The sequence below is a fragment of the Vipera ursinii genome (assembly GCF_947247035.1).
Source record: "Vipera ursinii genome assembly, chromosome: 1".
In the NCBI taxonomy this organism is placed as follows: domain Eukaryota; kingdom Metazoa; phylum Chordata; class Lepidosauria; order Squamata; family Viperidae; genus Vipera; species Vipera ursinii.
The window spans coordinates 42331364-42619721 of record NC_139512.1 but is presented as its reverse complement, the minus strand read 5'-3'; the positions used below and the strand labels follow the sequence as shown (position 1 = coordinate 42619721).

Below are 288358 nucleotides of genomic sequence, written 5' to 3'. Positions count from 1 at the left end.
CCTCAAGAAGCCTGCCCTGGACCCTGCTATTTTAAATAACTATCGTCTGGTCTCCAACCTTCGCTTTTTAGCGAAGGTTGTTGAGAGTGTGGTGGCTCATCAGCTTCCTCTGTTCCTGAAGGAAGCGGATTATCTGGACCCCTACCAATCGGGCTTTAGGCCCGGGTACAGCATGGAGACGGCATTGGTCGCACTGGTGAATGATCTCTGGTGGGCTCCAGACAGGGGTTGCTCCTCTGTCCTAGTCCTATTAGACCTCTCAGCGGCTTTTGATACCATCGACCATGGTATCTTACTGCGGCGCCTCAGGGGGTTGGGAGTGGGTGGCACTGTCTTATAGTGGTTCTCCTCCTACCTTCTAGGTCGTTCGCAGTCAGTGTTGACAGGGGGACAGAGGTCGGCCTCGAGGCCTCTCGTTTGTGGAGTTCCTCAGGGGTCGGTCCTCTCGCCTCTCCTGTTCAACATCTATATCAGAGATGTCAAACACAAGGCCCGGGGCCGGATGCGGCCCGCGAAGTGGTTTCATGTGGCCCGCGAAGCCATCCTGGAAACAGTGAGGGAACGGCCCCCACTGCCTTGGCCCTGGCCCAGAGACCCTCCTTCTGCCAGAGACCCTCAGATCTGTCCCACTCCTGCCCAGGCCCCATAGGCACCCTTGATGCGAACGATGTAGAGCTGGCCACGCCCACCCAGTAGGCCATTCACACTCTAGCCACGCCCATGCAGTAGGCCTCACCCACCCTGGCCACACCCACTCGGCCCCCTGAGGGCAACCGCAATGTTGATGCGGCCCTCAATGAAATTGAGTTTGACACCCCTGATCTATATGAAGCTGCTGGGCGAGATCATTCGTAGTTTTGGGGTGGGGTATCATCAGTACAGCTTTTTATTTCCACCCTAGATCAACTCAGTGATGCCCTCTCCATGACGTCCCGTTGCCTGGAGGGGGTGAGGGTCTGGATGGGGAGGAACAGGCTTTGTCTAAATCCCGACAAGACTGAGTGGCTGTGCGTACCGGCATCTCGGGTTGTCCATTCTATTCCATCTTTATCTATGGGGGTGAGGTGTTACCCCCCCGTAGATAGGGCTCGCAACTTGGGTGTCCTCCTTGATTCACAGCTCAATTTTGAAGATCATATAGGAGCTGTGACCAGGGGGGCTTTTGCCCAGGTTCGCCTGGTGCGCCAGTTGCGGCCCTATTTGGACCGGGATGCCCTGCGCACAGTCACTCATGCACTCGTGACCTCTCGGATAGACTACTGCAATGCTCTCTACATGGGGCTGCCCTTGAATACCACTCGGAGGCTCCAGCTGGTGCAGAATGCAGCCACACGAGTTGTGATGGGGGTCTCCCGATACTCCCATGTAACACCTCTGCTCCACGAGCTGCATTGGCTTCCAGTTGTCTTCCGAGTGAGATTCAAGGTGCTGGTGATGACCTATAAAGCCCTAAATGGCATGGGTCTGGGTTATTTACGGGAGCACCTCTTGCCGGCGTTAACTTCCCATCGCCCTGTGCGCTCCCACAGAGAGGGCCTCCTCAGGGTGCCGTCGGTCAGGGAATGTCGACTGGCGGCTCCCAGGGGTAGAGCATTCTCTGTGGGCGCGCCTGCCCTCTGGAATCAGCTTCCAGTTGAGCTCCGGATGGTTCCTGACCTTCGCTCGTTTCGCTGCAACCTGAAGACTTGGTTGTTTGAACAGGCCAGCCTGGACTGAGAGATTGGGGTTTTAGAGTTTAAATTTTAAAAATTTTAAATTTTAGAATGTATTTATTGTTTAGGGCTAGTTTGATTTAATCTTATTTTAATTTTTATACACTGTGTGTTGTTTATAGCATTTTAATTGCCCTGTACACCGCCCCGAGTCCTTGGAGAGGGGCAGTATATAAATCTAAATAAAATAAAAAAAATGTTAGGTTGCTTGAAAACCACTGACAGAGTTCAATCTGTCATCTAAACACAGAATATTCTAGGGTCATACTAAACCTGGCATTAATTGCAAATATGCTCTTGCATGAAATGCAGTTATGGTTAAAATGCTATTACATTAATAGAGTTATTGTGCACATTTTTAGGTAAATGACAGCTTACAGGAAAGCACAAGCAATCTTTCAATGTTAGAGGTAGAGTTGCTGCGGATCTACTCTCCAGAGCTGTTATTTGCATTTCTACAAATGCTCTCATTGATACAAGTGGAGACTTCTTTGAATAACACCACTAAGTCACACTAATAATCATATCTGCTACCTTCTTGAACCCTTCTTGCATGGTTCTTTAATCATAATTGGCACTTTTCCTGTTTGAACCTGGAATGACCATCATTTCCAATGTGCTCAATAGAATTGGAAACTATGGTTAATTGTTGGTTTCATATTCCAGTTAGATGCTGTTCAGCTATCATGAATCCAAAGTCTCACACTTTGGATATCTCCCTGCTGATGCTGGTGAAATAACACCAGCTTCTCCAGAGGCATTTAAACACACAATGCAAATATTCACAGGACAGAAAAATTGTATTTCCCTCTTCTAAATGTATAAATATTACAGGGAAGCCAGTAGTATCCATAGAGTGGGACTTAACCACAGTGCTCAGACAATAAGTTTTGAATTTAGATAAGGCCATACTTGAGCTTTAATATTTAATAACAGCCATCCCAACCCCCCAAACATAAAAATATGCAGTTTGGTGAAAAAGTTTGAAGGGCTGTGGGTGTGAGTTATGCTCATGATCAGTGTTTCTCAACCTTAGCCAATGTAAGATGAGTGGACTTCAACTCCCCAAAATTCCCTAGCCCGTATAGCTGGCTGGGGAATTTTGGGAAGTTGAAGTCCACTCATCCTAAAGTGATTAAGGTTGAGAAACACTGCTCAGGCTCTTTCAGAGACGCATATAATCCTGCAAAAATCATCCTAAACATAACATGCATAATCTGTCTGTAACACTCTGTGAGTAAGATGCATAGGATATCTGGCACAAAGTGGGTTTGTAAAGGTATTTAAAATAAGTAACCGTGGCGTTTTAAGTTCAACTTTCACAATTCACAAAAGCTATGACAAATAAATTAATTACTGCTAGGAGCACATCAAGTTGCTTTTATGCCATTACGCTTTTGTATCTTATTTACTGTTTTTCTTCCTTGTTAGGCCACACATGCCAAGACTTTAAGAAACGGCAGCCGAGGCATCAGTAAGGAAATCCTATTTATAGTTTTTAATGTAGTCCTGCAATCACTAAAATAGTCTGATTGAGTGTTGCAATGTAAAGAGATACCCACTTTATTATAAATCACTGGTGCCCTTTCATGTGTGACATGATGTTTTAACAGTATTCTTATTAATAGTTATAGCAATATATATCACAATTAACTATTCTGATGGTACTTAGATAGAATGCAATAGTATGTTGTATTACATGTCTAACATAACGTATCTTGTAATCAAAAAATCAAGCAGATGGGATTTCCAGTTTTTCACCGACTTTTCTCCTATGCTTTCTGCATTTATTTTATTTTTTGTATTTTGGTTGTTGTTTTTATAAAATCTCTGTGCCATCTCAATCATAGATTTTAGGTAGCTAAATGTAGTTGGTCTAGGTCAGGGGTAAGCAACCTTGGCTCCTTCATGACTCGTGGACTTCAACTCCCAGAATTCCTGAGCCAGCTGTGCTGCCTCAGGAATTCTGGGAGTTGAAGTCCGCGAGTCATAAAAGAGCCAAGGTTGCCTACCCCTGGTCTAGGTTGCCCTGTTTTTGGCATGAAATTATTTGCCCATTAAATTTATACATGCTATCCAATGCCTGTGAGCAAACAATACAGGTATTCCTTGACTTATAATCACAACTGAGCCAGAATTTCTGTTGCTAAGTGAGACATTGTTAGGTGAGTTTTGCCCCCTTTTACAACCTTTCTTGCCATTGTTGTTCAGTGAATCACTGCAGTTGGTTATGTAATGTATTATTTATTTATTTATTTATTTTAATTCCATTTATATCCCGCCCTTCTCCAAAGACTCAGGGCGGCTTACAAACTTAGCAGTAGCCTTCATTCTATGTATATGCCTGCTTATTAGGGCTTTTACACACACCCCAAGCGGCATTATTACAAAGTCAGCTTAATTGCCCCCAACAATCTGGGTCCTCATTTTACCTACCTCGGAAGGATGGAAGGCTGAGTCAACCTTGAGCCTGGTGGGATGGGAACCTGCACTAATTGCAGACAGCTGGTGTTACTTAAGGAGGCATCAGCCCACTGCTCCACCAAGGCTCTTGGGTTTTGGTTTTTTTTATATGTTGTAAGTGTTTGCTTATGTTGCACTGCTTGCTAATTGCTTGAGTTCAATTGCTAAGTGCTAGTTCACGTGTATGCTTATAACTGGTTGTCTCCAGCCGGCTAAGTAGGTCTGGGGCGGGAAACCTTTGCTTCAAACCTATTGGTGGCAGCCTACTGGCCAACCGTATAAATAGCTGTGCAGCAGCTCCTTTGTTGCTTCAATTCTGTTCTGACGTTCAATAGAGCATGTTGCTGTTTCAAACCTTCTGTCTCGCTCAATGCCTGCAAGAACCGGCTACACTACAGATTAGTTAGTAATACTGTTGTTGACTTTGCTTGTCAGAAGGTTGCAAAAGGGGATCAGATGACTCTGGGACACTGCAATCATCATAAATATCATGATTGGCCAGTTGCCAAGCATCTGAATTTTGATCACATGAACTTGGGGATGCTGCAATGGATGTAAGTGTGAAAAACGGTCATAAGTCACTTTTTTCAGTGCCGTTGTAACCTTGAATGGTTGCCAAATGGACAGTTGTAAGTCAAGGACTACTATAATGTAGAATCAAATGAAACAGTATGATTTCTAAAAAGTAATACATTTTGAAGCAATCTGATTCACCCCAATGGTTTTGCAGTGTACTCAACTACGATTCCCAACACCTACATTCCACGCAGCCACTTCAGGGATACTGCTTCTCTCTCAGGAGTGAAATCTGTCAAAGATAGTAATATTTTACATTCCCTTCATCAAGGTGTCCTGAGTTTGGAGCATCCACATTAAGGGACTGAGGAGAAAATGCAAGATGACCTCTTATACCCCTTTGCCAAAAGGAAGGCAGCACTCAGACGCCAATTTTTATTAATCTCAGAGTCAACTAGTAATCTTTGGCAATTCAGGGCTGTATGTGACATTTGGGGCTGGAATAGTGCAACTGTGGAAGGGACAATGATGTTAAGTATGGACAAGGCCAGGGATGTCTAGGACTCACATGGAGTTTCAGACTTCTATAATCTTCACCTGGAAATGGAAAGCAAATGTGCTGCTGAGTTTGGATTATTACTTGGTCAAGAGTGAATTCTGGGAGCCACAAAAGGGTAGAAGGGTCATATGTAGCCTTGGAGCCTTGGTGGAGCAGTGGGCTAATGCCTCCTTAAGTAACACCAGCTGCCCGCAATTAGTGCAGGTTCGCATCCCACCAGGCTCAAGGTTGACTCAGCCTTCCATCCTTCCGAGGTAGGTAAAATGAGGACCCAGATTGTTGGGGGCAATTAAGCTGACTTTGTAATAATGCCGCTTGGGGTGTGTGTGAAAGCCCTAATAAGCAGGCATATACATAGAATGAAGGCTATTGCTAAGCTTGTAAGCCGCCCTGAGTCTTCGGAGAAGGGCGGGATATAAATGGAATAAAAATAAAAAATAAAATAAATAAATATGTAGCCCTGGGAACCCAAAGTGTCCCTCTAAGAATAGTGTTCCTTAATTCATGGTACCTTTCAGATCTTTTGATCAATCAAGAAATCAATTCCTGGATTTCTCAGTAATAGCTCTACTGTTTGGAGAAATTCTTTGAAATCTATAAAACTTGGGTTTTTTCATGTTTTTATTCTGATTTATGTTGGGTGTTTTAAGATTGGTTATGTTGTTTTAATTATTGGTGTATTTGTATGACTTTCAGAGTAATGCTGTGCCAGGTGAAGGGCCATATACATTTACTTAAATAACGTATTTATTTTATTAATAATTAAATAAAGAGAGTGCTCAGACTGAGAAACATGGTATAGAATATAAACAAAGGACCATGTTCTAAGTGTAAACACAGTATAACTGCAGAGGTGTGAATAAATCTCTCTAAAATTTAAAAAGGCTAATTATAGTGATGGTCTTTTCCCTGCCCTGCCCTGCTCTGCCCATCATATGGATTAGAACTGCAACACAACTGCAGAAAGAGTGGCTTTTTATTATTTTTTTAAATTTTATTTTTCAAGCATCATCTATAGGTTAAAATGTATAAATATTTGATATCAATTTTTTCTGTTCTATAATGTGGGGTTAAAAAAGCCCTAAATCTGTGCTTATATGAGTATTATATATTTCATTGTATTATATATTTCATTTCTCCTTTAGTCTAGTGAAGCTATGTTATAGTTCCCATGAAAGCAGCCTAAATATAGTTTAGACACAGATTCAAGTACCAATAGCTAGAACTTTAAATATTGTGATTGAATTCAGTGCTCCCAGTCAAATTCTCCAGCTAGCTGAAAAGTGAATTCCCTGTTACATGTGTTCCAACAATTAAGGAATCTTAATTTGATTTGATTTTCTTCTGGGTTCTCATTTGCAAGGAAAATGGAAGTCTGCATCCTAAAAATGAGATACTAGGAAATTATGAAAGGTTTTTCAAATGTCCTTTCTGTTGAAGTTATGCATCTATGCATCTCTTACAACTATGTTACTTTCTGTTCCTTTGCTCTCTAACTCTTTCTGTGTGTTCGGATAATGGCTTCCAAAGAGACCATTCTGCCTCCTTACTCTTGTACTATGAGTCAATGCATTAAATCGAATGAATCTCTGAATACAGGGTGCAGTTATTCAGAATAACTAAATAATTATATGAGAATAGTAGTGTATTTGTTATGACTCCTCCTTTTAAAAACATGGATAAGTTGGATGTGTTTGCCCTCAAGTATTCAAAATAACTGGACCTATAAATGATTGCATGACTGACTTGCATCATTGAATGAGTTTCCTGCTATTAAGGAAGCTGAGACTTATATAACTCAAGCTAAAATAGAATGACATATCACTAAGATAAGACCATAAGAAGAACCCTACAGTATGAGATGAAAGTTCTCGTCTCAGAAAGTATTCTGTTCCCACAATGACCAAGCAGGTGCCTCTGGAGAGCCTACATTGAGGCTATCCATTTCTACCAACCTAACCTTAAACATGTATGGCTTCAGCATACTCCCCTAATTTACCTTTTTCCTAGGTCAAAGAGCTCTCCAACTCCAATCTATATACTACTAAAATCTCATGTCTGTAAACTTTAACTGGGTGAAACAATGCATCGTAGGGCAAAATATTTTGAAGCAAGATACTTCGCATGAGTTAACTTTCAGAATGCATCCAAAACTTGGGACCCATGACTCTGGTGAAATTGAAATTTAGCAAATTTTATACAATAGTTTATGAGATAAAAATTATCAAAAAGGATTTTGTGATATAATACAAAATGTCATTAAGCATATCAGGGGGTCAACTCCTGATGTTTGATTCTGCTATAAAGTTCAACATGGAGTACTTTCAAGGAAGATACATTTTTAAATATCTCCCTAAGAATGTTATCAATACATTAGGAGCTCTGCCATTGTTGAAAGTGTTGAGGAATCTGGTAAGGAAAAATCTCTGAAACAAGGTAACAGCTAACCTAGTATTATATAGCCTTCTTAGAAAAGTTTTGCTCCAACTTCTTGATTATTTTGATTGCCTTTTACTAATACATTGTTCTACTCTGGATCATAGATTCTAAATTATTCGTGGTATATTACAAGAGCTACTGGATGCGGCAGCAGAACCCACATCCTGGAATCTTCCTCACTCTCACATTTAGGAATCGCTAGACATTTTGGAATTTTAGATAAAGACATATTCTATGGTTTGGCTCATCTTACAATATTGTTAGGAATTTTAAAAATATGCTCTTTTGTTTCTTTTCTTTGAGTTTTTTTAATTGTACACGTACAATTTTCAGTTCCACACATTTCTTTTCTTTTTCTGGATATTTTCTATTTACAGTGCAAAATTATATATAATTATATATTTAATACTTGAGCGGGTATGCTGACTCATAGAGCACCCTTTTATGGCTTTTTGCTTTTTGATCGTGTTTTTTCGGAAGAATTTTCAATATTGGTGTCCCTTAAAACTTGGCACTCCTAAGCCAGTGGTGGGATTCAGCTGGTTCGCACCAGTTCGGCAGAACCAGTAGCTAATTTTTTGTTGCCCAGGAACAGAATGGGCTTCCGGAAGCAGCATCCACACAGAGAACCAGTTGTTCACATATTTGAATCACACCACTGTCCTAAGCTAATGCCTATTCTACCTCAGTCTAGAGTCAGCCCTGTTAGGATGCACCTATTCTGATATTTTTTAAGGCATTGGTTGAAACCCTATATACTCATCCAGACTTTCCCAGTATGAAAATTGAAAAAATATTTTCCTCTTTCCTGTCATCTTGACAAATTTTATTGGGCATTATTTTGAAATGTTGTTTTCTACTATTTTAGTATTATTTTAGAGGGCATTTTATTGTGTACTTTTTGCTGTTTTTAACTGTGTTGGGATACTTCTGCATATGAAGTAGCATATAAAGAAATGCATAAATGTTTTCATTTGGAATCAAAATTCTGTTTATGGCAACACATAATGATTTAGCCTTCCATTGTTATGCTTGCCAAAAATGTTAAAGATGCTTTATCTTCCCTTTGGGAATGTCTGACTTTGACAGAGTAACTCCACACTAGGGCTTCACACCAGTTCTAAACCAGTTTTAAACCTGTATACTCATACTTCCATGAAGTTTGAATTGAGTCAGCCCATTTTTGGCCTTGCTGTGGTATACAGGTATGTGAAGCTGCAACAAAGCTGGCATTTTCATTTCAGCACTTGGCTTTGCTGAGCATTTGGGCAGAGACTCTTTCTTGCCCTGCCTCTTGGCCTCAAGATAGCCTTTACTCCCTTCCTGCCTTCCCAGAGTGTGGTGTCCTATTCCTGACAGTGTCTGTAGCCATCATTAAATATATCTCTCTCCCATTCTTCCACTTCAGCCATTACTAAAGCATGAAATCATGGTTACAACTACTAGGAATAATTCTATCTCAAAACTGCCAGCATGCCGAAATTTTCACTATAACTTGCAAGGTGTGCTTAAAAGCAGACGAAAACATTGCTTTGAATCTCCTCAGAGCAACCATATAGATTTTCTTATGCTTTTATTTCTGGTGAACAATATCAAATAAAAAAGTAGATGGAAGGATGCTAATAACTTATTTTATTCCTACCCTTTTTGTGCAGATGAGAATGAGGTGACTTCTGTTGCTCTAGACTGGCAGCAGTTTGGGGTAGGACACCAATTTTGATGCTCTTTAAAATTTCTGTTGGTCAGACGGAAGTCCTAACTGGCTACTAATGTTCTCTGTCTCTTCTTAGGGTTTCAAGATTGGGGGGGGGGGGAAGAAGACTATTTCATGTCAGCTTCAGAATGCTTTGGAGGAATTGGGAAACTACTGTGCTAAAAATAATCACAAGTGATTTGAGACTTGTGCTAATCAGGTAAACAAAAGAAGGCAGTACTGCACAGTTAACACTCATGTGCATAATTTATTCCATAACTCATTGTATTTTATGGTATGGTATTGTATATAGTCATTAGAGATATGCAAGTACTTTAGTTGGCCACTGAAACCTCATTTCTTTGCTCTGGTAATTTATTCAGTATCCTTTCTCACTTTTGAATGTCATAAATTTACTTTATGTGCTATGTAAAATGATATTACAGATTAAATACTGCAGAAACCACCACAACTATCAAGCAGCGGAGGCAACTCATTTATTAGAAAAGCTACTATACTTACTTTGGGGCATTTTAGACTGTGTTCCCATTTGTACCAAGTTTTTTGGATTGGGCTAAAGATTCATAGTACTCAGCATAATTTTAAACTATTATGATTTTCTGCATTGTCCTATGCTTAACAGCAACTACAGTGCATACCATTTACATTGATTTATACTAAGGACGCGGTGGCTCAGTGGGTTAGGACGCTGAGCTTGTCGATCAGAAGGTCGGCAGTTTGGCGGGTGAAATCCCGAGTGCCGTGTAACAGAGTAAGCGTCTGTTACTCATCCCAGCTTCTGCCAACCTAGCAGTTCGAAAGCATGTAAAAATGCAAGCAGAAAAATAGGGACCACTACAGTGGGAAGGTAACAGCGTTCCATGCGCCTTTGGCGTCTAGTCATGCCGGCCACATGACCACGGAGACATCCTTGGACAAGCACTGGCTCTTCAGCTTTGAAACGGAGATGAGCACCGGCCCCTAGAGTCGGAAACGACTAGCACGCATGTGCGGGGGAACCTTTACCTTTACCTATACTAAGGAGTCCTAAGTCCATTTCACAATACATAAGAGTGTTGGCTTTCCTTTTCTATATGGCTTGGAATATTTGAAGACCTGAATATAGTTTGCAGTAACACAGCATTTGTTGCAGAGACTAGACCTACAGATTCAAATTAAATTTCCAGAAAGGACAGTTTACTGACAAATATAAGCTTGATGGGAGGATCAGGGCATTGGGGAAGAAGAAATCACTTCTAAATGACTCTGAGGTAGAAAGAGAAACCTCTGTATATCCTAGATACTATCACTCCCTAAGGAAACATTAACCACTCATAGTAAGCCATTATTGTTTAACTTCCCTATATCCAGCATTCATAATGAAATTAAGTAGCAAAATTGTAATCATTGATAGTCATAGTAACAATAACAGGCACAACTCCATTTTCTAAATGGTGAATAAGAAGTTTCAGTGCTTATCCTGGACTGGATTTATTTATAATAAAGTTGCTGGAGATTTACCCAATTTTGTGATGTTTGCATTTATCAAGTCATATAAAAGTTGAAAAGGTTGGCAAAACACCACATGAAAACTGAAATAAAGTGCTGTATAATTTTCTATTTAACTTCCTCATTTATTACCTGAATTGATGTCCTCTCTGCCCACAAAATGATTAGTTCAGTTCCTTTCACCTGGTTAGATGGAAGATAGATTTGTTTCTGCTTTCCTGCTACACTTATACATTAGCAGTTCATAGGCACTGAATTCACACTCAGTGAAATGTCCAAAGTTTAGTCAATTTGTTTTTCCCTCCTGCGACTTCCTTGAGCTTTTACAATTAGTTGTAAGGTTGTGAAATGGATCGTAAAAATCTTTCAAGGTATGCTGAAAAATTCTTTAAAAACTTAAGTTTTTCTACACTGCCATGGACAAATGAAGTATATGGATATTTTTTTTTCTCATTGAAGGGGATAAAGACTGAGTGATTAAGCAAATTAGATGGTTAAACAATATATTTGAAAGACAGAATAGTGATGCAAATGTTCTTCAGGAGAGAAGCTACGTAAAGTTTGGCATAATGAGAAATAATATCAAAAGATGATATAATATGTTTTTGGAAAAAGAAAAGACATGGAAGTAGTCCTTCAAAAATTGATTCTTTTCAAGAAACAGATCATGCTGGGAGAATGTGTACTTGGATCTGAGCCACTGAACAATCAAAAAGCAGTAGAGTTATGAAATGTGCAATACAGTAAATGGCAGAAAATTGGGCATGGGTTTAGTATCACAGTCATTAGAGCCAACATGTTAATACTTTTCAGAGGAAAAAAAGGATTAAAGATGAGTCTTGTTAGCTTCCAGGAACAACCATTTGCTGACGGTTTCAGAGGGGGAGAAAAAGAGGAGGAAGGAGCAGTAGGCATAATGATTGGCTTTGCTTCTTAACAACATGAGTTCTAGGAAGCAAATATTATGACTTGATTACTAATAAACTTTTGTTGTTTATAAGGAGAATGTTTCAGTATACCTCCCCTCCTCCCAAGACTACTGCATATGAAACATATGAGTTTTACATTTCAAAGATCTGGCCTATTTTTTTAAAAAAAGTTCTCAATCTGTGAACAGAGCATTGTTTTTTGTCCCAGCATTGAAATAATTAATGCTAAAATATTCTAGACAATCCATAACAATAGCTCATTAAAAGCTGGTTTTAAATCTATCTAGGTATTCAGAAAATATAAAGCTCAAAAGCTTTTGGCAATATTTTTAATAGTAAAGACAGAGTTTAAACACTAAGTCTTGGTATAAGACAAGGGGTATAAAAGAGCCTTGGTGGCGCAGTGGGCTAATGCCTCCTTAAGTAACACCAGCTGCCTGCAATTAGTGCAGGTTCGAGTCCCACCAGGCTCAAGGTTGACTCAGCCTTCCATCCTTCCGAGGTAGGTAAAATGAGGACCCAGATTGTTGGGGGCAATTAAGCTGACTTTGTAATAATGCCGCTTGGGTGTGTGTGTGTGAAAGCCCTAATAAGCAGGCATATACATAGAATGAAGGCTACTGCTAAGCTTGTAAGCCGCCCTGAGTCTTCGGAGAAGGGCGGGATATAAATGGAATTAAATTAAAAAATATATAAATTATAGGCAATATTTCATAGAATATAGTAATCAAAGCAGCACAAAATGCTGCTGAAAATTATCCTTGACAATTCTGTATATAAATATCAGTTAAAACCATAGTGTAAAGTCACATATCTATAAATGAAACAAGCTCTTCTTGACTCTCTTGAGATGATGGAAGTGCAAGTGTATGTTGGAATTTATTTCAAGGAGGGGAGAACTGCACTTCCAAAGGGAAGTGGCAGTTAGTTTGATCTCAGAAAACATGATAATCAGCAGTTTCTATTTTATAAAGAGAGAACAAAGTCTGCTCTACTCAAACAATTTATCACTACCGGTTAATGGTATGTTTCAAAGGGAGAGATTTAAGAATTGCAACTGAAGTGTTTCAAAGGACATGGAAGCACAATCATTAAAAGCCTAACCCTGATTCACTGCAAAGTAAAATGGGATTTCATTATTCATTTATGTAGAAAGAGGAAGTCCCTTTTGTTTCCAAAGAACCAACACACAAGACAGCGTATGTGAAAATCTTTATAGAAATTTCAGCTCATCTCAACAGTTTGATTGAAGATTTTACCAAAATGAGGAAATAGACAATACAAAAAAATATACATTTATGATGAATATGATCCGGTCTCTTAGTTTTCATGTTTTGTATGTAATAGTAGCCACACGACTCTTCAGATTTCCCTTGCACCATTTTTATAGTTAAAATTATCTGGCCTCACCTTCCAAAACTATAGAGAACAGGGATATAGTTGGATTCACATTCATAAAACTGAATTGATATCAACATTTTATTTCTTAATGTACACAAATACATGAAGTCCAAAGCATCTGCTCTTCACTCCTTCCAGCATCCCATTGCTGAAAAGACTTACACAAGTATATATAGATAAATAATTATACTGAAGTATATAACTATCTGTCTTCTCAATTTTGGCAGGCTCTGTTAGGTTGGACCATAGTTCCTGTTTGGTTCAGGTAGACAATGACTCAGAGTGGTTCACAATGAAAAGAGTTTATTCAATACACATAAGTCAACTGACAACTGTCAAATGTTTCAAGCTTTTATACTAGAACTGTTTAAACTGTAACCAATCATCAAACGCTATTTTCCCGCTTCTTTGCAACTTCAACCAATAGTTGCACCAGAATCTCCCGCTTCAAGAACCTTCTTTTGCAACCTGCTATTTACATGTTTGCAACTATTTACAGACACAACACCCCTTACCCCCCAGTTGTTGTTATTTATGGACATAGTCTCTTAAGTATTTGGGTGGCCTATGGACCCTTGATGGATATCTATTGCTTTGGATACCTAAGTCACCTCTATCAGAATGTCTGCTTGGTTGGCTTACACTGGTGGATCTGGACTCTTGACTAATTGGCTCAGGTGCTTCTCTGCTAACGAGTTGTGGTTGTTGTTGTTGTGTTTGATGTTGATGTTCATCTAATGCTGGTCTGCTCGAAGGGGGCAGCTCCCAGTCAATTTGACTGTGTTGTTGGTTATCTGTCGACGGACTGGTTTGAGTTCCTGCTTCCCCGCTAACTGGCAGGTTGTTATCACTAAGCCATGATGCACTGTTCCCCCCGTGTATACTTTGATCCCCTTCGATTGGCATGCAACCAATAGTTCTCTTCCTTAGCTGATCTATGTGTCTTTTGCTGACCCTATTCCCTTCCCCCTCAATAGTGTAAGACAAGGGTCCCCTTATCTCAGTGACCACCCCTGGGACCCATTTGTCCCCTTGTGTATAATTCCTGGCCCAGACTAGGTCCCCAATTTTGAATGATCTATTTGGAATGTCCGGTTCCGCACTTGATGGTAGTCTGTCAGGATGTAACCTGTCCAGTTTGGTGGTTAATCTTTTTCCCCACCTCATTTCTGCTGGGCTTTTTCCGGTAGCCGTGCAAGGGGTCGTATGTTGGGTCAGCAAGAATTCTGCCAGTCTTTGGTGCCAATCGCCACGGATGATTCTCTTTAATGCATCTTTAGTAGTCCTCACGTTTCGTTCAGCCAAGCCGTTGGTGGACGGGTGGAAGGGTGCTGATGTCGTGTGTTTAATCAAGTTGGCCCTAAGGAAATCCTGGAATTCAACAGAGGTGAATTGGGGCCCATTATCTGACACAATTACATCAGGTAACCCATGAGTGGCAAAGAGGCCCCTTAAGACTTGTATTGTTTTACCAGAAGTCATTGAACTGACGGGTACAACCTCTAGCCATCTAGAGAAACTGTCCACTACTACAAGAAAGGTTAACCCTTGGAAAGGTTCAGCAAAATCAATATGAATCCTGGACCAAGGATTCCTGGCTAACTCCCACTTATGAGTACGTGTGTGTTGCAGCTCAGGTCTAGAACGCTGACACAAATAACAATTAGAAACACATTCTTCAATGTCCTTGTCAAGTCCTGGCCACCATAAGTGACTCCTAGCCAATGCCTTCATACGTACTATTCCAGGGTGGCCCTCATGTAGTTCTAGTAAAATTGTAGGTCTGTGGATTTCAGGAATGACAACACGGTTTCCCCACAGAACACATCCCAAATGGGATGATAGTTCATCTTTTCTTCTGAAATAGGGAATGTACTTGGCATCCGGGTTAGTACTTGGCCACCCACTAAGGACCCAGGCCAAAATTCTTTTTAGGATATGGTCATTATTTGTTGCCACAGCTATATCTTTAGCGGTTAAGGGGCAATCAGGAATGTCCTGTAAAGACATTATTTGTCCCACAGGAGCAGGGTCTTCCTCAGTGTTATTTAATGGCAGTCTGCTAAGGGCGTCTGCATGTCCCATTTCCTTGCCCGGTCTGTGTTGAAGGGAGAATGAATATGCTGAGAGGAAAATTGACCACCTCAGCATTCTGGGCGACATTATTTGGGGTGTCTGTTTATCAGTTGTAAACAGTCCCAATAAAGGTTTATGATCAGTGAGTATGGTAAAGTTCCTACCATAAAGGTAATCATGGAACTTTTTTACTCCTGCCACGATTGCTAATGCTTCCCTATCAATCTGTGCATAATTCCGCTCTGCTTTGGTAAGCGTCCTGGAATAATATGCGATTGGCTTTTGAACGCCATGACTGTCCAAGTGGCTGATAACAGCCCCCACACCATAAGGTGAAGCATCGCAAGCTAAATAAATTGGTTTATTTTCAATAAAATGGGTTACTGTTGATTGGCTAGAAAGAATATTTTTTAATGTTTGGAAACTAACTCTATGTTTGTTAAGCCACTGCCACGGGGTTTTTTTTATCTAAAAGTCTATGAAGAGGTTCTGCTATGGCAGCTTTGTGTGGCACGAATGTGTGGTAAAAATTAACTAATCCAAGGAAGGCTTGTAATTCAGCCTTGTTTCTAGGTTCTGGTGCCAATTTAATTGCCTTGATTTTATCAGGGGTAGGATGAATTCCATTTTTGTCTATCCTAAATCCTAGAAATTCAGTGGACTTAACCCCAATGCAACATTTTTCCTTTTTTAATTTCAGTCCAGCCCTCCTAAACCTTTCCAATACCTGTTCCAGACGCTCTGCTAATATTTCTTCATTTCTTCCAGCTATCAGGACATCATCAAAATAAGGGCATACACCAGGTATGCCCTTTAAGGTCCTCTCCATCACTTCTTGAAAGATGCCTGGAGCTGCTGCAATACCAAATTGCAGTCTGTGGACTCGGAACGCCCCCTTGTGGGTAACTATCGTCTGAGCTTCTGCAGCCTCTTCAGAAACAGTTAATTGCAAGTACGCCTGCGCCAAGTCTAACTTGGCAAATATGGCGCCGTGCTGTATCGTGGCGAGGACCTGCTTCACCGTCGGGACCGGGTAAGCGTGTTTTTTCATTCCCAGGTTCAGGGTGGCTTTGTAGTCAGCGCAGATCCTCACATCCCCGTTAGGTTTAAGGGGTGTGACGATCGGCGTTTCCCACAAACCACCCTCGACTGGTTCTAGGACACCTTGGCCTACAAGCTTATCGAGCTCGGCCTCGATTTTTTGCTTCAGGGCGAAAGGCACCCTTCGGGCCTTAAGCCTGATGGGTTTAACCGACGGGTCTAAATTAAATTTAATTGGGGGCCCTTTGTATTTACCTAAAGACCCATCGAATACGTCTGCAAATTCATTGCAGACTGATTCGAGGGTCTTATTTTTACTAACTGTATTTATTCCCCCTATCCAGATGCCCAGGGCAGGGAACCAGTTAAGGCCTATTAGACTAGTCCTATGGCCTTCAGTAACTATTAAATCTAAGGCTCCCTTAAACCCCTTAAATTTAACACTAAGGGTAATTTTTCCTTTTATTTTTATTGGGGTTTTTTGGAAGTCGGTTAATTGGATTTTGGTTGAACTAAGTGGAATTTTTCTGCCACTTATCTGTTCAATCCTTTCCAAGGTTTCACTAGATATTATGGACACTGAGGCCCCTGAATCTATTTCCATTTTGCAAGGAACCCCTTGCAATTGGACTATGATTTTTAATTTTCCTTCCGGAAAATTATTAATCTTTCCCTTCCTACTATGATTAACTCGCGCCACCTCCCCACGGTTCAGAAATTTAGCCCACGGTCTAGGGGTCTCTTTGCCACTATAGTAAGGGGTTACCTTACCTTCAGGCCAAACGTTGACTTCATGTAGGCGATTGTCGCGTGCACGACCCCTGCAGATGGCTTGGATGTGGCCGGTCTTCCCACACGATCTACATCTGGCGGTACGAAATCTGCAAGTTGCGCGGGGATGGTTGCCCCCACAGCTGCCACATCGGTTGTCGTCGCGCGGTCTCGTTGCGGTGTCTTTCCATTGTCGTTGGGTCGCTGTTACTTGTCGTTGTGGTGTTACGGTTTGGAATCGGCGGTTCGGTTCAGGCCCGTCGCTTCGGGATGGTTTTGCCGCCATTTTTCCAAACCGTCTGGTGACTTTGGCGATGTCATCTTCCCATTGCTGGTCCACCTCCCCGCAGTCCACAAGGCCTTCTTGATTGATTTCTATAGACGCAGCCATGCTACTACGGGGGGGGTCGCGATACCCGGTGGATTCATACGTTAATAGTTCATCCAGTACTTCTTGCAAATCGCCGGTGGGCTTGGCGATTATTCTATTTTGTAGATGCTCATCTCGCAAGCCCAGTACCACTCGGTCCCAAATTCTGATTTCCAAGTTGTCATACTTGCATCGTACTGTGGCTTCTCTGACTGCAGCAACGAATTTTTGAATCGATTCGTCCGGCCTCTGGTTTCTTTTTTCGAAAATTCGACGCCAAAAGAGTTCGGATCTCCTTGGCGTGAAATGTACTTTTAATTTAGCTAACAGATCGGCATATGGAACACTTGAGACCGGCTGTGGTTGACAAAGTCCTACAGCGATCCGATATACTGGTGTGCTGCAAATTGTCAGTAACGCTGCCGCCTTTTTTCGGTCATCCATTATCCCGTTAACAAGCAGGAATCCTTCGACCTGTCCTACATATTCTTCCCAATCCTCTGGGAAGCTTGGGTCGAATTCTTTTAAGGACCCAATTTGCGCCATTCGGAGAATTGTTGATTCCGCCGCGGCCGCTTGTGATTGACTGTGACTTCTTTTCAAAATTGCCGCCTTTGCGCAGCTGTTCCGCTGAACCTTCTCTGGTCTGCCGTCTATCCCACCTTCGTCGCATTGTTTGGTTCAGGTAGACAATGACTCAGAGTGGTTCACAATGAAAAGAGTTTATTCAATACACATAAGTCAACTGACAACTGTCAAATGTTTCAAGCTTTTATACTAGAACTGTTTAAACTGTAACCAATCATCAAACGCTATTTTCCCGCTTCTTTGCAACTTCAACCAATAGTTGCACCAGAATCTCCCGCTTCAAGAACCTTCTTTTGCAACCTGCTATTTACATGTTTGCAACTATTTACAGACACAACAGTTCCTAGCTTCTGTAGCATGACCATACTAACTGATTTGGAAGGATGATAATTGGAATCCCACTGCTTTAAAGAGGGTCTCCTTGGAAAATGCTGCTGTAGATGTGTATCCCACACCCATCAGTCCTGTACCGTCTATTCCATTTTGAGACCCACTTGCCTACCCAAAAGGCTTCCCATTGTGCAAGCTTGACTTATGACCGAGAGAAGTACTTTATAAGTAAATGTGCAATTTTAGGGTGTTTTATAGGGAAAAATATTAATACCCTATCAGCCACGGCATCCTCTTCTCTTAACCTGAAAACTGCCAGCTGTGGCCTGAGGCGCAGCAAACAGTTCCCCATCTGGCCATTTTCCTCCCACAAGAGCATGCAAGTTTTATTCTAGGTTTCCCTTGCAACCTCCCGGTAAGGCCCGCCCCACGTGGCAGGAAGGTTTTAACTTTGAAAGGTTTAACACTGAGGCCAATTGTTTTTGGACGGCTGCTCTGAAAGCTGCCTTTTTTCTTCTGCCCCCAAAGCAGAGTCGCGTGTGGAGCCAGTAACAGGACTCTGCAAGATGCTTAAGTTCCCTCAAGCATCCGTAGCAATAATCCCGGAGGGCAGGGTACGCAAGACTCTAGCGTGGCCGCTGCTACTACGTCCGTCCAGCGAAAGCCCGCGGAGAGCCCGAGCTGTCGCAACTGGGCACTGAGTTGGCAGAGAGGAGTGAGCAGAGGAGGGCTTGAGGCGGCGTGGAGGGTCAGAACTGCCTGCTGCAGTCCTGCTCCTCGTGCGCCCCGGTCCGGGGAGGAGAGTGAGAGGAAAGGCGCTGCTCCGGCGGAGGGATACGCCGTTCCCTATAAAAAAGGCTCCGCGCAGTCTCACACCTACAGCATTTCTGGCAAAGGGAGGAGGAAGCGACGCTGCTCGCTGCCGATCGCCTTCTGCTCCTTCGCCAAGGCACAGAGAGCCAACGCCGCCAGCCGCAATGGTAGGTAGCTCGGATCTAACTCCGGGAGGGATTTTGTTGTTGTTGTTGCTCCTGCTCGGGTTTTGTTTTAAAGCACGGACGAAAGACCTCTGGATTTGTCGCTCGGACTTGCCGCAAGCTGCTCTTCGATCTGTCGACTCTTGGCGGGAACCGACTAAGCAACGCGGTCGCCCTTTTCGCTGCTGCGCCCTGCCAACTTCGGGGGGGGAAGTACAAGCGGGCCCCGTGCCTTTGGAGATCCGCTGGAAAAACGGATCCGCTTTTTTTTTTTTTTTGTGCCTGGAAAGTGAGAATGGCGTTCCGGAACGGGGCGAAGCGTTTAGTCAGTCCTGGCCAGCGGGTTGTCCTTTTGCTTAAAACAGTTTTCACTTGGGCTGTGGAGGAGAGCGTAAGATTGCAGGCGAAGTTCAAGCGGCCCTTGCGACTCGCCGACTCTTGATTTGCTTTCCCCGATCTCGCTTCCTCCCCGGAGCCGCCGGCTCGGCTCTTCTTGTGTGCGGGGGGAAAAACTCGCCACCGCTTGCCCGGAACTGGCTCTCTTGTCGGCGCTCGCTTGCCAGGAGCGCAAGCCGGTTTTCCTCCTAGTTAGCGGACGAGGCTGGGTGGGGATGCTTCGGAGTTCAACAGCGCTCGCTCGGCTGGAAAAGTGGCGGCTCCGCCTGTTCTCGGGCAGGGGGCGATATTGCTTGGCGTACCGGGCGATCGGTTTGTTTGGCACGGGCGGCGGTCCGCAGCTCCTCTTTGGTTTTTTACTTGCGAGGACTTTGGGGCAAATGTTGTAGTAGACGGGGTGGCAGTTGCGCCGGAGGAGCGCGCTGGTTCTCCTCTCCGCATCCCACGTCACAGGGGCGAGGTAGTAATTGTGGCCGCGCCTTGCCCGTAGTCGGAGGTGCTGCGTGCGCTTCTCCAGAGCTGAGATTTCCTGTGTTGTAGCTGGGGAACGGCCCTTCTCCCCTTCCGCAAAACGACAAGGGGCTAAGATTAAGCCTAGATGCTCACTCAAAGAATAAAGGCGGCAGGAATGAGCAGTGGTCGGAAAACGGGTCAGATTCAGGCCTGCCTTGCCACAAGACTGCATTCAAGTGAATGTACCCTATATTTTGGCGGGTGCCGTTTTGATTATTTAGTTGGATAGAAATTCAGGAAGTGGTGGGTTTTCTGGAAGCAGCTTCCCCCTTCCCTGTGCCTTCCAGATGTGCTGCCTGGGGTTGACAGGGACCCGTCCTGAGACATACCTCTGGAAAGTTCCTGGGTGGAACCATAGGGCAGCTCAACATATGGTACCGCTATGGCTGCGGATGGAGCAGAGAGCCCTGCCCTGCGAAGATGCAATGTAAAGAGCCACAGTTTTGATGTTATTAAAAATAGCGTTGATAATTGCATGTGCCTTTTTCTTTTCTTGTGGAGATAATGATAAGGAAAATAGATGACCAGGCTGGCTGTGAAGGAGGTGGTGTTCAGGGGAAGGATGATGGAAACAATCCGTTTCTACACCAGCTGCACTGCGTAGGGGGAGGGGGAGGGAGAACCTCTGTGACTATTGCGCTGCTTCCCACCCCCCAAAAATAATTCTCAAAACCCCCAAATGCAGCAATTGCAAAAAAAAAAACACAACCCAAAACCTTTGGAGGTTGGATTACATCATGTCTCCTCCTCCTCCTCCTCCTCCTCCTCTTGAGCCTCCACCCTACTAATCCCTAGAGGTGGGAAACTAGGAGAAGGTAAAAATCCGTTCTGTTTATGGTAGCAATTGGAAATTATTTCCTAGAAGCCCAGAAAGAAAATCTGAAAAGATCACTAACACAAACACTGTGTGTGTGCGCGCGCGCGTGTGCATGTGCGTGCAAGGGGGCTTATTTCAGTGATTTTTGGAATGGAGAGTGAAAGGAGAACCATGTAGGATTTGTTTATAAGGCAGTATCACAATCTACTAAAATTGACCTTATAGCTGTCTGGGGTATCAAAAAGTATGGATCACAGTTGGGCTGTTGGGACAAGGTCACATTTTGTGCAGAAGGCAGCCAGGGGAAGCCATTTCAACAAGTTTCCCTCCCCCCCTCCATAATGGAGCCCTCCAAATGCGTTGGACTCATGTTGTGATCTGACCCATTTGGAAGTCATTCAATTAGGGAAGGCTGCTTAGTGCACGTGCATTGTAGAAATTGACCCTTACGTTTCATTTTCTCCTCATGTGCAGTTGCATTTTACCTTGGTCAGGCATTCCTTTTATCTCCCAAGAGACCTTCATTCGGGATTTGATTATTATTTTAACAAGAATTGCTGCGTAATTGTGAAATGTGAACTTTCCAAAAATGATACATTGAGAAAAGGAGGGATGAAATCCCAGCTTTTCATTTCCCATAGTAGAAAGGAAAAAGGCCAGGTGTGTCTCATTTCCCCTTTTTGCTGCTGGGAGGGGTTACATCATTGGATCTGACTCCCCCTTTGCACAACCCTGTATGGGCGGGGTGGCTGGCTTAGCATGATGTTAGCTACTTTTTCATCAGGTAGCCAAAGTAAGGCATATTTGTTCTTTTTGCCTAAAAACGTCAAGCTAGATGTTTTATACAATGTGAAAAATGTATAAGTTCAAAATCCAGATTCTTATCCTACAAATCACAGAGGGCTTCAAACACTCCAGTTCTGTTGATTTGCATTCTTCATTTTATTGAGGTGTGGTCCAGTTTCCTGCTCTGCATTGCTCTGATATGTTATGTAAATCACTATGCCAACTGGCCTTACTGAAAGAACATCCAGCAGCGGGATTCTGGGAAGATTTCAAATAGGGTTGCTCAAATTGGTGTGTACAAGTCCTGCAACTTTTTTTTTTTTTTATGAGAAGCTTACTTTGGGATGTCCTTTAATCGCTGGCAAGCCACTGCATTGTGAAGTCAGTTACGCTTGCCAACAGAGGATTTTCAAACTGCAGAGAATTTTGACGCATTTGTTGATCTTCAAATTTCATAGTAAACTTCCAGACGCATCTTCACATCCATCCATCTTGCATATTTAACAGGAAATCAGTATTTGGGTATGACTCTTGCAGCATCAAATAGCTATTTAGAACAAAGCTTTAAGGGAGACATATTCAGTACTTGGATAAGAATATATTTTTTTTCCAAATTCATCCTTTTAAAGAAAATCTAACTTCATTGGGTTAAAAAATGTATTTGCATCTTTCTCACTAAGCTATTAAATATTGATTAGGTTAATTATTTTTAAGGCATTTATGTAGCCGCACATCTTATAACCCAACTCTATATAAATGACTATATGAATGCTTTAAATAAATAAAACATAGTCTCTTTGCACTGACAGTGTCATACAGAGCAGAATATCATTTTTCCTTGCCAAATATTACAGAGTGGGATTATTGATTAGGACAGTACTAAAGCTTCAAAGCAGTGCTTTACTTGGCAAAATTAATAGATTGGCAAGTTCCAGTGATTGCCTTGACAAAAAATATGATTATCAGAAGGGTTTTTTTTAAAAAAAAATTAAAAGCATTTAGTGCTGAATATAATTCTAAGGTGTGTAGTTCTTGTAAAGAAATCACCTGAACAGTTAGGTGGCCCTTGTTTTGCATGCTTGTTTTTGTCGCCTGTTGCTTAGTGGTAGGATCAGTAATCTCATGGCTGTAATGAAAACCTTGATGCAAAATGATTTGTAGGGGGAGGATCTGTTTCTTGACCATCAGAGTAATAAAGAAGGCTCTCCAGCTTTCTGGGTATTTCATATTCCCTCCCATGCTGTCTCAGTTCTGTGTGCACCATCCACTGAAGAGAAGAATAGTTTATTGCCAATTGCTCTTGGATGTGCCAAGCACTAATACAATGTTATGTCATCTTGCCTCTGAGTTGCTGCTGCGTTGTGTGCTTTGACATAGCTACAGGTAAACAATGTTCTGAAATACTTTTCTATTCTTTACATAGGCCGATCAGCTGACCGAAGAACAGATTGCTGGTGAGTATTTTAATTGGAGGGAGATGGTTTCTGTTGGCCTAGCAACTTATTGTGAATACAAAAATATTGCAGAACATTCTTGGTGGCTGCCATTGCTTGGCTATTTCTCAAGATTTTACATTCCTGTTGGCGTGGATTGATCTTAAAAAGACAAGAAAACATCACATTAAATTGTTTTTCATTCAGCAATTTAAATATGTTTATGAAAACATATATATGTTCGTATTTTTTTCTATCTAGATAACTGGTTACCATAGGAATTGAAACCTACTGTCTGGTTATGCAATCCACATCCTTTTGTGTACACCGTTATAGCTGTATAAATGATAAAGAATGCAACTATGATTTGATTTCCTCTGTACATTTACTTATGTACCAATCAAGACCATTTATTTCAACGTTAAACATCTGACGTTTTCTGATGCAATGGATGGTAGTTACTGGGCAAAGCATCGTTTCTCATGAAATTGACAGTGTTTATAGCTTTGTATCAAGGCATATTTATCTGAGAAAAAAGAGTTCTGGGAGTTCTGAAAAAGTATACAGTACAAAATTATTAAAGTAGTTTGGATTTTTCAGAGAAAATGATGGCTCTTGCCAAATTTAATTGTCCATAAGATTGCTTATGCCTAAGTAAGCTCACAGTAATAAATACAACACACGACTTTGGGTGCATGTAGATAAAGTTCCTGATCACAGACTCATGAACAAGTTCTGCCTTTTTTTAAATATTCCTTCCCTTCTTCTGTTACATTTTGGTTTATCAAATCACAATTTCTGTTTGGTTTGCACAAGGTTGTGGCTAAATATACCAAAGGAAAAATAGTATAGAATAATTATGGGTCTTTAGACAATTGCATTGTCTAGGTCAAGAGTGGGCTGATATTGGCTGATAAATCCTGAACAGTCATTGCTTCTTTTTATGATTTTTCTGTCCTGCTCATCCTCTAAAGCAGATGTGTGCAAAATTCAGCTGTGAAGTGGAAAAGATATTTCACATACAGCATGGGTGTGTCCACATTTCCCTGGCTTGTGATGGTTGAATTAAGGAGCAGGCAACGGAGCACTGAGCTATGATCCTTAGTGCTTATTTTCTTGGCACAACTTCTTTAAGGAGCTGCCCACCAGTATAATGAGCATGCTTATGACAGATCTGAACCATTGGAGATCTGAATACCGCACACCTTGTATTCAGAGCTTCGTACCTGGTTGCATTTCTCCCTATGCATGTAATGCTTATAGTAATGCTGCAGGTGCAGCATGATGGCTAAGAGTCTGAGATACGAATCAGGAAGCCCCTAGTTCAAACCTTACTTCTTCCATAAGTAATTTCTTTTTTTTTTACATTCTTGCCAATCTTGAAAGTATTTTTTCCAAGTAAATAATGACATCTCTCTCTCTCTCTCTCACACACACACACACACACACATATAAATTGTGTGATTTGCATCATCCCCGCCATCATGTCGACTAGATTAGGCCAGGGAATTACTGTTTAAATATATCTGTAGGGCATCAGACTGAAAAAGCTTGATGTATTATCATTGTGTTTTCAGGATGGGTTAATAGTTAACCTGCAGTTTCAGTGTTAAGAGATCCTAAGTGTGAATGAACCCTTAAGAACATTACCACTTTGTTGAATCAAAGCATAGTCTATGGCATGCAGAATTCTTTACTCATATTCTGTTTCTGGGATACGTGCAATCTAGATTAGGATCCTGTTTTTCACACTGAAACCATGTCTCAGAAAAGCAACAAGCAGGATATGAATTCTGTGAGTCCTTGCACTTACCTTCCATAGTAATTAATATTGAGAGACTTACTACATCCAGACCTGGAACTAATAAATAGCTGCCATGATGGTCTCCATTCTCTTTAAAAAGATTTACAATTACATCGTACGGAAGAGCTAATTAGGTGCTCTGTGAAGTATTTTATTTAGCTTCACTGGATGACATGTTTAAGTGTAGTGAGAAGCAGATGCTATGCAACTGTAAATGTTGTATACAATGTAAAGGCTTTAAAAAACCCATGTGTTCAGTGTCTAAGAGGAAACCATTGATCTTTGATCCTAATATTTATACTCATTTGTTCTTTTTCCTTTAAAAGAGAAAAACAGGTTTCTTTTGCAGCAAATCAGTTTATAATCTTTATGAATGCAATATATTATAAATATAACTATCTGTTTAGATATCAGTAATGTCACAGCTATCTTCACCATATCTCACTCCCATCACTCTCAGACTTTCTAGTTTTTTTAGGACATGGAACTTTGGATTCTTGTGATGTACGTTAGGATGAGAAAAGGAGAATGGTTCCGCACATACTATTTATTTATTTATTTAGATTTATATACCGCCCTTTCCTGAAGGACTCAGGGCGGTTTACAGGGCATTTAAAAGAAAGTCAATACAAACGTTAAAACAAATTTAAAAAGATTAAATAGAACCCTGAGAAAATTAAAACCCAGTTAAAATTAAGATTAAAAAATTCTCAGCCTGGGCCAGAGAGCTCGAAGAGCCAGGTCTTCAGGTCCCGGCGGAATGAACGGAGGTTGGGGGCAGTCCTAAGCTCCGCAGGCAGCTGGTTCCACAGGGCAGGCGCACCCACAGAGAAGGCCCTTCCCCTGGGTGTTACCCGCCAGCAGGCTTTAACCGGCGGCACCCTGAGGAGACCCTCCCTGTGGGAGCGCACTGGACGAAGGGAACTTGATGCTGGCAGCAGGTGTTCCCTCAAATATCCCGGACCCAAGCCATTTAGGGCTTTATAGGTCATCACCAGCACCTTGAATCTCACCCGAAGGGCAACTGGAAGCCAATTCAGCTCGCGGAGTAGAGGTGTTATATCGGAGTATTGGGAGACCCCCCCATCACTATGTGGGATTTTGAACCCTACTTTCCATGTTTCACATCCAGAAATGTCTCCTGATGTTATGGAAGTGGATGCTGCTCTTGTCTAGCTTTGTAAAGTGGATGCTTTATACATGACTTGGATTACTAGTCATTCTTTGTTGACTCAGTATAGTGATTATTGTAGGCCAAAATAACTTTTGGGTCTCAGGATGCTGCTCTTGTCTAGCTATTCTATACTAACTTCCTTCTTGGATCTTCCCCAGTTTGCACCCACAGAATACTGCACTTTTTACTCATGAGCATTTTACTAAGACATAGTTTTATACAGTTAGTATTTGACTTATGACCACAGTTGAGCCCAAAAATTATGTTGCTAAGTGAGACTGTTGTTGTGAATTTTGGTCCACTTTATGACCTTTCTTGCCACAGTTCATAAGTGAATCACTGTAGCTGTTCAGTTACTAACACATTAAGTGAATCTGGCTTCCCCATTGAATTTGCTTGTCAGAAGGTTGCAAAATGTGATCATATGACTCCAGGAGACTGCAACCGTCATAAATATGAGTCAGGTGCCAAGTGCTTGAATTTTGATCACATAATCATGGGGATGCTGCAACAGTTGTAAGTGTGAAAAATGGCCATAAGTCACTTTTCTCAATGATGTCGTAACTTTGAACGGTCACTAAATGAACTGTTGTAAGTCAAGAACTACCTGTATAGTCCAAATGGGGAAAATTGTAGGCCTGTATATTGTTGGTTAGGCATACGTGCCGTTTGCAAAAAGATGAAACATGTCCTTAATTTGTTCACAGTGGTGTATTGTTCACTGGACAGGAGACTCATTCATACATAGTGCTATCACGTTGCTGTGTGCTGATGATTTTTTTCTTCCCTGTCCTCAGAGTTCAAGGAAGCCTTCTCTTTATTTGACAAAGATGGTGATGGCACCATCACAACCAAAGAGCTGGGGACTGTCATGAGGTCGCTCGGTCAAAACCCTACCGAAGCAGAATTGCAAGACATGATTAATGAAGTGGATGCTGATGGTAAGCATATGAAGGGATGAACCAGCTCTCATTCATGCATGAGCATAATTCAGTTTGTTCTATTCATTACTCAATTTTGGTAAAAGTTTTAAATTACAGAATATGAATGTTTCTTGCAGCTAATTACAACTGTGCTTTATACTCCTAATAAAATCTGCCATGGATTAATGACAGTTATGAATGTGTCTGCATCAGGGCAATCTAAATAAAAACAATACATGAAGATACAGCATATCTACTAAGAATTTTATTTATTTCTGTCCTTGACATAGCTGCTGTCACTTATTAATTAAGTTTATATATTATGTGTAGGCTGGGACTAATGCCAGGTATAGCTTTTTGTTGCAGATCTTAACATTACAAACAGGTTTGTAATGGGAAAGAAAGTATTTTAGATAAGTAGGACCTAAGCCATTTAGGACTGTAAAGGTTAATATCAAAACTCTAAGCTCTGTACAATAAACAGTTTATAATCAGAGCAGATCTTGTGGTACAGACATCACATGTGACAATCTGTCAGTTGCATTTGCATTGCAGTTTCCACTCTTTTCAACAGTAGCTCCTTATGATGAGTGTTATAATAAACAAAATGGAATGCAACCAAGGCAAATCATTACCAAATACAACTACCTCAAGAAGGGCCACAGCACAAACACTAGGTATAAATTGAACCCAACTTTCAAGTTTTATTACTTCTGTGGATTGAATGGTAAAGAGCAGCATCATGAGCAAATTTACTCCGTATACTGCTGGCATCTGATTACTGTCCCCAGCAGTTTTCTATAGATGTTGAGACAAGTTATAACTATGGGACATGATGGATAAGAAGCCAGATGGTGAACACTTAGGTCCCAGACAGAGTCCAACTAAAAGAACCAAAACTGCCGTAAATCTTGGTATTTCCAAGATTCAGTCCTATCAGATGATCCCAAGGCTATCATGGTTAATGGTATCAAAACTTTCCCAGAAGCCCAGGAGAAGGAGTAGAGCTGTATTCCATCCCATCTGCTTCTGGCAGAGACCCTTGCCAATGTAATCCCATGATTAAAATGGCTCCCAATAATTATATAATTAGTATAATTCAGTTGTGTCTGGAATCGTAAAGTCTTCTCGGTTCCTTTCCCAGAAATGGAATGATTGAGTTCATTTATATTGCACAGATTGCCATTGTCAAGGGAAAAGAGGGTTTTCTTTGCATGGACTCTGCTTGCCTTCTTTATGCAATAAGATACATCCTTCCTATAGTGACACATAGATTACGTCTCTTTAGAATGAGGTCAGTCCTATCTTAATTAGTCAAGAAAGGCAAGAATTAAATTATTGGCTGGTAATCCTCATCTCTCCATAAAGCTAGCCCCAGAATTCCATATAATGGGACAAGCTGTTGCCAAATTTGTTTCCTTACAATTTGTCCAAGTGTATTTATTTATTAAATTTATTTGCCATTTGTAGCAATAAAATTATAAATTATGCTCAAAAGATTGGGTGGGAGGAAAGAAAGCATGCAGGGGGTTAGGTGGAATCACCTCCAGGTGACACTCTCCATTGGGGCTCCAAGCCAACTGATAGAGCTAGATTTTCAGGCCCTTATGGAAGTCAGGAGCAGATCTCACCTTGGAGAGTAAGATGTTCCAAAGGGCAGGAGCCATGGCAGAGAAGCCTCTTCTGTATCCTGCCAACCGAAATTCCTTGACCGGTGGGATCCACAGCATACCTCCTCTCCTGGTGCAGGTGGGATGAGCCCATCCCAGCCCATCCCATTGGGGTGAAATGGTTCCTCAGGGAACCTGGACCTGTGCAATGCAGGTCTTTACAGGTAATAATCAACATCTTGAATTGCACCTGGAAGCAGACCAGCATCCAGTGTAGCTTTCAGAACAGCAGTGTTGGAGCACAGCTGATCAACTTTGCTACCAAGAATAATTCTGGCTGTGTTATCTCCAACATATTGGTGAAAAATATGCCACTTGTACAAATAAAGCAATGCTGGCCTCTTTGTGGATGGAGAGATGACAGAGAAGTAAGCATTCTTTAATACTTCTCCAGCTGTTCCATAATCTTCAAATAGAGCTCAATTCCTTTTTTTTTATTTAAAAAGTTTTACAGTACATTTTAACTTTAATAATCCCCCCTCCCCCACCCCTATCTAACCCTCCCTATCCCTCTCCCCCATTCCCCCCTTCCCCCCCCCCGACTTCCCAGAGCTAAATACAGGGTATAAAAACGAAAAAAAAAACATAAGCATCCATATGCTATCAACAATAAACTATTAATTCTATCACCCTCTAGCTCATGTAAAATGAATACAAACAATATTAATATTACAGATAAAAAAGGAAGAAAACAGAAAAGGAGCTTTACTCAAATGCTAAATGAAATTTCTTAGTCCCAATCCTTATTCATATTAATTTCAAAAAAGATTCAAAAAATTTCAACTATTTACATTCTCCCACATTTCTCTAATTTCTAAACAAATTCTCAATTACGCGCCAAGAGCGCCTATCTCTATTAACCTTATTAATCTCCAACCAAACTAAACTATAATCAAAAATAGTTCTTGCATATGTCACGCCAAATGTCTCGCAGTTCCAGATCATCCTTGAGTACAAATAAAAAAAAGATTTAGGCAATCTAGCATGACTCAGGACACGCTAAAAAAAAACACAAAAAAACCCCAACCAGCTTTATCCATCTGTACGTCTAGGACACCATTCCAATCTCCAATGAAAATAAAATAAAAAAATTAAAAAATTTATAATCCAATTAGGTAACCTTTATGTGTAGTAAGTTAAGAAAAGTCAACTTATTGTTGATTAGGAGCTTGCGTACCCCATCTTAAATTCAATAAATCCTTTTGGTCCATAACCCTAATATGCGTTTCTTGCAAACAAATAACATCAGTCTTAAATATTGAAAAACTTTCTTTCTCCTCTATGAAGAATTTAATCCATTGACATTCTAAATTAGAAATTTAGTCACCAATCTTGACGCCCCCAAGCTTTTGGATCACGTCTGAAATGGCCCCTGTAACTTCTTTGGACCACGCCCCTCCCACAGCTTCACTGTAAGTACGCTTTGGAGATTCCATAACTTTCTGCTGGTCTTGCTCTTGCTCTCGTCTCGCTCGTCTTAGGGCGGCACGCGTCATCCTCTGCTCTCCAGCAGCAGCCGATGAGACTGTAACTTGATCCCCTCCAGCACCATTCTCCTCTGTCTGTCTACCTGCAACATCTTGAGGCTTTCCCTCACCATATCCCTTTGCAGCTTCCAGAAGTGATAGGGGGTTGCTTTTAGCACATTGCTGTAAAAATCATGTGCCTGGGCCACAGTAACCAGACGATGTCTTTTACCTTCGTGCATCACCACCAATCCGACTGGAATCTCCCATCTAAACTTGATATCACATTTTTTAAGTTCCTGTACAAGAAATGCAAAATCTTTCCTTCTCCTTAAAATCTTTGGAGGAATCTCTTTTAAAACCAGGACTTCTTGCTCAGCAACTACCAATTTAGTATCATAAGCAGCTTGAATGACTTCATCTCTAATTACTCTCTTTGTAAAATAGACCATCATATCTCTGGGTAACTTCCTCTGTCTTGCAATCCATGAATTTACACGAAAAATTTTATCCATGCTTCCCTCAATTTCAGATGCTGGCTGGCCCAATACCGCTTCCAAAGCCTCAGAGATCAGCTGCTTTAAATCTTCTTTAGGATTCTCTTTTAAACCCCTGATTCTAATAGCATACTGCATCTGATGGTACTGAACAAGGCTCAATTCTCCGTCCATTTTGTCCCTTATAGTTTCATTCTCTAATACCTTTACTTCTAATATAGAGTTCTTTTGACTGAGATCCTCCACTTTTTCATCCAGCTGTTGCACACATTCAGCTACACTTTCAATTGTAGACAACATGTCTACCCTCATTGCTCTAAACTTCTCTTCCATCTTCTTCTCGAATTTCTCCTCCAGCTTTTTCAACTTTTCATCCATCATATCAGACATTAATTGTGAGTGCTTTTCAAAGGCATCTTGTAAATCCTTAAGCATCAATGCCAGAGGAGGTGCAGGAGGAAGCAAAGCTTGCAACGAGGTCTGTTGCACCGGGGAAGACCCTGCATTCCGAAGAGCTTTAGAAGTTTTGGCCGCCATCTTTCCCCACTTTCACTTGTTGCGCACTTTCACTTTAAAGCTAAAAAATCCATTGAGCTAGAGAGTAAAGATAAAAGTCCACATCACCTTGACCTCCTGTACCGCTCTGCCTGCATCTTGATACTCAAGGGTATTTCCTTTTGGCAGGGGTGGTTGCTAACGCCTGGCTCTGCTCCAAAAATCACGGAGCAGAGACGCTGCGCAGCTCGGAGCAACCCAGGCTTCGGGGGGGCTCAATCCTTCAGCCGCCCAAACTCTCAGCTCAGGCGGCCCCGGAGAGCTCAACCCCTACCTGGGGCCTCACCCCCTCCTCTTCTCCCGAGGAGGGGGCTTCAAATCCATCTAAACAGCTGATCGACGCTGTTTACGATGAAAAAAACACAGCTGCGGAGCGGACAGCCCGGAGGCGGCTGTCTTCGGCGTCGCGTCGCCACCGGAAGTCCCAATAGAGCTCAATTCCTGTTCAATGTTTCCAGAGTTCCTCCAGTTGTGTTCCATTTGTCATCTTATTTACTTCATTACTGTATTGTCATATTCTTTGCTGAAACTGGTCTGGTCTTGCTATGTGAGAGAAAAGAGTGGCCATTATTTAACCCATCTCTAAATTGGATAGGTTAGGCCGAGCACCGACATAGTAGCTGATATGTACAATGGGAAATTTCCTAAATGCATTAGGATAAATATCTATTGCTAAGCACATTGGTTTGTGCTTAAATTGTAAGCCGCCCTGAGTCTTCGGAGAAGGGTGGGATATAAATGGGATTAAAATAAAAATAAATAAATAAAAATAAATGCGTTTGATGCCTGAATTGGATTGTTTTAACTAAGATTTCTATCAGCTGCCAGTCTCACTAGAAGGTGATCTGTCCATGTCAGCTGGGTTATCATAACTCCCCCAACTTCAAATCACTAGCTCCACCCAAGCAGAAAACCACACCTAATATGTGTCGTGAACAAAATGCTTATAGTAAACCAATGCCTTGCCAGAGGTCAGAACAGCTAGCTCAGGAAGAGAGACTATTGGGTTGCAGGATAGACAATATGCTAACAGTATCCCTATCTCCAAATGCAGTAGAATGCACTCAGGTCTGGCAGACTGTCAAATGGAGTCAGTGAAATAAAAACCTTATAGGCAACAGCTTATCTTATCTTCTTACCCTCTAGTTTTAGCCTTTGTGCTATGGAGTAGCTTGGCGAGAGATGGACTCCTGCTTTCTCCACCATGTCCTTGTGATATACTCCAAATCTAAATTAAATCCAGGATTAAATTCTGGGTAAAAGATGTTTGAACGGCAAGAAAATTTGCAGTGTATTTTTTTGTTGTCACACAACTTTCTAGATAAAGAGATCTAATCTCCCTGGAGTTTATTATAATCTCCCTAGTGATTATAATATAGCTTGCCATTGCTTTCTTGGGTGTTTTTCAACTTCTAGACTAGGCTGTAGCCATGGGATTTCCTGATTTCATGTTGTTACTAATAGCTCTGACCTTTTTTAGCATTTTCAAGGTCAGCCAAAATTGGCTAAATCCCACTACCTGCTGTGAAATAATTGTGTATTGGAGCTATGTATTTCAGGTCAAATTACACATTACCTTAGCTGCAAATTTTTATCACGCATCTTCATGGTATTGGCCCTAGTTAGGATGGGACTCTGGCATAGTTAGGCATGGTTGAAGAAACTTAACATACAAAATGTTTCTGACTGCCAAAGAAAGGTTATTTTCATTGCTTAAAATCTTTGAGTGGCTTGTTGAGAGAGACACTAAAAAAATATAGGTGGGTTAGAACAAAAACTATATAATTAAAACTGGGTGTGATTAATATGATAGCTGTTCACTGTTTTGTTTAATCATTTTTAGCTCAGTCACATTTTATGTGTTAATATTTGAGTTCTCTGGGTACTGTTTCTTAGAGTGTGGGGGAATCATAAATAGTAAGAAAGAATATTTGTAGCTCAGGGTTGAAATGAGGGGTCCTTGGTGCTCTTTGAACTTGGTTGTTTTCTTGCAGATGTTTCATTACCCAAACTAGGTGCACATCAGGGATCAAAAATTTCTTCAAAGTTGAAATGATCTCTAGAGCAGAGCATGGCATAAGTGGAATTGAAGCCCAGTCATACTCCTGCATATCTTCTTGTGATACAAATGAGTTTAAAATAAGAGTTTGAGTACTTGAATGTTATAAAAAGACAGCTTGATCAGAGTGATGCAGATTTTTGAAATACATTTCTAATCTGTAAAGAGCAGCTAATATTTTCTTACAACTATCTCATCCTGTCTTGTCAATAAAAAGATTTCTAGTCCAATAAAAAAATTCTAGTCCAATAGTGGCAGAGATTCAGAGCACTACTACACTGTTGTCTTCTAGATGGGATATAATTCACTGCCATAATTCTCTGCCAATATGCTGTGTATGAATGGAAGGCATCAAGTTTGTGAAAGCTCACAGTTGTATATCATGTCGAAGACATGAGAACCAATTTTTAATAAAATAATTGTCTGCTTATAATTGGTTAATTTGTCTTATACATACAAATATGAAACAGTGCTTAAGAAAAGCCTTTATTGGGGTCAATTGTACAGCATCCCTTCCAAAAAAACCACAGCTTTGAGAATTTTGTAGATCTGTTCCTCAGATTGTTTGCAGAAACTGCGTGGAATGTAAGGAATATATGTGCTGAACAAGACGTCATAATGTTGACCTTCCAGTCACCTACAATTCTGTCTGTACTTATTTCCCAAGATCAACAGTCAGATTTCAATTCCTTTGAAAATTAGTCTGGTATTTAAAGAGAATAGAAAGGCTGAAGTTATAAATTAGCATTAAAGCTAGATTAGATAATCTGGATTATGTAAAACTAAGAATTTCCATTTCATAGTTGAGCAGATAGTAGAGGAGAATAAATTTCATTTCTGTCTTTCCCAACTCCTAAAATTTCTACCTGCTATGGCCTTTGATCTGGACAGCACAAATTTGGGTCAGTTATGTGATGTTTTCTAAGCAATTCAGGAGTGCAGGAAGTCAAACTGATTGACATTTGCTAAGGAATTGCATCTTCTTTATCTAAAACCTTTGGTGGTATAAAGTGGCTCTGCTACAGCAAAAAAAGCAGAAGTCCAGAACATTTTTATTCTTTAAAAACTGATAGCATGTGTATGATGTCATAACTTGGCTGAGAACCCAAATGATTTCCAGTGAATGTCAAATGCAGCAAGAAGTATGGATCTAAAAGTGAATATATCCAAGAGTAATAATGTTTGATAGGGAAAATGGAGTGAATTAATACACACAGGGTGAAGAACTGGAACAAACAGATTAATCCGTATCCCTTGGCAGAATGAATTATACAATATTAAGATATGTAAATCTGGTAGAAAGGCAGTGAATAGCATGAATGTTAAACAGCAATGAGGCTTAGGCATGTCAAGAAAAAAACAAAAGTATATTGAAGGCAATATGAATAGCATACTTAACTATCTATAATAAAACAAGAGGTAGGACAAGAAAAAATGGTGAATGAAGATACTGAAAACTGAACAATATGAAAGAACTACATTGGGGTATTTGATTAAAATAAATGTATGAGAATCCAGTTATAGAACAAATTTTAACTAAAGAGGAATGGATTGAGAGGAAGAAGACAGAATAAATTCTGTTTTGATAGAGTTGAAAATACATTTGGACATATTTTTTCCTTCCTATGCCTTTTTTGACAGGCAATGGCACCATTGATTTCCCAGAATTCTTGACCATGATGGCTAGAAAAATGAAGGACACAGACAGTGAGGAAGAAATTCGTGAGGCATTCAGAGTTTTTGATAAGGTATGATTTTGAGGTTAACTGTGGTGTGCGTATGTTATGTTAGTGTTATAATATACATGTTCCTTGGAATTGTTCTTTGTTGCTAAAAGCAGATGTCCTCCTAGTAAAGTCCAGTGTGTCTTGTTTTTTAACATTTGCAGTTCACAATCAAATTTCTAACTGGTTGCTTTGTTTGATTAATCTTCCTAGCAAAACTATTTGGAAGGGCAACATAACATGAGAACTGTAATGTATTTTGTACGGAAACAATTGATACTCTGCAAATGCATCCCTGAAATCTTGAAAGAGGACTCTTGTCACAGTCTACTGTTTACTGGATGCATTTCTTTAAAAATATGTCTGGTGAAAACAAGTACAGTGTATAAGATTCCTTTAACAGAAAACCAGAATTGCCCAAATTGCATTGAGTATGCTTGTGACAAACATTCTAGTATATGGCACTGTGATGTATAATTGAAATGGCTCTGATTAAGGAAGAATTATGTTTGGGGAAGCAATTAACAATGCTTTCCATCTTTTCACTGTAGCAGCAAGTTGTTTGGATTCTCGGGGAACATTATGACTAAGTGAAAAATTTAGTCCAGGTCTCTCTGTTTCTGAATCCCGTACAGAGTTGATGTATCTGTCAGAATCAGAGTTGCTTGGGTTTGGCTAACAAGTCTTTTCTCTCTGCTTGTGTTCAGTAAGGTCAAAACTTGAAAGGTCTATTTTTTATCTCAACATCACCTACTAAATGGAAGAATTGTATCTTTAATAAAGAGTCTGAAGCATTTTTTTTATTTCAGCTTGTAAGGTCTAAATTGTACTCTTCCAAGAGGATAGGTGGCTTGGGTCAGATCACCTCAGTCCAAATAATAGCTGGTCATTCCAATCAGGAGCCTGCCAGATAGGCCGGGGGTGCAAATTCAAAAATTCCTAAGCAGTAAAGCTTTCTGGGAGCTGCAATTCTGACAGGATGCTAGGTTGAGAATAGTTGCAATAACTTCTGGCTCATTAGACCTTTAGGAAAAAAACCCCAAATTTCCTATAAAATCTAAACTAAGAAGTGGTTAACAATTTTTGAAAGAAGCATTCTGAACCAGCCCAATAACTTAAAATTCACTCTTACCTTGATTTCTAAGCACATAGATCTTTGGATCAGTTGGTACTGTTAGGATATTTGTATGACATAGGTTTATGTTTTTTTAATTTCTGTTGTTTGTGTTTTTCCCATGGGAGGGAATTTCTTGCTGTTCTGTAGAACAGAGGTCCCCAACCTTTTGGGCACCAGGGACTGGTTCCGTGGAGAGAGGTTTTTCCGCAGACCGGAGGGTGCGTGGCTTTGTGTGCTGCCTGCACCTTGCAGATGTGTCTTTGCTTGTTTGTGCAGCCCGGTTGCTGGCATGCCGTGGCCCGGTACTGGTCCATGGACCGGGGGTTGAGGACCCCTGCTCTAGAAGACCTCATAGTCATTGGAGCTTATATAAGCATTCAAATAAGCTGTTGGTAGAGTTAGAGAAATTTCTCACTGTCTTAAGAAGAAAGACACTGTTAACATATATTTAGATTCTGATGATTTGTTTTTTTATGATGGCACACTCAACAACTTTACTGGCATTTTTAAGTGATTTCATGTTAGAAACATTCTTTGCAGTATAAAAAAAGCAGTAGACTGTAACAAGATTGGAACATTGATTCTAAAGCTAATTACAAAGCTTTTAAGATGGCAAAATAAATAGTTTGAGGACTTGGATTTGAGTTAAAGTTTAGTTCTTCTGCAACTTATTTTTTTTTTTTGCCTAACAGTGACATTTTGCATAATACTATAAGAGATTATTCTTCTGGTAATCCTACATTCCTGAAAGATTTGGGTTATGTTCTTTGCACACGTTCCTAAGATTACCCCAGTAGAATTAAATTCTGGATAATATAGGTAGGATAAAGATAATAAAAACATAGAACATAGAAAGCAGCCTTATTCCAGGTTTAGCCCAGAGTTTGCTATTGCTATAGCACCTTTTTAAGATCTCAAATGTGAATTGTTCCTATTAGTTATTCCCTGATCTTTGGGCTGGAGGTACCAGCCTGTTATCCCTTCAGGTTCTTTCATTTCCAAAGAATTTGCCATATTTATTTTTTAATTTTTTATTTTAATTCCATTTATATCCCGCCCTTCTCAGAAGACTCAGGGCGGCTTACAAGCTTAGCAGTAGCCTTCATTCTATGTATATGCCTACTTATTAGGGATTTCACACAAACCCCCCCAAGCGGCATTATTACAAAGTCAGCTTATTGCCCCCAACAATCTGGGTCCTCATTTTACCTACCTCGGAAGGATGGAAGGCTGAGTCAACCTTGAGCCTGGTCGGATGCGAACCTGCACTAATTGCAGGCAGCTGGTGTTACTTAAGGAGGCATTAGCCCACTGCTCCACCAAGGCTCTTGTATTTTAAAAATTATTTCTGGAACCTTATATTTCTCTCAATTTTGCACAATTTGTTTTCCCTCCCTCTCCCTGCAGGATGGCAATGGTTACATCAGTGCAGCAGAACTACGTCATGTTATGACAAACTTAGGAGAAAAGTTAACAGATGAAGAAGTAGATGAAATGATCAGAGAAGCAGATATTGACGGAGATGGACAAGTTAACTATGAAGGTATAATGTTGATTCCTATAACTATAGAATTTTTCAAGAGCAAAAGTTAAAGTGGGGCCCTAGAAGTTGTGGATAGTTAATTTTGTAAATCTTAGAATAGCAGGGTAAGGGATTTTTGCATTACAGGTTATGTTGTTTCATTTCTGAAATGGCTCAAAATACGTTCCTTTGTTTCTTTCAGAATTCGTACAGATGATGACTGCAAAATGAAGAGATCTCTTTTCACCTTTTATTTTCCTCTAGAAGAATCAAATTGAATCTTTTACTTACCTCTTGCAAAAAAATGTTCATTTATTCATTCTGTTTCTGTATAGCAAAACTGAATGCTGAAATACCTTCTGTCCACAAACTGCATGTAATGGTTGGTGGTCCTGTTCCCCAAAAAATCAAGTTAGCCATCAGTTTTTCCCCCCAAATATAAATAATTGTACTGCCTTTTAAAAATAAGAAAGCACTTAGTGAACTCCTCAAAAAGTTCCATTTGCTAATAACTATTACTCTGTTTGGGCTGGCCAGTTTTTCATGCATGCAGCTTGACAATTGAGCACAGTCAGACATTTGTATTAAAACAGTTTTTAAAAGGAGAAAAATCTTAAAGGGAAAAATGCCTAATCACTCTTTTGTCAAAAGGTGGGTTCTGGCTGAATCTGTAGTTATAAAATTGTCAAAGCTGGTTACTTCCAAATTGTTTTATACCTCAGGTGGTATGCAGCAAGGACTGGAAAAAGTTTAGAGGCAATTCCACCCCCCCTCTCCCTCCCCACCCAAGGTGGAGAAGGCTCACCAATATGTAGCTGTAGTTTGTTTCCAAAAGCAAATAGGTGGCATTTCTGTGTTACTACATTGATTTTAAAATTGTCTGCATTGCACTATTGTAGAACGGATGTTGGGCCATTACCGTTCTAAAACGTTTTAACAAAATCTTTACCAAAGGGCAGGAGCGCCTTTGGATATATGCTCCTTCTCTCTCTCTCTCTCTCTCTCTCTCTCTCTCTCTCTCTCTCTCTCTCTCTCTCTCTCTCTCTCTCTCTCTCTCACTCTCACTCTCACTCTCACTCTCACTCTCTCACTCTCTCCTTGTCTCTTTCTCTCTCTTTCTCTCTCTCTTGCAGTTTTAAAATTTACTGTACCGAGACTTGGAGCTGGCAGAGGAGCCTGTGGACTTCAGCACAACTATCAACATCAATGTTCAAGATAGTACAGTTATGTCCATTCCAAGTTGTAAATGCTAGTCTTTTTTCCAATAAAAGACCATTAACTTAAAGGTGGTGTTACATGCTTTGTAAAAGCCGAAAAGATTTATCTCTATACAATTTGAGAGATTAAACCAAAAAGAAAAAAAAAAGGTAAGGTGGCAGTACGAAAGAAAAATGTGTTCTGTGAATGACTTGCTGCTAAATTATAATGCACATGTATGCAATAACTTAACCTGTTTAATGTTTCTTCAAGATGGCAAGAACTGACCTCTTGTAACCCAAGACCTTTGCTATAAATAAATGAACTTGTGCTTGCCTTTCATCTTTATGACAATCTTAATTCAGTGGCTTGTTTGATTCTGACTCATCTGGAGTCTGTAGGGAAGTAGCACCATTTTTTATTCCTGGTTAATGGTAGCTGTAATGCTAGAACTGACATTTATTAGTCACTAGTCTAGTCTAGTAAGGGGTTGCATATTGCTGAGATATCTAACTCTATTGAAAAGGAGAGAAAAATTTAGCAAGGCAATAAAGTGGGAATCCAATGTAAGAGTCTTAGGATCAAGCACATATTCAAATGGAAGAGTTTTAAGCATTCAAGTTCAGCTTTGGGTCATGGAGTGCTTTATAAAGCAGAATCCTAAATATATCTTTTTAACAGCTTATAGTGGTTTCATTCATGCAGAAGCATAGACTACAATGAGTATTTCAAATTCTGTAATTAAGCTTTGTTCAAAAAAGCCTTAGCTCTTCGTGTTATGCACCAAAGCAGAGGATAGAAACCTAAGGGTTTTGGAGCTTGTTTGCTAACATTTCTTTAGTGTGTAGATTGGCAATTGGATGCTCTCCAGAGATTTTGGACTTAATTCTCAATAGCACCAACTAGAATGATCAATGGCAAAGAATGACAAGGGTTGTCCAAAATATGGAAGGTAGACTTGTATATCTGCAGCAAAAGATTGTGATGTGAATAAGGGATATGTATGAAACCACTTGGATTAAGAGTGAGAAGACTCTTTAGAGTAAGAAATCTTACCATTTTGTTTTGAAATTGAAAACTAACTGGCATTTCAAAAAGTATTTAAAAGAAGTATATACATCTCAGCTGGGAATTCCATGCCATTATTTGATCAGACAATCCAAAGAAATGAGATCAAATGATGAAAAGTAATAGCTTACTGTAGTGGACAAATATCTGGATGCTTGTGTGTTTGCAAATGAGTATTCTATATTGCATTTTTCTGTATTGATGGATTTTTATAGAAGGTCTAGATAGCATCAAGGTTTAATCAAGCGGTGTTTACAATGCCTGCTGCATTCGCATTTTTTTAAAAATTGCAAAAGCATCTGAGGAACAAAATCCAACAGGAATACAATTTTTTGGCTTCTATCTTTAGTTAGAGGAAGAGGCACTACAGAGACAAAGGGTTTAGGAAGATAGGTTATTGGATTTGTTCTTTATTGTCAGGTTGGAGATGAAACTAAACAGAAAAAAATAAGGGAGCAAATTTCTTTCTTTATAAAACTAGAAATACAACTCCAGTGTAGCCATAATTATTTAGCCCCAATTCCTTTTCCCTATAAGTGTGGAGGTAAAAATTGAGACTGACTCTTGATGACTCCTTGGAGATAACTGCAGTTTCTTTAGCAACATTAAGAAAGTTATTTGCTACTGGCACCATTTGAGATATTTTTTAACTTCTCTGTCTAGCCAAGAGGCATGATATTCTCTAATGGGACTTCCCTAGCCCCAATCCTCCAGCTTCTAGTTTAAAGTAAGTCAAGTACTGCCACATTACAATGGAAAGTAATGCAAGGTCAATATGATGCAGAAATACATGTTTCAAAAGGTCAGGAAAATGGGAACTAATAATTATGAGGATGTAACTCAGTTATATCAAGATTTATTTGTATGAACAGCAGATTCATACAAGTGGGTTTCCACTTACCAAATCACTTAACACTGGTTCAAACAATATTTTGTTGGATTTACATGCCACATTACATTGGGGTAGTAAATTTTTTTGGAAGGGATTAATGATTACAGTATAATTTCTTTGAAGGCTGCGAGAGGGTTGCAATTTTTTGCAAGGTTAAGATGACAGTTTCCTCTCCCTCAATCTCAAAAAAAAGTAATAATAATAGCTCTGAAGCATCATACCCACTCACTTGGGGAATGTCTGGGAAGATTTTTGAGGTTGCAACAATAATCTTAACTAGTTATTCCTTTCCTTTTTAAAAATGTAAAGGATCTACAACTTGGGCTGAATGCAGCTATGTTTATGTCTTTCATCCCTGTTTTACATTAGGCATGCATTTTTAAAAGCAAGATATTTTACTACAGCAATTCACTTCTAGTTTATGCACAGTCATGATGTCAAACTGACTGTATCCAGACAAGTAACAATGGCAAAGCAACTAGCTGAGCAGGATCTCAGAATCAAAGAAGAAAAACAAACTGGCCATGCGCTATAGCTAGTTTCTGCTTGCTGCATTTTTTGGTTTTGCTTTTATTCTTCAAAGAGATGCTTTTTCCATATTTCCAGTTGAGATAATTGCAGATCTCTCCTACTCTTGCTACCCAGTCACACTTGGCAGGAAAGCATTCAGAACATTTCATTCCAGGAGGAACTGCAAAATAACAAGGCTGGTGTTACAGGAGATAGTGACAGACTCTTTTTAATAACATTCCTATTGACATTTTTGTTTGAAAGCATGTAAAAATGCAAGTAGAAAAATAGGGACCACTACGGTGGGAAGGTAACAGCGTTCCGTGCGCCTCTGGCGTCTAGTCAAGCTGGCCACATGACCACGGAGACGTCCTCGGACAAGCGCTGGCTCTTCGGCTTTGAAACAGAGATGAGCACCAGCCCCTAGAGTCGGAAATGACTAGCACGCATGTGCGGGGGAACCTTTACCTTTACCTTTATTGACATTTTAAAACAAGAATGCAGGTGTCCCTGGGGGGAAGAGCTGAGTGGAATACTCAAAAAGCTTCAGAACAATGGCCCTTGTGAATGATTCAACTGACTTGATAGAAAACAACAGACCATGTGAAACTACCCACTTAGAGCTGTCCATTGTGCTACACAATTTAAAGGGTTTTTTCCCCTTTTCCTTATTCATTGACTTACCTTTCCATACTATATCTTTTTAGATTGTATTCCTGTCTAGTTGGACTAGAAGTGAGGAATTCAAATTCTACACATTTCTGGTGGCCATTTCCCAGAACCTGACATTAATATCTGTCTTTTTGGACCTGATAGCAGAGTTTAAGGGACGCGGTGGCTCAGTGGGTTAGGACACTGAGCTTGTCGACCAGATGGTCGGCAGTTTGGCAGGTCGAATCCCGAGTGCCGCGTAGCAGAGTGAGCGCCTGTTACTCATCCCAGCTTCTGCCAACCTAGCAGTTCAAAAGCACGTAAAAATGCAAGTAGAAAAATAGGGACCACTACGGTGGGAAGGTAACAGCGTTCTGTGCGCCTTTGGCGTCTAGTCATGCCGGCCACATGACCACGGAGACGTCCTCGGACAAGCGCTGGCTCTTCGGCTTTGAAACGGAGATGAGCACCAGCCCCTAGAGTCGGAAACGACTAGCACGCATGTGCGGGGGAACCTTTACCTTTACCTAGCAGAGTTTAACAAACTGCCCAGAGGAGTTATCTGTCTACCTTTATTTCTCCCTACAGTCTTGTTCCTTCTTATGGTACTCTAGGCAGGGCCTTCTTTTGCTTCCTCCAGCAAGGGTGGCAGAGTCCAAGTTATGAAATCAATTCCCACCCTCCGTAAAAATTGGATGGCATTCAAAGGGCTTTATTCCAAAATAAAAAGCCTTTTTATTTAGAGAGTGGGTATGGTTGTTGCATCATTTTCCTATTTAGCTGACAGTTCTAATTTATTTAAAATTAAATACTCTAAATATTAATATAAGAAATATAGACACTTGGTGCTTGGCATTGATTATTAAATGGTAAATGAAAATGGTAAGTGAGCACTTGTCCACCCTAGACTAGTTCAAATCACCAGAACCATATGGATTACACCCCAAGGTTCTCAAGGAACTGGCAGATGTGGTCTCATCTGTAGTTCCCATCTTCAAAAAAGGAAAAAAATGGATCCAGGAAATTACAGACCTATCAACCTGACCTCAATACCTGGGAAGATTCTAGAAAAGATAAACAATGAATCAGTGAACACTTAAGGGCAAACAAAGTCATTACCAAAAGCCAACATGGCTTTGTCAAAAACAGATCATGCCAGACAAATCTTATTGCATTCTTTGACCAAGTGACAAAATTAGTGGACCGCAGGAATGCTGTGGATATAATTTATTTGGACTTCAGTAAGGCATTTGATAAAGTAGATCACAACCTGCTACTTGATAAGATAGAAAAAGTTGGGTTAGACAGCATCACCACCAGATGGATTTGTAGCTAGCTGACCGGCCGTACTCAGCGTGTGGTTCTCAGTGGAACTGCATCTACATGGAGGGAAGTTACAATGGCACTGAAAAAACTGACTTAGGACCCATCTTCCCAGAATACCCACATAATCAAAATTCATTTGCGTTGCTACCAGCATATATTTGCCATGGTTGGAGTGTTCTGGGATTCTGTGATTGCCACTTAATAATAATAATAAAATTGGAAGGGACCTTGGAGGTCATCTAGTCCAACCCCTGCTCAGGCAGAAAACCCTATCCCATTTCAGACAAATGGCTGTCCAGTCTCTTCTTGAAAATTTCCAGTGTTGGATAATTCACAGCTTCTGGAGGCAGGTTGTTCCACTTGTTTAATTGTTCTAACTGTCAGGAAGTTTCTCCTTAGTTCTTGGTTGCTTCTCTCCTTGATTAGTTTCCATCCGTTGCTTCTTGTCCTGTCTTTGGGCGTTTTGGAGAATAGCTTGACTCCCTCTTCCTTGTGGCAGCCCCTGAGATATTGGAACACTGCTATCATGTCACCCCTCGCCCTTCTCTTCGTTAAACTACACATACCCAATTCCAGCAAACGTTCCCTATATGTTTTAGCCTCCAGTCCCCCAATCATCTTTGTTGCTCTTCTCTGTACCCTTTCTAGAGTCTCGACATCTTTTTTACATCGTGGTGACCAAAACTGGATGCAGTATTCCAGGTGTGGCCTTACCAAGGCATTGTAAAGTGGTATTAATGCTTCACGTGATCTTGATTCTGTCCCTCTGTTAATCCAGCCTAGCACTGTGTTGGCTTTTTTGGCACCTGCAGCACACTGCTGGCTCGTATTTAAGTGATTTTCCACTAGGACTCTGAGATCCCTGTCACGGTATATATACGGCTGACTCAGTCTTGCAGGATTGATGTACTGCAGGTTTCTTCATTTAAAATGGACCAAGGAAATACACTTTCTCTGGAGCAGTCTCTGCTCTCGGGAACAAGGTTCCTCCTGAGGTCCAGATAGCACTCCTCTCTGTTGTTTAGAAGAGTTGTGAAGACTCAGCTTTTCACCCATGCCTTTGGAAAGGGAGAGACCCATTGCCTCATGAGGCTTACCCTCTTTTATCTTTTCATGTTTATTAATTTTATTGCAATTTCTCTTTTTGACTGTAGTGAGCCACCCAGTCATTGTGAATCAGTGCCATACAAATTTAATAAGTTATTATTATTACAAATAAACCCAATAAAATCAACTCAAACCCCAGTAAATACTAAAATAACCAACACAATGATGATGATGATGATGATAAATAATAATAATAATAATAATAATAATAATAATAATAATAATAATAATAATAATAATAATAATAATAATAGTTGGAAGGGACCTTCGAGGTCATCTAGTCCAATCCCTTGCTCAGGCAGATTTTAGGTGGAGTCACCTCAACCATTGGACAACTTTGGACAAGTCCTTATGTCTCAATACAATCCATCTCACAGGATTATTGTTGTGAGGATAAAACTGGGGAAGGAAGTGCATACTAAACTACTTCAAACCTTTGAAGGCCCAACAATATAACAAGGAACAAGTTGGTTATATTATTACATAAGTAACCATGAGAGACTTTCAGGTTGTGAAATACAGTGAGGTATAAATTCTTAATCAACAAACTGCAAGTATGTAAGTAAACATTACTGATATTTATTGACAATAATAATCCTAGTTGGAATTCTGGTAGATGAACAAAACAAAGATGAGAAACATGGAGACTTCTAGATATTGCCGAACATCAGCCCCAGCTAGCGTAACCAATGAGGAAGGATGCTGGGAATGATATTTTATCACTATCTAGAGCAGGGGTGTCAAACTCAATTTCATTGAGGGCCACATCAGCATTGCGGTTGCCCTCAGGGGGCCGGGTGGGTATGGCCTGGGTGGGCATGGCCTACTGGGTAGACGTGGCTAGAGTGCATATGACCTACTGAGTGGGCGTGGCCAGCTCTACATCGCTCGCATCAAGGGTGCCTATGGGGGCCTGGGCAGGAGTGGGACAGATCTGAGGGTCTCTGGCAGAAGGAGGGTCTCTGGGCCAGGGCCAAGGCAGTGGAGGCCGTTCCCTCACTGTTTCCAGGATGGCTTTGCGGGCCACATGAAACCACTTTGCGGGCCGGATCCGGCCCCTGGGCCTTGTGTTTGACATGTCTGATCTAGAGGGCTGCATGGTAAGGAATAAGCAACATTTCCATGCTTTTGGAAATAATGCTGACAAAGATCAAATTGAAATTACATGCTACTTAAGAACTGCCTTCCATTAGCCAAGTGATAGTCCAGGGTAAGCTCAATGAAATATTCACATGGCAACAAACTGAGGAGATCAGTTTTCCTTAGGCAAATAGCCATATGATTGTTAAGCTTCCAACCATGAAAAAAAAAATCTACAAGGGACACTTCACAGAATGATGCAGATAACACGTCTGACTGCCATATGTGCTAGAATGTTGAGCTGAACGAGGGGGGAAAAGCCATGGACATATGCTGCATGTAATTTTCTGTTCATGAAATCTGCCAGGTAAGAACTATCCTTCCCTTCACGTAATTGCTGTGTTCAGTGAACTAGATGGGAACTTTGCAGCATCAGCTTCTCTCTAGAGTTTATATAATATCACATGCTCTATTACTTCTTTACCTTGGTGAATTATGGTGACATTAACTTGATTAACATTGACTAAAAGGACAGCAGAGCATTTTTAATTAGTGGATTAATGTAACAATATAGCTAGGGACAACAGGTTTATCAGCTGGTGATTGACTGATAGTTCAATAGGACCTCCATATTTAGAAATAGTATGCCATTGAATAATAGTTGCTCCGAAAAATGAGATGTTTTGTACTCTCCTTGTGGTCTACTCAGGGGCACAGCTGCCAGTTTGGAAAGTGCAAAGCAGAACAAAATGAGTCCTTGATCCTGCCTAACTCTGGGCATTGCAGAAGATATGAGGGGGAATATGAAGTCATGTGAATAAGTTGACTTATATACTTGTATCAGATGTCATCACAAAAGTACATTATTGTATCATTTCTGTCATGGTACAATAGTGTTCTATCACCTACAATTTGTTACTTGGTCAATTGACAAGGGACTATACATGCCATTCCAAGCAGTGGTTCACATTAGAGAGTGTGATTGTGAGGGTTTCGCTGCTGGCAGCTAATGCCTAGTAGTAGGAAAAATGAAAGATGGAAAATCCTCTGAATGCTTTTCTTAACTTGTCCCTGATTAAAAATATAATGGCAATACCCCTCACTGGGCTTGTCATTATGGCAGAATAAGTGTTGGCAGTCAGGGCAGAATATTTATGCCAGGATGTTTTTTTCTGCCAGCTCAAAGACCAGGGGAAAGCACTTGAGGCAGCCATCTGGTAGAGCATTTGGCCTTAAGACACTTCATCCCACTCTTTGTTTTCTCCTAATAGCAATTATCAAGTTATTTTACAGTTTTTTAAGAGTGCTAAAATGTACAATATTATTATGTACTCAGATTACAGTATCAACATTCACCAACTTTTCTCACTTAATGGATACTTGGGAGAGCTTTTTAAAATTTCATATCAGATAAATTAGGTCAAGAGTGGCTGAATAAACAGCAGCTTTAATATGAAACAAACGGAGCCAGAACTTGAAGAAAAACTTTTTTTGATAACTACTTCTGCATCAGAACCAAAATACAGCCTTGATCATTATTTGAAGTTTTTAAATCATGGAAAACTGCAGGTGCATCTGGGTGGATGTACAAAGCCTGGATGGCCCCAAGTCATTTTCATTTTAATTCTGTTCCACAAATAATATGCAGAAAATAAATGAACACAACTGCTATCATAGGTGTTCCTTTTCAAAAACCTCTGAAATTTTTATTATATCATTAAGATTTCAAGAAATCAACCAGAATAGCTGGCAATATGTGATTGTAATATAACAGCTGATTATATTATCTTTGCCCCTGTTGTTTTTAGTACTGATAGTAGTCCCTAAATTATAGCTGTGATAAAAGTCACACAACCTTGTTTATACCTTCTTGATTATGGATGCTATGAGAAAATCTTACTATACTCTGTGGTGGTTACTCTGAGTAAGTGCTTTTAAGGTTCTCTTGAACATTTTAGATCCCTGTTCTCTGATCAGCTTTCTCATCGAGCCATCTACAGGCACTATCTTCCAGAACTGTACTTGGGGCTTTATTCTCTGAAGAAACTGAACATATTTCAAGATGAAGGAAAGAGAAGAAGAAAAAAATTAGCACAATTTTTCAGAGCAGAAACAAATTTGAAATAAACTTGGTAGTACTATCCTAAGATATAAAATTTGAAGAATTCTTCTAAAAGCCAAAACTTTGGATCTAACCTTATTCTAGAGTTAGGTTATTTTAAGATAGGTTATTTAAATCCATTTTATAGTGTGACAGATCTTGGCTGTATAACTCTATTTATCTTTTGTTCCAAGTGCTACAGATTTTAGCCTCAAAAGTATTTATATTATAATAAATATAATAGTTTGTAGACTTCAAATTTATAGTCTTGTTCACGTGTAGTTTTTAGTTCATAGTCTTTAATACCACAGGTATTTTCTAATAAATAGATTTTATTTGTATACTTCTATAATTTTATCTATTTTATTCTTATAGACTTTTATAGTAAATACATCTTATTGTACAGTGTTTTTATTTAGAGGAATATTTCACAGATTTATGATTGTTATTGTTCTGTATTTCTTGCTGGTCAAAGTTTAGTTTAGTTTAGTTTAGTTTTATTTGATTTCTATACCGCCCTTCTCCTGAGGGACTCAGGGCGGTTCACAGGGCATATATAAATAACGATACAAAAGTTAAAAAGAAATTAAACCAGTGCCCAATTAAAATACAACAATAATAAAATACTAAAAAACCAATTTAAAAACCCATATTCCCCCATCAGGCCAGACCAGCTAATTCAAATAAGTGGGTCTTCAGCCCGCGGCGGAAGGATCGGAGGTTTGAAGTAAAATTGATTAATCACTTGAAAAGTGTAATGTATTGGGATTTTTACTTGTACTGATTCAAATGTCTGTTTAAATGCTGCTTAAAGGTTGCTCAATGGTGTGTCTCTGTAACGGTTACTGACTAAGCCAGACTTGTTGTCTCCAAGAAGATCATTGGCAGATTTGGGGCGGGAATGGATTCCTTTAAACCTATTGGCTGCCGCCTAGTGGCCAACCATATAAGTAGCTGCACAGCAGCCACTATTTCAGTTCTATTCTACTTGACTCCACTAAAGCATGTTCCTGTTTGCAACCTTCCGTCTCGCTTATTGCCTGCAAAGAACCGGCTACACAACATTGGCAATGAAGGTGGGATGCTGCTTCTTCATAAGAGCCTGAAGTCACTAGGGGGTGAGACCAGCACAGCACCTGGTAGGGACAGTGTTCCCCCCTCGGTCTGCTGAACAAGCCACGCCAGAGACCACCCCGCCCTGAGGACCAGTCCCAGGGCCTACAAAGAAGCCAGCAGCACAAGGCAACGCGAGACATGAGCCGCGAAGACTTCTCACCATGTTGAAGATCAGAAAGCTCAAAGAATTCAATGTCACAAACCAAGAGAGATGGTTGTCCTACATTTTGAAAGTGGAGAACTACCTCCGTGTCACTGCGTCAAATGAACCACAGTTCATGCAGGAGTGTCTGCCGCATGGGAGCTCACCTGCACCTTAAACAAAAACCTTGGCTACAAGTCGAGCTGCAAGGCGTTCCTTGCAGAATGGAACTGAACACTGATTCAGCTGTATCCATTATTTTCCTTGAGACTTTCCAGTTCATGTGTAGCCACAGCAATAGATGGGCCAAACCTTGGCCCTCTGACATTATTTTAACAGATTTCCAGAATTCCCGAGTAGCCGTCAAGAGCAAGGCCACCGTGGCTGTAAATTTCAAGGGGTTTTCAGGGGCCCTAGATGTCGTTGTGGTGGAGGGCCAGAGAACAAGCCTCATTGGGCTTGATTGGTTTGAAACACTGGGCATTCAAGTAACCTGAATCCACCGGACACAAGCAGCAAACTTGGCGTCAGTATGCGAGGAATTTGTAGATGTTTTTGACACAAGCCTGGGAGAGTACAAGGGCCCTCCAATAGCCTTTAAGCTTGATCCTTCTGTAACGCCAATTAGGGTTAAGCCCTGTCATGTGCCTTTTGCACTAAAACACAAAATCGATGCAGAGCTGGAAAAGCTAGTCAGTCAGGGGGTACTATAGCCCGTAGATGGGGGAGAGTGGGAAACTCCTATTGTTACGCCATTTAAGGCCAACATGGAGATCAGGATTTGCGCTGATTACAAGTGCACCATGAATCGGCCACTGCAGCAGCGCGTGTACCCGGTGCCAGTCGTTAGCCACATTTTGGCATCGCTGCAAGGAGGTACCTTATTTTTAAAGTTAGATTTGGCACAGGCCTATCAACAATTACCAGTGGATGAGGCCACAGCAGCTGCACAAACAATTGTAACTCACAGGGGGGCTTTTAAGATAAAGTGCCTCCAATTCAGGGTTAGCGTAGCCCCAGGGATCTTCCAAGGAGTCATGGAGCGTACACTCAAGGGTATTCCAGGGGTCTGCCCCTATTTTGATGATGTACTCATCACCGGAGAGTCCACTGAGGTCCTGGCAAGGTGGCTCAAAGCTATCCTTCAGCAGTTCCGCAAAGTGGAACAAGCTGAAGAAGGATAAATGCAAAATTGTGGTCCCTTCCACAGAATTCCTGGGGTTCCATATCGATGCTGAAGGCATCCATCCTGCAGAATCCAAGCTCAAGGCAATTCAGCTGGCACCAAGCCACAGATCTAAAGGAGAGCTACAGGCATTCCTGGGTCTCCTGAATTTTTACCATGTGTTCCTTCCTAAACAGGCTGCAGTGGCAGAGCTCTTAGACAAGAACACCCCATAGAAGTGGACCAAGGTTCAGGAAAACAGTTTTAAGGCAATAAAAGCACTACTGTCCTCAAATTCTGTGCTCACACACTTTAATGAAAACTTACCAGTTTGTATTGCATGTGGCGCATCCCTTTACGGGTTTGGAGCTGTAGTAAGCCATTTGTCAGATGATGGGACTCAGTCCTCTATTGCTTACTATTCAAGGACATTGTCCTTGGCTGAGCGTAATTATGCTCAGATGGACAAAGAGGCTCTGGCCATTGTAGCCAGGGTTCAAAAAATTCCACAACTATTTGTACAGCCGAAAATTCACGGTCTTCACTGACCACAAGCCATTGCTAGGGTTATTTACTACAGACAGGCAGACGCCTCAAATACTTTACCCCAGAATGTTAAGGTGGTCCATTTTATGTCAGCCTACAGCTACAGGCTGGTTCACAAACACGACAAAGACATGGGCCATGCAGATGGCCTTAGCAGGTTGCCATTGCCACACGTGGAGCCAGATCCGGCTCCAGCCGCTCACATCTTGTCAATTCAAGATTTGCCTGAACTTCCCTTCCATGCTGGGGATGTAGCTGCGGAAACAGCCGCAGACAAAATTTTAAGTAGGGTGCTGTCCTGGGTTCAGAACGGATGGCTGGAAAATAGCCCGGCACCAGAGTTCCAGAGCTATTACACATGTAGACATGAGCTTTCAGCTCATAAAGGTTGTATTCTATGGGGGAGCAGGGTTATTGTCCCCAGTTCATTAAGGCACAGAGTGCTCCAGTCTCTTCATGAAGGCCAGCCAGGTATCATCTGGATGAAGGCACTGGCATGGAGCTACCTTTGGTGGCCAAGGTTAGATAAGGCTATTGAGGCCCAAGTATATGGGTGTTACACATGTTAACAGTCCAGACCAGAGATGCCACAGGCCCCTGTCCACTGATGGGAGGAGACTCATACACCACTGATGGGAGGAGACTCATGCACATTGACTCATACACATTGACTTCACTTGGCCCTTTCAGGGACAGTTGGTTTGATAGTGGTTGATAGCCACTCTAAATGGTTGGAAGTAATTCCTATACCCACTATGACTACTGCTAGGACCATCCAGGTGCTTAGGAAACTTTTTGCTACACATGGGCTGCCAGACGTTCTAGTCTCAGACAACGGGCCCCAGTTCACAGCGTCCGAATTTCAGGCCTTCTTGAGGGCCAACCTCATAAGGCACACGTCAGCTCCTTTTCACCCCTCAACTAACAGGCAGGCTGAATGCATGGTGCGTACGATGAAAGAGTCACTCAAACGCATTGTTTCAGGGGATTGACACCATAGGCTGGCTGATTTCTTGTTATGCCAGCACACTATACCATGCACAGCAACGGGCAAAAGCCCAGCAGAGCTCTGCTGGGGAAGAAGACTGATCACGAAACTGGACAGGTTGCACCCTGACCGAGTAGCAGCAGACACCGCACACCCAAAGGCACCAAGGGGGTTGCAAGTGGGTGAAGGGGTGTGGGCCCAGAACTATGGCATGGGAATTTGTGGGTGCCCACTAAAATTCTTAAGGTCTCAGGACCCCTCTCCTACAAGGTGGTCCTGGAAGGGAGGCGAGTTGTTCGCCAACATATTGATCAGCTGCGATGGCGGTTTGCTGAACAGTCAATAAGCGAGGACTACCCAGAGGGTCTGCAATGAGAGCCAGCAGCCAGCAGTCTAACAGAGCAGTTCACACGCTCTGAGGACTTTTTCAGACATTACAATGGGGAGGTGGCCATAGATGGACACTGTCTGGAAGTGAAAATTGGGTCTCCAAATGGGGAAGGACAACGTGAACAGGACAGCTACTCTGCTGACCCAGCTACCACACTGGACTTTGGTTTGGGCCAACCAGGAATGGCCAGCCAAAGGAACTCGAGTCAATTTGACTCACTTGAATCCAAGAGTCCCGGTCTACTCAGCCCAGCAGGCAAGCAGGTAGACCGGGAGTTGCCTGGAACCCCCAGGTGTTCTGAGCGGTCTCGTAGACCACTGGAATATCTCCAAGACTGTGTTATTAAATAATGTGTGTACATTCTAGGGGGGAGGGGTGTAATGTACTGGGATTTTTACTTGTACTGATTCACGTGTCTGTTTAAATGCTGTTTAAAGGTTGCTCAATGGTGTGTCTGTGTAATGGTTACTGACTAAGCCAGACTTGTTGTCTCCAAGAAGATCATTGGTAGATTTGGGGCGGGAATGGATTCCTTTAAACCTATTGGCCGCCGCCTAGTGGCCAACCATATAAGTAGCTGCTCAGCAGCCACTGTTTCAGTTCTGTTCTACTTGACTCCACTAAAGCATGTTCCTGTTTACGACCTTTCATCTCGCTTATTGCCTGCAAAGAATCGGCTACACAACAAAAGGCTTAAGTTAAGTTTATGTTTATTTATGCAATTGTTTAAGAATAGATTTATGCTTCTTGGTTTCCTTGCACATGATTCAGGTTGGCCATTGGATAGATCATGAATTAAATTTTAACACACATGCTTCATTTTAGGAAATCTCGGAGTTAGTCATTTTTAACATCTCTGATTTAGCAATAAATTTATGTTTAAAATAAAATTTAAAATAAATTTTTCAGCAACAAGCTCAAGGTGACTAATTATATAAGTTTAAATAATAAACAATAAGCAATACGTAGAACACACTCTTTGAGAGAGATGGACAGTTTCTAAATTACACACACACACACAAATACTGTATATGTATGTATATATGCATATATGAATACATCCTTTTAAATTCAGTCAACTTCATAGACATTCTATATGGTTTTCCGGGCAAAAATAAGTACATGCTTTGCCATTGCTTTCTTCCATTTTTTAAAATTTCCAGGTATAGCTCTGATAGTTCCTGGTGGTGTGACACTGCTTAACTTCTTGAGATCTGCCAAGGGTGGGCAGATGCTGCCAATCATCTGAGTTAAATAACATAGAACAACCTTAATTGCATAAACATAAAGAATAACTACAGTAACCATAAAATTAATTAAATAATTGAAACTACTTATGTTTCAAAAGCTTTTCTTAAGAAGGAAATATCTGGCGAGTTTACAGTAGGTCATTATGGAGAAAAGCTTCCATTAGCTGATAATTGTCTGTTGATTTTAACTTGCCATATCTCTGAGAATGCTGTTATACATAAAAATCTCTGATAATGATTTTAAGAGACATGTAGATTTATATTGGAGATCTTGATCCTTCCTAAAGAAGCAGACAATTATGGTAAGATGTCTTAATGAATGGATTTTGTGCCTAAGAACTTTTCTTGGTAGATCAACTCTGGCAGGATTCTTGCTCATAATAAATATCTGTAGAACTTCAGGCTTCTGTGGACTCTGAAAACCCTTTCCAGTATAGTAAAATGAACACTGACATGTAGATATTCTCCTATGCATAATAAATATCAAGTCACATCTTATAAAGTATGATGGTTGTAGTACTTAGAATTAGCAGTTTGACTTTTTATCCTTTCATACAATAAAACAGGAATTTTCTTGAGGATATCAAACACAATTTTTAATACAGGCTTAAAGCTACACACTTTCAACTGAGTATAGTGTGTGCAGAAGGAAAATATGTCAGCCAAGTGTATAGCAATGTGAAATTTTTATGTTATTAAACATGTAGTCATCTTCTGTACTGGAAAAGCTCAGTGCAGCATCAATATAACAAAATGTAAATAAATTATTTAATATTACATTACATACACAGTTTGTGTAATATACTTAATAATTAAACAAGGAACAATCATTAAAAACAGTGAATAATTAAATATTTCAAGATTATGTAGGTAGGTTGAATGTCTTAAAGTATATTCTGTATTGATACTCTTCAATTTCTGTTGAGATTTTTAATAGATGTAAGAAAAAGGTTGGGTCTTGGAATCATCAGGGAATTATTGAACCAAGGCACAATGACTGTGAAATGTGTAAATGTGTAAAATCGTGAGAACATGGATTGCCCCAATTATTTCTTGCTCAGTATTTAGGCTAAATGCTAAGATGTTCCTTACCCTCGATTGATGCAGTGGCAGATTAAATATTCAAATCACAAGTAATATAAAATGACAACTCTTTTTTTTTTTTTTTTTTTTTTTTTTATTGAAAAGTTTTACAATACAATTTTCCATTAAAAACCCCCATCCCCCTCCACCCTCCCCTCCCTACCTCCCCCCTACCTCTTCCCTCCCCCCTTCCCTCCCCCCTTCCCCCCTCCCTCTTCCCTCCCCTCCCTCCCCCCCACCCCCCTCCCCCCCCCGGACTTCCCAGAGCTAAATACAAGGTATATATATATAAAAGCAATCATAAGCAACCATATACTAACAACCATAAATTCTAAAATCCATCACTCTCTAACTTATATAAGAACAAACAAAACTTAACATTATTAAATATATATAAAAAAAATAGGAAAAAAAAGAAAAAACTCGAAAGAAGACTTATTCGAATGCTAAATAAAACTTCTTAACCCTATACTTATTCTGGATAAACTCAATCCACTTTCTCCATTCCAAAATATAACGTTCTTGCGAGTAATCTTTCAAATAAGCCGATATCTTCGCCATCTCTGCCAGGTCGGAAACCTTTAAAGTCCATTCTTCTATAGTCGGCAGCTCCTCTTTCTTCCAATATTGTCCTATCAAAAGTCTTGCTGCCGTGACTAAATTCAGCATCAACTTGGAGTCCACCACTGTAGCATCAACAATTATTCCCAACAAAAAAAATTGCGGACAAAACTTTATCCTCCTTTTAAAGATCTTCTGTATATTCCACCAAATTTTAATCCAAAAGGCCTTAACCTTTTTACATGTCCACCATATGTGAAAATATGTTGCATCTTCAGCCCCGCACCTCCAACACTTAGGCTGATAATTCGGGTACATACTTGCAAGCTTTTTAGGATCTAGATGCCATCTATAAAACATCTTATAAAAATTCTCTCTTAAATTTTGAGCTTGAGTAAATTTCACATTCCTCACCCAAATCTTCTCCCACATGTCCATTGTAATAACTTCCTGGATATTTTGGGCCCATTTTATCATACAGTCCTTAACAAGCTCTGTTTCTGAATCAATCTCTATCAATGCAAGATATATCCGTTTAATGTGTGCAGGTCCCTGATTTCTAATTTGCTTTATCAGATTTTCATCAATCGTTGCAAATCCAATTTTCTGGTCTTCTTTCCACCTGGCCCGTAACTGAGTATATTGAAACCATGTTTGAACAACCTTCTCTTCTCGCAAGAAGCTATATGATTTCAAGCACCAAACATTCCTTTCCAAACTTAAAATTTCCTTATAGGTAGTCTCATCGTGTTTGAAACCAGCATGTATATTTTCTATTGCGTGTTTTGGAATTGCCCACAATGGTATCTTACAACTTAGCTTATGTCTATACTTCTTCCAAACTCTCAGCAATGCCTGTCTTAAAATATGCGTCCTAAACACAGTACCTACCTTCTTATCATACAACAAATATGCATGCCAGCCAAACAACAAATCATGGCCCTCAAGATTTAATAACCTCGATTGCGTCAAATTGATCCAATCACTTATTCCTACTAATGCAGCAGCTTCATAATATAATTTAAAATTAGGCAATTTAAGGCCACCTCTCTCACGAATATCCTGCATAATCTTAAGTTTAACTCGTGGCTTTTTCCCTGCCCACACAAATTTATTGATACCACGCTGCCATTCCTCCAAATTAGAGTCTTTCTTAAGAATCGGTATCATTTGGAATAAAAATAAAAATTTGGGCAGGACATTCATTTTCACTGCTGCAATCCGTCCCAACAAAGTCAATTGCAATTTTTGCCAACTCTCCAATTCTTTTTGAATTTTCCCCCACAATTTTTCATAATTATTTTTGTATAGCTTTGTATTCGAGGGCGACAAAATTACCCCCAAATATTTAACCCTTTTAACAATCTCAAATCCAGTTAATCCTTCCAAGAAGGCCTTCTGTGAAACTGTCATGTTTCTAGCCAAAATTTTAGTTTTCTGTATGTTTACTTTAAATCCAGAAACCTTCCCATATTGTGCTATTATCTCTATCAGGTCCACAACAGAGTTCTCTGGCTGGGTCACTGTAACAACCAGATCATCTGCAAATGCTCTCAATCTATAGTCCTGGTCTCCAACTTGTATCCCCTTAATTTTTTCCGAATTCCGAATCTTGTTCAATAATATCTCTAAAGTTAATACAAATAACAAGGGCGATAACGGACATCCTTGCCTTGTGCCCTTCTCAATATTACATACTGCCGTCAGACTATTGTTAACTATGATTCGGGCAGTTTGCTTTTGATATAATGCCCTAATCGGCTGTAAGAAATTTTCCCCAAAATCCATTTTATCTAACATTCTCAACAGAAATTGCCAATTCAATTGATCAAAAGCCTTTTCAGCATCTAAAAAGATTAGCGCTGCAGAGATCTGGTTGTGCCTTTCCAAATACTCTAACACATCAACTATATGTCTAACATTATTTTTCATTTGCCTACCACTAATAAACCCCGTTTGATCCCCATGAATCACCTGTTGCAGAACCCTCATCAGTCTATTAGCCAAAACCTTAGCAAATATCTTATAATCTGTATTTAAAAGCGAAATCGGTCTATAATTTTTAACTTGAGTAGCATCCTGATCTTCCTTCGGAATCAATGAGATAAAAGCTGTTCTCCAAGACGGTGGCACCTTTCCCCCCCTCTGGATTGTCTGGAACAGTTCCTTTAACGGTTTTATCATCTCAAATTGTAAATTTTTATAAAAAGCCGCAGACAAGCCATCTGTACCGGGCGCCTTATCAACCTTCAAATCCTTAATTGCTGTAAGGATTTCTTCTTCTGTGATCAGTTGATTAATCCCCTCTCTTTGTGCTTGCGTAAGGACCGGAATATTAGCATTCTCCAAATATTTATCAATGTCTTTTACCTCAATTTCCTCTTTGGTATATAATTTCGAGTAAAAATCCACAAAAGCATCCTTAATAAGATTCTGTTGAAACACGACCCTTCCTTTATATTCAATCTTGTCTATATTAGAGGCCCTTTGTTTCTTCCTCAGTCTATAGGCTAACCATCTGCCTGGTTTATTAGCGTTGCAAAAAGTATTATGCCTAGCAAACCGCAGATTGGTTGCCACTTGGTCTGCCATTAATTTATCAAATTGTCCTCTTAACAACCTAATAGCCTCTTTAATCTTCACGTCCCCTGGATTCAAAATCAAAGCCCTTTCTTTTTCCTTTATTTCATTCTCCAGTTCTTTCCTTCTAGTTTCCACTACACGTCTACGTCTATTATTCATATATATCAACACACCTCTCATATAGGCCTTACTAGCATCCCAAACCATATCCATAGAGGTACCCTTATTCATATTAATCTCAAAAAAATCCTTCATCCGCTGTTTACATTCTTCCACATTTCTCTGATCTCTAAACAAGTTCTCATTTACGCGCCACGAGCGCCTGTCACTTTTCTCCTTATCAATCTCCAACCAAACTGGACTGTGGTCTGAAATAGTTCTTGCACATATCTTCACTTTTTTAGTTCTCAAAAAGAAATCATTAGTCAACAAAATAAAATCAATCCTTGAGAAAGATTGGTGTCTGTCAGAATAAAAAGTATAATCCTTCTCCTGCAGGTGCCTCTCCCGCCATATATCTCGCAATTCGAGATCATCCTTCAATTCAAAAAAAGTTTTAGGCAGTCTGGCATGGCTTGGAATACGCTTAAAAGCTCCAGCTTTATCCAAGTGTACATCCAGAACACCATTCCAATCTCCCATAATAATAAAAGATTTATAATCCAACTGGGTAAGCTTTGTATGAAGTAAGCTAAAAAAATCAACTTGTTGTTGGTTAGGTGCATATAGTCCAACTAGAAGCATCTTTTTACCTTCTAACAGCAGCTCAATCATAACATATCTTCCATGCTTATCTGCTTCAATTAAGTCTGCTGTTAAGGCACTTTTAACATAAACAACTACTCCATTTTTCTTATTCTCTGCAGAGGCAACAAAATGCGTACCCAGTCTCGAGTTCAGTAAATACTTTTGATCCAAAACTCTAATATGCGTTTCTTGCAAGCATATAACATCTATCTTAAATTGCTTTAAATATTGAAAAACTTTCTTCCTCTTCTGCGGTGAATTTAGTCCATTAACATTCCAAGTTAAAAATTTAGTTGCCATGCATATCATCCAGAAGCCCTTGGACCACAGCCTTGATAGGACTAACTTCTTTAGGCCGTGCCCCTCCCACAGCTTGACTGTATGTACGTTGCGAAGAAACTGAAGTCTTTTGCTGATCTTGTTCTATTATTTTCTTTGCTCGTTTTAAAGCAGCACGCGTCACTCTTTGCTCTCTAGGATCATCCAAAGAAGTTGTAACTTGATCTCCTCCCACACCACTTTCCTCTGTTTCCTCCTCTTGTTGTTCTTCTTCTCCAGATCCTTTTCCAGCTTCCAGGAGCGTTAATGGGGTTGCTTTTAGGACATTATTGTAGAAATCACGCGCTTGCTTCACAGTAATCAACCGGTACCTTTTACCTTCATGCATCACCATCAGCCCCTGAGGAATCTCCCATCTGAACCTTATATCTCTTTGCTTGAGCTCATGCACGAGGAATGTATAATCCTTCCTTCCCCTTAAAATCCTTGGAGGAATTTCTTTTAAAACCAAAACTTCTTGTTCAGCAATCACCACTTTAACATCATAGGCAGCTTGTATAATTTGATCTCTGATCTCTCTTTTTGCAAAATAAACCACCACATCTCTAGGCAACTTCCTCTGTCTGGCAATCCATGAATTCACCCGAAACACTTTATCCATAGCTGCTCTTATTTCAGATGCTGGCAGGTTTAATACTTCTTCAAAAGCCTCAGAGATCAGCTGCTTCAAATCTTCTTTAGTATCCTCTTTTAAACCTCTGATTCTGACAGCAAACTGCATCTGGTAAAATTGGGCTAAACTTAAGTCCTTCTCCAGTTTGTCTCTTACATTTTCATTCTCTCTTACTTTAACTTCTAATATAGCATTCCTTTGAGCCAAATCATCCATCTTTTCATCTAATTCTTCCACACATTCCGCCACTTTATGCACTGAAGACAAAATGTCTACCTTCATCACGCTAAGCTTCTGTTCCATCCTCTCTTCCATTCTCTCCTCCAGTTTCTCCAATTTCTCCTCCATCTGCGCAAATTTGTCAGCCATTGATTGATTAATTGAGTCCAAAAGTTTATCCACAGCATCTCGAAACTCCTTCGCTGTCAGCGCTTCAGAAGGGTGCAACGCCTGTAAAGATGATTGTTGCACTGGCGAGGATCCACCACTCCGAAGAGTTTTAGGGGGAGGTTTCGCCGCCATCTTTTAATCCTCAAATATGACGCACTTTCACTTAGAGTTTAAAAAGTTCAAGTAGTTAGAGAGTATAATAAAATAAGCCTCTTCACCTTTATCTCTTGTGTCGCTCTGCCTGCTCCTTTAAATCATAGTCCTTTCTTCAGGCAGGGATGGTTCACAGACGCCTGGCTCTGCTCCAAGAAGTTCAGAGCAGACACGCCGACCAGCTGGGAGCAACCCAGGCTTCGGGGGAGTTCAATCCTTCAGCCGCCCAAGCTCCGAGCTCAGGCGGCCTCGGAGAACTCAACCCCTACCTGGGGCCTCACCCCCTCCTCTTCTCCCGAGGAGGGGGCTTCAATTTCGCCCGAACAGCTGTTCGGCGCTGTTACGGGCGAAAAAACAAACAGCTGAGCCGCTTTCTTACCTTCTCATCCAAGGAATTGGAAGTGTTCGTATCACTATTGAGCACTACTTTGCTCAATAGTAGTAACTGTGAGAGGGATCTCAGAGTCCTAGTGGACAATCACTTAAATATGAGCCAGTAGTGTGGTGCAGCTGCCAAAAAAGCCAACACAGTGCTAGGCTGCATTAACAGGGGAATAGAATCAAGATCATGTGAAGTATTAATACCACTTTACAACGCCTTGGTAAGGCCACACTTGGAATACTGCATCCAGTTTTGGTCACCACGATGTAAAAAAGATGTTGAGACTCTTGAAAGAGAAGAGCAACAAAGATGATTAGGGGACTCAAGACTAAAACATATAAGGAACAGCTGCTGGAATTGGGTATGTCTAATTTAATGAAGAGAAGGATGAGGGGGGACATGATAGCAGTGTTCCAATATCTTAGGGGCTGCCACAAAGAGGAGGGAGTCAAGCTATTCTCCAAAGCGCCCAAAGGCAAGACAAGAAGCAACGGATGGAAAATAATCAAGGAGAGAAGCAACCTAGAACTAAGGAGAAACTTCCTGACAGTTAGAACAATTAACCAGTGGAACAACCTGCCTCTAGAAGCTATGAATGCTCCAACACTGGAAGTTTTTAAGAAGAGACTGGACAGCCATTTGTCCAAAATGGTATAGGGTTTCCTGCCTGAGCAGGGGGTTGGACTAGATGACCTCCAAGATCCCTTCCAACTTTATTATAATTATTTATTTATTTATACTATCTTGAATATTAGCTGAAAACACATATTTAGTTCTCCCTGAAGTAGAAAACCTAAGCTTAAATTGCACCAAATTGGAGTGGGAAAGTATATGATACTACTGAAAGATCATTTTAAGTGGGCTTTTTCAGTTTAATGTGATGCAGTCCAGACAGTTATTTTTCATTTTAGTGAAATTTAAGCCATGGCAATTATTTATTTATTTATTTTTATTTAATTTAATTTGTATACCGCCCTTCTCCCGAAGGACTCAGGGCGGTGAACAGGGCAATAAATACCAAAAATACCAAAATACAAAAATTAAAAACAGATTAAACCATAGTGCCCAAATACAATAAATAAATTACTTAAAAACAATAATTAAAACCCCAAACCCATCAGACCAGGCCGGCTTGTTCAAACAAATAGGTTTTTAGATCACGTTGGAAGGAGCGAAGGTCGGGAGCCATCCGGAGCTCAACCGGTAAACGGTTCCAAAGGTCAGGCGCACCCACAGAGAACGCCCTCCCCCTGGGGGCCATCAGTCGGCATTCTCTGACCGGTGGCACCCTGAGGAGGCCCTCTCTGTGGGAGCGCACTGGGCAGAGGGAAGTTGATGCCGGCCGCAGGTGCTCCCTAAGGTACTCCGGACTCATGCCATGTAGGGCTTTATAGGTCATTACCAGCACCTTGAATCTCACCCGGAAGGCAACTGGAAGCCAATGCAGCTCACGGAGCAGAGGTGTAACATGGGAGTATCAGGAGACCCCCAACACAACTTGCGCGGCTGCATTCTGCACCAGTTGGAGCCTCCGAGTGGTCCTCAAGGGCAGCCCCATGTAGAGAGCGTTGCAGTAGTCTAACCGAGAGGTCACGAGCGCATGAGTGACTGTGCGCAAGGCATCCCGGTCTAGATAGGGCCGCAATTGGCACACCAGGCGAACCTGGGCGAAGGCCCCCCTAGTCACAGTTACTATATGATCTTCTAAAGAAAGCTGTGAATCTAGGAGGACTCCCAAGTTGCGAGCCCTATCCACGGGGGGTAATATCTCACCCCCCATAGTAAGAGATGGAATGATCTGAGTTTCCTGAGATGCCGGCATGCACAGCCACTCAGTCTTGTCAGGGTTGAGCCGAAGCCTGTTCCTCCCCATCCAGACCTGGACCGCCTCCAGGCAATGGGACATCACGTCGAGGGCATCACTTTGGTGGTTTGGGGTCGAAATGAAAAGCTGGGTATCATCAGCATACTGATGATACCCAACTCCAAAACCATGAATGATCTCACCCAGAGGCTTCATATAGATGTTGAACAGGAGAGGCAAGAGGACCGACCCCTGAGGAACTCTGCAAACGAGAGGCCTCGAGGTCGACCTCTGTCCCCCTGCCAACACCGACTGCAAGCGTCCCAGGAGGTAGGAGGAGAACCACTGAAGGACCGTGCCTCCCACTCCCAATCCCCTGAGACACCGCAGCAGGATACCATGGTCGATGGTATCAAAAGCCGCTGAGAGGTCTAATAGGACTAGGACAGAGGAACAACCCCTGTCCTGAGCCCTCCAGAGATCATTCACCAGAGCGACCAATGCCGTCTCTGTGCTGTGCCCGGGCCTGAAACCCGATTGGTACGGGTCCAGATAGTCAGCTTCCTCCAGGACCAAAGGGAGCTGATGCGCCACCACACTCTCAACAACCTTCGCAAGAAAGCGAAGGTTGGAGACCAGACGAAAGTTGTTTAATACAGCTGGGTCCAAGGCAGGCTTCTTGAGGAGAGGTCTCACCACCGCCTCCTTCAAGGTGGCAGAGAAACTACCCTCACTCAAGGAAGCAGATATCACCGCCTGGAGCCAGCCTCATGTCCCCTCCCGAGCCGCATAAACCAGCCAGGAAGGGCATGGGTCCAATAAACATGTGGTGGAGCTCAGCTTCCCCATGATCCTATCTACTTCCTCCGGAGTCACAGGATCGAACCCCTCCCAGATAACATCGACAAGACTGCCCATGTCCTGATCGTCAGACTCTGCCCAGTTGGAGTCTGTAAATGTAATTGTTGAATATTTGAACCTAGATTGATTGTTACATTAGTCTAGCTAATTGACATCTACTACAAATATTGAATTGTCATGACACATTTAGAGACCTAATGTTAATTAATAGAGAATACAAAATAAATGGAATGCCATGATGCACATTTTATTATTTATAATATAGAAAGAGTATTTGTTGTTTTTTTTGCACCAAACTAATAAGTTTGTCCCCTGGAACCTAATAAAATATATGGTAACAGTAATTTATGATGTGTTATAATTCATAAATGCTGGCTTATCCATTATGCAAACCACAATATTGTTTATTTGGCATTGATTTTAAAAATAAAAAGGTTAATATAAAATAATCCAAGATTTTGATTGAGTAAAACAGTTTTTATTATGATTCAATCTAACATTTATGATTTGTAAACCATAATGTAAACCAGACCTAGCAAGAGATTTTTCAGCAGTTATCTGTGAAACAGTGGTCTTTATGCTTTGCATTGCAACTCCTATATAAGAGCTCTGGGGGCGCAGTGGTTAGAATGCAGTATTGCAGGCAAACTCTGCCCACAGCCTGGAGTTCAAACCTGACAGGGCTCAAGATTGACTTAGCCTTTCATCCTTCCAAGGTTGGTAAAATGAGGACCCAGATTGTTGGGAGCAATATGCTGGCATTGTAAACTGCCCAGAGAGTGCTGTAAAGCACAATGGGGTTGTATATAAGTCTAAGTGCTATTGCTATATATCCTTGTCATCAATTATAGGGCAATCAATAAATGTAGACATCAGGGAAACTATACATTGGCTTATTAACATCAATGGTTAACAATAGATAAGGCTGTAAAATAGTCGTACTTGCTTATGTATAGTTTAAATATACTTTCTAATAAGAGTATATTGTATTGAAAATTAATTTTAAAGAAGCTGGTTGTGATTTGGCTGCTGCTTTTAGTTTGGAAAGATATTGTAACTTGAAGAATTTGTGTGTCCCTATTGACTAGACTTTTCAGAAGGCTGCATTGACCCTTGCAAAAGAAAATGGAGTTTTACTTAACCATGTCAAATGATCAGTGAATGCAGATAGTTGACTTATGACCATAGTTGAGCCTGGAATTGCAGTTATCAGTCAGTGTGGTCTTTAAGTCAAGGCATCACGTGATTGCACATGATTTTTCTACACTTTTGTGATGATCATTAAGTAAACATTGCAGTTGTTAAGCAAATCAATTTTCCCCAATAGGAGGGTTTTTTTTGCTAGAAACCAGTAGCATATGCCAGAAACTGGCCAGGTCCACAGAATCAGGGCTTTTTTTCTCATAGAACGTTCAGAACGGAGTTCCGGCACCTTTTTTGGATGGAACCTTGTAGGGTAGGCAAGGCGGGTTGTATGACATGTGTGAATTCTGGCACCTTTTTCTTTTACAAAAAAAGCACTGCACAGAGCACTGGAAACAATCATAAAGGTGTGATCATGTGACTGCATTCTGTTTGAGCGGCCATTCTAACTTTGAAAATGAATCATAACTAGCTTTTTTGGTGGCTCCGTTAAGTGACTGGTGGCAAGTCGAGGCCTATTTGCAATTGTTTTCTTTGGTTTATTTTGGTTTTTGTTGGATATTTGGGCACTCAGTCAACAGTTCCTTGCTCAGATTGGAAAATGGTTACAGCAGAGTGCTTGCCTCAGCTTCTGCTTGGACTAATTCTCGGCTCCATCAGCGTCCTGGCGGCGGCAGCAATGGCGGCGGCGTCTGCAACAACGCTCCGGTGGTGGCGGTGGCCCTGGTGGCTCAGCGGCGACGCTGTAATCAACTTATTGTTTCCTCTGCTTGCTTTGTTTTTTCTGGATGGCCTGGTACTCTTACTTCTGTTGGTGGCCTCGAGGGTCCCTGGGCTAGCCGGTTAATCCCGGTGGACCCCAGTGGAGCCCAATGGTCCTTTGAAAGATCTATATTTCCCGTGATACCAGTTGTGACTCTGGCTGGTCCCATTGGATTTGTGGACCCAAAAGAACTAGATAATTTGGAAGACCCCAATGACTGCAGAATTGGCCATGATCAACTTTTTCGAAGGACAGAGCAGCGAAGGATTTGGCCACCTAGCAGTGCAGACTTTGATGATGTAATATATGATTCCATCCCTGCCTTCGGACTGTTCTCTATTGCCATTCACATATCGGCCCCAAAGGATTCAGAGTTCCCTGGGTACTGGCCACAGTGAGAGGGTGGCCTGAACTTCATCTGCTGCCCCTAGAGGTGAGAGCTCTAGGGGACATGCTGTACCCAGGATGGATGTTTCGGACCATTCCCCCCCTGGTATAGGCTTTCCAACCGTCGTGAGAGGGCGGTGGTTGGCCTGTCCTGGGGTGACACCCAGCTGAGTGGCAGCGGCTGGGTGGAGGCTCGGGACTTCTATTTGCTCTCTGTTTGGTTCCTCCTTAAATCAACTGATTATGGACTGCCTATATCTGGACTGCTTTATGCCTTGTTTTAGGTACTCCTCTACGGACTTGCTCGCCCTCAGGGGTGCTCCCCCTTCCTGGAGGCGGCCCGCCTTTCCAGCCGAGTATAATCTCGAGGAAGGTCCCATCTATTGGGATCCTGAGAGATGGCCGGGCACGGCTATGGGCCTCCGACGTAAACCTAATAGGAGGTCCTTGATCTGTTTTTTGTCAAAATTTTTTTGGGGGTTAGGGAGGAGGGAGGGTTCTTTTTTTGGTGGTTTGGACGAGGGGGGCAGTCCAACTACCTTTGTTCAGGCTAGTGCTGAGGCTGATCGCGGAGGGGAGGAGCGGGGGTCGGCTGCTTCTGGGGCTCCAGGGCCAGTCGTGGGATTGTCCATTCCCACGACGATAGGGAATGGCAGCAGGTGTAGGAACAGAGGGCCGTATCGGTCTCAGGGAAGGCCTCTCCGCTGTTTACAAGCGGTGAGGCACTCCGACCCTCTGGTTCCGCCCCGAGGTCCCGGGAGTGAGGATGAGCAGCCTCCTGAGCTCCGGCTGGTGTATTTGAATGCCAGGTCGGTCATTAATAAGGCTCCTCTCGTTCGAGACTTGGTCGAGGGTGAGCAGGCTGACCTGGCTTGCATCACGGAGACCTGGTTGGGCCCAGAGGGCGGTGTACCTCTGGTTGATCTTTGCCCACCAGGTTTCCGGGTGCTGCACCGGCCTCGGGCTCAGGGTAGGGGTGGGGGAGTGGCTGTTGTTGTGAGGGAGACCTTGTGTCCGCGGGAGGCCACCGTTCCCCAGACAGTCGGGTGTGAGTCTCTCTTTTTGAGATGCGGCCCTGGTGCGCAGTTGGGCTTGCTGCTGGTGTACCTTTCGCCTAGTCACGCAGCAGCAGCCCTGCCTGAGCTGCTTGATGTCCTCTCTGGGCTGGTGGTTGAGTTCCCGAAACTTATAGTTTTGGGGGACTTCAACCTACCATCGCTGGGAGGATCATCTGAGTTGGCTCGGGAGTTCATGGCTTCCATGACGGCCATGGACCTGACGCAAGTAATTACGGGACCGACTCATGAAGGAGGCCACACCCTTGACCTTGTTTTCTTGTCTGGACGGTGGTTAGATGATCTTGGTGGGGGCTCTCCAATTATTATGCCCCTGTCATGGACCGATCATCATCTCCTGCGGCTGGTCTTCCGTTTTGCCACCCCCCGCCGTGGGGGTTTGGAACCACTCAAATGGTACCGCCCCAGACGCTTAATGGATCCTCAGAGGTTCCAGGCGGCGCTGGGGTCCCCACCTGCCTCCCTCGCTCACAGCTCGGCCGAGGCCTTAGTGGAAGCCTGGGAAAGGACGGCCACTGAGGCCCTTGACCGAGTTGTACCCTTGCGGCCCCTGACCCGGTGCAGATCCCGTCGGGCTCCATGGTTTTCTGCGGAGCTCCGGGAGATGAAGCGTCGGAGACGGGGCCTAGAGAGCGGTTGGAGGGCCAGCCGATCCGAACCCGACCGATTGCGACTAAGAGCCTATATTAGGTCTTATCTCGCTGCAATTAGGGAGGCGAGGTCCAACCACTTCGCCACCCTTATTGCGTCCGCAGATAATCGCCCGGCTGCCCTGTTTAGGGTGACTCGCTCCCTCCTAAATCAGGAGGTGAGGGAGGATCCCTTGCAGGGACGTGCCGAGGAGTTTAACCAACATCTGTCGGACAAAATCGCTCGGATTCGGACCGGTTTGGATTCTGACTGGGCAGAGTCTGACGATCAGGACACGGGTGGTCTTGTCGATATCATCTGGGAGGAGTTTGATTCTGTGACTCCGGAGGAAGTGGACAGGATCATGGGGAGGCTGAGCACCACCACATGTTTACTGGACCCGTGCCCTTCCTGGCTGGTTTATGCAGCCCGGGAGAGGACACGCAGCTGGTTCCAGGCAGTTATATCGGCTTCTTTGAGTGAGGGTATCTTCCCCGCCGTCTTGAAGGAGGCGGTGGTGAGGCCTCTCCTCAAGAAGCCTGCCTTGGACCCAGCTGTATTGAACAACTTTCGTCCTGTCTCCAACCTTCGCTTTCTTGCGAAGGTTGTTGAGAGTGTGGTGGCGCATCAGCTCCCTCTGGTCCTGGATGAAGCGGATTATCTAGACCCGTACCAATCGGGTTTCAGGCCCGGGCACAGCACGGAGACGGCATTGGTCGCGCTGGTGAATGATCTCTGGAGGGCTCGAGACAGGGGGCATTCCTCTGTCTTAGTCCTATTAGACCTCTCGGCGGCTTTCGATACCATCGACCATGGTATCTTGCTGCGGCGTCTCAGGGGACTGGGAGTGGGAGGCACAGTTTTACAGTGGTTCTCCTCCTATCTCTTGGGACGTTCGCAGTCGGTGTTGGCAGGGGGGCAGAGGTCGACCGCGAGGTCTCTCATTTGTGGAGTTCCTCAGGGGTCGGTCCTCTCGCCTCTCCTGTTCAACATCTACATGAAGCCGCTGCGTGAGATCATTCGTGGCTTTGGAGTTGGGTATCATCAGTATGCTGATGATACCCAACTTTTCTTTTCGACCCCAAACCACCCCAGTGATGCCCTCAACGTGATGTCCCGTTGCCTGGAGGCGGTTCGGGTCTGGATGGGGAGGAACAGACTCCAGCTCAACCCCGACAAGACTGAGTGGCTTTGCATACCTTCATCCCGGGTTTACTCGGACATTCCATCTCTAGCTATGGGGGGTGAATCATTACCCCCCGTAGATAGGGCTCGCAACTTGGGGGTCCTCCTAGATTCACGGCTCACCTTGGAAGATCATATAGGAGCCGTGACTAGGGGGGCCTTCGCACAGGTTCGCCTGGTGCGTCAGTTGCGGCCCTATCTTAGCCGGGATGATCTATGCACAGTCACTCATGCGCTCGTGTCCTCTCGTCTGGACTACTGCAACGCTCTCTACATGGGGTTGCCCTTGAGGACCACTCGGAAGCTCCAACTGGTACAGAATGCAGCCGCGAGAGTGGTGTTGGGAGTCTCCCGATACTCCCACGTTACACCTCTGCTCCGTGAGCTGCATTGGTTGCCAGTTGCCTTCCGGGTGAGATTCAAGGTACTGGTAACGGTATTCAAAGCACTCCATGGCATGGGGCCGGAGTACCTCAGGGAACATCTGCTGCCGGCATCAAGCTCCCTGCGCCCTGTGCGTTCCCACAGAGAGGGCCTCCTCAGGGTGCCACCGATCAGAGAATGTCGATTGGTGGCCCCCAGGGGGAGATCCTTCTCTGTGGGCGCTCCGGAGCTGTGGAATCAGCTACCGGTAGAGCTCCGGACGGCGCCCGATCTTCGCTCCTTTCGTCGCGATCTTAAGACATTTCTGTTTGTACAAGCCGGCCTAGCCTGAGGGGGAGTATTGGGGTTGTTTTATCTCTCGCTTTTTAATTTTTTTGGGGGTTTTTAGCGTTGTATTTATATTGTTCTTAACTAGGGCTATTGTTTAATCCTGTTTTAATGTTTGTATTCGCTATTTTATTCTGCCCTGTGAACCGCCCTGAGTCCTCAGGGAGAAGGGCGGTATATAAGTGTTATTAAATTAAAAAATTAAATTAAATTAATTCGCCTCTTTCCAAGTGGAAGTCTAAAGTGCCAATTCTGCAGGCAGATTGAAGAGAAAACTTTTGCAGTTGCTATGGCTACTATCAATTATTCAAAAGACCCAAACCCAACACCTTAATACACCTTACCAGGCTTAACAAAAAAAAAATCCCTCCAAGAACTGTTATTTATTTATTTTAAAGATATTCTTTGTGCCATAATGAGGGAGGGAACCAATTTGCAAAAGATGCCCTGTGTGAAGTGACAGAAACAAATAACCACAGTTGGCAGTGCAGAAAGTCAGAGTTTCTCAGTTAGTCTCAGGGGCTTAAACTAAAAACCAAGCAAATGTTTAAAATGCAAAAGAGCAGATCCTCAGACAAAAGAGCCAGCTGCAGGAAAATAGAAATACTTTACTGGACAAGGACATAGAAAGAAAGGAGAATTAAACGAGGCTGCCTGGCAACAGGGAATGCAAGTCAGAACAATTCTTGACTTTCATTAATAGGGCTGCAAAGCCTACAGATGCACTGTGGGCCATTCTATGATTTTTTTAAATCAAATAGATGACAAAATCTTGGCTTTATCTGGTTTGCAGGTTCAGTGATTCCGTTCCTCCACATTGCATACTCTGTGTACAATAAATGCAGTCCTCAGACCTTCTCTCAAGATTGGACTTTTACTGAAAGGTTTTCCACCCCCAACTGGCCAAAGCTCTCTTTTTCCCTAAGTCTGCTCGACATCCCTCAGGATTCATAGATTATGTTTGGCTGCTACTTTTATAATTTGTGTGCCTCTGCCATAATTGTGCTGATGCACACTTCAGTAATACTAATATGAAACAATTATTAATTAAGAATAATCCAGAAAGAAACAAACAGATGGGTAGGTAGAGAAAAAGGAGATAGGTATGATACATAATATTTGGCATCTGAAAAGTAAGTGTGTTGTGTATTGACATAAAGAGTTAATATGGTTTGATTTAAACGTGTCTCCAACTGGTTTGGAGGGAAAGCTAAGTTTAAGTTTGAGCGGGAAAACAGCTTTTGATTTGATTGGTCGCTGCCTAGAGGCGGCAAGTATAAATAGCTGTCATTCTGCTGGTTAACCTCAGTTCTGTTTTTGCTGTAATAAAATCATGTTGCGTTAGATTGGTCTGGTTAATGCCTCCAAAAACCCACTACCAATAGTAAGATTTGGGTAATGAAGAGAAGGACGAGGGGGGACATGATAGCAGTGTTCCAATATCTCAGGGGTTGCCACACAGAAGAGGGAGCCAAGCTATTCTCCAAAGCACCGGAAGGCAGGAAAAGAAGCAACAGATAGAAACTAACCAAAGAGAGAAGTAACCTAGAACTAAGGAGAAATTTTCTGACAGTTAAAACAATTAACCAGTGGAATAACCTGCCTCCAGAAGCTATGAATGCTCCAACACTGGAAGTTTTTAAGAAGAGACATTTGTCTGAAATGGTATAGGGTTTCCTGCCTGAGCAGGGAGTTGGACTAATTGACCTCCAAGGTCCCTTCCAACTTTATTATGATTATGATTATGATTGCCACTTCTTTAAAGCACAATTACAGAAATGCTGCGCTGTCTTCTACTACTGGTAGCTGTTATCTATGAATAGGTAGACCCATTCACATGTGCATAACTTGAGATAGCTGGCTGGAGCTATGAAGCTGCTAAAATGTCATGCCCTTCTTCAGCACGCTACTGAATTCCTTGACCTTGAAGACATGGCACAATGCAGCATTGCATCCCCAGTTTCTGGAATGGTTTCTTACAAAGCAAAGAAATATTTGCACAGAAATTGATTTTGTGCAGTTTTCTCAATTTCATTTGCTGGATTGAGAAGACCTTGGATAATGTTTTTAAAATATATATGGGAATGTGGTATTTTCTTCATCAGCTTCTTGACTAATTAGCTTTAGAAGATAGCAATGGGGAGAAGAAGTCATATATCCGTTTGTTGTAATGAGAACACAAGGTTGAATCAGGGATGCTTGGGACTAAACTAATTTTCTCTGGACGATAGTAGGGTTAACTAAGTTATAGTCTACAAATAATACAATATTTCCGGTTGACCCAGTTAGGTGGTAGAATGATAGTGTGAAGGATAAGGGAAGTACCAGAATTTTTAGACTATAGTACATTTTCTTTTCACTTTGATTATTAAGAAGCATCAATCAGCCCTGGCCCTAATAAAGGCTACAAATATTAGAATTTCTTTGCATAAATTATGTGAAAGAAAACTGAAGAACTATGGGAAGAGACCAGAGATATCTTGAAAACTGAACTGGAAAAAATATTCCCAACATTTCAAAGAGGAAAAATTCCAAGTAAGATGAGTAGTAAAATCCTTGGATAAAAGGATGAACAATGATTGAACACAGATATCCAGTGTAAAGCCAAAAAGAACATGAAAAAGTTTCCCAACCAAACATGTCAACAATTAAATAAATTTAATGAAAAAGAGATATTTTGATGGATCAGAGAAATAACAAGAAAATTTACAGCTAAGAAAAATAATAGACCAGATCTCCCAGAAGCAAATGAGGCAAAAAGAAGACATAAAGTCTGTAGCGTAAGTGGGATTTTAGAGTGACAGAAACATTTGTCAAGACAGAATATATTCGAGAACTAATTCCTCTAAAAAGTGAGGTATGACAGGTGATAGACCACCTGTCAAATAGGCAAGTACCAGGTACAGATGAATTACCCACTGAACACTTAAAAACTGCAGAAGCAGCAGTAAAACTTCATCTAACCACAGTTCAAATATGTCTGGACAACAACTTTCATTTTTGTTTTAAGGTGCTACCTTCATTTTAACAACAGGCTTTAAAGATATGATTCTACTCCTCTTGTCCCTGATTAGCCTATCCTACCACCATTCTGCTCTTGTTTCTGTTGTGTAGTAAGTTCGTTGCACAGGAATGAGGATGAGGCGAGTGAGTTCAGCAATGAACATGTTTATTTGCTTGCAGGATCTGAACTGGGGAACTAGGCTGCAGCTTGCAGCAATTTATAGCCTGACCCCTAGGCGGCAGCCAATAGGTTTAAAGCAACCCATTGCTGCCTAGGGGCAGCCAATAGCAGCACTGGAGATGGGGTGTCTGAGGTGCTGGGAGCCGTTAGCTAGCTCCAGCTTACCACGTGGTGTTTCAATTAAGCCCAATACATTACACCCCTCCCCTCTTAGAATGGAGAACATCATAGCAATAAAAGTGATTACAACAATACAGTTCACAAGATTTAACAATAGTATGGATAGGGTCCACTTCATAGTACAATAACACAATTAACAACAGTAAAGCTCCATTATTTTTAGTATAGTCACAAAGTACATACAACATTATAGCTCTTATTTTGTCACAAAATCTGCTAAATATACAGGAGGATTACGTGCCCTTGTGAGGGATCCATTCACTTTCTGGTCTACCAGCTTACCCACCAGGCCAGGCAGACCAGTGTCCTTTAATGCAATTAAGTCAGAAAGATTTGGTGCTCTCTGGCTGGCCTCTCCAGGTTGGCCCACCCCAGAGTTGGCACAGCGGCTGAGAAAGTCAGGTTGGCTTGCTCCATCAGGGGACCCATGTTGCACTTCCGGACTTCCCCCCTCTACGGCCAACTCCTTATTGCTTGTTCTGTGAGAGTCTTTAGACTCTATGCATGGGCTGGTCTGGCTGCCAGTTTGGATCCCTTGGGAGGGACTTATGATGCAGTCCTCGCTTAGTGGCTGTTCTGGAAACTGCTTTCTGAGTTGATCAATGTGGCGTCTGACAACTCGCCCTCCCTCCAGCCCCACTTTGTAAGAGAGGGGGCCAGATGATTTAGTAATTTTTCCAGGAACCCACAGATTCCCATGCCCATAGCCCACACCCCATCTCCCACTTGCAGCCCCCTCGGGGGTTTTGGTCGAGAGGCTTCTGCTGCCACTCTGTCTAGATGCAACCTGTCCAGTTTCATGATCAGCCGTCTCCCCCAATGTAGTTCTGCTGGGCTTTTCCCAGTAGTGGTGCAGGGCGTGGAATGCTGGCAAAGTAAAAAAATCTGCCAGTCTGTGATGCCAGTCCCCAGTCACTATTTGCTTCAGTGACTCCTTTGTTGTCCTTACCATGCACTCAGCTTGACCATTACTGGACGGATAAAATGGGGCTGGCGTTGCGTGTCTGATGAGAGTTGCTTTCAGGAAAGCCTGAAATTCAGCTGCAGTGAATTGGGCCCCATTGTCTGATACTATGGCATCAGGCAACCCATGTGTGGCAAAGAGTTTTCTAAGCACCTGGATGATCCTAGCAGTAGTCATGTTTGCAACTGGAATTACTTCAAGCCATTTGGAGTGGCTGTCTACCACTATAAGGAAGAGCTGTCCTTGAAAGGGCCCAGCGAAGTCTATGTGAATTCTAGACCAGGGAGTGTGCATTTGTTCCCATCTGTGAACTGGGGCGTGTGGCATTTCAGGCCTTGATTGCTGGCATGTATAACATCCATGCACTTGTGCCTCGATGGCCTTGTCTAATCCAGGCCACCATAAGTATCTTCTATCTAAGGCCTTCATGCAGACAATACCTGGATGGCCTTCGTATAGTGACTGTAAAACTCTATCTCTCAGTGAAGTGGGAATTATGACCCTGTTTCCCCATAGGATACAACTTTTGTGAGCTGATAGCTCATGTCTTCTTGCAAAGTAATTCTGGAATTCAGAGCCTGGGCTTTTATCTAACCACCCCGTGTGCACCCATGAAAGCACTCTACTTAGTGTTTTATCGGCTGCTGTTTCTGCAGCAATGTCCCCTGCATGGAGAGGAAACTCTGGCAAGTCCTGAATGGACAGGACTCTGGCCACAGGGGCCGGATCTGGTTTGATTAGTGGCTGTGGGAATCTGCTCAGGCCATCTGCATGGCCCATTTCTTTGCCAGGTTTGTGAACCAGCTTAAATGTGTAGGCTGATAGGAAAATAGACCACCTCAACATTCTTGGGGAGAGTATATGGGGTGTTTGTTTGTCTGTGGTGAAGAGTCCCAGTAGTGGTTTGTGGTCTGTGAAGACCATGAAGTCCCTGCCATATAAGTAGTCATGGAATTTTTTAACTCCTGCTACAATGGCTAAGGCCTCTTTGTCTATTTGAGTGTAATTACACTCAGCAGAGGACAGTGTCCTTGAATAAAATGCAATAGGGACTTGTGTTCCATTCTTCTCTAAATGACTCAATACTGCCCCCACCCCGTATGGAGATGCATCACACGCTAAACAGACTGGTTTAGACTCCCTGAAATGTGTAACAGTAGAGCTGGCTGAGAAAAGAGCCTTTAGGTCTTGAAAACTTTTCTCATGAACGCTGGTCCACTTCCATGAAGCTTTTTTATCTAAAAGTCTGTGAAGGGGCTCCGCCACTGCGGGCTTGTTAGGCAGGAACGCGTGGTAGAAGTTGAGGAGGCCCAAGAATGCTTGTAGCTCTCCTTTTGATTTAGGGCTAGGTGCCAATTGAATGGCCTTCACTTTGGACTCAGCTGGGTGAATGCCATTAGCATCAATGCGAAATCCCAAAAATTCGGCTGAAGGAACCCCAATACTACATTTACTCTTTTTCAATTTGAGGCTTGCTTCATGCAGCCTCTGTAGGACGGCTCTGAGCCTCCTAGCTAACACCTCTGTGAATTCTCCAGCAATAAGCACAACATTGAAATAAGGGCAAACACCCTGAATGCCTTTAAGCGTGCGTTCCATGATTCCCTGAAAAATGCCTGGGGCTACACTAACCCCAAATTGTAATCGCTTCACTTTGAAAGCCCCCCTGTGAGTCACGATTGTTTGAGCTGCGGCCGTGGCCTCGTCAACCAGCAGTTGTTGATAGGCCTGTGCCAAATTTAACTTTGCGAAAATGGTGCCCCCTTGCAATGATGCCAAGATGTGGCTCACCACTGGAACAGGGTATGTGTGTTGCTTAAGGGCCTTGTTAATTGTGCATTTGTAGTCTGCACATATTCTAATTTTCCTGTTGGCCTTAAGTGGTGTTAATATAGGACAGGGGTGTCAAACTCAATTTCACTGAGGGCCACATCAGCATTGTGGTTGCCCTCAGGGGGCCGGGTGGGTATGGCCAGGGTGGGCATGGCCTACTGGGTGGGCGTGGCTAGAGTGCGTATGGCCTACTGGGTGGGTGTGGCCAGCTCTACATCGTTCGCATCAAGGGTGCCTATGGGGGCCCGGGCAGGAGTGGGACAGATCTGAGGGTCTCTGGCAGGAGGAGGGTCTCTGGGCCAGGGCCAAGGCAGTGGGGGCCGTTCCCTCACTGTTTCCAGGATGGCTTCACGGGCCGCATGAAACCACTTCGCGGGCCGGATCCGGCCCCCGGGCCTTGTGTTCGACATGTCTGATATAGGAGTTTCCCACTCCCCACCATCAACTGGTTGCAAAACGCCCCGTTCTACAGGTTTGTCTATTCCTGTGTCAATTTTGTGTGGATCTTCCTCTATAAAGCTTCCACCTACTGATTAGTCAACATAGCTCCTGAGTGTAAGACAAAAACCAATGAGAAGAAGCTTTGCAAAAGGAAATCCAAACTTGAAATAAGGTGTAACTTCCTGACCTTGGTAACTGTTAAGTAGCAACAGTTCTCTGTCCTGGTGTCATAGGTGCTTCATCACTGCAGGTTTTCTACGAAGGTTGAAAAGCCATTTGTCTAGGATGGTATGAGGATTCCTATGTGGGGTTAGATCAGAAAATCTCCAAGGTTCGTTTTAATCCTATGAACCAATCAATCACTTTGCTTATTGTGTGCACTGCACTCATTAGACAGAATCAGAACAGACACAAGAGACCAAATGGGGATTAGCAAGGAGAAGTACACAAAATTCATGTCAATATAATTTAATGCTAACTCAATTTTGGTAGCTAGCACTTTAACTCAACAGTGGGGGAAAACCCTAGCTCAAAAAACAAAGAGAAAGACTGTATCAAGATTGGAAAAGATTGGTGCATATACTGAAGTACAAGCAATTGCATTAATTCTTCACCTCAGTAAAGCCCCGTTTAACATCTTATATAGAAGAATAGACCCAAACGCTGAGAGAGAAATTCAAATAAACAGGCAGGCTTAAGAAAAAGACAGATGAACACAAGCGAGGCAGCTAATATACTGTAAGGTGAATAATAAAAAGAGCAAGAGAATATAAAAAGGCAGTTGACCTTTGCTTCCTGATTGATTTTTGAAAGGGCTTTGACTGAACAGATCGTGCCAGAGTGATCCTAGAGGAAGACACATAAGATACTCAGCTAAGGAAATGAAAGACTGTACATTTTAGTGAAAGTGAAAATCAGAATAGTTAAGGAGAAGTTTCTGCCCTCCCCCCCTCCCCCCCGTGATAATGTGAAATCTGGAGATTAAGAATGAGATAGATGCCTTAAAATTATGGATTTGGAGATATTATTAGGGGTTGAATGAACTGCAAGAAGAGTTTAAAGGTAAAAAAGGTAAAGGTTCCCCCGCACATGCGTGCTAGTCGTTTCCGACTCTAGGGGCCGGTGCTCATCTCCGTTTCAAAGCCGAAGAGCCAGCGCTTGTCCGAGGACGTCTCCGTGGTCATGTGGCCGGCATGACTAGACGCCAAAGGCGCACGGAACGCTGTTACCTTCCCACCGGAGTGGTCCCTATTTTTCTACTTGCATTTTTACGTGCTTTCGAACTGCTAGGTTGGCAGAAGCTGGGACGAGTAACAGGCGCTCACTCTGTTACGCGGCACTCGGGATTCGACCCGCCAAACTGCCGACCTTCCAATCGACAAGTTCAGCGTCCCTGGCCAAATATTGCTCCCTTGAGATATGTGAGCAAGCTGATGATAGACTAGAAAAAACATTAGGCCTGGCAAGTTCAAAGAAAATAGAAGAAGGGAGAGACAATGGAGAAAGTAAATAAGCAGTATGAAAAAGAGTACTGAAATCTCCCTGGAAGAACTACGAGTGACTTTAAGCAATATCAGGATAGAAAGTATTTGTCCCAGGGGCCAAAGCCAACTCAGTGACAAGTAATGACTTTTCAACAACCTAATTTTTAAAATGGGTGTCACTCGCTGACTGCTGTCATCCTTGTTAAATCAATATTTTGTTATTTGTGCCATTATTTCAAAATTATGCTATTTTATATTTGAGAGTTTCTAGTATGAGTCACAACTGCAGAAGAAAATGAATTGAGAAATACAAAGCATACAGACACAGAAGGCCCGGGCAAGGAACAGCATATATTCATAGGAAGCACTGGTTTGCAGGATCTTCTAAATTCTCCTTTCTAATCTTTGATAACATTATCTGACTAGGTTATTTTATCCACACATATCGTCAATACATAATGTCTTTTGAAAAGCCATGGTGCGTAACAGAAGACTGGAGGGACAATCCAAAATGAGAAAGAAAAGAAGGAAGATGATACAGAAGAAGTACAGATAAGAATAAGGAGAACAAAATCAGGGAAAGAAAAATTGGTGGGTGGGGAGACAATAGAAATTGCTAAGAGCAAGAACAAGATATTAGGAAATAAAATGAAATACAGCTTTGACATGGCAAATGACTTTGGGAGAAGGGCGAAGTACTCTCCAACTAGACCAGTGTTTCTCAGCTTTGGTAGCTTTCAGATGTGTGTATTTCAACTCCCAGAATTCCCCAGCTAGCATCACCAGCAAGTCCACCACCACCCCCCATTCTGTCTCTAGAGATTAGCTAGGAATGATGGCAATGAAGCTTTCTGGTAACTCTACTCTGAAGGGAGACCAACTAGAGATGACTGATCTAAGTCATAATAGACGAAAATAAGAAAAATATACTATTGTATATGTTTAAATGATGGACATATCATTAGTTGAAGGGACGCGGTGGCTCAGTGGGTTAGGACGCTGAACTTGTCGATCGGAAGGTCGGCAGTTTGGCGGGTCGAATCCCGAGTGCCGCATAGCAGAGTGAGCGCCTGTTACTCGTCCCAGCTTCTGCCCACCTAGCAGTTTGAAAGCACGTAAAAATGCAAATAGAAAAATAGGGACCACTACGGTGGGAAGGTAACAGCGTTCCGTGCACCTTTGGCGTCTAGTCATGCCGGCCACATGACCATGGAGACGTCCTCGGACAAGCGCTGGCTCTTCGGCTATGAAACGGAGATGAGCACCGGCCCCTAGAGTCAGAAACGACTAGCACGCATGTGCGGGGGAACCTTTACCTTTACCTTTTTATCATTAGTTAAATCTGGAAAATGACATTCTAGTTCACTGAAATGAATGAGAATCAGGAATTAGATAGAGAGAGCTTTCTGTCTGAGAAGTACAATATGGTTCAAATACACAAATACACAAGAACTCCTGTTTTTAAAGCCACAAAAGCAGACCAGGCCTGCTTGACTTTGGTTTCCCACACCTAATAATTTAATAAACCTCAGCAAGCCAAACTCTGATTATTTGATTCAGTGTTTAAATCAGGGGTGTCAAACTGCCAGCCTGCGGGCTGGATGCGTCATGCCGAAACTGCGTCCACCCCATTGCCAGCAATGGAAAAAAAGTTAAAATACATCGTGACATGTCATGTGACATTGCGAGTTTGACACCCCTGGTTTAAATGATCTCTTCTCTATTAGAGCACACAAACAGGAAAAAGATGTGTTCAAATCTTGTATCTTCAACTTCAGTTAAGAAATTGTTATTGAGCTCAGTATTTTAAAAGCTTTCCCAAAATGTCAGAAAGAAATAAGCAAATCAATTAATAAACTGTCAGTTCCTATTGGCCTTTTTTTTCTTCCCCACTGATATTATTTGGTTATATATTACAAGTATGCTTTTTTGATGATATATGATGCTAATCTGTCAAGGAAGCACCATCAGTCAGATGATGTACTAGGATAAATGCATCATTAAAATACAATATGATACAGGTATATATTATTCAACAATCCAAGATGGGATTCAGGCCAGATTAACTTCATAAATCAAAGCTGCTGAAATCCAAACATAAAATAGAATTAAGTATTAAGATAAATTTGTACTAAGAACAAGAAGCACACATAGCAATAAAACTATTTTTAGACAATTTGAATTAAGTAATGAAATTAGCCTCTATTACAAATGTTTCTTCTAGAAAATAAGAATTAAAAGTTTATTACTAAATGCAAGTGGAACAATATCCTCCAGTGGCAGAGAAATAATGGTCCAAATAACGAAAGCTCAAAGATTTGCAGAAAACCTTGCAATTTTTTCCCCTAAAGTATACCTGATCTCTCTTTCTGTTTTTTTAAAATTAAAACAAACATCTCCATCTTTAAGAAGATTAAGTACCATAAATCTTTGGTTGGTGTGTTCTTACAATAAGATACTTCAGGCTTGGTGACAAGCCAGTCAGTGAATTCCTGTCACAACCAATGGTCATTTGATCTGAAAAAAAGTGGACCCTGCACTTGCAGGAAAAATGCTAAGCAAAAAAAATATCTATAAATCTTTGGTTGGTATGGTCTCACAATAGGTAAAGGTAAAGGTTCCCCCGCACATGTGTGCTAGTTGTTTCTGACTCTAGGGGCCGGTGCTCATCTCCATTTCAAAGCCGAAGGGCCAGCACTTGTCCAAGGACGTCTCCGTAGTCATGTGGCCGGCATGACTAGATGCCAAAGGTGCACGGAACGCTGTTATCTTCCCACCGTAGTGGTCCCTATTTTTCTACTTGCATTTTTACGTGCTTTCGAACTGCTAGGTTGGCAGAAGCTGGGATGAGTAACAGGCACTCACTCTGTTACGCGGCACTGGGGATTCGACCCGCCAAACTGCCGGCCTTCAGATCAACAAGCTCAGTGTCCTAACCCACTGAGCCACCGCGTCCCTTGGTCTCACAATAGGATATAATAATAATAAAATATAATAATACCCTTGCAATGTCAAGGAACATTAAAAAAATTTATAGTGGCCAACCAAATTTGGCAACAGAATGTGTAGACATACTTCTCTCCCACCATTATGTCCTTACGATCAACATTTGGAGACATACTTCCACCAGCACAGAAGTAACACTGAGATTTCAAGGTCAATATCTCTTGATAAAACTGTCCTTCATGAACTTATCTAATCTAACTTCAAGCCATGGCCATCACTAGATATTATGGTACACTAAAATGTCAACATTAAAGAACAGAACAGAACAGAATAGAATACTTTGTTGACCAAAGTATCAGTGTACATACAAACAACAAAGTAATATAATCATAACATGCAATAAGAGAAGGTAGTTGAAAAGATCAGAAGGACGACAGTAGAACTATATTGTGCAGATGAGAAAAATTGAGAATGGATAATGGCAGTAGAACTATATTGTGCAGATACAGTATGAACCAATTTGAAATTCCTTAGTTTATTGCACGTTTTGAATGCTGCAGGTTATTAATAGGAATAATATGAGATCGCATAAGTAACAGGCCAAGCTAGTGTATGTAAATAGGGAGTAAACGCCTTACTCACTAGCATTGATGGTTTTCTAATACAGCAATTTGTTTGCAAGAAAACATAAGCTTAGCACTAAGGACTCCACAATTCACCTTTGAGCTACATATATTCTCTTCCATTGTGATCCATATACCTGCTTGACATACAACTGGAAAGATTCACAAAATTAACGTGCTCCAAACTTCTGTGAAATTTAATGGGTTCTGCTAGAAGAGGGACTTAATTGTGGGGGATCGAAAGCCTTATTTAGTCCTCGGAGCCTGTCTAAATGTTGTATTATGGTATAGTCAGTAGATATCAACATAGATTATTTACCTGCTGTTACAAAATTTCTTTCTTTTATAGGCTTTCTCTTGGTACTCAAAATAGAGAATCCTTTGAACTCAAGGCTGTTATGATCACAAAAAACTTTCCAACAATATCAGTGTAACAATGGACCTGCACCTTAACTCTTGGTGCTGGCTTCAGCTCTGAGCCCACAGATTGTAGAATTGCAGGAGAAATATTTCAACAGGTTCTTCTTATCTGTGTGCTCCAAACTGTTTTTTTTATTGAAGAGTTTTATAGTACATTTTATCTTTAACAAAACAAAACAAAACCCCTCCCAACCCCCTCCCCTCTTCCCAACCCTTCCCAACACCTCCCTCCCTCCCCCTCCCCCCTCCCCGACTTCCCAGAGCTAAATACAAGGTATAAAAGTAGAAACAATCATAATCTACCATATGCAAACAACAATGAACTATTAAATCTATCGCACTTTAACTCTTATAAAATGACTACAAGCAATATAAATATCACATCAATACTTATTCAAATGCTAAATAAAACTTTTTAGTCCCATATTTATTCTGGATGTAATCAATCCATTTTTTCCACTCCACAATATATCTCTGTTGCGAATGGTCTTTCAAATACGCTGAGATCTTTGCCATTTCCTGTGTGCTCCAAACTGTTAATCAATATAGTCTGCAGGTAGCTGCAAAGTATGCATTATTACAGCTTCCATTTACCAGTTCCCTGGCATAGGCATGGGAGAAAGTTGGGGAATCTTTTTTCAGGTGCCTGAAGAGTCACATTAATGTCAACTTAATTCAACTCCTTAAAGCAGCTTCATCTAACCTCACCTTAACTCCTCGCTAAACCTTCTCTTTAACCCAGTTCTAGAAAAAAGAAGGTAATAACAAGCTACTGAGAATATAGACAGCATGACTGCTTGAACTTTTTCCATTTTTTAATCAACAGCCACCATAGGAGGGATCTCTATTCTGTGTGATGAAATAACTTGTTGTGTCTATATTTTTGCTTTTCTCTCATGTTGCATCAGTATGAATTCATGTGTATCATGTGTGTGTAACTGGGATGCAAAGGATAAACTGCATTGCTCTAGGTCAGAGGTGGGGAACTATGACACTTTTATGACTTGCAGACTTCAACTCCCAGAATTCCTGAGCCGGCCCGAACATATCTCCCACAGAGATGCATTGTGGGATTTTGGTTTTTTTGGATATTTTTTCTCCATGGCCGCTGGTCAGATCTGACCCACTTTCAAACTCCGTCTTTCTTTTACCCGTTTCTTTTTCTGGCACTAAGTTTGGTGTCATTCCATTCTAGTTTTGGAAAATTATCCAGACAGGCAAAGATTTCAGCAAATTTGCATAATTTCTTTCCAACTTCTTGTTAGATTGGAAAGAATAAAAAGAAGGTACCTGGAGCTTTTTTTATTTCAAGACTGAAGACTTGGCAAATCCTTGTGAAATACCCCAAGAAAGATTTACCCATCATTTTTGTCATAAGTAATTCTGTTTTAAGCATTACAATAATATATAATAATGTAGTAATATATAATAACTATTGCTATTACTCAGTATAGTGATATTAAGTAGCATAGTAATATAATAATAAAAGCTAGGGTGACAGAGAAAACAAGGAAAGACAGAATTTGACATGGATCCCGAATGAAACCAGTAATATCAATTAAGTTACTTCCTTCAAGGGAATATTACATTTGAGAACTTATAATTTCTTGTAGAGAGAGAGTGGTCAAGAAAATATTTTTGATCTCCTGCCTAGATGTTGCTAGAAAGGCCTCGCAACTAAGGACAAAGTATTCTCAACCATTTATGGGAATCTGAACCTAAAATTAATGCATGATTAAACACACATTTTGAACAGACTAGAAAAAAACCCATACGTTTTTTAAAAGGCCTGGATGAATAAAAAGTCATTTATCACTGAATCAAGTCACTGAACCAATAACAAAAATGCCATCGGGCAAGCTGTTCTGAGAAGGGGAAGGCTGTTCTATAATCAAGATGACACTCCTGAAAAGTTCTTTCCCAACTAGTCACACAAATCACCTGATCTGGGGAGTCTAAATGAAACAGGCCTTTAAAATATCCTAAAAGCTGCTGATCTATTGAGGCAAAAGGCAACTTGGCAATGCCGACAGGAGGTAACTCACTCTGGTTGGATTATCGGTATAAATCCTACAATTTGTAACCTATATGATTTTTGTAATTTGAGACCAATATAGCTGGACACTATCAGAGTGGAGAAGGAAACAAATATATACAATAATTTACTGTAACTTTAGCAGGTCATGCCACTGATGTCTTGCCTAGGCTACATAAACAAATAAAATTTCGTTACCCAGATCGAATCAGAGATTAATTCCACAGTCAAGGTGAATTAAGGATCAAGCACATTATTTTAAACTTCTCAAATGAAAATATGAATGTTACCTATAATTTTTCTAAAAGCATACTTGTGTACATATTTTTCTTATTTTCATGCTGTGGCATCATCATTACAGAACTAATTCTGTAGTTCAGGAGCAAAGGATTGAGACCAGAACTTGTGGAGCACTAAAATTTAACAGGAAATAACAAAATAATAGAGTTGGAAGGGATCTAGGAGGTCCTCTAGTCTGACCTCCTGCTCAAGGAGGAGACCCTATACCCTTCCAGACAAGTGGCTATCCAGCCTCTTCTTAAAAGCCTCCAATGCTGGAGCACCCAGTACTGAAAGTAAGCTATCGCATTGGTTGATTGTTCTCCCTATTAGGAAATTTCTCCTTAGTTCTGGGTTGCTTCTTATGAAGCTTTGCCATGCTCGTTTCAATTTTGATCAGAAGATGTTAGAACCATCTGTACAGTTTACAGGCACCTTATTTCACATTATTATTTTTCTAAGCAAAAAATAAAATATGCAGTGTTCAGGAGATGGGATTAATTTCCTAGCTAGCTGAGAGAGAACCTGGAGGAAGTAGCTTAGTGTTGACAGCAATTCAGCATCTGCTTCACAGACCCTATATAATTGCAGAGTCTGTAGCTTGTAATTACTATCAAAGGATATTTCTGTTGATTTATCATTTTCTGGAGACATTTGGTTCAGCAGAAATTTTGCATCACTAACTGATTTCAACTGAATATTATCTGTGAATTATAGATCCTGGACAATAACAGTGAAGTGTTCACACTTGTATCAACTGCTTATTTGCTAATCACTAAATTTTATCCAGTTGTTATTTCAAACCATCTGTTATTGTACTGTCTAGCAGACATTAACATTCAGAACTGAATAGGTCATTTTAACACTGCATTCTCTTTAATAGTAATTTTATTAAAATAATAATTGCAAGGATAATAATACCAACTAAAATAATAATTGACTAAGAAGAAAAAATAGAAAAATATATTACTTCTCCCCTTTATTACAAGTATTAACAAATTAAATAACTTATCACTGTCTCCTAAAATACAACAAATGATTTCTTCTTTTCATATCCCATTTCTTATTTATAAAGAAATAATATAAAGAAATCCTTAAAAACTCATCATTTAAGTGTTATCAGAGAGAACAATGTATCTATTTTAATTTTGATCAAATAAACTAACTTTATATTCCTTTTTTTTACTTTTAAAAAATCTTGTTCTTTACTCACTTCAAATAATGTGTGAAAACTTTTATTTTTTATTTTATTTTAATTCCATTTATATCCCGCCCTTCTCCGAGGACTCAGGGCGGCTTGCAAGCTTAGCAGTAGCCTTCATTCTATGTATATGCCTGCTTATTAGGGCTTTCACACACCCCCCAAGCGGCATTATTACAAAGTCAGCTTAATTGCCCCCAACAATCTGGGTCCTCATTTTATCACTGTCTCCTAAAATACAACAAATGATTTCTTCTTTTCATATCCCATTTCTTATTTATAAAGAAATAATATAAAGAAATCCTTAAAAACTCATCATTTAAGTGTTATCAGAGAGAACAATGTATCTATTTTAATTTTGATCAAATAAACTAACTTTATATTCCTTTTTTTTACTTTTAAAAAATCTTGTTCTTTACTCACTTCAAATAATGTGTGAAAACTTTTATTTTTTATTTTATTTTAATTCCATTTATATCCCGCCCTTCTCCGAAGACTCAGGGCGGCTTGCAAGCTTAGCAGTAGCCTTCATTCTATGTATATGCCTGCTTATTAGGGCTTTCACACACCCCCCAAGCGGCATTATTACAAAGTCAGCTTAATTGCCCCCAACAATCTGGGTCCTCATTTTACCTACCTCGGAAGGATGGAAGGCTGAGTCAACCTTGAGCCTGGTGGGATGCGAACCTGCACTAATTGCAGGCAGCTGGTGTTACTTAAGGAGGCATTAGCCCACTGCTCCACCAAGGCACCAAACTTGATTTCTTTTCATTTTTTCTTTGTCTCTTCTCACAAAATTCTTCAAAGCTTTAACAAGTCTCTTTTGTAAATCCAAATAGGAAAAATACCCTTTTAATTATTAAGACATCAGCCAGTTGCTTTGTACGGTGTAGCATTTTTTTGTATATGATTCTTATACCCTGTCAGATGAGTTTCAGTCTTGCCCAGTAAAGCTTGTTCCTCTTCCATAACATCTTTTAAACATAGTTTATAAGAGCAGACACTCTTAAAATGAACTTCTGGATGCATTGTTCAAACATATCTTTTAATATCAATGGAAGAGAATATTTGTAGCTCAGGGTTGAAGAGTGAGGCCTTGCTGCTCTCTGAGCTTGATTGTTTTCTTGTAGGTGTTTCATTACCAAACTAGATAACTTCAACAGTGCTGCCATATCATTTTCTGCACACTTCTTGGACTATTTTTCATCCAGCTTTGCAGTGACGATGCTACCTAATTTGGGCACTGAGCATTGATGATGTTGCCTATTATTTTGTGTCTGGTTTCATGTGGGATATTAGCAGAAGAAAAAAAAACTTTGAATTCACCTTCCACCCCCAGGTTCAGACTTTACAGTATTCACAATGGCAAAATGGTAATATAAACATATCTGCTTCATAGTCACTTCCCAATAGTGAATCCGTCTTTTGGCATTCTTTCCTTCCTCAATCTTAATTCTGCGTTGCTTCTGAAGAGAAAGAAAGCAATGTAAATGCAATCATAATTTCTGTATAGTAGTGGGCTGGTAATCTGAGAAAAATGGCCTAAATTTCCCACAAAAGAGACTTAATGGCTTGGCCCCTCAGCGGTAGAATTGTTTAACAGAGATGATGCCTTCAAAGAGCACAGTAAAAGCAGCCACAGTATTTGGGTCAGTGGATCCTGTCTATCAAGAGTGACCCTCCATTAATCTTAAAGCAAAGCAGAGATTGACCAAAAATAACTGCAGCTTTATGAACAAGCCCCTCATATTCATTTACTTTCTTTGACATAGTCATCTTAAAGAAAAATATGTTAAAACATCATTTTTAAAATAATTTGTTGTAGTTTGTGATGAGCAAGAAAGGTGATGGTAATGTACAATGCTTGGAATTTACCATTCTTTCAGGCATACATTTTGCTGTGCAAAATTTATAAAAACATTTAGAATTCATCTGTTCTATTTCCCTGTGATATGAAAACATCTACTCTCTCTCTCTCTCTCTCTGTATACATATACATACATACACATATACATACACACGCACAAATATACACATAGACACACGGTAAATACAGACAATATGATCTGATATAAATCAGAATGTTACATTGACCGAACATAAAACTAAAACAGCTAATGATGAAAATGCACATAGAATATGAACTCCGAAATTTTAAAATGTATTTATTTATTTATTTATTTTATTTTATTAGATTTCTATACTGCCCTATTCCTGAAGGACTCAGGGCGGTTTACAGGGCAGCATAAAATACAATATAAAAGATAATATAAAATTAAAATAAATTAAATTAATTAAGCCCAACAATTAAAACAATATTTAAAAAGCTAAAACCCATTCAGTCCAGGCCTGATAAATCGAAAAGCCAGGTTTTCAGGTCCCGGCGAAATGAACGCAGATAGGGGGCAGTCCGGAGTTCCACAGGTAAATCATTCCAAAGGGCAGGCGCGCCCACAGAGAATGCCCTCCCTCTGGGGATCACCCGCTGGCACTCCCTAACCGGTGGCACCCTAAGGAGGGCCTCTCTATGGGAGCGCACAGGACGATGGGAAGTTGATGCTGGCAGCAGGTGCTCCCTAAGATAATCCGGACCAATGCCATGTAGGGCTTTATAGGTCATCACCAGCACCTTGAATCTCATGATGTTAGGAATACTTTTTGAAGTATATGATTACAGGTTCATGTTTGATGCCAAATGCAAACAGGCAGGCATGCTTTTTCCACAGTGGAAGAATGGTCATTAAGGTGGCAAATGTAAGGGAAAGCAAGTGTAGAACAGTGGGGCAAAAATGTCCTAATTTCACATACATGCTGACGCAACTGCTGAGAGTGGTGACAGCAATGACTAGTCAGGAAAAGGATCTTGGTGGGTTGGTGTAAAGCAAACGAGAACATTGATTCAATGTGCAGTGTATTTAGAGAAAGTGCTTTCAGGGCTGGCAACCGTTTGTAGAAGAATTCAAAGTGCTGTTGGTGTTGCAAATCCTGATTGCCACAAAAACAATAATATAGCTAAAATTTACTGAAGAACTTCAGAATAAAAAATACTAAATGTACCCATTTTTGTTTACAATGTACATGAAGCGCTTGTAAAAGCAAAAGTAGCATATAAGGAAGAAGTCCACCATAGAATATTTCATCTTCAATTTCTGACTTTTTTCTGTATTTAACAAGTACCTAGAGAAGCATTTAAAAATTGTGTCCTTCAATTCTAAAAGATGGAGCCATTTATTTCTTCTGCCTCTATATGTATCAGGATTGTATTTGAGTTTATTTGAAGCCCATAGTTTATATTGCCAAGAGTTTTTTAAAATATTTTTCTGTATTTGATACAAAAATGCTAAATCTTAATAGGGGTTGGGGAAGCTTTGGTGAATAGAGAGTGGCATTTAACATTATTGGCGAGGACAAAGCAATACTGCAAAGAATGGAGCTATTCCTAATTTGGAGGCAAATTGTATTTTGCTTTTGAAATGAAGCCAAAGTGTGGTGTGCTATCTACATGGTGAGAGGGCTGGCCTGGAGGAACTCTGTGGGCTGCACAAACACAGGAGAGATTTCATGTTATCCTCTTTCATTCCTCTCAGTTGAAGCCCCCTTAGCAGTCTATTAAAGTGCCCGTATTCAGCAAAATCTGAATTCTCTACTCCAGGGCTTTTCAACCAGTGGTACGGGTACCACCTGTGGTACATTGACACCTGGCAAGTGGTACGCCACCATACTAGAAAAGTAGTGGGGGAGGGGAATGAGCTGAACTGGTGGCAGCACTGCACAAGCCTGAGCGAGAGATGGCTGGAGCTGCAGGGCTGTCAGGGCTCAATGGAAGTGCCAGGATCAGCACCACTTTCCAGCTGATCTTTGGGGCTGTCAGGGCTCAGTGGAAGCACCAGGATCAGCGCCAGGCTCCAGGTGGAGCTCGGCGCTGATCCTGGTGCTTCTGCTGAGCCCTGAAGAAGCACCAATCAGCTGGAAAGCAGCACTGAATCCTGGCACATCTGCTGAGCCCAGAAGCATCGATCAGCTGGAATGTTGCAGCATCCCCAGAGTCTTGTGATTTACATTCAGATGCTTGGCAACTGATTCATATTTATGGCAGTCACAGTGTCCCAGGGTCATGTGAAGTGACCAAAACCTGCTGCAACCACCCAGCAGATGGGGGAAATAAAAACCAAACACCCCCCACCCCACCCCACCCCCTCTTCCAATCCTAAACAGAAATGCTCACAACAATGAAAACCTCAGACAGGAGGAAGAGCGCCACTGGGTGGGCAGGCAGATGTCTTGCTCGGCTGTGGCTTGGGGGGCACTTTTTTCAGGGCCATTGTAATTAGAATTTGGGAACAAACTTTCAAAAATTTCTGATTTTTGTAGGCCACGTGTGGCACTTGGGCCTCTCTTTGGGCAACTTTAATATAAGCAGTAGTTTCTTCTGCTGTTCAGTGTACCATCATTTCATCCCCCTTATCCACAACTGCTAATTATTTTAAGTAGTTCCTATAGCAAGATGAAGGCCTTGCAGTTATATAGAAAGGAAGGGTCGAGGCAAGGATCAGACAGGCGGACAGTTCTTCTTTTATACAATCTTTAATTGTAGGAAACACACTGCAAGGACCATGGGTTTTCATGTTTTTTTTAATATGAAGAGTCAAATTGAGAAAGGATTACTACAATTTAAATAGGAATTGTCTGTTCTTGAGTTGTGGATTGAAAACCTAAAATAAATTGGAAAAATTGTAATACCAGTAGGCTTAGATTCAGCAGCCTTTCACTGCGAGAACTATCTTCCTCTCTAAGAGTAAGACACAAGGCTGCTTAATTTTGAAATCCCAGTCAAAATGAAATCACCCTAAGTTTAAATTTGCCTCAACTTTCAAAAACGCCCTATTCTTTCATTAGTTTCTTCACAGATGCCAACGGAGCTGACCGAAATGTAGAAAGGGATGGGGGAGGAGGCACAAAGAGTTTCAATTGGACTTGAACAAAAACATTCTCTTCCATTCCAAGATCTTCAACTAAACAGTTGTATCTCTTTAACAATGCAGGAAGCAATAGAGAGGGACTTGTTTTCTTGGGGCAGATTCAACTTGTCTCTCCCTTCAATCTTGTGTTGACCTTTCTTTCAGTCTTGTGCTGGTTTACCACAGAACACTGTCCTTTTCTCTCAGTTCATAAGAATTGTCTCAGCTCAAAGCAATTCCTCACACCCCCTCAAGTGCTAAAAATGAGCCCGTACCAGCATGCATTTATGTAACAATTCTCAGCACTAATTTTTGCTCTTCTTAGCTACAGCAGGCACTGAAAAGGGAAAATTTCCCTGGCAGAATGTAATCTGTTATTGGGCTTCCAGTGAGCATCTCATATATGTTTTTCTTGCCGTCCAGTGTGCTTAGGAATGCAGATGTTTGCAGTTCACGCTTCCCATAGCTTCTGAGCCATCTTTGCATTCTTGATAAGGTACAGTGCTTTCATTTGGAAATCTGTAGAATGAAGTAGATGATAATAAATAAAAGCTTATGTCATAATATATTTATTAGTCTTTAAGAAGCTGTTATGTATTGGGCTTGTGGTGTTACACCATGTGTGTTGCTGGAGGAGCTAACGGCTCTCCAGCAACCCAGACAGGCCGTCTCCAGTCCTGCAATTGGTCAGCCCCAGGCGGCAAGCGTGGGTTCAAACCTATTGGCTGCCACCTAGGGGCTAGGCTATATATTGTGGCTGGTTGCGGCCCAAGCTCCAGTACAGTTCCAGCAAGAATAAAAGAATGAGTTTTCCTGTACTCAGCCTCATGTCATCATTCCTGCTCACCAGAGCCCACGACTTAACAGAAGCCACAAGTTGTTTTTCAATACAACAGGTTAAAATAGATCCTCTCTAGAAATCGTTCCTCCATATTTGAGCCTTCTCTCCTCAAATTCTGACAGTTTGAACTTTGTATATGGTTCTTACCTCTGTGAGAGAGATGGACACTAAATATGATAAACAAACAAGTCCCAGTTCAAGGGAGAACAAGCAATTATATCGATAACAATTTTCAACCCCAGATAAGAGATGAAAATGTTAGGAAATAATCTATCACCTGAATCCATCATAACATGTAGCTTTCTATATTCAGCTAGTCTTAAAAAGTGTCATATCCTGCTAGTACTGTAATGAATTTAGATAATTACCCTTTATGTAATTGTCTTATTAATAGTTCTCTTTAGATGGCATGTATGTTCCTCAAAATGTGAATAATCGGACTTGTGCTCTTCATCTTGCCCTGAAGGCCACCTAAGAGTACCACTGACTAATGCAACTTATTGGTAAATCTACAAAGAATATCAAAATGGATTGAAGCCGCTTTCATTGCTGGATTTAACACCATTAATCTGATCTCTTCTTGGCCATTCCCAAGAAGCAAACACCGAAGCCAATGAACAGGGAACTTAGGGGCATTTTTTTTCTTTTGCAGAAGCTCTGTGAAATAAAATTCCAACTGACCATAGTTGTACAAAGTTATAATGAGCCAAAAGCATTTAAACAAGAGTGGAGGGGATGTCACAAGTATGTGTGGGCTGATTTCAGTTGTAAAAATTGGCAACTCTGATAATCATGTGTTTTGAGGCTGTGAAAAATAGGCTCTTCTGTGGGACTAGTTGATTACTGAATCTGAACTAATAATCTACACTTCTGTGGTTCCCAGTCACCCACATTTTCTATGCCATCACCTGGCCTGTAACTAAGGTTTCTCTCCTTCCCCAAGCTCTCTATTCCTCAGCCTTCTCTAACTGCAAGCCCAACATTAATTTCACAGCTTATTTGCAGTCTTAAGAGAGAGTAAACCTAACTCTTTCCCCTGGGATAGCTCTTCTAGTACTGGAAGACTGCTATCATATCTCTCCTTAGCCTTCTTCTCTTCATTAATTGAATATACTTGTCTATGGACATTCTCAGTCATCCACGTCACAGTTATTCCAAAGGTGTTTTTTCAGGAGGCAACTGGTCTTCCTTGTTTTTCTTTGAAGAAATTTCACTTCTCAACCAAGAAGTTTCTTCAGCTCTGACTGCATGGTGGGGAACAGAAGGACTTATACTCTTTGGAGACAGCTGGTCATTTGTATTCTTTTAGACAGTCGTTGAGGTTTATCTGTATCATCAGTAGTGCAAATGGGTGTGGAGACTTCTTGGAACTGCTGAAAGGACTGTGTTGTAGACTGGAGATAGATGATGTCCTATCCCACCCCCCTCTGCTGAGAGAGGGTTGTGTAATTTTCTGTTATCATGTCTCCCCTTAGCCTTCTTCTCTTCATTAATTGAATATAACCTTTCACCAATATTAAGATTTGTTCTTCTGGAAAAAGTAAAAAGCCATAAGAACAAATCTTAATATTGGTCAAAGGTTATATTCCGTTAATGAAGAGAAAGCTAAGGGGAGACATGATAGCAGTTTTCCAGTACTAAAAGAGCTATCACAGGGAAAAGAGTTTGGTTTCCTTCTCTGTAGAGTTTGAGGATAAGGCAGCTTTACAGAAGAGACCTAAGCTTGAATAATAATAATAATAATAATAATAATAATAATAATAATAATAATAATAATAATAATAACAACAACAACAACAACAACAATAATAATAACAATAACAATAACAACAACAACTTTATTGTCACTTTGAATGTACACCAATCAGCATACATCAAAATGAAATTTCGTTGCATACAGCTCTCAAAGGGTCACCAACTCCGATATACCCTCCTTGTTCATGGCCAGCTCTAGTTACAGATCTTCCATTTTAGTCTTTAGGGAGTGAACGATGGCAAACAGGACAGATGGAAACCAAGCTCTATGTGGATTAGCCCTCAAATTAGCTTGTATTCCTGCATGACAACCTCGCCTCCTTTTCTTTTTCTGATCCTGTCTCTTTCACCTATTCCTTAAATAAGGAATAATTCCCTGACCACGAAGACTATTAAGGAATGGATCAGTCTGCCTTCCATAGGTGCTTCAGTACTAGAGGTTTTTTTCTTTCTTTTTTAAAAAAATATTTTATTAAATTTCTACAAAATATAAAAAAAAACAATAAAAAGGAGTTAAGAAGGAAAAAATGAGAAGGGGAATTGGCAAAGGAATAAGAAAAAGAGAAACTTCTACCTCTCTGTGTTACAAATATAAAATACATGAACTTTTTGATCTAAATTTCAATATTACACAGTATTTTATAATCATAAACAATTCTGATAGTCAACGCCCAAAATTATTGGAGCATTCCTTTTGGTTTCCAGCAAAAAGTCCAAAAGTGGTTTCCATGTGGAAACAAAGCTAGAAAAGTCTTTTCTTCAATCAAGGTAGTCAGTGTTACTATCTTAGTCAATTCCATTAATTTCATCATTCATTCTCCCATTCTGGGAATCTGTAAGTCTTTCCATTTCTGTGTACACAAAAGTCTTGCTGTTGTTGTCATATATAAAAATGAAGTCCTTTGTTTTTTGTCCAACTGCTTATTCCTCAAACCTAAAAAAACAAAACCCCTCCAGTTTCAATTTTAAGAATTAGATCCTAATAACTCTTAGCAGTGCTTTTTTTGTAAAAGAAAAAGGTGCTGAAACTCACACATGTCATACAACCCGCCTTGCCTACCCTACAAGGTTCCATCCAAAAAAAGGTGCCGGAACTCTGTTCTGAGCGTTCTATGACAAAAAAAGCCCTGACTCTTAGCCTTCTTATATTTTTATTTTTATTTATTTTTATTTTTATTCCATTTATATCCCGCCCTTCTCCGAAGACTCAGGGCGGCTTACAAGCTTAGCAGTAGCCTTCATTCTATGTATATGCCTGCTTATTAGGGCTTTCACACACACACCAAGCAGCATTATTACAAAGTCAGCTTGATTGCCCCCAACAATCTGGGTCCTCATTTTACCTACCTCGGAAGGATGGAAGGCTGAGTCAACCTTGAGCCTGGTGGGATGCGAACCTGCACTAATTGCAGGCAGCTGGTGTTACTTAAGGAGGCATTAGCCAACTGCTCCACCAAGGCTCCACCAAAGGTGATAAAAAGTGCCTTCAGAGTCATTACATTCAGCACTGGAGGTTTTCAAACAAAAGACTGCTCCTCCTTTCCTCCACATCCCAACTTCCTATCTGTCATGCTTCTCCTATTATGTCAAAGGAAAAGAAGATATCCATTGGCAATCATGTTTTATAGGTAATCCAGAAAAGGAAATTGGAAAACAAGATCCTGCTGGGAACACGCTTAGCAAAAAATCAAGGGTAGCACTTTTGCACAGATTTGCAAACTCTTAAAATAGTGGGTTAATCTATGGCTCAATGTTACATGAAACTCCTCATACAAAACTTTAGATGAAGCTTCCAGAAAGATCATCCAAAAGTTACAACAGAATCGGGTTTTTTTTTTAATGTGGCAGAGTAAAAAAATGGTTAAGTACAATTCAGAAACTATACTAAATGCATTTAATTAATTTAATGTGATGTTAATTAAATCAACATTATTGCTTACTTCACCCGATCTATTTCTGGAATGTAGTCCTAACATACCAGTCAAATGTCAAGAATAGCCTTAGGCCCTGCAAAGTCTGGACATCCATATTGCATGACAAGCTGAGGAGCAGGTCTCACTAGCAAGAGCATTTAGACTTGTATACCACTTCATAGTGCTTTATAGCTAATAGTATGAGGATGGAGATTAATAAATTGTTCAGAAGAAAAAAGTCCACTTGTCTCTATGGCAGATTCATGCCCATGAAAAATATACAGAAGGATCACAACTTCTTCGAATCTTGGTCTAACTTCTTTTCTCCACAGCATAATAGAATATTTATTTATTTATTTGATTTATATACCCATCATCTTACAAATATAACTCTGTGGAACAGGATGAAGAAGTAGGGTAGTCATATGCATTACCTTGTGGTAATATCAGGCTATGAATTATTATGTTGCTATATTAATTATTAAGTCAAGCTATTGATATGTATTTATTTATGAGATTGTATACTACTATAAGTGGGACCCTCTGGGCAATTAACAAAAGTTCTAAATCAATAAGATAGCCAAATGACATGAGGATATTAAAATGATATCAATATAATAGATGTAATAAAACCTTCAGAAAGGCTAACCATAAACCATAATAAACCTGGTCTAAAATCAGCATGAATGAAAGTAAACAAAAACAAAAATTTGATAGGATAAAAGTTTAAATAATTCATGAACCAGTCTGTGAGATGAAAACAGCAACTTTGGGGTTAGGAAATATATATTTCCACATCCTGTCATTCCATTAGGAGTGGAGAAGTGAAAAAGGGAAAAGATATTTCTCTCACCTGTACTGCTACGCTCACATTTCTCCTTTGCAGGAAAAGATGTGCCTGGATAGTGTCCTTGGGTCAGGGAACTAGCAGGAATATATTTTGGAGTGAGCAAATTTGAACTTTCTAATTACAAGTGGTCCTTGACTTACAACAATTCATTTAGTGACCATTCAAAGTTACGTGACTGAAAAAAGTGACTTATGACAATTTTTCACGTTTACGACCATTGCACCATCCCCATGGTCATGTGATCAAAATTCAGACAGTTGGCTTATCTGGTGTTAAATACCAGCTGTACCATCATCTTATAAAAATTTTCTTTTAAATTATAATTTGAGTTTTAAGCTTTTTGTCCACATATTCTCCCGTTGTTCAAGCATCACTTTATAGCCAAAGTTCCTTGCCCCCTGAATCATACAATGTTTTACATGATCATTCAAATAAATGTTGGAAATGTAAATGTAAAGAAGGGACCTTTTATCATTTATGGTGGACGTGTGATAAAGCAAAGAAATATTGGAGTAGGATTCATATCCTAATGCAGAAAATTCTTAAAGGAAAGCTAAAGATGAAACCAGAAACTTTTCTTTCAGGTTTAATGGGAAAAGACTTGGGGGGGGGAATGGCACTTTGCTCTTATATATGTGGAAGACAGCAAGACTATTGTATGCACAAAAATGGAAGGACATTTCGATTCCCGCTATGGACGAATGGCTACAGAAGCTGATGGAGTTGGCAGAGCTGGCTAAACTGACCGTTTTGATTAAAGAAAAGAATATAAGTACTTTTTTTCTACTTGGAGACCGCTTCTGGATTTTGTGCTTGAGGTGGGAAAAAATGAAACTTTGATTTTGGGTTTTACTGATTAGAGTGATTTGTTGTTATAAAAATGGCTAGTTTATATTATTATGGAAAAATAAAAAGCCAAGGTTCAATGTTAATGCTTTATTCTACCGCAACAGAGGAAGTCAGAAGTCAATGCCTTTCCTTGCCTTTCCTTGCCTTCCTTCCTTCCTTTTAAAATAAATAAATAAATAAATAAATAAACCTTTATTGTCAAAGTACAACATGTGTACATTGAGATTAACTGAGCCTCCCCCCGTGCTCTCTCCCCCAACACACAGTGACAACAAACCCTCCATCTTTCTTTTCTTTTTCTTTCTCCCCCTCACTTTTCTTTCCCTTTTTCCTCCCCACTGTGTCCTAGTATTTGCTTTTCTATTTTTGTATTTTATTCTATAATCTAATAAAATGTTACAAATAAAATTCAGACAGTTGCAATCGACTCATATTTATGATGGTTGCAATGTACCAGGATCATGTGACCTCCTTTTGCAACTTTCTGACAAACAGAGTCAATGGGGAAGCCTGATACACTTAACAACCAAGTTACTCATTTAATAACTGCAGCGTGTCAATGCTGCAACAAATTTGACTGAAGCCATTTCCACTTCGTTTTCGGTTGCCACAGTATTGGGAGGGGGGAATGTGTACTTTTAAGGTTAGACAAAACAATAAATTGTCCTGTGGGAACCAAGGTCATTGCTGCCTAGGTTTTGGCGGGCTGACCCTTCTGTTAGAAAGCCCGCCAAAGTAGTTTATTGGGGAATACATTACTGGGGTCGGAAGTTCAACTTTGCAACATTATAGCCTTTGGGAGGGAACTTCAGTCTTGGTTTCACTTTTGATCATGCCGATACTTTGTGGCCAATAAATATATTCTTTAATGAAACATCTTGCCTTGGAGTTCTGTTTTTACTGGTCTCATCTATCGGAACCATGACACAAGAGAGCTACTGTTAAAATCAGGTCCACATCCCACCATGCTCCTGGGACATTTCATAATAGCTCTGGACTTCTCTGAAGGCCTAACAAACAACCTTGCAAAAGAAGTTAAAATGTGCTCAACAACAATTTGTGTTGTTGATTCTCTAGATCGCTGTCTTAATCTGGGGATGAGAAGACAGATCTATCAAGACGATGTGGTAAACAGCATAGAATATGGAACAGATCTGTGATCTATCACTTTTTAAAAATCCCATAGTCACCTATGAGTCAAAGTGGACACGTTGAAGAAGTAACTTGCATTGATTGACTGTTCCTTTTAGCCAAATCCAAACTAGACTGCAATCCCATTCTGTTGCTATGTCATCTGCAGATTTGATAAAATATTCTATCAATCTCATCATCCATTTCCTTAACAAAGAGGTTCAGCAATACTGCCCCCAAGATAGATTACTATGGAACCCAGTTAGTTACTGCTCTCCAACTTACAGTTATTCTCCATTAGCACTAATTCTTTGAATATTGAATCTACTTGACTGGCTAACTCATGTATCATGATTTATATCTTTCATGCTTGGTCATATTGCTAGATAGCTTTATTTTAAGGTATAAAAATAAATGCGGTTGCCTTTCAAATTGCTACATTTTACTTGACTTGCATTTTTCCCATTCTCAAAATTTAATGAAGGATTATATTATAATTCTAAAAAACCAAGTTATTATTGTATTAGATTTACAATCTGCCTCCTACTCGAGTGAGTAGGTAGCTAACAAAAATTTTAAAAACAAGGAACATAAAAAGTTAAAAACATTAATTAAAATTAAAATTGATATCTATTAAAATGAGTTAATAAAAAGGCTGGTGAAAGAGATACAGTACATATTTATACATTTTCTAAATGCAACATGGGAAAATAATGCATTTTGAGGCAACTATAAGTTTATTTTATAAATTACTGATTGCATTTATTATTTTATAGATAGTGGTAATTTTTGATAATGTATTACTGTTTCATACAACACACACATATACACACACTTCTCAGACTCAGGCAATTCTTAATAGCCAGATTGGTTTGGAATGAGAAAGTGGTCCTTTAGGTATTCAAACACTTCTCCATTTAGGGCTTCAAAGGTTAATATTAGGACTTGTGTATATAAGCCATTGTAGTTGAGATACAATGCTATTGAAATGATTGATAGATGATAAATAACAGAATAAAAGAGTAAGGACCTTGGAGGTCTTCTAGTCCAACTCCCTCCTCAGGCAGGAAACCCTATACCATTTTAGGCAAATGGTTGTCCAATCTCTTCTTTAAAACTTCCAGTGTTGGAGCATTCACAACTTCTGGAGGCAACTGATTAATTATTCTGTCAGGAAATTTCTCCTTAGTTCTAGGTTGCTTCTCTCCTTGATTAGTTTCCATCAATTGCTTCTTGTCCTGCTTTCAGTTGCTTTGGAGAATAATTTGACTCCCTCTTCTTTATGGCAACCCTTGAGGTATTGGAATACAACTATCATGTCACCCCTCATCTTTTTTTTTTCATTAAACTAGACATACCCAACTCCAGCAACCGTTCCTTATATGTTTTGGCTTCCATTCCCTTAATCATATTGGTTGCTCTTCTCTATACTTTTTCTAGACTCTCAACATCCTTTTTACATTGTGGTGACCAAAACTGGATGCAGTAGTCCAAGTGTGGCCTTACCAAGGCATTGTAAAGTGGTATTAATACTTCACATGATCTTGATTCTATCCCTCTGTTAATGCAGCCTAGAATTGTGTTGGCCTTTTTTGGCAGCTGCAGACAGTGCAGGCACCAAAAGAATAACTCTACTATGTACTGATTCATAGCACCAATGTTGTTATTGCAGTGTATGCCTCCCAGCATACACAAAGGACAGCACAGCAGGAGGCTGATGGTGCAGATCAGCAGGAGGGTTGGACACCTCCAGGCGATAACTGCTCACGCGGGATAAGCCTAACGACTTAAGCTGTTGACAGCCCCAGGCATGGTCAGCCTGGCGGGAAGCCAGGATTTGAACTCATTGGTCACCTGCACTGGCGGGAAGCCCAGGTTTGAACTGATTGGATGCCATCCACCTGGGCAGGTACAAATAGACGCCAGGTTCCCCTGTTTCTCCAGTTCGTTCTGTTCAGAATAAACTCATCGTTACCCAAGCTCTGTGTCCGTCTCTATGTGAAACACGCGACTTTACAGTTATGGTGTTAGCTGCGAAGTTGTGTCCAACCCATCACAACGCTATGGACAACATTCCTCCAGGCCTTCCTGTCCTCTACCATCTTCTGGAGTCCATTTAAGCTCACGCCTACTGCTTCAATGACTCCATCCAGCCACCTCATTCTCTGTCGTCCCCTTCTTCTCTTCCCCTCAATCTTTCCCAGCATTAGGCTCTTCTCCAGTGAGTCCTTCCTTCTCATTAGCACCAATAGATGCCTCTATTATGTACTGATTAGCAACTTAGTGGCTGCATTTGCACTAACTGCAATTTTTGGACACATTTCAAGAGAAACCTAACACATGGAACACATTTCAGTAGTCAAAGGGAATGTTATACCAAGAAATGAATCAACTTCACCAAAAAACATTGGTTTAGGAAGGGTGCGTGTCACACAATTGTGCAAAAACAGCAGAGCCACAATCTGTGAACCTAGTGATTAGTAAGGATCAAGGAGTAATCACACACTACAAAATTATTTTTTCAGGGAATAAAACCTAATCTATAGGCTGGCTGACCTTCAATGCCTAAGCCAGATTTCTTGTTTCCCAACATTGGCTTCATCTTGTCTGGATTTAATACCAGTTTGTTCTGCTTCATCTGGCTTATTATCAGATTTAGACAATATTTCAGAGTACTGATTGAGCTTTGGAGTTGGATGTAAGGAGCCATGGAGCTGGCTATCATTAGTATGTTAAGTGAACAGCACTTTATAGACCATAGCATGTTCTCATCAAGATTCAGCATAAAGCACATTAAAAATAAAACACAAAATCTTTTCACTTCAATTATATATTCCTCATCCCATTTCCCTTCTCCCTAGTTTTTGTCATCCATTCTAACTTGCCTGAGTGGCTAAAAGTAGAAACCAGCTCATATGGATTGTATTTTGCTGCATTTAAGACAGTAGGGTTAAAAAGTCTCAAAACTGCAGCTCTTAAATTATTCATTTCCCTGATCTGGAGGAGATTCTCCTTAGCCTCTCCCTCTGTTCATATCAAACTCAACACACAACCTTCCAGCTGTGCCCAAATCTCTTCGTAAGTTTCATAAGCAACACTGGCACAGCTACTCTCTCAGAGAAAGAGTTGATACAACATACAGCAAGGGTCAAGCCACCGTGATGGAGACAGTACAGCCAAGGGGCCTTTGGTACTCTTTAGTTTTCTTATGGCACTTAGAATTTACAATAATCTTATATACATCAGGGTGAGAGAATAGAAATTCATTTGAAGCCAGTGGAGTAAAACCACTGTACACACAACAGTGTGTGCTTAAATGTAAGCATGTGAGCAGAGTCTGCAGAGTGAGAGCAAAATACAGAAGGGAGGGAATAAAATTATTCTGATAAAGCCTCCCTGTATGTTAACCAAGCTGACCTACTTCTGCATATTTGATTTGTTCATTTGAAGCTGGGTTTTCTGCATGCTCTGAAAAAGGTAAAAAATAATAATTCTACCATATTCAACTGAGCTGTTAACACAGCCAGATGGTATGTTAGAATTCCCTATGTGATATCTTTTAACACAGTTACTGTATCACCTGAATAAATGAATGAATATATTTCTACTCAAAAATATGGGATGGGATGAGCTTGATTAAGATACACTTAGTGGGCCTCTCTTGTTTCTGTCCTACTACTGACTGATCACTCTTTTCTCTTGAGAACATGTAGTACTATATAATATGAATGAAGATGTCTCTCTTTTGTGACCTTGTAAATTCAGAAAAGGGAAGATAATTGTCATATGACTGAGTCTAGAAAGGCTTCATGAGCAGTGGCGTAGCGTGGGGGGTGCAGGGGGGGCCGGCCGCACCGGGCGCAACATCTGGGGGGGGCGCGCTCGCACTGAGCTGCTCAGGGAGCCCCAAGGGCTGCACAGAGTTGGCTTGGCTCCGCTCTCGAGCTGCTCTTTCTTGCAAAGCGAAATGAGTCCGGCAGGTGAGATGGGCGGCCACATAAACTGAATAAAATAAATAGAAGCGGCCAACTCTCCGCCCAGGCTCAGGCCAAACGCAAGCGCCCCGCAGGCGCCCTGGCAGGTTTGGCCGAGCGAAGACAGACCCGCTGGCCGGCCGGCCTAGCTTCGTGTGCATGCGTGGCTTTATTTAGCGGGGCTCATGTGCGAGCTTGAATGCAGCAGCTCTTGCAGGTCGGAGCCCCGCCCAGCCGCCCTCGAGAGGGACCCGGAAGCATCCCGCATGCGCGCGACTCTTCTTGGAAAGTCTACGCTGCTGCGGGGCAGTGCCGTGACGTCACCGCCCGCCCGCCCCTCTATTTCCGCTTCCGGTTGCCTTGCCCCGGGTGCTGACAACCCACGCTATGCCACTGTTCATGAGGAAGTTAGGAAGTGACTGGTACACCAGTAAATCCCTAACTTCTCCCTATGAAGAGGGAAATATTCACATCCCACTATATTGAGAGCCCCTTGGTCACAAGCAAAGTGCCTTTATAATTAACATTACCCCACCACTCAACACTTTGAGATAAGCCGGGTCAGGAAACAGATACCATAAGAACTACTGAAACTCTATGGTTATAGGAGTATAATAACTTGAATATAACCATATAGGATATAGTAACAGAATCTTGAAAGCCTGGTAGAAATTCATTCTCTCCCTTCCTTTTGCACCAAAGAGAGTCAAGGTGGGAGCATCTTCAGCTTCTTCTGCACCCCACCTGTATTTTCAGACTAAGATGATATTTTCATATGGCTGCTGTATATTTTCTTCAGTGCTCATGTAAACTGCCTCCGCAGCCTTGATATTTAGGCTGATAAAGGATTCGAAACCCAGGAATAGAGATCTCTGACAGGACAACAATCCCATTTTCATACAACTAGGTTTCAGTTATATGCATCAGCACCATCTGCTCTTTCAACATTAAGTCATGGATAAGCAAATCTTTTTCCATATTGATCTTCAGAAGCTTAAGGCCAAAGTCACAAGCAATTTAATCACAAAAATCCAGGATGAAAGTGTCAATCCTCTTTCCCCTGGAAAAAATCAACCTAGTGCCCACAAGGTATGGATTGATCTGAGCTGTTTCTTTATATCATTAGTCCTTGTTCTGCTTGTATGATGTCCAAGTCTATGTACACTCTTATCTGGAAGATTAACTATGAGTTATTGTGGGGATAGAGATTGTAGGGAAAGGGCTCAGGACCTCCACTTGAGGGAGCCAGCTCACCCAATCCCTGTGCATGAATGTGCAAACACAAATTCCATTTCAATTAAATTAATTTTGGGATAAACAATAGCATGCAAAGTGCAGAAAAGGAGTAAGAAATAGTAAGCTAAAGAAATTAAAGCAATGAGATGAGATAAAGAAAAGTAAACAAAGCTACAACAAGCTGATATCAACTCATTCTTTATTGTCTTAAAATTTTTCTAGTCTGTCCAGCAAATCTTGCTTCCCTGATATTAATCTGTCAGCCTATCAAGGTAGACCAGACCAGGAAAACAACTCTACAAGCTTGACTGGAGATAAACTTCACTGAAATAGGCTAGAGCAGGATTTACTGTACTTCAGGATGGGTAGACCTCAGTCTGCAGAATTCCCTAGCCTGCATTGCATATTGTTAAAATAGTTTATCCAAGGATATCTCTGTGGCTCTCTGAGCCATGTGTATGTCTGCACCATGCACCATGCACCATGTACAAACCATCTTGAGTAATCTAAATTTCTCACTTCTCTTTTTGAGATCTTTTCAATTTCATCCAACTTTGACTTTCTTAGCCTTCCTGTGCCTCTTGACCTGTCCTTTCTTTTTTCACATATCTTTTTGGTGGTTTGATCTTCCCTTATTCTCTGTGACCAAATCATCTTAACATACTTTTTTTTTAATAAATTACCCTTCATTTTTGAACTCAACAGTATACATTGATTTAGGAACTATTTATTCTTTACATTATCATTTCTTGTTTTATCCTAAATACTTCTAATGTACCCACTCCTATTGCATTCAACTTATTTTTGGGTTTCTCTTGATATGCCCAATTTTCACTTGAACATAACAACAAGGACAGAAGCATATTCTTACATAAAGATATATTGCTTTCATTTGACAAATATTCATTCCTCAAAAGAGGCCACATGAAACTCATTTTTAGTGTCAAAAGATGCTCCCAGACTCTTTGAATTTTGACTAGCATAGACTAATACAAGCCTACTCATACAATAGAACACGCACCATCCACTACATTTCTACCAACATTTGCATATCTTTACATTTCTCCATCTATTTTGCAATCTTTAGCTTTTCACCAATTGCACAGAAATTGCAATATTTCATTCATTTTCCCTGTCAAACATAGTTATCTTGGTCTTTGGTACACTAGTTTTCAGATTCATCCTCATACAATCTGTCTAACCTTCACAGCAAACCATGCTGGTCCTTAGCCAACAACGCAGCATGATCTGCATACAAAAGTACACATATACTGACATCACAAACCAACACATTTTAACATTATCACAAAAACTCATTTATACATTTTCCAAAATTACACTATTTGAAACATTTGCTAAGTGTTCCATTTATTCCTACACCTGCTTCTATCATATATTACTCTTGTTATTGTACTCAAGCTCCACTTCTATATTCATGTTCTATTTAATCTATCATATACTTTCTTTAAAAATGCAATACATATTCTTCCTCATATTCATACATTCCTCAATAACTTGCTGAAGATTATTTCCTAGATTTACTCACTGTCACTTCCTGTAACCTTCAATCATAATTCTGCCGAACACCTTCTAGGAATATTTTAACTAATCCCTTGTAGTATTTATATTCACACTTGCTATATTTCTTTTGCAGAAGGGAAAATTAACAGTATTTTCCAATGATTAGGCACAATACTTAAACTCTCACATGTTAAGTTGGCATAGTTAATCCATAAGCAATTCATTCATTCATTCACTCACTCATTCATTCATATATGGCTGCCCATGTCAAACACATGATGCTGGATGGCTAACAATGCTTAAAAACAAAATAAAAATAATATATCGAAAGTATAAATAATGTATTCTTCAACAAGAAAAAACTAATTAACAACAATTAACTTAGCCATGATATAGGCTCATTGTTGCATCTTCAATGGATTATTCCTAAATGGAACCTAACACTCATTTTTTTTAAGTTTGAAAGATTGGAAAATGTTAATATACCACTTACAGAGTTGTACTATCCTACAGTTTTTTTCTTTTTATGTCTCTCAAATCACTGTTTATTGCCATTTATTTTTTTAAAAAACATCTGAAGTATGTTTTCCAGGGCCCCAGACTCAACAATAAAACCAGGTCTGTAAGGCATTATGAAAAGACTAGGGCCAGTTTAATCTCTGGGAAAAGGAATCAACAGAGGGCAAGTACCATGACAGCAAAGACTTTCTTCCTTGGGTGTCCCAGATAATACTCCCTTTCTATGTGTCCCTAGCACAGACAGGTCAAACACAAGGCCCGGGGGCTGGATCAAGCCCACAAACTGGTTTCATGTGGCCCACGAAGCCATCCTGGAAACAGTGAGGGAACGGCCCCCGCTGCCTTGGCCCAGGCCCAGAGACTCTCCTTCTGCCAGAGACCCTCAGATCTGTCCCACTCCTGCCCAGGCCCCCATAGGCATCCTTGATGCGAATGATGTAGAGCTGGCCGTGCCCACCCAGCAGGCCATATGCACTCTAGCCACGCCCACCCAGTAGGCCACGCCCACCCAGGCCATACCCACCCGGCCCCCTGAGGGCAACTGCAATGCTGATGCGGCCCTCAATGAAATTGAGTTTGACACCCCTGCCCTAGCAGATAGAACCCAGAGCATGCCTCTTTTGTTGGATCTAAGAGGATGGGTAGAGGGAGAGACGGTTCCATAAGAAGGGCTTTATAGGTCACTTTGGATTAACCAGAAAGCTTACTGGCAACAATGCAGAAGAACAGAGGTATCACATACAATAGGTGTCACATACAATATGTTGAACAACAGTCATCCATAACTGCGTGTTGTTGCATTTTGAACCAGCTGAAATTTCCAATTACTCTTCAAAAGCAGCACCATGGAGAGTGCTTTGCGGTAATTTGATTGGGATGCTACCAAAGCATGAGTGACTGTGAAAAGAATTTGCCAGTCCAGGAACAGGCACAATAGATGCATACACATAGCTCTCCAAAGGTCCTTCTAGACATCATTATGGTTTTTCTGAACACTCTCTTCTCATTCCCACCTATCCATTTATATCTGCTAGCTTAATAATTCCAACCCCATATATACCCCCTACACCCCAGATTTCAGTCTTTCAAAATGCTGTCCATTTCCCCTTCACAATTATCCCTAATTCATCCATTATAGTCATCAGTGGAGTCAAACATACAACTATGACCAACCTATGAATTCTAACTTTCATAAGTACTCATAACAACCCCCAAGGCACCAATTCTTTCTGACATACAGTTTATCCACTTCATTTACAATTAACCCTAAATCTTCCCTTTCTACATATATTAATAAACTTCACTCCACTAAGATCAGGCTATCTTTATTTGAATTAATTATTCCTGCTCCTTTCTTTTACTTTCACAGACATAAAACTATAACATTAAAAAAACAAACATGTCCTTTACTTTTTACTCCACTTACATTCCAACTTGTGATCTTCCATATTTTTTAGTTCAGGGATCCCCAACCCCCAGGCTGCGGCCCAATACTGGGCTGTGGCCCGTTCAAAACCAGGTCACAGAAGTGGAGGGTGAGTGTGGATGCACAGCTGCACTTGCATGAGCAGCGGGCGAGCGCACGCACGCGAAGCCCCATTTGTGCAAGCATCAGGTGTGCATGCCCACCGCTCACATGGAGCCATCCTTTCTCCTCCTCTCCTCACCCATCTGCAAAGCCAGAAAAGTTGGGGAACAATGTTTTAGTTAACGTAGGTTTTAATAGTGATGTTGTTTTTTGTACACTTCACAATATCTCAAGAACTACAGGTATTCCTCGTTTAGTGAGCATTCACAGTTATGAAAATGATGAAAAAGTAACTTTTTGACCAATCCTCGCAATTACGACCTTCTCAGGTTTGCAAAGGAAAGCTGAAGAAACATAATAACCATAAATGCAGTTTTACTTAGCAACTGCTCTGCTTAATGACTGAGTTGCCACTCCACTTGTGATCACTAAACAAGGACTATCTGTACTATTACACTGAGTGGTTATCTTCTATGTTCTTTATTATATGTGGGTATGTGAGTGTGGGGGGGGGAAGAAGAGGGAGGGAGGGAGAGAGAGAGAGTGTGTGTGTGTATACACACAGACCCATTTATTATATGTGACATGACTCACTGAATAAATAGAACTAGAAATCTGGACAGCGATATTGTTATCCACATATGATGACTGATCATACCTGCCTTGAAAAGTAAAGAAGGGCTGGTTATTCAACCCTTCCTGGCTTAAACAAAAGAGGTCTAGCAGAAGCTGCAAAACAAATATTGTACCCCACTGATTAGAGCTTTCCTGTTTCCATTTGATTTCTAAACTTTAACCTCGTCTTCTTTATTCTTTTCTTTATAATTGGCTCAAATATTCGGAAGTTAAGGACAATATAAGCAAAGAAGGAAAGTAACCTGATATTAGGCTGTGTTCTGAAATTCATTCTGCCAGCAGGATTCCTTATTAGGAGATAAAAAGTAGTTCCAACTTGCTGGTCTGAACAAATAGTTTACATAATGAGCTGTCCCAAACCCAGAGTCATGGAGCAGAGCTCACCTTCTCTCTATTATTGCTGAAAAGCCCAGGTCTTTATCTCTGGTCTGGAATCTAGAAACAGATAGCAGATTCCTAATGAAGATTCAAGGAGTAAAATAAGAAATGTAGACTGATATCTTCCAACATACTGATGAGGCACCTGCTAAACTAACCCTAATGACTGTCCTAACTTGAGTTTCTGTCTGACCATCAGATTGAAAGCATTTCCTCTGAATTTAATTATGTTTGCTAGAAGAAAACAATGGATTTTTAAAGAATAGTCGCTTGGCTTTCAAGAGTAAAACGTTGCTATTTTCCTGAGAGTGCACTCTTTTCCTTTTATCCTCTTTCTCACTATTATTCTACCATACCTTTCTTTCATTATATTTATTACTGAGTGTTAGAAACAGGCATGGTTATGATCGTTCCAGATTTTTTGTGCCCTACAATTCACTGGAGCTACCAGACAGGATAATTCTAAAAAGACCGTCACTTTATCCAACTGCTTTCAGGTTATAGCATAGACTTCCTTAGATTTGTTGGCTTGGTCATTCCAGACAGTTAGAGATAAGCGGATAGAAGACAAAAGCTGTAAGTGGTATGAAGATGAGTCATCCCACCCAACAGCTTCTCTATACTAGCTGAAGATGCCAACCATGCTTAATCTACACAGTTTCTCCATTGTACTACAAAGTCTGCATGATTTCTACTGCTAGAGATTTTTCCCAGATGTACAAAGAAGGCATGTTCATACAACCCTCATTTGGAGAAGATTTGAGAATTATGGAAGACTTTGAGGATCATCATGACCCCTCTGTTAATTTTCTGCTTTTTATCTGGCTTCCTTCCCTTGCTTCATAGGCCTGTGAAAACTAGTCAGGAACATCTTACTTGCAAAGAAGCAGCTTGATCATGGTTTCATAAGAGTAACTTAGTTAAGTTGGGCATCTATAGAAATTGAATTGCAGTAGTTAGTAATTCTGTTTCCATAGGCTTCAGTTCTAATCTCATTTGAAATATTCAATTTAGTGTGATTCTTTACAATGGAAGATCTTTAGAAGAACATGCAAATTTTATTTTTGCATGAGAACTAGCTGCATGAATGTGTGCATTCACAGCTTTTAGTCAGTGTTCCCTGCAATCTTACATTTAGAAACAATATTCAGAATTCCAAAAACTCTTTATATGCCACTGGACTTCTTAAGTAAGTTCTCAAATGATTGTATCTGAAAAGGTACAAGGAGCAACCCTCCCCCCACCAGCCCAGCAACAAGGTAGCTTGCTATGTTTCTCTAACCCAAGTTCCAGAGTGCTGGAGTTCTTCAAAAAGTAAATGACGAAGAAGGGGTGGGGCCTGGTGGAGTGGTAAGCAGACCCAAGGCCTGCAGAGATCAGGTGGGGGGTGGAAGGAAGATAGGTGGAGGGGCTGCAGTGTCCTTAATAGTCAATCTTAAGGGAAAACAACTATGGGGGTTCTGTATTGGCCATAACTTCTTGACCAGGTCATAAGTGGCTTTAGAGGTGTCCACCATAGCTTCAAGTGATTAAGCAATGACTACCTGTACCAGCATATAAAGTCATCCCCTCTGTTTCTAGGGTGAATGGGTATATGTGTGTTTTAAATAGGTACCTAGCTGACTTTGTCTGGGGTCAGAAGTCAAGCAGAGTTGGGCTTGATTACTATTTGGGTGGGAGACTACCAAGGAAGCCTAAGGTTGTAAGGTAAACTTCAACAAAGTGCTCCTAGGAGGCAATGAAAAGCTTCTTTTATACTGTTGCCAAGAAAGCTTCATGATGGTGTTTATTGGGAGTTGTGTTTGATTCAGAGGAGACTTTATCTTGAGTAACATCTTAAAGGTAGAAGCTCGCATGTCAGGATTAATTTGGATTGAGTTCCAGTACACTTAATCAAAGCCTACTTATTTCTATTTCAGGAAAGATTTAAAAATATGGCTTAATGATAGGTGTTATTTCTATTTAATATTTTTGTCGGCACCACCTTAGTTTCCCTTGGTTCAAAGAAAGATAGCAAGAGCAAAAGGAAGGCTTTTAGGAATGAAAATGTCAATCATGACTGTTAGGAAATGAGTTAATAACTAATTAATCCATATGCATCCTGTCCTGAAACTTAATCAAAAGTTTCTGCCTGCTGTTCTTGGCAAAAATTGAAACCTGTATCTATTTATATGTTATAAACATTTGTGAATTGTCAAATGCCTAAAGCATTATTCCAAAATAGAAGAAAAGAGGTTTGGTATCTTTTAATACCATTCTGCATACCAGATAAAGTGGACTGTATTCTAAAATCCCAGTGTCATCATACATCGACTTCTTTAGATGCTGTAAGAGTTTCAGTTGATAAAATAGATTAAGGCCACATTCACACCGCTGGTTTCCTGTGCTTCTCTTCCATTCTGGAGCAATAGCACGGCCTTACTGTGTATCCAAAATGGGTCTTTTCTGTGTTTCTGTACATATAGCAACATTCTGAAAGCTATGATTCATAGTTCCCTTAGATGAAATTCCAGACCTGCCCAACATTATCTGATATGGGAAAAACTCCTTCAACTGACATGCATGATTGATTACTCCCCATGTACTGCTTCCCTCCCACCCATTGTTCTATTGACCAAATGGATTTTCTTTTTAAAAAAGAAAATCTTTGAAACAATGACTTAACTCAGTTATCTATTGACCATTAGATGGCAGCAAAGAGTAAGGGTTTGTGCCTCCTGACTGCCATCTAATGGTCTTCTAGGTTTGTGCAGCCTTTAAATAAAAACTGTTGAAAAGGTGGAGTTTGAGAAAGAAATCATCAACAGGGATTGATGTGGGAGTTGTAAACTACTCTATGTTAGGAAAGGAAGCACCAGGGCTTCTAGGAACACTAGTCACTTGGAAGAGAATTTCCTTCCATTTGGGTTACAAACATACAAGAGACAAGACATTTCATTTACACTTCCAGTGACATGTATTAAACCAGGGACAGCCAATGTCACAATTTCCCATTCTGTAAAGATTACTAGTTTATGATTTAAGTTAAGTCATTGTTTCAAGGATATTTTTTTAAAAAGAACACCTACTATAAAACTCTCCTGCCTCAGATCTAGTAAATGAGATGAAGTTGATGGCATGTAGATATGTCCTCTAGAAATGGTTAGTGGGCTGTCCTTACTTTGGGCCAAGAAGGTTATGTGGGCTTGCTGTAGGATGGCTATGCACACATAGAAGCTAGCAGTTATATGTAAATACCTCTCTGACTACCAGTTACCATCATTGCAAAATGCCCATGAGTATAACTGAAACTGCATGGAATTATGGGATCAATCATTCCAATATATTTGGAGGGCAACGGGTTGAGAAGAGTCAATTTAAAGCTGTGGAAAATGGGCACATCTTGGAACATCCTCAGGCTAAAATTTTCTTTCATTGAAACAGGCTTTGTACAATGCTTAGCTCGGAAGTTTAATTTTCATTCCTTTTTACTCCCCAGATTCAGACTATTGATCTGCTTGTTCTGCTCCTCCATCTGGAGTCCAACTCAGAATCACTTATTATTGTTGCATTTGTTATTCTAAGTTCTTGGCATTCTTTCATCATGGGACTCAGTGCTCCCCAGATCGCTTGGGCTGAACTGGCTCTTAGTTCACTCTTGCTGGATATATGGACTTTATCTTGCTATGATTTGGTTTAAGCTTGTTCTCTCTTTCCAAATCCTCACATTCTCTAGACACAGAAACAGGATCTCAAAACCTTATCAATATTATCCAGAATGGCGATATAAAGCTGGATGTTTAATTTAATTTAATTTAATAATTTAATTTGTATACCGCCCTTCTCCCGAAGGACTCAGGGCGGTGAATAGGGCAATACATAATAAAAAACAGAATACAAAAAATAAAAAGCCATTAAACCATTATGACCATAAAATTAATACATATTAAAATTAAAACTATTTATAAAAACCCAACCCCATCCCATCAGACCAGGCCAGCTTGTTCGAAAAAGGTTTTGAGATCGCGCCGGAAGGAGCGAAGGTCGGGGGCCATCCGGAGCTCAACCGGTAAGCGGTTCCAAAGGTCTGGCGCGCCCACAGAGAACGCTCTCCCCCTGGGGGCCACCAATCGGCATTCTTTGATCGGCGGCACCCTGAGGAGGCCCTCTCTGTGGGAGCGCACTGGACGGAGGAAAGTTGACGCCGGCCGCAGGTGTTGCCGTAGGTAATCCGGACCCATACCATGAAGGGCTTTGTAAGTCATCACTAACACCTTGAACTTCACCCGCAGAGCAACCGGTAACCAATGCAGCTCGCGGAGCAAAGGTGTAACGTGGGAGTATCGGGAAACCCCCAAGACAACTCGCACGGCTGCGAGTTACCAGCATATTACCAGCATATTGACAATTCCACACTCCACACCAATTCTTGAGTTCACTGAGCAATTTCAAGTAGATATGAAACAGGAAGGAAGGAGAGGACTGACCTTTGAGTCACCTTCACAAGGAAACAGTCACCCAGTTGATGTCTCCTCTCTAACCACCACTAACTGAAACCAGGTGCTGAAGTTGGAATAGAATCACTATAAACAGCACTCCAAATCTACAGCCTTTGTTTCCAGTCCAGAAGCTTAAACTAAGATTAAACCTGGTAGAATTCATGGATTCAGTAGACAATTGAGACTTGGCAATTGAAACTTCTTTATCCTAGATGAGTACTCTAACCATTTACAGTATACTGTCTCTCAAATGAGATTCTTTCCATTTTCCAGGTACTGTCAGGCTCATCTGGCCTGAGAGTTTCTGCAGGAAACCCCAAAAGATGGTTACAATTAAAGTAGCCACTTCAACGCTGAGCTTGTCGATCGGAAGGTCGGCAGTTTGGCGGGTCGAATCCCGAGTGCCGCGTAGCAGAGTGAGCGCCTGTTACTCGTCCCAGCTTCTGCCCACCTAGCAGTTCGAAAGCACGTAAAAATGCAAGTAGAAAAATAGGGACCACTACGGTGGGAAGGTAACAGCGTTCCGTGCGCCTTTGGCGTCTAGTCATGCCGGCCACATGACCACGGAGATGTCCTCGGACAAGCGCTGGCTCTTCGGCTATGAAACGGAGATGAGCACCGGCCCCTAGAGTCGGAAACGACTAGCACACATGTGCGGGGGAACCTTTACCTTTACCTTTACCTCTTAGTATTTAAAATCCTGCAAACCCCATATGGCTTTCTTGCCATCAGAAATATCAAGTCAGACTTTTGTCTTTGCTACCAGTAGTAGGTGCCACACATTTTGTTTTCTTTGTAGCAACTGTTATTCATAAGTACTTAAATTACATCAATGGAACTTTCAAAGCTAAGCAATTTCAATTCCTCTCTTAGTGCTAATCCAGCCTCACACATACATAATTATTGTGTATCTACTTATATGTAGCTATATAGAACTATTTCTATATAGACATCACTATAAACAAAAAGGATCAATAGCATTTTTATTTTATTTTATTTTAATTCCATTTATATCCCGCCCTTCTCCGAAGACTCAGGGCGGCTTACAAGCTTAGCAGTAGCCTTCATTCTATGTATATGCCTGCTTATTAGGGCTTTCACACACACACCCAAGCAGCATTATTACAAAGTCAGCTTATTGCCCCCAACAATCTGAGCCCTCATTTTACCTACCTCGGAAGGATGGAAGGCTGAGTCAACCTTGAGCCTGGTGGGATGCGAACCTGCACTAATTGCAGGCAGCTGGTGTTACTTAAGGAGGCATTAGCCCACTGCTCCACCAAGGCATTCACTTGTTTCCTTTAGAATGCATAAAACCAACCTTCTTTCTTCTATGCCTATTTGTTTCTCAGCTTACTTTCTAAATACTGTACTTGTTCCAGCCAAAGGCATGCATCATTAAACCCACTGACTTATCTTGGTGTATTTGAGAAAGAGTTAGATAAATCGATCCTTTATTTCTTTTCCCATTTTTTGGAGTATCATGGTTTGCTTTCAGTCTCTGTGTCCCTAGGCTCATTTTTAAGTCAAGATGTCTTGGATTAAGCTGAAAATAATTTTTCCTTAATATTATACTAATGAAGCAGCCATAATGCAGTGTACAAATCTGAAAAAGTATGATTATCTTGCCTTCAGCTTTATATCTTAGGTAAAGGTAAAGGTTCCCCCGCACATGCGTGCTAGTCGTTTCCGACTCTAGGGGCTGGTGCTCATCTCCATTTCAAAGCCGAAGAGCCAGTGCTTGTCCGAGGACGTCTCCGTGGTCATGTGGCCGGCATGACTAGACGCTAAAGGCGCACGGAACGCTGTTACATTCCCATCGTAGTGGTCCCTATTTTTCTACTTGCATTTTTACGTGCTTTCGAACTGCTAGGTTGGCAGAAGCTGGGACAAGTAACAGGCACTCACTCTGTTACGCAGCACTCGGGATTTGATCCGCCAAACTGCCGACCTTCTGATCGACAAGCTCAGCATCCTAACCCACTGAGCCACTGCGTCCCTTCTTTACATCTTAGCAACATCCAAAGTGGAGGTAACCATGGTTGGCATATTTCTGTTCAGAAAAAGGTTGCAAACCTGCTCTAAGCTGCTGAAGCCATTTTAATCTTCAGTGACAACCAAGGGTCAATGATACACCTTCAAGCTTTCATGGGCTCCTTCATGGGAAAAGCAACCCCCTCCTTTTCACAAACTTGGAAACTACTATCCTACAGTGCTTTTACCTTGTTAGGTTTCAGATGGAATTGATTGGCCATCAAATCAATTTAGCTTCTTGATATAATTATTAGGGGGGAAATAGAGCTGATTGCTTATATCACACTCAAAATTCCCAGATGTCATTACTCAGTAATTTAGTATACATATGCCAAATGGATAGGAATATTATTTGCGTATTTATGGTAGCACTAACAAAATATCCTGGAACACTCTTACTGAATGCATATTTGTCCTTTCAGCATAAATATTTTTTAAGAAAATTGTGCCAGAATATCTTGTGTATTTTGAGTCTGTAATCCAATCCAATGATATGATCCAGTCAGCATGGGATGGCACACGTCTGATAGTACATATTGTAATAAATGTATTGGGGCAATTCACATCTGCAAATTAATCACTTGATACTTCTCAAGTGACCATGGTGACTATTTCCTCCAACACTTTGTTTAATTTGGCACAGGCTGATGTGGAAAATTATTTGCATGAAACTCAGACATGATTCACTTTGACAGTTGATTTACACATGTAAGTCATGTCATCATGTTAAAAGCTAATATGCATTAAGGACACCAGATAAGTAGTATTTATTTATTCATATCTTGTGCTTCTTCCATGATGGAACCAGAGACAGAGTGCTGCCAGTTTGCAAACTGTCTCTCAGGAAGATCATGACCAGATTAAGAAAAAAATGTCCTGCCAATTGTTTTACAAGAGGCTTGAATTGATGAGGAACAGGAAATTTTTTCACCCTCTCCCTAGATCTATTCCCTCCTAAATCCTCAGCCTTACCAACAGAGACGCAGCTGAGGCTACTAAGTTGTTCTGGAGACCATGTGGTATTTATGGATAGGGAAATCCTCTTTCATTTGCAGCTCAGAAATGCAGTATTCAGAGTACAAGCTTTTATTCATTTACTAAAAAAACTTTAGGTAAACTTCATTCAAATTAGAACTGTAACTTCAAAAGAGCTTCAGTGCGGCTGATGATTTAAGATTGCACATAATAACAGAAATCTATTAGAGGGCCCTCTGAGAGTCTTTACTGCTACAGCCACAGCAAGTACTTAGGAAGAAGAACATATGAAATGGGAGTTTTAACAAATGGGGCTGTCCCATAACCTACAGCCAAGCACATGGAAGAAAACTGTGTAGCCTTTGAATATGGAAGGCATGGGATGTGTCACACCAAAAGGAGACAAGAAACTGCAACTTTTGCTTATCTGCTAAATGACTGAGTAGATCACATTGAGCCAGCTGTTCTATTTTTGTTCCTCTGGTGCATTAGTTACAAATCTTGCTGGCAAATTTTATACAACCAACATCTAAATCCAATTAAAGGCTGAAAAGTTAGAACAACAGAGACAAATCCTGCCTCACTGCTGGACCAGAGACCTGCAATTTTCACATTCTTCAGAGTTGTTCCTGAAAAGGTCTTTAATTATGGAGATCATAAAAGTGCTGTAATTAATGCCATCCTATTAATATTGGTTTCCATGGAGGGAAAAGGAGAGAAGACCAAGTGTCAAAAGATGTAATTCATGACCCTGCCACCAGCTGGATTTTGGGTGTAGAGGCAGCTTGTTCATGGATTCCCCTGTGGCCTCCTGGGCCCCCTCCTCCTCCTCAAACCTCAAATGAAGATGAAGAGGAAGGACCATTACTTTAGTCTTTAAGAGACAGGTTTCCTCTATTTGATTGGAAGACGTTAGGAGTAGTATCCCCCAAATTCCCAACACCATGTTGAGTGGGAATGTTAGCCATTGTAGTTCCAAGTCATCAGGAGGCCATCTGCCTGGTAAATACTCTTATATAAAAAAGAAAAAAGAAAAAATACAGCATAAACATTATCATCAGGATAAAAATAATGACAGTTTCTATAAATAATACCTTCCTACTGAAAGCAAGAGTCTGTCGGTGAGACAGGCAGGCACAGGAGCAACATGAAAAGGTTTGGTTTCATGCAATCTTTTGAAAATTATTTGGCTTTTTTCCCTTTCTCTGGAAAGTCATGACATCCCCCTTGCTTAGCCCATGCTCTTTCTGCTTCTATGAGACTGTCATTTTCATTTCCTGTCTATTGTCTCTGGTTGTCTTTTTTTTCCTATTCTGCCCTTTGTTATTCAGCTACTGTCACTTCCAATATGGATTCTTATTAATGCTGGCAGAATTTGTGTGTAGTTTGGCAATCCCTTGCTAGTATCATAACATTTTAGGATGAAATGCCCAATTAAATGGTGAACTTCTTTTTCATGACTACTTGTTTCACTATTGTGAGAGGGGCGGACTGCAGAAACAATGGAATGGGTCAGAATAAATTCATAGCAAAGTGTTTATTATCATTCACTTATATACATGTGATGTACAAGGAACGCCCCCTTCAACCATCGTGAAGCCCCAGACTAGAAATAATAAAATGGCACATTCATTAGATCAGTTCTGAGTATGTAAAATTAAAATACCCCTATTATTTGCATCATAATCCTTAGCACCAAACATCTGCTTTTGGGCTAGATGGCTCTCCACACATCTAAAATCTATGGTTATCACTTGGCAGCCCTCCCAGATAAACCGGGTAGGAAACGTGACTAGATGAGTAAACCTACATTAATGTAAGGCTAAATTAACAGAATCTTGCAAGTCTGAAGGTACAAATCTCCCATTGCCACTTTTAATCATCAGATCAAATCCTAAATTTCTTCCTCTGAAAGGAAGTGTGTAGTGTGTAGTGGGATGAAAGGGAAGTGTGTAGTGGGGTGCCCCAGGGCTCTGTTCTGGGCCCAGTGCTCTTCAACATCTTCATCAACAATTTGGACAAAGGGATAAATGGGGAACTCATCAAATTTGCAGATGACACCAAACTGGCAGGAATAGCCAATACTCCAGAAGACAGGCTTAAGATACAGGAGGATCTGGACAGACTTGAACACTGGGCGCTATCTAACAAAATGAAATTCAATGGTGAAAAAAGTAAAGTTCTACATTTAGGCAAGAAAAACCAAGGTATAGTATAGGTCAGGGGTAGGCAACCTCGGCTCTTTTATGACTCATGGACTTCCACTCCCAGAATTCCTGAGTCAGGTATGCTGACTCAGGAATTCTGGGAGTTGAAGTCCATGAGTCATAAAAGAGCCAAGGTTGCCTACCCCTGGTATAGGTAGTACCTTGCTCAATAGTAGTAACTGTGAGAGGGATCTCGGAGTCCTAATGGACAATCACTTAGAAATGAGCCAGCAGTATGCTGCAGCTGCCAAAAAAGCCAACACAGTGTTACACTGCATTAACTGAGGGATAGAATCAAGATCACGTGAAGTATTAATACCACTTTACAATGCCTTGGTAAGGCCACACTTGGATACTGCATCCAGTTTTGGTCACCATGGTGTAAAAAAGATGTTGAGACTCTAGAAAGAGTGCAGAGAAGAGCAACAAAGATGATTAGAGGTCTGGAGGCTAAATCATATGAAGAACGGTTGCTGGAATTGGGTATGTCTAGTTTAATGAAGAGAAGGACGAGGGGGGACATGATAGCAGTGTTCCAATATCTCAGGGGCTGCCACAAGGTAGAGGGAGTAAAGCTATTCTACAAAGGGCCTGAAGGCAGGACAAGAAGCAACGAATGGAAACTAACGAAAGAGAGAAGCAACCTAGAACTAAGGAGAAACTTTCTGACAGAACAATTAGTCAGTGGAACAACCTGCCTCCAGAAGTGGTGAATGCTCCAACACTGGAAGTTTTTAAGAAGAGACTGGGCAGCCATTTGTCTGAAATGGTATAGGGTTTCCTGCCCGAGCAGGGGGTTGGACTAGATGACCTCCAAAGTCCCTTCCAACATCATCATCATCATCATCATCATCATCATCATCATCATCATCATCATCATCATCATTATTCCACCACTGGAGGCTCCCTCCACTCTTATACGATCACTTCTTCGCCAGCATCTCTTCCCCTTGTCCCTTAGTATTATTCTTACATATCATTACATCACTGAACATACTGTATGAGAGGTTGAGTATTTCAACTCTAAAGTTATATGCGCTTATTATCAAATCCAAATTTTATGGATTTTGAATGGTCAAAAGAAATGGGCAAAAAGGCCAAAATTGTAGCTTCACTAAAAGGTGAAGTTTGGGATGGGGGTGGAATGACCATGTGCTGATAGGGGAGACTGATAGCGGGGTGGGTTCTACAGTGGAGGTTCTCCACACATTTGATAGTGACCTATCTGGTGCTTGTGAGTCCTTGCATCTTTCTTTAGTGATTAATGTCTGGCTATTCAAGACAGTGAGGCCTGATGCTGTGTAGGTGAGTCAAAACAGACTGCATTTCCTATGTGAAGGACTCCTGGCAAGGGAACGGCTGCACCTCATGAAAACAGAAGAAAATGTACTCGGAAAAAGACTGGCCCAACTCATCAGGAGGGCTTTAAGTTAAAATTGAGGGGAGGAAGGGTGAACAATCTTTAGAATTTCTAGAACCCAAAACCAATCATAAACCCCAAGAAAACAAATCAAACAATGAAGTAGGCAGAGACGAGACAAATGAAGAAACCCTTGAATGGAATGGACTGATGGATGGATACAAATTGTCCAAAAGAAGCATGTCTACAAAAAGAGGAAGGGGAGTTGCACTATATATAAAATAACACTACATATCTACAGAAATGCACATAATCCAAGATAAAAACTCTCCAGAATGTATATGGGTCAATATAAAAGAGAAAAAAACTGTTCTGTCCCAGCCTACGTGAGTCCTTCTTGTGCTCACAAGGAGAAACCTCTCTTCCAAGACACAGGCAGGAACCACAAGAAAAAAACAACCCCTTTTATTCTCACAGACCTGAGTCAATGTCCTAGGCCAGACACGTCAAACACAAGGCCCGGGGGCCAGATCCGGCCTGCGAAGTGGTTTCATGCGGCCCGTGAAGCCATCCTGGAAACAGTGAGGGAACGGCCCCCACTGACTTGGCCCTGGCCCAGAGACCCTCCTCCTGCCAGAGACCCTCGGATCTGTCCCACTCCTGCCCGGGCCCCCATAGGCAGCCTTGATGAGAACGATGTAGAGCTGGCAATGCCCACCCAGTAGGCCAAACGCAGTCTAGCCACGCCTACCCAGTAGGCCACGCCCACCCAGGCCATATCCACCAGACCCCCTGAGGGCAACCGCAATGCTGATGCGGCCCTCAATGAAATTGAGTTTGACACCCCTGTCCTAGGCAAACAAACACAGTCCACAGAAACTCGATCCTCAACATGAATGGTGACCACATCATACTGGAATTTAATATATATCAAACACTTGCAGTAGAAAACAATCCAGCCAGTGTCTTAAACTTCAAAAGAGCTGACTTTAACAAATTCAGAGTGAACCTAGGAAAGATCCCATGGATGAAAATCCTAAAGGGGAAAACAACTCAAGAAACATGGGAAACTCTGAAAAATGTGATCATAAAAGCCCAGACCAGCACAATACCTCTGAAAAAGGAAAACAAGACATTGAAGAAGAAACCAGCATGGCTGCACAAAGATCTCTTTGACAAACTGAAAGACAAAAAGGACAAATGCAAACAATGGAAAGAGGGGCACATAACTAAGGCCAATTATCAGCACACAGACAGAACATGCAAAGATGAAGTCAGGAAAGCAAAACTCAGAACAAACAAAGACTTGCAACAGAAATCATGGATAATAAAAAAAAGTTTCTTCCAACATATTAACAACAAGAAAAAAGTCAAGGAAACTGTAGGTCCACTAAAGAGAGATGAGAATGAAATAACAGGCAACAGGGAGAAAGCAGAGCTGCTTAACTCATACTTTGCATCAGTCTTCACACAAAAAGAAACTATAGTCCAACATACGAAAAAAAAAACACTGCAAAAGACAAATAAGAAACAAAAATTAAAATAAGCAAGAAAATGGTAAGAGAACACCTATCTGACCTTGACAAATATAAATCACCAGGCCCTGACAGATTACATCCCAGAGTTCTAAAGGAGCTGGCAGATGTTATCTCAGAACCATTGCACCACATCTATCAAAAGTCCTGGAGCACTGAGGAAGTACCTGAGGATTGGAAAAGGGATGATATTTTAAGCCACTCCTATGTGACATTTACTTTGTAAAAGAGGAAAGATAATATGGAGATCTGTGCTTCTGGATAACTATAATTTCATCCCTCTAGTATGCTCTTTTTATTTATTTTTTGTATTTATTTTTCACATGTCCGAACTACCCATCTTCCTCAAAGATCTATCTGTCTGTCTGTCTGTCTATTTATCTATTCAAGAAAGGGGGGAAAAACAGACCCAGGAAACTACAGACCAATCAGTTTAACATCAATACCTGGGAAGATCCTAGAAAAGATAATAAAAAACCAGTTCTGCGAATAACTAGAAGCAAACAAAGTTATAACTAATAGCCAGCACGGGTTTGTTAAAAACAGATCAGGTCAAACCAATCTTATTTCATTCTTTGACAAAGTGACTAAACTAATAGACCAGTGAAATATTGTGGATGCAGTATACTTAGACTTCAGTATGGCATTTGATAAAGTAGACCACAATCTACTCCTTAGTAAGCTAGAAAAAGGTGGAATATAGACAACATCACCACCAGATAGATCTGTAGCTGGCTGGCAAACCGTACTCAACAAGTAGTCACCAAAGGCACTACATCCATGTGGAGATAAGTAAGCAGTGGGGTACCACAAGGTTCTGTCTTAGGCCCAGTACTCTGCAATATCTTCATCAATGACTTAGATGAGGGAATTGAAGGGGAATTCATCAAATTTGCAGATGACACCAAACTGCCAGAAGTAGCCAACACCCCAGAAGACAAACTGAGGATCCAAAAAGACCTTGACCAACTTGAACAATGGGCCCTATTCAACAAAATGAGTTTCAGTGTGGAGAAAAGCAAAGTTTTACATTTAGGCAGGAAAAATCAAAGGTACAAGTACAGATTGGGTGAGATCTGGCTTAAAAACAGTAACTGTGAGAGGGACCTTGGAGTACTAGTGGACAATCACTTAACCATGAACCAGCAGTGTGCAGCCGCCGCCAAAAAAAGCTAATACAATCCTGGTTTGTATAAACAGAGGCATAGAATCAAGATCATGCGAGGTATTAGTACTGCTTTATAAAACCCTAGTAAGACCACACCTGGAATACTGCAGCCAATTTTGGTCACCATATCACAAAAAAGAAGTTGAGAGTTTGGAAAAAAATTCAGAGAAGAGCAACTAAGATGATCAAAGGCCTGGAGACTAAAACATAAGAACAGCTGCAGGACTTGGGTTTGGCTAGTTTAAAGAAAAGAAGAAATAGGGGAGACATGATAGCAGTATTCCAGTACTTGAGGGGCTGCCCCAAAGAAGAGAGGGTCACGTTATTCACCAAGGCACCAGAGGAAAGGATGAGAAACAATGGTTGGAAACTGATCAAAGAGAGAAGCAACTTGGAATTAAGGAGAAACTTCCTGACAGTAAGGACAGTCAACCAGTGGAACAGGTTGCCCTCCGAAATCATGGGTTCCATCACTGGAGATTTTTTAAAAAGAGGCTTGAGCAGGGGGCTGGACTAGAAGACCTCCAAGGTTCCTTCCAGCTCTATTCCATTCTACATCTTCTTTTTTTTTGGTTCAAGTAGCACACTTCTCTTTTTGCTTACTCTGAGGGCTGTAGGGGATATGGCCAAAGAAATTGTGATGTCATCATTCTTTGAGCCTACTCCTTTTTTTGGAAGAACTTAAGAGCCAAAATGAAAAAAAATGGATTGCTTTCATGTTTACAACTAGCTATTCTTGTGCAATACTTTTAGTAGCCATCAGCACTTAACATTTGGGTAACAACAGTGTAAAAGTACTTGGAGCTAAATTTTTTCATAGTGGGTGAAAAATATTATAATCCTAAATTATAATAATTATTTTAATGTGTATCTATACAAATAGGATATTCGCACTTCATGCAAATGCATCTTTACTCTTTTATTGTATGGATAATTTAATATGAAATAAATAGGTATGTCTGATCAAGCTCATCAGTTCAATTATTTTAGCATTCCTCAATCTAGAATCCTCTGGATATGATGGGAGATATTCCAGAAGAGACTTCTTTGGACAGATAATTCATTGATGAAGGTGCTGCTACCAAACACCAAGACAAAACTAAGCAAAAATCATGCCAGTTGATTCTATATTTCTAATCTCATCAGACATTGCTTTCAAACTTGGGGCCTAACATGGTTCCCCTTGAGATAAAGTTGGCCTAATTACAGAAGAAACTACTGCCTTACCTACTGTTGATGTGGACCATTAGAATATTTTACTAGAATGCTGACATGGACATTTCCTGTATCTAAGGACATTTCTGGGATTGTCAGCCCTTTCATTTGAAAGCAACTTGAATGTGAAAAGAAAAGAAGTAGAAACATTAATGGACACAACTAGAAATTAGCAGAATTAGTCATATTTAAGCTAAGGGTAAAATGTAAAATGATAAATAGGCACTGGAGGAGAAGGAATATCAATTGTAGACAGTTAACAGTGTAATTTTAATGGAGCTATTACATACAGAACATGATAGCTCCAGGCATCTCTTGGTTACTAACACTGAGCAAGGACTCTTAATACATTGAACAGTGAGGAGAACAAAGCAAGAATGTATTCATACAATCTTTTGGCCTGTTCCCTAGAATATTCCACTCACTATGATAGAAATAGAAAGCTAGCTATCGTGATCCAATTTACAAACAGGAAATTTATTTGGGATTTCACTCTACAGTGTGCACCATAACAAAAACAGTTTTGGAACTACAGTAAGATTGAAATAAAAATAAAAATAAACAGATGGGAGTTAAAGGGTGAGCAAATTCCATTCGTATTCAGAAGCGAGAGTAATTTAGCAAGACTGGCTGAGTGATATGGCAGCTTCAACCCTTGCTTGATGTAAAGGGCAATGATAATAGATCCTTCAGTAGATGAAAGCAATTAACAAAGTGGTAAATCCAACAGAGATTAACAAGGATATGGTGAGGTCACCTGTTCTTGCTTCATGAAACAGGACACTAGCCTGCAATGTAGTCTTTTATTAAAGCAATAAAGGAGCGTGACAGGTCATTAAACCCATTGTGTCTTTGGAAAGAAAATGGTGCAGAATAGTTACGAAAAAGGGTGCATTATTTTTGCATGCCAGATTCTCAAATAAGATGGAACCTATACTTTCAATTAATTCTCAAGAAAAATATACTTGTCATAAGGCTGGCCAGCAATATCATAAATAAACATCTATGATCTTTTGGGTTATAAATGAATGAAACACCGTGATCTGTTTCAACAATCTTTCATACATCTGAAAGAACACATGCAACTTCTGAGAAAAGTTACTATTCTGATGTGCCAGGGATTGCACTCCAAATGTAGGTGAGATCAGAGTAGCAATTGAGCCTATTTGCACACTAAATTAAAATTACGTTGAATAAATGAATGACATTCTACTGATTTGATTATTCTTCAAGTTTTTCATATTCCTCCTTATCATGAAAAATATGATAATAGTGCTTTTTTTTAAAAAAAAGCTAGGTCATATCTCCTTTTAATCCAAATGGAGGCTTTGCTCCCAAAAATGGTTTGGACTGTAAAAGGGAATTAATTGAACTATTTGTCTGTTGTTGTTGTTTTTCTTTACCTCTCAAAATTCAGTTTTGCAAATTAGACAAAGCCAAAGTCAAATGATTGTTGAGCAGAACTCTGGGGAATAAATTGAATTGCTTGCTCAAAGAGCTAACCAGTCAGAGGTGAGCAAGCATCACCACTGTTGGTACAACATGACCTGAGCAGCATCATTTGTTGGCCAAAAACCCATTTATAAATCCAGCAAACCGTTTCAGTAAGTAAATATGTTTCACAGAGTTGCAGCTGCTGTGGTCAAGGAGAAAATGACACAAAAACAAAAGGACAAGGTTTTGAGCGAGAGACTCCTTTGCTAACTAAGATATTCTTTCTTCTCATGCATTCCAATTCTAGTACGTGTCAGCACCACCAGCAACTACTGTGCTTTCTGTATGACTGAGATTCTTGTGATGGACAGCCTGGTCCACTCTGCTTGACAGTCTCTGACATGAGTATAATTTTCCCCCTATTTGCTTTGATATCTGGGGCTTATTTATAAATATTGCTTAGGTACCAGGGCTTAGCTATGAGCAATCATGCTTTTTAAAGAAATTTTCATTCTAGAATGAATTATAATCCATCTGTGATGTGTCTCTGAGATGTTGTGGACTGTTCAAATAATTTCACTTAGAAAGTAGCCATAAAGCAGCCATAAAACATCAGCATTGGCTCAAAATCTGCATGCCAGCTGATACATACATTTCTTCAACTGGATCCATTTCCAGTTGATTTGGGGGAATTTGTACATCACTTCATTCAGTGTGTGCTGAACTATTTATTTATTTGTATTTATCTATTGTTTTTATTTATTTATATCCCACCTTTATTATTTTTCAAATAGCTCAAAAATGCAAACATATCCATGACACCTTTCTCATATTTTCCCCACAACAACTCTGTGAGATGGGTTTGCCTGAGAGAGAGAGAGAGAGTGACTGGCCCAAAGTCACAATGCTTTCCTCTTTCACTCTGTATAATCCATTTATTTATTTATTGAATTTGTATACTTGCATGTGACTGTGGCTAGTACACACAATTGAAAATTGAAGCTATCATAATTCAGCCAACAAAGCCAATTAAAAACAGTTAAAAATTATAATAACAAAAGGAGAGAAAAACTATAGTCTACACTTATACCAGTCATTTATCAGGTTGCATTGCTTCTATGGATTTGCCAGGCTCAATAGCACATCCAGGTTTTGAGGGCCTTCCAGAAGGCCAACAGGATTGGGGCCAACCTTAACTTCAGAAGAAGAATGGTATTGAATACCTTCAAGTAGGGCACCCAATGTCTTCCCATTAATTATCATTGTGATTGCACGGATATTGAACATGGATTACTTGAGATATTGTATGAATACATACACACACCAATGCTTTTTTCTCTCTTTCTCAATCCTGTTTGACCTTCCCTGAAATATGTTGTTACCTCATTCTTGTTCCTAAGAAGCCTTATTTTGATTTCTCAGATGGATCTATCATCTCTGGTTACTGTTAGGGTGAGTGATAATTGTAGACTGATGGTAAAATCATCCAGGACTTAATTTAATTTAATTTAATTTATTGAGATTTTTATACCGCCCTTCTCCCAAAGGGACTCAGGGCGGTTCACAGGGCATAAATATAAACACCAATACAAACATTAAAAAATAAGTAAATTAATGCCCAAGTTAAAACCAGAATACTAAAACAAACCAATAAAAAACCCAAATACCCCCATCAGGCCAGACCCGCTAGTTCAAATAAATGGGTCTTCAACCCGCGACGGAAGGATCGGAGGTCTGATGCCATCCGGAGCTCGACCGGCAGTTGATTCCATAACGCCGGAGCACCCACAGAGAAGGCCCTCCCCCTGGGGGCCACCAGTCGACATTCCTTGACAGGAGGCACCCTGAGGAGGCCCTCTCTGTGGGCGCGCACAGGGCGGAGGGGAGTCGACGCCGGCAGCAGGTGGTCCTCGAGGTATCGCGGACCCATGCCATGTAGGGACTTAAAGATCATAACCAAAACCTTGAACCTTACCCGGAAGACAACTGGCAACCAATGCAGCTCACGGAGCAAAGGTGTAACATGGGAGTACCGGGAAACTCCCAAGACAACTCTCGCGGCCGCATTCTGTACCAGTTGGAGCCTCCGAGTAGTCTTCAAGGGAAGTCCCATGTAGAGAGCGTTACAGTAGTCGAGGCGAGAGGTCACGAGCGCATGAGTGACCGTACACAAGGCCTCCCGATCCAGATAGGGCCGCAACTGGCGCACCAGGCGAACCTGGGCAAAAGCCCCCCTAGTCACGGCCACTATGTGATCCTCCAAAGTGAGTCGTGAATCTAGGAGGACTCCCAAGTTGCGAGCCCTATCCACAGGGGGTAAAAGCTCACCCCCCATAGAAAGAGGTGGAACATCCCAGGTGTCTCGGGAAGCCGGAATGTACAGCCACTCAGTCTTGTCAGGGTTGAGTTGAAGTCTGTTCCTCCCCATCCAGACCCGAACCGCCTCCAGGCAACGGGACATCACAGCGAGGGCATCACTGGGGTGGTTTGGGGTCGAAATAAAAAGTTGGGTATCATCAGCATATTGATGATACCCAACTCCAAAACCACGAATGATCTCACCCAGCGGCTTCATATAGATGTTGAACAGGAGAGGCGAGAGGACCGACCCCTGAGGAACTCCACAAGCGAGAGTCCTAGGGGTCGACCTCTGCCCCCCTGCCAACACCGACTGCGAGCGTCCCAGGAGATAGGAGGAGAACCACTGAAAAACCGTGCCTCCCACTCCCAATCCCCTGAGACGCTGCAGCAGGATACCATGGTCGATGGTATCAAAAGCCGCCGAGAGGTCTAATAGGACTAGGACAGAGGAATACCCCCTATCCCGAGCCCTCCAGAGATCATTCACCAGAGCGACCAATGCCGTCTCCGTGCAGTGCCCGGGCCTGAAACCCGATTGGTAAGGGTCCAGATAATCCGCTTCATCCAGGACCAGAGGGAGCTGATGCGCCACCACACTCTCAACAACCTTCGCAAGAAAGCGAAGGTTGGAGACTGGACGGAAGTTGTTCAATACAGCTGGGTCCAAGGCAGGCTTCTTGAGGAGAGGTCTCACCACCGCCTCCTTCAAGACGGTGGGGAAATAACCCTCACTCAAAGAAGCAGATATAACCGCCTGGAGCCAGCCTCGTGTCCTCTCCCTAGCTGCGTAAACCAGCCAAGAAGGGCACGGGTCCAATAAGCATGTGGTGGAACTCAGCTTCCCCATAATCCTGTCCACTTCATCAGGGGTCACAGAATCGAACTCCTCCCAGATAACATTGACAAGACCGCCCGTGTCCTGATCGTCAGACTCTGCCCAGCTGGAGTCCAAACCGGTCCGAATCCGAGCGATTTTATCCAACAGATGTTGACCAAACTCCTCGGCACGACCCTGCAAGGGATCCTCCCTCACCTCCTGATTAAGAAGGGAGCGAGTCACCCTAAACAAGGCGGCCGGGCGATTGTCTGCGGACGCGATGAGGGTAGAGAAGTAATTACACCTCGCCTCCCTCATCGCAGCGAGATAAGACCTAATATAGGTTCTTAACCGCAATCAGTCGGGTTCAGATCGGCTGGACCTCCAGCAGCTCTCTAGGCCCCGTTTCCGCCGCTTCATCTCCCGGAGCTCCGCGGAGAACCATGGAGCTCGCTGGGATCTGCGCCGGGTCAGGGGCCGCAAGGGTACAACCCGGTCGAGTGCCTCAGTGGCTGCCCTTTCCCAGGCTTCCACTAAGGCATCCGCCGAGCTGTGAGCAATGGAGGCAGGTGGAGACCACAACAAAAGATAGTCTGAAATGTTGTGGACCTGTTCAGGAATTAATTACTCAGATAATCTGAAAATATGATTATGCTGAAGGCTACTTAATTATTTTCATGCTGTAATTTCATGCTGTGAATGTCTTTTGTATTTTGCTGTGTTCTAATGTGCTTTAAAAATATTTTTAGATCTTCCAATGGAGAGAAGGCGGTAGAGAATAATAAAGAAAAAAATAAATACAAAGAAATCAGGAACAGATGTTCAGCAGGAAGAAGACAATTATTTATTATATTTGATGTATTAATGTATGTAAATTATAAGACATTCAGCTCAGTTTCATTACACAAAATATGTAAACTTAGGTTCAGCCACATATGATGTTCACTAGAAACATTAATATTCCCTGAATAACTTTTCCACCCTAACCCCCACCTATAATAGCAAACCCCTTTAATTTAGGGTTCCCCAGCCTGAAAGCCCCCAGTCTTGATCAACCTGACTAGTAATTATGAAAGTTTGTGCATGTTTTTTTTTGGGGGGGGGGCATCTCAGGTTTTTCTCTGAAAGCTTAGAATGGCATATATAAGGTCTCCCCATATTTTATCACAACCACCAACCAATGGGGTAGATTAGCCAGAAAAGGAATGCCTCATTCAAAGCCATGCCATGAGTAACATAGACAACTGGAGACATGAACTGGGTCATGTTATTCCATAGCCAACTGCTTAACTGCTATACCTTTTAGGAAATTTATGCCTAGTTTGGTTCATTGCTGCATGCCCTTGTTGGCTACTATAGATGATTAAGAAACTCTTTAGGTTCAAGGAGGGCAATCTTTATTTATGGCCTGGAACCAATTTCCAGTTAGCAAATTTTAGCAGCCCAGTTCAGCAGGCTGTCAGGTTTAAAAAGCTGAAGTTGGTTGCATACAATCCATGTGCCTCTTGATGTAGAAATTCTGAAATCATGGAGACATGACTAAAGGCACTGTGCCTGTCTGATAGGATGTTCCATGTAGCATACATGCAAAGACTCCTTTTCTTGAATTCAGCTGTTGGAGACCACACAGACTCTGCCATGTTGTTTTCTGGGCATGAATATAGAAGTGGTTTATCAGTTTTTTTACTGGAAAAAAAATTCAATTTTCCAGTCTTGACTTTCTTGTTGTTCTTCCATTCCAAGTGCTAATTAGGTGTGACCCTGCATAGATTTTACAAGGTCAACCTAGTTTCAGCAAGGTGCTGTCACTTGCTGTGACACATACTGTATACCCTATATCCAATTTCTAATTAGGTGTTTATGGTTTATGGTTAGTAACAGTTCCTGTTACTAACAGCACTGATCTAATGCATTTCGACAGAGGTACTCTAAAAGGTTCTGAAGGAGAGTTAGTGATATGAGAGCAACAAATGTAAATTAATTTTCCTTAGCCCCGATTGTGGCTGCCTTTGAAAAATACTGTATTCTTTATAGTCCTCTATCCTGCCCTAAGGTGGAATTTTCCAAAGTGGATAATATCTACCCCAAGGATCATTGGAACTGTCCATTATTGTTTGCTGGCAACAGACATCTCTTATGATATATTTGACCGGCTTCTTCCTTCCTTTCCCCACTATCAGTGTGAATCTTGAGGAGTTGGACGACAGAGAGGGGGAAGTATGAACCCATCCATGAAAAGGATGTGAAGGTTTTTGTGAGCTGTACTGTGAGAATAAACAAGTGTACTGTTACGTTTACTGTTAATACCTTATACGATGATGGTTTTATTTCTTGCAAACAGAAATAAAATATCATCAAGGCATTTATCGAAGATGAGCTTTGACGCTGCATATTCCACCAGTGTTGAAATGCACTGATGCCCTTTTTAAAAATAGATCTTTTGCAATTTATGACAAGTGATAGATATCTCTGGCTATCATTTGGAAGAAACTTGACAAGCAGATGGCTTTACTCACATGTGTGTGGTCTTATCTGAAAGAATCTATAAGAGATGAGGAGTCCAGAGAATGGAAACAAACACTTCTGGAATATTATTATGGATAATTCAAATAAGGAACACTACTGAATAAAAAGGGGCTGACAGTAGAATATAGACCTGTGGTGGCAAACCTATGGCACACGTGCCACAGGTGACACATAGAGCCCTCTCTGTGGGTGCACGCACTGTCGCCCCAGTCCTGGGCCTTCAGCTGGGTTTTATAAAACCTTTTTGCTTTAGGCCTCCGCTGCAGTGTGCAAAAAAAAAAGTTTCAATCAATCAATCAACTTCAACTTCTTGCGGGGAAAAAAAAAGATCTCGCAAAGTTGGAATTGATTGATTGAACTTTTTAGTCCCACCCAGTCTGCCGTTACTACCGCAACCACGCCCACCCAATTGGCCACCCAATGGATCACACCCACCCAATGGTCATGCCCATCTGGCACTCGACGATATATAACTGGGTTTTGGTTTGCAGTTTGGGCACTTGGTCTCTAAAAGGTTCGCCATCACTGATATAGACCCACACTACAATTGCTTATCCCTGCACTATCAGCAGAATGGAAAGGCAAAAGCTTTCATTTTCCAGAACTTTATCCAGCCTTAAAAACTTCATAAAATTATACATTATTATTTATTTTATTTATTTATTTATTTATTTATTTATTAGTTTTTATAAACCTGTTCTGAACCAGCCCTCTTCTGGCCTTGTAGTAAGGCAAACCCCTATTCAGAAAGAAGAGACTGGAGAGCGTCCAAGGCTAAAAGGCATCTGCCAAGATTTAATTACGCAGTTAACAAAAACACTAGAGCTTGTCTTCTCAAGCGGAAAAGTTGCTTTCAGCAACCAGCCCCTCCCCAAACACTCCTTTTATAGAGAGCTCAGGGCGTGGTCTCCCTGTGCCTCCTCCCGAGGAGTCCCACAGCCTTTCTTTGTTTGTTCCTGCTCGACTGCCTCCTGCGTCGGGCGTCCTTGAACAGGGCCAGCTGTGGGTCATCTTCCTCCGCACTCTCGGGCTCACGCAGCTGAGAAGAGGTCCCCGGCTGAGGGCTCTGCAAAGCCTCCAAACCATCATCAGCCGGTTCGTTTCCCTCCCCCTCATCTGAGTCATCCGATACATCGGAGCCGGCTGTCGGACCCACAGGCTGGCCCTGAGTCACAACACTATCCCGCACCGCAGGGCCCTTCCCCCGGGTCTGCCGATCCGGATGCGGTCGGGATGGGAACTGTTCGTGAAAAGCAGTCACCAACGCAGGGGCATGAACGGCGGTCGCGTCTTCCCATGTGAAGTCCTCCGGCCCGTACCCTTTCCACTCGATCAGGTACTGGAAGCGACCTTTCAGCCAGCGGGAATCCCTGATGCTGGCGACCTCGTACTCGGGGGTGCTGTCGCCATCACGAGGTCCTGATGGGGGAGGTTCCGCTTGGCGAAGTGGACAAGCCGGTTGTTCGGGGACCAACAAGGACCGATGGAAGACGGGGTGCACGCGCAGGGAACGTGGCAGAGTTAAACGATAGGCGACCGGGTTGATGACGGCCTCGACTGGGAACGGTCCAAGGTAACGGTGGTCCAACAGATCTCGAAAGATGTCGTTCATAAAATGCTGAAACACAGCGGGGGCGTTGGTCAGGCCAAACGGCATCACCGTGTACTCGAAATGTCCATAGCGAGTACCAAACGCCGTCTTCCACTCATCACCCGGCCGAACCCTGACGAGGTTGTAAGCTCCACGCAGGTCCAGTTTCGTGAAGATCTTAGCCTCCCGGAGTCGGTCCAAGAGCTCGGGGATGAGGGGCAGCGGGTAGCGGTTACGCACCGTGATGGCGTTGAGTTTCCGGTAGTCACAGCAGAGCCGTAACTCGCCCGACTTCTTTTTGACGAAGAGCACGGGCGCAGACACTGGCGAGGACGAGGGCCGGATGAAACCACGAGCCAAATTCTTTGTCAGGAAGTCCCGCAATGCAGCCAACTCGGGCTCCGACATGGAATACAAATGCCCCACTGGGAGAGGCGCATCAGGAACTAGATCAATGGAACAGTCATAGGGCCTGTGCGGGGGTAATTGGTCCGCCTCTGACTTGCTGAACACATCAGCAAAGTCGGACAGTTCGGGAGGCAAAGAAACTCCTGAGGAGCCCTCCACCTGGCCGGCACAGATATGACGGGTGTGGTCCACGCACTGCAAACTTGGGAAGGTGACCAAGTTCTGAGACCAATAGATCTGTGGATCATGCGCCCGGAGCCACGCCAGTCCCAGGACCACGGGGAAATGCAGATCCGAAGTGATGTAGAACTGAATGGCCTCCACATGGGAACTGATAGCCATACTCACTGGTTGCGTGGCGGCCGTAATAGGCCCGGACAGGAGCACTCGACCATCAATAGTCTCCACTAGCATGGGCAGATCCACCGGACACTGAGGAACAGCCCATTTGGCCACGAAGGCCGAGTCCATAAAGTTAGTGGTAGCCCCAGAGTCAATTAAGGCATGGACCGGAATCCCCTCTGGCTTGCCAGGAAGGATCAGTCGTGCCTCCAAAATCAAATGCCGTGGAGGTTCACAGGCACCATCGGAATGGCGTCGCTCGGCGTGGTCGTGGTGGGTCGACCGATCTATCACACCGACTAGATCGGGCTCGGGCCGTTTCCCGACAGCAAAGCAGGGGACTTTCTCGGGGCCGGCTTGGTCACTGATGCCCGCTGACGCTTCTTTGGACAAGAAGCAGCCAAATGTCCAGGGTCCCCACAGTAAAAACACAACCCCTCCGATCGTCGTCTGTCCATTTCCGTCACCGATAGACGGGACCTGGCGGCACCCAGCTCCATTGGCTCCTCCCTCTGGACTGGGGGCTCACGCACAACAGGGGCGGCAGGGGTCTGTGGGGTGGCACGGCGACTCTTTCGCTGCTGCAGCCGGGCATCGATCCGCAGACAAAGATGGATCAGCCCATTCAGATCTGAGGGAATGTCCACGTGGGCCAGCTCATCCAACATCTCCTCTGACAAGCCATCCTGAAAGGCATCCACGAGCGCAGCCTCATTCCAGGCGGAATCCTGGCTAAGCAGCCGGAAATCGCTGATATAGGCCTGTAGAGGGCGCTGACCCTGCCTCAAAGCTTTCAGGCGTCGGGTGGCAGTCTGCGCCTTAATCGGGTCCTCGTACATGAGGCGCATATGGTCACAAAACCCCCCAAAGTTATCCAACAAAGGGCTAGGCTGTGCCAACAGAGGCGTGCCCCAACGAGCTGCATCTCCCGACAGAAGGCTCAACACGAATCCCACCTTATCTCGGTCAGTGGGGAAATCAGCTGCTTTCACGCTGATAAAAAGCTGGCATTGTCCCAGGAAGGCAGGAAACAGTTCTGGATTACCAGCAAATTTATCCGGCATAGCTATCTGACATTTCCTCCTGGGTGGGGGTGCAGCATGTACCTGAGCTTGCAGTTGAGCCACCTGAGCTGCCAGCAAAGTGAGTTGCTGGGTGAGCTGGGCATTCTCGGCAAGAAGCTGCTCCATCGTAGTAATAAGGGGTGGGTGGCTGAAAGCAAACTGTTCTGAACCAGCCCTCTTCTGGCCTTGTAGTAAGGCAAACCCCTATTCAGAAAGAAGAGACTGGAGAGCGTCCAAGGCTAAAAGGCATCTGCCAAGATTTAATTACGCAGTTAACAAAAACACTAGAGCTTGTCTTCTCAAGCGGAAAAGTTGCTTTCAGCAACCAGCCCCTCCCCAAACACTCCTTTTATAGAGAGCTCAGGGCGTGGTCTCCCTGTGCCTCCTCCCGAGGAGTCCCACAGCCTTTCTTTGTTTGTTCCTGCTCGACTGCCTCCTGCGTCGGGCGTCCTTGAACAGGGCCAGCTGTGGGTCATCTTCCTCCGCACTCTCGGGCTCACGCAGCTGAGAAGAGGTCCCCGGCTGAGGGCTCTGCAAAGCCTCCAAACCATCATCAGCCGGTTCGTTTCCCTCCCCCTCATCTGAGTCATCCGATACATCGGAGCCGGCTGTCGGACCCACAGGCTGGCCCTGAGTCACAACAAAACCGCCCTTCTCCCGAGGGACTCGGGGCGGTGTACAGAGGAAGGAAGGTCTACAGATGAACAATAAAAAGTAATAAAAACAATATTGAAAACAAACTGGGACCCCAATTAACGCTATCATGCCAGGCCGGACTGCTGGAACAGGAAAGTTTTTAAGTCGCGTCGGAAGGTACGGAGGTCGGGGGCCATCCGGATTTCGGTTGGTAAGCTGTTCCAGAGGGCTGGCGCACCCACCGAGAATGCCCTCCCCCTGGGGGCCACCAGCCGACATTCCTTGAGCGGTGGCACCCTGAGGAGGCCCTCTCTGTGGGAGCGCACAGGACGGTGGGGTGCTGACATCGGCAGAAGGTGCTCCCGTAGGTAGTCCGGACCCATGCCATGTAGGGCTTTGTATGTCATTGTTAGCACCTTGAACTTCACACGGAAGGCAACCGGAAGCCAGTGCAGCGCACGGAGGAGAGGTGTGATATGGGAGTATCGGGAGGCTCCCAAGAGTGTCCGTGCCGCTGCACTTTATTATTGCACTATTATTTTTGTAGGTGTTCATTTAGACCATAGTTCAACTGCAGCTCAGTGTAGCAATCCAAATTAAAGCATTACTTTACAACGGAGCTCAAAAACACCCCAAGCAGGCAGGATTGTTGCCAAAGAAATACACTCATGTGCTCCACCCTAACATATAAGCACTAGAAAAAGACATGCTCATTGATAGAGAATGGCACTGAAAGATCCAACAGGGGTCTACAAGGGATGACTTCTACAACTTGGGGGCTTTCAAGTCCTTACTACACACACAGAGCCTTTGAGGAAGATGTTATCAATGGTGCAGAACTGTCAGGAATGCCCGTATGTTCAATCTAAGTAGAAAGATAAAGGGAAAAAAGAGAGGCAATTTTCAGTGCTACTATCAATCTATTTGTAATCACTTGAAAGATAAGATCAGAGCTTGCCACTGGCACTATCCCTTCTGGTCCTACCCATCTCCTTGTCCATGATGGAAACGTTGTGCTCCATAATTGTGGGACTGGCTCCTTAAGAAAACCCTCAATCTCTAGATCAGGTATGTCAAACTCGCGACATCCCCATTGCCGGGTGGGTGCGGTTTTGGCATGACACATCCGGCCCGTGGGCTAGCAGTTTGACATGCCTGCTCTAGATACAGAATTACAGGGGAAAAATTGCATTCTAGTAAGTTAATATCTTATACTTGATTATGGCAGCCATTTAATTAGTGCTCAATCCCAGGCAACCATTTTGTGAGTGCACTCACAACATAATCTCAACTTTTCAATTCACCCATCCTAAAGGCTGGAAACTCTTCTAATAGAAACAGCTTAATCTGGTACCAATAAAATGATGCATTCATATATGGAGGCATGCAGAGATATTTTTTTATTGTTACATTGCTCATGCATATTAACAGGATCATTAGAAAATTTTAAAATCATTATCCTTTGTGCACCTTTAAGCCATGTTGAGTTCAACTCCCAGAATTTCCCAGTCAGCATTGAAATTGCCAAGATTGAGAAATACTGCATAAAGGATAACATATAGCTTAAGGCTGAGAAACACTGCTCTATATTATTGAGTGTACCTGAATTTAAAGCAATAAAGATAAATCTAATAGCACACCCAAGCTATGAATCTGTTTCTATCTGGTAAAGTACAGTCCCCAAACAACTGTTAAAATGAGCATACATGGGAATACCACCACTTGCCAATAATAGCATGTAAGGTTGAAGTTTCAATTTATTGAATTTATTGTCTAGTCCATTATCCCATGTTGAATGCTTTTCAGAGGAGAAAGCCAAGATATAAATCAACTAAGTAAAAAGGTCTTTGTCACCATTTCTCTTTCTCCTCACATAAACACAAACCTAAATGTATGTGTGTCTGTCCACGTGAATGTGAATACAACAGACAAGCATTTGGAATTATCTGTGTCCTACCTTGACCTAGTTCTGATGCCAGGTCTTATTGCAGTTCCCCACTGCAATTCTTTTGGCTGGCAAACTACATGGCTTTGTTGAATACTAGAACGGAATGGGTAGGGCAGCTAGTGAAGTGAAGTAACAGTGGAGATTTTGCAAACAATTCATGCATTCATGAATTTTGGACAGTCAGCCACCCCACAGTGGGGTTCTCATTTGTATGCACCCTGACTGATCAAAGAAAACTCTGTACTGATTGTGAGTTTCTTAGGAAATGCAAAGTGCAGTTCCTCCAGCAAAACATGGTTTTTCATAGATTTTATCTATGGGAAGCAAAAGGCAAGGGAGAAAGAGAAAGTTACACCCAATTGAATGCAGAATTCCAGAGAATAGCTAGAAGAGTTAAGAATGCCTTCTTAAATGAACAGTGCAAATAAATAGAAGAAAACAATAGAATAGGGAGGACCAGAGATCTTTTCAAGAAAATTGTAGATATGAAGAGAATGTTTCATGCAAAGATGAGCATGATAAAGGACCAAAATGGCAGAGACCTAACAGAGGCAGTAGAGATTAAGAAGAGGTGGCAAAACTACACAGAAGAACTATACAAGAACAAGCTTAATGTCCCAGATAACCACAATTGGGTGGTCACTGACCCCGAGCCAGACATCCTAGAATGTGAAGTGAAAAGGGCCTTAGGAAATCTGAGCAACAACAAAGCTAGTGAAGGTGACAGTATTCCAGCTGAGCTATTCAAAATCTTAAAAGACGATGCAGTAAAAGTGCTACACTCAATTTGCCAGCAAATTTGGAAAACTCAACAGTGGCCACAGGATTGGAAAAGATCAGTTTACATTCTAATTCCAAAGAAAGGCAGTGCCAAAGAATGTTCAAACTATCACACCATTGCACTCATTTCACATGCTAGTAAAGTTATGCTTAAAATCCTACAAGCTAGACTTCAGCAGTATGTGGATCGAGAACTACCAGAAGTACAGGCAGGATTTTGAAGAGGCAGAGGAACTAGAGATCAAATTGCCAACATACGCTGGATCGTGGAGAAAGCTAGGAAGTTCCAGAAAAACATCTACTTCTGCTTAATTGACTATGCTAAACCCTTTGATTGTGTGGATCACAACAAATTGTGGCAAGTTCTTAAAGAGATGGGAGTACCAGACCATCTTATTTGTCTTTTGAAAAACCTATATGCGGGTCAAGAAGCAACAGTGAGAACTGGACATGGAACCACTGATTGGTTCAAAACTGGGAAAGGAGTCTGGCAAGGCTGTATTCTGTCGCCCTGCCTATTTAATTTATATGCAGAGCACATCATGAGAAAGGCAGGTCTAGATAAATCAAAAGTTGGAATTAAGATTGCCAGGAGAAATATCAATAACCTAAGATATGCAGATGATACTACTCTAATGTCAGAAAGTGAAGAGGAACTAAAGAACCTCTTGATGCAGGTGAAGAAGGAGAGTGCAAAAGTGGGCTTGAAACTCAACATTAAGAAAACCAAAATCATGGCATCCGGCCCTCTCAATTCCTGGCAAATAGATGGGGAAGAAATGGAGGTAGTGACAGATTTTATTTTCCTGGGCTCCAAGATCACCGCAGATGGGGACTGTAGCCAAGAAATTAAAAGACACTTGCTCCTGGGAAGGAAAGCTATTGCAAATCTAGACAGCATACTACAAAGCAGAGACATCACCCTGCCAACAAAAGTGTGTATAGTCAAGGCCATGGTTTTCCCAGTTGCAATGTATGGCTATGAAAGTTGGACCATTAGAAAGGCTGAGCACCAAAGAATTGAGGCCTTTGAACTATGGTGTTGGAGAAGACTCCTGCGAATCCCTTGGACTGTAAGGTGTTCAAACCAGTCAGTCCTAGAGGAGATCAATCCTGACTGCTCTTTAGAAAGCCAGATCCTGAAGTTGAAACTCAAATACTTTTTCCACCTAAAGAGAAGGAAGGACTCACTGGAGAAGAGCCTAATGCGGGAAAGATCGAGGGCAATAGAAGAATGGAACGACAGAGAATGAGGTGGCTGGATGGAGTCACTGAAGCAGTAGGCGTGAGCTTAAATGGACTCCAGAACATGATAGAGGACAGGAAGGCCTGGAGGAACGTTGTCCATGGGGTCGCGATGGATCGGACACGACGTTGCAACTAACAACAACAATGCTTGTTCCATTCTTTTTGACAACTTTTTGTTTCCTAGAGCTCTGGAGGGTAACAGCAACTCAGAATTCCCAGTAGCACAGGAGATAGGAATGAAAACCTTGAAGTCCCTGTTAAGAATGCTGTTTTGTTTTATTTTACAGATACTCCTTGACTTATAACAGTTCATTTAGTGTCTGTTCAAAGTTACAAAGGCACTGAAAAAAGTGATTTATGATCCCTTTTTACACATATGACTGTTGCAGAATCTCCATGATAACGTGATCAGAATTCAGACACTGGCTCATATTTATGACGATTGCAGTGTCCCTGGGTCATGTGATCACCTTTTGAAACCTTCTGACCAGCAAAGTCAATGGAGAAGCCAGAGTCACTTAACCACCATGTAACTAACTTAACAACTGCAGTGATTCACTTAACAATTGTGGCAAGAAAAGTCACAAAATGGGGCAAAATTCACTTAACAAATGTCTCACTTAGCAACATAAATTTTGAGTTCAGTTGTGGTTGTAAGTCGAGGACTACCTGTATTTTATTTTATTTTATATTTTAAATTATATTTTATTTTTTACATTTTGATGTCACCCATCTCCTCTACAAGATTTTCTTCAATATTACCATGGAAACAAAGTAGAAAACTATGAAGGGTAAGGACTCTTTATCTGTTATCTTTCCTTGTAAGCTAAGAGGACCACTTTAACAATTGCCCACTGATTATAAAATCATTGTTATGGTTTTAATCCTATTATAAATACAAAGAGAAAGACAGAAGGTCCTACTGTCAGCCCTAGGAAGGAAAGGCAGTTTTTGTAATAGCACTGAGACAAATGTAGGGCTGCTGGTTTGAATCCTCCAGTTTTTTTTACTAGGACTGATATTCAGCAGAGCATATACAGTACTGTATGTGTGAGTAAAGCTAAAGTCTTTAACAATTCTTAGAGACAGATAGTTAAGGTTCAAAGGAAAAGAAGACCATTAGGGAAGTTACTTGCTTGAACAAAAGGCTTGTAATCCTCAACTCTTTTATCCTCTGGGTTGTAGGGAGTGGGGTGGAGCAAAGAACAAAGTCTCCCCCCCCAGGGGGAGATCCTTCTCTGTGGGCGCCCCGGAGCTATGGAATCAGCTACCGGTTGAGCTCCGGACGGCGCCCGATCTTCGCTCCTTTCGCCGCGAGCTAAAAACATACTTTTTTGAACAAGCTGGCCTGGCCTGATGGGGGACTGGGGGGGGGTTGTTATTGTTATTTTATTGGGGTTTTAAGATGTATTTTTAGTATATGGGCATGTATTTAATTATTTTTTAACTTTTGTAATCCTGTATTTTTATTCTTGCCCTGTTCACCGCCCTGAGTCCTTCGGGAGAAGGGCGGTATAGAAATATTATTAAATTAAATTAAAATTATTCTTTCCGTAGGAAACAAGAGGAGAGGCTAGAAGTGTCAGAGAAGAGAAAAAGAGAAGGGTAAAGAAAGTCCCTTGCTCGCTGTCCCTTATTCCCCATGTCCCTGTTGCTCATTAAGACAAAAGATGTAAAAGATACTGCTTCTGGAATTGTATGTTCCATATCTTCTCTCATTAAACTCTCTAAACACTAACTGAAATACAATTTTCATAATTTCTTGAAGACTTGAGTAGCTAGCTCCTGGGAAAAGCCATTGGTCATTTTTTTTTCCTTGAATGGGAAAATATTTTCCTTGGCAACCTCTGTTTTTCATATCTATCTATCTATTTCTCCATTTGGGAGAGTTTATTGTATTCTTGGTTGTCTTCAGATTCTTGGTGGTACTAATAAAGGGGAATATTTGTAGCGCAGGGTTGATGTGAGGGACCCTTGGTGCTCTCTGAGCTTGTTTGTTTTCTTGCAGACATTTCACTACCCAAACTACGGTAGGTAACATCATCAGTGGTAGTAACACTGGTTTACTAGTTACACTTACCAGCACTGATGATATTATCTAGTTTGTGTAATGAAACGTCTGCAAGTAAACAAGCAAGCTAAGACAACACCAAGGACCCCTCAATTCTTGGTGGGTTTTGGCTCATTAATTCTAAAAATCCTAGCCATTTTATAGTCAAGCAGATTCCTGGCATGTCTAGACACTGATAGATACTCTTCAACTGATACAAGGGTAACAGTTGAATGTTCCTTTTTGCCTCTGAACCAGAGCTTTTTTAGAAGAACAGTATCTGCTGTAGGCCAATGGTCTGGCCTATCTTCAGCGCAATCTCCACTCATATCTCTTATCAAAGTGGTATTGCTGTTTCCTGGGACTCTGAATAACTTCACACTCTTCTGACTATAGTTCACTCACTCATCTGCTTAAAATCTTTGTAGGTGTTGCAATACACTTTGACACCGTGCCAAATACCTTTCCTTTCTTTTTCTGTCCTGAACATTATCTCGTTGAAGCTTATCAGTTCATCTCGCTTCAGAAAATGTATCTCCTTTACTGAACTTAGATACTACAATTATTTGGAACCTGTTAATTCTCAACATTCAAGAAATCTTGTTTTCTTTTTGTCGGAAAAGTAGCCTCCAGTCCTTTCTTTTTCTATTTGAAAGCCAAATTTGTAGGTGATACTTCCTAATAGATTTGCCTTTCTCTTAGTTCACCACTGATTTTTTGCCTTTTCAGTGTGTGTGTGTGTGTGTGTGTGTAAAACAGGTCATCTACAGCAGTGTTTTTCAACCACTGTTCCGCGGCACACTAGTGTGCCGCGAGATGTTGCCTGGTGTGCCGTGGGAAAAATTGAAAAGTAATTATAAAATACTTTCTTTGTGTTTATTTGATTCCTATTCAAGAGAATTACTTTATATATAGTCAATATAGGCACAGAGTTAAATTTTTTAACATTTTCTAATGGTGGAGTGCCTCGTGATTTTTTTCATGAAACAAGTGTGCCTTTGCCCAAAAAAGGTTGAAAAACACTGATCTACAGTACATATGTTAGAATGGATATCCACCTATGATCATTCCTGAGATTTGAGGACTTGGGGATCAGATTTTCCATGTGTCCACTCCTCTTTATGTAGCATTTAGTTTGGTTCCTTGTTCCAAGCTTTTGTTTCTTGTTTCAGACTGTTTCCTAAGTGCTGATTTGAAGCATGCAGATAAGTACTTCTTTGTGGGGTTCTTCAAAGCTTGGTGGTAGTTCCATAAAAATTACTTTGTTGCGTTTTCCATGTAAGATGTTTACCTTTGCATTCAAATGGTTTACCTGCCTCTTCCTTGCAACAGCAATACTAAGACCTCTATGGAATACTAAGACCTCTAAGACCTTCTCTATGAAAATTTGTGTCACCATTAGAGCTATTGTCACATCCTGGAAGATATCTTGGAGAATATCCCTTGACTGTTAGGCTGGCATTATAGTATAGGATGTTTCCTTCTGCAGTACATTAAACACACTAAACATATTAGCAATATATAGAGAGATTAAATTGCTTCCATACTGCTAGCTGACATCTCTCCTCCTAGGCCTTATCTGGATCTTCTTTTCTTGGGCAATATAGAAGAATCTTTGGGAAATAATTCCCTTTTAGGGACTTTCATTAAATATTCAGTTAATAATATAATAACAATTTTTATTACAGTCACAGATGGCATTGAAAGACTCAGTTCCTTCACCCTCTTCCTGTTCAGAAGTGTTGGCTGGCTCAAGGCTTATGATGAATTTTTCTCTTGGCTGCTGCTACTGCTTTGACTCTCTCCCTCCAATTGGATGGCAGGTCCAGAATTTGACACTTGTTTGTATTTGGCTTCTCTTCCCTTTCTTCAAAGTATACCATGCTGGAAATCTTGATAGTTTCTCTGGGGACAGCTGAAGTTTTGTATCTTTAAATGCTTGATCACCCTATCTAATTGCCTTAGAAGTATTGAACTCGTATGCTTGGATCTAAACAATCTGATATGGACAATATTAGGCATGCTCCCATACGTCCTGCTTTATGTTTGCTGCCAGAGTAATCTACACTAGTGAATAGGCATAGTGGAGAGAAAACCAAGGGAAGCAGCACTCAGAATAATAACCCACATTTAAGATTAGGCATTAATCTTAAATTAGGCATTTAACCCACATTTAAGATTAGGCATATATCTGCAAAGCAGGGCCTCACTCCCTGTTGTTGCAAACTTTTAGCTTAAGGTGCTTACTACATTATCATTATCACTCAGATTATTCATCTCTTGGGCCAGAGGAGATGCAGAATCCATCAATTCATCATATCCAGAGGTATCCTGTTTGGGACAAGTGGTCCTCCCAGATCTTCCCTGATAGCCTAAGGTGACACTGTCTTTTGCATATTCTCTTCAGTAAGGGACATTAAATCTCTTCCATCATAAAATTAAGCAGGCATGACACTATGTCACTGCTTATAGGGTGTTTACTATTGAGCTTTGATAGGTAATCTATTCTGCAAATATGAACCAATCGTGAGTGTTTCTCCTCAAAATTTGCTTGATGACCCTCTATCAGAAATTTTCATTGTCTCACTTCTATCAAGGAATAATTCTTCCTCAATGTCACTTTGTTCAGCTGAAGAATATATGGCACCAGAGGCTGATGCTCAGTGTCTCTTGATGGAAGTATTCTGCCACATTATTTTCTGTAGACTCACTTTCTGTTTCTGAATGCAGAACCTGAGATTTCCCCCCCAAATGCATGCTAATTCTTGCATGCAGTCTTTAAACTTCACCAGCATTTGACTTTTCTCACTAATCAGGTAAGTAAATGTATTCCTGGAGAAGTCATCAATAAGTGTCAGCAGGCACTTCAGTAATCCTGGATTAGAGCTTCTGATTTGTGCACTTGATAACAACCACCAAAAGGCAGCAAAGAGTTATTTTCTGTATCTCTGCTGCCATCTAGTGGTTTTCTGAATTTTACATCCAGATCTACTAGAAGAGGACATTTGTAGCTGAAGGTTGTACTGTAGGGTCCTTGGTGCCTTCTGATCTTGAATTTTTCTTGCAGATGTCTGCAGACTAAAGAAAACAATCATCAAAGACTCTACAGATCTACTAGCCCCAATAATGATCCACAAATATTGTAATTAATCCTAAGGGAGTGTCTCTCTCTGTCTCTCCCTTTTTTGTAACATGGTGACCAAAACTGGATGTGTGGCTTTAGTAAGGCTTTGTAAAATTGTACTAATACTTCACATGATTTTGATTCTATGCCTCTGTTTAGATAACCAAGAATTGTATTAGCTATTTTGGCTACTGCTGCACACTCCTGGCTCCTATTTAAATGATCATCCACTAGGACTCCATGGTCCCTTTCACAGTTACTGTTTTTGAGCCTGATTTTGCCTAATCTGTACTTGTACTTTTGGTTTTTCATGTCTACATGTAAAACCTTGTTTTTGTCCACATTAAATTTCATGTTGTTGGATAGGGCCCATTGTTCAAGTCTGGATTCTGAGCTTGTCAAATCAAGTTTTGATCCTGAGCTTGTCATCTGGGGTGTTGGCTATTCCTGCCAGCTTAGTGTCATCTGCAAATTTGATGAGTTCCCCTTCTATTCTCTCATCTAAATAATTTATGAAGGTATTGAAGAGTACTGGGCCTAAGACGGAACACTATGGTACCTCACTGCTTACTTCCCTCCATGTAGATGTAGTACCATTAAGGACGGCTCATTGAGTATGGTTTGTCAGCCTGTTACAAATCCATCTGATGGTGATATTTTCTATTCCACATTTTTCGGGCTTATCAAGAAGTAGTTGTGGTCTACTTTGTTGAATGCCTTGCTGTAGTCTAAGTATACTATGTCCACAGCATGCTGATTATTTACTAATTTAGTCACTTTGTCAAAGAATGAAGTAAGATTGGTGTGGCATGATCTATTTTTAACAAACCCATGCTGGCTTTTACTTATAACTTTATTTGTTTCTAGATGTTAACAGATCTGTTTTTTTTTATTATCTTTTCCTGTATCTTCCCAGATATTAAAGTTAGGCTGATTGGTCTGTAGTTTCCTGGGTCTGGTTTTTTTCCTTTTTTGAAGGAAGTTCTTTTACAACCCTCAGGTAATTTCCCGTTATTCCAGGATTTTTGAAAGATATGGTACAAATGGTTCTGAGGTAACATCTGCCAGTTCCTTCCGAACTCTGGGATGTATCCATCAAGTCCCAGTGATTTATATTCATCAAGATCAGCTAGGTGTTCTCTAACCATTTTCTTACTTATTGTAATTTTTATTTCTAGTCTGTCTATTACAGTTATGTTTTTGGTAGGTTGGGCTGTAGTTTCTTTTTGTGTGAAAACTGATGCAAAGAGTTCTGCTTTCTCTCTGCTGCCTGTTACTTCCTTGCCATCTTCTCTCCTAAGAGGACCTACTGTGTTTTTGACTTTTTTCTTGTTATTTATATGTTGAAACTTTATTATCTTTGATTTTTGTTGCAAATCTTACTTCATTCTGAGCCTTAGCTTTCCTGACGTCATCTTTGCAGATTCAGGCTATCTGCTGATACTCTGCCTTAGTTACATGTCCCTCTTTCCAGTTTTCGTACTTGTCCCTTTTGTATTTTAGTTTATCAGAGAGATCTTTGTGCAACTATGCTGGTTTCTTTTTGGATTTTTTCTTTTTCTTTTTCAGTGGTATTGTGCTGGACTAGACTTTTATGATCATATTTTTCAGAGTTTCCCATTCTTCTTGTTTTCTCCTTTAGGATTTCATCCATGTAATTTTTCTTAGACTCTCTCTGAGTTTGTTAAAATCAGCTCTTTTGAAGTTTAAAACACTGGCTGGATTATGTTCTATTGCTTGTGTTAATGAATCCAATACAACATGGTCCTTTCGCCCAAATTTCCAGCAACTTCAATTCCTTCTATCACATTTAACACTGGAATATATTATGTATCTTCAATGATTTCCAGTTTTCAGCTATGCTGCAGCTCCTTTGCCTTTAGCAAAGACTTGTTTTCCATCTGTTAGATAAATGGAGTCTGGCAACCCATGTCCAATTCACTGAATCTCTCCCTTTAGTTAATCCAATTACTGATTACATCAAAATAGTTCAGATCCCTTCAAAAGCCTTTTCCTAATCAGTTCCAAACCCTTTTTTTATCAATTTGATACAGTTTCTGGTGACCAACTCTTATTTCTATTGTCCCTTGATGAATTGCCCTCTGGATTTTGGTTGGCTCTCTTTTCGCTAGGGACACCTTATCTTCATCTGCTCAAATCTTGCATGTCTGTGCCTGGTTTTAAATGCATTTTTTTCATTCCTTTCTGATTTCAACATCTTTGCATATATTAAGATATTTTAAGTGATTTATCATAAAGTGCCAATTTATATCTTTCACTGTGTAAAAAATTTTCTGACTACTGTGGTTGAAAACATTTTGGGAGGCTGTTTATCATCCACCCACATAAAATTTCTTCTGGTAAAGTAATTCAGTTCTAGTTGGTATAATATCTCTAGCGTCTCATTACTATGCAGAGTGAAATCCTTTGCTTTCTATTTGCAGAACCTCATAAGAAGATAATTTGAGTAAGATTTTTTTCTCACAGAGGGCCAGCAGTATTTCACACATCTCCTTTGCAGTTCTCTTTTTCCTTTAATGAACCAAATAGAGTTGCTGGTCCTCATCAAGGAAATAACTCCAGTTGCTTTTTCATCTGTTCCAGCCCAATCCTTTTGCACATCCTCATGTTAATCTCATTGTTATTTGCAAGATGTTGCCTACTTTTGGACATCTGAAAAACATTTCCTTCAGGAAGGACCCCAGCTCAGATTTGGGACCTTCAATTTTCCTAATGGCTAGACTTTTACACTGAATGCTCTATTTTTCTCTCAGACCTTATTATTCAGGCCATTTTCAATCCTCAGCCCCACTATTCATTGCATTGAAGTAACCCTGTTTGGATTCATTTATTTCATTCACCAGAGTCCATATTTAACAGGCATATGAATGTGGGATGGGCTTCTTGATTAAAGATATGCATGTCTTTTAAAAAAATATCTCCAACATGGCAATAAATTATGCTTCATTACATGTAATTAGAAATCCCAGATGGTGATTTATATTTCCCCTTAGTATTTTCTTCAGATGCATTCATCTAGTTCTGAAGATATTTTCTTGTGCTGGGCAGAACATAAAAAAAAATCAACACTGGGAAAAATGTAAGCATTTGATAAACTTTAATTGAGAAGGGCATCCCACAGGACATTAAGATGACAAAAAATCTTCAAGTACATTTGGTTCCCAAAATTTGAAAAAATGATTAAGCAAAGTTCAGAAGCCCAGGAAAGAAATTTTGCTGTAACTTGACACTAATAGACCGCAGAGCTGCCAAGCCATCCAAGAGGCAATTGTGAAATTTAAATTCACCAATTTAGTCCATTTGCCATGTAGTCTAGACTAGGAACCATGTGGATTCCATCTTTTCCCAAAATTGAAGGAATTCCTTTGTGGATATCTCTTTGACGTATATGAAGAGATGAAATGGAGTATCAGGTCCTGGTTGAAGAGGCAAAGTGTGAAGTTCTTTCATGATAGTTTTAAAAAGCCTATCCATCACCAACACACACATATATAGCAAATTGTGGTGATTATGTGGAGACGTAAATACAAGTAATTAATTTCAAGAATTATATTCCTGTTTTATTTAAACATCCCTATTTAAACTAAAGTTACAGAAACAGAGGCATTGATTTTTTTTCAGACCAGTGCTCTCTTCAATCCTGAAAAGCACAGTTTACATTTAGTTTCTTCATTCACTATTTTAAACCTCTGAAGGAAAGAAATTCCACAATAAAAGTGAAGAGATAGACCAGAGTCAATTCATAGAAAGAAGGTTTTTAGGGCATTCATGAGCCATGTTGGTGCAGTGATTAGAATGCAGTATTGCAAGCTGACTCTGCCCACAGCCAGAAGTTTGATCCTGATTGGCTCAAGGTTGACTCAGCCTTCCATCCTTCCAAGGTCAGTAAAATGAGGACCCAGATTGTTGGGTGAAATATGCTGACTCTGTAAACTACTTAGAGAGTGCTGTAAAGCACTAAGAGTTGTGGAAGACTGGCACAGATACATATCAATACCAAGAAGCTACTGCACAGCATTGTGGTGAATATGAGTCTGTATGTATGAAGATGAACACTGGGCTCCTCAAATGCTGAAACTATTTTGAAATAAACCAAAGACATGTATGGCAATAGAAGCTGATCTGTTGTCCTTATTTCCAGCCTTTCTTTCTGCTTTGGCTGCTCTGGGCTTCAATTTGGCAAGAGTCTGTTGTTTGTCAGAGATTTTTTTTGTTGGTACTTGGCATCTCTTGCTAATCAGATTTCAGCAGTTTTCCACTGGGGTCTAAAAATTAAAGCAAATCGCTTGGCTTGAGATCAACGAATGCAAAATGAAGGTATCCTTTTCTGCCTTCTCAAGGTGTCTTTCTTGAAGGCTGTGAAATCCCGATCAGGACACTAGATATGCATTGAGTTTGAAAGCATTCTCTGGGGAAATCATAGTCACCATCTCACAACCTAACTTGTCTAATGGGATTATTATAAACGTAAAATGGATACAGTATTATCTGTCCTTATTCTCAGTTGGAAGGAAGGAAGGAAGGAAGGAAGGAAGGAAGGAAGGGAGGGAGGGAGGGAGGGAGGGAGGGAAGTCCACAAGATAACTTATGGATTCACATTTTTCATATAATTTATCTGCAATTTGTGCTGTTACTGCTGATTTTTTCCTGAATGTCTGGGGGAAACCAAGATTATTACCATGGAAAGATGACAGAAGGAGGATATTGATATGCATTTTTCTAAGTGGCACTCTTTTAATATAATGTAAAAATGTATGTTCTGTACATATGTAAGTTAGAGAGGAAATGAGAGAAATCTGTCTTCCAGACAAGCGTACATTAACCTCAGTATATTTTCATATTTATAAAAACATATAAAGAATGTGAATGAGCTTATTATTTTATTTAGTTCCATGTCTGTAGCATTTTATAGCAATAAAATTGGTGGTGCAGTGGTTACAATGCAGTATTGCAGACTGACTCTGCCCACAGCCAGGAATTCAATCCTGACTGGTTCAGGATTACTATCTATCCTTCCAAGGTCAGTAAAATGAGGATCCAGATTGTTGGGGGCAATTTACTGACTTGGTAAACCATTTAGAGCAGGGGTGTCAAACTCAATTTCATTGAGGGCCGCATCAGCATTGCGGTTGCCCTCAAGGGGCCGGGTGGGTATGGCCAGGGTGGGCATGGCCTACTGGGTGGGTGTGGCTAGAGTGCGTATGGCCTACTGGGTGGGCGTGGCCAGCTCTACATCGTTGGCATCAAGGGTGCCTGTGGGGGCCTGGGCAGGAGTGGGACAGATCTGAGGGTCTCTGGCAGAAGGAGGGTCTCTGGGCCAGGGCCAAGGCAGCGGGGGCCGTTCCCTCACTGTTTCCAGGATGGCTTCGCGGGCCACATGAAACCACTTCGCGGGCCGGATCTGGCCCCCGGGCCTTGTGTTTGACATGTCTGATTTAGAGAGTGCTGTGAAGCACTGAGGAGTGGTATATATAAGTCTAAATGCTATTGGTATTGCTATATAAAGCATATATAATCAGAAATAAAGAAATGTATATATGAAACAATGGCATAGAAAATAGAGGAAAGGGAAAAGGAAGCTTTATTGGCAAAAAACCCCTTTTCTCTTTGCTGATACAGGGTAAGCTTGTAGGACTTGCACTCCAATTCCTTCAAAATAGACTAGAAGATCAGTCTAGTCCAGGGGTAGGCAACCTCGGCTGTTTTATGACTCATGGACTTCAACTCCCAGAATTCCTCAGTCAGCTATGCTGACTCAGGAATTTTGGGAGTTGAAGTCCATGAGTCATAAAAGAGCCGAGGTTGCCTACCCCTGGTCTAGTCTATAGACTGAAGTACAGATATGAAAGTTCCTACAATATTTAAAACTATAAATTGATCACATATACTTTATTTTTTTTACTGATCTACTTTTTTATTAAGATCAGCAGAAACATACATATTATTCTTGCATTTATATATTTTATTTTATTCAGAACAAAAAAAAATACAAAACTAAATAAAAAGTCAAAAAAGATATAAAAGAAAAATAACACAAAACACAAAGCAATCAGAACATTAAAAAGATTCATCAAAGCAACAGCAACATTATATGCATATTTTCCCCTCTACAACATTAGTCCCACCCCTTGTGAAACAGGTCCTCCCAACATTTTTAAACTATTAACAGCTTGTTGACTTGTCTTCTATATGTTATATTAGTGACAAAGTAATTAACAGGAAAAACAATAATAGTAAAACAGAACAAAATTAAAATTTCAAAACTCTCTTGTCGACAAGCTTTCATTGTAATCCATTTGTAGAAAATTTACCATGGCATCTTAACTATCTCGGATCATCCAAAAAGTTATAAATAGATAGTCCTGGGTAAAAAAAATATCCATGTTTGTTTCTTAATATCCTCTCTTGTAATTTGTTGTTTAATTAAATGTAATGAATTCAGTCTCCAGAACAGATCTATCTTCAAGTCAGAATGCAAGCAGAAGTAGTTACCAATTAACGATAATAAATCCGTCCAGTCTCTCTCAATCTTTCTAGAGGAAAAGAATTCCTTCCTAGAGGAAAAGAAATTTTTTTCCTTCCTTTCTAGCTAAGGCTGTATACTTAGAGAAATATACAGTCTTAAATTTAGGAACAACCGATGAAATCCACTTCTCTGGTTCTTCAGACATGAGACTATCTCTTTCATCTGGAATTGGATCAAATGCCTTTTGTGTATCTTTATCCAAATGTAAAGCTTCAGATTATATCATTCTTTGAATAAATATTAAAGTTTGATTAAGTTTTTGTAGGAGAAATTCAGCTAAAAGCTACCTATTTCCCTACCCTTCTTTCTTAGATTTCAGACGCTGTTCAGCCATTTTAAGTGTGGAACTTAATCAGGGAACTAAAATTACTATATATTCCGGCAAGCTTAGAAAACAAAACTGCTTGATAGGAAGGTGGATATGCCCAGTGACTTTTCAATCACTTCCAGAGGGAATTGAAATCTTTAAGACCCCCATTCCCCACTGGGTCCACGATCATCCAAAAGAGTCACTCCTAAGTGCTCCCATTGAAGACCAAGGAACACACTGCCAAAGAAGCAGTTTTAGCAGTGAAATCAGCAGATTGTCAGTAAGAGAGAAAAGAAACTCTCACTGTGTCGCAGCCATCTTGAAAGGGGAGGCCAGATCACATATATTATTTTAATATGTAAAATTATACCCACTTTCCAGTGAAATATAATTAAGAGTAGATTATCAAAAAATGACATGGGCCTCCTCTTCTGAGTATATCAAGAATGCCCTTCATGCTTACTTTTACACATAATTCTAACATGTTTATTTAAAAGTGAGACCACCAACTGAATTCAAGGCAAATTTCTCACAAGTTATTCCTTGTAGGATTGTAGTCTTAACAGGAGGAGTCTGTACATTTTGTACTCAAATCTTTACAGCCATAAAAGGAGCACCAGTACACTGATGCAATTCAATTCCTGAATGAAGTGAGTGTAGGTTACAGGCAGAATGATCTTCACAGTTACTTTGCCATGTTTATTCATGAGAGATTTAAGCTAATTTAAATTTGTCTTACATAAGTTGAATGACATAATATACTCATACTCAGACCAGGACTGAATTATGTAAGAAATTCAGAAGTCATCTTTTGTTATTAAGAGATCAATGGGTCATTTAGGCATTTTTGCTAGGTCAGACCTAATTTTTTTGCTGAGATCATTTGGTAGTGTTTGGGAGAGTTTTTCCAGTCCTAAGAAAATCAAGAACTGAATTTGGGGATTTTGTATGCAAAGTATACACCCTTGTAAAAGGGCAGTTTAAAGTAACTTAAAGATGAGGCTCAGATGAACAGAGTTCATCGCTGGCCAGTGTCCTGCATTTCTACCAACATTTGCATTTGTGTCCTCAATACTAAATGGGCTGCTGTGCATGATTAGCAGGGAACATATCTTTAAACCCAGGAATATAAGCTGCAAGATCATTCATAGGGCTAACATAACAATAAATCAATAGCATTGTCCGCTGTAACCAAGAACTAATTTACTAATGGCTCATTGCCTCTGTTCTATTTTTTAATTACATAAACAAATACTTCCCTGTGCTTGGGAACTGCAAGCAAAAAAGGCAATTAAAATTCTCCCCATGTATCCCTGTTTTGCCTGCAGAAATAGAGTAGTGGAAACTTGTTTGTTTGTGCTGAGTCAAATAAAGCTGACAATGGAGGATGCCCTTTCTGTGCTCCAGTGAATGAGGTTTGTGCCCTTGCAATAAACTGGGTGCCTTGGAGGGTTATTGAAATATACTTGACATGGTAAGCAAGCAACGGTTGAAAGGCATTTTTGAAACCTAGGTCAACTGCTATGAAAATATAAGGTGCCACAGAACACTCGGCAGAGTAATAGCACAGCCAAGCAAGTGTTGTTGATTTTGCTCTCTAAGAGTTTATGACGTTGTCTATAACCTATTTGAGAAATTCAACAGTCCCCAAGCAAAAGAACATTCAGAAATATTTCTTAGACAAGTGTGAAGGCAGCTAAAGCATTTTCCAGTTGTTTACCTCTTTAATTTATCTTCTGACAGCTATGGTCACATCCTGAACCAAACCAAAGAGCAACCCCCAGAAACGACTACATTTTCATTAAGATTTCTACCTGTTTAATATACTTTTATTTGGAATTTGTCGTCATGGTCTCTAAATTCTCCAATGCTTTTACAACATCCCGATTTCTACTTCTGATGCAGATGCTCAGGGAAATGTTTCTCCTTTAGTTTCAGCAGGACAGAATAGGATGGCTGCTTAGGCCAAACTGAAAAGGACAGAAGGAGATGTAGAGCTTAACAAATCTGATGGTCCGTACTTGCCAGTATATGTAAATTTAGTAATAAGCCGCACAATTTAAATATAATATAATAAAATAAAATAAAATAAAATATCATTGTAATAGATAGACTATGACCAAGTAATATTTGTGCCCTTTCACTTTCCTGTTGAAGTTAATTAGCAGCCTTCTTAGAGATTTTTTATTTACACATAAATTTGCATAGATTTTCAAATGGGAGATGCCTTTGAACTTCTTATGGTTTTCTATTATAGGGCTCAATAAAATAAGGCATATGATCACCCTGCAGCGGGCCCTGATATATTGTTATTCTAGTCCAGTTCTTTTTATCTTCACGGATTGCCACTTCACAAGGTATTTGGGGTTCTGTGCAATTGCTCCCTTTATTATTTCACTAAAACTTATTTCTTCCTAAATATTGATTGCATTTCTTCACATTTTGGAGTTTTCAGGTAAAAAAAACACCCCAAGGTACTATTGAAAGCATGCAATCTATCCATTTTACCAATGTGTCATATACTGTATGTCATACACATAAAAAGGGGACAGGGTTTGATGATGAATTGCAGCTGCCGTCCTGGCTGCATCAACTACTAATATTTCAAAATTCTAGGTTTTAGTTTCCTTTCCTTAATTGCTAGAAGGTATTCCTCTGAGCCTGTCACTATTACTTATTTATTGTACAACCAGAATGGCCTGGAAAACTCAAGGTTGCCCCTCTGAGCTCATGACACTAGCCATGTCTCATCCACAGGCCATAGTTTCCTGCTTTTTTTACACACAAAACACCAGCCAGCAGCAAAGAGAAACAGGGTAAGGCATCATTATGCCAGTATCTCTTTCTATCATTATAACAAGGATTGGATCAGCTAGGGATAGACAGGAGGAAAGGTTGTCTGAGAAGCAAGCGAATCTCTGGGGTAGATAAAGTATGTAGTAGTAGTAGTACTACTAGTAGTAGTAATCATCATCATCATCATCATCATCATCATCATCATCATCATCTCTCCAGTCTCTTCTTAAAAACTTCTAGTGTTGGAGCATTCACCACTTCTGGAAGCAGGTTGTTCCACTTGTTTAATTGTTCTGACTGTCAGGAAGTTTCTCCTTAGTTCTAGGTTGCTTCTCTCCTTGAATACTTTCCATCCGTTGCTTCTTGTCCTGCCTTCAGGTGCTTTGGAGAATAGCTTGACTCCCTCCTCTTTGTGGCAGCCCCTGAGATATTGGAACACTGCTATCATGTCACCCCTCGTCCTTCTCTTTATTAAACTAGACATACCCAATTCCAGCAGCCGTTCCTTATATGTTTTAGCTTCCAGTCCCCTAATCCTCTTTGTTGCTCTTCTCTGCACTCTTTCTAGAGTCTCAACATCTTTTTTACATCGTGGTGAACAAAACTGGATGCAGTATTCCAAGTGTGACCTTACCAAGGCATTGTAAAGTGGTATTAATACTTCTTATGATCTTGATTCTATCCCTCTGTTAATACAGCCTAGCACTGTGTTGGCTTTTTTGGCAGCTGCAGCACACTGCTGGCTCATATTTAAGTGATTGTCCACTAGGACTCCCAAGATACCTCTCACAGTTACTACTATTGAGCAAGGTACCCCCTATACTATACCTGTACATTTGGTTTTTCTTGCCTAAATGTAGAACCTTACTTTTTTCACCATTGAATTTCATTTTGTTAAATAGTGCCCAGTGTTCAAGTCTGTCCAGATCCTCCTGTATCTTAAGCCTATCTTCTGGAGTATTGGCTATTCCTGCCAGCTTGATGTCATCTGCAAATTTGATGAGTTCCCCATCTATCCCCTCATCCAAATCGTTGATGAAGATGTTGAAGAGCAGTGGGCCCAGAACAGTGCCCTGGGGCACCCAACTACACACTTTCCTCCATGTAGATGCAGTTCCATTGAGGACCACACGCTGAGTACAGCCGGTCAGTCTGCTACAAATCCATCTGGTAGTAATGCTGTCTAACCCACATTTTTCTATCTTATCAAGTAGTAGGTGGTGATCTACTTTATCAAATGCCTTACTGAAGTCCAAGTAAATTATATCCACAGCATTCCTCTGATCCACTAATTTTGTCACTTGGTCAAAGAATGCAATAAGATTTATCTGGCATGACCTGTTTTTGACAAACCCATGTTGGCTTTTAGTAATGACTTTGTTTGCCTCTAAGTGTTCGCTGATTCGTTGTTTGATTATCTTTTCCAGAAACTTCCCAAGTATTGAGGTCAGGCTATTAGGTCTGTAATTTCCTGGATCCATTTTTTTCCTTTTTTGAAGATGGAACTACATCAGCTCTTTTCCAGTCCTCTGCTAGTTCCCCAGTGCTCCAGGATCTTTGAAAAATATAGTTCAGTGGTTCTGAGATCACATCTGCCAGTTCCTTGAGAACCTTGGGGTGTAATCCATCTGGTCCTGGTGATTTGAACTCACCTAGGCTGGACAGGTGTTCACCATTTTCTTGCCTATCTTAACTTGTGTTGCTATTCTGTTTTTATGACACTATTTTTGATAGGTTGGTCTGTTTTTTCCCTTTGTGTAAAAAACAGATGCAAAAAATGAGTTAAATAGTTCTGCTTTCTCCCTATTGCTTGTCACCTTCTTGCCACTTTCACCCACTAATGGACCAATCATTTCCTTAACTTTTTTCTTGTTTTTTACATGTTGAAAGAAGCTTTTTTTTGTTATTTTTGACTTTGATAGCAAGCCTTAGTTCATTTTGAGCCTTAGCTTTCCTCACTTTGTCTTTGCAGGCTCGGGCTATTTGCTGATATTCTGACTTAGTTATGTGCCCTTCCTTCCACTTTCTATACTTGTCCTTTTTATCTTTCAATTTATCAGTGTTCTTTATGCAGCTATGTTGGTTTCTTTTGAGAGATGTTATTTTTCCTCTTTGTTGGTATTGTGCTAGACTGGGCTTTTATTATCTCACTTTTCAAAATTTCCCAAGCTTCTTGAGTTGTTTTCCCCTTGAGGATTCTCATCCATGGAATCCTTCCCAAGTCCTCTCTAAATTTATTGAAATTAGCTCTCTTAAAGTCCAAGACTCTAGTTTGACTGTGTTCTATTGCTTGTGCTTCCATAATGTTGAATTCCAATATTGCAGGATCACTTCCTCCCAAGGTTCCTGTGGCTTCAACACCTATCATTTCATTTCTGTTAGTGAGAATTAGATCCAAAATGGCTAAACCCCTAGTTCCCTTCTCTACTTTTTGGGTGACAAAGTTGTCTGCTAGGTTTGTCAGGAATCTGTTTGATCTTCCACTTGGTGTAGAGTTTGTCTCCCAGTTGATGTCAGGGTAGTTAAGTCCCCCATTACTATTGTGATGTGCTTCCTATATACCTTAGTTAGCTAACTAGCAAAAAGTTCATCTATTTCCTCTGTTTGGTTGGGTGGCCTATAGTGTACACCTATGGCAATGTCATTTTCCCCCCTTTTATATTTACCCAAATGCATTCAAGACAGTTTTCATCATTATTGTGCTCTATTTCTGTAGAGATGTAGTTATTTTTATATAGAGAGCAACTCCACCTCCTGTTTTATTTGGTCAGTTTCTTTTCAATAATTTAAATCCCTCTAGCTGTGTGTTCCATTTGTGGGTTTCATCCCACCATGTTTCTGTAATGGCAACAATCATCTGCCCTCATTAACCTGAATATCTAGTTCACCCTGTTTGCTGTTCTTACTCTATGCATTGGTGTATAGACATTTGAGTCCTTTATGACTGACCCTGTGTTTACTTTCTACATAACCTGTGTGGTGCCTGAGTTCTCCTATTGTCTTGCCACCTATTTGGTTAGTGCACTTTGTGTGTCACTCACTATTAGAAGCTTGATTTTGCTTGACAGCAAGGTTGATATTCTTGCCACACACGCATCTATGTTACATGCACTGAGAGCCCTATAATTTTTAGATTGCCGGGGACAGGGATGTTCTGTACTAATTAACTCACTGTCCCCGTTATTTAGTTTAAACATTCCTCCAGAAAATTTGTGAATTTATAGCCGAGTAACTCAGTCCCTTTCTTTGATGGATGCAAACCATCTCTTTTATACATTTTTTCATTGGACCAGCTACAAACATCATGACTAATATATCCAAAGCCTTCCCCTTTACACCACTCCTTTGGCCACATATTGAATTGTGCTATATGCTGGCCTTTTCCATTTTGCTCCTTATACACTGGTAAAACTTCAGAAAAAGTAAGTCTACAGTCTATTCTGCTAAGTTCCTGTCCCAAGCTCTGGAAATCATTCTGCACAGAGTACATCTTTTTGGGACAGATCGTTAGTGCCAAGATGTACAATAGCCTCCACCTCACAGTCCTTGCTGGCATTATTTTAGAAATACACTTCTTGTCCCTACTGGCAGTAGCACCTGGAAGACACCTGACCTCTTTCGAAACCTCTGTGTCCTTTCCTAAATTTACATCCCTTATAATTGAATCACCAACCAGAAGGTGGCTTCTCTTTTTGGATGCCTTTCTGTTCTTGCATGATTGATGTGTAACACCTGATTCACACTTCTCCCTGTCAAAAACAAGTTCTTCATCTCAGACCACAATCCCCTGCTTATTTGAGTTATCATCACAAATACCTTTACCTATCTCCTTAATGTCCCTATTAAGGTCAGCAAGGGCACTGTATCTGTTGTGCACGGACACAGAGAAAGCTTTGTGTTTATGGTTCACAGTTCTCACCCTGCCAGATCCCACGGTTGTCCACACTGCCCTTCTCCTGCAGGATCTTTGTGGTAGAGGGGGCTGATAGTGTGGAGGCTCAATAGAGTAGAAGGGCTGAACTGGACACCTAATTTCTGCTTCAAGAGCACAGATTACAGACCCTAGATAAATAATCTGTCCTTGTAGAGTAGTGATTTGTTTACAGATAGGACAGTTTCCAAGTTTGAAAAGGGTACTGCGAAAGACAGCTGCAAAACAAGTGTTGCACTGAACTAAGCCAGACATTCTTAGATACAAGGAATCTCAGACACACTTGCCCTGAATGCACCATTGCTGTTTTTGATTTTTAATTATATAATTCATGCACCATTAGGCCCGCCGCCTGCTACTTTTCTGCTCCAACCCCCACAAACTTACAGATTGTAGCACTTCCCAACAAGCTCTGGGCAGTTTAAATGCAGTTTAAAAGCAATGGAGATCCAAACAGATCCAATCAGGATCTCTGCTACTTTTCTGCTCCACCCCCCACAAACTTACAGATTGTAATACTTCCCAACAAGCTCTGGGCAGTTTAAATGCAGTTTAAATGCACAAGTATGCAAGAGAATGTAATTCACAGTTAATTCAGTCAAAGAATAAGAATAAGTAATAGTAATAGTAGTAGTTAAACATTTAACTTAAACTCCTGTCTCTAGATTAACTCTGGATACTTCCCAGCATACAATCTGATGAGAATCAAACCAACAGAGGGCAATTAGGGATGACACAAAGGAAAAGCTGAGGTACAGGTATGCCCCAGAGATTCTTATGTCATGGCTACTTCTCGGTGCACTAGCGGTTGTTCTGTTGCATCAATCTGCTTAGTGGGATGCATGGTTGTCCTATGCCTGGCCCCTTGGATAAGAGCTGAAGGGAAGAGGGAATGGCCTGCCCCAGAATATGAATGTGAGCCAGGTGGATGGAAATGTAATACTTGGGACTGATAGAAGTAGCTCCATATAGTATACTAATTTCCATATTCTTTCAGAGGAATTAGAATGTGTTGGGGGATGTTGGAAATACAGTTGTGTTGAATGTGGTGTGAGTAGTGATTTGTGAAAATATTGATTCCATATACAGGTTGGTGTGAGGGATGACTGCTATAGTAAAAATATCAGAAAACTATCATTACTCTAAACAATAAAAAGAGTATATAAATAAATAAAATAATAATAAAAAACCCAGTGAGGCACAATCTTGATGTGGTTGTGGGACTTGCATGCTCCACGGAGGATGAGAACTATGTCAGAGGTTCAACCATTCTGAACATGTCTTATCAGAGGACTTGCCAATGCCTCCTTGAGATATTAATTAACTACAATCCAGACTCCCAATATTCCCTTTTTAGCAGTGGTTACTGAGGTGGGGTGAAGGACCACAGAGTGTCCTTTATGAAAAAAGATAACTCTCTGCAACTTTTTACAATGTATTCTAGACTGATTTTGGGATTGGGGAATTTGGTGCACTGTTTTGAAGTGAGACTGCTTGTTTCTTGGTAGCTGGTTCCAGTCATGATGGCAGGAATAGAGAGGCTATCTCTGTGGCTGTTTCCTTATTGGGTGTTGAAAAAATTATGTCTCTTCTCCTTACTGTTAATATCTATACCAGGGGTAGGCAACCTTGGCTCTTTTATGACTCGTAGACTTCAACTCCCAGAATTCCTGAGCCAGCCATGTTGGCTCAGGAATTCTGGGAGTTGAAGTCCACAAGTCATAAAAGAGCCAAGGTTGCCTACCTCGATCTATATTAAATGTATTAAATGAAAGTACTTAAATCTGCTCTCCTTCCAGATTTTAAAGGCAGCTGTACTACTACTGTATTGATCTAGAAATGTTACACCTAATGCAAAAATATATTCAGATATGCTGTTAAACATGTTCCATGTTGTTTAACAGGCAGAAAGGCATTTTGAGTAATGCTCCAATGCGAAGTGGCTAAAATTTTGGCTAGATTATTGCCCCTGCCATAATAAATATGTGAGGCACAACAGAATGAATATTCAGACTTCAGAAAAGGAAAACCTGGATAGGTAATAGCATTAGTTATTAAATGCAACAACAATGAGGATGTCATAAAACAGTATTCTAAAAAGTGAGGATGGTAAAATGATTTTCCATGTACAGAATGAGTATTGTAAAGGTCAAGAGAGCGCGCAATAAAATAGGTTTTCACTTACACACCCTCTCCTACCTTCCCCCACCTTTTCGTTTCTCAAGACTATCAGGTGGCTGCTGTTTTAAACAAGTTGCAGAGTCTTTGGTCTGATCAAACCAAGCAATTTTTACTCAAGCCAAAACTCTCGTCTCTACGTTCCATTGGCTTTCAAGTACAATTACATCACTTGACTCTCAACAATGAGCAAACTCCTCCAAGACATTCATGTTCAAAAAACAAAACAGCTTCAGAACATAGTGCCTCACTTCCACAAACACTATACATATTTCTTTTCCATGATTAATTGATAACTGGCAAACTTCTGTGTTAGACAACTGGGATACAAGTAGTAACCAGCTGTTTAGAAGAATAACATTCTTCCTGACAGGAAGAAGAAAAGGGAGCATTTGGCTGAAAGCCTTCGTACTGTTTCTTAAGTGTTACCAAGGACAGCTTGGCTTGCAAACCCGTGGGAAAATAAAAGTTTTCAAAGGAGTGTTGCGAAGGTCTCTCTGGGGCAATTAAGCCAGAAGCTTGAGATGCAGAATATTTATTTGGGCAAACACCACAGTGGATAAATAAGATAGGGCCTGTGCAAAAAGAAGGTAAACATGTTGGCCTTTCTGAAGACAGGCCACAATGAAGTGCAATATTTTGTCTTATGGATGATTGACAATCTAGAAAAAAAGGTGGGCAACTTATGAACTCAAAATGTCGGTGGCTGCACTTGAGCTCTGAAACCCTTCCAGTTCTTTAAGAGGAGAGGGTCAGGTAATCTAGCTCTTTGGGAGTTGTTGGTGTAAAACAACTGAACATGTGAAGAAACATAAGTTTCATAAACTTTAAATGAAAATATCTATTGTTCTTTCATCCCTTCAAGGTCATAAGGTGGCTTATATTAAAAACAAGCCAGTCAAATGCCATCTTACTGGAACTGCTTCTACCTTCCTTCTGAATGAATGAACCTTTATTATCAAAGTACAACATGTGTACAGTGAGATTGGCTGAGCCTCCCTTCGTGCCCCCCCGCACAACTCACAGTGACAACAAATCCACCATCTTGTTACGCCATGTGAGCTAATTGCACAATACACCAGCCTCACAAGTCAATCTTACATAGAATTATTTCCCGTTCAGGAGCCTGACAGCCCATCGATAGCTGTTCTTCAGCGTACCAACCAGGGTGTGAGTCGTCCCTGAGAATTTTCCTCACTCTTCCATGGCAGTGAGCCCTGGCGATGTCATCCAGTGGTGTCAAGGGACAGCCCACGATGTTTTGTGCTGTGCTCATCACCCTCTGTAATATCTTCCTATCCGCGGCTGTCAAGCCAGCATACCAAACCACAATACAGTGCAAGAGGATGCTCTCTATAGTAGATCGGTAGAAGAAGGTCATTAGTCATTGTTCTTCCCTATTCTACCCTGTTCTTACCTACCTCACACATGGCAATCAGCCATATCCTGAACTTTAGAATGTGAAGAACATTAGATAATGGAATTAATGGTGAATCAAGACGGGGTGAATAACTACTGTGGCTGCCACCATCCTATTTGCTGTCACAATGGAGTGAAGGTGGTCTTAATCAATAACACCCTTGTTCATTGTGAAAGATGAACTCATTCCAAGTGCACTGTGTGGGGCAGTGTCATTCTATCACTGCCTTGATTAATATACTGCTATACACTTCAAAATCAATTTTCATGAAGCTGATGTAGCTATTGTTCTAAATCCACGTCTTTGAGTGCTTGAAAATATTTGAATCAATGTACCCAAGTCAGAGAGGAAGTGACTGAGGACAACTGTGATTCTGATAAGCTGCCTGAGAATAAAATCCCTACACTCCAGCATTTCAAAGTGGGGAAGATGTGGAGCTCTTGGTATTGCCACTGCTTCTTCATTCATTCTTAGTCAAATATTTGGATTACCTAAGTCATTCATTCATATATGTCTGGCTTCATATTGAGTGGGCTTGGCCATCTGCTATATACTGTTCTTTTCTTTAAACAGCTACTGCTAAAATACTGTATTAAAGAAAGAGCTTGCTCTTAGCTTTTTATGCTTAACCATAACAGGTAAATTGTGCTGTTCAAAATCATCTCTTATTTGAGCCATATCTTTCTAACATAGTTCTTATCTAAGGAGCATTAACATTGACAAAGTTGTTCCATTGCTTTGTGTAATAAAAGGCCACACAAAGCTGAATGTTCTCATATTTCAGATACAGGGGATGGTGCAGAAATGACATAGATAAGGTTAAGAATGTCTGACTTACAGACAACTTGTACATATCTATCTATCTATCTATCTATCTATCTATCTATCTATCTATCTATCTATCTATCTATCTATCTATCTATCTATCTATCTATCTATCATGAGACTTGTATGCCGCCCTATCTCCCGAAGGACTCAGGGTGGCTAACAACAATAAAATACAAATGAATACAAATATTAAAAAAATTAAATTGTGTCAAACTCCCACTAAAACCAATAAAAACATTTAAAATCATAATTAAAAACCCCATTATCATCAGTCCAGGTCGGCCTTTTGGAAAAGATATGTCTTAAGGTCACGGCGAAAGGACCGAAGGTCTGGGGCCATTTGGAGCTCCCAGGGGAGTTGATTCCACCAAGCAGGTGCCCCAACAGAGAAGGCCCTCCCCCTGGGCGTCGCCAGCCGACATTGTCTGGCCAACGGCACCCTGAGGAGGCCCTCTCTGTGTGAGCACACAGGGCGATGGGAAAACGTTCCTGGCAGCAAACGGTCCTGCAAATATCCCGGGCCTAAGCCATGTAGGTCTTTATAGGTAAGAACCAGCACCTTGAATCTCACCCAGAGGGCAACCGGTAGCCAATGCAGCTCACGCATTGACTGCTTATTACTAAAAATGGTGGATGACAATTCTCCTTCCTCAAGCCAATGAACTGTTAAAGCCACATAATATTTTCATGAACCACTGAAGTCACATTGCTGTTTCTTAAGTGTTTTATATTTATTTATTTATTTGTTTGTTTGTTTGTTTTTATATACCGCCCTTCTCCCGAGGGACTCGGGGCGGTGTACAGAGCAAGGTAAATATACAGTTAACAATAGTAAAAAACAAATGAAACCCCAAGATCTATCAGGCCAGGCCGGCCTGCTGGAACAGGTAGGTTTTTAAGTCACGCCGGAAGGTGCGAAGGTCAGGGGCCATCCGGATTTCGGTAGGCAAGCAGTTCCAGAGGGTTGGCGCACCCACTGAGAATGCTCTCCCCCTGAGGGCCACCAGCCGGCATTCCCTGACCGGTGGCACCCTGAGGAGGCCCTCTCTGTGGGAACGCACAGGACGAAGGGATGTTGACGCTGGCAGTAGGTGCTCCTGTAGGTAATCCAGACCCATGCCATGTAGGGCTTTGTATGTCATCACTAGCACCTTGAATTTCACTCGGAAGGCAACTGGAAGCCAATGCAGCGTTTTATATGCATAGAAAGGTAAAATAAATACTATATACTAAGACAAACATTTGGCTAACTGACACTAAATAAACTTTCCCGCCTTATATACAAATTCGACTTAAATAAATTAGGACTGAATCTTATTCTAGTTTGATTTCATTTAAGTTTGTAATAACCTGATCTGGATGGAAGTTACCAGCTCAAATAAAAGCTAAATCCAATTAATAATACTTAAATCTAATTACAAGCATCCTAAATGTGTGTCCTGTAATTGGTGTGATGTAGCAACAGTATATATAGATTATGGACCTTAGCATACATAAAATTGTGTGATTGTGCTTAGGATGAAACTGTGCTTTGGTTGTGCACTGGACAAAATATGCTAAATTGATTGGCACTGTCTTAAATGCTGCAGGTAGCATGGGTATAACAAAACAGGTAAGCTAATTTAAACGTTATATTATTAAAAAGTGTTAAATGGAAGCCTCAAATGACCCAATCTGTGATGAGAAGCATCATCTATGGACCCATCTGGCCATGAACATGGCATATGGAAGCTCGCAATTTAGAGGGTAAGAACAGTAAAGAGTGAAAGGGATGAACTGATTATAGTAATGAATGACATGGTGGCTCAGTGGGTTAGGACGCTGAGCTTGTCGATCAGATGGTCGGCAGTTTGGCGGGTTGAATCCCGAATGCCGCATAACAGAGTGAGCGCCTGTTATTCGTCCCAGCTTCTGCCAACCTAGCAGTTCGAAAGCATGTAAAAATGCAAGTAGAAAAATAGGGGCTACTACGGTGGGAAGGTAACAGCGTTCCGTGCTCCTTTGGCGTCTAGTCATGCTGGCCACATGACCACGGAGACGTCCTCAGACAAGCGCTGGCTCTTCGGCTTTGAAACGGAGATGAGCACCGGCCCCTAGAGTTGGAAATGACTAGCACGCATGTGTGGGGGAACCTTTAACTTTACCTTTACTGAATGAAAAAAAAATAGATACATAATGTATCTGAGAACCTAAAATAAAGGGCAAACATGTAAAGATATGAAAAAAGCAGTCTAATCTTGTGGAGATGATGAATACATAAAGGAAACATAAGATGCAGGTTTAATTATAAGAAAATGGTCTGCCATATCTGAAAGTAAGAATTAGCATTATTGGAATACTGTGGGTTCTGTATGAAGAGAAAGGTTGGTGAAAATTACATGTTATACTCCAGATAATAAAAGAACAGGAATGACTATTTTTAAAAAAAAATGCAACATACTGAAAAATATTGATTAAAATTATTCCATCTGGTAACAAGAATGGATGACTGGGGACAATATGAAAGAGCACCTAAAATTGATTGAGTCATTCATAGATCTAAGAATGAATTAAAAGTAGCAAACTATTGAGTGAGACAAGACAAATGGAAAGAAGTTACAACTTACTTATTGAGGTGATTTGGTCACACAGAGAGAATGATTGAGGATCAAACTGCAAAATGATAGTTACATGGAGAAAGAGTAGATGGACTGAAAGTGAAGACCAAGAGAGAAGTGGTTGGATGAAGACAATCTATTGAAAAATATCCCTCACTGCCCATGTGATTTTCAAAAACAGAGTCATGTAGAACACTTTGCAGTAGTCAAGCTGAAAAGTGATATGTTATAGGTGACTGGTGAGCAGTACAATCCAGGAAAGAATGCAATTAGTGCAGTATATAAAGACTCTTGTAGAAATTGTGATTCAGGAATACTCTCAAATTATGCATCACTTCTGACTGGGGAATTACAATTACAGGAATAAAGATGAGTATTCCCCAGACTTGGGTAATCTCAGCAGGCACAGGCACAGCAACAGTTACTTGGTCTTGATAGGATTGAGCCAGAGTTCATTTTTTTCTAATCCAGGCCTACACAACCTCCAGGCACTGGGCAGAACCATGACAGCTTCACTTAGGTAATTGGGTAACATCAGTATATTGATGATACTGGACCCCAAACCTGTAGATGACCTCACCCAGTGGTTTCATGAAAATTTTGAACAAGAAAGAAGAAAGTGTTAGGGGACTAGAGGTTAAAGCATATAAGGAATGGTTGCTGGAATTGGGTATGTCTAGTTTAATGAAGAGAAGGACAAGGGGGGGACATGATAGCAGTGTTCCAATATCTCAGGGGTTGCCACAAGGAAGAGGGAGTCAAGCTATTCTCCAAATCACCTGTAGGTAGGACAAGAAGCAATGGATAGAAACTAACCAAAGAGAGAAGCAACCTAGAACTAAGAAGAAATTTCCTGACAGTTACAACAATTAACCAGTGGAACAACCTGCCTCCAGAAGTTGTGAATGCTCCAACACTGGAAGTTTTTAAGAAGAGACTGGACAGCCATTTGTCTGAAATGGTATCGGGTTTCCTGCCTGAGCAGGGGGTTGGTCTAGATGACCTCCAAGATCTCTTCCAACTTCTTCTTCATATCATCATCATAATCATCATCATCAATTATACCATCACCATTCACTGGAACTAGCCACAAAGAAAAATACAATGTGGTGCCCCCAATTCTCAACCCCCAGAACCAATCTAGGATATTGTATTTGACAATACTGAGCATTGTTAAGAGATCAAGAAGCACAAGAATGGATGCATCACCTGTCTCCACGATCAATCTTGGCCTGAATGCTGGCTGGAATGGGTCTAGATCAGGGGTCTTCAAACTCGCCCCTTTTATGACTTGTGGACGTCAACTCCCAGAATTCCTCAGTCAGCATGCCTGGCTGAGGAATTCTGGGAGTTGAAGTCCACAAGTCATAAAAGGGGCAAGTTTGAAGACGCCTGGTCTAGATCAGTGTTTCTCAATCTTAGCAATGTTAAGATGTGCGGACTTCAACTCCCAGAATTCCGCAGCTAGCATGGTTCTTAGTTTTACACCTTACCAGAGAGAAATCCATTAGTTCGGGACTCAGTATCATTAGTCCTTAGTTAGTGACTACTCATTCAGCAATTGGTGCAACATCACAATACCTAGAAAATACCTCTGCACAGCTTTCTTTTAAATTTCCCTTTACCACAAATGATTGCCTTAGAATTTTTAGCATGGACACTCTAATACAGAGTCATAGAAGGAGGGAGGGAAAATATACCTCTATGAAAGGAAGTTAGATTATTTCTCCACTGTTAAGCTTGATTTCTAATAGGCCCTGCTAATAGCTATCCCAGAGGAAATAGCATGGCCTATCTGAGAAGTACTATTCTGCTGAGTTCTATGGAATACTACAGATAACAGAAAAATAGAGTTGGAAGGGACCTAGGAGGTCTTCTAGTCCAACCCCCAGCTCAGGCAGAAAACCTTACACCATTTCAGATAAGTGGTTGTCCAATCTCTTCTTAAAGTCTTCCAGTGTTGAAGCATCCACAACTTCTGGAGGCAAGTCGTTCCACTGATTAATTGTTATAACCATCAGGAAATTTCTCCTTAGTTCCAGGTTGCTTCTCTCCTTGATTAGTTTCCATCGTTTCTCGTCTTGCCTTCTGGTGCTTCGGAGAATAAGTTGACCGGCTCTTCTTTGTGGCAGTCTCTCAAATATTGGAATACTGCTATCATGTCACCCCTATTCCTTCTTTTCATTAGACTAGATATACTCAATTCTTACAACCATTCTTATTAAGTTTTAGCTTTCATAGGAGAACACAATGAAGCCTGCACTACTGCTGCCAGCTTCCACCTTACTGGCTCACTGTCCTCTTCTTTCTCCACCTGCTCAGTTGAGGACAACCAAGTCCCTGCTTTAACACCAGCATAACCTTTGCACATGTATTCCACAATTTAGGAAGGCACCAAACAATTGCCAAAGAAATGCCTGATAAAGGAGCTTTCAATTTAGCCTGTGGCTTCTTCAGTCAGAAACTCAGTTACAATAGACTGGAGATTAAATATTATTTTATGCAAATTATTTGAGCTTCAAATATGAGGATTATATTGCCCCATTACCTGCCACAATGAAGTGTATTTATGCACAGATGCTATTTTAAAGGAGCAGAATAAGTTTAAGGACGCTGGTTGATCAAAAAATTTACATTCTGCAAAAAAATAATATGGTTCTCAGTCTCTGCTCATCTCCAGTCTATTTCCTTCACCTATTTTGATGTACGTATTTCAATGACAAAATGCTGCAGAAAGTTCATAATGACATCATTCGAAGAGAGGGGCTAAAGTTCCAGTGAATTTCTGCTTTCATTGGTGGCTTACAAATGCCCATTTTCATTCTCTTTTTTCTTACTGCTTTACTTATTTTCTCTAATTCCTGAGGTTTCTTTAGGAAATCTCCATTTAGCCCTGATGGATCTCAGCAGGCAGTTCTTCTTTCTCCCTAGACTCATGAATATAGATTGTTCGGTCTTTCTCAAAGCCCAGGAGACTCTTAATGGATGATGACACCTTTATCCATAATGAAGCAATGACATGAAGCAGACAAACAGGGAAAGAAACAATGACACTTATGCCCAATGGATTTTCATACCAATTCAAGGCTTAGAAATATTTGGCCTATGGGTGAAAGTAGCTTGGATTTATTAAACTTGTAGCCTGCTGATTCTTTTGCTTGACTTTTGAGATTTTCACTGTGAGAGTGTGAGGAAACATCTTTCTATTTGGCAAGGCAGCAAGAGCCACTCTTACCTCTTTCTCCAGTGGGGTAATATTAGGAAAGGAACAACAAAAAATAACACTATCACCATCAAGCTTTACTCAGAAGTTGTTAATAAAAGTGCATCATGCTTCAAAATATTTCCTGTGCTATTAAGTGATTGAGTTTTAAAATTTATTCTTTTTAAGGGTTGTTTTTAATAAACCTTTCGTTTAAAGTACTTTTGCAATCTGCTCAGAGAACTTTACATTTTGGGGAGATTAGAAGAATAAACAAATTGAAAGGCTGTGAAAAAAACATATCAACAGTACAATACCGGTTAAAATATATTTTTTTTAAAATTGCTTGACGGAAAAGGAATTGTAAAAGCCATTGTTAGTAAGAGTCTAACAAAGATATTTAGTCTACTCAAAATAACTTTGACAGATTTATGAGAAAGTTCTGCTTTAGGGCTTCTTCTACCAGCAATAAATCTTGAAAGTAATGACTAGCAGCAAATCATTCTAACACTGCCTTGATAGTCAGAAGTGTCAAATGATTACTATCCATATGGTGCACACTGTCAGGGTTCTTTCAGAATTAAAACTGTTTAGATGGGTCTATAAAATATGAAGTATGGAATGAAGATATATTTGTATATCTTAATAGGCAGTGATTAGTTGTTAATATTGAATATATTTGCAGTGGATAAAGAGGGAAGTTTTTTCTTCTTTTTTTGTTTTTTAAAACACCCCTATACAGTATACTATTAAAACTCTTTTTCCAATATCTTTTAACAGGGCAAAAACGGTAAACCATAAGGCAACAGTTGTCCAGCCAAGTATCCTAAATGGACTAACTTACTGAATCTGTCTAAAATCTGGGACTCATGACACCCATGGAATTGAAATTTGGCAAATTTTATAAAACGCTTTATAACATAAAAATGATCACAAAACAGTTCATGACATAATAGAAGAAGTCATGGCATGATTGAGATTTGGTCATGTGATTGCCATTTGCCACTTTCACAGCTGGCTTCTGAAAAGCAGTCAGTGAAGAATTCAGCAATGCAATTGCAGTCATACAATGCTTAATAAACCACACTGACTCACTTAACAACCAAATGGGAAGTGACATTGTGTGCCATGATCATGTGATTTTTGCTTAGCAATCATGTTCTTAGCAACAGCAACTATGCCGGTTGCTAAGTGAGGACTACCTATATGTTAATCGGGGTTGCTGCCCTCCCTTTCAAGCAGAATGGCCATTATTTTGCTTGAAAGAGCACTACATCATCTTCAAAAGCTTTTGCAAAGTACCGTGTAACGTGGAAGTAGCAATATGGTGCCTTTTAGTGGCATATTGTTCATCTCCTTCCCAAAGTGGTCTCTACAGATCTGCACATTTTCAAAAATGATTTTAAGAATGTAATTAATGATCACTGAAATCTTGTTCTTGTTGATTTCAAGTGGAAAACAGGAAAATACTGGATGTGTCTCAATGAGAACACCTGTGATTCAACACAACTTGGATTCTGTTCAAGTGTTGGCATCCTGTTTGTGGGAGACACCTGCAGTATTCTTGGGAACTGTTGCTACAAGGGCAGATTGACAATGCTATGCCTGGGTTGTGCAGCTTTTTTTACACTACATTAGTCGGACTAATGAGAGAATTGGCATTAATCAAAGAAAAGAACTAAATGTGTATTTGCGTAGGGAAGTAGAAAGAAAGCATAATCAAGAACTGGGTGGTCATTTATTTAGAGTACTCTGACAGATTGAACCAGTATGTTTGTACCAAGGAAAGGCTAATTTAATGATGGACTTGGCCTTTTACCTAAATCAAATATCTAACCTGCATTTTAGGATAAGAACATATAGAAAGAAATTGTATTAAATCAGAGGTGAAAGATTACAATCTTTCAAATGGCTTTTTTTGTTGCAATTCTCTGTCTGAAAGTATTTGTCGTGGTTCTGATGAATGAGACAATGGCCTTTTTAACAAAAAAAAATAACAATGCATAGGATTGTGCTAGGCAATACTAAAATATGTCTACATGCTTGTATTGCTAATAATGGCATAGCAGCTGGCTCAATGAATCCATTCAAATCTGTCAATGCTTTACTATAGGAGTTTGCCTAAAATTTTGAAAGCTGTGGTTCACACACACCTCTTTTTTGAAGAGGTCGTGCCTGGATCTGAAGGTCTTATATCACTATTAGCTTGCATCCAACCTTTCTTTTTGGGGGAACATTTTTGATCTTTCAGTGGTCAACCACCTACGCAACATTCTAGAAGTAGATTATCTTGATCCTTTTTGATCAGCGAATCAGGCCCATGTATGAGATGAGATGGTTTTAGTCATCTTAATGGATTACTTGTGTCAGGACCTGGAGAGGGTATGCATTCTACTGACTTTTTGGATCTCTTGACAGCTTTTGGTAAGATTGGCCATGTATCATACTGGGCTACTTGCAGAGGTTAGGAATTGGGAATGCTAGTTTACAATAGAGTTCTGCTCTTCTTAAAGGGGGAAAAATTCAGTCTATTTAAAGGGGGAAGTCTGGACCAATGACTTATGACCATACTGTAGGTTGCCATTAGGCTCTATCCTCCCCACCCCATCCCGTTTCTACAGTTTGAGGTGCAGTATCATTAATATGCTGATGATATCCAGATGTATATCACCACTGTGATATACAGGGGCTGTGTGTTGAAGTCTTATCCTGGTGCCTGCAGGCTGTAAAGTCTCAATGTGAGAGAACACGCTGAAGTTGACTCAAGCAATATGGAGTTGCTATTTATTCATGGTTGTCGATCAATGGAGTGTTAGTCTGCACAGCCTGCATGTAAAGCAGCAGGTTCGTGCTTAGGGAGACCTTCTGCATTCATGGCTCCTGTTCTAGAAGCAGGAGGAAGCTGAAGTTAGAAGGTCCTTTGCCCAGCTTTGGCTGATATGCCAATGGCAGCCTTAACTGATAAAGGAAGATCTGGATTCTAGCAGGATGTAAATGAAAACAAACAAATATATACATTTCAGGCAGCGAGATAACTCCAACTAATATTGCTGATACAAAATATCTCCCCAAAATGTGAGAAATGTACACTATGTATACGTACACATTATATAGTAATAATAAATATACTTAGTAAATTGATAAACACTTAATAGTAAGAATATAAAATCAGAATGCTGTATATATTATAGTTATGCGCGTATAAAAATGATTCAAAGATGTGGCTTTGGCATACATTAATATTATTCATTAAAATATGAATCTTTTTTCAGGATTCCATGACTGAACCAAATACAGCTGCTTTAGGAGTTGTATCAAAGATATTTGCCTTTAATGATTTAATCAATTAATTAGCATTAATGAATAATAAATATATAATGTATTATTGCTTAATATACTTATACATAATAGTAGTTCAACTGAAATGCATGTAATTTGGCCATGTCATGAGTCAGTTCTAATTATTTTCATCCAGCTATCAAATAAAAATAACAAGCATTGTATGCATTCAAAAATCATTTTATTATTAACATAATCTTTCCATTGAGCCAAGGTAGTGTATACTTCATAAGGAATGTCGGTAAATATTCTATTTGTAGCATCTTTTTTACATATTTCCATTGATAAATAAACTCTGGATTCACATAAAAAAGTTAAACTTAAATAACTAATATTTTCATTTCTTTTTTTTTCAACAGGCATACGCTGGTAAAATATATTCTTGTACACAACCTTTCTTCTAAATACAAGAAATAACAATTAGCTACACATCACAGCTATTAACAACTCAAAACAACCTTTCAGCTGATTTGCTGGGCTGGACTACCATAGAAGATGGAACACAGCAAATTTCACATTTTGATTCTGAGCTCCAGAGAGGTTGAAAGCCATGAAGAGAACAGGTCTTTGACAGGCTTGGTTAAAAATAGGCTTGCTCTGCCACTGAATTTTAACTTGAATCTATTATCTATTACTGATTCTATTTAGAGTTTTTACATAACACTCTGATGTCACCTAACAAAATATGGCACAATATCCATTTGAACAATAAGCATCAGGTTTAGAAATGACTATGTGGCAAAAAATGTAGACAATACATACATGGTGGCTTAAAGTGTGCATGTGTATTTATTTCCTTCTCTTTTCCAATTTTTCTTCACTGATTAAGATCCTATATTGGTTCCCCGTGTTGGACACCCGACAGAAATGAGCAGATTGCCTGCAGTTGTATTTGTTACCTCTCGGGGTGAAGAGCTGCCCCTTGGAGTCAGAAGGAAAGATTAGCTCATAGGCATCCTCACATTCTCAAGTTCAGCTGAAGCAGGATTAGCAGTCTGCCTTTCAAAGGATTCGAGGGATGATGGTGAAAGGGACAACAGGGCTACTGGCTTCAAGCTCCAGTGCTGTCAGGAAACATTCCGTGGCTGCATCATCATTACCCTGAGCTTGCAGGACCACCCCGAGGCCATTCCAAACCTCATGGGCTGTTGAGTTCACCTGGACAGCATCCCGAAGGATCTTCTCGGCCAAGCTGTACCGGCCAAGCTGATGAAGAATTAGAGCCTAGAGGGAGAAAATGGAAGTAGTATTAAAAACAACCGCAATCAAATCCGAATATGAAAAAGAACAGTATAACTGTACTGAATGCAACTGGTTAAGTCCATACGGCAATAAGGCTAGATAAGAGAGGAAGGAGGGCAACCATTGACAATCTGAACCCCTCCAGCATAGCAACTCATTTCAAATTCCTGACATATGAATTATTTCTTTATTTTATATTCCATGTTTATTATCATTTTTATAAATAACTCAAGGTGGCGAACATACCTACCGTAATATGAATTCCTCCTCCTACTTCCCCCACTTTTTGTGGGGTGAGCTGGGCTAAGAGAAAGCGATGTATCCAAGATCACCCAGCAGGCTTTCATGGCTATGATCTTATGGTCTCCCAGTTTCTAGCCTCATGCCTTAACCACTAGCTCAAACTGGCTCTCTTATATTATGGCTTTTATTAGTTTTTTTGTTATTTATTTCATGATCTTCTGTATTCCATATATTTCCTGACTTTCTATGTTCATATCTATGTTTAAGCATACTGTATAGTCCAAAAGGAATACTTCCAAAAATTTATTGAGCTTTCTGTAACAACATTTCAATTTCAAGACCTCTAGCGGGTCAGGAGTTTCGGGCAGAAAAGATGAGAGAAACAGCTTACTTTTGGAATGTCACAAATACTTCCTGTAACTTTGCAAATAAGTGAAGTTAGTAACTCGCAGAATTATTACCATACCAACTACCCAAATATATTGTAACAGGCTATGAGAATCATCTTGAGACACAGAAACAGGAAGAGCTGCAGCCTGGATAATGGTAAGAAAAAAAGGTATCTCAGCCCACAAGAAGGGATGGGGGCAAGGAAAGCATCCGACAGGAGACTCTGTCTAGTTGTCCAGAAAGTAAAGGAAAGGCTGGGAGAAGTGCTTTCAAATTCGCAAGGCTGATAATCAGCCTTTCAGGAGTGGTCTAGACAAGCAACCAAAACTAGTACTAACTATTGTAGCACTAATTAAAAATAGCGCTAACACTATTTTTATTGTAAAGTTACAGTAACAGTATTTTCTGGTTGGGTATTTCTGGTATAAAGGAAAGTAAAGTCTCTGTAAAGGTTTTTTGATTGCTTATTTATTTATTTATCTATCATATTTATACATCCACCCATCTCACAAATGTGACTGGACAGCATACAAATAAAACAATTACAATAAATTAAAACAAGTATAAAACAACAATTAAACACAATTTAAATACAAATACTTAAACACTCCTTTGTGCAACTGGATTCTTGATTTTCTTACCAACAGGCCCCAATATTTGCAAGTTGGAACAAATACCTCTAATACCATTTTCTTGAGCACAGATTCTCCTCAGGGCTGTGTCCTAAGTCCGCTGCTGTTCACCCTGTTGACCCATGACTATTGTGCTCGGTTTGCCACCAACCATATTGTGAAGCTCACAGATGATACAACAATAGTGGGCCTTATTCATGATGACAAGGTGGAAGCTTACTGCAAGGAGGTTGAGGGGTTGGTGAACTGGTGTAAGGAAAACAGCCTAGTTTTAAATACCGGAAAAACCAAACAGATAATTGTCTATTTCAGAAAAGGCAGGCACAGCCACACTTCTCTGTGCATTAGTGATTCACCTGTGGAGATGGTTACCAGCATCAAATTCCTGGGTCTGCAGCTAACGAGTAGGCTGGCTTGGTCACTCAATAGTGAGAAACTGGTGAAGCAGGCACAGCAGCACCTGCACTTTCTGCGTCGCATGAGAAAAGCACATCTTCCTTCCCCTGTCCTGACCACTTTCTACAGGGGGACGATTGAGAGCATCCTGTCATACAGCATCACAGTCTGGTTTGGAAGCATCACTGCTTCAGACAGGAAGGCGGTGCACAGAGTAGTGAGGATGGCCGAAAAGATCATTGGCAGTTCCCTCCCTCCCATCCAGGACATAGCACAGAAGCGTTGCTTGAGCAGGGTCCGTAAGATTATCTGGGATACTTCATATCCTCTTCACGACCTGTTTTCCTTGTTACCTTCTGGGAGGAGGCTTCGTGGTATCCCTAGCAGAACATCCAGATTCAGCCATAGTTTCATTCCATACAGCATTAACCTTGTGAACTCTCAAGCTTCCTCCTTCCATTATATATTCAAGTTGGACAGTATTTAATATTTGTTATGTATATGTAGGGGTGAGGGCCTATACATATGTTGTATATAATATGTTTAGGTGTCATGTATGTGTTTCACTTTGAGAGCAGGCAACTAAATTTCATTTTTGATGTGCGTCATTGTGCCAATGACAATAAAGATTATCTTATCTTAACATCCAAATCACATTTTGTCCTTGATCTATCTACTGTACATTTTTGATGTGTGCCATTGTACCCACAGTAAAAAAATGACAATAAAGATTATCTTATCTTATCAAGCCAGATTGCTTTTAGGCATAAATAAGTTGTAGTGCTGTAATTCACCACTAGATGTTATCAATGCCACTTTCTGGTTTTTAAATCCAAAACATATTGTTAAACTTTTCAAGTCTTTTTCTTTAGAAGGAATAAAAATAAAAAGGTCTTAAAAACACTTTTAGTCCCCAAATTTTGAATCTGTAAATATATTTTAGTTCCAGTTGAGTCTTATAGGTTTGCCAGTATCCCCAAGTATTAATATACCACTTTTCTTTTCTGAGGGAGTGGGGCAAAAATTCCCTTTCCCTCTTTCATCAGGGGAAATGCTTTGGGTGGCTTTTCAGGAAGAAGTCTCAAGATCATAAAGAAAGGATCAGGTCTCACCCAGTTTCATCCACGTTGCTGTAAAAATGCTTGGTAGTGCTGGTTGACTTCCGTAGTCCGCAGCTTAGGGCTGGCTACATGAATGCAGCCAGTCTTTCCCCTGCTGGTTGGAGGACTTCCTCAGATCAAACGGGGGGACTGCCCCCCCACGATCGACGAGCATCCCCTCCTCACTTGCCACCTCTATGGGGCGACGTTCGACCTTTTTCAGGGTCCCCCAGCAGGGCAAAACTAGACGCAAGAGATGGAGCCCCATCCTCAAGTTGTCTGCATCGCCACGAGATCCCAACCGGAAGTCAAAAGATAAGCTTTATTGAATACACATCTTGGAACTGAAGAAGCAAAACCAGCTCTGATTTTCCCATGTGAAAATCTGCCTAATTTAAGAATAGCTTCCCTTAACCCCCACCTACTGGGTGTTTACGTTGTCCAATTAGAGATCTTTGGTTTGTTATGGGAACAGTCCACTTCTCCATCAAACACCTGCATTAGAGACCTTGGCACCCTTGTAGGCTCTCATGGTCCATGAATGGCTTCTTAGAATACAATTTCCTCCCTATGCTTTCTACTCCTCCCCCATTTCTATGGCAAGTTGAGTAGTGAAAGAAGTTAGCACGCATCTTAAGAGATTCAGTCTTGACAATTATGTTTTTTCTTTGTATGATTGAAATCTTATAGGAATTTTGTACTACCCCATTCATAATCATTCCTAATTTTTACATCAAGGGGATGTAATGAATCTCTTGAATTTTGTGTGCAATGGAATGTAATGGGAGATAGGAAGCTCTATTGCAGAAACAGAAATTAATTTGTTTTGGTTCAGCCTATATACCAATTATGGTAATTTGAGGCTCCAGTTTTCTTTTGTATAGCTTCCATTTTCTCCTCTGAACTGAGCACTAAACATTGGCACAGCTTCTTGTTGCTGTGCAGGAAATATGCACACTATAAGTCTAATACAAACTTTTCATAGGTTTTTATAAAACAAAGGGAAATCTCAAAAGTATCCATCAAGTCTAGAGACAACATGAAATTGACAACTCTTTTGCATCTTTGTCTAATACAATATAATCCTCACTCCTGCCAAATGCAGCTCCTGGTGATCAAAAGTTTGCAATGGCTACAGGCTAGGGATTGAGAGCCTAGAGGTCCTTAAGATATTTTGGACTTCAACCATAAAACAACTATCAATATCTGCTCTGTAAAGAATAAGGATGGGGCATGGTTCTAATTTAGGTTGCTGTGGTCCTTGTGATCATACTTCCTGGTTGTCAAAGGCTTGAAAGAGACAAAGATGATCTTGTAAGAAATTTTCTGGCAGTGAGAACACTTGCTTCCTGAAGTTGTGAATGCTCCATTGTTGGAGATTTTCAAGAAGAGATTGGGCAATCATTTGGCATAAGATCTGCTCAAGCAGGGGATTGGATTAGCAGATCTGCAAGGTCCCTTCCAACACTATGATTCTATAATTCTAAGGCTAACTCACAGGGTGATTTAAAATAATTAAACGCTGTATTCTTTTAACTCACAATTCTTAATAATTAATTAGAAGTTAGGAATGGCTGATTTGTAATTTTCAAGACTCATTTTAATCCCACATATCATTTATGTTAAAAGTCATGATCTTAAATTACACTTCTAATGTTTTCAGCTTTACATATCACTTATGATCATAACCACAAAGCCATGCTCAAAAAAACTTGAAGGAGCTTTAGGTAGACATGTATATCCCTTACCTCCAAATACTAATTCATGTGGAGGCATAAACAGCAGGAGACATATTCACATAAAAATGGGAATGTTTCAAACCATAACTTTAAAGAATTCCCTTTTATGTCTCCTAAAAACAAGGATCTAAACTTTTAAAGCAGGGGGAGGCTAGTTTTGGCTCAATACTACTACACAGATCCTTCCAGATCCTGAACAGAACAGTAATCCTTGTCCCTCCAGCTATCCTTTCACAATCCAAAACTAAGCTGCCTTGCTGCTTGCCAAACTAGCTCCTAGGTATTCCCCTGCAGAGCAGCAAAATCTCCCTGGTAAACAGCTGACCCATTTTTGGTGGGCTCCTAGAAAGACATGCGGGGAAGCACAATAGCTTTCAACAAGCCCTTCTAAATAGATGTTTGCTGAGCTGCAGGTAAGTACAGCAACCTCTGCTTTGAAGCATTGTAGCTAAGAGTCTGCCCAGTCAAACCAGAATTATATATGGCTCTATTGTTCATTGAATCCATTGAAGCAGACAGAATATTGTTTGCACACAACATATGTGTCCACTATGCTCTTCTGTTTACTTAGCATGCCTATTCTTGCCTTTTTATCTACAATCCAGCCTCTGGTACACTGCATACATTCAAATGTGTAAACGCATGGGATGGTTAATTTTCCATTCCTCTCCCCGCACTTCCCCCAAACAAATCTCCAAGGTAATGAATTGCTGTTCCCTTATTAGTAAGAAGCAACATTTGTTTCAAAGGGAAAATGCTCTTTAGCTTGGTAACAGGAGTTTTGAAATGTCAACCTTAATGTTGCTGCTTACTGAACTTTCTCCTGCTCCAAAAGGGTAATGAATGTGAGAAATAAATCAAGACAATTTTGGGCAGTCCTAGGACAAAAGTGACAGCCTGAAGGAGAATGAAGATCTACAACTTGATTGTTGCTAACATGCTTCAGAATGCTACACATGCACGCAGTTACACACACACACACACACACACACACACACACCAAATGAATTCCTATTCAGGTAAATTTCTATTCATTCCAAATCAAGCATCGTTTTAAGAAGACCTGAAAGTCCTATTCGGGCAATAGCAAAGAGAATGTATTGGAGACAAAATGTTGAGACTATGTGTCATTCTAAGGCGGGGTATCAAACTCAATTTCACTAATGGCCGCATTAGCATTGTGGTTGCCCTTGGGTGGCCAGGTGAGCATGGATGGGTGGGCGTGGCTGGCTCAACATCACTCATGGGGGGATTCAGGGGTCTCTGGCAGAGGGAGTGGGACTGGAATGGGTGCCGGGGCCTAGTCCACTAGAGGGGCCTTGCCTTCTCTCTCAGGCCATACTGGGGGTGCTAGGACATCAGCATGGGCTGCCCAGGGCCCTGGGCGGTGAGCGCATGTGGGGCAGCTCCAGGGCCGGGCTCGGGCAGAGCAGGGAGGGGAGTCCCAGCTGCCTCTTGGGGACAGGGGGCTCCCCGCCCTTTCTGTTTGCCGGGGCCATCGGGGGTGTGATGGTGGGCGGAAGACTCATACTGTGTGTGTGGTGGAGCTGGAGGATGAAGTTGGATGGCGGGCTGAGAAGGCAGGAGCCGAAGTGTGGCTGTGAGGGCGACAGTATGGACTGTCTCACCGCGGCCCCACTGTCTGTCTTTGCTAGCCCGTGCCTGCCGCAGCTGGGACGTGATGGGCGACTGCTTCTGGTGGGCCGGATCACAATCCTCCCCCCCCCCACACACACCTCTGCCTCAGCCTGTCACTTGGAAGGCCAGCCTAGCAGCCGCAGTGCTCACACCCACCTTTGAGCACCTTTGCTTGCCTGCACCAGCCATGGCTGTGCAGGACAGGCCAAATCCCATGCCTTATCCCTCCGTGCCTCTGCTTGTCACTTGGTGGGCTGGCCCAGTGGCCTCAGCTCAGACCCACCTGCGTTGTGCGGGCTGTGGGATCCTGGAGTGTGCTGACCGATGGACAGCTAAGAGGTCGGCAGGCTGTGGCTCCTGCTGGGCATAGCCAGTCCCCGTGTGCTCACCACCACCTGTGTGCATGCCCCGGGGGCGCCTGGCCAGGCTGGGCCGGCCCAACAGGCTGGATCTGGGCCCATCGTGGGTCACATCCAGCCCGTGAGCCTTGTGTTTGACATGCCTGTTCTAAGGCTTCTACTCCAATCCTTGATTAAGTGAAATTTTGAGGCCAAAGAATAATTGCACATGTGATTAAATGCAATTCAAAGTTATGACAGCTCTAAATGAACAGCGATGAGGATTGTTCTTCATAGTTTAGCCATCCTGGCACCTCTGTGATCCCATGAACGTGATCAGGGTGCTTGGCAATCAGTTCCTGTTTATAATGGTTGCAGCATTCTATGGTCACGTGATTATAATTTGCAACCTTTCCTGCTGGCTTCCCATAAGCAATGGGAAAGCCATCAGGGAAGGTCACATGTTGCCCTTCTTTTTTTCTTCTATCCTACAGGTTACATGACTTAAAAGAGAGAGGATTTTCTTTCTTTGTCCCAACCAGGAATGTGGAATTGTGAGAAGACATGTGTCAGAACCCAGTTGTTGGGAAAGGGGTGATTTCTTTATTCTAGGCTCCTGCGGGTTCTGCCATACTCCTGGGGGAGGGGGAAAGCTATGGGCGCTATAATGTATCCTCTCTGCTTTCCTCTATCTGCTTGCTGTTTGATCTATTTCCCTTGCTGCCAGCCTAGGGTGAGAATGGAATGTGCTTCCGGCCACCTGTCTTATCTCTAGCTGCGGAAGAAAAGGCGCGAAGACCTAACAGCCTAACAATCTTAGGAACAGCATCTTATCAACCCTGTTCTCACAGCAGGTTCACACCTGGATATTGTCTCATTTGAACTGACCAGATGGATTATTTGGGTGGGGTTTGCCAGTTACTCTCTTAACTATTGATTTGTGTGGGAAATTCTCAGATCCTGCCTTTTATGCCTGCTGTCAACTTCTCCTAATAAAAGTTCCTTTTGGAATGAAGCTATTCCAGGAGTTCTGTTTTTTGGGAAGAGAGATTGAGGCAGGTCCTTATAACATGCTACTCTTCCATTTTCTTCTTTGGCTTTTGTTGTGATGAGCTATGGGAGGTATAGACTTGTAATGTTCCTTAAAGGTAGAATATCGTCTTTTTCACATGGACTATGCCATCAAGTTGTTTTTGATTCCTAACAACCATATAGCGAAATCTTCTCCATGATGATGTACCTCTAACCAGTTCTTTCAAGTTTCCCAATGGAGAACTGAAATTGAGTCTATCCACGTTGCTGGTTGTCCTCTTCTTCTTTTTCTTTCCAACTTTCCCATCATTAGATTCTTTTCTATAGAGTTGGGTTTCTGCATGGTGTGTCTGAAGTAGGATAATTTGAGTCTGGTCATTTGTGTGTCGAGTGAGAACTGGGTTGATCTGTTTGATGATTTAGTGGTTTGTTTTCTTGGCTGCCACGGTATATTCAACAGCAAAGCTCAAAGGTATCAATGTTCTTCCTGGTCTGCTTTTTTATTTTCTTTGTAATAATTTCATTAAAGGTTAGAAATACAATGAAAAAAAAATTAAAAAAGAAAAATTAAAAAAGAAAAAAAACATTGTAGAGAAAAAGAAGGAAAAAAAAGACAAAAGAAATGATTCCCTCTACTTTCCAGATATTATAAACAACAGTTGCTTAATACCTAGAGATACCTAGTATCTCTTCTTCCTGGAACTTGTCTCTTATTAATCAATAAATTGTAAAACTTATCATTCAGTCCTAACCAACATTTCTAAATATTTAATTATTTGGAGATATTGTCTTGTCTTTTCTAATAATTCTCTGAAAATCTTTGTTAAGTTCCTTTCTGAGATATTTGTCTTTCTTGTGTTTAGCTTCTCTTCTTGGCAATTTCCATGGTTTGTTCTGACATCGTTTGCTTTTTCTTCATTTTCATCAGTCTCTTTACACATTCATTCTTAACAATGTCTTTAAATCCATTTCGTAATTCCTCTGGTTCTCTATCAATGAGGGTCAGGACTTGCTATACCCTTTCTAACTTAAAACACAACAACATTTCTACTGTTTTTCATGTCTTCAATAATAAACAATTTGATCTTCTGACTAAGTGTTTCATCCCAATGATCTCAATTTGCTGATGCCTAAGATTGTCAATTTGTAGTTGTTTCATTTAATCTTACTATGTTGAGCTTTTGTGTTTTTGTAATTAGGTTCACTTTCCTTCTGTAATTCTATTTTTGTAGCTTTGGATTTTCTTCTCCTGTACAGCAACATCACCAACTAGATGTCCCAAAGGCTTTAATCTAGTCACATCATAAACACCATTAGTACTCAGAAAGATCCTCAATGTTTCCTCAGTAGCATGTTGAGTGTCATCGACTTGAGTAGTCCATCATCCAACATTATATCGTTAATCATTTTATGATTTCCATATAAGGTCTCTGATTGCTACCTAACCCAGACTACACTATTGTAAAGTGAAAATGCTTTAAGACCTGTCTTTATACTTAATGACATCTCATTCATTCTATCCATTTTCTTCAGGCTACCCCTTCTTTCTCCACCATTTCTCATTTTTTGGGGGGGGATTTGTTGTTAAAACAGAATAGAAGCAGAAAATGTGAGGGGATTCATCCATCCTATTCGTCTATCTTTCAGATGTACCTGTTGTTTTTTTTAGCATGCCATTATGTTATAACCAAAAGTAGTTGAACCTAAAATGATTAGAGAGGAGGAAGTAAAGGAATCAAGCAAATTAATCAAGAATATACTGTGGCTTCCAAATCTGGACCACAAAAAAATCTGTATCTCTTTGCTTTCATCTAATTGTCAGCTGGATTTGCATACAACTGGTAGATCTCTGTTCCCCACAGGATCACCTGTAATGTGCCTCAGCAATGAAGCCAGACATGAGTTTAATGTGGGATAGCTTCAAGTCAGAAATTGGCCAATTCTCTGTCATTCTTTCTCTTCCTACCAAGAATCAATGATCGGGGGGGGGGGGGAATCAGCTGACCAATCACTCTGCTGAATGGATGAGGAAGTGGGATGAATTTGAGGGACAAAAACTTGATGATTTATTTAGCCTTAATTTTTATTATTTACCTTACACTTCGATGATACAATTTCTTAGATACTGCCATCTAAAGGTTGATCAGTTACTGCACAATGCAATCAGATTAGAATTCTGACCAGCAATAATCTAGAGGATTTCTACTTTGCAGCACCAATGAAACTGTTTCTGAGCAGGGGGCTGGACTAGAAGACCTCCAAGGTCCCTTCCAACTGTATTGTTGTTATTGTTGTCAATCTTCTGGAAAGCAACACTTTGACAGAGAAACAGTAGATTTATAAGCCTATGCCAAATAATCCTCTCTGAAAAGAAAGCTGCCTTGGCAGTACTGATTGGAGATACAAAATCACAAAGCTCAAACCAGTGTTTTCAATGCTATTGTATATTTGGACTATTCTTTGTTTCCCTTCATGAAACCAATTTTCCTCGTGGTGGGAAGCAAAGTGCCTCATAATAAATATGGGATGGAGCTGAGAAGATGGCTGTTCCTGAATGTGTCACTTCCATGTTCATCTCTTCCTTTTTAGAAGAAGATTGAAAATTGGAATAAATAAGATGGCTTTAAGGCTGCCTTAGTAGCACGCAGAAGAATAGATGGACATCATGATGATATGTCCCTCAAAAATAGTAAACTGATTTCTTCCTCAGCAAACAGAACATGAGGATGAGCTCTCACTGTTAGAAGCATCTGAAAAAGAATTAGTATTTGAAAATTCAAATAGGTTTTTCATAGCTACTTTGAGAACGGGTTGAGGGCAAGAGTGAAGGGAATTAATTCCATGGAGGATGGAAGTGAGATGACTGAGAACAAACTAGTGAGGAGCAGGTTTCAGAAAATACTGATTAATTCTGACATTACAGAACAACTATGATCCAATAAGAAAGAAATACTTCCAAATGATAGGATATATGGTTTCATGAATGGGATCGATTGTAGGGTTTTTTTTTCCAAATTAAAAAAACCCTAAGAAAAGACTAAATTACATTTTTAATAGTTTGAGAACTGTGCTGTGCGGAATCACATGACAGTGAGATGAGCAACATATAAATTTTAATAAATAAATAAAATAATAAAAATAAAAAATGGTACAACTCTGAGGTTAAGAAAGCATTTTGTTGCCATTGTAGTTCACGCATGTGGAAAGTATTTTTCAGCAAATGTCTCTGTTGGTTTACCTTGGTTTATATTCCTGAAAATAGATTTTGATAGAAATTAGCACCAATGTATCCAATTAATTACACCAACCAATAAACAAGAGAGGGCAGGACAAATAATAGCTATACATTTAAGGAATCGGTACCATTTGCTTACTCACTGCTTCTTTTTCTCTGCTTTTTAAAGTTGGAAATAATTGGCAAATGATGGTAGTTGTTTTCCTTTGACTGTCTGACTGAATACTACAATTGAAATGGTCTATCTCACGAAGAGCAGGATGTGACTGTACATTTATGGATATTTATAGGGTCTGGAAACTAAATCTTCAGGTTTAGTCCTGAAAATAATCCCAGCTTTTGTTTAGTGACAAAGTTTTTATCAATTCAATGTCTATGATTACAAAGAATACATTTCTGTCCTCAGCAGTCTTATCTTGCTAAGCTACAAACTGATTTTTATACTTGGGGATGCTTATAAATAAATCACAGTTCGGAGAGGTTATGCTGTAATAAAAAATTATGTGTACATGTAACTTGCTTTGCTTATATTTTATGTTCCTATGCTAAAAGGCCTATTTGCTTATTGACCTAAGTTCTATTTCTGTTCAAATCATAACATTTATCTCAATGTAGTTACTACCACCTACACAACTCAGCTGCATGAGGACTGATTCATACATGCTTTAAAATGCATCTCTGCAATTATCAGAAGTAGAAAACAGAAACTAGCTCCACCAAATGTCAACATTTAAAGTCCAGGTGTTCAATAAAGCTTACATGGACCGCAATTTACCATACTTTCAAGGATTGCAACCTAACATATTTTCAAGGCTTTTATCCTTTCTATTATGTACAAAACTAAAAATTGCAGCCACACAGATGGCTTTAAGTCAGTTTACTTAAATAGTATAGCAACAAGCTGAACTAATCAGCTGCTGTTATTGCTAAAAGTCCTAAAAAAAGGCTGGACTAGTTTGCCTGACTAGTCGGTCATAAAATGAAATTCTAGATTTATAAAACGGTTTTTGCATGTCTATTTCAAGAAGGTAACTGGTGAAATGATTCTGTAACTTGTGTGGGAAAAGTAAGTACATGACAGAAATTGAAGTATTTTGAACACTAAGGGTAAGATGCAATGTGCATATACATATTTATGTATAACCGCATGATAACAGAGTTGGAAGGGAACTTGGAGAACTTCTAGTCCAATCCCCTGCACAAGTAGAGGACCCCATACCATTCCGTCTGGTGGCTGTCCAGTCTCTTCTTAAAAGCCTCCAGTGATGGAGCACCCACAGCTTTTGCGGGCAAGGTTTTCCATTAGTTGTTTTCACTTATAGGAAATTTCTCCTTAGTTCAAGGTTGTTTCTCTCTCTGTTTAGTTTCCATCCATTGTTTCTTGTCTTGCCTTCTGGTGCTTTGGAAAATAGGTTGACCACCCTCTCCTTTGTGGCAGTCCCCCAAATATTGGAATAATGCAATCATGTCTCCCCCTAGTCCTTCTTTTCACTAGACTAAAAAAAAGGTTACCCCGCACATGCGTGCTAGTCGTTTCCAACTCTAGGAGCCGGTGCTCATCTCCGTTTCAAAGCTGAAAAGCCAGCGCTTATCTGAGGACATCTCCGTGGTCATGACTAGACGCCAAAGGCGCACGGAACGCTGTTACCTTCCCACCGTAGTGGTCCCTATTTTTCTACTTGCATTTTTACGTGCTTTCGAACTGCTAGGTTGGCAAAAGCTGGGAGGAGTAACAGGCGCTCACTCTGTTACGCGGCACTCGGGATTCGACCCGCCAAACTGCCGACCATCTGATTGACAAGCTCAGCAGCCTAACCCACTGAGCCACCGCGTCCCTTGTTTTACTAGACTAGACAAACTCAATTCCAGAAACCATTCTTTGTATGTTTTAGCCTCCAGCCCCCATAATCATCTTTGTTGCTGCTTTCTACACTCTTTCCAGTCTCCACTTCTTTTTTATAATACAGTGGCCAAAACTGGATGTGGCATTCTAAATGTGGTTTCAATAAGGCTTTATAAAGTGGTACTAATACTTCACATGATCTTGATTTTATCCCTGTTAATGCATCCTAAGATTACGTTCTTTTTTGGTTGCTGCTGCACACTGCTGGCTCATATTTAAATGACTGTCCACTAGGACTCCAAGATCTCTCTAAGTTACTGCTATTGAGCTAGGTTTCACCTAATCTATATCTGTACATTTGACTTTTCTTGCCTAACTATAAAACCTTACTTTTCTCTACACTGAAATTTATTTTGTTAGATAGGGCCCAGTGTTCAAGTCTGTTGAGATCCATCTCGATCTTGAGCCTATCTCCTGGGATCTTGGCTATTCCTGCCAGTTTAGTGTTCTCTGTAAATTTGATGAGTTCTCCTTCTATTCCCTCATCTAAATTGTTTATGAAGAAGTTAGAGAGTACTGGGCCTAAAATGGAACCTAGGCATACCCCACTGCTTCCATGTAGATGTAGTTCCATTGTGAACCACATGTTAAGCGTGATTTGTCAGCCAGCTACAAATCCATCTGATGGTGATGCTGTCTATCCCAGGGGTCCCCAACCCCCGACCCACCACTGGGCCATGACTGGTTTGGAACCAGGCTGCAGAAGAAGTGGGCGAGCACATGCATATGCATTCCATTGGTGTGAGCAGCGGGCATGGGTGTCTGTGACTCATGAGGAACTATCCCCTCTCCATCCTGCCAGTCCGCAAAGTTTCAAGTTTCAAGTTTTATTTAATTTGTATACCGCCCTTCTCCTTGGTAGGGACTCAGGGCGGTTCACAGGGCATATATAAAAAAGACAATACAAAAATTAAAAAAGATTAAACCCATGCCCAGTTAAAAACCGTAATACAAATCTAAAACGACAAATTAAAACCCATAATCCCCCGTCAAGCCAGACCAGCCATTTCAAATAGGTGGGTTTTCAGGCCACGACGGAAAGTTCGGAGGTCTGATGCCGTCCGGAGATCCACCGGCAGTTGGTTCCATAATGCCGGAGCGCCCACAGAGAAGGCCCTCCCCCTGGGGGCCACCAGTTGGCATTCCTTGACTGGCGGCACCCTGAGGAGGCCCTCTCTGTGGGAACGCACAGGGCGGAGGGGAGTTGATGCCGGCAGCAGGTGGTCCCTGAGGTATCCCGGACCCATGCCATGTAAGGACTTAAAGATCGTAACCAAAACCTTGAACCTCACCCGAAAGACAACTGGTAACCAATGCAGCTCGCGGAGTAAAGGTGTAACATGGGAGTACCGGGAAACTCCCAAGACAACTCTCGCGGCCGCATTCTGTACCAGTTGGAGCCTCCGAGTGGTCTTCAAGGGAAGCCCCATGTAGAGAGCATTACAGTAGTCAAGGCGAGAGGTCACGAGCGCATGAATGACCGTACACAGGGCATCCCGGTTCAGATAGGGCCGCAACTGGCGCACCAGGCAAACCTGGGCGAAAGCCCCCCTAGTCACGGCCACTATATGATCTTCCAGGGTAAGCCGTGAATCTAGGAGGGCTCCCAAGTTGCGAGCCCTATCCACGGGGGGTAAGAGCTCACCCCCCATAGAAAGAGATGGAACATTTTGAATGTCCCGGGATGCCGGAATGTACAGCCACTCAGTCTTGTCAGGGTTGAGTTGAAGTCTGTTCCTCCCCATCCAGACCCGAACCGCCTCCAGGCAACGGGACATCACAGCGAGGGCATCACTGGGGTGGTTTGGGGTCGAAATAAAAAGTTGGGTATCATCGGCATATTGATGATACCCAACTCCAAAACCACGAATGATCTCACCCAGCGGTTTCATATAGATGTTGAACAGGAGGGGCGAGAGGACCGATCCCTGAGGAACTCCACAAGCGAGAGTCCTAGGGGTCGACCTCTGCCCCCCTGCCAACACCGACTGCGAGCGTCCCAGGAGATAGGAGGAGAACCACTGAAAAACTGTGCCTCCCACTCCCAATCCCCTGAGACGCCGCAGCAAGATACCATGGTCGATGGTATCGAAAGCCGCCGAGAGGTCTAATAGGACTAGGACAGAGGAATATCCCCTATCCCGAGCCCTCCAGAGATCATTCACCAGAGCGACCAATGCCGTCTCCGTGCTGTGCCCGGGCCTGAAACCCGATTGGTAAGGGTCCAGATAATCCGCTTCATCCAGGACCAGAGGGAGCTGATGCGCCACCACACTCTCAACAACCTTCGCAAGAAAGCGAAGGTTGGAGACTGGACGAAAGTTGTTCAATACAGCTGGGTCCAAGGCAGGCTTCTTGAGGAGAAGTCTCACCACCGCCTCCTTCAAGACGGTGGGGAAATAACCCTCACTCAAAGAAGCAGATATAACCGCCTGGAGCCAGCCTCGTGTCCTCTCCCTAGCTGCATAAACCAGCCAAGAAGGGCACGGATCCAATAAACATGTGGTGGAACTCAGCTTCCCCATAATCCTGTCCACTTCATCAGGGGTCACAGAATCAAACTCCTCCCAGATAACATTGACAGGACCGCCCGTGTCCTGATCGCCAGACTCTGCCCAGCTGGAGTCCAAACCGGTCCGAATCCGAGCGATTTTATCCGTCAGATGTTGACTAAATTCCTCGGCACGACCCTGCAAGGGATCCTCCCTCACCTCCTGATTAAGAAGTGAGCGAGTCACCCTGAACAAGGCGGCCGGGCGGTTATCTGCGGACGCGATGAGGGTGGAGAAGTAATTGCACCTCGCCACCCTCATCGCTGCGAGATAAGACCTAATATAGGTTCTTAACCGCAACCGGTCGGGTTCGGATCGGCTAGACCTCCAGCAGCTCTCTAGGCCCCGTTTCCGACGCTTCATCTCCCGGAGCTCCGCGGAAAACCATGGAGCTCGCTGGGATCTGCGCCGGGTCAGGGGCCGCAAGGGTACAACCCGGTCAAGTGCCTCAGTGGCTGCCCTTTCCCAGGCTTCCACTAAGGCATCCGCCCAGCTGTGAGCAATGGAGGCAGGTGGGGACCCCAGCGCCGCTTGGAATCTATCAGGATCCATTAAGCGTCTGGGGCGGTACCATCTAATTGGCTCCGTGCCCCCACGGCGGGGGGTGGCAAAACGGAAGACCAGCCGCAGGAGATGATGATCGGTCCATGACAGGGGCATAATAAATGGAGAGCCCCCACCAAGATCATCCAACCACCGTCTAGATAAAAAAAATCAGGTCAAGGGTGTGGCCTCCCTCATGAGTTGGCTCTGAAATTACTTGCGTCAGGTCCATGGCCGCCATGGAAGCCATGAACTCCCGAGCTAGCTCAGATGAACCTCCCAGGGATGGTAGATTGAAGTCTCCCAAAACTATAAGTTTGGGAAACTCAACCACCAAGCCCGAGAGGATATCGAGCAGCTCGGGCAGGGCTGCCGCTGTGCGACTAGGCGAAATGTACACCAGCAGCAAGCCCAACTGCGCCCCAGGACCAAATCTCATAAAGAGAGACTCACACCCGACTATCTGAGAAACGGTGGTCTCCCGCGGACATAAGGTCTCCCTAATGGTAACCGCCACTCCCCCACCCCTACCATGAGCTCGTGGCCGGTGTAGCACCCGGAAGCCTGGTGGGCAGAGGTCAACCAGGACCCTCTGGGCCCAGCCAAGTCTCCGTGATGCAAGCCAGGTCCGCATGCTCACCCTCAACTAAATCCCTAACGAGGGGAGCTTTGTTAACCACGGACCTGGCATTCAGGTACACCAGCCGGAGCTCAGGAGGCTGCACATCCTCGCTCCCGGGATCTCGGGGAAGAAGCAGAGGGTCGGAGCGCCTCACCGCTTGCAAATAGCGGGGACGGCCCTCCCGGTAGCGATACGGCCCCCTGTCTATCCGCCTGCTGCCATTCCCCGTCGTGGGAATTGATAATCCCACGACCCGCTCATGAGCCCCGGCGACAACGCCACTCCATTCTCCCAGCAAAGCTGGAAAGATTGGGGAACTCTGATCTATCCCACATTTTTTCAGAAGTAGGTTGTGTCTACTTTGTCAAATACCTTATGAAATCCAGGTATACGATGTCCACGGCATTTTGCTGATCCACTAATTCAGTCACTTTGTCAAAGAATGAAATAAGATTTGTTTGGCGTGATCTGTTTTTGACAAACCCATGTTGGCTTCTGGTTATAGCTTTGCTTGCTTTTAAGTGTTCGCAGATCTATTGCCTGATTATCTTTTCCAAGATCTTCCTAGGTATTGAGGTCAGACTCATTGGTTTGTAGTTTTCTGGATCTGTTTTTTCCCCTTTTTTTGAAGATGGGAACCACATCAGCTATTTTCTAGTCGTTGGTAGTTCCCCAGTGCTCCAGGATTGTTGAAAGATATGGTTCAATGATGAGAGTTCAGGTCTACTGCTCTTCAGAACTCTGGGATGTAATCCATTAGATTTCAGTGATTTGAACTCATCTGGAGTGGACAGGTGTTCTCTTACCATTTTCTCCCTTATTTTTAATTTGTATTCCTGGTCTATCTTTTATAATTATTTTTTTAATAGATTGGGCTGTATTATGTTTTTGTGTGAAGATGGATGAAAAGAATGAATTAAGTAGCTCTGCTTTCAATCTACTTCCTGTTACTTCCTTGTCATCTTCTCCCATTAGTGGACCAATTGTTTCCTTGACTTTTTTTTCTTATTTTTTATGTGTTGAAAGAAACATTTTATTATTTTTGACATTTATTGCCAATCTTACTTCATTCTGAGCCTTAGCTTTCCTGACTTCACCTTTGTAAGTTTGGGATATTTATTGGCATTCTGCCTTAGTTATGTGTCCCTCTTTCCATTTTTTTGTGCTTATCCTTTTTGTCTTTCAGTTTATCAAAGAGTTCTTTGTGTAAGAATGCTGGTTTCTTCCTGGATTTTTCTTTCCGTCCTGGTATTGAGCTGGACTGGACTTTTATATTCATATTTTTCAGAGTTCCCAAGCTTCTTAAATTGTTTTCCCTTTTAAATTTTCATCCATGAATCCTTCCTAAGTTCTTTCTAAGTTTGTTAAAATCAGCTTTTTTAAAGTCCAAGACACTAGTCTGATTATGTTCTATTGTTTGTGTTTGCATTATATTGAATTCCAATATGACATGCTCATTCTTCCCCAAAGTTAGTAAGAACCTGGTCCAGTATAGTTGTCCCTCTAGTTCCCTATTCTACCTTTTGGATGGCAAAGTTGTCAGCAGGTTGATCTCCACTTGACGCAGAGTTTATTTCCCAGTTGATGTCAGTGTAGAATGAAAAATATGCTTTTGCTTATATTCATTTGTTTTACTTGGCCAATTTTGTTTGGGAAACAGTTGTGGTGGTTATTCCAAGTTGGGATTCTCCATAAATATAAAGAACCCCAAAAATTTAGATAAACTTTGTAACTGCATATTGAGCAAACCCAAAATTTTTAATAGTCATCTGTTGAATATGTCTAGTGGCCTGACCTACATATAACCTTAAGCTATAATATATTAGTTTACATACTACACAAAGGAGAAACTAAGTAAACCACATATACAATATATGAGCTAGGCTATACATAATTTTGTCAGCAGAGCTACAAGACAGAGATACATATGTAGATTTGTTATCAGTGTTGTACCTACTCTATCAAACAAGCACATTTTGGCCAATTTTTCCACTTTTAAATAATTTTTAAATGTATCTTCTCAGATAAGATCAAGTGTTTGAATCCCGCAATTAACTGTAGATACTTATACTGTATTCACATAATTCAGTGTATATACATATGCATAAACCCAGTCACTTGGATAGTGAGAAGCATATACAGTAAATGTAATAAATAAATAAATATTAGTTGCAAAAGTATCATACTATACAGTAGCATCTCTGAAAATTATTTCTACAATTTAAGAAAGTATATACTTTGTAAAATATTGGCTGAAAAAAACTCTCCCCGACAAATGTAATGATTTCATGAAAGATATGAGTGACATAATTAAAAAAATTCATATTAAACGGAAGTTATTTTCCTTCCTTTTTTGTTTGTTATCAGTTAATAGAGAACGACAAAGCTTTTCACACAAGAAAGAAAACTGAAACATAAAGATAGTGGCAGGTATTTCTAGTTTAGTAATAATTATGAAAAAGAAACTAGGAGACAGAGTTCTAGCATGAAAGCTGGCCAGGTTCCTATGGGCTAGTCCCTCTCTGTTAACCCAACCTGCCTAACAGGGATGTTATTGTGGAGAAAACACCAGGAGTGTGTATTATGTACTTCACCTGTGAAAAGTAAAGGGCTGAATTTGCCTTGAATGCTGTGCCTAATTCTGAGCACCAAGATATATAAAGAAAACCTGGAATAAATGTGAAGAGCAGGAGACCTGAAATTCCTATGAAGGAATCAGAAAGATTTAGCTTTGAGGAAATGACAATACTTCAAATACCTGAAAAGTTCACATGGAAAATCCAAGACCTGCTCCTCTATTCAAGGTGCACAATAATGGATTTAAATGACAGGGAGACAGATTTCAACTGAAGCATTAGAAAAAGCTTCCTAACTGTAAGAACGGAGAGACCAATTAACTGTGGAGACTGTAAGTAGCTCTTCACTGGATATATTCCAGCAGAGGCCAGAGAGACATCTGTTTGGGTGACTTTAAATCATACACTTATAATGAGCTGGGGGTAAACTTGATGGTTTAAATGGCCTGCAATTCTGAGATACTATGACTGGATTTGCACTTCAAATAATGGCAAATGACCTGGATTAGGAAAGCACTTTCATACAATCAAATGCAGTGAAGCAAGTGAGTGGATGGCAAGATTTTCCCCCTTTTCCACGTCTTTTATGTAAGAAAATGGATTCTTTCAAGTTATGTATGAATTATGATGACAAATAGATAAAATATATGGGTCTGCTTATCAGGCCCACTTAAGAATTACTGCATTGATTCCAAGTCTGTCTGTTCCCAATCTGCTCCATTAGGCGGACTACAATAATGTAACTGAAAATTATCTACTGTATGGATCACCACATTAGCTAAGGTCAGCAACTTGAGGTCTAGGATACCATAGCAAATGTGATTCTTACAATGCTAATTGTAAAATCCCCATATTTAATTTAAAAACAAGTTTTTAAATTAAAAATTACCTCCAATATCTTAAAGACTTTGAATGAGAGGATCAGTATCTTCTGAGATTTTCCACTGTAGACTATTTGTAATATCCTTCTGAACTATGAGTGATCCATAAGTTGACAACTACTGCTACAATTAAGAGGATAATTCACTACATGGCAATTTACATTTTAAGTAATAATGTTCACGCTTTGAGATTGGAAGAATGGAAGCAAAAATGTGATAGATGTTAAAGAAACTGATCCTCCTAAGTCAAGTAGAAGAATGACGTCTCCACATAATTTTTCTCTCATACAATCCATTCACTTTTTACTTCCTGCTTGCCTTATTTAGTGCTCAGAAATACTTAACAATAATTTATTTCACAGGTACTTACAGCTCTAACTCATTTGCTCTATAAAAACAGAATTAGTCACTATATTTATCTTTTGTAGTTCAACTATATTTATATGTATCATGCTACACTAGTTCTTAAAGTGAGCCATTCATGAATCAAAAATTGCCAAACTCAGATGTGCTTCTCTACTTTCAATTTAGTCCAATTTATAAATTGGTATCAGGTACTGTTTAATGCGAACCAAAATTCAGTTAGTGCAACACTGGGGTTTTAAACACTAATTGTTGCTTGTGCAAAATGGAAAAAAGGAAGGTTCCAAAAACTTAATTGCCTATTTCCATCATTAATCCATGATATTAGTTGAGAAAATAATAGTGGACATTAATAAGAATGAAGTTTTTGTTTAGAAGAAACACATTATCAGTACCTTAAGGGTTTTGCAATGCACAGTGTCTCCAGGTGGCATCCCCCTCGTTTTTAGATTACTTACTTTTCAACTAATGCTATTCAAAATAAGAACTGAATCATGCATTATTTAGAGAATCCAAATCTCATCAGGCAAATGTGATAAACTGTATCTTCATTTACTTTAGAATGTTAAAGATCTGAGTGATTTATGCATTTATATATTCACAGAAAACAGACAAACATAACCAGAGATGAAAGCTAAGCTAAATTTATAGAGGTAGTCCTTGATTTACAACCATTCAGAGTTATAACAACACTGAAAAAGATGATTTATGATGATTTTTCAAACTTATGACCATTACACCATCCCCACTGTCACATGATCAAAACTTGGGCACTTGGCAACTGCCTTGTCGTGGCGAAGGGGCTTGCGTAATTCAATGAAACTATGAGCTATGCCGTGCAGGGCCACCCAAGACGGAAAAGTCATAGCAGAGAGTTCTGACAAAACATGATCCACTGGAGAAGGAAATGGCAACCCACTCCAGTATCTTTGCCATGAAAACCCTATGGACAGTACCAAAAGGCAAAACGATATGACGCTGGAAGTTAAGCCCCTCAGGTCGGAAGGCGTCCAATATGCTACTGGAGAAGAGCAGAGGCTAGTACTAGTAGCGCCAGAAAGAATGAAGCGACTGGGCCAAAGCTGAAAGGACGCTCAGCTGTGGATGTGTCTGGTGGTGAAAGGAAAGTCCAATGCTGTAAAGATTTTTTCTCCATAGGAACCTGGAATGTAAAATCCATGAATCAAGGAAAGCTGGACGTGGTCAAGCAAGAGATGACAAGACTGAACATTGACATCTTAGGTATCAGCGAACTAAAATGGACAGGAATGGGTGAATTTAATTCAGATGACCATCAGGTATACTACTGTGGGCAAGAATCCCTCAGAAGAAATGGAGTAGCCTTCATAGTCAATAAAAGAGTAGGAAAAGCAATACTGGGATACAATCCTCAAAATGACAGAATGATCTCAGTTCGAATCCAAGGCAAACCATTCAATATCACAGTAGTCCAAGTCTATGCCCCAACCACCAGTGCTGAAGAGGATGAAATTGACCGGTTCTATGAAGTCCTACAGCACCTTATAGAACTTACACCAAAAAATGATGTCCTTATCATCATGGGGGATTGGAATGCTAAAGTAGGAAGCCAAAAGATAACCAGAATAACAGGCAAGTTTGGCCTTGGAGTACAAAATGAAGCAGGGCACAGGATGATAGAATTTTGTCAAGAGAATACGATGGTCATAGCAAACACTCTTTTCCAACAACCCAAGAGATGGCTCTACACATGGACATCACCGGACAGTCAACACAGAAATCAGATCGACTATGTGTTCTGCAGCCAAAGATGGAGAAGCTCTATACAGTCAGTAAAAACAAGACCAGGAGCTGACTGTGGCTCAGACCATGAGCTTCTCATTGCAAAGTTTAGGCTTAAACTGAAGAAAGTAGGGAAAAGCACTAGGCCACTCAGATATGAATTAAACCATATCCCTGTTGAATATACAGTAGAGGTGACAAATAGATTTAAGGAATTAGAGCTGATAGACAGAGTGCCTGAAGAACTATGGACAGAGGTTCACAACATTGTACAAGAGGTAGCAACTAAAACCATCCCAAAGAAAAAGAAATGCAAGAAAACAAAACGGCTGTCTGAGGAAGCTTTGCAAATAGCTGAGGAAAGGAGGGAAGCGAAAGGCAAGGGAGAAAAAGAAAGATACGCCCAATTGAATGCAGAATTCCAGAGAATAGCTAGAAGAGATAAGAATGCCTTCTTAAATGAACAGTGCAAAGAAATAGAAGAAAACAATAGAGAGGACCAGAGAGCTTTTCAAGAAAATTGGGAGAGATGAAGGGAACGTTTAATGCAAAAATAGGCATGATAAAGGACCAAAATGGCAGGGACCTAACAGAGGCAAAAGAGATTAAGAAGAGGTGGCAAAATTACACAGAAGAACTATACAAGAACGAGCTTAACGTCCCTGATAATCACAATGAGGTGGTCATTGACCTTGAGCCAGACATCCTAGAATGTGAAGTGAAGTGGGCCTTAGAAAAGCTGAGCAACAACAAAGCTAGTGGAGGTGACTATTCCAGCTGAGCTATTCAAAATCTTAAAAGACAATGCAGTAAAAGTGCTACACTCAATTTGCCAGCAAATTTGGAAAACTTAACAGTGGCCACAGGATTGGAAAAGATCAGTTTACATTCCAATTCCAAAGAAAGGCAGTGCCAAAGAATGTTCAAACTATCGCACCATTGCACTCATTTCTCATGCTAGTAAAGTTATGCTTAAAATCCTACAAGCTAGACTCTAGCAGTATGTGGATCGAGAACTACCAGAAGTATAGGCAGGATTTCGAAGAGGCAGAAGAACTAGAGATCAAATTGCCAACATACACTGGATCATGGAGAAAGCTAGAGAGTTCCAGAAAAACATCTAGTTCTGCTTCACTGACTATGTTAAAGCCTTTGATTCTGTGGATCACAACAAACTGTGGCAAGTTCTTAAAGAGATGGGAGTACCAGACCATCTTATTTGTCTCTTGAGAAACCTATGTGTGGGCCAAGAAGCAACAGTGAGAACTGGACACGGAACCACTGATTGGTTCAAAATTGGGAAAGGAGTCCGGCAAGGCTGTATACTGTCACCCTGCCTATTTAACTTATATGCAGAGCACATCATGAGAAAGGCAGGGCTAGATGAATCAAAAGTTGGAATTAAGATTGCCGGAAGAAATTTCAACAACCTAAGATATGCAGATGATATTACTCTAATGGCAGAAAGTGAAGAAGAACCAAAGAGCCTCTTGTTGTGGGTGAAAAAGGAGAGTGCAAAACTTGGGTTGAAACTTAACATTAAGAAAACCAAGATCATAGCATCCGGCCCTCTCAATTCCTGGCAAATAGATGGGGAAGAAATGAAGATAGTGACAGATTTTATTTTCCTGGGCTCTAAGATCACTGCAGATGGGGACTGTAGCCAAGAAATTAAAAGATGCTTGCTCCTCGAGAGGAAAGCCATGGCAAATCTAGACAGCACACTAAAAAGCAGAGACATCACCCTGTCAACAAAAGTGCATATAGTCAAGGCTATGGTCTTCTCAGTTGCAATATATGGCAGTGAAAGCTGGACCATAAAAAAAGGTTGAGCGCCAAAGAATTGAAGCCTTTGAACTGTGGTGTTGGAGAAGACTCCTGCGAGTCCCTTGGACTGCAAGGCGATCAAACCGGTCAGTCCTAGAGGAGATCAACCCTGACTGCTCTTTAGAAGGCCAGATCCGGAAGCTGAAACTCAAATACTTTGGCCACCTAATGAGAAGGAAGGACTCACTGGAGAAGAGCCTAATGCTGGGAAAGATTGAGGGCAACAGAAGAAGGGGACGACAGAGAATGAGGTGGCTAGATGGAGTAACTGAAGCAGTAGGCGTGAGCTTAAATGGACTCCAGAAGATGGTAGAGGACAGGAAGGCCTGGAGGAACGTTGTCCATAGGGTCGCGATGGGTCAGACACGACTTCGCAGCTAACAACAATGTATTTATGACAGTTGCAGTGTCCCATGGTCATGTGATTATGTTTTGCCACCTTCTGACAAGCAAAATCAATGGACAATCCAGATTCACTTAACAACTATGTTACTAACTTAACAACTGCATTGAGTCACTTAACAACTGTCATAAAAATGGAGCAAAACTCTCTTAACAACTGTCTTAGCACAGAAATTTTGGCCTCAATTGTGGTTGTAAATTGAGGACTAATTTTCAACAGTATGGCATGCACAACTGAAAACGGTTACTATGCTATTCTCAGTCAAAAGGCTTTAGATTTGGTCCCAATGTCTCTGACCATCACTTGGATGGTCAATACAAGCAACTCTGTTGTGTTGCAGTTGTTCAATTATTTTTCAGCAGACTAAGAATATTGTCTCAGATATTAATAAAATGAAGCTGACCTTGGGTATGTTTCACCCTTGCTCTTCTTCCCATATAAAACAGTTAAGTTAGGAAAGAGAGACTGGGAAAATGGGGAAGGATAATGAAAATGTCTCTTTATAACAGAAGTCATAAATACTAAATGCAGTGAAGTTAAAAAATATGGTAAAAACAGACTATCCCTAACCAATCAAGAGGTGTGGTTAATTAAATTCTGGACAATTTATATTACATTCATTTCTCCCTTTTATCTAAAGTTGCTCTAAAACTATTTATTAATTCCTGTGCTATTCCCAAAACAAAATTATTTCTCCGTTGAATAAAATCTCCCGTGTTCTGATCAGTATTTCCCAAGAGCACCACTGACTTAGCAAATTAACTCCCTATATTTGTTGTTTTCCATCACCTCCAGTAATCTGTCCTTCTAAGATATGGAATCCTAAGCCAAACATTTTTATATTTTATACTTATGGTAAAATAAAACAATGACTTTGTCTACATTAGTGAACTGATTTCATACTTTGTTGCAACACTGGAAATTTTATTTCTGAGTCATTAATAAATGTATGAATTTTGTAAATTTGGTAACATACTTTGAAGATTTCTATTTGTTAAATCAAGCACATGAAATGAGGAGTCCAACAAATTATTGAGTGAGTTATTAGTTCACAGGTTTTTAAAAAATATTGGGGTAGCTAAGTGAAAACAAGAGCAATGAACCTCAACCTGTTTGAAGATACATTTTTGCCCAAGTGTATTTATTCAATTTATTATCAATTAAAATAATCACTTTTAATTATTGCTGCAGAAGTATACCTTCTCTTCCCCCCCCCCCCAATTAATCCTAAGGAGACAGCAGCCCAGGAGTCCCAAAGCATGTTTTCAGTGAAAAGGATAGGTTTATTCAAATAAAAAGAAAAATATGTTATTATTCACAACAGACCACAATAATATATTCTACTTAATGTTATACTAGAAACTATCTACAGGGGAGACATTGGTTATATAAACAATGAATGAAAAACACATTAATATCCATTTTAATAAATTAGGAAAGCAACAGATGTGAAATAAAACATGTTAAATGAAGATTTTGGGGGTTCTTTTGTGCCTTTGCAGTTTTCTTGGCAAAGGTTTTGGTGATGGTTTGCCTTCTTCCTAGGGCTGTGAGGGACTGGCTCAAGATCACCCAACTAACTCTATGTCTCTAAGGCACGATAGAACTCGTGATCTTCCATTTTTTAGCCTGGGGCCTCAAACTGCCTCTCAAGTGAAATATAACAACTTCGTGTCCATTTCTAGAGGTTTGCTAAGGGAATTAAGCATTTCTACAAAAAAGGTTAGATAGAAGTTGAAGAGAGGCTTCAGGCCCCTTCTTCAGCCCTGATTATCATTCTGTAAGTTAGCAAGCCTCATCACTTTGTCTATCCCAGATATTTAATTACAGGAAGATGCACATAGTAGTACATAAAGATATATTTTGTTCAGTGACTCTATTCAATCCTTAAGGCCCATCAGTCTGCTTCATTGTCAAGAAACAATCTACATCAGACATGTCAAACACAAGGCCCGGGGGCCGGATCTGGCCCGTGAAGTGGTTTCATGTGGCCCGCGAAGCCATCCTGGAAACAGTGAGGGAACGGCCCCCACTGCCTTGGCCCTGGCCCAGAGACCCTCCTTCTGCCAGAGACCCTCAGATCTGTCCCACTCCTGCCCAGGCCCCCATAGGCACCCTTGATGTGAACGATGTAGAGCTGGCCATGCCCACCCAGTAGGCCATACGCACTCTAGCCATGGCCACCCAGTAGGCCACACCCACCCAGTAGGCCACGCCCACCCTGGCCACACCCACCTGGCCCCTTGAGGGCAACCGCAATGCTGATGCGGCCCTCAATGAAATTGAGTTTGACACCCCTGATCTACATAATGGATAGATTATACTTTTTAAATAAGCTGATTTCACAGATTTGAGAAAAATAATATTCTAGTTTCATAGTAAGAGAACGGAAGAAAGCCTCTTGATGAATAATATTGTTTTTACTATTGTTTATGAGCCACCCAGATTATGGTGCTATACAAATCCCTTAAATGAATGAAATACATACATACATACATACATACATACATACATACATACATACATACATACATAAATGTCTATGAGGCAACATACCCCCCACAGTGATCCTGTCATGATTACAGGCTTCACTGTTCCTACAGCATGTGCCTTTAGTATACTAAACCTATATGTAGTGATTCTGGTTTTATTCCCACTATCATCTTGCCAACTGATCTATACAAATTTCTAGATACTCTTACACAAAGGCAGTTCAGAACCTTCAAGGAAAAACTACCATGGAGTATATAAGCATGTTAAAATAATTATTTTATTAAAATATGACCCAGCACTTTCTCTTTACCAATCACTGTCCTTATTATTTTTCTGGACAGGCTACAAACTAAGCACGGGACCCACTAATCCTAATGGGTTCCATCTCAGACTCATTTTGGAACATCAGATAATATTTGGCACTGGTATTTTGTTTTCATGCATGCCAGTCTTCTATTGCTTTTATTTTTAAAATCTAAAAACATGGGTGGTATAGAAAGTCTGGCCAACACCTGAAAAAGTATAGTATAATACTACAGTAAAGAACTGGAAGCACCTTCAGCTTTAAAGGAATTTTTTTCTTGTCCATTTCCTGTTAAACAAGAACTTCTACCCTTGATGAACAGCAGAGAGCCTCTAGGGGGAATGCAATGTGCATGGAGAGGCCCTTTATTTCAAGTGAATTCAAATGGAAAAGAAAGACATTGTAATATGCAGCTTTTATTTAATGAAAGTGTACTACTTGGGTACAACGCCTACCTTCTTTACAAGGCACCCTTTGGCATTTATCAATGTATTCAATTATCTTGAAAAGCCAGAGAGGTAACATAAAAATACTTCCCTGTATTCTCTGTTCCTTTGTAATTTTTTGTCTTATGCGTTCCCTCAGGAATGTATGAGGAAAAACCTCTCTGAATAATTTACAGAAGCCTTTGAGGAAACAAGCTTTTTATTTTGAATAAAGAAGTCTGATTAAAGTGGAGAATTATAATTCTTCCACTGAGCTCTATACACCACAGGTTTAATTTGAATAAGCATCATGAAATGAATTTTTAACACAATGAAATTACATTGGACACATCAACATATAACAAGTCTAATATTATTAACTTAACTAGCAAAGGATAATTTTGTGATGAAGTACTTTTGTCTCCCACAGCAGAGAATGTGAATTATAACAATGTGAATTATAACACAGACATGATACATGATATCTAGGATACAATCCTTACTCTAGTTCCCACACTGTTCTTCTAATTCTATGCTTACAGAACAGTGTTTCATCAACTATAACACTGCTAAACAACTTGAAAGTGTTTAACAAATTGGGGAAAACAATTATCAAAAGATTTTTGGATGACAGTTCAAAAAGAACACAAGTTTTTCTGTGATAAAATTCTAAAGGTCCTATTTTTTCTTCAACATATCTTTGTAAAGCCCAGTTTTTGTCTTTATATCTTATATATTTTATATTTTATGTATTATAACTTTTTTATACATACTGTGTATATGTATATACACACATATATATACATATATATACATACATATATAATAATAATAATAATAATAATAATAATAATAATAATAATAATAATAATAATAATAGTAGTAGTAGTAGTAGTAGTAGTAGTAAGGAGAAGGAGAAGGAGAAGGAGAAGGAGGAGAAGGAGATGGAGGAGAAGGAGAAGAAGAAGAAGAAGAAGAAGAAGAAGAAGAAGAAGAAGAAGAAGAAGAAGAAGAAGAAGAAGAAGAAGAAGAAGAAGAAGAAGAAGAAGAAGAAGTTGGAAGGGACCTTGGAGGTCATCTAGTCCAACCCCCTGCTAAGGCAGGAAAACCTATACCATTTCAGACAAATGGCTGTCCAGTCTCTTCTTAAAAACTTCCAGTGTTGGAGCATTCACCACTTCTGGAGGCAGGTTGTTCCACTGGTTAGTTGTTCTAACTGTCAGGAAGTTTCTCCTTAGTTCTAGGTTGCTTCTCTCCTTGACTGGTTTCCATCCGTTGCTTCTTGTCCTGCTTTCAGGTGCTTTGGAGAATAGCTTGGCTCCCTCTTCTTTATGGCAGCTCCTGAGATATTGGAACACTGCTATCATGTCACCCCTTACCCTTCTCTTCATTAAACTACACATACCCAATTCCAGCAACCGTTCCCTATATGTTTTAACCTCCAGTCCCCCAATCATCATCTTTGTTGCTCTTCTCTGTACTCTTTCTAGAGTCTCGACATCTTTTTTACATCGTGGTGACCAAAACTGGATGCAGTATTCTAGGTGTGGCCTTACCAAGGCATTGTAAAGTGGTATTAGTACTTCACGTGATCTTGATTCTATTCCTCTGTTAATGCAGCCTAGCACTGTGTTGGCTGTTTTGGCAGCTGCAGTACACTGCTGGCTCATATTTAAATGATTGTCCACTGGGACTCCGAGATCCCTCTCACAGTTACTACTATCGAGCAAGGTACACCTATACTATACCTGTGCATTTGATTTTTCCTGCCTAAATGCAGAACCTTACTTTTTTCACAATTGAATTTCATTTTGTTAGATAGTGCCCAGTGTTCAAGTCTGTCCAGATCCTCCTGTATCTTAAGCCTATCTTCTGGAGTATTGGCTATTCCTGCCAGCTTGGTGTCATCTGCAAATTTGATGAATTCCCCATCTATCACCTCATCGAAATCGTTGATGAAGAAGTTGAAGAGCACTGGGCCCAGAACAGAGCCCTGGGGCACCCAACTACACACTTCCTTCCATGTAGATGCGGTTCCATTGAGGACCACACGCTGAGTACGGCCTGTCAGCCAGCTACGAATCCATCTGGTGGTGATGCTATCTAACCCACATTTTTCTATCTTATCAAGTAGTAGGTTGTATATACACATATACACATCTATATCTCTATCTATCTATCTATCTCTATCTCTATCTATCTATCTATCATCTATCTATCTATCTATCTATCTATCTATCTATCTATCTATCTATCCACACATACACACATATACGTATACATATACGTATACACACACACACACACACACACACACACACACACACACTAATCAAGGAGAGAAGCAACCTAGAACTAATAAGAAATTTCCTGACAGGATGCTCTAACACTGGAAGTTTTTAAGAAGAGATTGGACAACCATTTGTCTGAAATAGGGTTTCCTGCCTGAGCAGGGGGTTGGACTAGATAGAAGACCTCCAAGGTCCCTTCCAAATCTGTTATTCTATTCTACCTCCAAGGCCCCTTCCAACTGTGTTATTCTGTTAAAAGAGGCCTTTCAACATCTCCTAAAGCTAAGACAAAGGATCAAAATAGATTGAATGATGGCCAGTTTTTTTTTAAACAAATCTCATTCTAGAATAGTATTTCTCAACCTTAACTTTAAGCCGTGTGGATTTCAACTGCCACAATTCCCCAGCCAGCTTTCTAGGAGTCAAAGTTGCCAAGGTTGAGAAACGCTGTTCTATAAATTGATGCTGTCATAAGCAAGCTGGTATTGTGAGATACTATTAAGCTTTATAACCACTGCACATAAAGAAAAATAAAAAGTATTATTAAACTTTCTTTTAATATTGTTTTATTTAATCAGAAGTTTTTCTTGAAACGTTTAAAAAAACATTATCTAAGACATTTGTACATTCACTGAAGGTCCAGCTAGAAAAAAAGTTAACAGCATATTTCACTGGGTTGTGCAAAGCACTTTGAAACAACACTTCATAAAGCGTTTGCATGGGCAAAGCATTCCTACAACAGTAAAGCAGCCTTGAGCTTAGGATAGCTTATGCATCTTTTTAAGGCTGTTCCTAATTCTGTATGTGCACACAGAGGCAATCCTTCTGCTGAGGCAGCGAGCAAAGAGAAAGTGCATGCATATGATAATGCAGACAGCTAGACAGAAACTTGCTATTTGCAATGAGAAGAAATCATTGAGTATAAGTGATGTCCCATCTCAGTAGTGCTGAGCAAGCAAATAAAGTAATAACTATAAGGCCTCCTACATTTTCACAGGGTTAAATAAAGTGTTTATTTGGAACTCAAAATGTCCTAGAAAACTACTTTGGTGCGCTATGAAAATGAACTGGCAGGAAAGCTAAAGAAAGCATACTCATAATATACTTTTAAAAGAAATTATAAACACATGGAAAATATAGAATATAGACAACATAGAGAATATCACAGCAATTTACAGGATCATGAAATTAAACCCTTGGTTGATATACTAGTATTTTTTTTTCTGATTTCAGTTGGTTTCAATATGATAAAATAAATACCCAAAGAATAGAATAGAATAGAATAGAATAGAATAGAATAGAATAGAATAGAATAGAATAGAATAGAATAGAATAGAAACCACGTCCCCTCTGGTCTGGGGAAAAACCTCTCTCCACAAAACCGGTCCCAGATGCACAAAAGATTGGGGGGCCACTGGAATAGAATACTGTTCTGTTCTGTTCTGCTTTGCTCTGCTCTGCTCTACACTGAATACCAAGTGAATATATTAATGAACAATTTACACTTGCTGTAGTTTTACAACACTGGGCCATTGCTTATAGAATATTATTTTATTTCAAATATATCAGATATTTTCTCTATTTTCATATCACTAAGAAGATAGATCACCATATCTAAAAAAAAGTCTTCTGTTTCTCTCCCTTTTCTAAATGTGATTATTAGCACTATTGCAGATCAAATAAATGCCAATGGCTCAAGAGTTCATGTTAATAGAATTTATCCCACGCATATTTTTACTGTTGTTGGATACATTCTAATTATAGGATCGATAATGATATTCCTTTAGCGTTTTAAGCAATCTTTTACACATTATGCTGCATAAATTGAACTTACCAATCTTTGCATACTTTTCACATGGGTAGGGCTAATAGATAAGGCCTCTTCATACCAGCGCTTGGCTTCATCAGTATTTCCCCGAAGTTCTGCCACTTGACCTCTCATGTAGAGAACATTGTGAGACATAGGAAAGAGGTTAGCAGCTTCCTGAGTACAAGCAGTGGCTTCTGCAGGTTTTCTAATTCCTATGTATACTTCAGCTGGAAACAGGAAGCAGAGAAAGAAAAAAGAATGAACAATTTCTCACAAATATAAATGTTTTTTAATCCTGCTTTCACTTAGCTTTCCAGAAAACTACTTCTGGTAAGCAAGCAGTCATAGGCAAGAAGCCATTCTACAATATGGAAAAACATGATTGCCCGCTCTTTTTATGATTGATCTACCATTACTCTTTTCCTCAGAATAAAAGGCTCCCTGCTAATTTTTATAAAAGATGCTTGTATCTGTAAGGAACTGTAATCTTACAATTACTATTAGTATCAAAAGTAAATTTTCTTGGTATATGCCAGTGATGGCAAACCTTTTAAAGACCGAGTGCTCAAACTGCTACCCAAAACCCACTTACATATGTATCGTCAGGTGCCAGGTGGGCATGGCCCATTGGGTGGGTGTGGCTGTGGTGGTAACAGCAGACTAGGTGGGACGAAAAAGTTCAATCAATTCCAACTTTGCAAGATCTTTTTTTTCCCTGCGAGATGTTGGAATTGATTGATTGAACCTTTTTTTTTGCACACGGCAGTGGAGGCCTAAAGCGAAAAGGTTTTATAAAACCCAGCTGAAGGCCTAGGACTGGGGTGAGGGCGCGCGTGCCCACAGAGAGGGTTCTGTGTGCCACCTGTGGCACGTGTGCCATAGGTTCGCCACCACGGGTATATGCAGTACTTTAAGGCATGTGCTAAATAATTAAGAGACTCAAATAGTATGTCATGGGACTCCAGCATTTTGATACAGCTAGAAACTAGGAAATATTGCAAAAAGGTGTTGCTTAGCTTAACATCAAATACTTTGGAAGGTTTATTTCCTCCAGATTTTTTTTACATTTTAAATTATTGTTCTTTTGCCGTCTTCAAAGTCTTCTCTTCCTTTAATTTTAAAAAGCGTGCACATTTTTTTATTTCTATCATAATATGCTGTATATCCTAATTCATTATTTTCAGTTTTTGACATCTTGCCTCCATGAAATTGAACTGGATAAAATATATAAACTGAATCATAACTATTCATCTTATATTAGTTACAATCTTTAAATAAAATAATTTTTATCAAATAATCTAAAAATGTACTTAATCTGTCAGAGGCATGTTCCCTAACCTAAAAATGTACTTAATTTGTCAGAGGCATGTTCCCTAACAACATTTTTATTAGTTTTTAAATTGTTTAGTGGAAGAGAAAGAAAATAAATATGATACAAGTTAAAAGTAAAATAACTCCCAGACTCATAGTTTATAACAGTCAATCACTTAGAGGGGCCCAATGAACCTCTCTATCTAGTTATACATTCGATCATGTTGAAGCTATAAAAACAGAACTACAAGTTTTGGTATCTAATTTTGATTGAAGGTCAGTTCAATTCTTGCTCTGGGATCTTAAAAAAAACCCAGCCAGGATAAAGCAGACACATTATTGCAGAGGCCAGAAATTTAATTCATTGAAATAGCAGGGTATCTGTTGTCCCTCCAACTAGTCTCAGCAGTCCTACCCAAATCAGATAATGAAAGGAATAGTTAAAAATAGGAAGAGGGTGATATTTTTATTTAAGATTTGATGTTAACATTTTAAAGCACTATATAACAATTGTGCTTCTTAGTAAACAAAGTATTGTTTCAATGCTGTTCTTATTTTTCCTCTTGGGAAGGGGTGCATCATCCTCTCTATCAAAGAGATTGAAACCGCAGCATGGACCTAACTGTGGGTCATCTCCTTCATTTTTTGCATGACCCAGGAGAGTCCTGGATCCAGTAAAGAGGTGACTGAGCTGACAGCAGAGAGATCTGTTGCCTCCTTAGGAGTTACTGACTTAAACTTATCAGAGGTCATGTCCCAGGTGCCTCGGCCTGCTTCACCAGTCTAAGGTGCAGTGAATCTGAGTGATCATCTACCAGACAGTCTGAATAATCCTTACAATAGTCTAACAATAATTCCAAGGGGTACTCCCCACCCAACAGAGACCAAGTCACTCTAAACAGGGCAGCAGAACAGCTATTGGTATTTTGCCACTCTTATCGGCAGCTATTGATATTTGCCAGCTATTGGTATTTTGCCACTCTTATTAATGTAGTCAGATTCACTCACCTCTCCTTGTTCCGTCCATCCCATCCCATCCCATCCCATCTTTTTTTTCCTTTTTCAAGGTTTAAGCCTACTAAAATTCTTGAGGTAAATAGGCATATTTTTAGATAACTGGAATACATATGAAGAGGAGAGACTTCCCACCATTTACTGCAGACCACAAACCTTATTTTGACTTCTGAACGATGACAAGCTAGTCTTTGTTTTCTGCTTTGCCCACTTTTTTTGTGAATTAATCTGCCATGAATGCGGTCACCTCACCTATCTCCTTTTGATTCCACTGTGTAATAATAACAGCAACTGACAGCTCATTATATCTAGAATATTATATGAACTCCTGCCTAGCTATCAAATTCTGCTTTAGGGTAAATATTAAAATGTTTGGTAAATAAATGACAGATCATATATTCTATGTAATTTATCACTGAGGTATAACTGTGCAGTATCTTTAAAAGTGTGGTTAGGCAAGAATAAACTTTCAAAGTCATCATGCCACAAGATAAACGTGACAGGACACAGAAAAGCAACAGATATTTGTAATTGAGTGGTAGATGAGATGGAACAATTGTCACGGGATGGGTTTTTAAAAATGGAATATAGAATATCAAAGGAAGATTAGTACAGTAGTCCTACAACAGTTCATTTAGTGACTGTTCAAAGTTACAACGGCACTGAAAAAAGTAACCTATGACCATTTTTTTCAGTTACAACCTTTGCAGCATTCCCATGATCATGTGATCAAAATTCAGATGCTTGGCAACTGGTTCATACTTATGACCATTGCTATGTCCCAGGATCATGTGATCACTGTGTGTGATCAAGTCAATAGGGAAGCCCAATTCACTTAACAATCTGGTTACTAACTTATCAGCTGCAGTGATTCACAACAACTGTGGCAAGGTAGGTCATAAAATGGGGCAAACTCACTTAACAAATATCTTACTTAGTAACAGAAATCTTGGGCTCAATTGTGGTTATAAGTCAAGGACTACCCGTACTTAATTTTTTTAAGGATCTTTTTAAAATGATACTTGTCCTTTTACCTTTCTGCAAACAAGTTTTCTGTTTGTTTCTCTCCCGGATTATTCATTCATTCTGGACAAAGATGCAACGCAAAGAGGTTTTACTTGCTGGTCGGTGACTGTCAGTGACTAGAAACTGTCAGTAAAGTAATTTCTGGCTCATTATAATATGCCTAGAATCTCCTGTCTACATCTCTGAATCCTTTGGGAAATGTTTATTTTATAAGACACTGAAACAAGTTGAATATTCCAAGGAGCTGATGATTTTTTCAGGAGTTCAGGAGAATTAATGCTGGAGAAAATAAGCTTTCTTACTTTCTCCTGAAAAAAAATCTGATCTCCTTAAAGAACTGAATGCTTCTATTTCTTTTTAGCAAAGTCTTCTTCTTTCAAACTAGTAACCAAGCGTAGAGAGCACTAAGGATTCCAGTCTTCTTTTTCTTCTCAGGAATTCATGGAATATAGCAACGACTTTATTACAGCAGAGGGAACGGCTGAAATGGTCATACATAATCCATATGTGTGTGTGTGTGTGTGTGTGTGTGTGTGTGTGTGTGTGTATGTATGTATGTATATATATAAACTTTTTAAAAGTAAACAAACCATCATCCCTGTTTTAGCAATTGGAGGTTTAATGCATTTGTTTTACTGCACTTTTTAAAGTACAAAATTAAGCCACTGTAGTTTGACAGCTTACCACTGAATTTTGATGTCACAATCTTGTAGGTTTCTGAGGGTGAAACATAGATTTCCCACTCCTGTTAACCCCCCCCCCCCTTGACTAGTATATTTCTAGAAACTTAGCAAATATATTAGTAATCAGTTCAAGGTAAACCTATGAGCTTCCGGGATGAGTAGTTTAAGCTTTCCTCTCCTATCTAATTATTTCTACTATGCCAAACAGGACTTCGTTTATTCAAAGTTGATGCAAGAAGAATTAGACAGGGACCAGGAGGGGCCCAAGAAGAGCTGTTTGCTGCTTTGAATCACCAAGCCTTTTTGAATATATATTACCCTTATATATGTAGATTTAGGTATCTAGATACAGACTTCTCCAATATGCAGAACTATTTTTTTAAATGGAGGGCTACACTGGGAAAAGCTGACTTAGAGAAACCACATCATTCATTACAAAAAGAGAACTGTCACTCATGTGAGCTGCCCAGAGTCAAGTGAGAGTTGGGCGACCTACAAGTTTACTAGATGATGATGATGACAATGACAGTATCTGCCCTGGTTGTTTTCTTTACTGAAACAATGCACAATGGCAGCAGAATTAAATGATAACAAATATAATAAATTTTGCTTGTTTTTTGTTATTGTTCATATGCTCTCCTAAACTGATGACATGAAATAATAGTACAATGATCAATATATTATGTGCTATAAAAATCAAATATGTTAACCTTAGAATAAGAGTTTGATGCTATTTTCTTTATTCATATCTGTACCAAGGAAAGTTGTCATTCTTTTTCTATCTTTCTTACTTTTTTTCTCCAATTCTATTTTTTTGAGCTTTTTTCTTTTGAAAATCTTTTTCTTTATTTATTAAATTTGCTTCCTATCCAACTTGACACAATCTTTATCTTTTAATCTTATATTTTTTAAGAAACCAGAAGTTATGTACATAAAAATATGCTAATACTTTCATGCTTTAACTAAGGAAAAATCAGAGTGTACGTGTATTCTGAAATACATTCAAGTTACAATATTGGTTTTTCAAAAGAAAAATATACATGTTTTAGTAACTGTAGGTTATATTTTCACTTATATTCCTCCCATGATTAACATGAATTTGAATGCATGAATTCAGCATTAAATCCAGAATCTACTAAAATATTTTATAATACATGAAATAATTTTAAATTTATAACATCTACCAGATGAAGAAATGTCATCGTTTACAAATCTATTTCTGGATGTAAGTCAAAGGTTGGTTTTCACTGACTAGACTGCAGTTTTCCATACAAACCATCCTGTTTTAAGGAGTTTGGCAAAAGCCTTCTTTCTGATCTGCCAACCGAAATTAAGATGTTGGACTGGGAGCACAAAGATCCAGGTTCTAGTGCATTTTTGGCCATGGAAACCCACTGGGTAGCTCTGGACCAGTTATTCTCTATCAGCCCAACTCATTTTTCAGAATGTTGTTGTTGTAGAAGAAAAAAAAACAGGAGAAAACATTATGTGCACTGCCTTAAGCTCTTATTTACAAAAGATAGGATATAAATCAAATAATAAACAAACAAGCAATCAAATAAACAAATATAATAGAAACCTGGCAAGAAGGATGTCTTCTCAGTTACCCTTGTCAGAAAAGTACATCAAGTTTTCTTTTTGAAGTTGTTCTATCTAGCCACTAGTTAGCAAACTATTTTAATTTCAGCAAAAGCTGGCCCATACTTGCTACATCCATTTTAAATGTACAATATATTTAACAGAATCTTTTATTGATGTCTCTGTTCTGTTTTTATGTTTTTAACTTTGTAAAATACCTTTAAGTTAAAGGCAGGATACAAACTTCACACACAAATATTGCCTTTGACTAAACATCTTTTTCTTGGGCTTGAAATAAGAGTCAGACGGATAAAATGGCTATTCCACATGAAGAATTCATCAAACATTCTGGATTGCTTGTACTACTAGGACAATACATTTAACTTCTCAGAAATAATTAGATATGCCCAGCAACCAGTTGTTAATGGCCGCCACAGAAAAGGCATAAATACGTTTGCTGTCACAGGGGTGGAAGGGAATACTATAAACCCTGACACTCTGGAAGTATTTAAAAACAGAAGTGTTGCATAATATTTGACACTGGAAACCAGGATTTAAGATAGGGGAAAGATGAGAGGTCCAATTGCCAAATGCTCATGGTCCTTCTAGGCCTCAGAGATTTCCTTATAAGATAAGTAGATTTCAACTTTTCACCTAGCTTGTGTACATAAATACAAAATGATATAAAATGTTCATATTTGACCAGCACCAGTAACTGTTATATAACTTAGCACCCATAGTAATCTCCTAAATCAATCAATCAATCAATCAATTTGATACAGATAGTTGTCAAACTTACAACCATTCATTTAGTAATTCACTTAAGAACCGTTTTATTAACTTAACAACTACAGTGATTCACTTAGCAACTATGGCAAGAAAGGTTGTAAATTGGGGCAAAATTAATTTAACAATGGAAATTTTGCGCTCAGTTGTGGTCATAAGCTGAGGACTACCTGTATTTACAATTTCCAAGTTCTGATTTCGGATTAAACTATCTTCCTTCAAATTCTAATTCAGATTTAGGATTAAGTACTTCAGAAAACAAAAGAATGCTGCAGGTTTAAGTATTTAGTTAGAAACAATTAAATGGAAAATTACATAATGTATTATTAGTATAGTATTTTATAGTGTAGTGTAGTGTAGTGTAGTGTAATGCAATGCAATGCAACGCAACACAACGCAACACAATAACAATATAATAATATGGATTATTCTTCAAACAAGTATAAATGCTCCCCTAATCCTTGAAATAACATTATTATTTGGACTGAAGTGGGCTAATGGGAGCTTACCTAGCTTCACAAACTCCATTATTTCACATTAGCTCAACCTGAACTGCCTAATGTAAACATGCATAGATGGGCTGCCTGAAACACAGCAGATACCTGATTAATCATCTATTGCCACACCAGTTCCAACTGTTAATCAGGGATTGCTTTTGTTTCCCTACGCAATGTTCTTCTTAGAAAGCTGACATATATTACCTTACTAGTATTACATATCATTTATAACATACTATATCAAAAATAGCATTTTTAAAAATTAGACTATTGGAACTCCTGAATGTACATAGCTATTTCTCATGGGACAGAACATTTTTTTCCTGTCTGCAGTAATCAAATCTATATAAACCTAAATTAGTCAAGCATTAAGATATGACCAGAAACACTTCCTAAAATTCTCAGTTAGAATACTAATTTATCCACATAAAACATATATATCAGGAGTGTCAAACTGCCAGCCCGCGGGCCAGCCCCGTCATGCAGTAGCCACGCCCACCCGACTGCCAGCAATGGCAAAACCATCCCGATACGTTGCGTGACGCCACGTGACATTGCGAGTTTGACATGTCTGATATATAGCCTCCCAAAAAATTCTCCCAAAACTATTTTTAGTTATTTTTATCATTTGATGCATTTTGAGAAAGCACTTTAAAAATATTTTTTTCAGGTAGCATTTATCTTTTCCACCAAAGTTGCTGCTTTTTGTCCCGACTAAAATAATGTCACACCTAATTTGCGTGTGACATCTTACATTTCCATGCCTTAACATCTTCTGTCCAGCGGCTGGGGAAAAAAGCAGGGAGAGGCAACCTTCTGACAAGCTTGTTAAATAAATACTAAATGCTCCCTTCTTCTAATCCCGAGTTTTCATAAATTAAGCATTGTTGTGTTCTTGTCTTCAAATGAATCAAAATGCCACATTCTGGGGAAAAAAGCATCCTTCTATGCACCATTTTTATGCCGACATCCGTCTGGCCTGCTGAATGCAGCAAAGCATTTCCTGGGGCTAATGGGTAAGAAGAAACAACTGCTCAGTCCCATTTACCTGCATGAAGCCAGATCTGAGCCAAAGTCATCCAAGGATGCAGAGGACCTTGCTTTGGAGTACTACTCTGCAAAGATGAAGCCACCTCTGAAAGTGCCTGCTCCACTCTAGAGGCTGCTATTGATGTCGCATGGACCGAACCTATGAAAGGAATGACAAATAAATGATTTCAGGTGAAAGGGGAAAAAGGTGCAAGTTATCACATGCAGGTTCTAAATTCTTCATTTTAATTCTGTGTAATGTAAAATAATTACAAATCCCCCAAAATCTATACTTCGGGGCACCTGTAAGACATGTTTTAAAACTTCGTTAGGAGGTTAGTGTTGGTGAACCTGTGTTAAAAGGCTACTAGTGGAAATGACAAATGAGACTGGAGCAGCCATTGGGAAATACAAAAAGTTTTAGCTGTCAAGCTGGAAGTGAGTAGATTTGTGAGTACACAAATGCTAAGGCCCAAAGGGAGTGCAATAACACTATGTGATAATTTCGTTTACTTGCTCTTTAATGCAAATGCAAGTCTTTGTGATTTTTTCCCCCAAAAGGGATAATTTGAAGCGTATATTAAGAGTGGAAAAAACAACATCGTATTACATGGAGAGTAGCCTCAGCGTTTCCCTTAAGAGAAATTGAATGGCATAAATCAACCTGTGGTCTGCAGACTCCTGGGGGCTGCAATGTCGTCACAGGGGGTCCGCGAAGGCTTGAAACAATGTTATGATTTAAATACTTAGTTAAATCTTGCTGGCCTGTGGCCATGTTCTGTGGCCACAAAAGTTATTTAAAGGGGGTCCTTAGTCAAGGAAAGGTTGAGAACCATCTGCATAAATTATAGAGTTCTCCTATCAACAACACTAGCAGCAGTTAGAGAAGTACACAAAATGGACACTTCATCCAAAGTCAGCTGGAGTATATCAAAAAGCTGATTCAGAGCTATTAGATCTTGATATTGCCTCATTTGTTACCATTTGTCAGGTTTTTAAAATGACTAATCATATTTCAGTGCACAAGATGGTGCCAAATTGTCATCAGCTCTCACTACGCATGTAGAATATAACAGTTTTTGCTACAGTTTCTAATTATGCAACAGACTTAGTACATTTTTTTAAACGTTCATGGCACTTATTAAATAGATTCTACAAATATAGCACATAGGCACATTCCAAAAAAGCTTAGGTTGCCAAAGAATTTAAGTGAAAAGCAAAGTATTTGTAAGAAGAAAACAAAGATAAATTCCTTCTTTGTTGACCTATGACAATCTTATCACCTTCTCTGGTTCTCTTGATGAGAATTCTGAAACTAAATCTACCTTTTTTCTTCACAAGGTAATGGTATATGTTTACAGATACGTTTTATTAGACACCACAGATGAATATGTCTGGTTGAAGTTATTGGCTTTTTTGTCTGAGTCATACAATCAGTCATGGCAGTGCTCTTGATTTTTGTCTTTTTAACAATATACAGCTGAAACTGTTCCTTATATTCAATAGGGGAAAACATCATTCATTCAGTTTCTGTTTGCTATACAGTTGGTTAAGTAGAAGAGGTCTGTAATATTCAAGACTGAAGCATGCAGGTTCCAAAGAGATACTGGAGGAATTTCATCTATACTTCATGTACTCCTTTCAGGTTTTTAAAAATATATTTCACACTCCTACATCTGGATCTTACACAAATATATCGAAAAGTCAGCAACATTTATTTTAACAGAACTGACTTTAATAAATGTGGTCAGGATTAATCTTACAGATAAGCACTCAGGGAGGACTTCTCACATACGTTCAATAGCTTTAATTCAAAACCTGTACTTACATGGTGCATTTCTCAGGACTTGATCATCTTGTTTTACTCAAGTCCTTTCTAGCTAATAAGGGGGTCCATGCAAAGGAGGCCTTTAAAAAAAGGCAAAATAGTGGTTGCATTCCTTCCTTTACATGCCTTACATTACAACACATATAAAAAAAGGAGGTAGGGCTTAAACTGTACAGTTGCAGCCACATTCTAGATTTTGGGACAGCTCCCCGTGCTGAGTTGCCACAAGCTGCCCCCTTAGTGCATGGTAGTTTGGAAGGTCTCTGGGCCTTTGAAAGCTACTTAGGTGGGCAGGGAGCATCCACTTTCCACTTAAGCACTTTGGAGCTTAGGTAAAGGTAAAGGTAAAGGTTCCCCCGCACATGTGTGCTAGTCGTTTCTGACTCTAGGGGCCGGTGCTCATCTCCGTTTCAAAGCCGAAGAGCCAGCGCTTGTCCGAGGACGTCTCCGTGGTCATGTGGCCGGCATGACTAGACGCCAAAGGCGCACGGAACGCTGTTACCTTCCCACCGTAGCAGTCCCTATTTTTCTACTTGCATTTTTTACGTGCTTTCGAACTGCTAGGTTGGCAGAAGCTGGGACGAGTAACAGGCGCTCACTCTGCTATGCGGCACTCGGGATTCGACCCGCCAAACTGCCGACCTTCTGATCGACAAGCTCAGTGTCCTAACCCACTGAGCCACCGCGTCCCTTGGAGCTTAGTTACTATGTATTTTAGGCTTTTCATATATATTGAACAGAAATATTGAAAAAGGGATCACTGGAAAAGGAGAATGAGAAAGAATGACATATTCATCCTGCTCAACAGCATTTGAATATTATACTACTACTGTGCTGCCACCACGTGGCTGTTTTGGAGAAATTACAATGTGGGCAGTCAGACCCTCCTACCCTATGATGTATTTCCTCTTCCCTCCCCTTTCTGGGATGGACTTCCTCCTCCTTGTCCCTAGAGACTTCTCCTTCTCCATTAACCAGCAAACATGTGATAACAGCAGACATGTGCAGACGCTGGGAGTATTACCATTTTCTGACCTTGGAAATACTGACAAACATCATCTGAGTGCACCTCACCATGCTGAAAGCTATTCTACATGTATTAAAGGTATTTCTAGATGATAAAGGTGTTTCCATGAGTTCAACTATCTGGAGAGAGAGCTGTTAATGGTAATGGCATCTGCTTATATAGACCATAGAAGTCTTAACAAGGGATTAATTACAGTACAACGGCTTTGATCCAGAATGGTCAGAAAATCGTAATACTCCCAGCGTCTGCACATGTCTGCTGTTATCACGTTTGCTGGTTAATGGAGAAGGAGAAGTCTCTAGGAACAAGGAGGAGGAAGTCCATCCCAGAGAGGGGAGGGAAGAGGAAATACATCATAGGGTAGGAGGGTCTGACTGCCCACATTGTAATTTCTGCAAAACAGCCACGTGGTGGCAGCACAAGTACCAACATTAATTCAAGTAATCAGATTTCCTCATGACCAGCTTCAAACTTATTAATTAAATCCTAATTAGCCTTCTCCACATTGGTATTGTTATAATGCTTAACTACAATTAAGGCAAGAAAGGGTAGGAAGATGGGAATATTTGTTCTAAAGGCTCTCAAATATACTATGCCAACTCATTACCAACTGTTTAAAAACCAGGAGTATTATGTTTACAATTTACACTGGTATATTGTATAATCTCAATTTCTCTAATGTTGTAATCACACATTCTTGAAACACAGCATATCTATTGTTATTTCAATATTATACTATTCTTTTATTTTTGACCATCATGTATATAATTTTGGTCCAATTAGCAGATCTATACAAGTTTTACAAATGAAAATGTGCATTTTTAAACATAGCTGGTAAGCCATAATTCCTATGAAGAACCTATGCGTTTGCTCCTAAACAAACAAGAAAACAAACATTTTTTTCTGGCCTCTCTCACAGAGTTGTAGTAACGAAAGAGGAAAAATCAGAATGGAACCAATTAAGGACTGATTATATAGTCCAGACAGTCTGGTGTACCTGGTTGCATATATATTGCCTTGGTGGAGCAGTGGGCTAATGCCTCCTTAAGTAACACCAGCTGCCTGCAATTAGTGCAGGTTCGCATCCCACCAGGCTCAAGGTTGACTCAGCCTTCCATCCTTCCGAGGTAGGTAAAATGAGGACCCAGATTGTTGGGGGCAATTAAGCTGACTTTGTAATAATGCCGCTTGGGGTGTGTGTGAAAGCCCTAACAAGCAGGCATATACATAGAATGAAGGCTACTGCTAAGCTTGTAAGCCGCCCTGAGTCTTCGGAGAAGGGCGGGATATAAATGGAATTTAAAAAAATATATATATAGTATGGTGTTTTGCATCTTGAGTAGAGGTTAAATAACCAGTCTTTACTAATATTGGCTTCATGTAAACAATGGTTGGATGGAAATTTATGGAAATCCAACATACTTTGAGGTATGTCAAATCCCTAAACCTCTATTCTACACCTTAACAGAGATCTGACAAAAAGGTTGGAGAAGATAGCACTTAGGCATTATTTAGCATTTTATCTTATTTCTATTTGAGGAATTATTACTGTTACTGAGCTATCATTGCATTCTCTTGGATATGGCCATGTATCAGAATGAATGGCCTATTTTAAATTCCTTTAATTAAACAAAAATCCGTCATAATTTGAAGAAGCAATATGGAAGCTTGTCACTGTGAAAAGGTGGATACTGAAATTATGAGCACTTGGGCAGTTTTGTTTTCAAAAAGTTAAGTAGAAGAAAAAAAGGAGAACAGTTTCAGTTCTACTGTGACCCTGTCCTTGATGGATTATGAGAAATAACATTATTTTAAAATGAGTTGATCACTATTTCCAGAGACTCTTTCCTTCCTTGCTACAAGATGAAAAGTTAATTTTCAATTAAATGTCATGATAATGATGTCTTAGTCAAAAAGATGAAAAGAATTGGAATTAAGCAAAACCATGCAATGTAAAAATGTATTAAAATTCACATGCACATAAATTAAAACAGAAAGAAAAGGCAGGCTTCAAAGCACGTTGAAACAGCAAAATGTGGAGCATGCAGAGATCTGTATGCCAGTGCAAGCCAATCACTGTCTAGATTAAGAGACAGTATCTTCTGCAGTACTAGCTAAAATAGACATATGTATTTATGGACAAATCTGACATGACCATTCCCAATATATTAAAATACTTCTGGATTTTTTGGGAAATGTGTGTAACAGAAGTGAAACTTGTACTTTCTGTTCTATTAATTATTAATATTATTTTGTCCATTAAATTGTTACATGAAACTCAACAATTAAGAAAAATCTAACTCAATATAATAAACTAACAGGATCAGAAAAAGTCAAAGATAGCTAATAAATAATAATAGAATAAAGATTTCGGATCACTTGTAAGTATCAAACAAAAATAATTTTCCTATTATTATTATTATTTATTTAATTTTTATACCGCCCTTCTCCCGAAGGACTCAGGGCGGTGTACAGTATATTTTTTAAATTTTGAACCCAGTTTTTTTCTCGATTAGCTTCATTTATTCTTGTTAGCCAAGGAGCTAGAATGTAATTCAACTTCCAACTGATCTGGAAAAGTCACTGCAATGATACATAAATACGGCTGCTTGTAAAGTACATTAATGAATATCCAAGGATTAACTCCTTTTTCCAAAATGTATCTGTTTGGAGCCCTCCAGAAATTAATACTGCCTCTTTAATAACTGAAATCAAGTGACTAGATAAGTGCATTCAGATCTCATAGGATTACAGCTTCAGGGTAATTTGAAAGGGTCTAGAGCAGCAGCCTTGCTTTGCACAATGTCAACTTCCATGGTGAATGGACAACATTTACATTCTTTGGTGAAGGGAGAGTGTTACTACAAAATCTTTAGCAATTTAAGAATAGACCTATATAGTAAATGCTACTTACAAACTGAAAAAAGGGAGAAAAAACCATGAAAGTAAGCATCTGGAGGGTTGCCTTTAAACAACAGATCAAACCATAAATTAAAATCACAAAAAAACAACAGCTCTAAAACAGAATTACACAAATGCAATTACACTTCTGATAACCTTCAAACTGTAAGCCAGTTTTCTTGTTTTTCCAAGAATTTTGAACACTGCACATATGGACTTCAAATCAGATAAAATTTTAATAATGATATTGAAGTATTTAATTTATTAACCTGCTTTTCAGGCCATATTAACATATTGTACAAGCGCAACATAGAGAAACAATAAACACGTTTATCAGAAAGCTAGAGAGGACTTGGAACATTTTTATTCATCTGAACTTAAAGGGAAAACACTATTCTGCTACATAAACCTCATGATCAAGGAGAGAAAAAACCTAGAACTAAGGAGAAAATTCCTGACAGTTAGAACAATTAATCAGTGGAACAACCTGCCTCCAGAAGGTGTGAATGCTCCAACACTGGAAGTTTTTAAGAAGAGACTGGACAGCCATTTTTCTGAAATGGTATAGGGTTTCCTGCCTTAGCAAGGGGTTGGACTAGATGACCTCCAAGGTCCCTTCCAACTCTGTTATTCTGTTACTTTCAGGTCAAGGCAGAATCTAACAAGGAGAATAGACATTTAACCCTAAAAGAGCATTTTTCAGGGAGTTCAAATGATTACTGAGAATTTCATAGTAGCTGGATAATTCACAGCTCACTTCTATGTTAGTGTTTCTTTTTATTATTATTATTCCAGGAGGACCTTGAATTATAGGCTACCCTAAATTAAAATATTTCAACCTACCTGGACTGCAATTTATAATAACATTTTGGTGTCCAATAGTGATATGCAAGACATCTGAGTTCAAAACAATTATTTTGCATTTATGGAAATTCACTTCTAAATGGGTCAAATCTATTTAAAACATAGAACAGTTCATTTTAAACTTAAAAGCACTGTTTATAACTCAAAATGGCTTTTTAAAATTCAAAACAATTCATATTTGAAGCAATTACATCTACATACTCAATTTTTTAAAAAAATGACACTATCTACTAAATTTCTTAGTCATTAGTATTTGTTGAAATATAAGCAAATTTATTTTCTTTAGCTTTCAGGAGAAAAATAATCCCAGAAAGGTTCAAATTACACTCTTAATTTAATTAATTCTTACACATAATTGCTTGTCCACTGAAGTTTGGTTCTGATGCTTATCCTTTAGAAAAATAGCTCTCTAATTACAGATTATAACAATATTCTGAGCTACACCATTTTAAATTAGAGAGGAGAATTTGAAATCCTCTTTTTCAATGCTTCCCCATTTAAAAACCAAACACAATAACTACTGCTGCTTGTGAGAAACCAGCATGTTGAAAATTGGCTGCATAGTATTCTTACAGGTATGATACTTTATTTCTGGACTTGCAGACTCAAGGGGAATAGTTAGAATTCTTCCATATCAGTTTATCATTAATGCAGCTTGTAATTTTTAGAACTGCGAAGTATTTTAGTGAAGAAAATGCATGAACAAAATGTATTAATAGCCCTAAACAGGCAAATGGGAATAGAAAAAGCATTAATATAAATGCACAAAAACTAATATTTCAAAGTTCATTTGAAAAAGAATCCAACAACATGATTTATATACATGATTTATATACCCATTTACTAACCTCTACCATTTATTTCTATCCTAGAGATGATTTGTTCATGTATCTTTAGTCAAATGACTAGATTAAATCAATTTAAATAGTTCACCCTCAAATCATGCCATGATAACATGGATGAAATGTCTAGGAATGAAAATTATTACCAATTATATTTAAATTGTTCCAATCAATTTTATTATTTCAAACAAGAAACTATCAAATAGTAAAACTATTGAAAATGTAGCATCTAAAAGCAATTTAATGAAAACCTGTGTTCCTAATCATGCAGGAGATACTCCACTTTATGAAAAGATGAAGCGTAAAAAATCGATGAAACAATGCTGCTTCTCTCTCTGCCAATTACACCAAACAAAACCGACACATTTGGAACAACCAGATTTAAAACTTGCTTCCCATTGTAGCAACCTGGGTTTTTGATGTGGTTCATCCCTTAAATCTTAATCTCTAATAAAGGAGCTTTTCCATATTTATATTTTGCATGTTTTGAGTCACAGCAAAAATATTTTGTCTTTCCATCTAAACTTTTATTAACAAAATGGCCCTCAGATCTATCAGTTGGAATTAGATGCAGTGTTTTCAGGAATGGGCACAACAATTTCTCCTGTTGCATGCCATTAAATCTGAGAACGAACCCTAATAAAACAGATGGTTGGAAATGCTGCGCTAGCAGGTGCCACTGGCCAGAGCAATAGCTTATTATGCCAACACTTGCTCTATCTTGTCAAGAAGACAATGGAGCCCCCTAGTGGATTCTTTAAAGTAAAGCCTTCCTAGCTGCTAGATGGGGAAGCCAATTTAAGAGGCTATCTAGTTCAGGGGTGTCAAACTCACAATGTCACGTGACATGTCGCGACATATCGCAACTTTTTTTCCATTGCCGTCAATGGAGTGGGCGTGGTTTTGCTATGATGCATCCGGCCCGCGGGCTGGCAGTTTGACACCCCTGATTCTAGTTGAATCCACTTAATGCTCTCAAATGCCTCAGTGATAAGCTTTTTTTAAAAAAAAAAAAGTCAAATATGTGATCCATAGGTTGTGCTTATACCAAATTGCAAATTTCAGTGCAATTTGTGCTTAGCAGTTACAGAGATTATCAGAAGCACCCACAGAGCAAGCTAACACCTATCATCAGAAAGAGGAAATCTGTTTACAGAATGAAGGTTCGCAGGGCCCAGGAACGTGGTCACAAGATGGATTGGCTGCATGGGGCCAGACAAAGGAATCAGTTTTGGGAGGTGAGTGAGGAGACTGAGGAGACATAAACAGATGGAGGAGAGATTCTGTCCTTGATAGAGGTGAAGATGTAGAGGAATCAGAAGCTAAAAAGTGAAAGAGAAAAATTATAAAGAAAATGCCAAGAATAAAATATGAATGGATAATTTAATGGAGGCCAGGAAAGAAAAAAAAATGTATAGGCCTATTTAGCTATTATTAAATGGAGATGGAAACATTTCTACACAGACAGTACTACTGTTACAGAATTATGGCAAGTCAGAGATAAAATTAAAACTATGTTTTAATGGGAGCAAGCAAGGGGAAAAAACCAAATCAATTTACTCTAGCAAGACAAATGCTAGTGAAAATACTACTTAGCTATGCTATTTAATGTGAGATAGAAGTACACTTTCATTCTAGAAGTTAATACATCTCTTTTCTCGCTGGATAACTGTCTGAAAGGTTTTTAAAATTACTATTATATTTCACTGACAGCAAACATAATAAAACTATTTCATAACTCTACTAAAGAACAAGATAATACTATATCAGCCAGTAAAGCATTTTTGTTGATATTCCATTTATTTCACTAAATTTTTCTCAAAAACCCATTTGTGATTCTGCACAATATCAACCTAAACTAGTTTTTCTGTTTTAATCCTTTGATTCTGCCCAGCAACAGCAGCAACAACAAAAAAGCAGTCAAGCAATTGCCTCATTTTGTCTAAATAAACCAGACAATGCTATTATCTTTAAGCAACCCTAACATTTTCTTTTAATTCAGATGTTATGGTTCAACATCTTCCCCAATTTATTTGTGCCAGTATTTATTTATTAACAGAGGCTTATATGCCAGACAATTCATTCAGGTCTCTTAGCATTTTATACTTCCTTCTTCTTGTAAGAGTTAAAATACAGAAGTGGTATAAACATGCCAGGTTACAGTACAAAAATAATAATAGCAACGAAAGTTACTAATAAAGAGACCACATCCACTGAGAACAAAGTATCCAAACCTTATGCTGCAAAAGTATGTGGGGAACTTTTCATAGTTAATATATGAATGGATGAAAAAATCTGGATTCATTAAAGTACACACCACCAAGATCCGCCCCGTCTAATGGTAATTTGCAGATGCTCTAGACCAGGGTTTTTCAACCTTTTTTGGGCAAAGGCACACTTGTTTCATGAAAAAAATCACGAGGCACTCCACCATTAGAAAATGTTAAAAAATTTAACTCTGTGCCTATATTGACTATATATAAAGTAATTCTCTTGAACAGGAATCAAATAAACACAAAGAAAGTATTTTATAATTACTTTTCAATTTTTCCCACGGCACACCAGGCAACATCTCGCGGCACACTAGTGTGCCGCGGAACAGTGGTTGAAAAACACTGCTCTAGACCAGGGCTTTTCAACCTTTTCACTGATTGTACCTTTTAGAATATGGCAATATTCAAGTACCACCAGTCGCCTAGCAAGGGGTCAAAAACTTGATGACACCCCCGCCGAAAAGGAAAAAAGTGATAAAGTACAAGTAGTTCTCGGCTTACAACAGTTCGCTTAGTGACTGTTCGAAGTTACAACAGCACTGAAAAAAGTGACTTATGACCATTTTTCACACTTATGACCACTGCAGCATCCCCAGGGTCATGTGATTTAAATTCGGATGGTTGGCAACCGATTCATATTTACGATGGTCACATTGTTCCAGGGTCATGTGATCGCCTTTTACAACCTTCTGACAAGCAAAGTCAGTGGGGAAACCAGATTCACTTAACAACCATGTTACTAATTTAACAACTGCAGTGATTGACTTGACAACTGTGGCAAGAAAAGTCATAAAATGGAGCAAAACCCATTTAACAAATTTCTCTCGCCCCTTTTATATCCTCTTCTCTCTCCCCATTATATCGTCTCTTCTCTCCCCCCTTTTATATCGTCTCTTCCCCCCTTCTTATATCCTCTTCTCTCTGTTCTTTTATATCCTCTCTCCCCTCCTTCTTTTATATCCTCTCTCCTCTTCCCGTCTTTTATAGCCTCTCCTCTCTTCCTTCCCCCTTTTCTCTTCCGTGCACCTCCAGCTGATTCCTCTCAAGGCTGCACTTCTCTGTCTAATTTTTGCAATACCCTTCTCTTTCCCCCATTCTTTTTTTTCCTCCCCCTCTCCTGCCCAAACCTCCTTTTATAGCCTCTCATCTCCCCCACTCCTTTTCTCTTCTGTGTGCACCGGAAGTGCCGATCCTGGGGCTTCTGTCTCGCCCCTGCAACCCTGCAGAAGTGTGTGCCAATCCTGGGCTTCTGCCCAGCCCCCATAGCCCTGCATAAGCACCGATCAGCTGTAGCTGCTCCTGGCGATCCTAGGCTTTGCTCAGCCCCAACAGCCCTCCTTTGAACTGGGGCATTTCCAACCAAGTTGCCTTTCCAACCAACTTCCCTCCTTCCCTGACTCCTTCCTTCCTTCCTTCCTTCCTTCCTCCCTCCCTCCCCTGCTTTTTAAAAAAAAACTACCAGAGGCTCCAGGCAGAGGTGGCAACAGGCAGGCAGTGGTGGGCAAAAGCTTCCCCTACCCTGTCACTGCCTCTGCGTGGCTCAGCTCACCTCACGTCTCCCAGACCCATGCACATGTTTGTGTGTGTGCGAGCAGGTGGGGTGTGTATGTGTGTCTCTCACCCCTTGCAGCCCCGCACCCTCAACAGAGACCTTCTGCGATGGTAGGCTGTGAAGTAATGAAAGCTGTTTTTTTGAAGTCCTCAAGGTGCCACCAATGGCATTATGCCCTGTGCCCCTCAGGTTCCGCCCCCAGCCCCATGGAAGGCTGCAAGAAGCTCCCTTCACAGCTTCTCTTACCTCTCCCGTTCTTTTCCTCCTCAATGTCACAGCATGGGCTGCAAAAGGTGAGCCCCCCCCCCACACAAACACATGCGTGGGTCTGGGAGAGGTGAGCTGAGAGCCACGCAGAGGCCCTTCAGGCAGAGTCAACGGCAGGGGGGGAGGGGTCAAAATGGGAAGCCTCCTGCCTGGACCCTCTGGCAGCTTAAAAAAATGAACCTGCAAAGCACTCAGAAGGCAGTCTCTTTCCCAGCTCCCTCCTTCCTTCCTCCCCTGCTTCTCTTTCCTTCCTCCATGCTCAGGAAGGGGTGACGGCGGTCAGCAGAAATGGTCAGTAGTGATGCTGGGCGCTCGCCACCTCTTCGCGCACCCAGGGGGTGGGGTGGGGCAGCCCTTCGCTGCCCCTTTCCCGTCAAAGCCACCACCTTTTATATCCTTTCCTCTCCTGGAAGCGCCGATCAGCTGAGCCCAGTGCTGATCCTGGTGCCTCTGCAGAGCCCTGACAGCCCTGCAGCTCCAGCTGTCTCTCCCTCGGTCTTGTGCGGTGCTGCCGCTGCTTCAATTCATTCCTCTCCACACCGCTACCACTTCGCATAAAACCTGCCAGGTGTCAAAGTACCCACTGGTTGAAAAGCCCTGCTATAGACTAACATCACCATTATTTGCAGCCACCTTTTATTACTTAATGCAACAACTGTCTGTGAAATACTACCATTCCAGTAATTTTACTGTACATAATAAAATATAAATGTTAATCAGTTTAATTACCTAGATAAACTGAATCAAGCTGTGTCCTTCTATAATCTACAGAGTTTATAGATATTCCAACTGGTGCCAACCCAGCTCCCTACCTCACATGGGATTTTATTAAAAAAAACAAATTTGCAGCAGACATGCTGCAAAACAAAGTAAGAGTGCCTTTAGGCTCCCAATGTGTTGAAAAAGGTTTATTCAAAAATAAGCAAAAGAGATTGCAAACCAATAGGCAGCTTGGAAGTATGCCCATCATTTCAGGAAAAAATCCTCAATAAACAAATATAGTAAGAAATAGCCTGAAGGAATGAGGGCTAAAGATAATGAGAAACAACAACAGGAATCACTTTATAGGAATATCCACAATATGTTCTCAAAATATGAAATTTTTTACCATTCTACAAGGGATTAAAGATCCTTGTACTAATAAAATGAATGCTATTATTAGATAAAATTTGAATCTCCTGTAAGAGATTAAAAATTCACTGGAACAATTTTGAAGACGCACATGCACACAGGGGCATACTGTATATAAAGGCTTTTTGTATGATCCTGCATCAAGTCCCTCAGAAATCAAACTTTCAAAATAAAACTTACCCAAATATGCAACATTCTATATTTTACTCTAACAATTTAGAATTAACTTGTGAAACAAAAAATACATATTTTGAACCATCTTGTAACAATATTTATACATAGCCTAATAGTTCAAATATTTTTGATACAAAATTTAGTATAAAAAGGTAATGAAGTGTCTTACTTCAAGGCTTATCTTCTATACATCTGTGTGTATGTCACAGCATTTACAAAGATTGGTGTTAATATCCCTGACTTCCTAAGTTAGTTACTAAATTTTCTTGAGACATGGACATTGAAAATCTAATACATGACAACATTCAAACCACCTCAATGAAATAGAGAGTAGAACACGTGGTTATCACATAGATACAGAGCACTAGTAGTTATTTTATCAGTCTGCCTGTGTAGCAGTCATTCAAATTTGTAGTTTCCCAACTCATAAAAAGTGATTCTGGGTGACATACAACAATGACTTAAAGACAATAAATATGTAAAAACCAGTCATTGTTAAAATTTAAAGCAGACATTAAAATAATAATAAACAAACAAACAATGCAGCTACAGTGAAGAAGCCATCTTACGTTTTCACCAATTCCCTGAGGTCTGGTAACAAAGCCAGGTCTTAAGGGACCTCCTGAATATCAATGGGGATGAAGCTAACTCGACATCAAGGGCGGGGGGAGAAGAATGATCCATAAGGCAGGCACCATGGAGGAGGTCTGGCATCAGGGAGCCACCAAGCAAAGATCCCTAGCAGACAAACCCACAGCATATCTACTTTATTAAATCTGATGGCAAGAGCACATGTAATCGGACACAGGCCGTCCCTGAGATAACCTGGTTCCACATCAAGAAGGGCTTTAAAGGTGAGAATTAGACCAGAAGTAAACTGGCAACTAATGCAGCCTGGAAGCAGAAGTATACTATATGCTTTTTTGGGAAAGGCACATAATTACCTGGCGCATTGCATTCTGCAACAGCTGAAGCTTCTGGATACTCCTTAAGGACAGCCCTACTTGGACAGTATTATGAAGCTCAATCAGGACATGACTAAAGCATGAGTGACTCTGAGCAGAGCTTCTGATCTGGGAATGAGTACAAGTGAAGCACAATACAAAGCTATGCAAAGGCCACGACTGTCACCTGATTTACAAGGAGTCACGAATCTAGGAGGATCCCAGATTACACAGTGAACCAGCATAAAACTGCCACCTACTTCTAATCCTCTGTGCTCTGCATTTCAGATGCTCAGTGTCTTGCTTTTACGAACAATTACAGCCAGGTGATTGTGATTTTTTTTTTTTGGTCAGTTTCTCTAAGGTAAGATGGGCGGAGATAGATAGATAGATAGATAGATAGATAGATAGATAGATAGATAGATAGATAGATAGGCAGACAGACAGACAGACAGACACACACACACACACACACACAGCCCATTCAGAAGAATGGGTTCACACTTATGACTACAGTGTTTGCTTAATGACTGTGGTCATTCAATTAATCACCGCTGCAAAAAAATATGATAAAATTAGGTTCAATCATGAGAGTACCTCAATTTTGGATTATATCAAATTATGACCAGAAATATGATCTCAAGTGCAGTGATAAGTCAAGAACAATATGTATGGATGTGTGTGTGTGTGTGTGTGTGTGTGTGTGTGTGTGTTTATGTATTCAAAGAAATACAGAAAGTAATTTTATTTTTGAAATCTAAAGGTTCATCTTCTATTCCTTCTAATATTACTATTTCAATCATTTATATTTATATGGGTAGAGAGATTAATTCCTAAACCTAAGGCAAATAAATTATTACATCGAAAGAACAAATTCTTTGGAATATTTTGCTAGCCAAACACAAACAATATGAAAAAATAAAATCTTCAAAGAATGGAGAGCTGCAAGAGCAAATAAAATAGTATACATAGGGTTAGGGTTATAAGAAGAATGAAACTTGGAAGTGTAATCCTGCCAAAATCCCTATCTGGAATACAGAAACTGTTCCATTGGATTTGGCCAAGAGGCATTTAATAACGACAGTATTTCAGTTTTGCATCCTACCAAGCCTCTGCTGACAGACTCTGAAATTAAATGACTTTATAGCAACAATTTTGCTTCAAAATGAAATTTATCATCCAGATAACCTAAAGAGATTTAAATGGGACTTTAAAAGTGATGAACAAATAAACTGATACACTCAAATAGATTGTTTCTTCTAAGAATATATGTCAAAAACTCAATTTACTATGTAACTGTTTACATCCTACCTTGAAAAGATATATAATAGAAAACACATAATGTGTCTGACATTTTGATTACAACAGAATTAATATTCACCTGTTTCAGGATCACTGAAATCTGGGAGAGTGATTGTGTTAAGCTGTCGCCTGTCAGCAATGGCTCTATCCAATAAACTGCTGCCACGTCCAGAATCACTGTAGGAAATAGTGCACTTTAAATCACTACAAGAGAATGGCGATGTCTAGACATCATACCTCTGTGTACGTGTATATGTGTATGTGTAGCTATGCTGCTTGGAAAGAATTTGAAACTACATTGTCTTTTACATAATTACCTTTCAGCTTCTGAGACTTCTGAAGTAGTTGAAATTCAGCCATTATAAAATGCACTGTTTTTATTTGACTGTTAACACACACTCTCTAACACATTTTTCTATAGGAAAGCACGGCTACTTAGTGCTGCAAATGCAGCAACAATGCTACTAACAAATGATTAAAATTAGGACAAATTCTGGTTTCTTCATGCCTTCTTTAAACTTAAAAGGGCATCCTGATTTTTCATCCTGGCAATTTCCTCTTGGTGAAACTTCTAAATCCATTTTCAAGTAACATCTTCTACGTAGAGAATAAAACTACTTCCTTTCTTTGTTCAGCTGCTATAAAAATGGTATAAAACACTCTCCGAGACACTGTAGTAGAATTGCTGGACACCTAATTCCATGTCCAACGAATGATGCAATTACAATAATCCACAGGAAACAGGAGAGAACCTTTCATCAAGCAATAAATATTTCATTAATCAGCACACATTTCCTAGAAACTGCAGCATTAATTAGCTTGTTACATGTGCCCAATATTAATAATGAAAATAATGAAATTAAAAAGTTATTCCTCTCTTTTGGATACTTGGCAGCATGGTGCAGGGAGATCTGTTTGCCTTATTTCTTCTAATTTGATACTCCTTACATGAGTGATAAGAAGGAAGAGATATTATTACCCAGAAACATATGTTAGACCTGTTTCAAACAAAGCCCATTCTGAGTATGTAGACCTGGTACCGTGTTTTCCTAAAAGTAAGACCCAGTCTTATATTTTTTTTGCTTCCAAAAGAGGCAGTAGATCTTACGTTCGGCCCGCTTCCGTGGCTGCTCGTGGCCATAGGTTGCATAGCCTGCCGTGCCATGCCACTGCCAGAAGTCGAGGCAGGTGGGAACTGCCCCAAGTGTCCTAGAGGTGCCCAAACACTTTTCACCCAGAGGGAGACTGGAAGCTTCGTGTGCTCGCAAGTGGGACCCTTGAAAATCAAGGCATCCACTCCATTTCCAACAGCCCCATTTGCAAGCAGATGAAACTTCCAGTATCCCTCTGGGCGAAAAGTGTTTGGGCACCTATGGGGCGCCCAAACACTTTTTGCCTGGATGGAGAAATGACGGAGACTGGAAGCTTTGTCAGTTTCAAATGGGGCGGTTGGAAACGGAGTGAATCCCTTGGTTTCCAAGTGCCCCATTAGCAAGCAAAGGTTCCATCTCATCCTCTGGACGAAAAGTGCACGGCATATCCGGATCACCTGCTTCCCCCTGCCTCTGCCTCTGCATGTTTTACCGCTACTTGTGGGCCCATGCCCACCCCAGACTTATTTTTGGGTAGGGCTTATATTAGGCCCACCCTCAAAAGTCAGGCTAGGGCTTATTTTCACGGTGGGTCTTATATTTGGGGAAACATGGTATATAAAATGGTTACAATAAAATAAGAAGGCTGTTGTTATATAAATAATTTTTACTGTCTGATGCCATCCACAACTGAGTTCCCTACAGTATAAAATGGAGTTTGTTCTGGGCAAATCTTCGTTTTCATACCTACAGTATGTCCCCGCAAGAAGGCTAGCTCAGTTACTCTTAGTAACAACTTAGCTGCTCTAGTGCACAAAGCATTTAGTAAATGATATTGACTTGGTTTTCTATTTTTAAAACATGACTGATGATCCATTAATGAGGAAGTCTTTTATTGTGTAATGCAGGGGGATCAAACTGTTGGTCCGCAGGCCGGATGCGTCATCTGGAACCCGCACCCACCCCATTGTTGGCAATGGCAAAACCGTCCCGATACATTGCGTGACATTGCGAATTTGACATGTCTGGTGTAATGCAAGTTTTATGGGATTGTCATGTTGATCAATTTACAAATTTCAACTAGTTCTACAGGCAATCTGCTCATAGGTGGTAAGCATAATCAATCTATTGAACGAATGGTGCCATATGTTTATCTTTCCATTGTTGAAATATCAGTCTTTTGGATATAGTAAGGGCAAAGATAATCCAGATATGTTGTCCAATTATCATATTCCATGTAATAGGTATGTAATTGAAGAGAATATCATTCTTCAAAATTTTAAATGTTTGTCACACAGTCATAATTCACTACTTTCTCCCAAAATTACCGTTTTTTTCGGACCATAAGACGCACCGGACCATAAGACGCACCCAGTTTTTAGAGCAGGAAGACAAGAAAAAAAATTCTTTCTCCTTCTCTCTCTTTCCCTCTCTTTCTCTCTCTCTCTCTTTCTCTCCCTCCCTCTCCCATTGTCCGTCCCTTCCTTCCTTCCTTCCTTCCTTCCTTCCTTCCTTCCTTCCTTCCTTCCTTCCCTCCCTCTTTGTCCTTCCCTCTCTGCATTAGAGCAGTACCCACGGAGGCAGCCCTGCAGCCCGGCTTTCTCTTGCAGAAAGCAAGCTGAAAACGGAGTGAGGGAGATTGCCAGAAATGCGAATCGGCTGATCTCGCGCTCCTGCAAACTCCCTCGCTCGGTTTCAGCTTCCCTTGCTACAAGAGAAAGCAGGCTGAAACGAGGCAGATTGCAGCAGCGCGAGATCAGCCGATTCACATTCCTGGCAATCTCCCTCACTCTGTTTCAGCCTGCTTTCTCTTGTAGCAAGGGAAGTTGAAACCGAGCGAGGGAGAGTGCAGGAGCGTGAGATCGGCGTTTCTCAGCACGTGCTCCACTTGGAGAGGTTGGGGCTGGCCATACGGATCACCTTCGGACCATAAGACGCACCCTTGTTTCCCCCCCCACTTTTGGGAAAAAAAGTGCGTCTTATGGTCCGAAAAATACGGTAAGTATAGGACATGGTGAAAACATGTGTTTTAATAAAATATTATCCTTATTACAGCTCCAACAGAATGCTGTCTTAGACAGATCTTTTACATTAAATATAGAGGACTCCAATAAATTCTAAGTTATTATCTTTTGTGTGTAAGTTGAGGTTTAAGGTCCATTAACACTCTTGGTATAGAAATTAAGTTACTTTCCCATTGTCTAGACAAGATAGGAGCATCTAATTCTTTATTCCACTCATTTCTTAGTATCTATAAAATCCTATTCTTCCATATAAATTTCCCTCACTAACGATAGGCTTTTTTCCCATGATGGTGTATTTCTATTAAGTTCAGGATACAGTATTTCATTGAAATCTATTACCACTTTTATTATAAATACACCCATTCTAATATTTAAAATGTTCTCAAAACATAATAGGAGAATCTAAATTAGGTACATAGGCATTAACCACAGCTATTGCAGTCCCTTCTATTAATACTAGTGACCTCTATTCTCCAAGTGTCACTGAATCTCCCTTTTCATTGCCAGAAGTTCCTCAGTAAACCAAGAATTCACAGTAGGGCTCTAATCTATAGCCTGATTCATCTCTGAATTCCAGAGATTCATAAAAACCTCAGCCGACCTGCCTATCAATTGCCAGTAAAATCTGCAAAGCAGCCAGGAATCCATCTGAATCTATCAATCTTTACAAGAAGATCGTCCTTAATGTATTGAGTAATCTCTGTAATTGCACCGAGCTTCCACTATTGTTACCTTGATGGGCAGTTATAGCGTATAGTAAATTTACTTATGCCTGTGGATAAATCTGCTACAGTATATCTTAATCTAGTATTCCCCAACTGGATGCCCCAAATGTGGTGGCATTATAATTCCCATAATTTTTAGCCGGTAAGATGGAGAAAGGGAATCTCTCTTAAATTTTTCCTCAAGATTCTTTATAGATATTCTAACAATGCTTATCTTTATCACTAAAAACAAACATTTACAAAAATAAATGTTTTAAAATATTAATCTAGCTCAATGATTCAGGTTTGTCCAATTAAAATGAAGAAAGCAATCCTAAGCCACTCATATGTACCATATGTTAAAATAAAATCAATACTGAAAAAGTGGAATGATTGAACATCTCAATAATAAACTACAGTTTATAATTTTTAAAACTATGTATTATTTTGTTTATCAAATGATCCATAATTCACATTACTGAATCTATAATTCTTACCTGGGATTAGTAAGATTGTAACAAGATTTCCAGATCTGCAACATATGTTTACAAGTAAGGAGTGCCTCATCAGGGCCCCTGCAGAGTGATTCCAATTTGACTTTTGAAAACAATAATCTAAGAGAAAACAAATGTTAAAGCTTCTTTATACTTTTATACAGGTCCATTATTTTGTACTTCCAATGAAAATGACACTGCTTTAAAGTAAACGCATGAAAAGGCAGAACAAGAAGAAATAGAATTGCATTTATTTCTATTATAAAGCAATTGCATTTAGACGTTTATTTCAGTATGTCTAAATAACATAAAAAGGTAACGTGTAGAAAGACAACTATGTGGTATATACAAAACAAAGAAAAAGCTGGGAAACAAGAGTATCACATTCTTACTCATGAAGTGTGAAAATTATAGGATACCATCTGGAAAAGTGAAAAACAAATGTATAACCTCTCCCAACACCACAGCTGGATTAGTTCAGTGTGCTGAGCATGTATAAAAGCAGCAATAATTACTCACATGAAATTTTCTGGGTATTCACTCAGGGCCATGTCAATGATATTCAGAGCATCATGGTAGTGTTTCTGAGCTGACAGCAAGAGGGCAAGGAGATGTAAAGAATTAGCATCATCACCTTGAAGCTGCAGAGCCTGACGAACGTAACCCAAAGCTTCTGGTATCTAGTTAAAACAAAAACTGAGAGGAATTATCATCACAACACATATTTTCTAGAGTAATTCTGTTACACAAGTGGATAACAATAGCAAGAAGGAATGGAAAGTAATCCCAAATACAAATTTAAAAATGTAACTGTGAGAGGAAACATTTGACCGTAGATCATATTTATAGATGCTAATGATTTTGTTATCCATTAGCTATAAGAAGTATGTGTGTATCCTTGCTAAAATCAGCTTAGTAAAATAAACTTTCCCTTACCCTTGCAAATTCAAGGTAGATCAGTATTACTTCAATATATGAAATCTACATGTTTCAGGTTTCAAAATTCTGCAATTTTTAAATTTTTAATTGTTTATTTTCTCAAGATTGCATTTGGCATGAGCCCTTCTCGTGTTCTAGTACTACTGGACAACCATTTGTCTGAAATGGTATAGGGTTTCCTGCCTCAGCAGGGGGTTGGACTAGAAGACCTCCAAGGTCCCAACTCTATTATTATTATTATTATTATTATTATTATTATTATTATTATTATTATTATTATTATTACTACTACTACTACTACTACTATTATGGAAAATAGTCTTAATAAAGACTAAGCAACACGCAAATGTCATTATTTTGGGATGGGGTGTTAAAGGTTGAAGAAAAAAAAATGCATGAACTGAAGATTTTCTACTTTTGAATTGCTAGTCGTTCTAAAAGGTTTACTTGAAAATAAATTTTATGTAATATATAAAAATAAAATGAAAATCTTGAAAATTGAATCCTATATGCAATATAATAAGTTATTAGTGCTAACACATTAAATAAGCAAGAAGGAATGTAGGCATACAAAAGTGATCAATAAAACATCCCTGATATTTTGTACATTCTGAAATGTATAAATCAATGTATAAATTTTCATTTGGAAAAAAGAACACAGTGAATATTAAAAGTACTTCAATTAACAATTTTATTTAATGCCAATCAATGCTAGTAAATCTATTGATTTTTAAACCTACCTGTCGAGAAATAGCAAACTGTAAAGCTAAATAAAAGGCTGCCAGATGATCAGTTGGAGACAAAGTATGTGCCCTGAAAATAATTAAAATATATTACATTTATTGTTATTATATTTATATAGATCATTCGTATTGCGTCCTGGAAAACTATCTTCAGTTGTAATGTGATATGTTGAGAAATGATTGGATACAAACAAATAAATGTCTAATATTCTTCAGTGTCAGAGGGATTCTTATGTTTCATAATTAAGTAATAAGGGGCGTTTTAATATTTTATTCAGATTTTTCAGAGTGAATTAAAAATCTGATAAACAGACTGCTCACAGAATTAATAACATAATACAGAGATTTTCTTTTATAGATTACTGTTTCAGAAATCTAACTAAATCTAGCAACGAAAGAAGGGTGATTACCATCTGGCAGCTACCCAGTATTATGTCATCATCAGTTTAAAGTCTCAGAAATAATCCAGATTAAATATTACTTGCATAAATGGTTGCTGACATTTTTGTCAGATGACTGCAATGATATAGTTATAGGAAGATGGGCATACATGATACAGTCTGTACTGATACAAGTTCATGATTCAAGTTTCAAAGGATTTTCTCCTAACCTCTTTACTTTTGTAAAGACAAAGTTAAAAACTGTCTATAAGGAATTCTATATTTTAGAATTAATTATATAAGAACATTGCTAATATAATGTTTTATATAATTAATTATATAATTAATTCTATAATGCAATGAGTTAATACCAGCTCTCCCTCAGAACTCTTATAACAAAAATAATCTGTACTGATATTCATCAGCAGTGGGTGTGTATTTGGGCAAAAGCTTTTCTGAACTTAAAGAGTTCTAGCTTGCTTCCCATCAACCAAAGCCAAAGATGTATATACTTAATGACCACAGTATTTGCTTAACAACTGTGGCAAAAGGGTTCAACTCACTTAAAAACCATCTTTCTTTGCAACAGAAATTCTGTCCCAATTGGGGGTGTAAAACAAAGATTAGTCATCTCCCAGTCCCAACTGCCATTGTAATCTGAAGACTAACTATATGGATACTGAGTTTAAATGGGAAGAATAGTGGGACCAAGCCTACATCTTACGGGTAACTATCCCCTCTCCCATTACTCACTTCCAATAGACTGACATGTTACAGACAGTCACCTTTTAAAACTTTGTATGGAACATCGAGGAAATAATGAAAGAAAAACTTTTGCTGAATAAGTCTCACCTTAATATCATAAGAAACATATTTAAAACTCTTAAATGTTGATTAAAATGTGGTACTGTGCATCTTGCAAATAAGTGGTATTCCCCATTAGGAATACTTTTGTAACTGTTTATAGCTTAAAACATTTACCTGATTCTAACCTTAACCTTTATTGCAGGAAATACAATTTTTAACAGAATTATCACATTTTTGTTCAGATTACTATTCTCACTAGTATTACTAAGAACAGTAAAAATAAAAGCATATATTCTACTAATTCTCCACTGTGCTACTCAAGAGCTATGTTTTTTAAAAAATGAAAAAAATCTCAGATACAAGAATTGCATTTTAAACAAAGGTTGAGCAAATGTTATTTTCTATTAGCTGATAACAAAAATATCTTTAATGAAATAAGAGGTAATCCGTTGGAATCAGATTGGATTTGCCCGCTCTACTTGATGAATCAAATGTTAATACAATATGCTCTCTACTTCTAGAGATTAATCCATCTTATATAATCATTTATAAACATATTCTTTTCAAAAATACAGTTTTCATTATCTACAGCTTAGCAAAAAGTTTACCATCCACTAACCTTTGAAATGCTAGAAGAGCCTTTCGCTGCAGGACTTCTTGCATTCCTCTCAAAGAAGCTAAAGACATAATTCATTAGTGATACTTAAATAGACATTTAATTAGTGATATTTAAATATAAAACCAATTTTAATAATCTCATAAACAGATATGTGGAATTTACTTACCATCTGTAGCTTGTAGGCTGTAGGTCAATCCTAGGGCTAAAAAACCTTTGGCTTTGAATTCTGATGTTTTGTCCCCCACATCAACCACCATTCGGGCAAATCTTTCTGCTTCTTCTAACTAAAAACAGATTTTCATAGGAAAAGTGGCAGAATTCACTAATTTGGAGTTCATTGTTTAAATCAGGTTGACCAAGATCTACTAGAATTCAAATTATTCTAATTTAAAATCAAGATCCCCAAACCCTATCACAAGTGCCAAAGGTAGCATCGGAAATTTGAAAGAGTATAGAAATAAACACTGTTATCAACTTTTCACACCATTTCTTTTCTTGTACATGCAAAATTTCAAAAGTTGAAGAATGGACCACGTTGATGGCAAGAAATGTGGGAACAATTTCAATGTTCCTACACATTTCTGGATGGCATCATCTCAATATCCTATCATGAAGACTCATAGAGGGAGAAAGTGCTCAGATGGCTCAGAACACTCAAGTCAATCCCCACAAAAGAATGAACTAAATCAGTCCAAACGTCAAGAGCCCAAAAGGCAATACTTTCTTAAAGGGACTGGGTAAAAATTTGCCCAAGTACAATAGGAATCAAGATATCCAAGTAAAGAGTATGAATGAATTGTAAGACTCCAGTTAACAATTTTGTATGTAGGAAGTAGATTACGTTTCTATGTGAACTTTGATGTGTCTGTTGACTGAATGCCTCCCAGTTTCATCAGGCACTTGTTACCAATTTGCTTGGCAGCAACTAGCCCTAAGACCATCATTCTCAACCTAGATTTCCTATGTCTTTCAACTCATTGTTCTTCCGTCTGATGGGCTCTACACTTATTAGGAATTAGATTGAACTGTGACTTCAGGGTTATGAAAACAGAATCCATAGTTACTGCTTTCCTCCACAGGAGGAATGGAATCATTCTAACATTAACCCTTCAATGCACTAAATACAATACAGTGATTGCTAACAGAACTATCACATTTTTATTTTACCTATTTAACCCATATAGGGCAATGTCTCTGATTTATACAATGCTCATATGCATTGTTCCTCCTTGATTCTCCCTCTGAGTAAAATTCATTTTATTTTGATAATTTTATATCAGCCACATTAATGTTTTTGAGAAAGGGTTCCCTGACGTAATTAATATGATTAATTAAATTTCAGCTTTAAAGTAAAGCTCCAGTGACAACAAAATTTATGAGTCACCTGCAAGCTGTAGTACTTTCCTTGATTAAAGCTGATTATAATTTTTTGTTTTAATATTTTACTGATATTTGTTTCAGTCTCTTTCTATTTGTTTATTGCTTTTTGACTATTTTTAAAATTTCCAGAAATGCTTACATGAGATGGGCAGTTATACAAATCAAACAAGCTGGACATGACACCCAGTATTAATTAGTTATCTTGAAATGCAGATATATCCTTGCAAATATCTTTCCAAGGTTTACAAGATCATACATGCAGTGACAGGACATTTCAATATCCACAAGAGATTAAATTAAAATCATTCCAGGATCTATAGAGATCTTTAATCAGATGCTATAGTGGTATGGATCCCAGAACTACAAATATTCTAAAATTTCAATGAATTGATAGACTTTTTGTTTGAAATAAAAAAAACATTAATCCTATCCCCCATTAAAAGAGATAATTAATTTTGGTACGCCAATCAAGGCATGACAGTACAGATAACTATAATCAACTGACTAAACAGAGGAACTAAAATGTTACCTTTAAATCTAAGGTAACATATCAGATTAAAATAATCAATTCCAGGTTTTCTTTTCATAGCTAAGTTACTCACTTTCTGTTATTACACATATCTGAGAACAAATATGTATTCCAAAGATGCAGCATTTATAAACCAGGTTAGAACTCTTTATGAAGTATAATTACAAAACCTCATGGAAGTGTGAACCATAATATTAATCATGTTTGAAACTGAGCCATAGAGTTCTGAACATAGAAACAGGTATCAAAATGGTCTGGAGTCTTAAGCTTTAAAACTTTTGTTAGAAAGCATATTCTTTTCAGCCACACATGGTTTTGAAGATATAATACACTGACCAGCAAAAATATTTACTAAAACTAATGTATTTAGTAGAAGAATGCAGAATTTAAAAGAACAAAAAAACAAAGTAGGATATATACATACATCCTTAAATACTTAATTCTTCATTTTTCAGATGGCTAACAAAAAAAACTTACCCAATGAAGGGTTCCCATACATAATTTAGCAGCAAGAAGTGGAATTGTAGGATCATCTGGCTTTAACCGAATACATTCTTTTAAGACCTTCACAGCTCGAGCAGACTATATAAAAGGGTGTTAGAAAATAAGACAGTTAGAGGTAACAAAATCTGCTATTTCAATTTGCTAGTTTAAACCATTCCAAGATATAATGAAAAAAAAGAATGCATTTTATTCAAGAAGGAATTGGTTTGATTTTGATTTATGTCCAGCAGCTACTTATCAGATTTTTAGATAAAGCAACATGGGGTAGCATATAAAAATGCCAAGAGTTTAGGCTGATTCTAATGAAAATTTAAAAAAAATGTTTGGAAAGCAAATGAAAAAGAGTAAATAAGGATTATCCTGTACAGTAAAAAATAAAAATGATAAAATGATTTAGCATGGAACTGAAGGAATTCTGGTAGGAGGAATTTAGAAATGTATAGATATGGCAAAGAGTAGAAATGACATGAATGCTGTAATTGTTAGCGTTAATGAAAGCTGATGAAAAGCAAGTTATAAATGATGTGACAAGAGTGAAACATTTTAAGGAAGCAATTGTAGATGGTGTAATGCAGACATGTCAAACTCGCGACGTCACGTGACATATTGGAGCTTTCTCTCCATTGCCGGCAATGGGGTGGGTGCGGTTTCCTGGTGACGTGTCCGGCCTGCGGGCCGGCAGTTTCACACCCCTGGCGTAACGTGAGAAACAGTAAAGTACAGATGTGATTAATGTGAGCATAAGTATGGGAACTGTATTTGTGTCTGATAACTGAAAAGAAAAATTGTTCCCTTATAGCACCTCTCCAAGCCGCCGCCGTCCCGTCCGGAGACCTGCCGCGTTCGTCAAACATGGATGAATGCGGCAGCTGTGCAAACGGGATGGCGGCGGTTTGGAGAGTGCGTGCGCACCTCTCCCAAGCCGCCGCCGTCCGGAGACCTGCCAACGGACGGCGGCGGCTTGGGAGAGGTGCGCACGCACTCACCAAACCGCCGCCATCTCGTTTGCACAGCTGCCGCATTCATCCATGTTTGATGAACGCGGCAGGTCTCCAGACGGCGGCGGCTTGGGAGAGGTGCACGCGCACTCTCCAAACCGCCGCCATTCCGTTTGCACAGCTGCCGTGTTCGTCCATGTTTGACGAACGCGGCAGGTCTCTGAACGGGACGGCGCGCAGCTCTCCAAAGGGGAGACCCATCGCCGCGCAGGTGCCTCCCATTTTGTGCATGCGCAAAATGTTTTTTGCACATGCGCGTGAGTGGACGCACGTGCGCGCACTTTTTGCGGCTCCCACTTTTTTGTTTGTGTGATGGAACCGGTTCTGAGTGGCTCTTTTCCTTTTTCCGGTTGCCGACCACTGCCTTATACCAAGGAAAGAGAGCAAGAGTTGCAAAATTGGAGGAGAATGCGTTTAGTATGGTGTTTGACAAAATTCTAAATGAAAGGGCTTGAGAGATAAAAATATACAAAATTTCTGATGTGCAGGGAAGCTTCTGGATAGGCAAAGAGAAGGAAGACCTTTGCTCTTCATTAGGCCACTGAGATACATATGAATATGAAAAAGTATATTATGTTCATTTAGAAAAAAGCTTATAACACATTTGAATTATGCACTATTTTACATAAATATGAAGATTGCTATTGAATAAGGACAGTATGTCAGACAATAAAGCATGTATACAAATAAATATAATGTTTAAGAAATGCCCCAGCATTGAGGAAGGCATAAGACGATGATGTCTGATATCTTCTTGATTTTTAATGCTGGATTAAGCTGACAACCCAAATGATCTGCAGTGAATGTTAAGAGTATATGATGCAATGATGAGTATATATCTAAACACTATATACAGATCAAGAAGTTTGTTTCTGAGAAGAGAAATGGAATGAATGGTTGCAATTTATAAATACGGGGCAAAAAATTGCAGTGAGTGATGTCTTGGTATATAGAATGTTTATTAAACACGGAGAAATGAATGGAGAATGTCTTACAATGGTCAGAAGTGCTTCACAGATTAAATGTAAAAATTTAAAGTTCCCTTTCTGAGCCATTGGTCATAATTTTAGGACTATCTGTATTTAGAAGCAATGAAACACAATATAAGAGTCATCGTGGCACAGTGGTTGGAATGCAGCACTGCAGGCTAACTCACGGCTCACTGCCAGGAGTTCAATCCTGAGCGGCTCAAGGTTGACTCAGCCTTCCATCCTTCCAAGGTCAGTAAAATGAGGACCCAGATTGTTGGGGGCAATAGGCTGACTCTGTAAACTGCTTAGAGAGGGCTGTAAAGCACTATGAAAAGGTATATGAGTCTAAGTACTGTTGCTATTTCAAAGAAGGAGAAAAAGAAACCCAAAGAAATGTGTGTTATATCTATTTTTCTACTCTAACCAGTAGATGTTTACAGTTTGTTGGCTCAAAGGATAAACAGAGATACAGCTGCCTTTCGGTACACAGTTATGAAAATGAAAGCTTATATAACACAAAGAGTGTATGCAGGATTATAGCCTACTTTGTTGCCATTAGCAGCCAATAATAAAACAAAATTTGCAAAGAAGCTTACTTTTCCAGCTGCCATTAAGGAAAGTGCAAACTGATACCAAAGATGGAATTCTTCAAAGGCAAATTTCATAGCCCGTTCCAAACACTGCAATAAAATTGAGAATACAGATCATTAATAGTATACATTATTTAAACTAACATTACTGATTCTTTCTACACTGACTATATTAGCTGGTAATTTCACATACTGGCAAACAAAACAATGCTTGCAAGGCACTGTACTTTTGTTACAGAATATAAATATCATGCCAGGGTACATGAATTTTGATCACATGGCCACAGGGATGCTGCAACAGTCGTAAGTGTCAAAAATGATCATGCAAATGACTGAAGACTTTGCTGTTGTTGTTGTTGTTGTTGTTGTTGTATGCAAGTAAGAATGAAAGCCTGCATTATTTTATTGTGAGTGTAATGTAAGCAGAATAGAAAAGCAGGGGCATATACTATAAAACTTATCTTTTGTCTTTAGGAAGTTTGTTCAGCCTTTTGACAAACTCCATTTTCTCTGTCCCTGTCTTTCTCTCAACTCATAGAATACTATTTATGTTACTCCATAGTGGAATTTCATGCTGAAATTAACTAAACTTCTGAATCAACAGCAAACAGGGAGGCAATATATAAACCTATTCTATGGAACCTATAAGACAGTTAACATAAAGGAAATATTCATGAAATACATATAAAAAAGAGTTTCAACACAAGTGTCAGGTCACAAAGGTAAGAAAGTGAGAAATGAGGTCATCTTCTAAAGATATTTTTTGTACAAAACAAAGCAGGGAATGATAACAAATACAATGATTCCCTAACAAGCACCTCAAACATTTTGATTGGATAGCATTTTTAAATTCAATGCTAGTTGACTTCTCCAAATTCCTGACAAATGCATGTGCTAGTCCACATTTGGCAGCAACTATTTTATGGTAACATATTGTGAGCCACCCATAGTTAGTTGGAGCCAGGCAGTGCCTAAATTTAATTAAATAAGCATCTAAATTCTATTTCTGTATTCAATTATCTGTCTTTCAGTAGGAAAGTAATTTACCATACAAATTCAATGGATTATTTTTAGAATTCATACATAAATTAAATTTCATCATGAAAGAAATGAAGGAAAGAGAACTTGGAAGAGCAAGGAGGCTCTTTCAAAGAAAGAGAAGCCATGAAAAATAGAAAGAATAGGAAGCAGAGAAGCATGACTCAGCTATCCAGGAAAAAAGTTATGAAGCAAAAATGACTACTACAGTTATATTTTTCATTTCCTTTTCAAAACTAATTCCGATGAATATGCATAATGCTTACTTCCAGGGTAGGCACAGAATTTAGTTTCCAGTTGGTAGCAGTAAAAGCAACAAAGAATTGATAGTTCTTAAAGAGAAATATATTTACCACATAGAGGCCCCATTACCCTTTCTAAAGACTTCTGACTGGAAGCATATTTCTCACAGTCCACATTTAAAACATTATGAACGCATGTAAAATAAGAGCCCCATCTAGAATGGTTGGATTGGTGTATTCCAGAAGAAAAATGCTGGGAATACTGGAATATTCTGTGACCAGCACACAGAATTTCAGTGTCCACAGTATGTATACTGTGTACAGTATTACTATTTTATAAAATTTAAAATTTTACTTTTATGTTTATGTTTATGTTTATGTTTTATTTAATTTATATACCGCCCTTCTCCCTGGGGACTCAGGGCGGTTCACAGGGCATATAAATAAAAATACAATACAATACAAAAGTTAAAACCAAGATTAAATCAGTGCCCAATTAAAAAACAATAATACAATCTAAAATGACAATTTAAAACCCAGCTCCCCATCAGGCCAGACCGGCCAATTCAAACAAATGGGTCTTCAGACCACGACGGAAAGTTCGGAGGTCCGATGCCGTCCGGAGCTCCACCGGCAGTTGGTTCCACAAAGCCGGGCCACCCACAGAGAAGGCTCTCCCCCTGGGGGCCGCCAGTCGGCATTCCCTGACCGGAGGCACCCTGAGGAGGCCCTCTCTGTGGGAACGCACAGGGCGGAGGGGAGTTGAAGCCGGCAGCAGGTGGTCCCCGAGGTATTTCTACATTTCTTAAGGCAATTGTGCAGTTACTAACTCTGAAATAAACCTCATTACATTCAGGATTTCCAGCTTTTATAAAACTGCTCTCACAACAATATTTTTTTTAAAAGACGGGGTTCTTTATTAGGCAAACAGCACCAAGTTCTGCTCTTATATAAGAAAAACAAGAAAAAAAACCTTCCCCCTAAAGAATTGGCTCCATGATTGCTTTTGAATCAAAGATACAAAAACAAGGGCACAGCATAAATATTAGTTTGTGGATACCATGGTTGTGAATCATAGCTTACCCAACAAACCCAGATTACAGAATCCATTTTATCTATTATTTTACTGTTACGCTTGAGATTTTTTTTTATCACTGAATTCTACTTTTTGCTTACTCTAGTTAGGAACAGAAGGAATACAGCTCAGTCAATTTATAGGAAGAGACTGGTCAGGTAACTAATCAAAAAGTTCTGATTGTATTACACGTAATCCTCAACCTATGACCCATTACTTAGTAACTATTCAATGGTATGATGGAGGACCCCTCAAAAGCTACTTACGACCTAGGTCCAAAGTTACAATGTCCAGGCGCCCCCTTGGTCACATGGCTGCATTTTGGGCACTTGGCAACCAGCCTTCATTTACAGCCCTTGGCAGTGTCCTGCAGTCATATGATCACAATTTATGAGCTTTTTACGACTTTGGTTGCCAGGGGAAAAAAAAACCTATAGTGAATAATGGATTTGCTTAATAAGTGCAGTGTTTGCTTTATGACTGCTGCAAAACAGATTATAAAATCGGGTCTGGTCATATGATGACCCGATTTACAACAGTCACAATTTATGACTATAATTGCCAAACTCAATTACAATTGTACATCGAGGCTTACCTGTATATTGTCTAAAAAATTCAAGATTACATCCACCTTTTAGTTTTCACATTGTATGTCAGTTTCAGCTTTTCACCACTTTTAACCAAAAAGATATAGTATGAATAGTACATAGCTATATAAGCAGAACTAATCTTCCAGCTTGTGATGGTGAAGAGAAACTTCAGTACATGAACACAACTGAGTCCAATTTTGTTCCATTTTACCTTTCCTGCATAGTTAAGTGAATCACAACAGTTGTTAAGTTAGTAATGTGGTTGTTAAGTGAATCTGGCTTCCCTATTGACTTTGTCAGAACGTTGCAAAAGGTGATCACATGATACTGGAATATTGCAACCTTCATAAATACATGCCAGTTGCCAAGCATCTGAATTTTGATCACATGACCACAGGGATGCTGCAACAGTCGTAAGTGTCAAAAATGATCATGCCACTTTTTTCACTAAATGAATGCTTGTAAGTTGAGGGCTACATGTACAGATATAACAGGGAATACTACTATGCTTTGGAAATGATGGGTTGGCCTTCTGGGACCCTTTGAGTAGAGATCCATAAACTCCTCACAATTTCTACTTTATCTCCCCACATTCTGGGTGAAAGCCTATTTGAGGCTGCATCAACCACTCTTCCCCAGATAATTCCCCCCCCCCAAAAAATGAAGAAGTATTTATGTGCCCACATCCTTTTTCAGATATTCTGATTTGGGAGTAAGTATAGTGGCAAACCTCTATCCCACTTTTCTTCCTTTCTTTAAATGAACCTCATAAGTCATACCTGTGCTAAATTTAACATCCTTTGAGAATGAGAGTGATGATTCAGTAAGAAAGCAAATCTTTATTATGTACATCAACATTAAGAAATTAGATGACAATTCAAAGCTGAAAGGAAAAAAAAGGGAAATGTGGGGAAAATGAGACATTTATCTAAAGAGCTATATCTCATTTAGCAACACACAAACACAAACACAAACACACACACACACACACACACACACACACACACACACACAGAGAGAATGAGAGAATCTATTCCAAACAGTTTAGACTTGCAAATCAGATTTATGTTTTCCTTTAACTCTTTGAGAAGAGATTTTACTGTATTCAATCATTCAAGCATGTTAATAAAAGCATGGTTTTATGATTCTTTTATGTTTTACTGTTGTCCTTGTGAGATTCTCAGCATCATTGTAAAAAGTCTTTAAAATAAAATAAATAAAATACTACTTTTCCAGTGACAACCCTTTAGCTATGTATGACATAAATTACATTCAATCCTTTGCATTCATATCATACTAAGTTCTATCAGATTATGTTTCTTTTATATCCATCAATATCAGTGAACATCTAGCTGAACAACAGATAATCTGTTAAATGGTATACTGAATGGATGGTTTCTTTTTTATTTATTATTCAACAGGAATATTGCTTAAGTCCAGAATGGGCACATTTAAAATTTTAAAACCATGATATGAGCACCACACAAAAATCTATTTATCAAATTTCTATGGTTGCCCACCTTATAAGAAGCAACTCTGCGCATCATATAGCAATCAAATCAAATAAAAATATAAAAAACCATTAATAAAAATATAAAACAATCATATTAAAATACTATTGAAAATTAAAATATGTACAAACTACATGGTGCAGAAAGAGTAACTGTATCAGCCACGATAATGGAATCATCTTAGAATGATAACCAGTTTCCAGGGATTCCAAACCGGACGACATAATCAGGTTTTCAGGGATTTCCAGAACATTAACAGAAATGGAGCTTACCTGACTTCAGGCAGGAAAATATTTCATAAGGTGGGTGCCATGACAGAGAAGGCCTACCTCCTGGGACCCACCAAATGTAGGTCCCCAGCAGATGGTACCCATAACATGTCTTCTCTCCAGGATGTGTGTGTATGATATAATCAGAGAGAAGTGGTCCCTTAGATAACCTGGCCCTATGCCATAAAGGGCTTTAAAGGTTAAAACCAGCACCTTGAATTGGACCCAGAATCAAATTAGCAGCCAGCTCTTAGAACAGAGATGTGACAAATACTGTTTTGGGATTACACATAATTCCCCACACTGCTACATTCTGCATTAGTTGAAGTTTCTGGATACTTTTCAAGGGCAGTCCCATGTAGAACACATTACAGTAGTCCAATTTAGGGGTGACTATGTCATGAGTGACTGACTATGAGTGAAGGCTCCAGACCTAGAAATGAGTAGGCAGAGTACAACACACAGCTGTGCAAAGGTCCTTCTAGCCATAACTGCTACCTTTTTTTCAAGCAGGATCTGCAAGTCTAGGAGGACCCCCACATTGTGCACCAAGTCTGTCTGGGGTAGAGCAATCCTGTCCAGCACCAAAGATGGCATAGTCCTAGAACCAGTAATTCCCAACACTCAAAGTCACTCAGTCTAGCCAGTGTTATTCTGAAGCCTGTTGTTCCTCATCTAGACCCTCACAGATACCAGGATAAGATGTTCACCACATCAGTTAATTCACCAGGGTCAGCGATATATCCATTTAGCAATGGATGAGCTCACTCAGCTGTTAAATAGGAAAAGAGGGAGCACTGAATACTGCAGCATCCCACATAGTAGGGGCCAACTTCTCTTCCCCAATCACCTCAACTGGAATCAACACTGGAGAAACGAGGTGAACATCCTCAATCCCATGAGTCAATCCAAAAGGATACCATGACGGATGGTCTTTAAAGCTGCCAAGAGATTAAGTAGGATAAGGTTGGATGCACAATTCTCATCATGCCAATTACCAGGGTTTCCATAGTGGGCCTGAGTCTGACCAAGTGAAATATCCATTTATTAGTAGACAAAGTAAAACGGTTGTTCTTCATCAGCCATTCTGGCTTTCCAAAATGTTCTCTACCAGCTCAATTTACTTTTGGGTTTTTTAGATAGGGAAATACACATCCACACAAAGCCCTGGCTGGCATCTGTCCACCACATTATTTTTCCCAGCCTGTGAGAAAACCACAGCCACTACTATAGATTATGCTAGAGACAAGTGACTGGACAGTCACTTGTCTGAAAATGATATAGGGTCTCCTGCTTGAGCAGGGGGTTGAACTAGAGGACTTCCAAGGTCCCTTCCAACTCTATTCTGATTGATTGGTTCCTATACATGCTTTGAATTTTTAAAAAAATATTTCAAAAGAATAAAATAAAAACAGGGGGCAAGGTAGCTGACAGACATAAAGGAAGAGCTTCCAGTTATATGTGTATACAAGCCATGCAGCATGCATCAAGGTCCAGGCCTTATTTTACAGCTTACCTCCGAGAGCATTTCATATTGACCTCGTCTTCCCAAGGCAATAGTAAGCAAATCGTACACTACAGATGCACTTTGCAAACTGATGATACGATCGTTTTTGTGTTCTGGTATTCTGCTCAATACAGCATCACGGTTAGCCTGAAAAACCATGCCAAACATAAGAGAAGATATGATCAGCATATAGGTGGTCCTTGTTTAATAACCACTCATTCAGCAACTGTTCAAACCTACTATGGTGCTGACAGAGTGGTAATTACAACCGAACATCATGTTTATAACATTGTAATATCCCACAGTCACAAGACTGTGATTTGCAACCTTCTCTGCCAGCTTCCCACAAGCGAAGTCAAAAGGGAATCTGACAGGAAGTCAGATATTCCAACCACACGAGGATCTTGCTTAATGGCCTATGTCACGGGTTGGCAACCTGCGGCTCTGGAGCCACATGCGGCTCTTTCAGCCTTCTCCTGCGGCTCCCAGTCGTCCTCCACAATTTGCAGAGAGAGAGAGAGAGAGACAGAGAGGCACTTGTGCTTCCCTTCTCTCTCTCTCTCTCTGTCTCTCTCTGTCTCTGTCTCTGTCTCTCTCTCTCTCTCTCTCTCTCTCTCTCTCTGTGTGTGTGTGTGTGTGTGTGTGTGTGTGTGTAAAAAAGAGAGTGGCCTCACGCTGTTCTCCAAGAAGCTGACAAGCTTATTGGGCGGGGCTCCTGCCTTTGCTGCATCTCCACAGGAAGCAGTAGAAAGCAGGGAAGGAGAGCCAGCCCAATAAGAATATGTGCCAGCTTGTCTGAGAACAGCGTGAAGCTAGCTTGCCAGGTGAGCAGAAGATCGAAGAGAGGGAGAGAGAGAGGAAGGGAGGGAGAGAAAGAAAGAGAACTCATGCACGGCATCCTCTATTTCTTTTTAATTAAACTCTTCAATCAAGCTTCCCCGCTTGCGTGCATGAGCGTGTGCGCACACGGGCGTGGGTTTTGCAGCTCCCAGTGTTTTTTTTCCTCTGGGAAATGGGTCCAAGTGGCTCTTTGAGTGTTTAAGGTTGCCGACCCCTGGCCTATGTGATCTGTGCTTAGCTACAGCAACTGGAACTGTTGTTGGTAAGCAGCGCAGTCATCTGGTTTTTCAACCTGTGATTGCATTGCTTCACAACATAATTGCCAATTAGTGTTGTTAAATAAGGTAACAACCTGCCACAACCCACAAAAAACTATAAAGGAAAAAGAAGCATTATCTTCTGAGTACTGTCAGAAATGGGATAGCTTACGCAGAAATGGAGACTCATTTCTTAAAAACTGCTGCATCATGCTTATTAATTTAAGTGAAAACTATCTAAAAATGGAAGGATGCTCAAAAGCATCTTTTCACCGTAAGAATCTTTAGTTATGTATTTTATTATATTCTTATTCTGCACAATGATTCTGAATGAATTATAAATACCAAAAGAGAAACATGTAAGATAATAGAAGCATAACAGTAATTTGCATGGGGAAAAATACGTACAGTTGAAACTGCTATTTCAAACTACCACAAGCATTTAACTACTCTTTAAACTAAGGTACAAAATATATCTGGGAGCGCTGAAGAAAATAATATGATTAGCAGACAAGTATCTTTGAGGACGGTATTCCATAAGAAGAGATTATTGCTAAATAGGTTCTTTCCAGATTTATTTATCAGGAGGATACTGGTTCAGTAGGTAAACAAATGCTCCAAGGAGGTATAAATCAGATGAAAATTTCCTTAGTTCTGCTTATGCCTCTACAAGGACAATACCAACAATTTTAATTGGGCCCTAAAATCTAGGGGAAACCAGCCCAATTAGCATTACAATGTTACCACTTTATGTATTAGTCAGTCCTCTGTCATTAATTTTATTTAATATTTTGGGAAAAGTTCAATTTCCACCGCCTCAAGTCTTAATATCCTGCCTCACTAAGGTGCAGGGGAGGGGGTTGTTCTTGAGAGGAATGAATGAAGCAGACAGCCTTTTAATATGAGTTTATGTACTAACCACTGATGGAGAAAAGAAAGTTGAGGAGTTTAATGGGCAAATTCGAACTTAAGTCAACACAACATGCAAACAAGATGTGCTGCTTGTTGTTGCAGACTGGAATGCCAACTTTAGAAATACTATGGAGAAAAATGTGGTTGGTCTTTATAATTTAAGAAACAGAAATGAAACAGAAGAACAACTTATCAATTTCTGTCTATCTTCATAATTTACATTCTCTTTGAAGAAATAAATTGACCTTTATATAAATGGGCATCACTAAATGGAGCCCCACAGAAATCAAATTGACTATATTATTGGTACAAGAAAGTGAACAAGCTCAGTTATGACAGTAGAGATAAGGCCATGGGCTGACTGCGTTGTTGTTGTTAGCTGCGAAGTCGTGTCCGACCCATCGCGACCCTATGGACAACATTCCTCCAGGCCTTCCTGTCCTCTACCATCTTCTGGAGTCCATTTCAGCTCACGCCTACTGCTTCAGTGACTCCATCCAGCCACCTCATTCTCTGTCGTCCCCTTCTTCTATTGCCCTCGATCTTTCCCAGCATTAGGCTCTTCTCCAGTGAGTCCTTCCTTCTCATTAGGTGGCCAAAGTATTTGAGTTTTAGCTTCAGGATCTGGCCTTCTAAAGAGCAGTCAGGATTGATCTCCTCTAGGACTGACCGGTTTGATCGCCTTGCAGTCCAAGGGACTCGCAGGAGTCTTCTCCAGCACCATAGTTCAAAGGCCTCAATTCTTTGGCGCTCAGCCTTTCTTATGGTCCAACTTTCACTGCCATACATTGCAACTGGGAAGACCATAGCCTTGACTATACGCACTTTTGTTGACAGGGTGATGTCTCTGCTTTTTAGTGTGCTGTGTAGATTTGCCATGGCTTTCCTCCCCAGGAGCAAGCGTCTTTTAATTTCTTGGCTACAGTCCCCATCTGCAGTGATCTTGGAGCCCAGGAAAATAAAATCTGTCACTACTTCCATTTCTTCCCCATCTATTTGCCAGGAATTGAGAGGGCCAGATGCCATGATCTTGGTTTTCTTAATGTTAAGTTTCAACCCAACTTTTGCACTCTCCTTCTTCACCCGCAACAAGAGGCTCTTTAGTTCTTCTTCACTTTCTGCCATTAGAGTGGTATCATCTGCGTATCTTAGGTTGTTGATATTTCTTCCGGCAATCTTAATTCCAACTTTTGATTCATCTAGCCCTGCCTTTCTCATGGTGTGCTCTGCATATAAGTTAAATAGGCAGGGCGACAGTATACAGCCTTGCCGGACTCCTTTCCCAATTTTGAACCAATCAGTGGTTCCGTGTCCAGTTCTAACTGTTGCTTCTTGACCCGCATATAGGTTTCTCAAGAGACAAATAAGATGGTCTGGTACTCCCATCTCTTTAAGAACTTGCCACAGTTTGTTATGATCCACACAATCAAAGGCTTTAGCATAGTCAATGAAGCAGAAGTAGATGTTTTTCTGGAACTCCCTAGCTTTCTCCATGATCCAGCGTATGTTGGCAATTTGATCTCTAGTTCCTCTGCCTGTTCAAAATCCTTCTGGTAGTTCTCGATCCACATACTGCTGAAGTCTACCTTGTAGGATTTTAAGCATGACTTTACTAGCATGAGAAATGAGTGCAATGGTGCGATAGTTTGAACATTCTTTGGCACTGCCTTTCTTTGGAATTGGAATGTAAACTGATCTTTTCCAATCCTGTGGCCACTGTTGAGTTTTCCAAATTTGCTGGCAAATTGAGTGTAGCACTTTTACTGCACTGTCTTTTAAGATTTTGAATAGCTCAGCTGGAATACTGTCACCTCCACTAGCTTTGTTGTTGCTCAGCTTTTCTAAGGCCCACTTCACTTCACATTCTAGGATGTCTGGCTCGAGGTCAGTGACCACCTCATTGTGATTATCAGGGACGTTAAGCTCATTCTTGTATAGTTCTTCTGTGTAATTTTGCCACCTCTTCTTAATCTCTTCTGCCTCTGTTAGGTCCCTGCCATTTTGGTCCTTTATCATGCCCATTTTTGCATTAAACGTTCCCTTCATCTCTCCAATTTTCTTGAAAAGATCTCTGGTCCTCCCTATTCTATTGTTTTCTTCTATTTCTTTGCACTGTTCATTTAAGAAGGCATTCTTATCTCTTCTAGCTATTCTCTGGAATTCTGCATTCAATTGGGCATATCTATGTTTTTCTCCCTTGTAGAACAGATCATAAAGTGATCATGTGCAAATTCCAAATCAAGAAGCCAACAAATCGAAGATGTTAAGGATTAATGTGAAAATAGATTGCCAAAGAGTAAGAAATGGAAGAAAGCAAACCAGGCATCAGAACAAACAGAAGACAACCAAAGACAAGAAAGACAAAGTTCTTGGGAAGGAACTTAACAAAGAATTTCTGAGAGTTGTTAAAAGAACGAAGATACAGAATTATGGTATCAGTAAAGGCATTGAAGATGGAAAGAAACATAGAGAAACAAGGAAAGTCTTCCAAAAGATCTCTAAACTCAGCAGGCAGTTCCAACATCAAATTGCCAATGGTCAGATTGTAAGAGGATCAAGGAAAATTAAACAAAGAAGGAATATACTGAATTTTGTACAATAGAGATGTCAATTGATTTATCAATTTCTGGCATTCCAAAAAGTTCTTCTTACCTAACATTATCTTCAAACACCCAAAATGACAACTCTATAAATGGACATTCCCAAATGAAGGGCCTAGAAATCAAATTGACTATATTATTGCTAAAGGATTGAACAGCTCAGTTTTAACATCAAAAACACGTGTAGGTTAAAACTGTGGAACAGGACACTGGAATTGGAATGCAAATTTCAGTTCCAATTGCTGTTGAATGTCAACAATTACTTATATTTAAGCCTGGTACTCATAATTCATAATTACAATCAATCTGTCTTAGCAGTTGCTATTCCAGTGTAGAAAATGTCTGAAAGTGGAGGTAGCAATGTCATTTTCAAATCTTCCTTGACAAAACAGATCAACTTTCTGATTCCACTTGTGCTCTGGTCTACGTCTTTGTATTCAATTCTGACTTTCTTGTGTTAGCACCAAAAGGCTGATCTTTTTCTTACCCAACCCTACTGTCTCCTTATAACAAGACCGCAGAGAAATAAAAAATAAAAAAGATTCCTACATCACTGGCTTTTCTCCTAGTCCAATTTCATTTTGGAGCAGATAAGATTACCAGGTTTGACATCCAAACTACTTCTGATAGTTTAACATGCCAGGAATGATTTGCCACTGAAACCAAAGACCTGAATATAGGCAGAGATTAAAAAAACCAGTATATCTATCACATGAGAGGGAAGGGAAAAGGTTTGGGAAGTATTATTGCGAAAACCTGCTGGAGAAAAAAAAGGTAAAATCTTAGAATAATCCTGCGTTTACCTGCAACACTTGTTTTGAAGTCTTGATGGCCAGGTCTCTTCCTTGTGGTGACATGACTACATTTTGGGTGCTCATCAACTGGCCTCCTGCAATCATGTGACCGTGTTTTAAAATGTTTTTGCCAAAAACTGGAATCTGTTTCTGGTTTTCGGCAAAACCAATCCATAGTTGATCGTTGGTTTGCTTAATGACTGCAGCGTTTGCTTAACAACCACCACAATAAAGGTCACAAAATTGGGTCAATCACATGGTTGACTCTTTTTTATGACTTGTCACAACTTATGACCATGACAGACAGGCTCCATTAAAGTCATAGTTTGAGGATTACATGTATAGGTATGGAAGGTGCAAGTGGTGCAGATAATTGGTTGAGATCACACGTGTGCCTACAAGAACATTTATACACACATATATATCCACACAAGCATAAATACTAAAAGAAATGTGGAGACAGCACATGGAATAAGTGAACCCAGAATGGATTGTACCATAAGTTGTTTTCTTGCTTCGAATCCAAATACTGCACACGTGGCAACCTACCTATGCAGACACACACATAACTTTTGCTCTTGTTACAGCAAGTTATAGTTTGTGAACTATCAAACAGTAAAATGCAAAAGAAATAATATAAACAGTGCTCTTTTATAAAGAAACATGACTCACCATGGATTCACTGATTAGTAGCAGCAACAAAGCTTCTTCAGTATTCTCTTGAGGACAAAAAATGCTGTTAAAAATTGAGCATTCATTGTATTACAGTCAACCAAAATTCATTTACAGGTAATAGTTTACAGTTGAGTCACATCTGCATATTCATGATGATCCAACTTGATATTTTGTTTTTTGTAAAAGCAACTCAAATTATGGAAATGAAGCTATTTTTGAAACATGTGTTTCAAAGTGTAACAATTTTCAAATAGCTCAAACAAATATGCTACTTTGGCAACTAAAACTATAACTACTCCTATTTAAAATGCTAATGTCACTGCCTTCATATTTTCATAATATTTAAGTATTCATAAATAGAGCTACTCAGTGGACTGAAGAGTATTTTTTAAATAACTTTCTTTATTTTAATCAGAGCAACTTGCATTTTTTTTGTGTTTTTAACCTTCTGAAACAACATTAAACCTGACCAAATTATAATTAACCACTCTGCATTTTTTTCATTATTTATAATATTTGAAACTCAAGACCATTCAATATGGACCTTTCATTCAATATGAAACCCAAGACCATTCAATATGGAATGTGGGAGGCAGGCATCAGTCCATGATGTCCTCTGACAACGGATACATTTTCAAGAAATATCTATAAAGAAATCAAGGAGCTCTGAACTGATTATATAGTGTCCAACGTATTAAGTGATCAGAGAAAACCTGACAAAATGTCAGCTCCTTAATAGCAACCTATCAGCTCTTCAGGACAGACCAGGTTAGGAAAGAGACTTCGCAAGACTACTGAAATTGAGGGCTGAGGGAAAATGACTGGCCTTTGACTGCTGTTAAATTTGAACCTAGATATCTCCAGTCCTAGCTGAACATTTTAAAATGACACCTTAACCAGTTCTCTATACTGGCAACACATTCCACAGGAATATTTTAGAGAATGCATAATTCAGAATATTAAGAAATTTGATAAAAAAAGTTTATTTACCTGATGAAAACATAAGGAAGTGAGTAACAAGCATACTGAAATAAAATCTGCTCATCTATAGCAAAAGCTTAGAATTTTTCCTAATAAACATTTGCATTTTAAATCCTCTATTCAACCTGATTTGCTTTATACTTAAGAGATGAACAAAATATTTAAGCTTTGAATTCTAATCCTATTTAAAATTCAAAACAATTGTTTTAAGTTCACAATAAACAGTTTTGAACTTGTAAGCTGGTTGTATTTGATGCTTCGTATAACTTACAAATAAATACAGGTAATCTCCGAGTTACAAACCTTCACTTAATGCTCGTTCAAAGTTACATGATGAGCACTCCCTAGTGCTTACGAGCAAGTCCCGTAATTACTAATGCTGCTGCACCGCATTCACCCTTACATGTGACTGCAGTGGCACTGCAACATTCACTCTGGTTATTCCCTCCCTCCCTCCCCACTCCTGCCCAGGTCTCCCTAGACACCAGGCGTTCACTATTCACCCTGCAACGATCGAGATCCTTCACTTTCTTGGCTGCTCCAGGCCTTCTTTGTGTTCGCAGAGAATAGAAGCCTAAAATAACGCAAGATCACACGAGATCAGTGGGGCGAGATCTCATGCTACTGATCTCACGTGATCTCATGGTACTTTAGGCCTCTGTTCTCTGCAACAGAGAATGGAACCGAAGCTAGGGGACGCTTCCACGTGCCTCTGGAGGCTGGATCTGGGCTCTGGAGGCCTTTCCCAGGCTGCTGCTGCCTGATCTAAGACCGGGAGACACTTCTGCGGACCACCGGATGCCTGATCTGGGCATTGGAGGCCTTTTCCGTGTGGCGGCTGCCCAGATCTAAGGCCGGGGAATGCTTCCATGCCCCCCCATGGCCCAAACCGGGCTCTGGAGGCCTTTTCCAGGCTGCTGCTGCCCAGATCTGAAGCTGGGGGACGCTTATGTAGCCCTCCAGCAGCCCATTTCCAGGCAGCAGTGGCCTGGAAAAGGCTTCCGGTGTCCAGATTAGGCTGTGGGAGAGCTGAAGCATCCCCTGGCCTCAGATCCAGGTGGCAGTAGCCTGGAAAAGGCCTCCGATGTCTGGATCAGGCATCCACTGGGCTGAGGAAGCATCCCCCAGCCTCAGATTCAGGCAGCAGAGATTTGAAAAGGTCTCTGGAGCCCCGATTGGGGGGACCGCGGAAGCATCCCGCCTCAGATCCGGACGGCAGCAGGAATCAAGGTAGAGAGGAAACGGATCTTTTCAAGGTGAGTACAGAGTGGCAGGAAGGGTGGGGGAAGAATGAGGTATCTTAGTGGGTCGGGGAGGCCTTGGGGGCCTGTTCCATCACTAAGCCCTCCATGGCCTTCTCCACCCTGAGATACCTCATGTTCACTTAAGGAGCCGTGTGCGTCTTAACAAGCAAGGGAGTGATCTCATTTGAGGTACGAGATTCACTCTGTGAGTTTTTGAATTACGAGTGGAATGGGCAGGCTCCATTACACTCGTTAACTCGAGAACTGCCTGACATGAAGCCATACACAGTTCCTGCAACATCTCTGTTAACATGGCTAGGATAAAGGCAACCCTCAGCAACTTCACATATCATTAATATGTTTTAATCTTCCAGAAAAAAAGGAAAAGACCCTTATAGTGAGAGCCTTTGAAAACTGCACTGCTGACCCAAACACAATAACAATTGAAAATTATCGCTTATAAATCTGCTTTGTTAAGTAGCCAAATGAGTTTTAATGCTATTTTCCAGCATAGGAAGCATACTTTAAGAACAGATGCATCTGTTCTTTGTCCATTCACGTTTCATTTTTTACCTATTTTTAATTCTGTTTTCCATTTCTACTTTTCTCCACAGTAACTTATCCTGTGCTCTCTCCTTTCACCTTTTCTACTTGCCCTGCGCACACACAGTAATACGGTTAAGGGACTGTGCCCATACACTGTGTTAATCTTATTTAAATAGCACAAATCGTATCAACTTATTATATTCCTTTTAAAAACATACTTTTCTCCTGAATATACTCGTGGTCTTCTGCTAAGAGCATAACTTTTAATGTTTGTAGCTTTCCAGAGTGGATCGTTTAAAGGGGACTGTTGAGGAGGGTCATCCAGAGGGTGCCAGTAACTCTGTTCACACATGCCTCGTAGCAAAATTTCAGCTAACTGCCTTGCTATTGTCTGTTAGGAAGAAAAAAGAAATCACCAGTGTTTAGAATGAACAAAAGCAGGATGCAGATCTTGTGTGTAACAGGAAACAAGGTACTGCCTGAAGATGTACTATATAATTTTATTCAATGAGTAGTATACAAATAGGGTGAATGTAGAATATAATGTCCAGAATAAAACACAGCCTAAAGAACAAACTCACCAATGTAATCTTTAAAAGTTTCAAAGAGCAATTAATTATATCATATGCACAAACAATTCATTCTTCAATTTCTTATTTTTATGCAGCCAAAAAATTACCATCTATATATTAGAGAATATCAATAGGCTGGCGGAAAACTATTACGTTTGCCGGATTTTTTTTAAAGAACTTTGCCAAGTTAGTGAAGGCGACCAAAAAGAGATCTGAATAATAATAATAATAATAATAATAATAATAATAATAATAATAATAATAATAATAATAATAATTTTAAAAAAGCCAGTGGGGAGAAAGAGAAATAATTTGAAATCAAGTATTTTATATTGCAATGGCTCTAATCTTCATCAAAATTCTAACACCTTTTTTATATCAGGCCATACCATGTTTACTACATAGGAGAAGGGATTGGTTTGTCTTCTAAAAAAATATAACTTTATATATCTGGCTTGTTTAATGAATTAGAATTAGTTTTCAAAGTATGAGTACATAAATGGTAACAAAGGGAAGCCGATCAGGAACTATGTGAAAATATATTGAAAATTATTCTAACTGACTGTGTTACAATTAGAAATGTATTAATTTGATTAATTTGACTATGCTATCGTAACTAAGGGAATTGGAGAGGGAATTCTTGCTGATGTAACTTGACCTATCTACAAATGACTTTGTTATTTATCACTGTTTACTTTTAACTACCCAACCACCGTATTGCTTCATAAATAACTGGATCTAAAACTAAAAAATCAATAAATACTGATCCAACTTTACCAAATATGTTTATTTAATTTTTTTTGCATAACTTTATATTACTACTTATTGTAATTAATACAATATTTATGCTGTAATATTTTAATATCCAATTATATCAATAATCGCTGCATTAAAATGAACAGTTACACATAAATCTATGCATTCTTATTCTTAATTGAATTTTACTTTATTCAGGCACTAATTTACCATAGCTATAAAACTTACCATGCGTAGATTCTGTGTAGTTCTTGTTTCAACAGCTCTTAGAATCTCTCTAAATCTTCCAACTCCTCTTGTCAAATTCCTGTATATGTACATAGAATTATAATATATATATAATAAAAAATAGAAAACTATTCCCAGCAAATAAACATTGCATCCGTTCTTATTAATTTCATAAGTACAATATGAAGTTGAAGTTCATTTAAAATATTTCACACCTTATCCTCTTTTTACAAGAATGAAACAACTTCAAATCTGTAATATGGATTGGACCCAGGATAAAATTCCATTCATAGCATCATGCAAATGTAAGTTAATTGAAAAATATCCCCTCTCCGGGAAAAAAAGGGGGAGGGGAGAGAAAGAGGAAGTAAGGGATCTTTTTAAACAAAAAACCATGAAGTTAAAAGTCATAAAATGCAGTAAAAACTGGAAGGCGTAATCCATGAATTTATATTTGTAATGAAATGTTTTTTTATAAATTCAACGGTAGAGGTAAAGGGATGAGCAGAAGGACTCATATCATTTAATTAAGTTTATTTTAGCGAGAAATAATTTTTTGCTATTCCTTCCTCTAAAGATAATAATATTCCCAGTACTGGTAGTAGACGAATCAAATGAGCTTAAGAAATGTATGTTCCAATTTGCATATCAATAACCATTTTCTATAGGGACGCGGTGGCTCAGTGGCTTAGAACGCTGAGCTTGTCGATCAGAAGTTCGGCAGTTTGGTGGGTCGAATCCCGAGTGCTGTGTAACAGAGTGAGAGCCAACCTAGCAGTTCGAAAGCACGTAAAAATGCAAGTACAAAAATAGGGACCACTACAGTGGGAAGGTAACAGCATTTCGTGTGCCTTTGGCGTCTAGTCATGCTGGCCACATGACCACGGAGACGTCCTCGGACAAGCGCTGGCTCTTCGACTTTGAAACGGAGATGAGCACCGGCCCCTAGAGTTGGAAACGACTAGCATGCATGTGCGGGGGAACCTTTATCTTTACAATTTAACCATTTTCTAAACTTAAATGAGCCTGCAAAGCAGTAGTGTAACAAATAATAATAAACATAATAATCGCCTCACTTTAATTAGTGGAGTCTAGGAACAAGAAGATGCAAGCAACAGATCATGCATAGAAGCTGCAATAAGAAAATTTCTAACGTTTTTCTTCCAACTTGACAGAATATGATGTCTATTTTCCAGAAGTCCAAAAATTTCAACATGATGCATAAAGGAGAAATGTTTGTATTTGTATATACTAATTCACAAGTAATAATTTTTCTCATCATTTTTTCTTAACACCGGTAAATACCTAGGATTTAACAATATTAAGCCATTATTTATTGTAATGTATTATTTTGTATGATATTACACTTATTATAATGTAGTTGATTTCAAACTGAGGACTAGCATCCTACCAGTGCTAGAATTCAGGAAGTGCTATCACATAGTATCAAGCTGTAAACAAAACTCAATGATCATCTGCCTTTTTTATCCTCTAATTACTCATGGGTTGTTTTCTGTTCAAGTTTCTGATTGAGAACTTTTTGACAAACGAAGCATTTTCAGTTATTTAGGCAACCCTTAGTGCTGTTTTTGGAAAGTTTTCAGGACTTGCTACTTAAACCTATGAAATTTTGTTTACTAAATTTTTACCCCACCATTACTACTTTACAAGTAACTCAAAGTGGCAAATATACATAATTGTTGTTGTTGTTACAGTAGCTGTGAAGTCGTGTCCGACCCATCGCGACCCTATGGACAACGTTCCTCCAGGCCTTCCTGTCCTCTACCAACTTCTGGGACTCGCAGGAGTCTTCTCCAGCACCACAGTTCAAAGGCTTCAATTCTTGGGCGCTCAGCCTTTCTTATGGTCCAACTTTCACTGCCATTGCAAAAAAATATGCATAATTAATGCATATTTTAATCCCACAATAACAACCCTGTGAAGTGCATTAGGCTGAAGGAAAGTGACGAGCTCAGTCACCCAGCTGGCTTTCATCCCTAAGGCAGGACTAGAACTGGCTAGGGAATTCTGGAAGTGGAAATCCACACATCTCCAAGTTGTCAAGCTCCAGAAACACTGTATGTGTTAGATAATTGATTCTGGCTGAGAGAAAATGAAGCTCAGCAAGTGCTTCCTGAAATGCATTTTCTCAGAGAAAATGGAACATTGACCCAGTCCTTAAAATTATACAGTGGGAAAGCTGACAAAAGGACTGTAACTATGTTTTTATTTTTTACTCTAGTGCTAAACGAAGTGGAATAAAATACATTTAGTTCCTCTGTAATGCCCTCTCCCCAACAAAATGATTTCAAATACTCTATAATAATTTAGACACTTCTGAAATAATTTTCAGTATTACATTATTCAGGTTGCATAAAGAAACTTGGAATAATTAACTTCCCATTTTCCAACAGAGCATACAACAACTTAAAAAACTGAAAATATTATGCTCCTAAAGCAAAAGTGCGTATAGTCAAGGCTATGGTCTTCCCAGTTGCAATGTATGGCAGTGAAAGCTGGACCATAAGAAAGGCTGAGCGCCAAAGAATTGAGGCCTTTGAACTATGGTGCTGGAGAAGACTCCTGCGAGTCCCTTGGACTGCAAGGCGATCAAACGGGTCAGTCCTAGAGGAGATCAACCCTGACTGCTCTTTAGAAGGCCAGATCCTGAAGCTAAAACTCAAATACTTTGGCCATCTAATGAGAAGGAAGGACTCACTGGAGAAGAGCCTAATGCTGGGAAAGATTGAGGGCAATAGAAGAAGGGGACGACAGAGAATGAGGTGGCTGGATGGAGTCACTGAAGCAGTAGGCGTGAGCTTAAATGGACTCCAGAAGATGGTAGAGGACAGGAAGGCCTGGAGGAACATTGTCCATAGGGTCGCGATGGGTCGGACACGACTTTGCAACTAACAACAACAAAAGCAGAGGTAGGCAACCTCGGCTCTTTTATGACTCATGGACTTCAACTCACAGAATTCCTGAGCCAGGCTGGCTCAGGAATTCTGGGAGTTGAAGTCCATGAGTCATAAAAGAGCCGAGGTTGCCTACCCGTCCTAAAGTGTCTATACGATTATAAAATAAAGTCCCTATTTTATCGCAGCCTAACTATATGCATACTCATTAGAGAAGCGTACAATGTGTAAAGCAAGATTCATTAGAATTGATTTTAACTTAAAAAGATGAAATTTTTAAAGAAATGTTTAGAGTCTTAAAATAAATATAAAAGTTTTCCCCTTTAAGGTCAAAGAACTTGAAATAGTAGAGATTTTTGTTAATATCAATGAAGATGTTTAGAAAGATTAATGAGTGTAAATAGAAATATATATTATTTCCCACAACAGAAGAAAAATGGATTTAGTTAAGATGGTGATGCAAACTGCTCTAGGCAGAGATTTGATTTGGTCTTGTTTCTATAGGAATTTCTGTTTTTTATGCCTGAAATAGAAAAAAAATGAAATTTAGAATTTAGTTTGAAGATTTAATAATTGTGCAGTTATTGAAATGGCTTGTAATAATTATAGGTACTGTAAAAATTTGAGGTCGTTGAACTATTATTATTTCATTACGTTGGAAAGAATTAGAAGTCAACATCTTTTTTTCCTCTCCTCTTTTTTAATCCTGCACTTCCCCCTGATTTTTTATTTTCATTGTATTTTATGCTATAATAAACCTTAGTAAAACTTTCTTTAAAAAAACATTTTTAAGCTGCTTTACTCCAAAAATGACTCTGGGTAGTTTCACAAAAAACAAAAACAAAACACAGCATAAAAATGTACAAGCACCTTGAGTGAAACAATTTTAAAAAATCTCTCCCATTACCCTCAACCAAGTCAGCTAGGACACCAAAGGCAAGAGAAGGCAGAGGACACCAAAGGCAAGAGAAGAATGTTTAAAGCTCATTTGAAGGTGGCAAAAGGGAAGGCAGAAGATATCCCAGGAGAATGCTGTTCAAGAAAGCAGGTGCTGCAATAGAATAAAATCCCCCTAGAAACATTGCTTAAATGACAGGACCTGATTATATAGAATGGGAGACAGATGATCTCTTAGGTAACTGCATCAGGTAAAATGTTATAGGTATTAACCAGCATGTTCTAAGGATGCTTCTGATCTGCAATTCGCACTTTACCTGCGCACGTGCATAATATATTCAGCTTTCCAAAATGATCAGTATTTGTCTCTACTGATCACACTGAATGGAGTGGACAATTTATGATGAGCACATTTACACCACTCTTCTGAGATTATAGCCCATCATCTATACCATTGATGGCGAACCTTTTAGAGATGAAGTGCCCAACCGCAACCCAAACCCCACTTATTTATCGCAAAGTGCCAGGGCCACATCAGCATTGTGGTGCCCTCGGGGAGGGGCAGGGAGGTGCCTCTGCATGCCGCCTCTGGCACACAAAAACCGGGGGCGCAAAAATGGGCCACCGTGCTGCAAGGCACAAAAATGGCTGCTGCGGGGTGCAGATACAAGGCGCTGCACCACGCAAGAACACGGCAGGGCTAGTATCATGCAGGCCCTAGCCCCACCCCAGTTGCAGCACGTGCGTGCTCACAGCCCCGTGCATGCATGCACGCATGTAAAATGCTTCCCTCCCTTTTTTTCCAGTCCACCAATTGACAATGGTTGGTGACCTCTGCTCTACTACCTCTACTCAAGCTTGCTAGTCAGTCGCTTTGCCTCCTTTGTGCTGGACGGGGCTCCTGCTCCGGGCGGCAGTGTTGGCCTGATGGACCTGCTGCTGGCGACAGTGGTGTGTGTGCCAACAGAGAGGGCTCTGAGTGCCGCGTCTGGCACGCGTGCCATAGGTTTGCCACCAATGATCTATACAGTCCTAAGTGCCACAAACTGTCCTTGAAGTATGTATTTGCCTGAAATTATTCTACTTAAAGTAATGGGAAAACACTTTTTCAATTATCCTTTGATAATCCACATTCCAGACAAACTGAAAAGTCTATATTCTCAACTAATTTAAAGCTAGCATTCTAGTAAAATATAACTCTGCAGATGACAGGCAAAAATAAAGATTGAAAATATTAATCATGCCAACATTTAGAACTCATTTAAACACTAAACCTTTTAAAGAAGCTAAATGAAAACCCACAAAAGTGGTAAAAGGATTGGGGGCAATACTATAGCAAAATTATAAAATGTATAACCTACATAAATAAAATAAAGTAAAATAAAACAATAAAAGCAATCAAAGTGAAGAACTGGCTTCCAAAATTTAAAACAAAATTAACTTGAAAAACAATCTGACACAACTGTATTTGTTAGTCTACAAATGCCTAGACTTTTTTTTAAATCAGAGCTGATTTATTAGTCTTAAGTTTTACCTTTTTATTTTGTGCAGTATCATAATTACCATTTAGAGGGGGACTGGTTCGCAATAGTTAATTGTAATTATAGGCCTTTTTTCCAGTTTACCGAAAAGATATTGTACTGCAAAGTTTCAATGAATTAACTAGCAAAAATTTTGTTTGAAGAAACATTAATAGCAATACTGAATAATAGTTTATATTAACTGGACAACACAATCCAACTTATAGTAAGTTTGCTCAGTAAATAACAATGTACTTACACTTAGCATTGTTAATTCTATTCTCTCTCTGTCTCTCTCTTTCTCAGTTAATTACCAAAACAGGGAGGGCACAATTGAGTATCACAGTACTTGAAAATCATGTTGAAAGTAGACAATTAAATAATCTACTTATTGTGCTTTTACCAAATAATTTGGGGGGAAATAATTGTGTAAGCAATCTGATACTTTTCAAGTCTAAGAAAACCCACCCATTTAATACTTTAAAAGAACACCCTGCATACACCATATTTTTGGCTGAGTGCTCTTGAAAAATGTTCTTTTATATATTGCATTCTAGAATACTATTTCCAATCTCTAGCTACATGGCTTCATCAATGTCCAATCCTGACCCATGTGCCCTCTTCTTGTGCGCTATCAGACAAACAAAGGTCCCCAAAATGAGCCAGTGTTACAGGGGTACAATCAGGGGAGTGACTGAGAGATAACCGTGGGCATCTGCAAGTGGTACCAGCATTCAGCAACATGTTTCAAATGGTTAAATCAAGTCAGCACATATAGAAGAAAAAGAAAATACAGTAAACCCTCGATTTTATAGGTTACCTGGTAGGATGGATGTTGGCTGGAGTTGAATGTCCATTAAATTTGATTTCTTTTTTATACCACAAATGTGTGTACATGAGAAAACTTACCTTACTGGTGGTTGTTTGCTGCGGGTGTGCTCGGTTTCAGTGACAATATAGGACGACTGACTGATTTCAAGAAAGTGTCCAATTTAAACTGAGTCTTGGAAGTTACTGCTTCTGTGTGAGTATCTTCCTAAAAGCATGGAAGTGGGGGTAATAAGGCTGGACTTCGTGATCAGATAAGGAATCAATAAAAGTTATTACATTGGAGAGGTGGGATCTTTTTTCTTCTTGACTCCCTTTGCAGCTCTCATTGATTAAATAAAGCAATTACCAAATATTTACAAAAAGCTTACAGAATCTTATAAAAACAGTATCCCAAACATTAGCACATATGAAAGAAATGAATGTCTAATATCATGAAGCATAATGCTTGTTTGCACATACACAGAAGCAGCAACCATTGACTTGATCAGGGAAGGGTTTGAATTCAGATTTTGTCCGCTACATATGAAATCTACTAAATGAAAATCTGTAAAATCGAGGGTTTACTGTAGTTCTAAAAGTGCCAAAAATCAACTGAAAACTCTTAGTAGCATTAAACTGTAAATGGTGTTTAGTTAGTCCTAATTATAAGTCACTGAAATAAAGTCCATTTGTGCTTTTTTAAAAGTTCATATTATTCTTGTAAAGTAGCAGCTATCTATATTTTTAATTAGTATAAATCCTGTTTATAACTTTCTTAAACTCATAATGTTAAAGTTTTAAATGCTGTTATTGGAAGGTAAGATTCTGCTATTATTTTGTATGTCCACTTACAGCTGCCTTGGGTCAAAGGTTTTTATTTGCCAGGGGAGGGGGAGGTAAGGTAATAAGACATTGCTTGTTTATTTATTTATTCACAAATATTTCAATATGACGTAATTCCCACAAATCTGGCTGGTTTACAATAACAATTGTATTACTATTATATTACTACATTTAATTTTACAATAATTAAAATATAATAATTAAAATATCATAAACATATAAATCAACACAATATACTATATCAAAATAATGTTGTATCGCTACTGCTAAGCTTGTAAGCCGCCCTGAGTCTTCGGAGAAGGGCGGGATATAAATGGAATTAAAAAAAAATGGCAGCCCGGTCAAAAAAAATACACACATCAATAAGAATCAGCTTGATCAACAATAAAGTTTACTCTAATGAACTCTCAAACAATGGGGGGGGGGGGGAGAAGGATAAGCAAACTATACAGGAAACAAGATGGAAGCAACCCTTCTCTTAGAACTCTTAATTATCTGTAAAAGATTTTTTTAGCTAAGTCTAATTCAACTAATATTCCAGAATTCCTCTTAATTTTAGCCTGATCTCCATATGTTCCCTCTTCAGGAACCTGTGGAACCCTATTCCTTTCTCCAGTATTCATAAAGAAAAAGAATTGCAATGTTTTAAGTCCTGCATATACTTATATGCAAATCACACTGAACTCGGCAAGAATCTAGTTCAGGAGAGATATATGCAAGCTTGCAATATTAACATTTTAATTTTTTTTAAACTTTCACTGAGAATTTGTCCTTTTACTCAGTGTCTTGATTAAAAGTACAAACATACCAAAATTATCTTCATTATGTTTATGTTTATTCTTCGGAAACCTCAACAACTCAATTTCTGTTGGCTATATGTGTTCCTTAAGACTTGATTTCTGAAAAAACTAATATCCGCTAATTCCTTAACACAAGTAATCTATTACACTCGCTCACACAATCCAAAGTGATTCTTGCTTGAAATACTTGATTTGTATTTTGAGTTCTATTCCAGTTTTACCAAATTTGACTAAAAAAATGTATTCTGAGGGATTAGAGATACAGCAGGAAAAGAGTTCCCATAAACACCCAAACTAAACGTCTCTCCTGGTTATTCATTTTCCAGAAAAGCTTATTCCAAGTGAAAATAGAGAAGCAGTTTGCAGATACAGTATATTTAGAGATACATGATATGATCCTCACAAAGACTGACTTCATTCTCATGAAGTTAGCTATTATCTTAATTTTTCAGGCATCACTAATGATGCCATGATGCCAAAATAGATATAAATTGAATGTTATGCCCACAACAAAGCTAAAGTTCATTAAATTTTATCCTTAACACACAATCCTAATATTACTGCCTTAACACTTGTTCACTGTCACAAAGACAGACCTTCTTTATGATGTATCTGTGCACTTAAATCATTTTTTCTCTTCAATTCTGGATTCCTGCACAGCCTTACCGTACCATTTAAATGACCAAAATGACCAAACCTAAACTTGTACTTCATACACTATCATTTAAATGAACTAATATTTTATGTAATCTGTTTGATGAGTTCAACAATTACAATCATTTATTTTAACTATGCAAAATTCTATTGATTCTACCTTTCCTTTCCTTTGAAAACAGAATACTGTATGAGCACACATACCCTTTCCCCCATTTTACCACTGTGGTACTGGAAAAATGAAATTTTATTATTCTCTTTTTCATCTAATTAAATAATGACAGACACTTTGTTGAAAGACTAATAATGGAATTTATAAAACCAGATAAGCAATTAACTGTAAAAGATGACCAGGCTGAGCCCGAGGTAGGGGTCAAATGCGTCATCAGTCTATTGAATATTTATCATAAAACACAATATTAAATTAAGTACCAAATGAAGAGTTAGGAAAAACTTAAAAATAAGTGCTATGTTTCTAGGACTCTTTATTATTAAAGCTTCAACATGATACTGAGAAAAGTTAAAATATAATTTATAACATGTCCCCAGAATAATAAATTATTCAGGGCAAGGTAGTATTTACAAAAACATATGTATTTTGCAAAGGCGTGCAGCATTCTGATTTAAAGTGGAAAAGGTGGTTTAGATTTGGTATAGGGACATTCAGAATATCTGTCAGCAACTGCTCTAAACAGTTACACCTTTACTTGGGAAAAAGAAATACCTTAAGGAAAAGTTAAAGTGTTCCTGCCTTTGAAGGAGCTACTAATAAACATCAGATCCGAAACACACCTTTCTCTCTTTGCATTAGAATATTGCACCACTAGTAATTAGTGTGTAACCTTACAACAAAACCCAAGGTTTTTCTAAATCATTTTGGTTAATACCAAAATGGTTAATACCAAAATAATATTAGAATAGTTAATACCAAAATAGTATTAGAAGAATATCCAGTCAAATCTCACCCATTTTTGAAGTACAATACATGGGCCCTCTGAAGTCCAGTTTCTAAAAAATATCCAAGTTCTTGTTCATGTGTTCCAGGCCCAGGCTTAGGACTTCTGTTCTGCATATTGGTAATTATTACCTAGGAGACCATAGAAATAAATGAATAAATTCCCCCAAATAATCTCTTCCTTCACCAGTGGGAGGCAAAGACAGAACATTCTCTACATTGCCCCACTGCATAAGAGGGCTGTCATGTAAGCAAGTTTTCTTCATTGAAACAAGTGACCTTCACGCCAATCTTCTATATATTAAGAAATACAAATGGGCACAAAGTTTAGAATAATGTTGGTTTATTTGTGGAGCATTAATATATCCTCAGTGGTTGGCAATATGTAGCCTGTGTGAAGACCTCTAGTAACTATTTGTGGCACTTAAAATTGGCTCTTGATTTTCAGATATAATTTGATTTTTATCTTGATTATGGCTTAATTTTTGGGTTTGCTAAAATAAAGGACAAAATTGGCATATTTAAAAACTTTCAAGGACAACTGTACCATTTTCACCCTTTCAATCATTTCAAACCATCAAAAATGGGTATTTTTGGCATCTATGCCAATTCTATCGCAATTTTAAAATGTAAATTCATCCCACAAATGCAAAAAAAAACCCTGATCAGGTTTTTTGTGGGTAAAGAGTCCCTTCAGTTATCCCTGTTCAGTATTACAAATAATTACTGTGTTTTTGCTGAGAGATATGATATACAAATGCGGTAAATAAATAAGCTTCAAACTCTTTAACTTTACTGTCCACTATTGCTTTTCACCCAGAATCATTTCAATTTAAAATAGCCTTTAAAAGAAGGATAGGTAACTACTGGCCACAATTTATTTATTTTTTAGCTCTGTCATAAAAATGTTAAAGTTTTCCTGAAATGAAACTCTAACCTAAATAAAAACATGAATGGGAAAATATGACTACTGTAGAAATGGTAGGAAAATTTGGCTGGTTTTGTTGATTTTCTTTATAAGACTCCTGATATTATATGTTTTATTTTAATCTATTATTGTATTTCATTGGTTTGCAAAATAAGCTGCCTTTTTTGGATATAGCCAAATATTACGAATGTAAATAACAAACATCCCATCATTAAATGTTCATATCAGTTGCAACTGCTATGAAAAAAACTGAGGAAAAAATGATACAATGCTTCTTATAGCAGCATTCTGAAATTTAAGTAATAATTTAGTATAATAAATTCCTATGAATCCATTTTATAGGTTGGGAAAATAAAGTAGGAATATAAAGAACAGCCAACTCTATGTTGTTTAAAAATCACACAAAATCACACACAAGTCATGGGAAATGCCAGCTTTCATTAAAAACAATGTTTTAGCACGTTACCAAAGAAAACTTGAGAATATCATAGGGAAAACTGCTTTTATCATGTGAATTCTATTCAGGGAAGTTTTTCTGCATTTTGTGCAGTAAAGTCATTTTCTTAAGGCAGGGATAAAGAATCATATAATTCTCAATAGAAAATGATGGACTATTTTCATCTAGAATGCCTGAAATCAGCCATTCATGAAGGTTATTCAATTCCAAGAAATAATGGGTACCCTATTATGGCATGTAAAAAATTAGAACAGATAAAAGAAAATTGATGCCTCTGTTTTTTAGCTGGGAATATTAAAATAAACCATATAGAGGGAAGAATGGGTTATTTAAACCAAATAGTAAATTGTCGAATCTTTTTAAAAAGAAATTTAAAGCCATATATAGATGAGAGTAATCCCTGGAAAGAGAAAAAATAAACTAAAATAAAAAATAAAAATTAGTTACTTTATTGAGATTACCTATTCCATCTTACCCTTTCTATTTCTTGGAGATAAAGAAGGGCTATATCCCCAGCCTTCTCATAGCACATTATAATTTCTTGCTCACGATCTGCATTGAGGTTGCTTGTTGAAGAGGATATTGGTAATTTTTCTAGACATAGACCTAAAGGAAAAACAATTTAATTTAAGAAAATAACTTGGGACTAAATCTCTTTTCATTTATCAAATACTGAAAGCAGTATCACTACTAACTGTACATTAGTATCTCTGAAATTTCTGTTGCATGTAACTGAAAAGCCAGTTTTAAGCGATGAGAAAATATGTAGTGAGATTCATGAATATACAGATCTCACTAAAAATACAATTGAATAGGTCTATGATAAATTTGTATAATCCAATATTTATTGGCTTCAAAGGAGAGAATAGAAGAAAGAAAAGAATCAGGATTTTATATATAATTTTAATCCTCTTATGCTAACAGATTTGTGAAACATTCCTATAACCACTTAAAATATTTGGGATACTTTTTAGGAAGAGTAAGAAAGTATCATATCACCTTCTTCATTTATAGGTTTAGAGATATTTCAAAGGAATTTCGTTTCCTTTTTTTATTTATTTCAAACTAAGTTTAACTTAATAAATTATTTTGGATCCCCTACTAAAATGTATCCTTTTCATTACCTTGTTGTGACAAAACGGATTTGGCAGCTCAAAGAAACTATAAGCTAAGATGTGCAGGGCCACCATAGAAAGAGAAGGAAATGACAACCCACTCTAGTACTTTGCCAAGAAAACCCCATGGACAGTACCAAAAGGATAAAAGTTTATAATGTATGGTTGTGGGAGTTGGACCATAAGTAAGGCTGAGCACCGAAGAATTGATGCTTTCAAATTGTGCTGTTGAAGAAGACTCTTGAGAATCCCATGGACTGCAAGGAGATCTTCTTCTTGTGCCATATCCATTATCAGATGTTGGCGATCATGTTTTTATCAGCAGCCCCACGGTAAAGTGCTGCTGAGTTTTGTCCAAACCAGTCCCTTAGATTTTGAAGCCATGATGTTCTTCTTCTGCCTGGACCTTGTTTGCCCTCAATCTTTCCCTGGAGGATTAAATGGAATATGCCGTATTTTTCTGGGTGTCACATCACATGTCCAAAATATTCTAACTTTCATTTTTTAATTGTTTTGATGATTTCCCTTGGCTTTCCCAGGCGGCTTATCACCTCCTCATTTCTGATCTTGTCAACCCAGCTTATATGTAACAGCCTCCTGTAAATCCACATTTCAAATGCTTCTAGTCTCTTCAGGTGGCCTTCTATCAAAGACGAACTCTCTACTCCAGAGAGCAGGATAGAAAAAATGTAACATCTGACAAGGCAAGGAGATCAAATCAATCAATCCTAAAGAAAATCCCCTTGACTGTGCTTTGGAAGGGCAGATACTGAAGCCGAAGCTCTTATCATACTTTGGTATTTTGGCCATCAAATGAGAAGAGAGGATTCATTAAAAAAGAGCCTGATGTTTAAGGCAATAGGAGAAGGGGACGGCACAGGATGAGATGGTTAGTGTCTTTGACACAGTGGGCATGGGTTTGGGCAGATTCCAGCAGACAGTAGAGGGTGGGGGAGGCATGCTGTGGTCCATGAGGTCACGAAGGGTCAAGCATGACTTAGCAACTAAACAACAACTAAAGTGGATAAAACATGGATCAAATGCTAAAGCTAATTAGGGGGCATTTTACTTGTGCATTAGGTTCTACATTTAGGCAAGAAAAAACAAATGCTCAGGTACAGTATAGGTGGTACCATGCTCAATAATAGTAGTAACTGTGAGAGGGATCTTGGAATCCTAGTGGACAATCACTTAAATATGAGCCAGCAGTGTGCTGCAGCTGCCAAAAAAGCCAACACAGTTCTAGGCTGCATTAACAGAGGGATAGAATCAAGATCACAGTAAGTGTTAATACCACTTTATAACGCCTTGGTAAGACCACACTTGGAATACTGCATCCAATTTTGGTCACCATGATGTAAAAAAGATGTTGAGACTCTAGAAAGAGTACAGAGAAGAGAAACAAAGATGATTAGGGGACTGGAAGCTAAAACATATAAGGAATGGTTGCTGGAATTGGGTATGTCTAGTTTAATGAAGAGAAGGTCTAGGGGTGACATGATAGCAATGTTCCAATATCTCAGGGGTTGCCACAAAGAAGAGGGAGTCAAGCTATTCTCCAAAGCTGAAGGCAGGACAAGAAGCAACGGATGAAACTAATCAAAAAGAGAAGCAACCTAGAACTAAGAAGAAATTTCCTGATAGTCAGAACAATTAATCAGTGGAACAACCAGCCTCCATTGTTGTGAATGCTCCAACACTGGAAGTTTTTAAGAAGAGACTGGACAACCATTTGTCTGAAATGGTATAGGGTTTCCTGCCTGAGCAGGCAGTTGGACTAGAAGACCTCCAACTCTATTATTATCATTATTATTGTTATTGTTACACACATTCTCATAAATATGTTAATAATCGCACACCTATATACATAAAAATAATTTAAATAGATGCAGAGGTAAATTTGTTCTCAAGAATTTAAGAGCCAGATGGATTCCAACAACACGTTAAGATGCTACCGAGAATGGTACAAGATACTTTAGGAAGAACACTTGGGTATATAAATAAATGTTTTTAAGAAAATAAGTTTTTTTAAAAAATATTGCAACAACAATAATTTTAAATGAAATGAGAGTCAATTGAAAAGAATTATCTTCAATGTATTTAAATTATAAAATAACATGCAACAAGAGGCTGGTAATATCTTAAATTTGGAAGAGCAATGGAGAAAAACAGCTCAAGCAGAGCAATTATGATGTTATTCCAGTTATTTAATACCAGTAAGAAAATACCCTAAAAACAATCTTATCAGTAGCTAATAAAATTGCTAAACTGCTTAAAAAAACTGCTAAAAAAAGGCCAGAGTGCCGCTGTAAAAGAAAAGCACAGAAGCAGGATATATGGATCTGCTCCTGACATAAGGAATAATGCAACAGATAACTAGGTTTTTGGCACAGGTCTCTAGAGAAAGCACAGGCAGCTCCTAAGACCAACATAAGCACAGCTATAATAAAAACTTATGAATGAACAAAAAGGTCCTGAGGAAACCACTTCCATTACATCTTCCTGGTGTCAAGATCCCCTACCACATTCATTGGTTCACCAGTTCTACATTCACTACATCCATGTCTTAATCCTAACTATATTAGGGAATTGAGTCCCAATTACTTTTTAAAAACTTGAAAGATTTAGAATCTTTAGCTGCAAGAATGAATCTATCCATTCTTTATCTAACTTGAATAATTATTTCGAGAAAGAAATGTCTTATGAATTTATAATCAGATTTTTTTTTAAAAAAAAAAGGAAAATAATTTTATTCTCCACCTGTCTACTCAAACTGTCATCACCACAATATGCTTACCATACTGTATGTTTTTCTGCAGAGCAGATAGGTTTTGGAAGTTTATCACTTCTGTATATTGTAGAACAATCAATATAACATCTGCCATACAGTTATTCTTCTAGACATCGTCACAAGCATCAATTAAGCCATTTGTCAGTAAAACCTCCAACTGTATTCTATATTCCGATGAGTATAAACCGCTGCATTTTCAGAATATTACACATAAAGTACAATCTTGATCCTTAATCAACACTGCCACCTACAGAAACTACACAAGCTTTGCACATTTTCATAAACAAGGCAGAACTAATTAAATCTAGTATTTGACCTTGTTTACCTTGTAGATATTGTTCACATTAATAAAGTATATCCATAGAAAGCAGAAACAATTTCTGCAATATTCTAAAACATCATTATCTAATTTCACCTTTTGAAAATGCCCAAAGAAATGTATTCACTATTGAAGAATCACCTCTCTTTGAGTATTTTTCCTGAGATGTGGCTATGAAAATTTGATCAGTTCTACTTCTGTGAGCAATGCATCCATGTTTATTTCAGGAGCTAACTGAAATATAAATAACAGGCAACTGAAAACTGATCATTATTGTAAAATCTCCTTTGAGTCAGGCTCATTCATAGATTATTTTTTTTAATCACACCATGGAATTGTTCGCCACTGTCTTCTTCCAAGATTTTTTTTCCAACTTCCCAATCTATAGCCCTGGAATTTTCAGATAACTATTTGCTTATCTTTTAAGTCTGGTGGAGCAGTGGGCTGATGCCTCCTTAAGTAACACCAGCTGCCTGCAATTAGTGCAGGTACGCGTCCCACCAGGCTCAAGGTTGACTCAGCCTTCCATCCTTCCGAGGTAGGTAAAATGAGGACCGATTGTTGGGGGCAATAAGCTGACTTTGTAATAATGCCGCTGGGGGGGGGGGGGGGCGAAAGCCCTAATAAGCAGGCATATACATAGAATGAAGGCTATTGCTAAGCACATTGGTTTGTGCTTTAGATTGTAAGCCGCCCTGAGTCTTCGGAGAATGGGAATTTAAATGGGAATTTAAATGGGAATTTAAAAAAAAAAAGGTATGCCAGGTATCTGCTGGGACAAAACACCATGATCAATATGATGATGATGTTATCCATTCAGTCATGTCTGACTCTTGGTTTTATGGGCCAAGTCTCTCCACATCTTCCCATCTTGCACTACTTCTTTGAGTTTTTCTGTGCTCTGTCAGCTTTGATGGTGTCCAACCACTCTGTTCTTTGGTGGCCTGGTTTCCTTTTACTGCTAATTCTTTCAAACATAATAACATCGTATCAATTAGTAATTAAGGAACATGTAATTGGAGTTATGCTTTTTATTTCCATAGTATTCAAATACTTATCAGTAAGAAAGTTCCATGATATCATTAAAATATTTTGAAATAAAAATTTATTCAACAAGAGTACTCCCACTTGAAGATTTGAAGCACTGAAAACCATTTTGGACTGCAGAGTTTCCACACCGATATAAGTTAGGTAATATGGCAACTAATTTCTAGCTTGGCTGCAGCACAAGAGGAATTATAAAAACGTCCATTCACAAGTGTGAGGCATCAGAATTCTGCAAGACTTTGGAAACGATTAAACACATTTTGATGGAAAAGGCCAAACACAGAAAGCGGAGAAGGCAAATTGTATTGTTCGTGTGGTAAGAATGATTTCATCATAATCTGTAACTCTAATATACTTTTGACAGAAGCAATCCCTCTGCACAGAAAAAATTGCAGTGTATTTTGAATGAATATGAACCATATAGGTCCAATTTTAAAAAGTATTTGTTCTGGACTGTGCATTTTTAAACCAAATTTGCTAGCTTTCTTATCTTTACTAATAATGCATCCCTCTTTGCTATGTCTTCTGCTCTGTCAGTGGTTCCCAACCTTTTCTATATCCCGCACCCCTAGAATGCTTCTGATATATTCCCGCACCCCTAGAATGCTGATAAATTCTCGCACCCCTTAGAAAAGTTCAAACTAACAGCAACGAATTATGCATATACACTATAATTTTGAAAACCCAAGTTTTCGCACCCCCTGGAATATCATCTTGCACCCCCAGGGGGTGCGAGCACCCAATTGGGGAGCCCTGCTCTATGTCATAGAATTAATAACATGCTTGCTATCAAGTTTCACTGTCTACAGAAAATCTGTCATCGAGGTCATGGTTGTCCCAAAGGTGCTTTTTCAGAAGGCAACTGGACTTTCTTGTTTTTCTTTTTCTTTGAAGAAGTTTCGCTTCTCATCCAAGAAGCTTCTTCAGCTCCAACTGGATGGTAGGGAATGGAAGGATTTATATTCTTTGCAGACATCTGGTAATTTACATTCTTTTAGAGAGTCATCAAGTTTCAGTATAGTGAGAAATGGAAAAAAAGTAAAGGGGGAAAGCAAGTCACAATTACATTGAAAGCCATCTTACCTTTGGTTGAATATGCTTCAGCAATCATTCTTAAGCGATAAGGAGGTACAGCAGCAAGCTGCATGTCATCAATTCCCACTTTAGCATATGTATTAAGAGCTTCTTTGTAATCGCCTTCTACATAATTTAATTTGGCCATAACTAAATGGGCTTCTTGTAAGAACTCTGGCTAGAAAAAAGAAGAGGGCAAGCAGCAGGTATGAGATATAAGGCAATATCATAAATGGGATTTTAAAAGTATTTTAGGCTACAGAAGTTATTCATTAAAAAGAAAAATCCTTAGAACTCCTAATCAACAGGCAACGTTCTAGTGATAGAAAATTGATTGTATTCAAAACTTCAAAAATCTTAGTTCTCAGGGCAACCTACGGTCCTACAAAACAGTTTCAAAAATCCTCATATACTAATATAACATTCTTTATTCCTTAAATTGATTTATATATTATATTTATATCCTTAAGACTAAAGATGGTCTAAACCAGGGCTTTTCAACCTTTTCATCCATTGTACCACTTTTAGGATATGGCAACATCTGAGTATGTTGCCTCAAATTATTGGAGGCAATAGGCTAACATTTATAAACTGCCCAGAGAGTACTGTGAAGAACTACTGTATGGTCGGTATATAAGTCTAAGTGCTATTGCTATTATCAAGAAGATGATAAGACTTGGAGCTTAAATGTTTTCTGAAGAGAAATTAATTTTAAGTCACAATAAATTCAGATTAATTTATTTCAGTTCCAAATAATATCTGAAGAAACTCAAACATCATTGTAAATTGATGATACTTAATCTACATATCTTTGGAAATGCCAGCCTTTAAAAATGAAACCATTTCATTCTTATAACTTTATCCTAAAATAGGGGTGTCAAACTGCTGGCCCGCAGGCCGGATGCATCATACAGAGGCCACGCCCACCCCAGCTCTGGCAATGCAAAAAAAGTCATGATACGTCGTGACATGTCACGTGACATGGTGAGTTTGACACATGTCCCAAAACATTGCCTTATGTTTTAGCCTGTAATCTCCAATGATAATTTATCATGCTAAGTAGAATCATATTGGAGTCCCAGAGGACAGGGAACGCTATATATACAGTATACTTAATGTGTTGTAAGACTGGAAGAACAAACATGCGGACTCTGATACACAAAATAGATCTGTATTGTAATTATATAAAGGATTTATCTAAATATTTTTAAAGCAACTTTATTTATTCCTATATTGCTCAAACATCAAGTTCCCAACAGTTACTATGGAAGCACAAACACCTTTAAATTTCCACGATCAAGTGCTGCAGTGAGATGCTTCCTGACTTCAATTAATTTTGGTCGGGGTCCACAGGGACTTGCCCCCTGTTTTAGAGGGTTTGCTTTCAGAAAAAGTTCTAGCTTGGATTCTCCAAGGAGGAGTTCTGCCATGTCATCTATAGAGAGAGAGACAAAATTATTATATAGTTAAATAGCTGTTATGTTCTATTAACACTAAGCATTAACACTAACACTATGAGATAACATAAAATCCATCATAAAGATCATAAAAACATACTAAGATGACTATCTTTTAAGCGGCCCCACAGTACATCTTCTGCAGTGGGCACTCATCTTTAAGATGAAATAATTTTCACTTTCTAATAGAGCCTGAAAGGTCGTGTGTGTGTGTGTGTGTGTGTGTGTGTGTTAATGTTACACTTATGAGCTAAGAAAATTTATGTTCAGATGCTCACGTTTTGCTAATCGTACAATATGGCCTTTACAGGGAGTCTTCACTTAATAACCCTAAGTGGGACCATAAACCCCTTTATTAACCAATGAGGTTGTTAAGTGAAACATCATATGACTGCACTGCTTAGAGCAGACATGTCAAACACAAGGCCCGGGGGCCAGATCCGGCCCGCGAAGTGGTTTCATGTGGCCCGCGAAGCCATCCTGGAAACAGTGAGGGAATGGCCCCCACTGCCTTCGCCCTGGCCCAGAGACCCTCCTTCTTCCAGAGACCCTCAGATCTGTCTCACTCCTGCCTGGGCCCCCATAGGCACCCTTGATGCGAACGATGTAGAGCTGGCCACGCCCACCCAGTAGGCCATACGCACTTTATCCACGCCCACCCAGTAGGCCACGCCCACCCTGGCCACACCCACCCGGCCCCCTGAGGGCAACCGCAATGCTGATGCGGCCCTCAATGAAATTGAGTTTGACACCCCTGGCTTAGAGCCTTGGTGGAGCAGTGGGCTAATGCCTCCTTAAGTAACACCAGCTGCCTGCAATTAGTGCAGGTTCGCATCCCACCAGGCTCAAGGTTGACTCAGCCTTCCATCCTTCCGAGGTAGGTAAAATGAGGACCCAGATTGTTGGGGGCAATTAAGCTGACTTTGTAATAATGCCGCTTGGGGTGTGTGTGTGAAAGCCCTAATAAGCAGGCATATACATAGAATGAAGGCTACTGCTAAGCTTGTAAGCCGCCCTGAGTCTTCGGAGAAGGGCGGGATATAAATGGAATTAAATAAATAAATAAATAAATAAATAAATAAATAAATAAATAAATAAAATAAAATAAAATAGCAGTTCCAGCAATGGAACTGTTGCTGAACTGAGTTGAGTGACTCCCATTCGATCGTTAGGTGAGGACACCACCCCCTCCCGGAGCCAAGCCATTCTTGGACAAAGGGGCTGCCACTTAACTCCCTCCACTCAACTATCTCCCTCCCACCTCTGCCCTTTTGACTGCCCACTGCTGCCCCTGCCACCAAGCCCTATGCCATGCTTGTTGCTCTACACATCACTACTGCGCTGTCCGGGTGGGGCCTTCTTTAGTACTGTTGGGACCGGGGCCTTCTCTCTCACACCAGCCAGGCTTTTCTCATGCACCAGCCAGGGCCTCTAGCCATGTGGTGGTTACATTCAAGAAAGAACCCAGCTGGTACATGAAAAAAGGCCTTGGGACTCCAGCACAAAAGAAGGACCCCTGCAGCTAGGGCTTTTTTCTCCAAAAAGGCCCTGGCTGGCACACAAACAGAGGTCCTAGCCAGTGTGCAATCTGAGAGGCTGGCTGGTTGAGAGAAGGGCCTGGCTGCACCGGTGTGAAAGAAGTTTCGAGTGAAGGAATATGCCAGCCAATACAGTAGTGGTATACAGCGTGGCAGGCAGGGTCAATGGCGGCAGCAGCTGGCGGCAGCAGCAGATAGGTAGCAGCCAAAAGGTGGTCATAAATGCAGGTGGGCCCAAATTTTGTTCACGTGACCATGGGGGCACTATGATGGCACTGGGCATAAGGACTAGGCATCAGTCCCTTCTTTCAGTGCTGCTGTAATTTTGAACAGTCGCTAAAGAAATGGATGTTAAGCAAGTACTACCTGTATTCAATATATTCGAATTAGGGATTAGCAGTTTCCATAATGTACAGATTAACAAATTATCTTTTTAATATATGCATAAACACCACACAGACAATTTGATTCTTAAATCTGGTAGTAACAGAATAACAGAATTGGAACGGACCTTGGAGGTCTTCTAGTCCAACCCCCTGCTCCCTCACTCTTATTTTTATTGTGCCCATTACTGCAGTTTGCAATCTTATAGTAAAAATTTTTAATCTCTCTATTGTGAATATACAGTATATGAGTATGGATGTGTATGGATGAGTGAAATAATTAATAGTATTAGCAGCCTTAGTAAGCATAACATAAGCAGTAAATAGGGGGAGAGATTGCTTTAATGATAAAAATGCTTCGTACATTATTTAATGTGAAAGTACTTTGGTTCATCTATTCTATAGCACACAAACAAACTAAGCTATCTGTCTGTGATCACACACGGTTTGGATGCTTTGAGCGCCAATTGTCTACATATTTGCTTAATGAAAAGTGCAACAGAAGAAAGATTTATGCTTTTGCTTACTTGCCAGGAATCTGGGACAACCACATTCAAAAACCTCTTGTCTGATTTATGGGTAAACAAGACCTTAAATCCATCTCTTGTTAACGATCTGCATCATAGCCTTAAGACAGTCTTCTGTACAATTAATCAAGTGACATGTATAGTTGCTCATATGTTACTCAAATGGAAGTACAAGTAGTATTATATGAATTTCTTGGCCCTATCTTACTCATTCTCTAACACATAAAGAATAGTTATATTTTGAATAATCACTTTGTTGAAGCTAGAATTAAGATAATTTCAACCAGCAACTGTGACATTTGGCTTGAGGAGTTGGACAGCCAGCTTTGAAAGCGAGGACAGACCTAGCAATAATTCATACTGATATGTAGAACTCTTGAAACACAAGCTAAGTGCTGCAATGCAACTGACTGTAATATTAATCCAACAGCTGCTTCTCCTTTGCAAAACAATTTCAGAAAAGAACTACAGTTAATGGAGGCAGAAGCAAAAGATACTTGATCCTTTCCCAGCATGCCTATTTTTCTCTCTTAAACATTCCCTAAAATTTGTAGGCCATTGCTTTCATTTAATAGAAAACATAAAGGTTTCCCTATGCAATTCAAAAACACATTACAATACAATATAATAAATAATTAATTTAAAATGCCATGCATTTTATTCATAAAATACATTCAAAGATAATTCACTTGTATCTTGAATTCCAGGAGGGACTAAAGTTATTTGGAGGAGTTTCAAATGAAAATGGGCTATTGAAAGAAGAATTAGCATCCCAGCTTGCTCTCTTCTAAACCAAGTATTACAATATTCCAAAAGCATTCTGTAAAAGAGAAATACCTCTTAGGCTATCACTTCATGAGGTTGTATTATAAATATTTAACTTAAGCTTTACTTGAAGAGCCATTTCGTTTGAGGCAAAAAAAATATTTACTTTTATAATACCTTTAACATTTTTTGTAAACAGTGCTCATATCAAACATCACAGGTGAATCACAAAATAGTCGTTAAAAATCAATTTTACTTTACATTTCAATCTATATTCACAGAAATGCTAAAAGACTTCTAAAAAGAGAATGGAGTTCTATAATATAACATTAGTAGTACACTGGAAAAAGGTTATGAGAAATATATTTTACTTTCTTCCAATTCTTTTCAAACCCTGTCTATTCAAAACGGAGATTTGATAGGAGGTATTTTCATTAATATTATCTTTGAAAGCATTCTTTTTTTCTACCATTAGAAAGGCAGACTAAAAATGTTCTTGTTGTGATCTCTTCCACAAAGTACATTCGAAGGTAATTATTCCTGCCTTGACTTTGAAGTGACTGATCTATGACGACACGTGATTAGATATTTTGACCACATAGCACCAAGATATAATAATCAACTTTCTTTACAGTCTCTGATAGACTGGGATACTGACACCAAGCTAAAAAAAATTCAGAATAGAGTGAAAATACTATAGATATTAATGGGATTAAAATTAAGTAATTTTGACAATATTTCACTATTAATATTGATATTCAATATATTAGATGACAAATTTATTTTGAACAACTACAGTTCAAAATAATCTTTTTTTTAAAGTCAGAAATACCATTATTGAAAGAAAGGCTTTAATAGAATAGCTCGAGACTTGTAAGAGTTATTAACATTTCACTATTTATTTGTTTAAAAAGAATTTTCATTTCATCAGATACAAACATACACCAATTTGGAAAAAAGTCATTCCTACTTAACTATTTATTGAATGGTTCCTTCACAAGCCTTTCCAAATCTATTGTTTACAGCACAAGAAGTCAGTAAGTTAAGGAGGCTTCTAATAGTAGCATCACCACTTGCAAAATTCAAGAACCTGCCAACATTCAAGTTTTATCAGTTCCTAAAAAGTTCCAGTGGCAGTCACACTGACGCACTTCCTGTTTACACTTCTATAGATCTAACAATAGGGTCATATATTCAACATCTGATATTCAGGCACTGCATATTCCAAATATAAATAACAGATACTTCTACTTAAATATGTTTACTTTAATGCCATAACACAATGACAGTTTGCTTACAATAAGAAAACAAAATTAAGTGACAAGCAAAATGCATACAATGACATAGACATGGATATAAAAATACTGAAGAAGCAGTAAGGAAATGTAGTTCTGTCCTAGAGTAATTGTTACAACCAGAAAGAAGTAATTTGCACCAGTGTGCTATCGCACAGATAGGATTAAGTGATTTATCTACATAAAATTTAATTAAGGATAAACAGATTTACAGTAGTCCTTATTCGCTATTGGATGTTTTTCCAAAACTGGAAGTAAAGGCCACTTTTTGGCAAAAATGTTGTAAATTGTAGCCAACTGCCAAACACCCAAAAATGCAGTCATATGACTGGGGGAAAGAATAGTTTAGTTTAGTTTTATTTGATTTCTATACCGCCCTTCTCCCTAGGGACTCAGGGCGGTTCACAGGGCATATATAAATAACGATACAAAAGTTAAAAGGAAATTAAACCAGTGCCCAGTTAAAAAAACAACAATAATAAAGTACTAAAATCAGAATTTCAGAACTGGGTAGTAAGTACATTTGGGGGAGAGGTGGCTGTCATAACTTTGACCAGTTGCTAAATTGAGAACTATCTGTAAGAACAAATCCATGACTTTAACATGGCAATAAATCAATTGCTTGATTAGGTTTCCAATGGTGAATTATTACTGTAAATGATTATCATCCTCTTCCCTTTCCCAGCATTATAGATTTCTCCAGAGGTAGATCTTTGTGTAGTGTGCTCAAATTATGATAATTTAAGCCTGATCATGTGTCTCAAATGAGAATTGCATTAATTTATTAAAAGAAAATTTTACAAAGCTTTTAAAAATTAACAAGAAATAGAAAAAGATTCTAAAAGGGCAAAAGCAAAAGTGAAGAAAAAACAAAAATAAAAGAAAGATATCTAAAAAAGTGGCTTTCGATCTTCTTTGTAGTGGTTACAAGCATAGCAATTATGAACTTCACACTTTCATATTGCATATCATAATTAAATCCTGGAATCAGCAGTTAATTTTTATCTATTCACAGCAAAAAGGTTTCCAATCTTTTATAAAAACTAATTGTAGGTCCCTTCTTAACCATACAAGTCAATTTAGCCATTTCTGCAAACTCAGTCATCTTCACAATCCACTCCTCCATTATTGGTGCTTCTGTCGTCTGCCATCTTAATGCATATCATAACCTCACTGCAGTTACCATATATAAAACCAACTGTAAGCCTTTTCTATTTGAGTGTGTATGTCCTAATAAGAAAGGTTTTGGTTTTACTGAGTGCTATTTTTTGAAATTCTCTGCATGTATTGCAGAGAATACACAAGAGTACTAATACACAATATGTATTAGTATCCAGTATCTTTTCGCTTTTTCATGTCCAATATGAATGATAAAATACCCTTCATGTTTTTCATGTTTCCAATAGTGATTAGAAGTACTTTTATACATTTTAGACAATTTATCTGGTGTCATATGCTTTTTTAAAAAAAAATAATTTTAACACTAGCTTGATTAATTTAATGATCCTTTTATTTGTTTTTAAGGATATCAATGGTATTCTCATGAGCCTTCTCCAACACTAGAATTAAAAAGCCTCCATTTTCTTTCTAGTGTGCTTCTTCAAAATTCATATTTTGCTTTAACCGTTTCACATGGGAAAACACTGCCTGTAGAATTCTGATCTTTGTCACATCTATCTTTTCCAAGGCCTTCACTACTACTCTACTAAGTGCTAAATTACAGCAATGTCTTGATTTCTGGGTTTCTTTACTGCTAATATAGATAGACCTCGACTTATGACCAATCCCTTACTGGCCATTCAAAGTTATAAGCCAGATTTCCAACATCTACCCTCCCACGGTCACAGGACTGCATTCTGGGCACTCAGCAATCGGCCCACATTTATGAACATTTGCAATGGTTACGATTTACAATGGTTTTGCCAGAAACCAGCATTTACTCTTGGTTTCTGGCAAAAACTGCCCTATAGCAAACAATGAGTTTGCTTAACGACCCTGACATTAGTTTAACAATCTTGGCATTCACTTTACAACCTCTGTGTTCACTTAATGACTGCCATAAAAATGGTCATAAAAATGTGATGACCTGCTTTTCTATAATCAATGAAGCATATCTAACTTCTTTCTGTTATTCTTTGGCTTTCTCAATTATCTAGCAGGCATGATAATAATGTGTTCAGGCTTTTCTAAAGTCAGCTTCAAAGGATCTCCATTTCCATGTAGGGTTGTAATCTGTTGGATAATCCTAAGTGTTCTTTTTCTGGAGTGTGAAAGGATATTATATGTGTCTGCACACTCTGTTAAGTCTCCTTTCTTTGGTATTAGTGAGTAGATTGAACTCTTCCAATCTGTTGGCTATTGTATTTTTTTCCAGATTTACTGGCATAGCTTGGTATGAAGCTTGACTGATTCTTCTTCTGTTGCTTGTCATATTCCTGTGGATCAGGCATGTCAAACTCCCAATGTCTTGTGACATCGCGCGACATATCGCGACTTTTTCCCCATTGCTGGCAATGGGGTGGGCATGGTTTCGGCGTGATGCATCCGACCCACAGGCTGGCAGTTTGACATGCCTGCTGTAGATATTCCATAAATTCCTATAGCCTTCTGACTTGCTAATGACCAGAGTGGTGATCTAACCTCATCTTCTAATGCTAGAGATTCCTGTAAGTAGATAATTTGGATTTTGACATGTATACTGTACTGAAATTCTGCAAATTTCATCTTTGTTTGAATTTCTTTGCCTCATTATTTACTCTCTGGCATCCTTTAGCTTTTCCGCTTCTTTCTCAAGAGCAATTGTATATTTCTCTACAGTTAGTTTTCATCTGTATGTTAGAAGGATAATGATGCTATTTAACTGAAGCATAACCTATTACCTTAATACCACTAATTATTATCTTAATACTTCTAATTACTAAAGAATGAACATATGCCATTAAAGTAGAGGTTTATATAATCAGTATCTCTTTGGACCTGATTTACATTAATTTGATATTACACAAATGTTTTTTTAAGACTTCTTCCCTCCATCACTTAGCAATGAATTCCTTTGCCGACTTCAGAAATGTACATGTATATTGATTTGAGAAATAGTGTAATACTACATTATATAATAATCAAGTTATGAAATCCCAAGGGTGTTTTTTAAAGAGGCAGAATTTTCAGAGCTGAAGAAGCTTCTTGAATGAGAAGCGAAATGTCTTCAAAGAAAAACAAGAAAGTCCAGTTGCATCTTGAAAAAGCACCTTTGGGACAACCATGACCTGGATAACTGAGAATCTCCATAGACAAATTATGCAAAGTTTTCCAGAGTGAAAAAGCTACTATTTATAATCAATTCTACTCATACAGCTATATAATTAAGAACAAAAATGAACAATTTTATCTTCTGAGTGAAATTCGTCCAATTCGTCATATAAATCAGTGTTTCTCAAACACAGCAAATTTTAGATATGTCAAACTACATTGGGAGGGCATACATGCCAGTTATAACAAACTAAGGATATTGCATAATGTTAGTTTCATAAATAAAACTATACACACACACACACCTGTTTGCCTTAAGATTCATTCTAATCTACCACAATCGTAGTTTCTAATATACTACAATATACTACAATCTACAGGGAGTGCAGAATTATTAGGCAAATGAGTATTTTGACCACATCATCCTCTTTATGCATGTTGTCTTACTCCAAGCTGTATAGGCTCGAAAGCCTACTACCAATTAAGCATATTAGGTGATGTGCATCTCTGTAATGAGAAGGGGTGTGGTCTAATGACATCAACACCCTGTATCAGGTGTGCATAATTATTAGGCAACTTCCTTTCCTTTGGCAAAATGGGTCAAAAGAAGGACTTGACAGGCTCAGAAAAGTCAAAAATAGTGAGATATCTTGCAGAGGGATGCAGCACTCTTAAAATTGCAAAGCTTCTGAAGCGTGATCATCGAACAATCAAGCGTTTCATTCAAAATAGTCAACAGGGTCGCAAGAAGCGTGTGGAGAAACCAAGGCGCAAAATAACTGCCCATGAACTGAGAAAAGTCAAGCGTGCAGCTGCCAAGATGCCACTTGCCACCAGTTTGGCCATATTTCAGAGCTGCAACATCACTGGAGTGCCCAAAAGCACAAGGTGTGCAATACTCAGAGACATGACCAAGGTAAGAAAGGCTGAAAGACGACCACCACTGAACAAGACACACAAGCTGAAACGTCAAGACTGGGCCAAGAAATATCTCAAGACTGATTTTTCTAAGGTTTTATGGACTGATGAAATGAGAGTGAGTCTTGATGGGCCAGATGGATGGGCCCGTGGCTGGATTGGTAAAGGGCAGAGAGCTCCAGTCCGACTCAGACGCCAGCAAGGTGGAGGTGGAGTACTGGTTTGGGCTGGTATCATCAAAGATGAGCTTGTGGGGCCTTTTCGGGTTGAGGATGGAATCAAGCTCAACTCCCAGTCCTACTGCCAGTTTCTGGAAGACACCTTCTTCAAGCAGTGGTACAGGAAGAAGTCTGCATCCTTCAAGAAAAACATGATTTTCATGCAGGACAATGCTCCATCACACACGTCCAAGTACTCCACAGCGTGGCTGGCAAGAAAGGGTATAAAAGAAGGAAATCTAATGACATGGCCTCCTTGTTCACCTTATCTGAACCCCATTGAGAACCTGTGGTCCATCATCAAATGTGAGATTTACAAGGAGGGAAAACAGTACACCTCTCTGAACAGTGTCTGGGAGGCTGTGGTTGCTGCTGCACGCAATGTTGATGGTGAACAGATCAAAACACTGACAGAATCCATGGATGGCAGGCTTTTGAGTGTCCTTGCAAAGAATGGTGGCTATATTGGTCACTGATTTGTTTTTGTTATGTTTTTGAATGTCAGAAATGTATATTTGTGAATGTTGAGATGTTATATTGGTTTCACTGGTAAAAATAAATAATTGAAATGGGTATATATTTGTTTTTTGTTAAGTTGCCTAATAATTATGCACAGTAATAGTCACCTGCACACACAGATATCCCCCTAAAATAGCTATAACTAAAAACAAACTAAAAACTACTTCCAAAAATATTCAGCTTTGATATTAATGAGTTTTTTGGGTTCATTGAGAACATGGTTGTTGTTCAATAATAAAATTAATCCTCAAAAATACAACTTGCCTAATAATTCTGCACTCCCTGTATAATTAAATGCATCTCCTATTACTTCAAAATAGAAATAAGAAAGTTTAAATAAAACTAGGCTGGAGGAATAGCCAAAGGGCAGTGTTGAATACCTCAGAGTGTTCTGCTATAGGATAAGTGTAAAGATACCGTGGTAGTCAAGTCTGACTCTAGAGCATGATGCTCATTTCCATTTATTGGCCAAGGGAGCCAGCGTTTTCTAAAAACAATTTCCGTGGTCATGTGGCCAGCATGAAACGCTGTTACCTTCCCACTGAAGTGGTACCTGTTAACTTACTTGCATCTGCATGCTTTCGAACTGCTGGGAGGGCAGAAGCTGGGTCAAGTAATGGGAGCTCACCCCATTGCCCAGAGCTCAGCTCAGGGTCTTTAAACACAGAGCCATCAAAACACAAGCCCCTCCAAAATGAAACTACTAGGAGATATTTCACATCTTCTTCAACTTCTTCATAAATACAAAGACATAAAAGTCTTCATAAAAATGGGAAACGATTTGCAAATCCAGCTGTACATTATAATCCATAATAATGTGTTGTTGTTGTTAGTTGCGAATTCGTGTCCGACCCATCGCGACCCTATGGATAATGTTCCTCCAGGCTTTCCTGTCCTCTACCATCTTCTGGAGTCCATTTAAGCTCACGCCTACTGCTTCAGTGACTCCATCCAGCCACCTCATTCTCTGTCGTCCCCTTCTTCTCTTGCCCTCAATCTTTCCCAGCATCAGGCTCTTCTCCAGTGAGTCCTTCCTTCTCATTAGGTGGCCAAAGTATTTGAGTTTTAGCTTCAGGACCTGGCCTTCTAAAGAGCAGTCAGGGTTGATCTCCTCTAGGACTGACCGGTTTGATCGCCTTGCAGTCCAAGGGACTCATAGGAGTCTTCTCCAGCACCATAGTTCTTTGGCGCTCAGCCTTTTTTATGGTCCAACTTTCACTGCCATACATTGCAACTGGGAAGACCATAGCCTTGACTATGCGCACTTTTGTTGACAGGGTGATGTCTCTGCTTTTTAGTGTGTTATCTAGATTTGCCATGGCTTTCCTCCCCAGGAGCAAGCATCTTTTAATTTCTTGGCAACTCCATAAAAATTTGGGAAGTGCAAAGCCTTCAAAGGAAGAATTTTTACAACTCATGGAAATTCCTCTTTACAAATCATACATCATTAAAGCAACAGTGTGGTTAGCGAGGATTACAAGATAATTTTAGAAGCTGATATTGGCTGTCTCTGTATATTTTGTGAAATGGTTATGTACAACTCTAAAACTTTTTTACTCTAGAAGTTGATTGCCAGCTGCTGAGTTGGGTGCTGTGCTTGCTTGCATAGGCACACAACTAAGCATGAAAACATTTGTATATACATATCCCCACACATACAACTGCTCACAAACATGCATATAGAAACATGCACTCAATTTCAAAACCGTGAGGAGGGAAATTAAAATTAAACCTCACTTTCTCATCAGTATTTTTTCCTATGCCACTATCAGTCTGCATGTATTATTGAACTCTATCATCTCCTCTCACTGTCATAATACTTGCATACTTATTTCTCTTAAATTTGCTTAGGCTACATTCCTAAAGTTAACTGGGAGGGAATAAGATTAATAATTTTGTTCTATCTTTAAAAAGACATGGATAGCCCTCATCTCCAGATGCTACTGAACTATAATTTCCTATATCTACCATACACTCATCTTCTGGCAACTTATTTGATCAACCAAATGCCCAGCTTTACTGTCCTGTGGTTCAGTTCACAGAAAGACATACCAAGTGGCTTAGCAGCTTAGCTCAATGTCCACAAAACTTGATAGAAGCACAATTCTGCTTTCATTCTCTGAAAGTCCAAAATTGCTTGATAGTTAGATGGGTGGCATATAACTTTAATAAATAAATAAAATGTCATAGTAAACATTCTTCAACAATGTTGTCATTGTTATCTGTTTGGTTTTTACTTGATGTATGCCACCAAGAGCTTCGATTACATGAATTGGGGAGCTCTATACATCTTTTAAATAAATTTTAAGCAGGAAGTGAACTTTGTCTTTTTCTTGCTAAGAGAAGAGAATTACAACACAGTAGTGACTAAGACAATTATCCTTACTTCTGACAGCATAATCTGATTTTTTAAATTAAAAATACATAGATTTTTATAGCTTGGAATATGTGCATTATCCTAAATCTTAAGTGTTTGTATTCTTGTAATGTAATACCTTCTCAAATATAAATATTTCTACATATTTTGAAAATAAGTTCTCAGATTTTTTTAAAAAAAGAAAATAAAATTGATTATAGGTCCAAATTAACAGAAATCTTTTCACTCAGACTCATGTTTCTATAGTATGAAAATTAGTAAAGGCAAAGCATGAAAATATCCTTTCACAATAGACTTTAATCAATCCATTATTTGAATAAAATTACTCATGCTGGTCCTACCTTTTCCCTATCCCCTTCCCTCTGTTTTGTTATTTAGACAAGCAGTGCTCCTATAAACGTTTAAAATAAATCTTCCATCTGGAAATGCCATACAATGCAAATTTACCCCAAAATTCAGCTTATATCATTAACCTGATCTGCAAAAATAGATATTGTATCTATTAAGTATATGTCTTCAGTATGCTCATAAATCTGCAATTTCTAAATTACAGATACTGGAAGGACTAATAAATTCACATGGTGGAATAGTTAACACTTTAACATTAGGTATAGTATTAAGGGAGATGGGCAGTTAAGAAATATGAAATATAAATAAATAAAAAATAAACAGACTTCCAGTTACACAATGATGCAGGGGACACTTTTTCCTATTGTTTTGTTACAGCCAGAGTTCTAGCATCAAACATAAAGGATAACCACAACTTCTATCTCATATTAAGTCCAACAAGCATGCATTCTTTTCACCCTCATCCCAAACCTTGGAGAGTGATTTCCATTTGATCTCACAAATCAGAGATCAGAATACTCCTGCCAGATATTGATTACAGCTTAACTTAGAAAAGATACATTAAACATTTGGGTTTTTCTTGGCATTTGATTGTGTAATGTCAGAGTATGCAAGTAAATATTACAGTTAGTGAGGGTAGGAAACATTAAGAGAAATTAAAATAAGCCCTTCAAAAATGTGCTCTTTACACAATGTTTTTATTCTTCAGTGAGAGTTAAGCCCTAATGTGACAAGAGTTCCTACAATCTGATTAAGTTTTTAAAGCTATAGACACAAAAGCCATTTCAGCAACATGTTTTGAAGGAAAAAAACTGCACCAAAAGAGGAAAACTGCACCACCCCTTCCTTTAACTTGCTATGCAATTCGAAGTTGACAATTACAGCTTACCATTGAATTCCTATGCCGTTTTTTAAAAAAAATAATGCCAAGAATAATTTAATGCCCAGAATAAGTTTTGGACATATACAAGACATTCAAAGGTCAACAATGGGCACGTGTAGACTGCTGCATAATAATTCATTTGGTACATAAGGTTCTAGGGTTAGCTCCTCTCCAGCCTCCAGGAAAGGCGTTAAAACAGAGGGAGCTTTTAGCACGTCTTCTAACATTACCTTATTGGGTAGCCAAGCTTTAGGATTAGTGTTTTTAATCAGCAGAAACAGCATTACGCCTTTGCCCTGCAAAGGTCCCTAGCCTGATGTCCTCCAGATGTAATGGACTACTATGGAGCCTTGGTGGAGCAGTGGGCTAATGCCTCCTTAAGTAACACCAGCTGCCTGCAATTAGTGCAGGTTCGCATCCCACCAGGCTCAAGGTTGACTCAGCCTTCCATCCTTCCGAGGTAGGTAAAATGAGGACCCAGATTGTTGGGGGCAATTAAGCTGACTTTGTAATAATGCCGCTTGGGTTGTGTGTGAAAGCCCTAACAAGCAGGCAAATACAGAGAATGAAGGCTACTGCTAAGCTTGTAAGCCGGCCCTGAGTCTTCGGAGAAGGGCGGGATACAAATGGAATTAAATAAAATTTAAAAACTCCCAGCATTCCCTGCCAAGCATGACCAAGAGGAGCATCAGGTTGCCTCAACATTAGATCCACGGGTTGTGCGTCTGTTCCAAGGCAGACGAGCAGCGAGCCTCCGCACGTGCCCAGAGGGCTCACCTTGTTTAGCTTTGTCGCGCGTGTAAACACCGGGCGCGGCTAATTATAAGGCCAGCTCATCCCCTACTCCAGGGGTAGGCAACCTCGGCTCTTTTATGACTCATGGACTTCAACTCCCAGAATTCCTGAGCCAGCCAAGCTGGCTCAGGAATTCTGGGAGTTGAAGTCCATGAGTCATAAAAGAGCCGAGGTTGCCTACCCCTGCCCTACTCTCACGAGCGCGCTTAAAAGCAGCCGCTTCATCCCGCCCCCGCTGCACCTGCAGCGGCGGCGGCTGTCGGCGTTAAGGTTGACGAACCGGCTTCCTCTTTACTTTCCCCCCCCCCCCACGTCCCTTCCCACCCAGCGGCCCGCACCGTTAGCTATGAGCTTGGCTGAAAGCTGCTTGACGAGTTCAGGGATCCTTTCCCACTGGCACTCCGAGCGGCACCTCTCGATCTCCGTCTCCAGCCGCGAGCCCCCTTTCTTGGTCGCCATGGCGGGAGCAGGCCCAGCGGGCACCCCGCAAAAGCGGGGGACCGGCGAAAGGAGGGGGCGCGGCAGCTGCGGCACCGTAGCAGCCGGGCGCCTTTTAGGTGGCGGAACGAGCCGGGCTGCGGCCCCGGAACGGGAACCGGAGTGGCGCCGAACGCGCTTCGCTGCAGCGCCACCTACCGCCGGCCAGAAGGATTGAGACGGGAGGGGGAGGGAGTCGGCGGAGCAAAAGAGGAAGTGCGGCACCCGGCATTGTTTGGCGGGAAAGGAGAAAAAGGTTCGGGCTACTCCGCAGTCGTTCAGCTCTTCTTCTGGAGTTGCGTCCCCGGCATATTCTTGGGGAAAGGTGGATTAAATAAATAAATAAATAAATAAATAAATAAATAAATAAATAAATAAATCTTTATTGTCAAAGTACAACATGTGTACATTGAGATTAACTGAGCCTCCCCCGTGCTCTCTCCCCCCCAATACACAGTGACAACAAAACCTCCATTCCTACCACACCATGTGAACCACACACACCGGTCTCCCAAGTCAATTCTGCATAAGATTATGTCCCATTTAAAAGCCTAACAGCCCACGGATAAAAGCTATTTTTCAGCCTGTTGGTACGGCTGGCTATATTCCTGTATCTCCTGCCGGATGGTAGTAGGTTCCGCATAGAAACTATTCACACGACTATAATGCCAAACTTAAAGGTTTCTTCCCAGAGTGGAAAAAAACAACTGATTGCTATTCTTACAGGGAAGCAGCGAGCCTCCGCACGTGCCCAGAGGGCTCACCTGTTTAGCTTTGTCGTGCGTGCAAACACCGGGCGCGGCTAATTATAAGGCCAGCTCATCCCCTACTCCAGAGAATATCCAAAGAAATTTAGGGGGATTCCCACTGAATACAGGTAGTCCTCAACTTACGACATTTGAGCCCAAAATGTATGTTGCTGTGAGCAATTTGTTGAGTGAGTTTTGTCCCATTTTATGACTTTTCTTGGCACATTTGTTAAGTGAATCACTGCAGTTGTTAAATTAGTAACACAGTTGTTAAGTGAATCTGGTTTCCCCATTGACTTTGCTTGTCAGAAAGTTGCAAAGGGGGATCACATGACCCTGGGACACTGCAACCGTCATAAATGTGAGTCAGTTGTCAAGATCCAAATGTAAATCATGTGACTACCTGTATTACACACTATTAACACTATTACTAAACAGATTATACATTTAAAATTGGTTTTAATTGCAGTGTGGTAATGTTTTTAAAAAATTACTTATCCAGTCCTTACAATATAGCGCAAATATGTATTAGATATTTCATGTTTTTGTACATTATTTTTGGGGGTAGTCTTCAAAATGTTAAAATAACTTTTTAATATACAAATATTAGAGGAATTATTGGGTGTAAAAGGTACATACAGTATTTTGACACTGAAGT

The 288358-nt window shown here is 39.8% G+C and overlaps 2 protein-coding genes across 7 annotated transcripts; one reads left to right on the top strand and one right to left on the bottom strand.

The window, feature by feature from the left end:
* The first annotated feature begins 19160 nt into the window (after window positions 1-19160).
* On the top strand, window positions 19161-39358 carry CALM1 (calmodulin 1). The gene is made up of 6 exons (XM_083357573.1): window positions 19161-19377; window positions 23310-23340; window positions 27095-27238; window positions 35109-35215; window positions 37716-37851; window positions 38033-39358. The coding sequence occupies exons 1-6, from the start codon at window positions 19375-19377 to the stop codon at window positions 38059-38061; spliced, it is 450 nt and encodes a 149-aa protein (XP_083213699.1). The 5' UTR covers window positions 19161-19374; the 3' UTR covers window positions 38062-39358.
* A 110935-nt stretch (window positions 39359-150293) lies between these two features.
* TTC7B (tetratricopeptide repeat domain 7B) lies at window positions 150294-287420 on the bottom strand. 6 transcript variants are annotated; one of them, XR_014490910.1, is made up of 22 exons: window positions 286813-287420; window positions 272483-272637; window positions 271212-271380; window positions 265332-265462; window positions 263482-263603; window positions 254078-254156; window positions 252740-252912; window positions 249748-249811; window positions 243682-243819; window positions 237447-237530; window positions 234855-234959; window positions 232635-232752; window positions 232469-232526; window positions 230660-230732; window positions 229500-229660; window positions 228984-229100; window positions 224747-224844; window positions 218179-218346; window positions 209582-209722; window positions 201663-201865; window positions 169799-170123; window positions 150294-150578 (listed from the first exon to the last, which is right to left on the bottom strand). XR_014490910.1 is itself a non-coding variant. In XM_083350211.1 (22 exons), the coding sequence occupies exons 1-22, from the start codon at window positions 286931-286933 to the stop codon at window positions 169902-169904; spliced, it is 2751 nt and encodes a 916-aa protein (XP_083206337.1). In that variant the 5' UTR covers window positions 286934-287420; the 3' UTR covers window positions 169065-169901. The 6 variants fall into 6 exon arrangements, 5 of the variants coding, with proteins under 5 accessions (XP_083206337.1, XP_083206333.1, XP_083206334.1 ...); XM_083350211.1 differs by lacking the exon at window positions 150294-150578 and adding an exon at window positions 215332-215382 and having other exon boundaries at window positions 169065-170123; XM_083350207.1 differs by lacking the exon at window positions 150294-150578 and having other exon boundaries at window positions 169065-170123.
* Between the last annotated feature and the right edge of the window lie 938 nt (window positions 287421-288358).

Excerpts from the sequence above, each read along its gene's own strand:
- CALM1 (XM_083357573.1), top strand. Across the intron at positions 23,341-27,094 it reads GACCGAAGAACAGATTGCTG|AGTTCAAGGAAGCCTTCTCT; the intron begins GTGAGTATTTTA and ends CCCTGTCCTCAG. Across the intron at positions 27,239-35,108 it reads TAATGAAGTGGATGCTGATG|GCAATGGCACCATTGATTTC; the intron begins GTAAGCATATGA and ends CTTTTTTGACAG.
- TTC7B (XM_083350211.1), bottom strand. The coding sequence starts at position 286,933 with ATGGCGACCAAGAAAGGGGGCTCGCGGCTGGAGACGGAGATCGAGAGG. Across the intron at positions 272,638-286,812 it reads AGCCAAGCTCATAGCTAACG|ATGACATGGCAGAACTCCTC; the intron begins GTGCGGGCCGCT and ends CTCTCTCTATAG. Across the intron at positions 265,463-271,211 it reads TGAAGCATATTCAACCAAAG|GTCTATGTCTAGAAAAATTA; the intron begins GTAAGATGGCTT and ends TTTTTCCTTTAG.